This window comes from Coregonus clupeaformis, chromosome 9 (genome assembly GCF_020615455.1).
Source record: "Coregonus clupeaformis isolate EN_2021a chromosome 9, ASM2061545v1, whole genome shotgun sequence".
NCBI lineage: Eukaryota > Metazoa > Chordata > Actinopteri > Salmoniformes > Salmonidae > Coregonus > Coregonus clupeaformis.
The window spans coordinates 25,794,624-26,029,623 of NC_059200.1; the positions used below are offsets into that span (position 1 = coordinate 25,794,624).

At 43.5% G+C, this 235,000-nt stretch overlaps 12 protein-coding genes, 2 long non-coding RNA genes and 1 pseudogene across 33 annotated transcripts in view; 11 read left to right on the forward strand and 4 right to left on the reverse strand.

The window, feature by feature from the left end:
* Positions 1 to 6,947, reverse strand: part of LOC121574156 (A disintegrin and metalloproteinase with thrombospondin motifs 6-like) — a 144,628-nt gene extending 137,681 nt beyond the window's left edge. The window contains exons 1-4 of the mRNA XM_041886792.2: positions 6,502 to 6,947; positions 4,596 to 5,097; positions 3,399 to 3,799; positions 1 to 49 (exon numbers count right to left, since the gene is read on the reverse strand). The exon at positions 1 to 49 is cut by the window's left edge and continues 132 nt beyond it. Coding sequence (XP_041742726.2) covers positions 1 to 49; positions 3,399 to 3,799; positions 4,596 to 4,698 — 553 coding nt within the window. The 5' untranslated portion in view covers positions 4,699 to 5,097; positions 6,502 to 6,947. The remainder of the gene's footprint in view (positions 50 to 3,398; positions 3,800 to 4,595; positions 5,098 to 6,501) is intronic.
* Positions 6,948 to 10,361: 3,414 nt separating this feature from the next.
* LOC121574262 (placenta-specific gene 8 protein-like) lies at positions 10,362 to 15,741 on the forward strand. Its single transcript, XM_041886884.1, has 4 exons — positions 10,362 to 10,435; positions 11,853 to 11,866; positions 15,328 to 15,438; positions 15,623 to 15,741. The coding sequence occupies exons 1-4, from the start codon at positions 10,362 to 10,364 to the stop codon at positions 15,739 to 15,741; spliced, it is 318 nt and encodes a 105-aa protein (XP_041742818.1).
* A 6,665-nt stretch (positions 15,742 to 22,406) lies between these two features.
* On the reverse strand, positions 22,407 to 29,415 carry LOC121574155 (COP9 signalosome complex subunit 4-like). 3 transcript variants are annotated; one of them, XM_041886787.2, is made up of 10 exons: positions 29,071 to 29,415; positions 28,435 to 28,514; positions 28,130 to 28,281; positions 27,843 to 27,946; positions 27,411 to 27,715; positions 26,856 to 27,026; positions 26,637 to 26,752; positions 26,077 to 26,121; positions 22,941 to 23,025; positions 22,407 to 22,646 (listed from the first exon to the last, which is right to left on the reverse strand). In XM_041886787.2, the coding sequence occupies exons 1-10, from the start codon at positions 29,142 to 29,144 to the stop codon at positions 22,513 to 22,515; spliced, it is 1,266 nt and encodes a 421-aa protein (XP_041742721.1). In that variant the 5' UTR covers positions 29,145 to 29,415; the 3' UTR covers positions 22,407 to 22,512. The 3 variants fall into 3 exon arrangements, with proteins under 3 accessions (XP_041742721.1, XP_041742723.1, XP_041742724.1); XM_041886789.2 differs by lacking the exon at positions 26,077 to 26,121 and having other exon boundaries at positions 29,071 to 29,413; XM_041886790.2 differs by lacking the exon at positions 28,435 to 28,514 and having other exon boundaries at positions 29,071 to 29,150.
* Positions 29,416 to 35,266: 5,851 nt separating this feature from the next.
* Positions 35,267 to 52,951, forward strand: LOC121574153 (protein lin-54 homolog). Of its 4 annotated transcripts, none has more exons than XM_045222542.1 (14): positions 35,267 to 35,408; positions 37,937 to 38,761; positions 39,287 to 39,398; positions 39,596 to 39,714; positions 41,303 to 41,458; positions 41,653 to 41,854; positions 41,983 to 42,056; positions 42,181 to 42,375; positions 42,464 to 42,555; positions 42,753 to 42,824; positions 42,982 to 43,084; positions 43,636 to 43,773; positions 49,899 to 50,101; positions 51,775 to 52,951. In XM_045222542.1, exons 2-14 carry the CDS (start codon positions 37,973 to 37,975, stop codon positions 51,968 to 51,970), a joined length of 2,451 nt encoding a protein of 816 aa, XP_045078477.1. In that variant the 5' UTR covers positions 35,267 to 35,408; positions 37,937 to 37,972; the 3' UTR covers positions 51,971 to 52,951. The 4 variants fall into 4 exon arrangements, with proteins under 4 accessions (XP_045078477.1, XP_045078478.1, XP_045078479.1 ...); XM_045222543.1 differs by having other exon boundaries at positions 37,940 to 38,761; XM_045222544.1 differs by lacking the exon at positions 35,267 to 35,408 and adding an exon at positions 36,775 to 37,077.
* A 2,645-nt stretch (positions 52,952 to 55,596) lies between these two features.
* On the forward strand, positions 55,597 to 58,636 carry LOC121574480. Of its 4 annotated transcripts, none has more exons than XR_006002218.2 (4): positions 55,597 to 55,754; positions 56,084 to 56,134; positions 56,380 to 56,427; positions 58,546 to 58,636. It is a non-coding gene; the product is annotated as an uncharacterized LOC121574480 (long non-coding RNA). The 4 variants fall into 4 exon arrangements; XR_006002219.2 differs by having other exon boundaries at positions 56,380 to 56,423; XR_006002217.2 differs by lacking the exon at positions 58,546 to 58,636 and adding an exon at positions 57,031 to 58,308.
* Positions 58,637 to 63,767: 5,131 nt separating this feature from the next.
* On the forward strand, positions 63,768 to 100,867 carry LOC121574261 (protein transport protein Sec31A-like; the record flags this gene model as incomplete). The annotated part of the gene is given in 21 exon segments (XM_041886883.2): positions 63,768 to 63,822; positions 64,139 to 64,262; positions 64,589 to 64,658; positions 64,660 to 64,785; positions 65,022 to 65,117; positions 65,698 to 65,838; positions 66,353 to 66,495; positions 66,907 to 67,068; positions 67,254 to 67,400; positions 67,625 to 67,853; positions 67,979 to 68,053; positions 69,502 to 69,789; positions 70,240 to 70,336; positions 70,426 to 70,574; positions 76,575 to 76,644; positions 78,921 to 79,229; positions 81,842 to 81,897; positions 99,578 to 99,771; positions 99,941 to 100,088; positions 100,278 to 100,349; positions 100,515 to 100,867. Coding segments are annotated over 21 exon segments (2,928 nt in total), but the record flags the coding sequence as incomplete, so codon positions are not given.
* Positions 100,868 to 107,649: 6,782 nt separating this feature from the next.
* LOC121574152 (stearoyl-CoA desaturase 5-like) lies at positions 107,650 to 114,574 on the forward strand. The gene is made up of 5 exons (XM_041886784.2): positions 107,650 to 108,133; positions 110,628 to 110,758; positions 111,929 to 112,134; positions 112,845 to 113,077; positions 113,291 to 114,574. Exons 1-5 carry the CDS (start codon positions 107,887 to 107,889, stop codon positions 113,512 to 113,514), a joined length of 1,041 nt encoding a protein of 346 aa, XP_041742718.1. The 5' UTR covers positions 107,650 to 107,886; the 3' UTR covers positions 113,515 to 114,574.
* Positions 114,575 to 119,157: 4,583 nt separating this feature from the next.
* Positions 119,158 to 128,355, forward strand: LOC121574151 (transmembrane protein 150C). 2 transcript variants are annotated; one of them, XM_041886782.2, is made up of 9 exons: positions 119,158 to 119,538; positions 120,370 to 120,409; positions 123,957 to 124,038; positions 124,154 to 124,207; positions 124,301 to 124,333; positions 124,434 to 124,501; positions 126,366 to 126,493; positions 127,232 to 127,409; positions 127,636 to 128,355. In XM_041886782.2, the coding sequence occupies exons 3-9, from the start codon at positions 123,965 to 123,967 to the stop codon at positions 127,842 to 127,844; spliced, it is 744 nt and encodes a 247-aa protein (XP_041742716.1). In that variant the 5' UTR covers positions 119,158 to 119,538; positions 120,370 to 120,409; positions 123,957 to 123,964; the 3' UTR covers positions 127,845 to 128,355. The 2 variants fall into 2 exon arrangements, with proteins under 2 accessions (XP_041742716.1, XP_041742717.1); XM_041886783.1 differs by lacking the exons at positions 119,158 to 119,538; positions 120,370 to 120,409 and adding an exon at positions 123,736 to 123,779.
* Positions 128,356 to 129,308: 953 nt separating this feature from the next.
* On the reverse strand, positions 129,309 to 133,570 carry LOC121574150 (enolase-phosphatase E1-like). The gene is made up of 6 exons (XM_041886781.2): positions 133,477 to 133,570; positions 133,259 to 133,360; positions 131,932 to 132,134; positions 131,220 to 131,352; positions 130,998 to 131,121; positions 129,309 to 130,081 (listed from the first exon to the last, which is right to left on the reverse strand). The coding sequence occupies exons 1-6, from the start codon at positions 133,558 to 133,560 to the stop codon at positions 129,942 to 129,944; spliced, it is 786 nt and encodes a 261-aa protein (XP_041742715.1). The 5' UTR covers positions 133,561 to 133,570; the 3' UTR covers positions 129,309 to 129,941.
* Positions 133,571 to 133,734: 164 nt separating this feature from the next.
* Positions 133,735 to 140,184, forward strand: LOC121574149 (heterogeneous nuclear ribonucleoprotein D-like). Of its 5 annotated transcripts, none has more exons than XM_041886780.2 (8): positions 133,735 to 133,818; positions 134,884 to 134,996; positions 135,720 to 135,888; positions 136,532 to 136,693; positions 136,940 to 137,071; positions 137,295 to 137,415; positions 137,639 to 137,800; positions 138,482 to 140,184. In XM_041886780.2, exons 2-8 carry the CDS (start codon positions 134,908 to 134,910, stop codon positions 138,550 to 138,552), a joined length of 906 nt encoding a protein of 301 aa, XP_041742714.1. In that variant the 5' UTR covers positions 133,735 to 133,818; positions 134,884 to 134,907; the 3' UTR covers positions 138,553 to 140,184. The 5 variants fall into 5 exon arrangements, 4 of the variants coding, with proteins under 4 accessions (XP_041742714.1, XP_041742713.1, XP_041742712.1 ...); XM_041886779.2 differs by lacking the exon at positions 133,735 to 133,818 and adding an exon at positions 134,283 to 134,519; XR_006002151.2 differs by lacking the exon at positions 133,735 to 133,818 and having other exon boundaries at positions 134,728 to 134,996; positions 138,482 to 139,098; positions 139,842 to 140,184.
* A 632-nt stretch (positions 140,185 to 140,816) lies between these two features.
* On the forward strand, positions 140,817 to 146,714 carry hnrnpd (heterogeneous nuclear ribonucleoprotein D). Of its 5 annotated transcripts, XR_006002150.2 has the most exons (9): positions 140,819 to 141,109; positions 141,857 to 142,025; positions 142,376 to 142,537; positions 142,770 to 142,901; positions 143,128 to 143,227; positions 143,392 to 143,544; positions 144,987 to 145,080; positions 145,421 to 145,522; positions 146,342 to 146,714. XR_006002150.2 is itself a non-coding variant. In XM_041886774.2 (8 exons), exons 1-7 carry the CDS (start codon positions 140,946 to 140,948, stop codon positions 145,055 to 145,057), a joined length of 939 nt encoding a protein of 312 aa, XP_041742708.1. In that variant the 5' UTR covers positions 140,817 to 140,945; the 3' UTR covers positions 145,058 to 145,080; positions 146,342 to 146,714. The 5 variants fall into 5 exon arrangements, 4 of the variants coding, with proteins under 4 accessions (XP_041742708.1, XP_041742709.1, XP_041742707.1 ...); XM_041886774.2 differs by lacking the exon at positions 145,421 to 145,522 and having other exon boundaries at positions 140,817 to 141,109; positions 143,392 to 143,532; XM_041886775.2 differs by lacking the exon at positions 145,421 to 145,522 and having other exon boundaries at positions 140,817 to 141,109; positions 143,392 to 143,532; positions 144,990 to 145,080.
* A 2,498-nt stretch (positions 146,715 to 149,212) lies between these two features.
* LOC121574147 (vesicle-associated membrane protein 8) lies at positions 149,213 to 150,648 on the reverse strand. Its single transcript, XM_041886771.1, has 3 exons — positions 150,454 to 150,648; positions 149,738 to 149,899; positions 149,213 to 149,544 (listed from the first exon to the last, which is right to left on the reverse strand). Exons 1-3 carry the CDS (start codon positions 150,454 to 150,456, stop codon positions 149,401 to 149,403), a joined length of 309 nt encoding a protein of 102 aa, XP_041742705.1. The 5' UTR covers positions 150,457 to 150,648; the 3' UTR covers positions 149,213 to 149,400.
* A 3,220-nt stretch (positions 150,649 to 153,868) lies between these two features.
* On the forward strand, positions 153,869 to 184,358 carry mat2al (methionine adenosyltransferase II, alpha-like). 3 transcript variants are annotated; one of them, XM_041886769.1, is made up of 10 exons: positions 153,869 to 154,117; positions 158,597 to 158,674; positions 158,796 to 158,918; positions 175,758 to 175,826; positions 179,505 to 179,617; positions 180,883 to 181,026; positions 182,351 to 182,569; positions 182,874 to 183,056; positions 183,222 to 183,355; positions 183,605 to 184,358. In XM_041886769.1, the coding sequence occupies exons 1-10, from the start codon at positions 154,042 to 154,044 to the stop codon at positions 183,705 to 183,707; spliced, it is 1,242 nt and encodes a 413-aa protein (XP_041742703.1). In that variant the 5' UTR covers positions 153,869 to 154,041; the 3' UTR covers positions 183,708 to 184,358. The 3 variants fall into 3 exon arrangements, with proteins under 3 accessions (XP_041742703.1, XP_041742704.1, XP_045078481.1); XM_041886770.1 differs by lacking the exon at positions 175,758 to 175,826; XM_045222546.1 differs by lacking the exons at positions 175,758 to 175,826; positions 183,605 to 184,358 and having other exon boundaries at positions 183,222 to 183,359.
* A 1,539-nt stretch (positions 184,359 to 185,897) lies between these two features.
* On the forward strand, positions 185,898 to 209,327 carry LOC121574145. Its single transcript, XR_006002149.2, has 3 exons — positions 185,898 to 186,243; positions 188,730 to 188,894; positions 208,663 to 209,327. It is a non-coding gene; the product is annotated as an uncharacterized LOC121574145 (long non-coding RNA).
* A 5,486-nt stretch (positions 209,328 to 214,813) lies between these two features.
* LOC121574260 lies at positions 214,814 to 220,543 on the forward strand (annotated as a pseudogene).
* Positions 220,544 to 235,000: the final 14,457 nt, after the last annotated feature.

Consider the following 235,000-nt stretch of genomic DNA (forward strand, 5'->3'; position numbering starts at 1 on the left):
TGAATGGCTCTATTAAATACTGCTCTTCTTCTGTTGTAATAACACCGTGCTTGTTGAGAAACAAGAACATCGAGAGAGACAGGTTATAAGCAAAGGCAAACAATGTCACAACACACACACATAAACACAACATTTGAATTGATCTTATTGTAGTAATAATTACATAACGCTCTTAAAAAATTTTTAAACATTTTGCCAAAAGTAAGTCAGACCAGCCTAAATTGCCTTACAGTAAACAATTTTAAGCTGTTTATATGAAATTACTTTTGACAAATAACCATTTTCATTATAGTAATCAACATATTGTTTTACTAATGAGTATTATTAACCAGGTTGAACGCTTTGTTCAGCACAACCACAATCATCTGTGAAATGATTGGCACCCTGAGTCAGGGCTAGATGGCTAGCCATCTAGTAACATTGCAGGCTGCAGCACATAGAACAACTAACTCACAGCTCTGCTCTGCTCTGCTCTGTGTGTTGCACTGCAGTCAGATGTAAAAACACCCCACACTCCGAAGCAATTTGATAAATCATGTTATAACAACCAATTACACCTAGAACAACGCTGTAATTACTGGGACTGGAACCAAAATACACAGCTCTCTGCCCTTGAACACCCCCTTTGTAACATAAATTGAAAAGTACTTCAGAATGTGTTTATAAAAAACATTGGCACGCTGCTTCCCTCCGTAAAACACACAATGAAACCAATTAACCAAATATGACAACTTGGCACACGCCGGCAAGAAACCCATATTTGATAAATGCCTAGCAGAGTGTGATGTCAAGATATCAAATACGTCTGGCAATTTACGAGATTAAACTACAGATACATTTCATTTTGTCCTTTTTTGGTACTATTAAAATGGTCTGAGGCGAAACAGACATAATACTAATTAAATGTATGATACTGTATGTTTGGCCGCAACAACGGTAATACATGTTTTTCTCCACATAATTGCGATTGGCACAGAGGAACAGAGCTTTCTTCTTATTCTGAGACGTTTCAAAGTAAAAGAGGGGGGATAAGAGGGGGGATATGAGGAGGGATGGGGGATAAGAGGGGGGATAAGAGGGGAGATAAGAGGGGGGTTAGGGGGAATAAGAGGAGGAATAAGAGGAGGGATGGGGGGATAAGAGGTGGGATAAGAGGAGGGATGGGGGATAAGAGGTGGGATAAGAGGAGGGATGGGGTATAAGAGGAGGGATGGGGGATAAGAGGGGGGATAAGAGGAGGGATGGGGATAAGAGGGGGGATAAGAGGAGGGATGGGGGGATAAGAGGAGGGATGGAGGGATAAGAGGAGGGATGGGGGATAAGAGGGGGGATAAGAGGAGGGATGGGGGATAAGAGGAGGGATGGGGGATAAGAGGAGGGCTGGAGGGATAAGAGGAGGGATGGGGGATTAGAGGGGGGATAAGAGGGGAGATAAGAGGGGGGGATAAGAGGGGGGTTTAGAGGGGGGATAAGGGGGGGTTAAGAGGGGGGATAAGAGGGGGGTTAGAGGGAATAAGAGGGGGATAAGAGGGGGTTAAGAGGGGACGTAAGAGTTTTTTCCAAATGCTTCCACCCCTAATTGGAGTAAACTAATGGACAACAATATTTAGGCTTCAACTCAGTGGTGAGTTTTAATGAAAACAGTCTGGCCAGTCTGTCAGTGGTGAGTTTTAATGAAGACAGTCTGGCCAGTCTGTCAGTGGTGAGTTTTAATGAAAACAGTCTGGCCAGTCTGTCAGTGGTGAGTTTTAATGAAAACAGTCTGGCCAGTCTGTCAGTGGTGAGTTTTAATGAAAACAGTCTGGCCAGTCTGTCAGTGGTGAGTTTTAATGAAAACAGTCTGGCCAGTGTGTCAGTGGTGAGTTTTAATGAAAACAGTCTGGCCAGTCTGTCAGTGGTGAGTTTTAATGAAGACAGTCTGGCCAGTCTGTCAGTGGTGAGTTTTATTGAAAACAGTCTGGCCAGTCTGTCAGTGGTGAGTTTTAATTAAGACAGTCTGGCCAGTCTATCAGTGGTGAGTTTTAATGAAGACAGTCTGTCCAGTCCATCAGCGGTGAGTTTTAACAAAGCAGTCTGGCCAGTCTGTCAGTGTGAGTTTTAATGAAGACAGTCTGGCCAGTCTGTCAGTGGTGAGTTTTAATGAAAACAGTCTGGCCAGTCTGTCAGTGGTGAGTTTTAACAAAAACAGTCTGGCCAGTCTGTTAGTCTAAGATCAACACCTTTAGGAGGAACAATACTTAAGCTTTGATTAGCTGCCTCGTTAAGGCCCCCAGAAAGCAACACAATCCCTTTCTTTATTTTTTCACTGGAGAAAGTCAAGCCCAGTTCATAACCCCCTTGTCTAGTCCCTAACCTCCAAACAGACACGTCACATAGATCTGACACTATCATATAGTCCTGGCCTAGGGCTGTGTGGAGCTATTACCATATTGCCTGCACTCATCCATCCAACCTCTAGGGGTTGATTTGGGACTGGGCATTAGTTTATCTGGGGAAACTGAAACCTGAGGAGAAGTTTGATGCGTGCCCAAAACAAGAGAGTTGGTACTGACTGTTTAGTAAACAAACAGAAAAACAGCCCTGCATGCTTACTGTCACAGTCCATTGAGAAGGATAGGTGTGGGGTACCCTATGGTGGCTGACTGGCTGGTTGGCTGGTTGGCTGGCTGGCTGGCTGGCTGGCTGGCTGGTTGGCTGGCTGTTGGCTGGCTGGCTGGCTGGCTGGTTGCTGGTGTGCTGGCTGGCTGGCTGGCTGGCTGGCTGGTTGGCTGGCTGGTTGGCTGGCTGGTTGGCTGGCTGCTGTCTGGCTGCATGTTAGGTTCTTTATAGTGGGTGGACTGGCTGGCTGGTTGGCTGACTGCCTGGTTGACTGGCTTTCTGGCTGGCTGTGACTAAAGCTCTGATGATCCTGTAGAGAGCTTTCCCCATCCGCCTTCTCCTACTATGCCCTATCCTAACAGTGTCATTGTGCCAGGTGGAGGGAGGCCAACATGCTATTTAGCAAACTACACTCTGTCTAATTCCGTAGAGCTGTGGGTTTGTCTGAGGTAAGCAGAGCAGAGCAGAGCAGAGAGACGGCATAGTATTAACTCTCTGTGACTCAGACAGAGAGAAGACTGGTCAATGGGGGCCTCCCGGCCTCCTCACAAAACAGGTCCTTGAGTACTACTCAAACACACTCAAATATACACAAATACACTCAGACATACTCAAAACTAAAGTCACAGAAACCCATGAAGGGGAGTAGGGTGGTGGTGGTTGTTCTACTTGGAAACAGAAAGATCAAGTTGTCCTCTCTTCCATCCTTTCAGCACACATTCCAATACCCTGATTGGCTACTACATACAGTAGCTTCCTTCCAACACACACCCAAACCAAACACATCCCATGGTACTCACCAAACCCTTACAGTTACTGAGCGCTACTCTGGTGGAGCTGTACTGATCGTGCAGGTATCCTACATAGTGGCAGTTCTCCACCATGTCGTGTCTCCACTCCAGGCCCTCTCTCCCCCAGTACTCCACTGTGAAATGTTTGGACACCAGGTGGGGGTTGAGGGTCAGGTTTAAGTGAAAGTGCTTTCCGTAAGCCGACAGTCTGAAGAAGAGCCGGGACTGGGCCGGGTCCTGTTCGGCGTGGTCTGTTGGCTCTGGGCCGATGGTGGTGTTGATGGCGTCTGCGGTTCGTCTCTTGCGACCGGGCCTGTGGTGTTTCACAGTGTAGCTGAGGAAGTCCCCGTTCTCGTCCACTCGCACTGGCACAGTCAGCTGGTAGTGCCGCAGGTAGGACAGGTACTCATCTTTTACAGAAAATAATGAATGGGGGGATGGAGGGACGAGCCATCGGAGGAGGAGAGACGAAGGAAGAGACAAATGAGGGGGATCTAGCCATTGCAGAATACATACAGGATACACACTATAGATAGTAGGACTCATAGAAAGTAGAATGTCAGTGTATGTCTATGGTGGAACTCAGACAGTGACAGGACATATATGACCTCACAGTGTGCCAGAGCTAGCAGGTTGTGATCTACAGTGTAGTAGGTTCATCCCTCTAAAACAATAGTGAGGTCAGGACCACCAGACGTTACAGATGTCTCACTGACTGACTGACCACTGACCATGTGCAGCAACCATGCCTACACCTGCCTCACTGCTTAGAGAAATCACTTTCTCTTAAGGAGAGCATTTCTAGTACCTAGGGAGATGTGCACAAACTCCTTTCCTGCAGTCTATTACCAAAAGCGCCCTCTAGTGGCCTCATGGGTGGAATGTTATTAATATAATTAATAAAGATTGTGGGGGTTTTTTCAACAAAGAAAATCCGGTATTTCTATGTCAAACAGTTTTGATATATTGCAATCTTCTGGGATGTATATAAAGTGTAATATTGGGATGCAAACTCAAAATGGAATACATTTCAACTCTATGTCTGACATGGTACAGGTGTCTTATTTTTTTAAAGCCCATAACCATTTGTTTGAGGTGTATCCTTTTGTTTCAAAGTAGATCTATTTAAGACTACCATGAATCACTCTGTGTGACCCTGATTTAGCCCACTGCAGTAAAAGGTTATTAAGCAATGCGCAGTCCTACCTTGTGAGTTGTGCGAAAGTCTTTGAAATTCAGAGGAAGCCATGACCACCACCAGGCTCAATATCAATATCCAAGTCAGCGTCTTCCACAAAATTTCCATCATTTAGAGAAAGGTCTGACATGGGGTTGGGGGGAGGAGGGGTAAGGGGGGTGGTTGTGCTACTGACGGACTAGGAACACACGATCAGTCCGGCGTGCCTGGCACCATAACAAGTCCATGGTTTTAGGTCCTCTGTGTGGGACCTGTTCTCACTACTTCTCCTTCTCTTCCCGTCTCATCCAGGTCTCATCCAGAGAATGTCTCAGAGACACTCAGCTTCCTCCTGAGGGCAGTTGACACTTCCAGACCTCACTGGCGTTTCCCTCTGAGCTCATGTCAGCCACTCATCATGGGCGGTGATGATGCTAGAATCCAGCAGTAGATCAGTCAGTCTCTTCAAACACATCCACTATAGATCTAGATCTATATTGGAAGTTTATCTTGACCAATCCATCTGCATACCTGTGAATACATCATTTCATAGGTAAATAAGCATACCTGCTACAAAACAACTAGTCTACTGCTTGTTACATCCTACATAGGCTAAACGTTTAATCTATAAATTACAATTAGCCATAGAGAAAAAAGATGCCAAATGACCAACAGTACACTCCATGACAGAAATACCATCCTCCAGCTGCCTGCTAAACCCGGGGCCAGGGTGTGTGTTTAAGGGTGTTTATGACACCACACCATCTCCACAGCCTAAGGAGAAGACAGCCTCTCAGACATTCAACAGCAAGTCAACAACAACAACCCATTGATCAAGTACAAAAGCAGCATGTGCTGATGTCCGCCAGCCCACTCAGTCAACACAGCACCTGTCTCTATAACAGGTTGACATCGCTATCCCACTGATGCTCTCTGCAGCCAGGAGCAAATCAACAGATCAATGTTGGTCTCAGCAAGCCCTCTGAGTGTGTGTGTGTGTGTGTGTGTGTGTGTGTGTGTGTGTGTGTGTGTGTGTGTGTGTGTGTGTGTGTGTGTGTGTGTGTGTGTGTGTGTGTGTGTTTTTGTGTGTAAATAACGCAGAAGTAAAGGTGTAATTATCATGTCATAAACATGTAATAATGCACACATTTATCCATTAACCTATCAATCAATTAATCAATCAATAAATAAATAAAATTGTATTTCAAATCACTTACGGGATATTCTTCAAGAAAGAGAAGGTCAGTCACTCACACAGCCCATAAACTGCATGCCAAACTGTTAGAACCAAGTGCAGGCGAGGTTCTACGTTTAGGTCCTAGTGAAAATGATGCGTAAATTCCACCAATCACCTCTGATCTATCGGATGTGCGTAAAGACAGTATGGGTGGGTATCTGTCTGCGGACAGAATCCATAGTGTTGGAAGCGGCGTGTTGTACCTTCTCTAAAGGCTGTGTAACCAACATAGCTGCACATATCCAGACAGCAGCGCTAAATCTACTTGGCCACTCCGTCTGACCCAGACAGTTGGCACTCGGCCCGAATACATCAGACTACACCTACCGACCGACCAACCGATCGCTCAAATAAAAACAAGTGACTTTTCACTGCTTCAGCTAATCTAGGAAATAGTGGATGCAAGTTTGCAACTTTAACCATTTAGGCTACTCGCCAAACACTGTCAGTGTTAGGAATTGTAAGTGCCTATAAGCTTTAATTTATTAATTTTTATCTATTTCTCGTTTTGTTAAAATCACAAAAGAGTTTTTCCAAAATATGTAGTCTACAATGCGAAAGACAAGTCATTGCATTTTCTGTTATTTTCTAAAGATGGATAGCCTACAGGTTTTAAAGAAGAGGAATCTGCGGTGTCTCCGTTAAACGTGCATGAGTTGTGTCTATGGAGTGCTGATAGACTACGAGCAGATAGTTACCGTCTTGATTTTCATTGGCAGCGGCAAAACCCAACTGTGGAGAGTAGAGTACAGTGTGCAGACAATAGACTTCGTCTGCACTGAGTTCCGTGGTAGCCAGATCACTTCTCTCCTCTGTCCATCTCTTCTCGGTTTATGCCATTCTCTTCTCTTTTTCTTGGACTCTCATCCCGCTACTGCAGCGGCTCGCTCCCCTTAAGAAAACAGAGTGGAGCGCAGGCTAAAATACAACTATCTTTGCAGAAAATAGTCTATGCCCAAGAATAATGACACCTAATTTATAGATTTGGTGTGTTTGCTGAGTTGTTACTTTTGGATAACGCAGGTAGTATTCTGCATAATAATAGCAAATAGTCTAGGTCTAGGACAGTGCATGCAACACAGCTAAATTGAGTTGAAGTATACCCCCCTTTAATACAGTATACCCGGTCTGGAACCATAGCCAAGTTCTGAGCTGCTTCAAATTGGCAGCTTTTTCAGGCTGGGCGGTTCAGTTTACGTCATTGCAGATGTGCCCATTCTAACCATGTGTGCGCATGTTCCGATCTATTATCACGTGCAGGGGGAGGAGGACTGGGGGGATAGAAATAGGGTTCAAGAACTATCAGCGCAAAGTGTATTATAATTGACAGTATTTGCCAACAATCACAGTAAGAAAATGTGGCATACTTAAAAAAGTATTTATTGCAACAAAGATAAACACAGGTGTAAAACAAATATTTAAAAAAATGTGTGGAGACCTAGCTAACATATAAAGTCTAGTGAAATTGGTAAGCTTTAATAGCCTGCCCTAGACTGTATTTATTCTTACCTTGGATAAGATGAAATGCACATACTACACTGACACTCCAACACACACACACACACACACACACACACACACACACACACACACACACACACACACACACACACACACACACACACACACACACACACACACACACACACTACATACGCTCACAAACACATGCATATTGACGCCACGCACACACACACACACGAACTCACACATTGACACACTTTCACACTCTTTCACACGCTTCATCTGATTATTTAACACATAACTATTTCAAGGATTGTTGCGCCATCCAGTGTTCATAAACTATATAGCAACTTTCATCCATTATTAACTTTCATCGTTAGCTCTATTAATTAATCTCAGAAATGCATCTTGTCCTCTTTATTTCGCCTATACTTATTGCCTTATTAATTTGAGGCATTTTATGTGTTCTTAGTCTGAGGTTTCCTCATTGTAGATTTTATTGAATTCCTGCCTAAATTGCAAAACTTCAGAGTTTAAATGTAAATCAGGAGAATCTTTGATCAAAGGGAATCCTCCCCCCCCCTCTCCTCTCTCTCTCTCTCTCTCTATATATATATATACAGTGAGGGAAAAAATTATTTGATCCACTGTTGATTTTGTACGTTTGCCCACTGACAAAGAAATGATCAGTCTATAATTTTAATGGTAGGTTTATTTTAACAGTGAGAGACAGAATAACAACAAAATAATCCAGAAAAACGCATGTCAAAAATGTTATAAATTGATTTGCATTTTAATGAGGGAAATAAGTATTTGACCCCCTCTCAATCAGAAAGATTTCTGGCTCCCAGGTGTCTTTTATACAGGTAATGGGCTGAGATTAGGAGCACACTCTTAAAGGGAGTGCTCCTAATCTCAGTTTGTTACCTGTATAAAAGACACCTGTCCACAGAAGCAATCAATCAATCAGATTCCAAACTCTCCACCATGGCCAAGACCAAAGAGCTCTCCAAGGATGTCAGGGACAAGATTGTAGACCTACACAAGGCTGGAATGGGCTACAAGACCATCGCCAAGCAGCTTGGTGAGAAGGTGACAACAGTTGGTGCGATTATTCGCAAATGGAAGAAACAAACTGTCAATCTCCCTCGGCCTGGGGCTCCATGCAAGATCTCATCATGAGAACGGTGAGGAATCAGCCCAGAACTACACGGGAGGATCTTGTCAATGATCTCAAGGCAGCTGGGATCATAGTCACCAAGAAAACAATTGGTAACACTCTATGCCGTAAAGGACTAAAATCCTGCAGCGCCCGCAAGGTCCCCCTGCTCAAGAAAGCACATATACAGGGCCGTCTGAAGTTTTCCAATGAACATCTGAATGATTCAGAGGAGAACTGGGTGAAAGTGTTGTGGTCAGATGAGACCAAAATCGAGCTCTTTGGCATCAACTCAACTCGCCGTGTTTGGAGGAGGAGGACTGCTGCCTATGACCCCAAGAACACCATCCCCACCGTCAAACATGGAGGTGGAAACATTATGCTTTGTGGGTGTTTTTCTGCTAAGGGCACAGGACAACTTCACCGCATCAAAGGGACGATGGACGGGGCCATGTACCGTCAAATCTTGGGTGAGAACCTCCTTCCCTCAGCCAGGGCATTGAAAATTGGTCATGGATGGGTATTCCAGCATGACAATGACCCAAAACACACAGCCAAAGCAACAAAGGAGTGGCTCAAGAAGAAGCACATTCAGGTCCTGGAGTGGCCTAGCCAGTCTCCAGACCTTAATCCCATAGAAAATCTGTGGAGGAAGCTGAAGGTTCGAGTTGCCAAACGTCAGCCTCGAAACCTTAATGACTTGGAGAAGATCTGCAAAGAGGAGTGGAACAAAATCCCTCCTGAGATGTGTGCAAACCTGGTGGCCAACTACAAGAAACGTCTGACCTCTGTGATTGCCAACAAGGGTTTTGCCACCAAGTACTAAGTCATGTTTTGCAGAGGGGTCAAATACTTATTTCCCTCATTAAAATAAAAATCAATTTATAACATTTTTGACATGTGTTTTTCTGGATTTCTTTGTTGTTATTCTGTCTCTCACTGTTCAAATAAACCTACCATTAAAATTATAGACTGATCATGTCTTTGTCAGTGGGCAAACGTACACAATCAGCAGGGGATCAAATACTTTTTTCCCTCACAGTATCTAGATCCTCTATGAGGCTAATTGAAATGCATTCCATGTGACTACCTCATGAAGCTGGTTGAGAGAATGTCAAGAGTGTGAAAGCTGTCATCAAGGCAAAGGGTGGCTATTTGAAGAATCTTAAATATAAAATATATTTTGATTTGTTTAACACTTTTTGGGTTACTACCTGATTCCATATTTACATTTACATTTACATCATTTAGCAGACGCTCTTATCCAGAGCGACTTACAAATTGGTGCATTCAACTTATGATAGCCAGTGGGACAACCACCTTTTTTTATTTTTTATGGGGGGTGGGGGAAGAATGATTATTTTATACTATTCCAGGTATTCCTTAAAGAGGTAGTGTTATTTCATAGTTTTGATGTCTTCACTATTATTCTACAATGTAGAAAATAGTAAAAATAAAGAAAAACCCTGGATTGAGTAGGTGTGTCCAAACTTTTGACTGGTACTGTAAAAAGATGTCCCCAGACTCCTCACTCAGTTTTCCACCTGCTACCACTGAGGATTCATCCTTTGGCTGAACTACCTAATACCGGTGAGTTTTACTTCACAACAAGTTACCAAATGGCTAGAAATCCTGTTTGAAGGTAGAGTAATAACTATAGCAACTGTTTTGACAATGAAGGCATTTTTCAGGTTTTATCATGGTTTCATGACAAATATGCATTTGTCATTTGTCATTTTCCATGGGTTTGACATTTTGCTTGGGCTATTGGTAGCTTTTCTTGCATGGTTTGACGGTTAGGGAATTGAAAATATTGTAATAGTACCACAATTGTAGGAACCATTTAGGAACAATAATTTAACAGAACACCTAAGAGCCTTTGTTTAGGTTGTACTGAATGATGACCTGTGCCACATTGTCTTCCATAGAGAGAGCATGGCTGTTGTAATTAACCAACCAACTAGCTACGCTCCATCAGACTTCCAGACTGGCCTCTGTGGGACATGTAAGTGGACTGAAATTCTAACTCAACTAAGAGTGGCTGTATATCTTTTTGTACATCCAGTATTTTTCTTCATTTCATGCATAACAGTGAGGTAGCAAATAGTCAACTTTTCCTTTGTTTTCTCCCTCCTGAACTGACAGGTAGTTACAGTAAAATCAAATCAAATCCAATTTTGTTTGTCACATACACATATTTAGCAGATGTTATTGCGGGTGTAGCGAAATGCTTGTGTTCCTAGCTCCAACAGCGCAGTAGTATCTAACAATTCACAACAATACACAAATCTAAAAGTAAAAGAAAGGTATTAAGAAATATATAACTATTAGGACGAGCAATGTCGGCGTGGCATTGACTAAAATACAGTAGAATAGAATACAGTATATAAAAATTAGATGAGTAAAGCAGTATGTAAACATTATTAAAGTGACTAATGTTCCATTATTAAAGTGGCCTGTGATTCCATGTCTATGTATATAGGGCAGCAGTCTCTAAGGTGCAGGGTTGAGTAACCAGGTGGTGGCCGGCTAGTGATGGCTATTTAACAGTCTGATGGCCTTGAGATGGAAGCTGTTTTTCAGTCTCTCGGTCCCAGCTTTGATGCACCTGCACTGACCTCTCCTTCTGGTAACTATACACCTATGTTGTCAATATGCAACAAATATTTCTTTGTTAATCAGAAAATAACAGGGAATGGCTAGCAGGGATGTAGCTCAGTTGGTAGAGCATGGCGTTTGCAATGCCAGAGTTGTGGGTTCGATTCCCACGGGGGGCCAGTATGAAAAAAACAACAAATAAAATGTAAGTCGCTCTGGATAAGAGCGTCTGCTAAATGACTAAAAATGTTAATAGTGACAATAGTGGTAGGTGGATCGTTTGTCCAGATCTGCAATAGGCTAACTAGAAATTATATTACACATAAAAGTATTCAAAACTGCATCAATTTTCAATATGAATCCACAAGACAAAATAGGGATAGCTGATAGGAGAGCTATCTCTCTATCTGGAGAAGCCAGAACATCGAAGGCACAGTACCAGGCCAGTCTGGCTGCATTTTTACTTCTGATACTGAATGCGCTGTCTGTTGCAAATCATCATTCTCCCAAGTCCTCCTATAATAATGTGGCCACATAGATAAACAAATATAAATCATATGATATGATAAAGAAATGATAAAGAATGATATAAAGAATGATAGTAAAAAGCTCTGAACACCTTAAATGAAAATTTGGGCAAAAAGGCAAACTCAGCTCCATCATTCATTTAATCAAATGGCTCATTCATCACAAAACCCACTGATATTTTCATTGGCAAGATTAGCAAATTTAGGCATGACATGCCAGAAATAAATACTGACACTACACATCCAAGTATAACTGATGAAATTATGAAAGACAAGCATTGTAATTTTTAATTCCGTAAAGTGAGTGTGGAAGAGGTGAAAAAAATATTGTTGTCTATCAACAATGACAAGCCACCGGGGTCTGACAACTTGGATGAAAAATTACTGAGGATAATAGCGGACGATATTGCCACTCCTATTTGCCATATCTTCAATCTAAGCCTACTAGAAAGTGTGTGCCCTCAGGCCTGGAGGGAAGCAAAAGTAATTCCGCTACCCAAGAATAGTAAAGCCCCCTTTACTGGCTCAAATAACCGACCAATCAGCCTGTTACCAACCCTTAGTAAACTTTTGGAAAAAATGGTGTTTGACCAGATACAATGCTATTTTACTGTAAACAAATTGACAACAGACTTTCAGCACGCTTATAGGGAAGGACATTCAACAAGCATGGCACTTACACAAATTACTGATGATTGGCTCAGAGAAATGGATAATAATAGCTGTTTTCTTAGACTTCAGTGCGGCTTTTGACATTATCGATCATAGTCTGCTGATGGAAAAACGTATGTGTTATGGCTTTACACCTCCTGCTATATTGTGGATAAAGAGTTACCTGTCTAACAGAACACAGAGGGTGTTCTTTAATGGAAGCCTCTCCAACATAATCCAGGTAGAATCAGGAATTTCCCAGGGCAGCTGTCTAGGCCCCTTACTTTTTTCAATCTTTACTAATGACATGCCACTGGCCTTGAGAAAAGCCAGTGTGTCTATGTATGCAGATGACTCAACACTATAAAGTGAGTGAAATGACTGCAACACTTAACAAAGAGCTGCAGTCAGAATGGGTGTCAAGGAATAAGTTAGTCCTAAATATCTCAAAAACTAAAAGCATTGAATTTGGGACAAATCATTGACTAAACCCTAAACCTCAACTAAATCTTGTAATAAATAATGTGGAAATTGAGCAAGTTGAGGTGACTAAACTGCTTGGAGTAACACTGGATTGTAAACTGTCATGGTCAAAACATGTTGATACAACAGTAGCTAAGATGAGGAGAGGTTTGTCCATAATAATGCGCTGCTCTGCCTTTTTAACAACACTATCAACAAGGCAGGTCCTCTTTGTTGCACCTGGACTACTGTTCAGTCATGTGGTCAGGTGCCACAAACAGGGACCTCGGAAAATTACAATTGGCTCAGAACAGGGCAGCACGGCTGGCCCTTAAAAGTACACAGAGAGCTAATATTAATAACATGCATGTAAATCTCTCATGGCTCAAAGTGGAGGAGAGATTGACTTCATCACTACTTGTTTTTGTAAGAAGTGTTGACATGCTGAATGCACCGAGGTGTCTGTTTAAACTACTAGAACACAGCTCGGACACCCATGCACACCCCACAAGACATGCCAACAAAGGTCTCTTCAAAATCCCCAAGTCAAGAGAAGACTATGGGAGACGCACAGTACTACATAGAGCCATGGCTACATGGAACTCTATTCCACATCAGGTAACTGATGCAAGCAGTAGAATCAGATTTTTAAAACAGATAAAAATACACCTTATGGAACAGTGGGGACTGTGAAGAGACACACACACAGGTACAGACACACATACACATGATAAGACTCTACACACACGTACACATGAATGTTGCATTGTAAATATGTGATAGTAGGGTAGTGGCCTGAGGGAACACACTTAATGTGTTGTGAAAAGTGTAATGAAATGTAATGTCATGTAATATTTTAAATTGTATATAACTGCCTTAATGTTGCTGGACCCCAGGAAGAGTAGCTGCTGCCTTGGCAGGAACTAATGGGGATCCTTAATAAATACAAATACTCCCGGCAGGCCAAGTTATTCAGGAAATTCCGAGCGGCTATTCCTTGAGAACCTAACGCTTCAATATAGCACACATTCATCCAAAATATAAATCCAGCATCTTCAAAATGGTTTGATATTAAGAAGGTTTCCATCTAGCCTTTTTATGCAAGTAAAGTAGCCTACATGTCGGATAAAAAATGTCAAGACATCATGGGAAAGCATACAGTTTATTAGGCTACAGATGAAACAAGTTATGATGAACTTCACAGGGTGGTGAAAGTGCACAGTGATTAGGTTGACACTCCTTTCAATAAATATTGATGGTCATATTCTGGTGGCATGATGATCGATGCTTGGCTGCCATTTGACCAATAAAAACAATCTCGCACTTTTGTCTATAGTAATATCATCATGTAGTAGGCTATACCTAAGCTGTAGCTGTTGGCTAGAGTGCACGTGCCCATACCAGAGTGGGCACATTCACTATAGCTACACAATATCACAATAAGTGACAGTAGGCCTACAGTTGAAAATGCGATGGAAACCCATTGAACTTAAATGGGAATTGAACCTCAAAAGTTATTTTTAAGTGCACTATGTATTTATGCACAGACTATTATCTGCAACAAGTCAACTTGATGGAAACACAACTCTGATGGGAAAATGGAGTAGTGAATAGTAGTGAACCTCTTAACTATACTGAACAAAAATATCTACACAACATGTAAAGTGTTGGTGCCATGTTTCATGAGCTGAAATAAAAAATCCCAGAAATGTTCCATAAACACAACAAGCTTATTTCTCTCAAATGTTGTGCACAAATTTGTTTACATCCCTGTTAGTTTGCATTTCTCCTTTGCCAAGATAATCCATCCACCTGACAGGTGTGGAATTCAAGAAGTTGATTAAACAGCATGATCATTAATTACACAGGTGAATTGACTGATTTCCTTATGTGAACTGTAACTCAGTAAAATCTTTGAAATTGTTGCATGTTGTGTTTATATTTTTGTTCAGTATATTTGAACCCAGGGCTGACCACAACAGATAGAACCCAGACACTGAATGAGGTTACATAGCAGTACTAAAGTTTATAACATTATAAAGCCTAGAACCACATGTTGACCTATTGTATTGACTTATTTGTGAAGTACTATGTATACTACATATATATAAATTCTATATCTATGGTATATATCTACATTTCATTATCACAATCAGACAATTTTGGCACCAGTGGATTCATTACTTACACTGGCTGAAAGAAGGCTCCATTTGACTCTGCATTTCAATACAAACAAATGGAGTGCTTTGAATGTTCTACCGTAGTAGAAGGCCCAGGACACAGTCACTGTACTAGGGAGAGGTAACTTCTACTGATCACTATCACATGTACACAGTACACCCACAGTACCATATGCACGCAATACTGTCTATGCAAAGGTGTTCCTTATGTGAGCTGATGAGGACACTGTTGTGCAGTAAGTAACAAGGCAGTCTATGTAATTGTGTTGACACCAATGCTGTTAGTATCAGCCTCCTGTCCTTTCCAAATGCTGTGAGAACAAGTTTAATAAAGGTTAGATTCAGGTTTGATTGTGGCATTTGAGGTGGAAACACAGCACATTCTAGCAAACGACAAATTACCATATTCATTTGATGGTTCCTCGCTCTCATTGTCTCTCTATCTGTCCCCCCTCTCTCTCACCATCCCCCTCTCTCTCCTAGATTGTTATGGTTATTGGTGCTTCCCATGTCTGGGCTGCTCTATCGCCAGTGATATGAATGAGTGTTGTCTGTGTGGGCCTACCATGGCCATGCGCACCATGTACCGCACCATGTACCGCACCATGTACCTCACCAGATACAGTTCCTTTCCCTTAGCTTCTACTGTAACAGTCATACGCTGCTCTAGGTCTGTTATTCTGTCACATGAAACATTCTAACCAGATGGACAGGCTCTGATGTATGTATGATGAGGCACTCCCTGCCTCTCTCCTGTCCTGGACTAAGTGTCTTGTTTGGTTTGGTGTCCAGGGCTCCCTGTGTGGGGACTTCTGTGCCATCTTGTGGTGTAGGCTGTGCTCTACCTGTCAGCTGAAGAGAGACATAGATCTACGGAAGGAGCAGGGGATCTTCTGAGCTAAGGTACAACCACAAGTCTGATAATGTTTCACAGAGCAATACATTGAGTACCCGGTAGTTCTGTGGAAACTGTAGTGGCACCATACCTGATTACGTAGCCTTAGACCTACTGACACTTTAACCTTACTGTATAAAGTCATGTTTGACTACAAGTGTAAGACAGTGAGTAATTGTAGTACTTTGTGGTATGGTACATCCTCATACAGTAGAGTAGGTAAAGCGTTTTAAAGGCAAAAAAAATAAATAAGAAAGTGTGTCGTGGTATTCATGTCCTCTAGATGGCGTCAGAGACCTGAAGAAAAAGATCTGAGATCGAATTCCGGTATCCTAAATATGTTCTTACTTTTGAGTTATATTTTCTTGATGTAAGAAATACAAAGCAATAAGTGCTTTTTACTGACCGTAATTTGTTAATATGAACGCTATTGAAATGCTAAAATGTGACATACATTGTGGCTTGATTATTCAGTAATTCCTAGAAACTGTATATCATCAGTAAAATATATTCTGAGCAGTAATATAACTCCAACACACCTCAGGCCAGGGTGAAGCACTGTACACATGTTGGTTAACCTGGTAATGATTACTATAGGCCTACTAGCTACTCAGGGTTTGTCGAAGAGATAAAGTCAGTGATAAACTATGGAAACCACATGCTTGGACAGGATGAAGCTGTAGAGCCCATTAGAGATACATTTATCATTGACTTGTCAAACGGAGCCCTACCATGCAGGTCTGTTTGAAGTGTTCCCCTCTGTTATGTGTGATCTGTGTTCCACTGAAGTTATATACTCAATAAATACACAAGTAAACTGTTTGTCCTTCTCCTGAATATTGCCTTGAAGGGACACCATAACAGCTAGCTGAATGAATCACCAGGGAGTGTGCTTGTAACAATAGAGACAAAACCAACCTGACCCAGAGAAATATTCAACATTGGTCTTCATAAGAGCTTGGATATCTGTGGTGCTACTGTTTGAGATTTTGTTTACAGACTAGAGCCAAAACTGTGTGTCACTGTTAATAGAACAGAAGGGGGACCAGAAATGAGGTCATTGAAGTTTCCCAAAACACTAATAGAGTATAGAGACATTTATTACTAGGAGAAACACACCATAGCGGACTACTGTAGTCGTCAGTATGCCTGGAAAACCCACTTTTCTCCTTCTTCTCATCATACCTTGCCTCTCAAGTAAGCATACTTCTTCACCATTGAAATGTACTTTTAGTATGTATTGTTAATGTTGTGTCACTACATCAATGCCAATGTTTTGTCCATCAGATGTGCAGGGGGCGAACTTTAAGAAGTTAATGTTTCCAGTTATTCATATTTTGATACGAAGATTTGACTAAACTAGTTTTTCTTGTGTAACTAATCATAATGGTAGATTCAAATGAATTAAAACTGTGAGGAAAGACAAAGCTCACAACATCTTTCCTTTAGCCGGCGTGCTACAACTATCCATCTGCTAGCCCCGGCCCGCTAGCACACGCAAGCCGTGGCCTCTTGCTCGCCAGTGCTGTAGGAGCCCCCGAACTACTTCCGAACTCTCCTATTGCTGTTCACCGGACCTTATGATAACTCAGCTATACAGCTGATGCCTGCTGGACTGTTCCTTTATACAGTACCGCATCCTGTTTATGTTTAGCCTCAGCCCAAACTTTGTCGCCATTACCAGCTGTTGTCTTAGCTCTCTCGAATAACACCTGTGATTGCTTTATGCGTCTCTCCCATGTCAATATGCCTTGCTTATTTCTGTTTCGGTTATTTCTTATTGTACTATTTCACTGTAGATCCCCCAGCCCAGCTCAACCTGCCTTAGATAGCTCCTTTGTCCCACCCCCCATACACGCGGAGACCGACTCAATCGGTGCCTCCAGTGATGCTATCTCTTTCATCATTACCCAACGCTTAGGTTTACTCATATCCTTCCATATCCTTGTCTGTACATAATGCCCTGAATCTATTCTACAGCGCCCGGAAATCTGCCCCTTTTTTCTCTGTACCCAACGCACTAGAAGACCAGTACTTAAAGCCTTTAGCCGTATCCTTATTCTACTCCTCCTCTGTTCATCTGGTGATGTTAACCCAGGCCCTGTAGCCCCCAGTATCACTCCAACTTCCCAGGCATTATCATTTGCTGACTTCTGTAACCATAAAAGCCTTGGTTTCTTGCACGTTAACATCCGAAGCCTCCTCCCTAAGTTTGAGTTATTCACTGTGTTAGCACACTCCGCCAACCCTGATGTTCTAGCAGTGTTTGAATCCTGGCTTAGGAAGGCCACCAAAAATTCAGACATTTCCATCCCCAACTACAACATTTTCCGTCTCGATAGAACTGCCAAAGGGGGTGGGGTTGCAATCTACTGTAGAGATAGCCTGCAGAGCTCTATCCTACTATACAGGTCTGTGCCCAAACAGTTTGAGCTTCTACTTCTAAAAATCCACCTTTCCAGAAATAAGTCTCTCACTGTTGCCGCTTGCTACAGACCCCCCTCAGCCCCGAGCTGTGCCCTGGACACCATATGTGAACTGATTGCCCCCCATCTATCCTCAGAGTTCGTACTGCTTGGTGACCTAAACTGGGATATGCTTAACACCCCGGCCAACCTACAATCTAAACTAGATGCCCTCAATCTCACACAAATTATCAACGAACCTACCAGGTACAACCCTAAATCTGTAAACATGGGCACCCTCATAGATATCATCCTGACAAATTTACCCTCTAAATACACTTCCGCTGTCTTCAACCAGGATCTCAGCGATCACTGCCTTATTGCCTGCGTCAGTAAAGGGTCCGCGGTCAAATGACCACCCCTCATCACTGTCAAACGCTCCCTAAAACACTTAAGCAAGCAGGCCTTTCTAATTGACCTGGCCCGGGTATCCTGGATGGATATTGACCTCATTCTGTCAGTAGAGGATGTCTGGTTGTTCTTTAAAAGTGCTTTCCTCTCAATCTTAAATAAGCATGCCCCATTCAAAAAATTCAGAACTAAGAACAGATATAGCCCCTGGTTCTCCTCAGACTTGACTGCCCTTGATCAGCACAAAAACATCCTGTGGCGTACTGCATTAGTATCGAACAGCCCCCGCGATATGTAACTTTTCAGGGAAGTCAGGAACCAATATACACAATCAGTTAGGAAAGCAAAGGCTAGCTTTTTCAAACAGAAATTTGCATCCTGTAGCCCTAACTCCAATTTCAACAAGCATTTTGCTACGGCTGGCCATGCTTTCCACCTGGCTACCACTACCCCGGCCACCAGCTCTGCACCCTCCGCTGCAACTTACCCCCCCCACACACAAATTCAGACAGCTGATGTTCTGAAAGAGCTGAAAAATCTGGACCCCTACAAATCAGCTGGGCTAGACAATCTGGACCCTTTCTTTCTAAAATTAGCCACCGAAATTGTCGCAACCCCTATTACTAGCCTGTTCAACCTCTCTTTCGTAATGTCTGAGATCCCCAAAGATTGGAAAGCTGCCGCGGTCATCCCCCTCTTCAAAGGGGGTGACACTCTAGATCCAAACTGTTACAGACCTATATCCATCCTGACCTGCCTTTCGAAAGTATTTGAAAGCCAAGTTAACAAACAGATCACCGACCATTTCGAATCCCACTGTACCTTCTCCGCTATGCAATCCGGTTTCCGAGCTGGTCATGGGTGCACCTCAGCCACGCTCAAGGTCCTAAACGATATTATAACCACGATCGATAAAAGACAGTACTGCGCAGCCGTCTTCATCAACCTGGCCAAGGCTTTCGACTCTGTCAACCACCTCATTCTTATTGGCAGACTAAATAGCCTTGGTTTCTCTAATGACTGCCTCGCCTGGTTCACCAACTACTTCTCAGATAGAGTTCAATGTGTCAAATCGGAGGGCCTTTTGTCTGGACCTCTGGCTGTCTCTATGGGGGTGCCACAGGGTTCAATTCTCGGGCCGACCCTATTCTGTGTATATCAATGATGTCGCTCTTGCTGCTGGTGACGCTCGGATCCACCTCTATGTGGACGACACCATTTTGTATACATCTGGCCCGAGACACTGTGTTAACAAACCTCCAAACGAGCTTCAACGCCATACAACACTCCTTCCGTAGCCTCCAACTGCTCTTAAACACTAGTAAAACGAAATGCATGCTCTTCAACCGAACACTGCTGGCACCCGCCCACCCGACTAGAATCACTACTCTCGGCGGGTCTGACCTAGAGTATGTGGACAACTACAAATACCTAGGTGTCTGGTTAGACTGTAAACTCTCCTTCCAGACTCACATTAAGCATCTCCAATCAAAAGTTAGATCTAGAATCGGCTTCCTATTTCGCAACAAAGCCTCCTTCACACATTCTGCCAAACATGCACTCGAAAAACTGACTATCCTACCGATCCTTGACTTCGGCGATGTCATTTACAAAATAGCCTCCAACACTCTACTCAGCAAATTGGATGTAGTCTATCACAGTGCCATCCGTTTTGTCACCAAAGCCCCATATACTACCCACCATTGTGACCTGTACACTCTTGTTGGCTGGCCCTCACTACATATTCGTCGCCAAACCCACTGGCTCCAGGTCATCTATAAATCACTGCTAGGCAAATCCCCGTCTTATCTTAGCTCACTGGTCACCATAGCAACACCCACCCGTACTCTGCGCTCCAGCAGGTATATCTCACTGGTCATCCTCAAAGCCAACACCTCCTTTGGCCGCCATTCCTTCCAGTTCTCTGCTAAAATCTCTGAAGCTGGAGACTATCTCCCTCACTAACTTTAAGCATTAGTTGTCAGAGCAGCTTACCGATCACTGCACCTGTACGCAGCCATTCTGAAATTAGCCCACCCAACTACCTCATCCCCATATTGTTATTTATTTTGCACCCCAGTATCTCTATTTGCACATCATATTTTGCACATTTATCATTCCAGTGTTAATTACGAAATGGTAACTATTTTTGCACTATGGCCTATTTATTTATTGCCTTACCTCCATAACTTACTACATTCGCACACACTGTATATATATTTTCTGTTGTATTTTTGACTTTGTTTTGTTTACCCCATACGTAACCCTGTGTTGTTTTTATCGCACTGCTTTGCTTTATCTTGGCCAGGTTGCAGTTGTAAATGAGAACTTGTTCTCAACTGGCTTACCTGGTTAAATAAAGGTTAAATAAAATAAAAATTCAGCAGCCTGGCTGTCCCTTTCACTTTGAGCCGGTGTATGGATCCAACGGAGTGAGTCACCAACGAGTGTGTACAACAAAGAAACACTATCAGTCATTGTTGTTATAAAACAAGTTGTTTGGATCCTGGATGCTGATTATAAAGAGGGACTGTAGATGGAAAAATACATAGCTAAATCTAGTTGTAAAGCCTTATGTTTTACAACATGCAATTAATCACCCATAGGCTATGAGTATCTCTATCCTGCTGTATTCCAATCAAACTGGTGAGAGTACAATGTAATGTATACTGACAGGGTCGAAGTAAATTGCAATTCATATTTTCTCTTGCAGAGAAACCAGGAAGAAAATACTTATTGTCAAAGATGGACCTTGCTGAAGAAGTCGGACATGGCAAATTCAGCAGTATAAACCATGGCTGAAACACAAATTGTGATGAAAAAGAGCTGATTATTCAGAATAAATAAAAAATGTACGCTGACTTATTTTTAAAACTTTTATTCATCTCTTTGTTGAAGTTGCACTCCAGGTCTGACAAAATGTTTCCAAACAAAATGTAACAAAATCGTTGTACAAGAATACAGCAACAAATGAAGTGTCGGTAGGCATTGCCTGTGTGTCTTTCACATTTCAAATTGAATCACTAAGACCTTCGTCGTGGGACATCAGTGTTTGCATTCTCTGGTTTGTATTACATTAAATCAAAGTATATATGCAACCACTGGTAACTTGATGAGCCTATGGATTCAAGTATCCATTTATTAGTCCTATAAAGATTAATGGTAAACTCAAAATATAATCCACAGCAGTCTTCTTCTGAGTAACATGCTAGAGAACCAACAGATTGGAACTTGTCTCACACTTAAATGGGCGAGAGACAGTGAGAGAGAGGGAAATAGAATGTGGGAAGGAGTGGGCAGTGTTTCCCCTACCACTACTAAGGTGGGGCGCACGGCTAAGCTCTATTAACACCCTGCCAAAATACATCAGAATTTGGCTTCAGCTGGTTTCAACTGAACAATTTCGTGTGTGCAGTCTACAGTACAGTTCGATCTTGCAAACCTTCGCACTTAGCCCAGCCACCCAGCCAAAATCTCTAAGGTAAACACTTAGGGGCTTCGTCCAAAATGGTACCCTCCATAGTGAATAGGGAGTAGGGTGCCATGTGAGATGTGCCATGGTGTGTGGGGTATTCCAGGCCAGGTGTGCCCTGGTGTGGGGGGTCATGTGGGATGTTCCAGGCCAGGGGGTGTGCCCTGGTGTGGGGGGTCATGTGGGATGTTCCGGGCCAGGGGGTGTGCCCTGGTGTGGGGGGTCATGTGGGATGTTCCGGGCCAGGGGTGTGCCCTGGTGTGGGGGGTCATGTGGGATGTTCCGGCCAGGGGGTGTGCCCTGGTGTGGGGGGTCATGTGGGATGTTCCGGCCAGGGGTGTGCCCTGGTGTGGGGGGGTCATGGGATGTTCCGGCCAGGGGGTGTGCCCTGGTGTGGGGGGTCATGTGGGATGTTCCGGGCCAGGGGGTGTGCCCTGGTGTGGGGGGTCATGTGGGATGTTCCGGGCCAGGGGGTATCAGTCAGTCTACTGGGTCATCTGAGCTTCCATGGCCTGGGCTGTCCACTCAGGAGCAGCAGCAGTGATCTTCTCCAGCAGGTTGTTCACCTGAAAACATAGAGACTGGATCTGCTTGTCCCAGGTGGGCAGGGGCTCCCGTGCTGAGAGACGGTGAGCAATGGAGAAAGAGGGAGCAAGAGAGAGGGTTAGTATCTTATTGAAAAGGAATAACAACACAATAATGTTTTAATAATAAAAAATTTAAAAAAGAGCCTAGGATTACATTAGCTAGAAAAGCAGAAACTTAAAAAGGAACCATGGAATCTTGTGCTGACAGAAAGTAACCAGGCCCTAGCCTAGAGAGAGGCATTTCATCCTCCTAGAGCTAACTGGGCAGAGGGCATAGCCTTCTGTAAATAGAGGAGTCTGGGCACAGCTAACTCCTAACTACTCACTCTCAAAGTGGACGATTCCGTCTATCTGGTCGATAAAGCCGTTCATGCGTCCCTCTGTGATCATCTGGGAGGCGATCTTCTCAGCCTGGGAACAGACACACAGGGACAGTTCACTGGCATCGCCCTGGCACACTCACACTACCAACTACTGCATAGGAACATGTCTGCAACAAGTTAATAGAACAGCCCTGGCCAGAAACAACCCTAGCCCCTTGCCCCTTGCCCCATAGCCATATTGCTTAGCGCAGTGGTTCTCAACTGGTTTTGCTTCGGGCCCCGTGTAGCTCAGTTGGTAGAGCATGACGCTTGCAACACCAGGGGGGGCCAGTATGAAAAATGTATGCACTCACTAACTGTAAGTCGCTCTGGATAAGAGTGTCTGCTAAATTACTAAAATGTAAAATGAACCAGGTTGTCTCAGTCGTGACCCAATATTCAAATCCCAATTTTTTGGGGCCAAAATGCAATCTGAAAACAAAAATGTTATGCTATATTGGGGAACAACATTCCCACCTTTTTCGTTGTCAATAAAACAAATATATAATTGAATCTAAAAATTGAATTAATGTAGGTTCATGATCATTTCTACACAATTTCTACCTGGTTGTAGTTTTGTTTCTTTACTCAGACACCAGTGACCCATCGACCCAAATTTGGCTCGCAACCCACCAGTTGAGAATCGCTGGCTTATCATACAATCCTTTCAGATCCTCATGAAGTGGGTAGGGGTTACCGGTAGATGCTAGGGGTTGTTTCTGGATCAGGCCAGTGAAACATGGTCAGATTCATTTCAGGCCAATACGAGTATGAAGTGTTGTTAGGTGCTAGTTAGTCTGTGTACATAACTACTGTAAAACTTCACCACAATACAGCCAACATGTACAGGTAACTGCCAAAATAAAGGAAACATTTGAATAAATTAAGCATACTGAACAAAAATAAACATAACATGCAACAATTTCAACGATTTTACTGAGTTACAGTTCATATAAGGAAATCAGTCAATTAAAATAAATTCATTAGGCCCTAATCTATGGTTTTCACGACTGGGCAGGGGAGCAGCCATGGGTGGGTCTGGGAGGGCATAGGCCCACCCAATGGGGAGCCAGGCCCTGCCAATCAGAATGAGTTTTCCCCCACAAAACTGGCTTTATTACAGACAGAAATACTCCTCAGTTTCATCAGCTGTCCGGGTGGCTTGTCTCAGACGATCCCATAGGTGAAGAAGCCGAAAGTAGAGGTCCTGGTCTTGGGTGGTTACACGTGGTCTGCGGTTGTGAGGCCGGTCGGACATACTGCCAAATTCTCTAAAACGACGTTGGAGGCGGCTTATGTGGCCTTTTATTGTCCCCAGCACAAGGCACACCTGCGTAATGATCATGCTGTTTAATCAGCTTCTTGATATGCCACACCTGTCAGGTGGATGGATTATCTTGTTAAGGAGAAATGCTCACTAACAGGGATGTAAACAAATTTGTGCACAACATTTGAGAGAAATACGCTTTTTGTGCCTTTGGAAAATTTCTGGGATCTTTTATTTCAGCTCATGAAACATGGGACCAAAACTTTACATGTTGCGTTTATATTTTTGTTCAGTATACAGTACCAGTCAAATCCCTGGACACAACTACTCATTCCAGGGTTTTTCTTTATTTTTACTATTTACTACATTGTAGAATAATAGTGAAGACATCAAAACTATGAAATAACACATATGGAATCATGTAGTAACCAAAAAAGTGTTAAACAAATCAAAATGGCAAGAGTGTGCAAAGCTGTCATCAAGGCAAAGAGTGGCGACTTTGAAGAATCTCAAATATATTTTGATTTGTTTAACACTTTTTTGGTTACTACATGATTATTCTAATGTAGAAAATAGTAAAAATAAAGAAAAACCCTTGAATGAGTAGGTGTGTCCAAACTTTCGACTGGTACTGTATATTTAAAGCAGGTGTTTCCACACGTGTGTTTCCTGAGTTAATTAAGAAATGAACATCCCATCATGCTTAGGGTGTATAAAAATGCCCAGTTGCCCATTGTTTTACCATGGCTAGAAGAAGAGATCTCAGTGACTTTGAAAGATTGGTCTCAAAGGAGCATAGGGGGTTTAAAGGGTATGTGTCTCAATCACCAGATCTCAATCCAATAGAATAGTTATGGGAGATTCTGGAGCGGTGCCTGAGACAGTGTTTTCCACCACCATCAACAAAACACCAAATGATGGAATTTCTTGTGGAAGAAAGTTCTCGGATCCCTCCAATAGAGTTCCAGACACTTATAGAATCTATGCTAAGGTAAATTGAAGCTGTTCTGGCCCAACACCCTATTAAGACCCTTTATGTTGTTGTTTACTTTATTTTGGCAGTTACCTGTATGTGTCAGCAGTAAAGGTATGCATTACCTACAAATTCATGTATTTTGGTCTCACCCAGCCCAATGGAGAAATGTAGTATAGCGTCTCACTCCCGTTATAATTGACTAACTCCATCCCACTTTTCAATTCAATATGTACACCAAGTCCACTGTAACTAGACATGCCGTTCACATTCTTTCAACAACAAATATCTCATAGGTTTACTCCTTATATGGACGTTGTAGCCTAGTGCATTAACACATAAACCAATGAGTAGTTCACATAGCTAACTCTACAATATTTTCAATTCAGCACAGTTGAAAAAGTAATACTGGGGAGAATAGCGACAGAAACGTTCTGTACTAGAAACACATACTGTGGGATATAAGATAGGCATGCGATGAATGACTGGGTAATAAGAATAACCTAAATATTAAAATAGGGCTCTACATTTTCACATGGTTATGAGTACTGTATCCCCAATCCCATTATCTGAAGTAGCCTAGTTCCTTAAATATGACACAATATGAGTCTTTAGAATGACAAGGACACCCTTTACGTTAACAAAAACATCAGCTTTGAGCACTTGAGATGAACAATAGGAGACTACCGGTATTATAAGGGGAGTGCACATTCCGTTCCTGTTCCCTCTGTCTTCAACCGAGAAATTGAGAGAGAGAGAGAGCGACAGAGCCAAATAAGGCTTTTATTTCACTGTATTTTAGTTCTGCATTTTTGGTTTCACACCTCATTCATTAGTAAAGTAGTGATTTTGTACCCTACCAGACTGCATCTGTAACCAGGGACCTCACCATGGAGATAATCGTCCTGCACAACAACATATATATTCAAAATTCAAGCCTTCTATGTAATGTTGCTGCTTTTAAAACTCACACTTCAACTTTCATAATAACAGACCTCAAAATATTATTGCGTTTATATTTTGGGATAAATACTGTATGTCTGTGAAAATCCCATAAAATATAAATATATATATATTTTTTTTTTTTTACTTCAACCTCCCATACTAAAAGGTTTTGGTTACGCCCTCAAACACTACATTAATCATAAATTACATCCCTAACATCTTTCCCTGAAAAGTGATTTTCTCCATCAGATAGTTAATGTCTTGAGGAATAAGATGATATGCCTACAGGCAAACTGTCACTCTTGGTAACAAATGAAAGAATAGTTTAAAACGGGCCTGATTTTCACCATTTACAAATACAATAAGTCACGGAACGCATTACCAAAACCCTAGACCTACCTACCTACACCCCTCCGGAAAAAAACGTACGCCTGTGAAAGTACTGTTGGGTCTTGTACGTTGAAATCCATCTTACCTTAGCGGGAGGGATCTCCAGAAGCGCCCCCAGCTCTTCAAACGTGATGTTGTTGTAAAGTTTGCTAGCAGACAGTAGGTTGTGTTCAATAACGGCTCTGTCCAATATGCTGGAGCCTAGAAACAGAAGCCCACAGTAATGCAGCTGAGCATATTTTCTTATTACACAGTCAATTAAATAACTAAGGACTATGGAGAGAGGCTGAGGTGGGAGACTGACCATCCCCCGTGGTGGCTTTCTGGTGGGGCATGAGCATGGCAGCAAACTCCTGCAACTGGTTCCCCCTGATTATGCGGTCCAGGTACATCTTCTCTAGGATGCCGTAGGCCGCCAGCTGCTGACAGCGCTCGTCTTTAAACAGGGTAGCTAACATACGGGAGCGCTGCTGGCCTGGAGAAAGAGAGGAGAGAGGGAAAGAGAGAGGATAGAGAGAGGATAAAAGAGAGGATAGAGAGAGGATAAAAGAGAGGATAGAGAGAGGAGAGGGAGAGAGAGAGGAGAGAGAGGATAGAGAGAGGGAGGAGAGAGAGATGATAGAGAGAGGGAGGAGAGAGAGATGATAGAGAGAGGAGAGAGGGAGGAGAGAGAGAGGTCGAGAAGGGAAAAGGAAGAGGGAGATTGAACTTTACTGTTACTACCTTGCAGTCTAAATACAGTGCAACAAAAAACTGGAGCCAAAAAAGTAATGACACAGTTAGAGTGGCTTTGACTACACGCCTTTCACGATGTCGTGACAGACAATAGACAAACCAATGTAATAACAGTGTCAGGTACCTGCTGATGCCAGGATGGTGCAGTGGAGAGCGTGTTTCAGGGCCTCTAGACGCTCGGTCTCATGGACGATGGACTTGTAGGAGAGCTCGTTGTACCTCTGAGCCGCCTCAATAAACTTCCTCCTGTAGTCCAGCACTCTGGCGTAGCACACTTTGTAGTGTACCTGTAGCTGTTCGTTGGTGGACTCGTTCTGGAGCAGAGAGGCTCTGTTGATGTAGGCCTCGGCCTGAACAGGGTCATCATCCTCCAGGTACAGACGGGCAATCTTCAGGTACGTGTCCAACTTATAGTCTACATTGTACTGCCTGAACAAGAGGACAAGAGGGTTGATTAGTTGAATCAGACGTGTTAGTGCTCAGCTAGAACCAAATTGTACACTCCCGGCGGATCGCCCAGCAATAGATTGGGAAACACTGGACTAAATTGACTTACTTCTGTCCTGTCTCCAGAGGAATGCCCACTAGAACCTGAGCAGCGTTTCTCCAGTCCTCCTCCTTCTCATAGATGGTGGATAAGTGCTGTCTGATGGAGGCCACCTGGGGGTAGACATGGGATTTAGACATAGGGTAGACATTTGTATTATTTATTTCAAACCAGTGTCTAGGCTAGATCTGGGAAACCAGGTGTGTGCACTGTGCACTTGGTGAGCAATCAAGTGCCAGACAAAAGGTCAAACCAGCAGATACTCAGGCCCCCGAGGAAATGATTACAGTACTCACCTGTTCTTCAAATGAGATGACCCTGGGCTGTATCTTCTCTAGTGTGAAGTGGTAAACTGACTTGGCTGTGCTGTCAGGAAGACTGGGTATGTTTGTGCAGAAGTCTGTCAGCAGCTGTCTAGAGATCACTAAGCTGACGTTCTCATTGACCACTGCAGGACAGGAGAGTATTACAGTTAGAAAGGATTTACAGTAATGTGATTTATGAGTAATGATTGTACAAAGGAAAAGGGGGACTTTATGTAACAGGTTAGTAAATGGTAAGCAGGACTTATTCTATCCTTTACTTTATACAGGATACGTACTTGCTTCAACGAATGCTTTTAATGATTCCAATTGTTCTGCATCTGTGAATTGGATGGCCTTCTCAAGAATCTGTCGATATCTACAATTGATAAAACAAGGGGTGTATTAGCTAGCTAGCTATCTTAAATGAGAAATTATATTCATGACTTAAGAACTGACAATTATTTTCACTAAGGCACTTTCTGAAATGACAATGGAAATGGAATAGCAAGCCTGCAATACCAAATGCAAATCAATACACACATCAAATCAAAAGCCAACTACAGTTAGCTAGCTAAATGGGTTAGCTATCTTAAGCTAGCTAGCTACATTACTAAAAGCCATAGCTAGCTGACGTTAATAAAATTAACTGTAGCTAATCGACCAGTGCACACTGTTGACAACACAATACATTTGGCAATACTTTTATCCACAGACACTGTCTAGCTAGCTAGCTAACTAATATTAGCTAACATACCGGTAGTTAGCTACATACCGGTAAAACGTCTAACTACCTATGCTAGCCGCAGTAGCTAGCTAGCATCGGCGGGCTGCTCATTGACATATTTATAATTAACTGTAAACATGACACTCAGGTCTAAAGTAATGTATATCTCCATGCATATATATTTTCATCCATTTTGGCCAATACATACTTTCCAGCGAGATCTTTGTGAGATCCGCTTGAATTCATAAGCTGTGCAAGCTCCTGTCTCACTCCAGTCGCCATTTTCTCCGACGAAGTGTCAACAACGAGAATTCTCAGCCGACAAGAGGGTATGCTGCCCACCCTACACAGGGAACGCCTAGAAGGTCCTCCAAGACTAGTAACAGATCTGTACAGCTCTCATGTTGGTCTCTAAAACTGAGTTTAGTTTGCTCTTTAGACTTTTCTGATATTACTATGAGACATTTTAATATTTGACTGTAACAGTGCAACTTCTAACAAAGTTTTACTGAATAAAAAGTTATTTTTCACGTCTGTATTTTCCAAAGAATTAGACGCCTTTTCTTCTTCTTCGATTAAGTTTAACAGCGGTTGGCATCCAATAAATGTTGCATTACCGCCACCTACTAGACTGGAGTATAACTCCCTTATACTTCGCTTTAAAAAATTAAATAAAAATACCACAAATACCCTACCATCTAACACTACACTCAAAAAAAATAAAAAAAATAATAACTACCATACTCCACTATTTAAATATATTTATTCCTACTTCAGGCCAACAGCCTGAAGGGATGCGACACCACCACTTAACTTACGTTCCATCCCTGCAGTACAGTTCATAACCATTGTTATAAATGCCAAAAATCGAATCTTACTGAAACATATATCACTGGTTGGTTTATCCCTCTGTACTGGTACAGATCTACTACTCACACCATTCCTCTCAGGATCCCTCCCCCTTGACCCATCTTCCTCTACTTTCTTCACTGCCTCAGCATATGACAACTTCTGCACTACTCTAACCCTGGAAACCTCAACCTGCCTCTCTCGCACCGGACATTTCGGATCCCCAGCCCCATGGGCACCCCTACAATTAACACATATCACTACTTTCCCCAATGCTACACATTCCTTTGTCTCATGCCCTTCTGCACACTTCTCACACCTAGGAACCTCCCTCCTACATACTGCTGCCACATACCCATAATCTTGACACCTGTAACAACGTAACGTATTCGGCACAAAAGCTTGTACCGGATAACTTATATATCCTCACATCACTTTGTCGGGCAAAGTCTCAACATCAAAATTCAAAAGAACAGACAATGACTCTTCTGTTTCTCCACTCACGCCACCCTGTCTGCATCGCACCAAACGACGAGCATCACAAAAACGGGGAATCTTCCCCTTCAGTTGGTCAGCTTTCACATTTACCGCTACCGCAGTAATCACGCATTCCAATGGCGCCCTTTTCTTGAGAGCAAAACAATTCACATTTCTTGCCCCCATTTGTTTAACACGGAGCGCCTGCTCCCTCTGACCAGCAGAAACACAAACAATTATCACCAGACCACTTCTGGTTACCCTCACTGATTTCACAGCACCCAACTCTGTTTTCACCAACCCTGAAACCACAAATGGATCAGCCAAAAGGCAAGGGTCCACTTTTTCCAAAAACTTCACTCCTACTGTCACAGACTCATCTTTATCCTGACCCTCGGTGCAAACCTCGGGCTCCGAGAACTTCACCACAGCTACCACCTCCAATACTTTGCCCTCATTCACTTCCATTTCTCCCCCTGTCTTCAACTCACTCTGTTTACACTTTCTACCATTCTTCTTTAACAAACCATCTCCCTTTTCCCGCCATTTTTAACCGACTCAAGTTCACCCTCTTCCTCCCTCTCTCTCTTAGACCTCCTCTGCCTCTCTTTTTCCTTCCATTCCTCCTCCGTATTCCAAGTATAAGTCTCCTTATGATAGTACTGCACTTCTCCTGACATACATCAAGTTCTTGCCTTGTCTAGGGACGACATTTCTCCTCCGACTCCCCCTACTCTTCCGATTTCCCCCACGTCCAATATGATAAATTGTACTGATTTCTTTGTCATGTAGACCCTCAAACACTGAAGTCAGACATGTTTGTTTTCATGTGACGCGACTCAATCCCACTATGACCTACCTAATTGGACTCCTGTGCCTTGTCACATTTTTTATGCTTTGGCAGCTGTCATTATTTTCTCATGTTAACACAGGTGTGATTTAACACAACACACCTTAGATGTAGCCCATACAGTACCTGAACAACTAAATGGCAGACATGAGAAAAGAATGACTGCATGCCAAAACATAAACAATGTGACAAGGCACAACAAGAGTCTAATTGCCAGCTGAAAGGTAAAAGGTTAGCTCTTAGGTTATGTCCCAAATGGTACCCTATTCCCTATGTAGTACACTAATTTTGACCAGGTCAAAAGCAGTGCACTTTATAGAGAATAGAGTTCTATTTGGGACAGACCCTTAGATCAAATCAAATCAAATCTAATCAAAATGTATTTGTCACATGTGCTGAATACAACCGTGAAATGCTTACTTACAAGCCCTTAACCAACAATGCAGTTTTAAGTTAAGAAAATATTTACTAAATACATTTTAAAAAAGTAACACAATATAATAACAATACCGAGCCTATATACAGGGGGTACCGGTACCGAGTCAATGTGCGGGGCTACAGGTTGGTTGTGGTAATTGAGGTAATATGTACATGTAGGTAGGGGTAAAGTGACTATGCATAGATAATAAACAGCGTGTAGCAGCAGCGTAAAAAAAGGGGGGGGTCAATGCAAATAGTCTGGGTAGCCATTTGATTAACTGTTCAGCAGTCTTATGGCTTGGGGGTAGAAGCTGTTAAGGAGCCTTTTGGACCTAGACTTCGCACTCCGGTACCGCTTGCTGTGCGGTAGCAGAGAGAACAGTCTATGACTTGGGTAGTTGAAGTCCTTGAAAATTTTTAGGGCCTTCCTTAGATGAAGTAGAACAAATGAGGGGCATCTATGGACAATATCATCATCATCATCATCATCATCATCATCTATCATCATCATCATCATCATCATAATTCATAATGCCTCAGGAAGGGTCATATTTTTTAACAAGAACACATGTATTGCATTACAGTATACAGTGCACTTGACTAGCAACAACAATAGTTTGAATTTGACCAAAGCATCTTCCAGGTGTTCTTTCTGTGAAAATGTCTTGTTGCATTTCAGCAGAATACTGATTTTAAAAAAAATTCACATCTACATTTGAACACCCTCCTCATTCCCTGTATTGTCTGTGTTTTCTAAAGAAACGTTGCATACTAGTATGGACGGACAAAATACATGCCTATGTGAACCCTATGTGCCCTGGTCAAAGGTTTTTCACTATATAAAGGGAATAGGGTGCCTGCCTGTATATAGCCTCATTATGTTTATTTTATTGTGTTATGTTATTGTGTTACTGTTGTCTTTGTTCATTTTTATACTTTTTAACTGCATTTTGGGGAAAGGGCTCTTAAGTAAGCATTTCACTGTAAAGTCTACACTTGTGGTATTCGGCGCATGTGACAAATACAATTTGTTTTGATTTGAGACGCGGCCCATCTCTTTATCTCTGTCACAGTAGCAGTGTGGTACAGAGAGCCTGGAAGACCATGAGGACAGAGGCCCCAGGGCCCCAGCCTGGGAACGTTAAAGATGGTGTTTAGCCTATACCGAATTCAGTGTTTTGAGATTTAATCAATTACATTAAGACTACTGTATGTATGTACATGTTGTTACATCAGTGGTTAAATGTGACCAAATAAGTAATGATTGATTTATATTCAAAATCGTTGTTTTTGTGAACTGTACAGCCTTGCTGATCTACAGGTAACTGGCAAAGGGCCTTAATAGCGCGTTGGGCAACATGAGCCGCCAGAACAGCTTCAATGCTCCTTTGAGACCCCTCTTTCAAAGTCACTGAGATCTCTTCTTGTAGCCATGGTAGCCAAATTGAAAATAATGGGCAACTGTGCATTTTTATACATGAGCCTAAGCATGATGGGATGTTAATTACTTAATTAACTACGAAACCACACTTGTGCCGAAGCACCAGGTTACCCCGGTGGGAGGACTTTGCACAGGCTAAAAATGTTTATTTGTCACATGTGCCGTAAACAACAAGTGTAGACTAACAGTGAAATGCTTAATTACGGGCCCTTCCCAACAATGCACAAAGAACAATTGAGAAATAATAGAAAAATAATAACTCATGTAATAAATACACAACGAGTAATGATAACTTGGCTATATACACCGGGTACCAGTACCGAGTCAAAAATCAAATCAAATTGTATTCGTCACATGCTTCGTAAACAACAGGTGTAGACTAACAGTGAAATACTGTACTTTCTTACGGGCCCTTCGCAACAATGCAGATAGAAAGAAAATAGAGAAATAATAGAAAAGTAATAACACGTAATAATAAATTGTATAATAAATACACAATGAGTAACGATAACTTCGCTATATACACGGGGTAGCGGTACCAAGTCGATGTGCTGGGGTACGTGGTAATTGAGGTAGATATGTACATATAACTAGGAATAGGGTGACTATGCAACAGGATAGCTAATAAACAGTAGCAGCAGCGTATGTGATGAGTCAAAAAAGTTAGTGCAAAAAGGGTAAATGCAGATAGTCCGGGTAGCTATTTGGTTAACTATTTAACTAACTATTTAGCAGTAATATGACTTGGGGGTAGAAGCAATTTATAGTCCTGTTAGTTCCAGACATGGTGCATTGGTACTGCTTGCCGTGCGGTAGCAGAGAGAACAGTCTATGACTTGGGTGGCTGGAGTCTTTGATCATTTTTAGAGCCTTCCTCTGACACTGCCTGGTATAGAGGTCCTGGATGGCAGGGAGCTCGGCCCCAGTGATGTACAGGGCCGTAGGCACTACATTCTGTAACGCCTTGTAGTCGTATGCCAAGCAGTTGCCATACCAAGCGGTGATGCAGCTAGTCAAGATGCTCTCAATGGTGTAGCTGTATAACTTTTTGAGGATCTGAGAGCCCATGCCTAATCTTTTCAGCCTCCTGAAGGGGAAAGAGGCGTTGTTGTACCTTCTTCAAGATTGTGTGGGTGTGTGTGGACGATGATAATTCCTTAGTGATGTGGACACTGAGGAATTTGTTAATTATACGACCACCCTACCTTAAATTATTGGGCTGGAGTTACTGTAATTATGTATTCCGTACTGTCTAATTAGCATATTAACTCACAATTTGCATAATACGCATATTCATTTAATACATTTTACTTGTATATGAATCATCTCTATGTTGTACATCAGCCCTGAAGATGTCATAACAATATGACCACCCTATCTGGAAATATTGGACAAAAAGTGTTGAATTTAAGATTACAGACAGGTGATTAGGTGCCTTATTGATAACGGATTATCATTGACCTGTCTGCAACCTTTTTGACCTTTTCCGATCACTTCAAAAATAATCTCAGCAATGGTAAATCCTATCCACATGAAATAAAGTGTTCCGTGTTCCCGAGAAACTGCTCTATAACATGGAATACAAAGTATCCCACTGGGCCCACTGGGCACACACTGGTTGAATCAATGTTTTTTTCATGTCAGTTAAATGACGTTGAACCAACGTGGAATAGACCTTGTACTATTTTCTACATTGTAGAATAAGGGTGGCTATTTGAAGATTCTGAAATATAAAATATACTTTGATTTGTTTAACACTTTTTTGTTTACTACATGATTCCATATGTGTTATTTCATAGTTTTGATGTCTTCACTATTATTGTATAATGTAAAAAATAGTAAAAATAAAGAAAACACCTTGAATGAGTAGGTGTGTCCAAACTTTTGACTGGTAGTGTATATAAACCCTGAATTGCTGATGTTATGTTTTGGCTTTGGAGCCAACAGCACTCCCTAGTAAGAGCAGTTCATGTTTCAAGGACAAAAATTATACTTACATATTTTCTATTTTTTTTTTCATGTTTAGCTCACATAATATCATTTAAAAGTATGCATTAAGGTGTCTGTAGTATAATAATTGTGGCAAAAACGAATGTAGACATTAATAAATTATGGAGGCACGGTGGCTTCAACACAGCGCCCCCTAATAGTAATATAGTGTATATATAAATCATTAGGTGCACCGCGGCTCAGGTTAATACAATTTGCCTCGCTCTGTATCCCTGATTTACTCAAGTGTTTCCTTTATTTTGTCAGTTACCTGTAGCTCGTTGTGTAGATCTATCACACGCTGAGAGCGAGGCCGGAAGTAGTTCGTTCAATGACGCGCCATGTGGTTGTCAAGGAGTGCGTGACATTATTATGGGATGTTAGGGGTGAAATGGCGATCGGCGCGGTATTTTGAACAATCGTCTGCGTTTCTCCGTCTGTACGGAGCGGCGAAGGAGTATGTGCGTTAAGGCGTTTCGAGACACTAAAATCATTGCTTCAAGGGGAAAAAACAAACCACGTAAGAATCTGTTTGCTGTGTGAAAGGGGCAATACTTTTTGTTACTGCTGGCTATGCTTGCTAACTAGCTAGATAACGTTAACAGCTGATGATATCCATTTGGCCAGTTAGCAGACAGCTAGCTAGCAGCATAGGAAGATACAAAATATAGTAACGTTACAGTCAGTAGTTATGTACTCAGAAACTGTGGAAATACCTTATTCTAACTAGCTAACGTAGTTTAGTACTGTTATAGGATTCATGTTGTTGGAGCGATATGAAGACGTTGGAAAATATTCATTAACTTTATTCACCATTCATTCAGATAAAGTCCACTGTAGCTCTGTTGGTAGAGCATGGCGCTTGCAACGCCAGAGTTGTGGGTTCGTTTCCCACGGGGGGCCAGTATGAAAATGTATGCACTCACAAACTGTAAGTCGCTCTTGATAAGAGCGTCTGCTAAATGACTAAAATGTAAAAAATGTAAAATAAAGGAAACTATTATCAACGTTGCATAGATTTCATAGCTAATTATTATTTTGTTGATGTTTGAGAGATACATTGATTATTCAGCCTGTAACTTTGTGTGATTATAATGACATCAAATTAATTGCAAATTCAGCCCTCTAGTTTGTTTCCAGCACCCCGACAGATGGACAGCAATTTCTGATTTTGCTAGGCCAGTTTGCCATCAGGGCCTGTCATTGTTTAGCTTTCAGGGGTTAATGCTACTGTAGTAATCCTGTCTATTCAATGTTGGCTAGACGGGGGAAAAAATACCTTCATAGTCTAGTCTGTGTGTCTGCTTTGTGAAATGGCTTGAAAGCAGCTGGGGCTTTGATGGTCAAATAGTCAGATGATTACGTCGAGGGTTCCTCTCAAGGTTTCGTTCTTCCAAAGGGAAGTCATATCCCCATTTTATTTAGGTCTCTGGGTGTTTGTTCTGTGACAAACGACTGTATTAAGCGTTGTTCTAATGAATGTGCTTATTTTACATTTGAATAGGTTTACCAAAAACACAAAATATCAGTTCACCAGTTGTTTACAAATGTGGACATTTGAGAGAATTTAGATGTATTATTCGTGACGTTATTTACGTAAGTTGTATAGTTCTACACAGAGTATCATGCAAGTATTTGCAGGTTCATATGGCCTGTTACAGTAGGTGACAAAAGGCGGAGTACTCTTAATATTATTACTGTGTTGCACTACCAGGTAATCTATTGCAAACTGTGCCCCCATTACTTCATTGGTAAACAAGATTCCTGACATGGGCGTTCATATCTATTGCTCTTTCTTCCTCTCATCTCTTTAGTTGAACTCATGACGAGGTGAAAATGGCGGATATTTCGAAATCCAACCCGGCCTGAAAATATAGAAATGTAGCTAGCAAACTATAGCTGGTCGTTTTCACAGTGCTGTCCCTGTCACAAATTCATGATTTTGACAGGCTGCTTGATAGTTGAGAAAACAACAAGCAGGGCCGATCATATATCCTATCGAAAATGGAGGGGATTAACATCGACCCCCCCTCCCCCTCCCCATAGTTTTTCAACTTGTATAGTATCCTATCTGTCTTATTTTGCGTATGGCGGAGGTAGGACAAATATTTATTTTCTGGGATGTCCAAAGCGGCCTAGCAAGGCTAGCTAACCAGCTATCTACACCTCCGCTATGCAATCCATGACATGTTAGCTAAACTATTTAATTTGCACCGTTCGAGATTAGGCGGATTTTGTTGCAAAGTCATCTTTTTATCTAGTTGTGTTGCAATCAAAGTTAGGATCATAATGTCGTTGCATAAACAAATGTTGTTATTGTTCTTGGTGGCTAGCTAAACTAACGTTAGCGTATTCAACGTCGTGAGTTTAGCTAGCTAGTGTTCGCGACCATAGATAGCACTGTTAGTTACCGCTACAAATCCATTGCTAATGCTAGCTAGCTAAACAGGTTATTTATGAATTTAACCTGTAAGGTCAAGTACTTGGTGTTGCGTTGTCTGTGTATGTGTTCTGTAACACCTTTTTCATTGCTTATGAATTCATTGCCGTCTTTGAAACTATTTGGTGTATTTGCGCTTGTGTTTTTGATAGTAGATGTATAAATCTAATATATTCACTAATGTCACACACTGCATGTTTTGGCTGTATATTGTGACAATGACATCATTCAAATCCATGGTGATGGGTTTTGCGACTTTCATTGTCTTTGCAGTGGTGTGTGTGTGCAACATCATATCCAGGAATTGGTCATTCAGGTTTAGTCATCCCACTAGGCATCTCACTGTTTGTATTTTTTTACATAGAAAATACTTCTCTAATTGTTCTTGGTTGCCTAACAATTGTTTATGGGCACCAAGCAGGAAGCAAAAAACCTCTGGTTAGAAATGCATGTTTATATCCCAGAAGGAGCCGCTATATATATATGTATTGTTTGTGTACTGGTACTTTCCTGTCAGTCATTCTACTGAAAGAAAAGTTGTTTTACACATCTAATAGCTTGGTGGAGCTATTGGACTGACATTCTGATGCTTTGTGTTCTGTCTCCAGCAGTGACTGAGTTGAGCTGAGTGTAAACCTGCAGACATGGACGTGGTGTCGCCAGAGCTGAACAGCCTCCTCCCTGATGAGATCATGGACACAGAGGCCATCGTCATGGATGATGACCCCCCCTCCGAGTCCCCTGCAGCCTCTGGCCAATCACAGCCCAGTGACGACGCACCAGTCCCCATGGAAACGGATGTGCCCGCTGTCCCAGAGATCGTAAGCCTGTGTTCGGACGCCCCTCCGACCCAGCGGACCCAAGCCGGGACCACCTCCACCACCACAGGTTCCACCCTCTGTAGCACCACCTCTGCTACCCAGCTCCTCCTCACCCCCTCCACGGCTTCATCCTCCTCCCTCACCCTGCGACCCGCCACAGCCTCCACCCTCACCTCAACCACCCCCAAAACCACCAGCAGCCTGGCCCGGGTCAGTCTCACCTCGGGGGGCTTACAGAAGCTCTCAGCCCCCTTCACCCTCTCAGCCAACCACCAGATCATCCTAAACAAGGTGGCCTCATCCCCGGGCGCAGACACCACCAGGTCCCCAGGCACCACCACCCCCACTACCACCACCACTACTCCAGGGGGCCAGAAGTTCATGGTGACGGCCATAGGGAAGTCAGGCCAACCCATTGTGCTGCAGCTGCCCCACACAGGCTCCAAGCCTGGCTCAGTGCAGGGTCTGGGGGAGGCCAAAGCCAACCCGCAGCATTTCAAGGTGGTGACAAGAGGGGTGAGGACGGACCTGAAACCAATCATGGTGGGGCAGGCGGTCAGCTCGGCCAGTCAGGTGTCCACCCTGCAGGCCCAGCAGCTGAAGACTGTACAGGTGAGACCTGTTTGTTTACTTGTTTATTGACTTGTTTACCTTTTTGTCTCAAGGGTCTGAATTCTTCCCAATTCATCAGAAAGGCATTCAGTTCCTTTGCTCTGCTGTGCTCACATTTTGTAGTGTGGAGATTAATTTAGCTATGTGTTGTCATGAAGAGCCTTATAAGGTTGGAAATCAATGCCCAACTGTAACCCCCACCATCACCCCTCCACAAACACGATATGTGATCATCTTTATTTCAAGTACAGTCCCATGCATTTACTTGGTTGGTGAAAGGAGCTGGGCAATTCCACATCATTGCTATTTACAGAAACATTTTGAGTTTTGCAGATTTTTTTTTATTGGCAGTTGTCCAAACCTAAATGTTGAAATGATTAAATAAAACCTATTCAAAACTTTATTTAGAAGCAAATACTGTAAACAATTTTTATGGTGGATGATGTTGGCAGGCTTTATAGGTCTGGTCTTTATCTCTAAGCTGTAGTTTGTGCATGGAAGGTAAATTAACATATTTCTCAATAGATTGCTAAGAAAACCCAGGTGTCGTCGGCTGGACCAATCAAGTTCGTCTTCACTAAAGCTGTCAACAACAAAGGTCTGACTGCCCAGACATCAGTATCCAATGTCATTACAGGTAATCCCCCTGACATGCTCTTCATATTGACATCTTCATAGAAATAATGGTTGGTTTGCAATGTGCCACATTGAAAGTTCAGCCTGTGTTATAACTGCTTTGAGCCATAGAAATGTATATAGACTTTTATCCCTGCCCCAACTGGTTCTGACCTCATTATTGTGATTCTGTGCCCTCCCCTAACCCCACCCACCCAGGTCGAGTCCTGTCCACAAGCAGCCCAGTGACCCCCCCGCGGACCATCACCCTCTCTGAGACCCTCAGCTCCAGCTCTAGCAGCAAGATCGCCATCTCCCCCCTCAAGTCGCCCAGCAAGGTCGGACATGCTGCCATTCAATCCCTCTGACCCCACTTTGAGCGAGGGAGAGAGAACCAGTGCAGTTTCAGGGGCCGACATTAACGCCCGGGGCCAGTAAACGCATTTCCAGCCAGTGGATCTACTTTTTGATTTCCAGTTCAACATTTACCTGATCTGTCGCAGTCTACCATTGAAGACTACATACGTAAAAGTCATGTTATTTGTATTTGAGCAATATGATTGGCCGTTCATTAAAGCACCACCACGCTCCCGTGAGTCACAACTTCTTGAGCACTCGAGCAGTACATGAGTTGATGCCTTCACACGGCACACGCGAGATGTCCTGAGCAAAATGAAGCGCCCATCAATCTACTCGTTCAGTTTATTTATTTTAACTAAGGAAAGTGATTTACAAAAGTAAACCTACAATAGTGAACATACTAGCAAATATGCTGGCTGCTGTTGATAGTCTGCAAAAAGACACTTTAGCATTTATCTTGGCTAGCCTACTGTAGCCAGGTCCATATATTTTGAACCCAATTGTCTTAAAGGAGCAGCGTCCTATTTTGAGATGAAAACATTTTTTATTCTCAAAATGACATACTTTAGAAACAAAAATGAATGCAGTTAATACATTTCAATTCTAAAGAATAGAGTAATGACTTGCATTGCTAAATTGGTGGTAAAAAGTGGTCCTCTGTAGCTCAATTGGTAGAGCATGGCGCGTGTAACGCCAGGGTAGTGGGTTCGATCCCCGGGACCACCCATACGTAAAAATGTATGCACACATGACTAAGTCGCTTTGGATAAAAGCGTCTGCTAAATGGCGTATTATTATTATTATTATTATAATAAATTATACTGAGTGTACAAAACGTTAGGAACACCTTCCTAATATTGAGTTGCACCCCTTTTTGCCCTCAGAACAGCCTCAATACGTTGGGACATGGACTCTTCCACAGGGATGCTGGCCCATGTTGACTCCAATGCTTCCCACAGTTGTATCAAGTTGGCTGGATGTCCTTTGGGTGGTGTACCATTCTTGATACAGTGTGAAAAACACAGCAGCGTTGCGGTTCTTGACACACTCAAACCGGTGCGCCTGGCACCTACTACCATACCCAATTCAAAGGCACTTAAATCTTTTGTCTTGCCCATTCACCCTCTGAATGGCACACATACACAATCCATGTCTTAAGGCTTAAACATCCTTCTTTAACCTGTCTCCTCCCCTTCATCTACACTGATGGAAGTGGATTTAACAGGTGACATCAGTAAGGGATCATAGCTTTCACCTGGTCAGTCTGTCATGGAAAGAGCAGGTGTTCATAATGTTTTGTACACAGTGTATATTACACCGGTTTTTAATACATATCATAATAACCAAATGTAGCATATTTAATAGCTGCATATAGAGAGAAAGCATGCCAACCTATAGGCCCTGCATGACCCCAATCCATTTAAAAACTACACCATGTCCGGGCCAGTGAGAAAAAAAAGTTGCAGTTGGAACCTGAGTTTTCTTCCATTTTGTGTTTGGATGACAACATGGAGCTATTGACATGTATTAGTAAACATATCATTCTGTTTTCTCTTTGTGTGACAGTTGACGGTGGTGTCGGTGGCCTCCCAGGTCCCCAACTCCCCTCAGAAGTCAGTATCTCTGCCTCTCAACATGGCCCACCTTGGACATCAGATACTAGTACAACAGTCTACAGCCACCTCCCCAGCCAAGGTAGTCTCCAGCCATTCTACTGCGCAGGTACAACTAGCCTCTATAACAGTGTTTCTCAACTTAGGTCCTCTAGGACCCCCAGGACTGCACATTTTGTTTAATTCAAACACTGGAACACCTGATTCAACTAGCCAACTAATCACCAAGACCTTGATAATCAGGCATGCTACTGCTGATGCTCTTGGAAATGATCTTGACCATTTTCTCCCCTCTCCTCACAGACCATGAAGCCTGTGCAGACTGTGACGGTGGGAGGGGTGGGCGCCCCCCAGTTTAAGACCATCTTTCCCCTGTCCACTCCGTCCAACGTGCAGCAGATCCAGGTGCCAGGCAGCCGCTTCCACTACGTCAGGCTGGTCACTGCCACCACGGGCAGCAGCACGGGACAGGCCGGCAGCCCCATCACCAACTCATCCATGACAGGTAGGAGACAGACTCGCAACTCACCATCCATACAGAGTGGCAGGGGAAGGATTTTAGGTCCAAACAGTGCCATAAATATACAAGAGCATATGCAACAGTATTTAATATGACCTGTTTTCCTTCCACAGCCAAGCCCTTGGTGGTCAACACAACCCAAGTCAGGATGTCTGTCCCCATTGTCCCAGCACAGACAATGAAGCAGGTGAAACACACACAAACACACTACTTGCTTACATATTTAATTGCCCCCCTACTCAGTCATTCACTCAGCCACGACAACATGCAGTGTAATTGAACTAACCTTCAGTGTTCTCCCCCTCTCTCAGGTGGTGCCTAAGCCCTTGACATCGTCGGGCCAGGTGCTGACCACTCAGACCCAGCAGAGGTTGATCATGCCCGCCACATCGCTGCCCCAGATTCAGCCTAACCTCACCAACCTACCCCCGGGCACCGTGCTGGCGCCTGCCCCTGGCTCTGGAAACATGGGTTATGCCGTGCTGCCCGCACAATACGTCACACAGGTACAGGGCTGGGATGTGTGTTGAATGCATTTTAAACGTGTGTGTGTGTGTGTTGGTGCTCTAACACGTCTATCTCTCCCTTCTCCAGCTCCAGCAGTCGGCATATGTGACTCTGGCCAGCAGCTCTGGGTTCTCCACCCCTACAGACATTCAGACTCAGGCCAGACTGCCTCTCAATGGGTAAGCACAACACCACACAGGGGAAATCCCCAGCTGAAATATGATCTGTGGTTTGGTGGAAAATAAGTCCTTGTCAGTAAAAACACTGTTTGTGATAAAGCACCTTTGTTTTGATGGGTTTTAAATCCCTTTTGATATGAAATTTTATATAAACTCAATGCACTGACTAATTCTAAGCATATTCCCTCCTTCCACAGCTTATCAACATCAGGCACTGCCTTCAGGCCACGGAAGCCCTGTAACTGCACCAAGTCTCAGTGTCTCAAACTGTACGTACTATATTAACTTACAGGGAACTCAACCTACTCAACTGTTCATGTGTAACAGGATTCCAGCTTTAAAAAAGAAATCTCCTGTATGTAGACGTCATTTGAGATGGGCCTAACCTCTAGCTGTGTATGTTGTGTCTGAATGCTCTCTCTGCAGGTACTGTGACTGTTTTGCCAACGGGGAGTTCTGTCAGAGCTGTAACTGTACTAACTGCTTCAACAACCTGGAACACGAGACAGATCGAGCTAAAGCCATCAAGGTGAGGAACAAGACGCAGCCACAAGACATTTACATTACATTTTAGTCATTTAGCAGACGCTCTTATCCAGAGCGACTTACAGTTAGTGAGTGCATACATGATTATTTTGTTATTTTTTCATACTGGCCCCCCGTGGGAATCAAACCCACAACCCTGGCGTTGCAAACGCCATGCTCTACCAACTGAGCTACATCCCTGCCGGCCATTCCCTCCCATACCCTGGACGACGCTGGGCCAATTGTGCGCCGCCCCATGGGTCTCCCAGTCGCGGCCGGCTACGACAGAGCCTGGATTCGAACCAGGATCTCTAGTGGCACAGCCTTAGACCACTGCGCCACTCGGGAGACCATACAGTTGAGACAAATCAGATTTGACTCAACTGTATTTCTCTCACCTTATTTGCCTTGGCTTTTGTGTGAAAGAAAAGCTTGGTGTGATAAATGTACTCCTTGATTAGTGTTATGATTTGGCCTTGTGTAATAAGTAACTGGCAGTTGGATCTGACTCCTTGTGTAAAGAGTTGTTTTAAAAGGAGTGTATAATTTCCCCAGGCTTGTCTGGACCGTAACCCGGAGGCGTTCAAGCCGAAGATCGGGAAAGGTAAAGAGGGCGAGTCGGACCGCAGGCACAGCAAAGGCTGCAACTGTAAACGCTCAGGCTGCCTGAAGAACTACTGCGAGTGTTACGAGGTGGGTCCCCTCTCTCTCTCTCTCTCTCTCTCTCTCTCTCTCTCTCTCTCTCGCTCTCTCTCTCTCGCTCTCTCTCTCTCGCTCTCTCTCTCTCTCTCTCTCTCGCAAGCGAAATGAACAATAAAAAATGAGCAGTAAACATTACACTCACAAAAGTTTCAAAGGAATAGAGACGTCATATTATGGCTATATACAGTGTTATAACGATGTGCAAATAGTTAAAGTACTAAAGGGAAATTATATAAATATGGGTTGTACTTACAATGGTGTTTGTTAATCACTGGTTGCCCTTTTCTTGTGGCAACAGGTCACACATCTTGCTGCTGTGATGGCACACTGTGGTATTTCACCCAATAGATATGGGAGTTTATCTAAATTGGATTTGTTTTCGAATTCTTTGTGGGTCTGGGTAATCTGAGGGAAATATGTGTTCATACATTTGGCAGGCGTTTAGGATGTGCAGCTCAGTTTCCACCTCGTTTTGTGGGAAGTGTGCCCATAGCCTGTTTTCTCTTGAGAGCCAGGTCTGCCTACGGCGACCTCTCTCAATAGCAAGGCTATGCTCACTGAGTCTGTACATAGTCAAAGCTTTCCTTAATTTTGTGTCAGTCACGGTGGTCAGGTATTCTGCCACTGTGTACTCTCTGTTTAGGGCCAAATAGCATTCCAATTTTTTTGGGGGGTGGGGGTAAACTCTTTACAATGTGTCAAGTAATTCTCTTTTTGTTTTCTCATGATTTGGTTGGGTCTAATTCTGTTGCTGTCCTGGGGCTCTGTGGGGTCTGTTTGTGTTCGTGAACAGAGCCCCAGGCCCAGCTTGTTTAGGGGACTCTTCTCCAGGTTAATCTCTCTGTAGGTGATGGCTTTGTTATGGAAGGTTTGGGAATTGGTTCCTTTTTAGGTGGTTGTAGAATTTAACAGCTCTTTTCTGGATTTTGATAATTAGCGGGTATTGGCCTAATTCTGCTCTGCATGCATTATTTGGTGTTTTACGTTGTACACGGAGGATGTTTTTGCAGAATTCTGCATGCAGAGTCTAAATTTGGTGTTTGTCCCCTTTTGTGAATTCTTTGTTGGTGAGCTGACCCCAGACCGTGGAGAGCAATGGGTTCTAAAACTGATTCAAGTATTTTTAGCCAGATCCTAACTGGGATGTTGAATTTTATGTTCCTTTTGATGGCGTAGAAGGCCCTTCTTGCCTCTCAGATCGTTCACAGCTTTGTGGAAGTTACCTGTGGTGCTGATGTTTAGGCCGAGGTACGTATAGTTTGTATCAATTAGGGGGTGCAGGGTGAATACGTGGTCTGTTGTATGGTAATTTGGTAAAAAGCTAATTTGACATTTGCTCAGTACATTGTTTTCAATGAGTAAATGTATGAGTCTGCTGTTAATGACAATGCAGAGGATTTCCCCAAGGTTGCTGTTGACGCATTGGGGTCAAATTTTTCTCCACCTTTGTGGATTTGGGTGATCAGTCCTTGGTTCCAAATATTGGGGAAGATGCCAGAGCTGAGGATGATGTTAAAGAGTTTAAGTATAGCCAATTGGAATTTGTGGTCTGTATATTTTATCATTTAATTTCATGGTCTGAGAGTCCTTTAGGTGCCTTTTGGCAAACTCCAAGCGGGCTGTCGTGCCTTTTACTCAGGAGTGGCTTCCGTCTGGTCACTCTACCATAAAGGCCTGATTGGTGGAGTGCTGCACAGATGGTTGTCCTTCTGGAAGGTTCTCCCATCTCCACAGAGGAACTCTGGAGAGTGACCATTGAGTTCTTGGTCACCTCCCTGAACAAGGCCCTTCTCCCCCGATTGCTCAGTTTGGCCGGGGGGCCAGCTCTAGGAAGAGTCTTGGTGGTTCTAAACTTCTTAAATTTAAGAATGATTGAGGCCACTGTGTTCTTGGGGACCTTCAATGCTTCAGAAATGTTTTGGTACCCTTCCCCAGATCTGTGCCTCGACACAATCCTGTCTCGGAGCTCTATGGACAATTCCTTTGACCTCATGGCTTGGTATTTGCTCTTACATGCGCTGTCAACTGTGGGACCTTATATAGACAGGTGTGTGCCTTTCCAAATCATGTCCAATCAATTGAATTTACCACAGGTGGACTTCAATCGAGTTGTAGAAACATCTCAAGGTGGATCAATGGAAACAGGATGCACCTGAGCTCAATTTCGAGTCTGAAAGCAAAGGGTCTGAAAACTTATGTAAATAAGGTATTTCTGTTTTTTTATTTTTAATACATTTGCAAAAATGTCCATAAACCTGTTTTCGCTTTGTCATTATGGGGTATTGTGTGTAGATTGATGAAGATTTTTTATTTATTTAACCCATTTCAGAATAAGGCTGTAACGTAACAACATGTGGAAAAAGTGAAGGGGTCTGAATACTTTCCAAATTAACTGTAACTCTTCGTGGTGTTTTGTTTTTAGTGTGTTCCAATTTTCCCAGAAGTGGTTAGATTCTATGGATTCTTCAATTACATTGAGCTGATTTCTAACGTGCTGTTACTTACTTTGATAGGGAAGCTGAAATGTAAAATATACTGTTTAGGCTTTCTACTGCCAAGTTCACACCTTCAGTAATACAGTTAAATGTTTTGTCCAGGAAGTTATCTAAAAGGGATTGAATCTGTTGTTGCCTAATTGTTTTTTTTGGTAGGTTTCTACTCTACTTTCATTCCTTCTATAGCATTTTTTTTATATTGTGCATTTCCTTTGGCTTTGATGCCTCATGATTGAGTGTTGCTCTGTTCAAGTAGACTGTGATTTTGCTGTGATCTGATAGGGGTGTCAGTGGGCTGACTGTGAACACAGAGACTCTGGGTTGAGGTCAGTGATAAAGTAATCCACAGTACTACTGCCAAGGGATGAGCTGTAGATGTACCTACCATAGGAGTGTCCTCAAAGCCTACCATTGACTATGTACAGACCCAGCGTGCGACAGAGCTGCAGGAGTTGTGACCTGTTTTTGTTGGTTGTTTTGTCATAGTTGTGTCTAGGGGGGTATATTTGGGAGGGAATACTGTCACCTCCAGGTAGGTCTTTATCCCTGTGTGCTGGGTGTCAGGTTCTGGCATTTAGGTCCCCACAGACTAGTACATGTCCCTGGGCCTGGAAATGGTTGATCTCCCCATCTAGGATGGAGAAGCTGTCTTCATGAAAGTATGGAGATTCTATTGGGGGCATATACAGTTGAAGTCGGAAGTTTACATACACTTATGTTGGAATCATTAAAACTCGTTTTTCAACCACTCCACAAACTTCTTGTTAACAAACTATAGTTTTGTCAAGTCGGTTAGGACATATACTTTGCATGACACAAGTAATTTGTCCAACAATTGTTTACAGACAGATTATTTTACTTATAGATCACTGTATCACAATTCCAGTGGGTCAGAAGTTTATATACACTAAGTTGAGTGTGCCTTTAAACAGCTTGGAAAATTCCAGAAAATGATGTCCTGGCTATAGAAGCTTCTGATAGGCTAATTGACATCATTTGAGTCAATTGGAGGTGTACCTGTGGATGTATTTCAAGGCCTACCTTCAAACTCAGTGCCTCTTTGCTTGACATCATGGGAAAATCAAAAATAAATCAGCCAAGACTTCAGAAAAAAAATTGTAGACATCCACAAGTCTGGTTCATCCTTGGGAGCAATTTCTAAATGCCTGAAGGTACCACGTTCATCTGTACAAACAATAGTACGCAAGTATAAACACCATGGGACCACGCAGCCGTCATACTGCTCAGGAAGGAGACGCGTTCGGTCTCGTAGAGATGAACGTACTTTGGTGCGAAAAGTGCAAATCAATCCCAGTACAACAGCAAAGGACCTTGTGAAGATGCTGGAGGAAACAGGTACAAAAGTATCTATATCCACAGTAAAACGAGTCCTATATCGACATAACCTGAAAGGCCGCTCAGCAAGGAAGAAGCCACTGCTCCAAAACCGCCATAAAAAAGCCAGAGTAGTACGGTTTGCAACTGCACATGGGGACAAAGATCGTACTTTTTGGAGAAATGTCCTCTGGTCTGATTAATCAAAAACAGAACTGTTTGGCCATAATGACCATTGTTATGTTTGGAGGAAAAAGGGGGTACTTGCAAGGCGAAGAACACCATCCCAACCGTGAAGAACGGGGGTGGCAGCATCATGCTGTGGGGATGCTTTGCTACAGGAGGGACTGGTGCACTTCACAAAATCGATGGCATCATGAGGAAGGAAAATTATGTGAATATATTGAAGCAACATCTCAAGACATCAGTCAGGAAGTTAAAGCTTGGTCGCAAATGGGTCTTCCAAATGGAAAATGACCCCAAGCATACTTCCAAAGTTGTGCCAAAATGGCTTAAGGACAACAAAGTCAAGGTATTGGAGTGGCCATCACAAAGCCCTGACCTCAATCCTATAGAACATTTGTGGGCAGAACTGAAAAAGCGTGTGTGAGCAAGGATGTCTACAAACCTGACTCGGTTACATCAGCTCTGTCAGGAGGAATGGGCCAAAATTCACCCAAATTATTGTGGGAAGCGACATGTTTGACCCAAGTTAAACAATTTAAAGGCAATGCTACCAAATACGAATTGAGTGTATGTAAACTTCTGACCCACTGGGAATGTGATGAAAGAAGTAAATGCTGAAATAAATCATTCTCTCTACTATTATTCTGACATTTAACAATCTTAAAATAAAGTGGTGATCCTAACTGACCTAAGACAGGGAATTTTTACTAGGATTAAATGTCAGGAATTGTGAAAAACTGAGTTTAAATGTGTTTGGCTAAGGTGTATGTAAACCTCCGACTTCAACTGTAGGTAGCACACAGGAGGACATTTTTCTCTGCACCAGATGTAACATTTTCTTGTTTTAGACTAATTTAATAGTGGGTTAGGTCTGCTCTATACCAAATTAGCATACCCCCTAAGTCTCTTCCCTGTTTCACACCTGGTAGTTTGGTGGATGGGACTACCAGCTCTCTGTAATCTAGAGGGCAACCAGTGGGTCCGTCTTCTCTATACCATGTTTCTTGTAGGATGACAATGTCTGTATTTCCAATTTCTTTGATGAATTCTGGGTTCCTGCTCTTTAGGCCAAAGGCAGATGACCTCAGACCTTGTATATGCCAGGATGCGATAGGAAAAGCTTTGTGTTCCATAGTGTCTAGTGTTGTGTTTGTGTGGTTTAGGCTCGGACCATTAAAGTAGGTGTGAGCAGAGCATGTTGAGCATCTGATACATGCCTCTTAGGTGGCACTACGTAATGAATCATGTGGAAATTGAGCAAGTTGAGGAGACTAAACTGCTTGGAGTAACCCTGGATTGTAGACTGTCATGGTCAAAGCATATTGATACAACAGTAGCTAAGATTGGGAGAAGTATGTCCATAATTAAGCGCTGCTCTGCCTCCTTAACAACACTATCAACAAGGCAGGTCCTACAGGCCCTAGTTTTGTCGCACCTAGACTACTGTTCAGAAGTGTGGTCAGGTGACACAAAGAGGGACTTGGGAAAATTGCAGTTGGCTCAGAACAGGGCAGCACGGCTGGCCCTTAAATGTCCATGGAGAGCTAACATTAATGACATGCATGTCAGTCTCTCCTGGCTCAGAGTGGAAGAGTTATTGACTTCATCACTGCTTGTTTTTGTAAGAGGTGTTGAACTGCTGAATGTATCAGGTGGGGCCTATATAGGGTGTGGTCAGGGTTTGTTTGGGGCGGTCTCAGCTGGTGATTCTGTGGTCTGGGTGTCGGTCCTCTTGGCGTGGGTTCTCTCGGTGCAAGTCCTTCGGGAGGGGGTCTCGCAGGTCTGGGAGGGTGTCTCGCTGGTCTTGGCAGGGTATCCATTGCTCTGTTGCTCCTGTGTGCTGTGTGAGGTGCTGCGGTTGAGGGTGACGTCCTTCAGGGTCCTGGCAAAAGTTGTGATTACTGCCTTGTAGAGGTGGACCTGGTCGTAAAGGCTGGTCAAGTCCAGGGTGGTCCTTATACGGGTGACTATAACGTTGTACTCTGGGGGTGGCCAATCTTATCCCTGAAGGGGTGGGTGCAGGCCTTTGTTCCAACCAACTAGTAGCACACCCGATTCTTGGTCACACCTGCTTATTTGTTGAGACTCTCTCTCTGCCAGGCCAAGATCATGTGCTCGTCTACCTGTAAGTGTGTGGGCTGTAAGAACTTTGAGGAGAGCCCTGAGAGGAAGACTCTGATGCACCTGGCCGACGCAGCTGAGGTCAGAGTTCAACAACAGACAGCAGCCAAGACCAAGCTGTCATCACAGATCTCAGACCTGCTTACACGGACCACCCCCGCCATCACCAGCGGAGGAGGGAGGTAAGACTCCCTCCCTCTCTAGACTCACCCTCTCCGGCCTCACCCCCTTTCTAGATTCACCCCGTCTCTACTCACCCCCTCTCCTCCACGCATCTTCTGTAATGTATTTTCTCCACGCTCCCCGTCTCCAGCCTCCCTTCTCCAGTCTCACCCCCTCTCGCCTCCCCTTCTCCAGTCTCACCCCCTCTCGCCTCCCCTTCTCCAGTCTCACCCCCTCTCTCCTCCCCTTCTCCAGTCTCACCCCCTCTCTCCTCCCCTTTTCCAGCCTCATCCCCTCTCTCCTCCCCTTCTCCAGTCTCACCCCCTCTCTCCTCCCCTTCTCCAGTCTCACCCACTCTCTCCTCCCCTTTTCCAGTCTCACCCCCTCTCTCCTCCCCTTTTCCAGCCTCATCCCCTCTCTCCTCCCCTTCTCCAGTCTCACCCCCCTCTCTCCTCCCCTTCTCCAGTCTCACCCCCTCTCTCCTCCCCTTCTCCAGTCTCACCCCCTCTCTCCTCCCCTTCTCTAGTCTCACCCCCTCTCTCCTCCCCTTCTCCAGCCTCAACCCCTCTCTCCTCCCCTTCTCTAGTCTCACCCCCTCTCTCCTCCCCTTCTCTAGTCTCACCCCCTCTCTCCTCCCCTTCTCCAGTCTCACCCCCTCTCTCCTCCCCTTCTCCAGTCTCACCCCCTCTCTCCTCCCCTTCTCCAGTCTCACCCCCTCTCTCCTCCCCTTCTCCAGTCTCAACCCCTCTCTCCTCCCCTTCTCCAGTCTCACCCCCTCTCTCCTCCCCTTCTCTAGTCTCCCCCCTCTCTCCTCCCCTTCTCTAGTCTCACCCCCTCTCTCCTCCCCTTCTCCAGTCTCACCCCCTCTCTCCTCCCGTTCTCCAGCCTCAACACCTCTCTCCTCCCCTTCTCCAGTCTCACCCCCTCTCTCCTCCCGTTCTCCAGCCTCAACCCCTCTCTCTCCTCCCCTTCTCCAGTCTCACCCCCCTCTCCTCCCCTTCTCCAGTCTCACCCCCTCTCTCCTCTCCTTCTCCAGTCTCACCCCCTCTCTCCTCCCCTTCTCTAGTCTCACCCCCTCTCTCCTCCCCTTCTCTAGTCTCACCCCCTCTCTCCTCCCCTTCTAGTCTCACCCCCTCTCTCCTCCCCTTCTCCAGTCTCACCCCTCTCTCCTCCCGTTCTCCAGCCTCAACCCCTCTCTCCTCCCTTCTCCAGTCTCACCCCCTCTCTCCTCCCCTTCTCCAGCCTCACCCCCTCTCTCCTCCCCTTCTCCAGCCTCACCCCCTCTCTCCTCCCCTTCTCCAGTCTCACCCCCTCTCTCCTCCCCTTCTCCAGTCTCACCCCTCTCGCCTCCCGTTCTCCAGCCTCAACCCCTCTCTCCTCCCCTTCTCCAGTCTCACCCCCTCTCTCCTCCCCTTCTCCAGTCTCACCCCCCTCTCTCCTCCCCTTCTCCAGTCTCACCCCCCTCTCTCCTCCCTTTCTCCAGTCTCACCCCCTCTCTCCTCCCCTTCTCCAGTCTCACCCCTCTCGCCTCCCGTTCTCCAGCCTCAACCCCTCTCTCCTCCCCTTCTCCAGCCTCACCCCCTCTCTCCTCCCCTTCTCCAGTCTCACCCCCTCTCTCCTCCCCTTCTCCAGTCTCACCCCCTCTCGCCTTGTTGTAGAACAGTGGCTAATCTCCTCATCCTCTCTCCACCAGGATGCCCTATACGTTTGTGACGAAGGAGGTGGCGGAGGTGACGTGTGAGTGTCTGCTGGAGCAGGCTGAGCAGGCAGAGCTGAACCAGCAGCCCCAGGCCACCGCAGAGAGGATGATCCTGGAGGAGTTTGGACGCTGCCTCATGAGGATCATCAGCTCGGCGGGCAAGACAGACTGTCCCTCCATCAACTGCTAGGCTAGGTCCATGGGCTTACTCTATTTGCCTCTCACCCATCCCAGAGAGAACTAGTGCCCGGGAGACTGGAAGGGAAGGGTGGCCCCCTCTCTCCCCCAGCTTCAGAGCTAAACATTGGGACTGGCGAGTGGTGGTGGTCCCTGGGAGGTCCTTGGTTTCTCTATCTCCCGGGCTAGCTATCCCCATAGACATTGGATTGGGAGAATAGTAGACTGCCCCATCAACTATTATCTAGCTAGACCCAGCAGCCAGCACCAGGAGGCAAGGACAGCCCTGTGCACTGCTCACCGCTTACCCACCCTCAGAGCTCTAGCGTTGGGAGGACAAAGGGACATTCATTGCTATGGAGCTGGTGCTGCTCCTTCTTCAGTTAGTGGGAATAGCCTTGGCTGAAGGGAGGGGCTGTCCCCATGCCTGCCTGAAAAAACAAGGATTGTGGGAGAGACTCGGCAGAGAAAGAAGTGCATGTGGGAGCAAACAAAAAGAGGGACCAGGATTTGGGTTTTAACCAGTTCTTGGTTTTGGTGCACCCTCTGACTGATTGAGTGGGATAGCACAGAGTGTTTGTGTTTTGGGAAGGGGGGTTGTTTTAGGCTGACCATGCACACTTTTTGATAATAGGTATTTTTACAGTTTTTTTTTTTTTTTTTCTTATGTATTTTTCTTTCATCCTATCATGGCTCTGTTTGCATATGTCCCTCTCTTTCACCCTCTCCTTCTCTCTGGTGTGATATTAACATGTTTTATTCATTTCTGATGATTCTGGATGCAGAGGAGGAAAGAGCAGTCACATTCTGACTGTACATTCTTCAGGTAGTAACCCAGGTTCTAATCATGATGCCGATATCTCTACAGTAGCTAGATTTTACTGTAGCCCACAAGATACGGCCACTATTTATTTTCCTCAACCACCGTTTCAACTTGTGCTCAGAGCTTAGCAAAATGTCTAGGAACAAATTAAAAATTCCCACTTTGATTTTATCACGGATATCGATTCTATTTGCCATTTTAAATGACTATTCAGTATGTATTTGAATTTACTTTCACCAAACTGGGTTTTGGGGTAGCATACAGTCCTGTTTGACACGTTCAGGTAGGGTCAAGTTTCACAATATCAAATCCAAGTTATTCGCTCTACTAAAGTGCTTATGGTACTCTAAACTCATTGTCAAGGTATGAAAGTTGTCCACTTTTATTAGGTAAATATGAATATTGGAATCTAGGTGCCCCTATTTTAACTTTGTGAATAACAATTTGCTTGTATGTAGAATAGCGCACACACATGTATGTTGGATCACTGTCAAGAGCCAGGGGCAGATTGTTCGATTGGATAATGAATCTAGCCATAGTATCACTGTATGTCCGGAGCACTGCAACTATTTTAGCATAGCAGAGTGCCTTCAGTCTACAGTGAGTTGATGATTGGGCATGGTAACTTTGTGTTTTACAACGTCATCATGGATTAGGCTACCAGGTAACACAAGATTTGGCCTCTGTGTGTCACACTGTAACTCTGCCCATCAAGTGTGTGTTCAACAGCATCTGGGTAGTGTTTGAATAACAAAAGTGGTGTTTTTAAGACCCTTTTGTATAATTTCCACTATTCTGGCTAACACCTAACTCTCAAAGTTACTGACTTCAGAGTCTGGAATGGCTCTTCGATGTCGGCACAATGCGTCAATAATGAAGGGGGCTGTGCTTTTACTGGTTGGTTCTCCTCCGTGTCATTCTCACTAAAATACCCACATGCACGGCCCCGAGCGCCGCCACTTACATTACAACGGTTGGATTTTCAAAACAACGAGAGGTCTCAACCTCTGAGGGGAAAAAATAACATTTCATTGAACCAATCAAAGCCATCGCTCAATTTCTGAGTGAATTTTGCATTAATGGCCTTATTTCCAGACCAGTGTACAACAGCTCTCCCTGCGCTGTGAGTCATGTGGGTCACACCAGCCAGGCTACATTTCCCCCTCACAAAGCCAATCCCTTTCTATGTTTTTATATTGGGGTGGGTCTTGTGTGTTTGGGTGTTGTTTTTTTAAAATACTGTTATTAGTTGTAGCTTTATTTCCCCCAGGATACCTTCGCCTTACGTTCCCAAATCTGCTCAGGGCATTGAAGGACTTTTACTACGTTGTCGATTGTTTCCCCCAATGTTGTTGAAGACACACACATACTTATTAAAACACATTCAAGATGTATCAAAAAGCAGGCGTTTGTTGTTATAGATTGCCCTTATCCAAAAGAGTCGGAGAATGACCATGTTATACACATCACACATCCTTTTCAAAGTTGTAATCATCCCTATGCACTGAACTTTGTTTATTGTATGGATGATCTTGCTGGATGCTGAAGTATTAGAAAATGGCTGTACAGCATCAACAATTGGTCTGTGTGTTTGAACAGCATGATGCATCCCTAATAAAACACATTTCTCTTGGGCCTGTTCAGGAGTGTGCAATGTTACAGAACGTTCAGATAAAAATGTATTGTGTAGAACCAATACAGTGGTATTTCAGGTAGAGGATTGGAATTGTCTGCACTATATGTTACATTTCTATTTGCAACATTTGAGTCTCCCCTCATTGAATACAGCCCTAGTATCCATTGTCAACCCACAAAGTGGGACGTTTCAAAGGGCTTCCAATAGTTGAGCACAAACAGAACCCTGCTCTGAAAGTGCTCAGCTCACTCCCTCAATCTGATGTTGAAAGGTGGTGGGAAATTGTTTTTAGATTGTCTTCTAACAGTGAGAAATGTAACATAATAAAGCTATTGATATTATCAATAAAACTAAACAGCAAAGTTGTGCTCTGTCTGTGAACAGAAAAGTTTCTATCAAATCTACATATTTCAGGAGAAACCTAGCCTTCTATCAGGTAACCTAACCCATGACATCTTGTAATAATCTGTACACTAGACAAAACAAGAATGCTTCTTTGTACCTTCTCGATGTTTGCAATACCAGGCTTTTTTCACTGAGGGACTCTGTACTGAACTGATCTGTATAAATCTGTAATGTTACCTGCTGCCCCTGTGCAACGGCTCTGAAGTACTCCTGTAGTACTTGTATTTTGGTTGGTTGATTGTATACTGTATGTTATGTGACCATTGCCTGTATTACTTTTTAGGTGAAATCAAGTTTGTCTTTTTTCTTGTGTCATCATTCTTGTAAAGATCTCTTTCTGTCTGGAATTATTTATCTCATGTTATCCTGACTATAACACAGTATCACCAAAATTAAAGTACTTTTAATTATTTTCAGATTTATATTGAGTAAAGCCTATGTAAGATGTTGTGACTGTAATGTAAGCAAACTATGAAGCAAATTAAATTTATACAGTTCTATAAAAATGTATCAATCTTTGCACTAAATTGCATTCATATTTTACTAAATACATAGCACAGGCCTATCAGATATTGTCATATTTCTGATACCGATGATTGCTTTAGACAGTAACATGAAGTTGATTTGTAAGTGATTGAAGCTATGCTTTAACACTACTGTAATTGTAACACTTTTAAATGTGTTTATTAAGATATTTAGATATTTTAGAGAAATCCCGCCTTTCTCGTGTTTTTCCCCACATTGCTTTGCTGTGTATATAATGCGCATGCGCAAATTATGAGGAGTTTTTTTCGTTGCTTTTATCAGTAGAAGAGCGAGTATCTGGCAAGTCCGATGCAAATAATAACCTGAAGAATGTCTTGAAAAGGAAGGACCTCGCCCTTGTTGGCGAGATAACAGTGAATTTGAGGCATATCTCCGACTTATAGTTCAGTGAGTTGTCTTGTCTTGTAATATAGCAAGCTAGCTAGCTACTACAAGCTATGATATGTGTTAGCTATAGCTATGTATAGCCAGTCCTGACCAATTGGCTATCAATATCATAGATTTTCTTATCCATCGTCCAATGATTTTAAATCTTTGCTGTTCACATCATGAATCTCTGTGATTACTTTTTTTTTTTTTTTACAACTATAGTTATCTTAAAATTGTGCCAGGAGTCTAGTCTGTACTGCGCACGTGGTCGGTAACTTGGACTATACTTGACCCAAGATTGTTGCATGTTACATTATAATGCATCAACTTGTTTACCTTTTCTGCAGTGTCGTTCGATACACTGTCACAGGATGGATGACAATGATACAGGACACGTGGTAAGATGTCAAACTGGCTACACTGTCAGCTTGAACACTCATTTACAATGTATTGAAGAATGAATGAAGTCAACTGCAGCCATTTTCTTGTCCTATGATTAAAATCTGTATCTGCTGTTCACATCATGAACCACAGTGATTATTATAACATTATTATGAGGACATGTGCATTAGCCTATAATTTGACATATTTTGACTGGCTTTGATTATACTGTGTTTTAACCATCATTTCAATTTTGGCACAGATCCAACAGAATGGTCTCTTCAGTGCTGAGCAGCAATGCACTCTGTAGGTATGTGTATGTATATTCGTGTGTGTGATCCAATGGAGGCTGGTGATCAGTAGAGCTATAGGACTGGCTCATTGTGGCTGGAATGGAATAAATGTAAAGGAGTCAAACATGGTTTCCGTATGTTTGATACTGTTATTCCAGCCATTACAATGAGCCTGTCCTATAGCTCCTCCCACCAGCCTCCACTGATGTAATCCTATAGGGTTTATTTGATCTGGGTCAATGATTAGATATAATCATTACCCATCTGACCCAGTCCAAGTCTGGGAGGGAATATTATTCAACTTGAATGATGGTGCAGTCTCCAATGTTTTCAATTATTAGTGTTATTTGTTGCATATTGTGTATCTTTTTAACTGTAGTATGGTGGCATGTGGTCCTCTGTAGCTCAGCTGGTAGAGCACGGCGCTTGTAACGCCAAGGTAGTGGGTTCGATCCCCGGGACCACCCATACACAAAATATGTATGCACGCATGACTGTAAGTCGCGTTGGATAAAAGTGTCTGCTAAATGGCATATTATATATATTATTATGTTTTGTTTCAAACGGCTGTCAACTGACATCCCTCTTAACACTAACGATGAGATTGTGTTTTTCTCCAGGCTTCTGCAATAGGAGTGCCCTGGGTGGTCTCATGGTTTCCATAGTGAAAATGACTACAAAGATGGTGCTCGATTCCTTGTGAAACTACAGTACAAATTGATATAAGCATTTCCTATCCCTTTGTCCAACACTACAAAGTATGTTCATTTGAGTGACTGATCATTTCAGAAAGGTGTGAAGACTGTGTTGACTTGACAATAGAACATTATGAAATTGAATTTCTTGTGCCAGGGAAGGTTTCATGAAGTCAATTGAAATGCATGTAGGGAATTGTTGAAAACATGATTTACTAGCAAAGCAACTGAATAAAATAAAAAAAATGTCTTTAAAAAAGTGAACAATGGTTGTTTGAGTGGCCAGGACCAAAGCTTGCATACACACAATACTGTGTAAAGAGTGGAAATGCAAAATGCAGGTTTCCTTATGTTACTATGGAGGGATTCACTTTATTCAGATACTATTTTATGTTTTGTCTGATGCAACATGGTGAAATGTGTCAGAATAGAAATCATGTAGATTCCAGTAATGAGGTTGACCCCGATGGCAGGGGGTTCACTCTAATGTGAAGTATGCCACCAATTGTGTTTGCTACAGATAACGTTCAGTAGGCCTACAGTGAATGAGTACATGCATGTGATTGCACATATGGTATACATACAGTACAGAATGGTCAAGCCCTGTTTACCGGAAGTGCCTGAAGAAGGGGGAGATTATTGTGCCCGTTCTTATTATACCTCGGTGAGTGTGCCACGTTGATGGAGCCGAAGACCAATTAGTGTAACCGCAGCAGCATTTAGACTTCCGTTTTTTCCGAGTTTGCCTTCAAAATAAAAGTGGCAACGTGTATGATGCGAAATTAATACTTTTTTCAGCTTTGCATAATGTTAAATTATAACTATATCGGGGAAAAATCTAAACTAAAGAGAATTACTATATATAAGATAAATAGTATAAGGTATGAAAAAGGAATGCACTCTGGATAAGAGCGTCTGCTAAATGACTAAAATGTAAGGTGGAGCACAATGAGACATGGTTGGCGCTTAAGTAAATTAATCTAAAGAAAATATTATACAGACCCTACTGATCTAAAGCTAGTCGACTATACTAAACAAAAATATAAACATATGTAAAGTGTTGGTCCCATGTTTATTGAGTTAAAATAAAAGATACCAGAAATGTTCCATATTGCACAAAAAGCTTAATGTTTTTGCACGAATTTGCTTACATCCCTGTTAGTGAGCATTTCTCCTGTGCTAAAATAATCCATTCACCTGACAGGTGTGGCATATCAAGAAGCTGATTAAACAGCATGATCAATACGCAGGTGCACCTTGTGCTGGTGACAAAAGGCCACTAAAATGTTCAGTTTTGTCACACAACACAATGCCACAGATATCTCAAGTTTTGAGGGAACGTGCAATTGGTATGTTGACTGCAGGAATGTCCAGTAAAACTGTTGCCAAAGCATTGAATGTTACATTTTCTACCATTAGCTGCCTCCAACTTTGTTTCAGAGATTTTGCAGTACGTCCCACTGGCCTCACAACCGCAGAGCACGTGTAACCACGCCAGCCCAGCACCTCCACATCCGGCTTCTTCACCTGAGGGATCGTCTGAGATCAGCCACCCGGACAGCTGATGAAACTGAGGAGTATTTCTGTCTGCAATAAAGCCCTTTTGTGGGGAAAAACTGATTCTGATTGGCTGGGCCTGGCTCCCCTGCCCAGTCATGTGAAATCCATAGATTTGAGCCTAATGAATTTATTTCAATTGACTGATTTCCTTATATGAACTGTACAGTAGCATCGTTGAAATTGTTGCATGTTGCCTTCATATTCTTGTTAAGTATATATAGGCTATAATGAAATAACACCATATATAGATTCTACAGGCCCTAGTGAGTAATCCCTACCCCCCTTTTACTTCTGCACAAAAAATATTTTCCCCTGTATAAGCCAATATTTATTCCACAATACAGGGGGCATTGTGGCCAATGTAATAGGTGGAGTAAAAGGCCAGCAACACTCAGTATTATTCAGAGCCCCATGAAATGACACCATATAGATTCTACAGACCCTTCTGAGTACTCCCCGCCCCACTTTTACATCGACACAAATAATAGTTTATCCTGTACAGTGCTATCTATATTTGTACAATATACAGTGTCCTGGCACCCCAATTTAAGCTGTTTGACCACAGTAAAGGGGCAGCAACCCTCCATACTATTCAGAGCCCCATGAAATAACACAATACAATGCATTCGGAAAGTATTCAGACCCCTTTTTTCACATTTTGTAAAAAATAATGAAAAAAAAACAGAAATATTACATTTACATAAATATTCAGACCCTTTACTCAGTACTTTGTTGAAATGCCTTTGGCAGCGATTACAGCCTCTAGTCTTCTTGAGTATGACGCTACAAGCTTGGCACACCTGTATTTGGGGAGTTTCTCCCATTCTTCTCTGCAGATCCTCTCAAGCTCTGTCAGGTTGGATGGGGAGCATCACTGCACAGCTATTTTCAGGTCCCTCCAGAGATGTTCAAGTCCGGGCTCTGGCTGGGCCACTCAAGGACATTCAGAGATTTGTCCCGAAGCCACTCCAGCGTTGTCATGGCTGTGTGCGTAGGGTTGTTGTCCTGTTGGAAGGTGAACCTTCGCCCCAGTCTGAGGTCCTGAGCGCTCTGGAGCAGGTTGTCATCAAGGATCTCTCTGTACTTTGCTCCATTCATCTTTCCCTCAATCCTGACTAGTCTCCCAGTCCCTGCCGCTGAAAAACATCCCCACAGCATGATGCTGCCACCACCATGCTTCACCGTAGGAATGGTGCAAGGTTTCCTCCAGACATGACGCTTGCAGTCAATCTTGGTTTCATCAGACAAGAGAATCTTGTTTCTCATGGTCTGAGAGTCCTTTAGGTGCCTTTTGACAAACTCCAAGCGGGCTGTCATGTGCCTTATACTGAGGAGTGGCTTCCGTCTGGCCACTACCATAAAGGCCTGATTGGTGGAGTGCTGCAGAGATGGTTGTCCTTCTGGATGGTTCTCCCATCTCCACAGAGGAATTCTGGAGCTCTGAGTGACAATCGGGTTCTTGGTCACCTCCCTGACCAAAGTCCTTCTCCCCCGATTGCTCGGTTTGGCCGGGTGGCCAGTTCTAGGAAGAGTCTTGGTGGTTCCAAACGTCTTCCATTAAATAATGATGGAGGCCACTGTGTTCTTGGGGACCTTCAATGCTGCAAACATCCCCAGATCTGTGCCTCAACACAATCCTGTCTCAGCGCTCTACGGACAATTTGTTTGACCTCTTGGCTTGGTTTTTGCTCTGACATGCACTGTCATCTGTGGGACCTTATATAGACAGGTGTGTGCCTTGCCGAATCATGTCCAATCAATTGAATTGACCACAGGTGGACTCCAATCAAGTTGTAGAAACATTTCAAGGATGATCAATGGAAACAGGATGCACCTGAGCTCAATTTCGAGTCTCATAGCAAAGGGTCTGAATATTTATGTAAATAAGGTAACCCTGTTTTCGCTTTGTCACTATGGGGTATTGTGTGTAGATTGATGTGGGGAATAAAAAAAAAATCAATTTTAAAATAAGGCTGTAATGTAACAAAATGTAGAAAAGGTGAAGGGGTGTGAATACTTTCCGAATGCACTGTATATAGATTTTACAGACCCTACTGAGTACTCCCTTACCGCATTTTTACATCGTCACCTAGAATACTTTTTGCTCTATTAGTCAATATGTATTCCATTTACGGCGATTTGCATTGGTTACTTAAATATTAACAAATATTAATCATTGTTAATGTTTAGACAATAATTGTTCATATATCATGAATAAATACAGGCTATTGGCACTTTTCTACTGTTACGTGTGGGATTTTCTTTTGAAATGTTCTGAAATTCCGTGACCCGGAAGCACTTTCTCAGTGTTGCTGAAGAGGCAATGATTGGTGTTGGGACGTAGAATTTCAGTGAATCTGCTTTCTGCAGCGGAGAGTTGTTGACTTCTAGCTAATAATAATACACTAAGAAAAGGAAACAAACGAGTGATCACAGGGTTTGTCGCCTGTCTGTACTGTATATGTGTGCTTATGTTTTAAGCGCGAACAGAATTTAGAAGGTAAGCACTTTTTGCTTTAGCTAACGTTAGGTGTGTTTGTGTGTGAGAGTGACCCTCTTGTACAGTAGTTTGCTTAGCTCTTCTAGACATGTTGCTAGCTTGCAGCTTGCTCTTTTACTGTACTAGCTAGCTAGCTACTGAGTTAATTAATATGTTTGATCAGTTTTTCACAATTCCTGACATTTAATCCTAGTAAAAATTCCCTCTCTTAGGTCAGTTAGGATCACCACTTTATTTTAAGAATGTGAAATGTCATTATAATAGTAGAGTGATTTATTTCAGCTTTTATTTCTTTCATCACATTCCCAGTGGGTCAGAAGTTTACATACACTCAATTAGTATTTGGTAGCATTGCCTTTAAATTGTTTGAGGGAAGAGACTTAGGGGGTATGCTAATTTGGTATAGAGCAGACCTAACCCACTATTAAATTAGTCTAAAACAAGAAAATGTTACATCTGGTGCAGAGAAAATGTCCTCCTGTGTGCTACCTACAGTTGAAGTAGGAGGTTTACATACACCTTAGCCAAACACATTTAAACTCAGTTTTTCACAATTCCTGACATTTAATCCTAGTAAAAATTCCCTGTCTTAGGTCAGTTAGGATCACCACTTTATTTTAAGATTGTTAAATGTCAGAATAATAGTAGAGAGTGATTTATTTCAGCATTTACTTCTTTCATCACATTCCCAGTGGGTCAGAAGTTTACATACACTCAATTCGTATTTGGTGGCATTGCCTTTAAATTGTTTAACGTGGGTCAAACATTTCAGGTAGCCTTCCACAAGCTTCCCACAATAATTTGGGTGAATTTTGGCCCATTCCTCCTGACAGAGCTGATGTAACTGAGTCAGGTTTGTAGACCTCCTTGCTCACGCACGCTTTTTCAGTTCTGCCCACAAATGTTCTATAGGATTGAGGTCAGGGCTTTGTGATGGCCACTCCAATACCTTGACTTTGTTGTCCTTAAGCCATTTTGCCACAACTTTGGAAGTATGCTTGGGGTCATTTTCCATTTGGAAGACCCATTTGCGACCAAGCTTTAACTTCCTGACTGATGTCTTGAGATGTTGCTTCAATATATCCACATAATTTTCCTTCCTCATGATGCCATCGATTTTGTGAAGTGCACCAGTCCCTCCTGTAGCAAAGCTCCCCCACAGCATGATGCTGCCACCCCCGTGCTTCACGGTTGGGATGGTGTTCTTCGACTAGTAAGCCCCCCCTTTTTCCTCCAAACATAACGATGGTCATTATGGCCAAACAGTTCTATTTTTGTTTCATCAGACCAGAGGACATTTCTCCAAAAAGTACGATCTTTGTCCCCATGTGCAGTTGCAAACCGTAGTCTGGCTTTTTTATGGAGGTTTTGGAGCAGTGGCTTCTTCCTTGCTGAGCGGCCTTTCAGGTTATGTCAATATAGGACTCGTTTTACTGTGGATATAGATACTTTTGTACCTGTTTCCTCCAGCATCTTCACAAGGTCCTTTGCTGTTGTTCTGGGATTGATTTGCACTTCTCGCACCAAAGTACGTTCATATCTAGGAGACAGACCACGTCTCCTTCTTGAGCGGTATGACGGCTGCGTGGTCCCATGGTGTTTATACGTGCGTACTATTGTTTGTACAGATGAACGTGGTACCTTCAGGCGTTTGGAAATTGCTCCCAAGGATGAACCAGACTTGTGGAGGTCTACCATTTTTTATCTGAGGTCTTGGCTGATTTCTTTTGATTTTCCCATGATGTCAAGCAAAGAGGCACTGAGTTTGAAGGTAGGCCTTGAAATACATCCACAGGTACACCTCCAATTGACTCAAATGATGTCAATTAGCCTATCAGAAGCTTCTAAAGCCATGACATCATTTTCTGGAATTTTCCAAGCTGTTTAAAGGCACAGTCAACTTAGTGTAACTTCTGACCCACTGGAATTGTGATACAGTGAATTATAAGTGAAATAATGTGTCTGTAAACAATTGTTGGAAAAATTACTTGTGTCATGCACAAAGTAGATGTTCTAACCGACTTGCCAAAATTATAGTTTGTTAACGAGACATTTGTGGAGTGGTTGAAAAACTAGTTTTAATGACTCCAACCTAAGTGTACGTAAACTTCCGACTTCAACTGTACGCAATTATAGCATTAGCTGTGTGGCTTCTTATCATAACTAGCATAGTAACTAGCTAACAAGGAACTTTGCTGCACAAACAACCCCTTGTCTGTGAATTTCCATTGAATGGAAAGTTCCGGTTGTGTGACTTGGCTATCTAGCCAGTGATACTGTTAATGAAATAATCGAATGGTGACGACACGAAATCCATCACCTACCCTATTTACAGCCATATAAAACTATACCCAGTTCAGGAACACCATATCCAGAACCCTTATTCTGTATTTGTGCTCTTCATGAATTGTCATAGACATCAGCCAGATGTTAGCCTACACATCTGCCTCTGTATGAAGTAGGGGAGATGATGATCTTCAAGACACTGTCATTGTCTATTGTGATCCATTCTTTCTGTGTGCTAAAAGCTTTATCCATTATTTTTCTTTCTATGTGCTAAAAGCTTGTTTGAGTTGTTTTTGTTTTCTCCCCATCAGGATGAACGGCCATCCAGAGCTGGAGCCCAGCACAGCACCATCCTGTGTACCTGGCAGCAGGTGTGTGTGTTTTCTTGTCTTATACACTTCACTGTCCATCTCTGATAATGTACATGCTGTACTGACAGGGGGGATGCAAAGAAGAGGACCAAAGAAGAGACTTACTGTAATCAGCCAGCAGATTTTCTTGTGGTTTAAGCGTAGCCATGACATGAGCTACATAATGAAAAGTTGTTGAATATCCTTGAAATGTACAAAACTGACTGACATTCAACTGACATGTTGAATATTTGTTGTCTGAACAGCTTTCCAGTTAATGTGACTGTCTACCTGGTCAGGTATTGCTGACCCCTCACCTGTCTGTCTGTGTGTCCAGGTACGTCAGCCCAGCAGCTGGATGCCTCCTTCAGTACCACCGCCTCTCTGGAGATCTTTGAGCTGGACCTGGCCGAGCCTTCTCTGGACATGAAGCTCTGCGGCGCATACTCCTCCTCTCACAGGTAAGGAAACCCTAGCACTAGTCTTAATGCTAACCCCATCAGAGGAATGTTTCTTTCAACAGGATTCTTTGTAAATTATATTTCTTCAGAGAACTCCAGTAGTAGGTTAAACCCAGGTAGGGCATAGTAGTACAACTGTAATGGTTAAACTCAGGTCACTGGAATGAGCAACAGCAATCAACAAATATTAGTGCAATACAAGTTCCAATAATAAGCATCAGAGCAGGGAAGTCAGCTGTCATAAACAACTCCTGGCTAGGTTTTGAAAACATACGTCTTTGTAGCTCTTCGTCATAGCTAAGACTGCTCTCATCTCTCTTCACCAGATACCACACGCTGGCGTGGGGTCCCCACGGCATGGATGCGCAGGGTCTCCTGTCCGGAGTGCTCATTGCGGGGGGGCGAGAATGGTGATGTCATCTTGTACGACCCGGCCAAGATTATTGCTGAAGACAGTGACGTTGTCATCGCTCAGAGCGACAAACACAGCGGGGGGGTCAGAGTTGATGTCAACTCCTTCCAGGTATACCTAACTAACTGCTTTCACTAACCTGTGGAGTGAGCTTTGGCTTTATGCTGTGCATAGTACTCACATTTTGTTTCCAATATCTCTAAGAGAACTTCTCACTTTTGTTTTATTGGAATACTAATGTTTTGGTCTACAAACCTTGTCAAGTGTCTCTCATTGTGTTTGTTATTGTAGTTGCAGTGTCACCCCATGTTAGCTAGTGATAATAATGCATTACTTCCCTTACCCAGACCAACCTGGTGGCTTCAGGAGGTAACGAATCAGAGATCTACATCCGGGACCTGAACAACTTTGGCTCCCCAATGACACCAGGCCCTAAAACTCAGGTAAGACCCATGACATGGTTAAGAAATAAATACGTTTTGAAATTGAACCTTCAGAGTAGGGTTGTCACGATACCAGTATCGCGATACTCAGAGGTATCGTGGCAAGGAAACAAAACATGAAGCGGACTAAATTTCCTGAGGAAAACAGTCCTAATGTTGGAAACAAGCAGCCTGAGGTTGTCACCCATTACATTTACGTCATTTAGCAGACACTCTTATCCAGAGCGACTTACAGTAGTGAGTGCATACATCTTCATATTTGTTTGTACTTGTCCCCTGTGGGAATCAAATCGAACCCACAACCTTGGCGTTGCAAGTGCCATGCTCTACCAACTGAGCATGTTTCTTTTCCAAGCTACAGCACACAATATGTTACATACAGTAGGTTTTTTAACCAAAGGGTTTAGTCTGCTTTGTGTTTTCCTTTTTTCCATGGAAAATCAGGTATTGTAGTATTGCGATACTGGTATCGTGACAACCCTACTTCAGAGTGCTACCCAGTTCATTTTTTATGGATTATCAATGAGAATTTATGGAGTAGAGGAACGTTTGAGTGAGCAGGTTGTTTATGTTATTTCAGCCTCTGGAGGACGTCAGCTGTGTCGCGTGGAACAGACAGGTCAAACACATCCTGGCTTCAGCCAGGCCCAGCGGCCGCGCCTCCATCTGGAACCTCCGCAAGAACGACCTCATTATCAAAGTCGGCGACCACAGCAACATGGTAGGTAACGTACGTCTGCTGTTTACGGCTCAATTTGCCACTTATGAACCCAGCAACAGGGTACGCAGCAACACACGTTTGTCTGTGTCTGTCTGCTGTTAAAGCCTCAGTCTGTAATTTGTGACCACAGCAACATGGTACACTACGCATGTCTGTATCTTTCTGTCTGCTGTTAAAGGCTTAGTCTGTCACTTTCATCTCCAGTTTAAAAGTGTTGTCCCTGGCTTGCAGCGTTCTGTAAACCGTGGGGGTGGGGGTGAAGAATTCCCTGCTCCTTCAGTCAGAAGATTGGCAAATGTAACTGCCACTGAGTTGTTTTGAATTCTGTGGTAAACCTCCCCAAAACGAATAACAATGGAAGGTACAGGTTGCGCCTTCAGTTGTTTTGGGATGATAATTATTGTGTAATTTTCCTTTGACAGACAGATTTGGCAACCGTATAGGCCTGAGGCTTTTGACATAAAATGTTACTTAGTACAAACACGCCTGTGTGTGTGTGTGTGTGTGTGTTCAGATGCACTGTTCTGGGCTGGAGTGGAACCCAGAGGTAGCTACTCAGCTGGTGCTGGCCTCGGAGGATGACCGGATGCCAGTGATCCAGATCTGGGACCTGCGTTTCGCCACCTCCCCTCTCAAAGTCCTGGAGAACCACACACGGTAAACTATCACTTCAAATTAATCTGGTATCCAGTCTTGAAAAAGTAACATGTTAAAAGTTGAAACGCTGACTGACTGTACTTGGAATAATGGAGGCAAAAACAACCTGTTGGTAGTCAAACTTGTTGAGGCTAATCGCCTGGAGTCTGGCTGACCCTGAGCTGCTACTGAGCTGTGGGAAGGATAACAGAATCCTCTGCTGGAACCACAGAGGTCTCACACACCTGCATACACATGCATTGATCCAATGACTCTGTGCTATTCTTAGCATGGTCCCTATCTACAAAGTACAGTACACTGTTAATAAGTTTCATTACTGAGACATACACGTACACAGCTTTATTTAACCATAAATACATTCCTGTCCTATCTGTAGTTGCCTTCTGATGTGAATCTGTTGTTAATCTCCAGGTGCTGTATGAGTTGCCTACCAGTACCCAGTGGTGCTTTGACATCCAGTGGTGTCCCAGGAACCCAGCGGTGCTGTCGGCTGCAGCCTTTGACGGACACATCAGCATTTACTCCATCATGGGGGGCAGCAGCCAGGCTGTCAGCCAGACACAGGCAGACACAGTGGGTACCAGTTTCACACATTAACGCTGTTCAGGGTGGAAACTGGCCACCATGTTGGTTAGGGTTACAGACACGGTTAGCACCGACTCAGAGATGAACAGTGGTTTAGAGTGGAAACTCTCTTCCATTTTGGAGACACTTGATCATTGTTCATTTTGCTGCTCTTTGACCTGTCTCTGTTCCAGATCAGCACGTCATTTGGCAACATGGATCCGTTTGGAATGGGCCAGACCCTGCCCCCGCTGCAGCTTCCCCAGGCATCCCCCTACACAGCCACCCCCCTCAAAAAGCCCCCCAAGTGGATCCGCAGGCCCGTGGGGGCCTCCTTCGCTGTGAGTCACTATCTTCTCTGCCTTCATTACTTTGCTATGTTTGTCAAGTCGTATGCATGGATGTATGATGTACAGTTACTGAGCAGCACATTGCTTTCCTTTTGTGCTATTATCTGACCTCCTGGTGACCTTTACTGCATGTTCCTTTCTCTCACCTCTATAGAAATTGATAAGTTGAAATCGTACTAATAAGTTATTCTCTTCCTATTTCTCTCCCCCTCCAGTTTGGTGGTAAGCTGGTGTCGTTGGAGAACATTAAGCCCAGCCCCCAGCAGCCTCAGCAGCACGGCCCATGTGGTTCACGTGAGTCAGGTGATCACCGAGACGGCCTTCCTGGAGCGCTCGGCCCAGCTGCAGGCCATGCTGGCTGCAGGCAGCTTCACTGACTTCTGCCAGGAGAAGATAGATGCTGCCCAGAACGAGTTCGACAAGACCGTCTGGTCCTTCCTGAAGGTAGGGATGGGAACTCGGACTTCACTTTTCCTTTATTGTCTAGTGTTAAAACAGAAGTTTGTCTCTTGCTGTACTGCAAGGTATTGCTGTGCTTTTACTTTACCAATGTTCAATTGTGTTCTCAGGTGAACTTTGAGAATGACGCTCGTGGAAAATACCTGGAGCTTTTGGGATACAAGAAGGAGGAGCTAGCAGCAAAGGTGAGGTTGGAAATGAACCGTCACTGAATGTCCTCAGGCCTTGTCAGTCTGTCTGTCTGACCTGTCTGATCCTAATGCTGTTTGTCAGCCTGGTTTAACTCTGCTGTGGATGTTGGTTGTTTGTTTACAGATTGCAGCAGAATAAAATAAAAACCTATTCAGCCTGAGGAGGTACCGTCTTTCTTTCCCGTGTGTGTGTGTGTGCGCACGAAACCTATAATTCATTATTTGTGACAACACGGTAAGCAACATGGCATCGGAAGCAACAATTTGCTGAAATGTAGATAGTAATGCTAATGGTAATCAAATGCAAATGTATCTGCTCATTCACTCTCCATGTGTGTGAGTAGCTTTGGTGTCATTGCTCAAACAGGGAAGTGGTAGGGGCAGTCAGAAACTGTCCAAGATGACTCTCTCTAGGTTTCACACTACAGTTGTTTAGGTGACTAGGAAAAGGAAGTCTTTCTTTTTCACGTGCTTGGCAGTTCAAGTTAGGACAACTGAAAATTGTTGAATCGCTTCCCTGACTTTTGTCATAGATCATCATTTAATATGATTTGGTGAACTTCACATCACATATTTCCATTGTAACTTATATTTTTCATCTGCAAGACGATGCTATTTTCTCATCTGGTTCTTAAAGCTAAAGCATATTTTGTGATTCTGACATTGCTTAACCTGGGCTCAAAGATAACAGTACTAATATCTCAATGGACACAATCAATTAACTTTCATCATTTAACATGAATGAACATTGTTAGGTTTCTAACATTATTCTGATGATTATTTATCTACAACTCTCAATCTAATGGCTCTCTCTGCTGAACTCCAAATCTGGCTCTCCTCTCCTGCTGTATGAATGTGTGCAGCCTTCCCCTGCTCCTTCCCCTACCTCTGAACCTGAGCCTGATGTAGTGCCTGAACCCAGTGCCGCTCCCCAGCTCAGTGCTGAAACCCCGGCTGAGGTCCTTCCTCCTGTGCCTGAGCCTGCTGTTATCGAGCTCGCCCCCGAACCGCCGCTTGAACCTGCCCTCCAGCCTGAACCCCAACCTAAGCCAGAGCTTGCCCCCTCAATCTGTGGTGACCTTTCACCTCCTTCTGATCCTATGCCTGTCCTCCAATCTGAGCCTGTCCTTACTCTTGACCTCAGCGCTGAACCCCAGCTTCTCACTCCTGTTGCTCTCCTGCCAGAGTCTGACCCTACTTTGGCCCCCCCAGCTCTGGCTCCCACCACTGACCTGCAGCAAGTACCCGTGTTTGATCCCGCTGCCTCCTTCACCCTCCAGCCTCCAACAGGGTTCAACTAAGTAGACGTACATTGTGTGTCTGAGTTTGACCACTTTGGCCTAATGCCTCAGGTACAGTCCCCGCTACATCCTGTACCTGACCACACCAACCTGCTGCCAGTACCCGGCTTTGACCCAATGCCATCATTCCCCACCCTGCAGCCTCTAGCCGACCCTGGACGACTCCTCTCCGCCGACCTCCCACCTGAAGACGCATTTGACCTCATCGCTGCTACAAATCTCCAGCCAGCAGCGGAACTGGAACTCAAACCTGCTCCAGAACCGAAAGATCCGTTTGACCTCATCGCTGCTGCAAACCTCCAGCAAGCAGCGGAACTGGACGTGACGGAGTCTCTGGAACCAGTGGAAGCGGAAGTGGACCTGACGAGGGCTTTGGCCCTTGAGGCTGAAGCTGAGCCCATCGCCCAGGAAGAGATTCCTCTGGAGGAGGTACCCTCTCCTCTCATCCCCTCTTCTCGTCAGTCCATCCCAGAGAAAGAGAATGTCACATCGTACTGTTACAACGTTCATCGCTAAACTGTAAACCTATTACATTGGTACTGCTACGTCAGTATATTGCTACAGTTATGTCTCTCATCTAGAACTAGAATTGACTTACCAAATTATTATCCTCCTATTTTCCTTCAACTTCCCTTTCTCTCTGGGGTACTCACACCCATTTGTTTGGTTTTACTTTGCTGTCTAATGGTTATATGTAAAGCTCTCTGTGAGATTAGATGTATATAGTGGTATGGAATAACTGTTGTTTTTGAGTTGTTGCCCTGTAAATCTCCCATTGACATCATTTGCACAGCAGTTGGAATTGTACTCTTAGTTCCTCCAGTGAAGGTACTGCTCAAGGTAAAAAAACATGAATAAACTCCCTCTCTGGTCTGTCAGGAGGTGGCAGCACCAGTGGAAGCAGAGGCAGAGGCCAGCCTCCCTGAGGAGGCACCAGCTCCAGTCCAAGAGGGCATTAACCTCGGTCTCAGTCGAGGTAAAGATCCATCTGAATCTCTATTTTGATTGTTCTCAGTTTAAGTTGCCGATGTGCTTTTGTTGTGTGTTGTTGGTTTGTCCGGTCAGGTGTGGACTGCCTGATTACCCAGGCCCTGCTGACCGGGGACTTCGGGGGCGCCGTGGTACTCTGTCTCCATGACAACCGCATGGCCGACAGCATCATCTTGGCTATCGCCGGAGGGGCGGAGCTTCTGGAGAAAAGCAAGATCACCAAGGTAACTAACACAGTAACGTAACGTAACAAGCTGGTGTGAAGACCAAGGCAACGGTGTTCTATCGAGGTGCTTCCCACTGGGCAGCAGTTGCTTCACCGGGCAGCTGTATCCCATGTCGCTGGCGGTAGCTAATGTGGCCAATTTGTTCCATACTCAATTATATTTGGAGTAGGATAGCAGCCTACAGGAGAAATAACTTGTAATATTGGGAGTAACCATTTGGATGTCACCGTGATACAGTCTACTGCTCAATGGAGAGCGTTTGTGCTGCAAGCCGTCAACACAACACCACCTTGCACAGTGTGTCCTTCGCTCCCGGGTTCCGCAGGCCGAGCACTGCTGTCTTGCAGTAACTTAGAGTGAAGTAGCTAGATAGTGTAGCTAATATCAGGCAGGGTGACAGACAGCTAAAGCACATTTATTGCTTTTGTAGTTCGATATAAACGGAATGATTCTGAACACTCGGAAGTCCCAACTTCGGCAGACAAGTTTTAAATTCTCGATGAAGTTTATAGCCACAAACATAAACTATCTAGCTGGGGAGGGCTCATCAGGACGACTGACTGAACCGAATCCGTTCGTCTCCACTCAACTCGCAACATACGTCATACATTTTGGGCGTGTCTGTATAGCCTCCCCCATCACGAAAGTACCTCTATCATGATGAGGTCAGTCAGTGCCATGATCAGGTAGTTGTTGATCCATGGTATTGGCTACCAGTATTCCAGTATTGGCTACTGTTCTACTCATATTGTTTATTGATAACGTATCCTTCTGCAGATGATCAGTGGTGGTGTTGAGGAACTGGCAGAGGGAGGTACAGTGGGGGGAAAAAATGGTGTTTATGGGCTGTGGTTTCTGTTGTGGCTCCTCTATTGTTTAGTCATCATTTGTGTTTGTGTGTTCTCCAGGTGAGGTCTGCCTCCCCAGTGACCTCCTGGAGTAACCAAACTCCCCCAGCTCTCCCCAGTGACCTCCTGGAGTAACCAAACTCCCCCAGCTCTCCCCAGTGACCTCCTGGAGTAACCAAACTCCCCCAGCTCTCCCCAGTGACCTCCTGGAGTAACCAAACTCCCCCAGCTCTCCCCAGTGTCCCTCCTCCTCTAGGCCCTACCACCACAGACCCCCAGGGACATACACACTAGCCCTCAGTATGGCTGGGACCACACACACATCTGGACCACACTAGCAACTTTGCTTCAGCTTTTTTGGCATGTGTTGAGTGTGCCACAATCTTGACCAACTCTAAAATCTAACTCTACTTCTAGCAGCGAACTAAACACACAAATGTTTTGCAGTTTTTTTTGAAGGTATCTAGCTAGCTGCCATAGTTATTAGTGCCAGTAGCTTTCCTCCCTAACACTTTTCCCTGGATGTTAATGTCTTTGATGGCTTTGATGTTTCCTCTGGTTGACTGTAGTCCCATATTGTTTGCCTGGATGAAAATGAATTCATTGATTACATTGATTCAACTGGGATTAATACTTTTATATTAAACCAATGAATTGATTTCCAATGTTATCATTACCAAGGGGCTTTTCCTACACTGTTGTTCTAGTATGGAATCAATACGTTACTACTCTCTTCTGTTGCAAGCACTCCTCTTGCTATTGTGGTACAATTAGACTTAGCACAAATACCAAGCACAGGGTCACAGCCATGTACCCCTGACCCCCTACCCTCACCATGGACCTGCCAGCTAATGCCCACTGAGCTCCACTCCCTTAGGTGCTGTATTAGTCTGCATGTCCCCTGCTCTGTTTCCTACTCTACAACCCAACCTTAAGGTCACTGATTGACCCCAACACCACCACTACTTCCACATGCCCCCCTAGTCTCTCTCGCTACCTGACCCCTTACCTCCACAGTCACAGCTCCGCCCCCCTGTTCCCATGGTCCCCATACCGGCTGGTCACTTACTGTAGCTGCAGTAGTATGCATGTCACCCTGTTGATACCCCAACCCACCCTGGATGCATGTCACCCTGTTGATACCCCAACCCACCCTGGATGCATGTCACCCTGTTGATACCCCAACCCACCCTGGATGCATGTCACCCTGTTGATACCCCAACCCACCCTGGATGCATGTCACCCTGTTGATACCCCAACCCACCCTGGATGCATGTCACCCTGTTGATACCCCAACCCACCCTGGATGCATGTATGGTTTGTCATGCATGTCTGTGTGGAGCACCTGATACAACCTCTAACCCTCTCCATGTCTGTCTGTTTCTTCAGTCCAGATCCTGTTTCTCTTTTCGTAGATTCACTCACAGCTCTCTTGTATGTCAGTATTTTGTATGTCTATCTAGTTGTCTTGAAGGGATACTTGGGGATTTTGGCAGTGAGGCCCTTTATCTTCTTCACTATAGTCATATGTTAGAGGTTGTTTCGCGAGCCAATGCTAACTAGCGTTAGCGCAATGACAAAGTCTATGGTATCTTCTAGCTAGCAGATACCATAGACTTCCAGTCATTGCACTAACGCTAGTTAGCAACTTCCTTCAAACTGCACGCAGAGACATACAAATGGTTTCCATGAGTTCATCTGACTCTGGGAAAGTAGATTAAGGGACTCATTGCCAATATCCCTTTAATTCCACCACTTTTCAACCTCATATTCATTATCTCCAGCACCATACCAGTGTCTACATATGTGAAAACGGCATGTTTCTATGATCTGTAGTTGAAAAAAAATGTAAAGTAAAAAACGGTATTGTCTTGCTTGCCATGTCACCGCCAATCTCAAAAAGCAAACATCCCCCCCCACCCCCCAGTTTCCCATATGGCTCAGCTCAGGTGCCTACAGTACATAAACCATAGACATACACTACATGACCAATAGTATGTGGACACCTGCTTGTCGAACATCTCATTCCAAAATCGTGGGCATTAATATGGAGTTGGTCCCCCCTTTGCTGCTATAACAGCCTCCACTCTTCTGGGAAGGCTTTCAACTAGATGTTGGAACATTGATGCGGGGACTTGCTTCCATTCAGCCACAAGCATTTTTGAGGTCGGGCACTGATGTTGGGCGATTAGGCCTGGCTCGTAGTCGGCCGTCCAATTCATCCCAAAGGTGTTCGATGGGGTTGAGGTCAGGGCTCTGTGCAGGCCAGTCAAGTTCTTCCACACTGATCTCGACAAACCATTTCTGTATGGACCTCGCTTTGTGCACGGGGGCATTTTCATGCTGAAACAGGAAAGGGCTTTCCCCAAACTGTTGCCACAAAGTTGGAAGCACAGAATCGTCTAGAATATCGTTGTATGCTGTAGCGTTAAGATTTCCCTTCACTGGCGCTAAGGGGCCTAGCCCGAACTATGAAAAACAGCCCCAGACCATAATTCCTCTACCAAACTTTACAGTTGGCACTATGCATTGGGGCAGGTAGCGTTCTCCTGGCATCCACCAAACCCAGATTTGTCCGTCGGACTGCCAGATGGTGAATTGAGATTCATCACTCCAGAGAACGCGTTTCCACTGCTCCAGAGTCCAAACCACTCCAGCCGACGCTTGTCATTGCGCATGGTGAACTTAGGCTTGTGTGCGGCTACTCGGCCGTGGAAACCCATTTCATGAAGCTCCCGACAAACAGTTATTGTGCTGACGTTGCTTCCAGAGGCAGTTTGTAATTCTGTAGTGAGTGTTGCACTCGGCTGTCTCGTTCTGTGAGCTTGTGTGGCCTACCACTTCGCGGCTGAGCCGTTGTTGCTCCTAGACGTTTCCACTTCACAATAACAATACTTACAGTTGACTGGGGCAGCTCTAGCAGGGCAGAAAGTTGACGAACTGACTTGTTGGAAAGGTGGCATCCTATGACGGTGCCACGTTGGATGTCAATGAGCTCTTCAGTAAGGCCATTCTACTGCCATTGTTTGTCTATGGAGATTGCATTGCGGTCTGCTCGATTTTATACACCTGTCAGCAACGGATGTGGCTGAATCCACTAATTTGAAGGGGTGTCCACATACTTTTGTGTATATATACAGTGAGGGAAAAAAGTATTTGATCCCCTGCTGATTTTGTACGTTTGCCCACTGACAAAGACATGATCAGTCTATCATTTTATGGTAGGTTTATTTGAACAGTGAGAGACAGAATAACAACAAAAAAATCCAGAAAAACGCATCTCAAAAATTTTATAAATTTATTTGCATTTTAATGAGGGAAATAAGTATTTGACCCCTCTGCAAAACATGACTTAGTACTTGGTGGCAAAACCCTTGTTGGCAATCACAGAGGTCAGACGTTTCTTGTAGTTGGCCACCAGGTTTGCACACATCTCAGGAGGGATTTTGTTCCACTCCTCTTTGCAGATCTTCTCCAAGTCATTAAGGTTTCGAGGCTGACGTTTGGCAACTCGAACCTTCAGCTCCCTCCACTTATTTTCTATAGGATTAAGGTCTGGAGACTGGCTAGGCCACTCCAGGACCTTAATGTGCTTCTTCTTGAGCCACTCCTTTGTTGCCTTGGCCGTGTGTTTTGGGTCATTGTCATGCTGGAATACCCATCCACGACCCATTTTCAATGCCCTGGCTGAGGGAAGGAGGTTCTCACCCAAGATTTGACGGTACATGGCATCGTCCCTTTGATGCGGTGAAGTTGTCCTGTCCCCTTAGCAGAAAAACACCCCCAAAGCATAATGTTTCCACCTCCATGTTTGACGGTGGGGATGGTGTTCTTGGGGTCATAGGCAGCATTCCTCCTCCTCCAAACACGGCGAGTTGAGTTGATGCCAAAGAGCTTGATTTTGGTCTCATCTGACCACAACACTTTCACCCAGTTCTCCTCTGAATCATTCAGATGTTCATTGGCAAACTTCAGACGGGCCTGTATATGTGCTTTCTTGAGCAGGGGGACATTGCGGGCGCTGCAGGATTTCAGTCCTTCACGGCGTAGTGTGTTACCAATTGTTTTCTTGGTAACTATGGTCCCACCTGCCTTGAGATCATTGACAAGATCCTCCCGTGTAGTTCTGGGCTGATTCCTCACCGTTCTCATGATCATTGCAACTCCACGAGGTGAGATCTTGCATGGAGCCCCAGGCCGAGGGAGATTGACAGGTCTTTTGTGTTACTTCCATTTGCGAATAATCGCACCAACTGTTGTCACCTTCTCACCAAGCTGCTTGGCGATGGTCTTGTAGCCCATTCCAGCCTTGTGTAGGTCTACAATCTTGTCCCTGACATCCTTGGAGAGCTCTTTGGTCTTGGCCATGGTGGAGAGTTTGGAATCTGATTGATTAATTGCTTCTGTGGACAGGTGTCTTTTTATACAGGTAACAAGCTGAGATTAGGAGCACTCCCTTTAAGAGTGTGCTCCTAATCTCAGCTCGTTACCTGTATAAAAGACACCTGGGAGCAGAAATCTTTCTGATTGAGAGGGGGTCAAATACTTATTTCCCTCATTAAAATGCAAATCAATTTATAACATTTTTGACGTGCGTTTTACTGGATTTTTTTGTTGTTATTCTGTCTCTCACTGTTCAAATAAACCTACCATTAAAATTATAGACTGATAATTTTTTTGTCAGTGGGCAAACATACAAAATCAGCAGGGGATCAAATACTTTTTTCCCTCACTGTAGTGTATACACACACACCATAGACATACATAATTCACACACACAGAAGTCAGCTCAGACAGATCGAGCTCAGAGAGGTCCAGCTCAGGAGCTCCATCAGCAGCAGATTTTCATTCAGAATGGAAAATGGATGTGTTAACGCAACATGTTAGTACATTGAACCAAATGTTATCGATTAGTTCCTCTAATCAAATCGCACCGAATTGTTTCAAACTAAAACATATCGTTCCTTTATCTTTGTCTTGAAAGGGAAAGATGCACATCCCCACTATTCCCTTTATAATGCACTTTATAGGCCAGGGTATAAGGTTCTTGTCAAAAATAGTGCACTTTATAGGAAATAGGCTGCCATTCGGAATGCAGCCCCTGAGTCTGTGATGTCATCTTCTGTGTCTGTCCTGTCTATCGTTGCAGACTGAGCCGACACCCCCCATTTATGGGATGCCTCCCCCTGGGTCAGATGTGTACTCACATCAGTACCAGCGTAAGTGTCTCAAACATCCCTACCACTTCCAGGTGATGGTTGCTCTCTTCTTCGTGTAGAAGGTAAGTGGCACACTGAACCACCTATAAGTGTGTCTGCTGCCACCAACAGGTTTGGAGTATACACTGAGTAGCCTCGAGGAAATCGTGGCCTCGCACATACAGGCGCTAGCCTTGGGTATTCTAAATACAGTTAGTGTCTCCAACTGTATTTCAAGTCAGACTATCTTCGATGCCCCGTTTTCTAAATTTAAACCATCAAACATTTTCTGTTGAATGTTTGCTTTCATAGTGTTTTCTCTTTGGAATGTTCTTTGCTAATCAGCCTTGAATCTTTCTTTGGCGATTTATCTAAACCTGAAATATCACCCTAAATTGATAATGAGAATGTTTGGCTGTTAACTATCTCACTGCATGATGTCCCATTCTGAATGACAAATCTTTCATGCCTGATAGTCTCTCTATAAAAAAATCTGGCCAGAAATATTGGCACACTTGCAATTTTTTCTAATAATTCAAAATTTCTTCCAGAAAACTATTGAAATTAAAACATTGGTATCCACATATGTATGTCTTTGTTTTGCAGTTGAACAAAACGAAAAAATCTGAATAATTTACTAAATCTTAGCTTATTCCACAAAGAAATCCTAAAATGGCCCGGACAGTATTATTGGCACCTTCTAGAAGTAGTTAGAAATAATTAGATTTCAAGCAGGTGATTCTCTTTTACTTTGGAATTGAACTCACCTGTGGTATGTTGCATGTGCCTGCAATATAAAAATCACTCATTCAGCCAGTTTGAATAGAGAAAAGGACTAATTCTCCTGTTTTGTGTCATTGTGTGTACCGCAATGTGCATGGAGAAAATAAAGAAAACCAGAGAATTATCTGAGGAGGTCAGACACAAATTGTAGCCAAACATGGACAATCTCAAGGCTACAAGTCCATGTCCAGAGACCTTGATGTTCCTGTTTCCACCATACGTAATGTTATCAAGAAGTGTAAGGCCCATGCCACTGTAGCAACCTCTCTGGACGTGGCCGCAAGAGAGAACTTGATGGAAGATTGCAGCGAAGGATTGTTCTAATGGTGGAGAAAGCACCTCTATCAACTGCCACACAGATTCAAGCTGACCTTCAGACACAAGGTATGACAGTTCAATTCGCACCATCTGTTGCCAACTCAATGAAAGGGGGTTGTATGGTAGGAGACCCAGGAGGACCCCACTGCTGAGAGAGAGAGATATAAGAAAGCCGACTGCAATTTGCCAAAACACACCTGAACATGCCAACATCCTTCTGGGAGAATGTCCTGTGGACAGATGAGACCAAATTAGAGCCTTCAAAGAAAATAACACCTTCCCTACAGGCAAACATGGAGAAGGTTCAGTGATGTTTTGGGGTTGCTTTGCTGCTTCTGGCACTGGGTGCCTTGAACGTGTGCATGGCATCGTGAAATCAGGAGAATACCAAGGCATTGGAGCGCAATGTCGGACCCAGTGTCAGAAATCTGTGTCTCCGTCGAAGGTCATGGGTCTTCCCAGCAGGAGAATGACCCCAAACACACTTAAAAAAGCACCCAGGAATGGTTCAAGATCAAACGCTGGACTGTTCTGAAGTGGCCAGCAATGAGTCCAGATCTAAATCCCATTGAAAACTTGTGGAGAGATATGAAAACAGCTGTTGGGAGAAGGCATCCTTCAAATCTGGGTAAACTGGCGCTGTTTGCACAAGAGGAGTGGACCAACCTGCCAGTACAGAGGTGCAGGAAGCTCATTGATGGCTATAGGAAGCGCTTGATTGCAGTTATTTTGAACAAAGGCTGTCCTACCAAATATTAAGTCTAGGGTGTCAATAATTTTGTAATGCCATTTCTGTTTATTTTCTGATTTAAATGGATATATTAAGTTCTGAATCAAAAGCAAAGGTTCTGTAATATTGACAGTGAAATAAAGAATTGTGGAGACTAAATACTTAGGTAAATTTCAACTTATTTTGGGGGGAAATTGTGAGTTACTTGAAAAACGTGCAAGGGTGCCAATATCTTTGGCAACGACTGTACTTTTGAATGAAGTTCTAACTAAGTTGAAGCATTTTTATGTAATGTTACCATATATTGTAATTATTAACAGAGAAACATGCTTCCATTTCACATTTCCTGAACTGCTAGAAAGTTGAATGCATGTTGCTATTGTTAAAGACCCACAGTAAGCACTGTTAAAGTATTTAACGTAACTCTGTGACTAATGCATGCTGTTCTCTCTTCTGTGAACCCCAGCCTACCCTCCGGCCAGCCAGTACAACCCTGGCACTGGTGGCCCAGCTATCTATTCACCTCTTCAGTACTCTGCTCCTCCCTCCTTCTCTTCCTCCTCTCCTCAAGCCCCAGCTCCAGGCTTCATGCCCCAGTACACTCAACAACCCCTCTACCAACCTCCTGCCATGGGACAGCCTCTGTCTTCTCATCCTCCTTTCTCTCCTACTTCCTCCTTCTCTCCTCCTCTGTCCTCTGGAGCGTCTTTCCAACATGGCGGACCAGGGTCGCCTGCCTCGTACATGCTTCCTCCTCCACCAACCGGATCCTCAGGTACACAGCCTGATCCTGGCTCTGCCCCTCTCTCCACCCGCCAGTCATCTACAACATGACAGTACTCAGTACTGGCTTTGGTCCAACATCTACACTACAATACCCCTTAGAAAGAAGCAATGTATTGAACCTGTATTCTAAAGTGGTACGCTAGTGTGGATATTGGAACAAAGCCATAGTTCAGTTTGATTGGCCAACCAAATGTCAAGTGTAGGGTTAGATACCAGCATAGGAAGCTAGTGGTCCATATGGAACTGGTCTTTAAAATTGAGTAAGTGATAGGCAGCTGTGTAGACAGTGTCCAAATATAAGGCCATAGGAACCAGGACTCAGTGTGTGCTATCTATTTGCTTAGTGAGCACAGTGCAGCCAAGCAGACAGGCTTCAGACTGTAATGTCATTATTTTGCACTATAGCCTATTTATTGCCTTACCTCCATAACTTGCTACATTTGCACACACTGTATATATATTTTCTGTTGTATTTTTTGACTTTGTTTTTTTTACCCCATATGTAACTCTGTTGTTTTTATCGCACTGCTTTGCTTTATCTTGGCCAGGTCGCAGTTGTAAATGAGAACTTGTTCTCAACTGGCTTACCTGGTTAAATAAAGGTGAAGTAAATAAAATAAAAAAAGACTGTCAACAGCTGCTGTTGTTCCATGCCTCTCTCACACCTCTAACCCTGGGTGGGGAAAGCTGAGGAAACGTTTTTCAACTGACATACTGTTACTCATTTGAAAAATGGCGGATACTTATTAACAGGGCCCTGTCTGGCCTTTTGGGGTAACCGAAGTGTTAGAGGGGTGTTAGACATTATTAGCATTACCGTATTGTTAAATTAAATGGGACATTATTAGTTAGGTGTAAACATTTACAGGTACAGTAACACTAACAACAACACATTTTTTGGAGGAGGGCAGGTAGCCTAGCGGTTAAGAGCGTTGGTCCAGTAACCGAAAGGTCGCTGATTGGAATCCCTGAGCTGACTAGGTGAAAAATCTGTCGATGTGCCCTTGAGCAAGGCACTTAACCCTAATTGCTCCTGTAAGTCACTCTGGATAAGAGTGTCTGCTAAATTACAAAAATGTTAATTTTGAGTGTCATGAGTGTACTATTAGTAGTTCCCTAGCTATCATTGTCATTATCATATTACTGTTCTCTCACATGTGCCCTGTTGGTTCTGGGAAGTGTTGTAGAGTGTATTTGTTTCATTCACAAAGGGATATAATCCAGACAGTACCTGTTTCATGAAAGGTGAATTTAAATAGACAGCTCTGCTCTGCTACCTTATATAATTACTGTCTGGAAATGTCTGCCACCGGGCCTGACCAGATCATACTATTCAATTTAATCAAAACCATCAAGCGCTCGCCAATATTCCTGACGATCAACAGCATTTCCGCTTCTGTTTTATAGATTAATATTTAATCAAAGAACCAGCTTCTATTTATTTTTTTAAACCAGCTGATTTTAACGGGAGCTATCTATCACATAATCAGCTCTGTCACAGACCGGAAGTACCCAGGACAATAATCATAACTGCCATGATGCTGTTGTTGATCAAGAGGTTAACATGGGTATGAGTGTCAGTTGGTGGACCCCGATGTGTGGTGGTCTGGGCAGGAGCGTAAGCAGCAATGATTGGGTTGGTGGTAAATTAAGAGTCCAATTGGGATGGCTCAGAGCTTTACTTGGCTATCTAGGGCAGGCAATATCCTGATGAAAATGACAGGCAGGAGGATCATGATGATTATATTTAGGGGTCAGCCCAGGCTACACTGTGCTCAAATACCAATGCATTTAGCCTAAACAAAACTGTTTTGGTCATTTACTGAAATGTTAATAAAATGAGCCATACAGCCTACGCCGTTGCTCGTTGTCTTGCTGATGCACTATGAGATGTATAGCTTGCTTCAACTTTGGCGACTAGTAAGTATTTTTTAAACCTCCCGCTTTGGGCTGAATGTGTCAATGTGTATTTCATATATGCATAATCTATGAGCAGAATTACTGTTTTACCTCGGTTAGCCACGAAATCCCTAGTTTGAAAGTGACTGTTCTCTGGAAACTGCGGTACCATTTTCGCTACATTTAGCCCCACTTGGGCCAGCCCTCTAGCAATTCGAGTTTAAGCCAATGAGCTTCAGCCCCTCGCCATTTGCGTGACAGCTAGCAAGACGCACACACAGTAGAGAGAGAGCAATGACGTGGTGCACATATCTGCACATTTGTGATGTACGCAATTTTCTGCAACCACTTTTGGCTCGTGGGCGCTACATTCAGAACAACTGGCAAAGTTTTCAAAATTACCGGAGAATCTATTTAAGTAATTTTAAAATAAGCGCAATCAAAGCAATAATTATATTTTTGCCTATCCATGCTACCCAGAAATCGGCATACAAAATATTCAAAATCCCTCTCCCCATACCCGCTTATGAAAAACAACTCTTACAAGTCCCGTTCTCTGTGGCCGAATCATTCCAGTGTTGTGCTGTGAGTAGTCTGGGTGCCAGTCTAACTGTAGTTGTCTCTTGCCAAGCTAGAGACAGTGGCACCGAGGCTGTAGTGAGGAGACGGGTGAGTGATGGGTTTCTATCTGCTTCTCCACAGGCCCTCAGAACGGCTGGAACGACCCTCCTACTCTGAGCAGAGTGCCAAAGAAGAAGGTGAGACCTATCACACAACCACTAGCACATACATTATCATGCTGTGGTCACTGACCCTGGGTCTATAGCTCTCCAGGACACAGGAGCAGTGGATTAACCACACACACTGAGTATATAAAACTATTTCGATGATATAGACTGACCAGGTGAATCCAGGTGAAAGCTATGATCCCCTATTGAAGTCAATTGTTAAATCAGTGTAGATGAATGGGAGGAGACTGGTTAAAGAAGGATGATTATTATTATTTATTTTTTTACCCCCTTTTTCTCCCCAATTTCGTGATAGCCAATTGGTAGTTAGTCTTGTTTCATAGTATAGTTTCTTCTTCTTTTTATTCAGTTTAGTCACATGATTTCTCAATTTACAGTACGTTTGCCAATCGGTTGTGCAGCCAGACTTATTTGCCATTCCTTTTGCCTCATCCCTCTCAACCATACCATTTTTCAATTCATCATCAAGCCACAGGGATTTAACAGTTTTTACAGTCATTTCCTTAATGGGTGCATGCTTATTAGTAACTGTAATATTCAATTTCATAAATGTGTCAAGTGCAGCATCTGGTTGCTCCTCATTACACACCACAGACCAACAAATATTCTTTACATCAATAACATAGGAATCACTACAAAACGTATTGTATAATCTCTTATACACTATATTAGGCCCAGCCTTTGGAACTTTGGTTTTCCTAGATATGGCTACTATATTGTGATCACTACATCCAATGGATTTGCATACTGCTTTAAAGCAAATTTCTGCAGCATTAGGAAAGATGTGATCAATATATGTGGATGATTTCATTCCTGTGCTGTTTGTAACGACCCTGGTAAGTTGACTGATAACCTGAACCAGGTTGCAGGTACTGGTTACAGTTTGAAGCTTTTTCTTGAGTGGGCAGCTTGATGAAAGCCACTCAATATTTAATTCACCCAGAAAATATACCTCTCTGTTGATATCACATACATTATAATAAAATAAAATATAAAATGCCATTTAGAAGACGCTTTTATCCAAAGCGACTTACAGTCATGCTTGCATACATTTTTATGTATGGGTGGTCCCGGGGATCGAACCCACTACCTTGGTGTTACAAGTGCCGTGCTCTACCAGCTGAGCTACAGAGGACCATTATCAAGCATTTCACACGTTATCCAGATACTGACTGTTAGCACTTGGTGGTCTATAGCAGCTCCCCACAATAATGGGCTTTAGGTGAGGCAGATGAACCTGTAGCCGTATTACTTCAACAGTATTTAACATGTGAACCTCTCTAAGCTTTACAGGAATGTGGTTCTGAATATAACACCTCCACCATTGGCATTTCTGTATTTTTTGTAGATGTTATAACCATGTATTGCTACCACTGTATCATCAAAGGTATTATCTAAGTGAGTTTCAGAGTTGTCAGAATATGAATGTCATCTGTTACTAGCAAATTATTGATTTCATGAACCTTGTTTCTTAAGCTACATATGTTAACGTGGGATATTTTTAGCACTTTTTTGGGATGCTTGATTGTTTTCATTGATTGACTGGGAAGCTTAGCAGAAGTAGACATGCTCATGTTTTTTATGTTAGTGCAGGGTGAGCTGCACACAGTGGACTTCCTACTAGGGCACACCGCCTCAGTGCTAACAGTATAACTCTGGTTCATAGGCACATGATTACTGCATACAATAGCTGTAGGATCAGCAGAGGCATTCAGGGCAGTTAGAGGAACATAAATTAGGTTATTTACATTGTGTTTACCAACGCCCCTGGGATAATGAAAATTTGCTGAAGCATTATGACAACTCAGCGACATAATGGTAGGGATGAACTGAGCTGGGCTTGGGTCATTGATAAGTCATTGTCTCAACTAAGCATTGGAGTCAACATGGGCCAGCACCCCTGTGGAATGCTTTCGACACCTTGTAGAGTCCATGCCCCGACAAATTGAGGCTGTTCTGAGGTGGGGGTGCAAAACAATATTAGGAAGGTGTTCATAATGTTTTGTACACTCAGTATGTGTGTATATATATATATATATATATATATATATATATATATATATATATTGTGATGTCACGAGAGGCTGTGTCCTGGAGGGACGTTACATCCCCCTGAGGTGGCTGCAAACCCAGACAGCTATGGCTCCATCTGCTGGTAGGGTCGGGAACTCCACCCCTCTATGGCCAATCTTCCCACGCAGCTGAAACAAATGAGGAGCTGATGAGCTGAAGGTTTGGGAAGGGAAGAGACACACTGAGGGAGTGTGTGGGGGGTGAAGAGACACGGTCTCCAAGCTGGGCTCTCTGGAGGACAAGAGTGCTGCACGTCCACTTCCATGAGGAATATAAGGATTTGGAGATACTTACCTTTGGGAAATACTCACCTTTGGATATATGCACCTGTGGAAATACGTGAGAGACATTTGGAAGGACTTTTTGCTGGGTTGGCCACTAGCTGCAACGTGGACTACAGTAAGGCTGGGGAAAAGTTATCTGAGCGAGTGAGAATTATGACTTTGGATGTGGAAGAGACATCCCTGAACTGTTAACCCTTAAAGAGCCACAAGAGAACAGAATTTTGTTATATTTTCGTTAATTTCCCAAGACCTATAATAAAATCCTTGTTTTGTTTGAACCTTGTCTCCTTGCACTACTTGAGCAATCCCGCTGAAAGCTGTGTAGCCTCTCGTGACGTCACAGATGGTGGAGAATACGGGCACGCTCAAGCGTTAATAGTGCATGTCAGAGGAGGATACCGAAGGTTTGATCACCCAGTTTTCCAAGTTGGCCGTAGGCTCCCCGCCGACTGAAATGGAGGACATATTGAAAGCCCTTGTTGCTGGCCAGCAAGCCCAGATGCAAGCAAACGTGGCTCTCTTGGAGGAGCAAAAGAAAGCCAACCTTCTGAAGGCAGAGGAATTGCAGTTGCAGAGACAGAGGGTGGTCCAAAATACCCGCCCAATAAAGGCAAGTGACTTTATATCTAAGATGGGAGCTACCGATGACATTGAGGCATACCTGCATGCATTTGAGGCCACGGCCACTAGGGAAGCCTGGCCCAAGCAACAGTGGGTTGGTCTGTTAGCCCCCTTTCTAACCGGGGAAGCGCTGAATGCTGTCCGGGACCTGGGCCCTGACCAGGTTACTGACTATGATGCCCTGAAGTCTGAGATCCTCAGCAGATATGGACTCACAAAGTTTGGTATGGCCCAGCGCTTTCACAGCTGGACCTTCCAACCAGACCAACCTCCTCGGGCGCAGATGCATGAACTTGTCCGAATCGCAAGGAAATGGCTGGATCCGCAGAGGAATACAGCAGCGGCGGTGGTGGAGGCCGTTGTGGTGGATCGTTACCTCACGCGCCCTGCCTTATGAGGCAAAACGGTTCATCAGTCAACAGGCCTTGACCACGGCTGATCTGACCGTGGAAGCTGTGGAAAAGTACCAGGCCACAGCGGAGATGCTGAATGCTTCCCGAAAAGACCCCAGGAGTGCGGCCCCACCACAAATGGGAAGAACCCGTCCAAAGGACCCCAAGGTCTCGAACCCAGCCACGTCAGGACTTATCCCGGCTCCAGGGGGAGCCAGAAACCAGGCGGGTCCAAGAAGAGTACACCAGGAGGGGGAAACTCGACAGTGTTACCGGTGTGGGGAGATGGGACATATCTCCTGGCAGTGTGGGAAACCAGCCGATGAACCTATGCCCACTGCGGAGTCCTCCAGCTCAGCACCCACACACCGTGTTGCCTCGCTCTTGGGAGTCGTAGATGGCGGCCCAGATCGACCCCCCACCTGCCCGGTAACTGTGAATCACCATGATGTGGAGGCCTTACTGGATTCTGGTAGCCGGGCCACCCTGGTGCGTAAGGATTTGGTGGGCCCAACGTGTCTGACCCCCGGGGAAAGTCCTCCCAGTTTCCTGTGTCCATGGGGACACCAGAGAATACCCCATTACTGAACTTACAATGACCAGCACACGGGGAACCATACACACGACGGCGGGGGTGGTTGATTCCCTCCCCGTCCCTGTCCTAATTGGGACGAGACTGCCCAGCCTTTTACCCACTCTGGAGAGAGTCTAGGGAGAGGATAACCCCGAGTACCTCGGAAACGGAGAGGCAAGACTCATCCTGGGAAGGCTCCGGTGCAATCCTCCGAGTTACTCACTCCCGCCCGGGCTCTGATAGGGATGGCAGGTGCCCAGACCGACACAGAGACGGAGCTACAGAATCTGGACAAAGAACTGTCTGGTCTGAAGGGGACCGCTGAGAGGTATCGTTTGTTAAAGCAACAGTTAGACATGAAGACAGAAGAGTTAGATATCCTCCAGGCTAAACTCCAACAGAGCTCCTTCCATAAGCAACAAGAGGAGCTGGAGAGGATGCGCAGGACCATCGAGGAGTGTGAGGAGACCCTGCGCAGTAGTAAGGAGGTCCAGAAGAAGGCAGAGGAGAAGTACAAGGTGTTGGAGAACAAGATGAAGAATGCGGAGGCAGAGAGAGAGAAGGAACTGAAAGCTGCTCAACAGAAGCTAAACTCTGCTAAAACCAAGGCTGATGCGTTCAGTAAGAAACTCAAGGAGAGACAACAGGAGGCTGAGTCCCTGGTCCTAGAGGTGGAGGAGTTGAAGAGAGAGCAGGCTGGCAAGCACCACGGCAATGCGGACGCCCTCTCCCGGCGTGATGCCTTCTTCGCTGCCTTTACCCCGACGAGGACGTCGGTCCCGAGGAGGGGGATGTGTGATGTCACGAGAGGCTGTGTCCTGGAGGGACGTTACATCCCCCTGAGGTGGCTGCAAACCCAGACAGCTATGGCTCCATCTGCTGGTAGGGTCGGGAACTCCACCCCTCTATGGCCAATCTTCCCACGCAGCTGAAACAAATGAGGAGCTGATGAGCTGAAGGTTTGGGAAGGGAAGAGACACACTGAGGGAGTGTGTGGGGGGTGAAGAGACACGGTCTCCAAGCTGGGCTCTCTGGAGGACAAGAGTGCTGCACGTCCACTTCCATGAGGAATATAAGGATTTGGAGATACTTACCTTTGGGAAATACTCACCTTTGGATATATGCACCTGTGGAAATACGTGAGAGACATTTGGAAGGACTTTTTGCTGGGTTGGCCACTAGCTGCAACGTGGACTACAGTAAGGCTGGGGAAAAGTTATCTGAGCGAGTGAGAATTATGACTTTGGATGTGGAAGAGACATCCCTGAACTGTTAACCCTTAAAGAGCCACAAGAGAACAGAATTTTGTTATATTTTCGTTAATTTCCCAAGACCTATAATAAAATCCTTGTTTTGTTTGAACCTTGTCTCCTTGCACTACTTGAGCAATCCCGCTGAAAGCTGTGTAGCCTCTCGTGACGTCACAGATGGTGGAGAATACGGGCACGCTCAAGCGTTAATAGTGCATGTCAGAGGAGGATACCGAAGGTTTGATCACCCAGTTTTCCAAGTTGGCCGTAGGCTCCCCGCCGACTGAAATGGAGGACATATTGAAAGCCCTTGTTGCTGGCCAGCAAGCCCAGATGCAAGCAAACGTGGCTCTCTTGGAGGAGCAAAAGAAAGCCAACCTTCTGAAGGCAGAGGAATTGCAGTTGCAGAGACAGAGGGTGGTCCAAAATACCCGCCCAATAAAGGCAAGTGACTTTATATCTAAGATGGGAGCTACCGATGACATTGAGGCATACCTGCATGCATTTGAGGCCACGGCCACTAGGGAAGCCTGGCCCAAGCAACAGTGGGTTGGTCTGTTAGCCCCCTTTCTAACCGGGGAAGCGCTGAATGCTGTCCGGGACCTGGGCCCTGACCAGGTTACTGACTATGATGCCCTGAAGTCTGAGATCCTCAGCAGATATGGACTCACAAAGTTTGGTATGGCCCAGCGCTTTCACAGCTGGACCTTCCAACCAGACCAACCTCCTCGGGCGCAGATGCATGAACTTGTCCGAATCGCAAGGAAATGGCTGGATCCGCAGAGGAATACAGCAGCGGCGGTGGTGGAGGCCGTTGTGGTGGATCGTTACCTACGCGCCCTGCCTTATGAGGCAAAAACGGTTCATCAGTCAACAGGCCTTGACCACGGCTGATCTGACCGTGGAAGCTGTGGAAAAGTACCAGGCCACAGCGGAGATGCTGAATGCTTCCCGAAAAGACCCCAGGAGTGCGGCCCCACCACAAATGGGAAGAACCCGTCCAAAGGACCCCAAGGTCTCGAACCCAGCCACGTCAGGACTTATCCCGGCTCCAGGGGGAGCCAGAAACCAGGCGGGTCCAAGAAGAGTACACCAGGAGGGGGAAACTTCGACAGTGTTACCGGTGTGGGGAGATGGGACATATCTCCTGGCAGTGTGGGAAACCAGCCGATGAACCTATGCCCACTGCGGAGTCCTCCAGCTCAGCACCCACACACCGTGTTGCCTCGCTCTTGGGAGTCGTAGATGGCGGCCCAGATCGACCCCCACCTGCCCGGTAACTGTGAATCACCATGATGTGGAGGCCTTACTGGATTCTGGTAGCCGGGCCACCCTGGTGCGTAAGGATTTGGTGGGCCCAACGTGTCTGACCCCCGGGGAAAGTCCTCCCAGTTTCCTGTGTCCATGGGGACACCAGAGAATACCCCATTACTGAACTTACAATGACCAGCACACGGGGAACCATACACACGACGGCGGGGGTGGTTGATTCCCTCCCCGTCCCTGTCCTAATTGGACGAGACTGCCCAGCCTTTTACCCACTCTGGAGAGAGTCTAGGAGAGGATAACCCGAGTACCTCGGAAACGGAGAGGCAAGACTCATCCTGGGAAGGCTCCGGTGCAATCCTCCGAGTTACTCACTCCCGCCCGGGCTCTGATAGGGATGGCAGGTGCCCAGACCGACACAGAGACGGAGCTACAGAATCTGGACAAAGAACTGTCTGGTCTGAAGGGGACCGCTGAGAGGTATCGTTTGTTAAAGCAACAGTTAGACATGAAGACAGAAGAGTTAGATATCCTCCAGGCTAAACTCCAACAGAGCTCCTTCCATAAGCAACAAGAGGAGCTGGAGAGGATGCGCAGGACCATCGAGGAGTGTGAGGAGACCCTGCGCAGTAGTAAGGAGGTCCAGAAGAAGGCAGAGGAGAAGTACAAGGTGTTGGAGAACAAGATGAAGAATGCGGAGGCAGAGAGAGAGAAGGAACTGAAAGCTGCTCAACAGAAGCTAAACTCTGCTAAAACCAAGGCTGATGCGTTCAGTAAGAAACTCAAGGAGAGACAACAGGAGGCTGAGTCCCTGGTCCTAGAGGTGGAGGAGTTGAAGAGAGAGCAGGCTGGCAAGCACCACGGCAATGCGGACGCCCTCTCCCGGCGTGATGCCTTCTTCGCTGCCTTTACCCCGACGAGGACGTCGGTCCCGAGGAGGGGGATGTGTGATGTCACGAGAGGCTGTGTCCTGGAGGGACGTTACATCCCCCTGAGGTGGCTGCAAACCCAGACAGCTATGGCTCCATCTGCTGGTAGGGTCGGGAACTCCACCCCTCTATGGCCAATCTTCCCACGCAGCTGAAACAAATGAGGAGCTGATGAGCTGAAGGTTTGGGAAGGGAAGAGACACACTGAGGGAGTGTGTGGGGGGTGAAGAGACACGGTCTCCAAGCTGGGCTCTCTGGAGGACAAGAGTGCTGCACGTCCACTTCCATGAGGAATATAAGGATTTGGAGATACTTACCTTTGGGAAATACTCACCTTTGGATATATGCACCTGTGGAAATACGTGAGAGACATTTGGAAGGACTTTTTGCTGGGTTGGCCACTAGCTGCAACGTGGACTACAGTAAGGCTGGGGAAAAGTTATCTGAGCGAGTGAGAATTATGACTTTGGATGTGGAAGAGACATCCCTGAACTGTTAACCCTTAAAGAGCCACAAGAGAACAGAATTTTGTTATATTTTCGTTAATTTCCCAAGACCTATAATAAAATCCTTGTTTTGTTTGAACCTTGTCTCCTTGCACTACTTGAGCAATCCCGCTGAAAGCTGTGTAGCCTCTCGTGACGTCACAATATATATGCACATACACACACACAGTGCATTCGGAAAGTATTCATGTTACAGCCTTATTCTAAAATTGATTAAATATGATTTGTTATCAATTTACACACGATACCCCATAATCACAAAGCGAAAACAGGTTTTTAAAAATGTTTGCAAATGTCTTAAAAATTAAAAACAGAAATACCTTATTTGGTCAGGGAGGTGACCAAGAACCTGATGGTCACTCTGACAGAGCTCCAGAGTTCCTCTGTGGAGATGGGAGAACCTTCCAGACGGACAACCATCTCTGCAGCACTCCACCAATCAGGCCTTTATGGTAGAGTGGCAAGACTGAAGCCACTCCTCAGTAAAAAGCACATGACAGCCCTCTTGAAGTTTGCCGAAAGGCACCTAAAGACTCAGACCATGAGAAACAAGATTCTCTGGTCTGATGAAACCAAGATTGAACTCTTTGGCCTGAATGCCAAGTGTCACGTCTGGAGGAAACCTGGCACCATCCCTACGGTGAAGCATGGTGGTGGCAGCATCATACTGTGGGGATGTTTGTCAGCGCCAGGGACTGGGAGACTAGTCAGGATTGAGGGAAAGATTAATGGAGCAAAGTACAGAGAGATCCTTGATGAAAACCTGCTCCAGAGCGCTCAGACTGGGGCGAAGGACAATGACCCTAAGCACACAGCCAAGACAACGCAGGAGTGGCTTCGGGACAAGTCTCTGAATGTCCTTGAGTGGCCCAGCCAGAGCCCGGACTTGAACCCAATCTAACATCTCTGGAGAGACCTGAAAATAGCTGTGCAGCGACGCTCCCCATCCAACCGGACAGAGCTTGAGAGGATCTGCAGAGAAGAATGGGAGAAACTCCCCAAATACAGGTGTGCCGAGCTTGTAGCGTAATACCCAAGAAGACTCGAGGCTGTAATCGCTGCCAAAGGTGCTTCAACAAAGTACTGAGTAAAGGGTCTGAATACTTCTGTAAATGTGATACATTTGCAAACAATTCTAAAAACCTGTTTTTGCTTTGTCATTATGGGGTATTGTGTGTAGATTGATGGGGGGGCATAAAAAAAATATATCAATTTTAGAATAAGGCTATAATGTGGAAAAAGTGAAGGGATCTTAATATTTTCCGAATGCACTGTACATACATACTGAATATATATATATATATATATATATATATATATATATATATATATATATATATATATATATATATATATATGTGTGTGTGTATGTGTGTGTGTGTATATGTATGTGTGTGTGTGTGTGTATATATAATCTCAGTTGAAGTCGGAAGTTTACATACACTTAGAGTCATTAAAACTTGTTTTTCAACCACTCCACACATTTCTTGGTAACAAACTATAGTTTTGGCAAGTCGGTTAGGACATCTACTTTGTGCATGACACAAGTAATTTTTCCAACAATTGTTTACAGACAGATTATTTCACTTCTAATTCACTGTATCACAATTCCAGTGGGTCAGAAGTTTACATACACTACGTTAACTGTGCCTTTAAACAGCTTGGAAAATTCCAGAAAATGATGTCCTGGCTTTAGAAGCTTCTGGTAGGCTAATTGACATCATTTGAGTCAATTGGAGGTGTACCTGTGGATGTATTTCAATGCCTACCTTCAAACTCAGTGCCTCTTTGCTTGACATCATGGGAAAATCAAAAGAAATCAGCCAAGACCTCAGAAAAAAATGGTAGACCTCCACAAGTCTGGTTCATCCTTGGGAGCAATTTCCAAATGCCTGAAGGTACCATGTTCATCTGTACAAACAATAGTACGCAAGTATAAACACCATGGGACCACGCAGCCGCCATACCGCTCAGGAAGGAGACGCGTTCTGTCTCCTAGATATGAACGTACTTTGGTGCGAAAAGTGCAAATCAATCCCAGAACAACAGCAAAGGACCTTGTGAAGATGCTGGAGGAAACAGGTACAAAAGTATCTATATCCACAGTAAAACGAGTCCTATATCAACATAACCTGAAAGGCCGCTCAGCAAGGAAGAAGCCACTGCTCCAAAACCGCCATAAAAAAGCCAGACTACGGTTTGCAACTGCACATGGGGACAAAGATCGTACTTTTTGGAGAAATGTCCTCTGGTCTGATTAATCAAAAACAGAACTGTTTGGCCATAATGACCATCGTTATGTTTGGAGGAAAAAGGGGGTGCCTTGCAAGCCGAAGAACACCATCCCAACCGTGAAGCACGGGGTGGCAGCATCATGCTGTGGGGGTGCTTTGTTGTAGGAGGGATGGTGCACTTCACAAAATAGATGGCATCATGAGGATGGAAAATTATGTGGATATATTGAAGCAACATCTCAAGACATCAGTCAGGAAGTTAAAGCTTGGTCACAAATGGGTTTTCCAAATGGACAATGACCCCAAGCATACTTCCAAAGTTGTGGCAAAATGGCTTAAGGACAACAAAGTCAAGGTATTGGAGTGGCCATCACAAAGCCCTGACCTCAATCCTGTAGAAAATGTGTGGGCAGAACTGAAAAGGCGTGTGCGAGCAAGGAGGTCTACAAACCTGACTCAGTTACTCCAGCTCTGTCAGGAGGAATGGGCCAAATTTCACCCAACTTATTGTGGGAAGCTTGTGGAAGGCTACCAGAAACGTTTGACCCAAGTTAAACAGTTTATAGGCAATGCTACCAAATTCTAATTGAGTGTATGTAAACTACTGACCCACTGGGAATGTGCTGAAATAAATCATTTTCTCTGCTATTATTCTGACATTTCACATTCTTACAATAAAGTGGGGATCCTAACTGACCTAAGACAGGGAATTATTACTAGGATTAAATGTCAGGAATTGTGAAAAACTGAGTTTAAATGTATTTGGCTAAGGTGTATGTAAACTTCCGACTTCAACTGTATATATATATATTGTGATGTCACGAGAGGCTACACAGCTTTCAGCGGGATTGCTCAAGTAGTGCAAGGAGACCAGGTTCAACCAAAACAAGGATTTTATTAACGGTCTTGGGAAACTAACGAAAGTATAACACAATACTGTTCTCTGGTGGCTCTTAAGGGTTAACAGTTCAGGGATGTCTCTTCCACATCCAAAATCATAACTCTCCCTCGCTCAAATAACTTTTCCCCAGTCTTACTGTCTTCCACGTTGCAGCGAGTGGCCAACCCAGCAAAACGTCCTTCCAAATGTCCCACACGTATTTCCACAGGTGCATATATCCAAAGGTGAGTATTTCCCAAAGGTAAGTATCTCCAAATCCTTAGATTCCTCATGGAAGTGGACGTGCAGCACTCTTGTCCTCCAGAGAGCCCAGCTTGGAGACTGTGTCTCTTCCCTTCCCAAACCTTCAGCTCATCAGCTCCTCATTTGTTTCAGCTGCGTGGGAAGATTGGCCATAGAGGGGTGGAGTTCCCGACCATACCAGCAGATGGAGCCATAGCTGTCTGGGTTTGCAGCCACCTCAGGGGGATGTAACGTCCCTCCAGGACACAGCCTCTCGTGACATCACACATCCCCCTCCTCGGGACCGACGTCCTCGTCGGGGTAAAGGCAGCGAAGAAGGCATCACGCCGGGAGAGGGCGTCCGCATTGCCGTGGTGCTTGCCAGCCTGCTCTCTCTTCAACTCCTCCACCTCTAGGACCAGGGACTCAGCCTCCTGTTGTCTCTCCTTGAGTTTCTTACTGAACGCATCAGCCTTGGTTTTAGCAGAGTTTAGCTTCTGTTGAGCAGCTTTCAGTTCCTTCTCTCTCTCTGCCTCCGCATTCTTCATCTTGTTCTCCAACACCTTGTACTTCTCCTCTGCCTTCTTCTGGACCTCCTTACTACTGCGCAGGGTCTCCTCACACTCCTCGATGGTCCTGCGCAGCCTCTCCAGCTCCTCCTGTTGCTTATGGAAGGAGCTCTGTTGGAGTTTAGCCTGGAGGATATCTAACTCTTCTGTCTTCATGTCTAACTGTTGCTTTAACAAACGATACCTCTCAGCGGTCCCCTTCAGACCAGACAGTTCTTTGTCCAGATTCTGTAGCTCCGTCTCTGTGTCGGTCTGGGCACCTGCCATCCCTATCAGAGCCCGGGCGGGAGTGAGTAATTCGGAGGATTGCACCGGAGCCTTCCCAGGATGAGTCTTGCCTCTCCGTTTCCGAGGTACTCGGGTTATCCTCTCCTGAGACTCTCTCCAGAGTGGGTAAAAGGCTGGGCAGTCTCGTCCAATTAGGACAGGGACGGGGAGGGAATCAACCACCCCCGCCGTCGTGTGTATGGTTCCCCGTGTGCTGGTCATTGTAAGTTCAGTAATGGGGTATTCTCTGGTGTCCCCATGGACACAGGAAACTGGGAGGACTTTCCCCGGGGGTCAGACACGTTGGGCCCACCAAATCCTTACGCACCAGGGTGGCCCGGCTACCAGAATCCAGTAAGGCCTCCACATCATGGTGATTCACAGTTACCGGGCAGGTGGGGGGTCGATCTGGGCCGCCATCTACGACTCCCAAGAGCGAGGCAAAACGGTGTGTGGGTGCTGAGCTGGAGGACTCCGCAGTGGGCATAGGTTCATCGGCTGGTTTCCCACACTGCCAGGAGATATGTCCCATCTCCCCACACCGGTAACACTGTCGAAGTTTCCCCCTCCTGGTGTACTCTTCTTGGACCCGCCTGGTTTCTGGCTCCCCCTGGAGCCGGGATAAGTCCTGACGTGGCTGGGTTCGAGACCTTGGGGTCCTTTGGACGGGTTCTTCCCATTTGTGGTGGGGCCGCACTCCTGGGGTCTTTTCGGGAAGCATTCAGCATCTCCGCTGTGGCCTGGTACTTTTCCACAGCTTCCACGGTCAGATCAGCCGTGGTCAAGGCCTGTTGACTGATGAACCGTTTTGCCTCATAAGGCAGGGGCGCGTGAGGTAACGATCCACCACAACGGCCTCCACCACCGCCGCTGCTGTATTCCTCTGCGGATCCAGCCATTTCCTTGCGATTCGGACAAGTTCATGCATCTGCGCCCGAGGAGGTTGGTCTGGTTGGAAGGTCCAGCTGTGAAAGCGCTGGGCCATACCAAACTTTGTGAGTCCATATCTGCTGAGGATCTCAGACTTCAGGGCATCATAGTCAGTAACCTGGTCAGGGCCCAGGTCCCGGACAGCATTCAGCGATTCCCCGGTTAGAAAGGGGGCTAACAGACCAACCCACTGTTGCTTGGGCCAGGCTTCCCTAGTGGCCGTGGCCTCAAATGCATGCAGGTATGCCTCAATGTCATCGGTAGCTCCCATCTTAGATATAAAGTCACTTGCCTTTATTGGGCGGGTATTTTGGACCACCCTCTGTCTCTGCAACTGCAACTCCTCTGCCTTCAGAAGGTTGGCTTTCTTTTGCTCCTCCAAGAGAGCCACGTTTGCTTGCATCTGGGCTTGCTGGCCAGCAACAAGGGCTTTCAATATGTCCTCCATTTCAGTCGGGCGGGGAGCCTACGGCCAACTTGGAAAACTGGGTGATCAAACCTTCGGTATCCTCCTCTGACATGCACTATTAACGCTTGAGCGTGCCTGTATTCTCCACCATCTGTGATGTCACGAGAGGCTACACAGCTTTCAGCGGGATTGCTCAAGTAGTGCAAGGAGACCAGGTTCAACCAAAACAAGGATTTTATTAACGGTCTTGGGAAACTAACGAAAGTATAACACAATACTGTTCTCTGGTGGCTCTTAAGGGTTAACAGTTCAGGGATGTCTCTTCCACATCCAAAATCATAACTCTCCCTCGCTCAAATAACTTTTCCCCAGTCTTACTGTCTTCCACGTTGCAGCGAGTGGCCAACCCAGCAAAACGTCCTTCCAAATGTCCCACACGTATTTCCACAGGTGCATATATCCAAAGGTGAGTATTTCCCAAAGGTAAGTATCTCCAAATCCTTAGATTCCTCATGGAAGTGGACGTGCAGCACTCTTGTCCTCCAGAGAGCCCAGCTTGGAGACTGTGTCTCTTCCCTTCCCAAACCTTCAGCTCATCAGCTCCTCATTTGTTTCAGCTGCGTGGGAAGATTGGCCATAGAGGGGTGGAGTTCCCGACCATACCAGCAGATGGAGCCATAGCTGTCTGGGTTTGCAGCCACCTCAGGGGGATGTAACGTCCCTCCAGGACACAGCCTCTCGTGACATCACAATATATATATATATATATATATGTGTGTGTATGTATGTATGTATGTATGTGTATGTATATATATATATATATACATATGTGTATTTAAATTTTAGTCATTTAGCAGACGCTCTTATCCAGAGCGACTTAGTTAGTGAATGCATACATTTTTTAAATAAAAAATTCATACTGGCCCCCCCGTGAGGCCGTGTGTGTATACAGTGAGGGGAAAAAGTATTTGATCCCCTGCTGATTTTGTAGGTTTGCCCACTGACAAAGAAATGATCAGTCTATAATTTTAATGGTAGGTTTATTTGAACAGTGAGAGACAGAATAACAACAACAAAATCCAAAAAAACGCATGTCAAAAATGTTATAAATTGATTTGCATTATAATGAGGGAAATAAGTATTTGACCCCTCTGCAAAACATGACTTAGTACTTGGTGGCAAAACCCTTGTTGGCAGTCACAGAGGTCAGACGTTTCTTGTAGTTGGCCACCAGGTTTGCACACATCTCAGGAGGGATTTTGTCCCACTCCTCTTTGCAGATCTTCTCCAAGTCATTAAGGTTTCGAGGCTGACGTTTGGCAACTCGAACCTTCAGTTCTCTCCACAGATTTTCTATGGGATTAAGGTCTGGAGACTGGCTAGGCCACTCCAGGACCTTAATGTGCTTCTTCTTGAGCCACTCCTTTGTTGCCTTGGCCGTGTGTTTTGGGTCATTGTCATGCTGGAATACCCATCCACGACCCATTTTCAATGCCCTGGCTGAGGGAAGGAGGTTCTCACCCAAGATTTGATGGTACATGGCCCCCTGTTCATCGTCGCTTTGATGCGGTGAAGTTGTCCTGTCCCCTTAGCAGAAAAACACCCCCAAAGCATAATGTTTCCACCTCCATGTTTGACGGTGGGGATGGTGTTCTTTGGGTCATAGGCAGCATTCCTCCTCCTCCCAACACGGCGAATTGAGTTGATGCCAAAGAGCTCGATTTTGGTCTCATCTGACCACAACACTTTCACCCAGTTCTCCTCTGAATCATTCAGATGTTCATTGGCAAACTTCAGACAGGCCTGTATATGTGCTTTCTTGAGCAGGGGGACCTTGCGGGCGCTGCAGGATTTCAGTCCTTCACGGCGTAGTGTGTTACCAATTGTTTTCTTGGTGACTATGGTCCCAGCTGCTTTGAGATCATTGACAAGATCCTCCCGTGTAGTTCTGGGCTGATTCTTCACCGTTCTCATGATCATTGCAACTCCACAAGGTGAGATCTTGCATGGAGCCCCAGGCCGAGGGAGATTGACAGTTCTTTTGTGTTTCTTCCATTTGCGAATAATCACACCAACTGTTGTCACCTTCTCACCAAGCTGCTTGGCGATGGTCTTGTAGCCCATTCCAGCCTTGTGTAGGTCTACAATCTTGTCCCTGACATCCTTGGAGAGCTCTTTGTTCTTGGCCATGGTGGAGAGTTTGGAATGTGATTGATTGATTGCTTCTGTGGACAGGTGTCTTTTATACAGGTAACAAGCTGAGATTAGGAGCACTCCCTTTAAGAGTGTGCTCCTAATCTCAGCTCGTTACCTGTATAAAAGACACCTGGGAGCCAGAAATCTTTCTGATTGAGAGGGGGTCAAATACTTATTTCCCTCATTAAAATACAAATCAATTTATAACATTTTTGACATGCGTTTTTCTGGATTTTTTTGTTGTTATTCTGTCTCTCACTGTTCAAATAAACCTACCATTTAAAATTATAGACTGATAATTTCTTTGTCAGTGGGCAAATGTACAAAATCAGCAGGGGATCAAATACTTTTTTCCCCTCACTGTATGTGTGTATATATATATATATATATATATATATCATACATGCATACATACATACATACAGTGGGGGAAAAAAGTATTTAATCAGCCACCAATTGTGCAAGTTCTCCCACTTAAAAAGATGAGAGAGGCCTGTAATTTTCATCATAGGTACACGTCAACTATGACAGACAAATTGAGAAAAACAATTCCAGAAAATCACATTGTAGGATTTTTAATGAATTTGCAAATTATGGTGGAAAATAAGTATTTGGTCACCTACAAACAAGCAAGATTTCTGGCTCTCACAGACCTGTAACTTCTTCTTTAAGAGGCTCCTCTGTCCTCCACTCGTTACCTGTATTAATGGCACCTGTTTGAACTTGTTATCAGTATAAAAGACACCTGTCCACAACCTCAAACAGTCACACTCCAAACTCCACTATGGCCAAGACCAAAGAGCTGTCAAAGGACACCAGAAACACAATTGTAGACCTGCACCAGGCTGGGAAGACTGAATCTGCAACAGGTAAGCAGTTTGGTTTTAAGAAATCAACTGTGGGAGCAATTATTAGGAAATGGAAGACATACAAGACCACTGATAATCTCCCTCGATCTGGGGCTCCACGCAAGATCTCACCCCGTGGGGTCAAAATGATCACAAGAACAGTGAGCAAAAATCCCAGAACCACACGGGGGGACCTAGTGAATGACCTGCAGAGAGCTGGGACCAAAGTAACAAAGCCTACCATCAGTAACACACTACGCCGCCAGGGACTCAAATCCTGCAGTGCCAGACGTGTCCCCCTGCTTAAGCCAGTACATGTCCAGGCCCGTCTGAAGTTCGCTAGAGTGCATTTGGATGATCCAGAAGACGATTGGGAGAATGTCATATGGTCAGATGAAACCAAAATAGAACTTTTTGGTAAAAACTCAACTCGTCGTGTTTGGAGGACAAAGAATGCTGAGTTGCATCCAAAGAACACCATACCTACTGTGAAGCATGGGGGGTGGAAACATCATGCTTTGGGGCTGTTTTTCTGCAAAGGGACCAGGACGACTGATCCGTGTAAAGGAAAGAATGAATGGGGCCATGTATCGTGAGATTTTGAGTGAAAACCTCCTTCCATCAGCAAGGGCATTGAAGATGAAACGTGGCTGGGTCTTTCAGCATGACAATGATCCCAAACACACCGCCCGGGCAACGAAGGAGTGGCTTCGTAAGAAGCATTTCAAGGTCCTGGAGTGGCCTAGCCAGTCTCCAGATCTCAACCCCATAGAAAATCTTTGGAGGGAGTTGAAAGTCCGTGTTGCCCAGCGACAGCCCCAAAACATCACTGCTCTAGAGGAGATCTGCATGGAGGAATGGGCCAAAATACCAGCAACAGTGTGTGAAAACCTTGTGAAGACTTACAGAAAACGTTTGACCTGTGTCATTGCCAACAAAGGGTATATAACAAAGTATTGAGAAACTTTTGTTATTGACCAAATACTTATTTTCCACCATAATTTGCAAAAGAATTCATAACAAATCCTACAATGTGATTTTCTGGATTTGTTTTTCTCATTTTGTCTGTCATAGTTGACGTGTACCTATGATGAAAATTACAGGCCTCTCATCTTTTTAAGTGGGAGAACTTGCACAATTGGTGGCTGACTAAATACTTTTTTCCCCCACTATATATATATATATATATATATATATATATATATTTCCCCCTTTCAGGTTCCAGAGAACTACACTCCTCCTGCCTCCATCTTTTCTCCCCTGGGTGCCGGGGACCCCCAGGCCCAGCAGTCCCCCTCCATGCCCCCCCATCCCATGGCCCCAGGCCAGGCCCAGAACCAGGGCATGCAGCAGCAGCAGATGGAGGGAATGTGGAGGGAGCGCCCGGAGCCCCTACTGGAGATGTCATACAGGTATTGGTCTGTTGCTTTTATAAATTGGCCTATTCCTGATTTAAGATTATGAGAAACATTGATAGTGGATTACATTACTAGTAGTGTTATATGGCCTCAAAGCTCTTAACATTTTAAGGTGGTAAAATTGCAATTTAGAAAACTCTGCAATAATTCACAATAATTCCAGTCTAAACCCATGGACTGTGATTACCGTCCAGCCGCTGCAGTCCATCCCTGCTGAGAAGATCACTAAGAAACCCATCCCTGAGGAGCACCAGGTCCTGAAGAACACCTTAGAGGGCCTCATCCAGTGCTTGGCTGCTGCCACAGACCCTGTGAGTACAGCACTCCAAAAAATAAATCCCCTTCAGTTACAGTTCATATACAATACTGTGTAGTACATAGACGTTTAGATGCCTCTTCAAATAAAACTCCTTTCCTATATAATTAATTTGTCTACAAAGTGATTTTAAAAAAGTGATTGTGTAAAACATTTTTCAATGTACTTGTCTCATCCCCCACAGCAAACCAAGAGGAAGCTGGATGACGCCAACAAGCGCCTTGAGGCCCTCTATGACAAGCTACGAGAGCAGACAGTGAGTTGAATAATTCTACATTCTTACACTTCTAAATTCCATGTTAGAATGTTGCATATCATTTTGAAACGTACACTCACACCATGAATCTCTCTCTGTCAATCTCTGTCTATCTCTCTCAATTTCTCCCTCTTTCGTCTCTCTCGGTCTCTTTGTTGTGTCTAGTTCTCCCTGGCCATCGTAGGAGGCCTGCACAACATGGTGCAGTGCATCGAGTCTCGTTCCTACATGGAGAGCCTCAACATCCACACGCACATAGTGAGTAGCAGCAACTTCAGCGAGACGTCTGCCTTCATGCCTGTGCTTAAGGTGGTGCTGCAAGCCAACAAACTGGGGGTCTGAGCAGGATGAGAAACCCTCCCCCACTCCTCTGAGTCTGGGGTGAGATGGAGAAGGATTGCTCAGGAATGGATGATGTCAGAAAAAAAAGACCAGAAAGTAAATGTGTGTACTTTTTACCCCTTTTTTCTCCCCAATTTCATCATATCCAATTGGTAGTTAGTCTTGTCCTATCGCTGCAACTCCCGTACGGACTCGGGAGAGGTGAAGGTCGAGAGCCATGCGACTCCGAAACACGACCCTGCCAAGCCGCACTGCTTCTTGACACACTGCTCGCTTAACCCGGAAGCCAGCCGCACCAATGTGTCGGAGGAAACACCGTACACCTGGTGACAGTCAGCTTGCAGGCGCCCGGCCTACCACAAGAAGTCGCTAGAGCGCAATGGGACAAGGACATCCCGGCCGGCCAAACCCTCCCATAACCCGGACAACGCTGGGCTAATTGTGCGCCGCCTCATGGGTCTCCCGGTCACGGCCGGCTGTGACACAGCCTGGGATCAAACCCAGGTCTGTAGTGACGCCTCAAGTACTGCGATGCAGTGCCTTAGACCGCTGCACCACTCGGGAGGCGCGAGCCAGGTGTTTTAATCAGCTCATTTTAGTGGAAGTTCTATTTGGCTCCCAGTGCAGATATTATACTCCCTGAAGAATCATGATATATATGACATCACTGTCGGATTCTTCATCCCCTCCCCGCCTCCCCTTTTACAACTCAAACACAAGCCATGCCACCAGTATCACAACAGTACAGTAGACACATGGGATAGTATGTTAAAAAGAAAAACAACTCATTCCAGTTTTTAGGATCATGTCTTTTATGTTGTTTTTAGATCATTATTTGTCATTCTGTTTTATTTTCTTGTTGTTTATTTTCAGTGTAATCATAGTTTTCAGACAGAGCAGAGTGCAATGGGGGTTCCTCCCCTTTTAACCAGAGACTATACTTTTTAAAACACAGAAATCAGAGACTGTACTTTCAAACAAACAAACAAGAGACTGTACTTTAAAACACAGGAGGAATGTATGCTGAGACATTATGCCTGGAATCATTGTCAGACTGTTTTAATTGGGTATTATTAATGTCAGGTTTAATAATGAGGGAACTGGCTTTCTAATGGTGGTCATGCCATCGTGAGCTTAACGCGATAGTTTTAATTAGTTTCTTCTCAGTTCTTGTCTTCAGTATGATTAAGGCTGTAGATTTAATGTTGAGAGGAGGAAATTTTTTAAAATCGACAACATGCAATATTTTCAATAAATAGTATTTATTTAAAACATGCTGCTCCGTTGTTTTAATATCAGTTGCTTTGAGATGTTGCTAAATGTAAACCGCTTGGATGTCATGCTTTAATAGACTAAATGCCTTTCCGTTTACAAATACTGACCAATTAAAAAATATCTAATTCATCAACTGGACAGTTAACTTATCTCATGTTCTCCTTGTGCTCTATGGAGCTGTTAGTCTTATGAGCATCTGAATGCAATGCCATTGTGTTGGAACGGAGAATGACGTATGTGTCTTGACTGTATGGATCCATCTTCAGCCTTGACCTGATGGCTGAAGACATAAAGGGAGTTTTTAGTGTCTTGAATTTGTAATTTCTTATGAATTTACTAAATAAAGATGGTCACTATTAGCTTTTATATCAATCTCTGCCTGCCCTCATATCTACTAAGCCTAATATCTACCGTGCCTTCAGAAAGTATTCAAACCCTTTGACTTTTTCCACATTTTGCATTTAAAATTGATTAAATTGAGAGTTTGTGTCACTGGCCTACACACAATACCCCTTAATGTCAGTGGAATTTTTGGGGGGAATTTTTTATCAAATTAATTATAAATGAAAAGTTGAAATGTCTTCAGTCAAAGTATTCCACCCCTTTGTTATGTCAAGCCTAAATAAGTTCAGAAATAAAAATGTCCTTATCAAGTCACATAATAAGTTGCATGGACTCACTCACTGTGTGCAATAATAGTGTTTAACATGATTTTTGAATGACTCCACTCTGTACCCCACACACACAATTATCTGTAAGGTCCCTCAGTCTGCCTTGCACACTCTTGCCTGCATCTAGCTGATATAGGGTGTAATCATTAGTCCAACAGTTGCAAACGAGAGTTTCTATTGGACAAATTCAGGTATGTTTTTCCCCATTTTGTTACGTTTCTTCCGTTTTAAGAAAAGTTTTTCAACAGAATCAGAATGAATACACCCTTGATCACTCGCAAACACAGTTCACTTTCATAGCAGCCAAGTTGTATTCCTTCTCGCATCTCTCCTCCTCTCACCTCTTCTCTTCGCTTGTGGACTTCACAACACATCAGCTGTATGTGACCAGGCAAAAAAAAAATTCCAAGCCAAACCGCTACACACAGCCTACATCATTGTCACCATATTAGCTAAAGTAATGTCATAGCATAGCTAATAGAACTAACGCATTAGTAAACCCGCTACAATCATGCAGTAATGTTAGCGTACAGTCAGTAAGCAGTTACTCCGGCGGGCCCCGTGGCAATAAATTAGTAATACTAAAAGCTTACCTTGACTTGGAAGAGTTGCAGTGTTCTGTTGGAAAGTCATAGCCAGCTAGCTAACATGTTTGTTTGCTAGCTAAGTAAGTGAAACTGAAAGTGGGAAAAAAATGACTCGCTCTCTCGCTCTATTTCTCTCTTGCTTCTCCTTCATTTTGGAAGAAATTAATTTGTTCAAAACTGTTCTCTTTGAGTCAACTACTCACCACATTTTATACACTGCAGTGCTAGCTAGCTGTAGCTTATGCTTTCAGTACTAGATTAATTATCTGATCCTTTGATTGGGTGGACAACATGTCAGTTCATGTTGTCCACCCAAGAGCTCTGATAGGCTTGAGGACATCCTCCGGAAGTTGTCATGATTACTGTGTAAGTCTATGGAAGGGGATGAGAACCATGAGCCTCCTAGGTTTTGTATTGAAGTCAATGTACCCAGAGGAGGACGGAAGCTAGCTGTACTCTGGCTACACCATGGTGCTACCCTACAGAGTGCTGTTGAGGCTACTGTAGACCTTTGCAAAATGGTGTGTATTAATCAATTATTTGGTGAAGTGATTTAGTATAGTTTTATCTAAAAAGGATAACTTTTAAAATGTTTTACAATTGTAATTTTTATGAAATTCACTGAGGAGGATGGTCCTCCCCTTCCTCCTCTGAGGATCCTCCACTGGTGAATACTTATGTAAATGAGATATTTCTGTATTTCATTTTAAATGAAAAAAATGTTTTCACTTTGTCATTATGGAGTATTGTGTGTAGATGGGTGAGAGAAAAAAAATATTGAATTCAGGTTGTAACAGCCTGGTCTCATAGACTAGACGTAACATAGTAAAAGTGAATCCGGGACACTCAAATTAGAACGATATGTTATGTTTACTCCTGAGTGGCGCAGTGGTCTAAGGCACTGCATCGCAGTGCTAACTGTGCCACTAGAGATCCTGGTTCAAATCCAGGCTCTGTCGCAGCCGGCCGCGACCGGGAGACTCATGGGGCGGCGCACAATTGGCCCAGCGTCGTCCAGGGTAGGGGAGGGAATGGCCGGCAGGGATGTAGCTCAGTTAATAGAGCATGGCGTTTGCAACGCCAGGGTTGTGGGTTCGATTCCCACGGGGGGCCAGTATTTAAAAAAATATGTATTCACTAACTGTAAGTCGCTCTGGATAAGAGCGTCTGATAAATGACTAAAATGTAAATGTAATGTTTGGTATGGTTACATAAGACAGATGGTTACTTAAGGCAAAACGAAAGTAGGGTGGTTGTTTGGGTGTATAACGCGAACGTCTAGCAACCCAAAGGTTGCGAGTTCAAATCTCATCACGGACAACTTTAGCAACTTTTCAATTACTTACTACTTTGCAGCTACTTAGCATGTTAGCAAACCCTTACCTTAACCCTTTTAGCTAACTCCTAAACTTAACCCTAACCTTAACCTTAACCCTAACCCCTAGCCTAGCTAATGTTAGCCAGCTAGGCACCTAGCTAGAATTCATAATATATAACATGTTTTGCAAATTCGTAAACATATTGTACGTTTTGCAAATTCATAACATATAATATGAGTTGTAATTCGTAACATATCATACGAAATGGGATGATGAACATCCACAAATTAATACATAAGCTACCATACGAAACGTAACATGGCATACTAAACAGAACGTACAGAATAGTATGAAATGCCCTGAGACCAGGTTGCGTAAAACAAAATGTGGAATAAGTCAAGGGGTAGGAATAATTTCTGAAAGCACTCTATGTTCAAATCAAATCAATTTTTATTTGCCACATGTGCCGAATACAACAGGTGAAATGCTTACTTACAAGCCCTTAACCAACAATGCAGTTTTTAAGAAAGAAAAAAAGTGTTAAGTAAAAAATAGGTAAGTAAAAAAATAGCAAATAATTAAAGAGCAGCAGTAAAATATAATAACAGTAGGGAGGCTATATACAGCGGGTACCGGTACAGAGTCAATGTGCGGGAGCACCAGCTAGTCAAGGTAATTGAGGTAATATGTACAGTGAGGGAAAAAGGTATTTGCTCCCCTGCTGATTTTGTACGTTTGCCCACTGACAAAGACATGATCGGTCTATAATTTTAATGGTAGGTTTATTTGAACAGTGAGAGACAGAATAACAACAACAAAATTCAGAAAAATGCATGTCAAAAATGTTATAAATTGATTTGCATTTTAATGAGGGACATAAGTATTTGACCCCCCTCTCAATCAGAAAGATTTCTGGCTCCCAGGTGTCTTTTATACAGATAAAGAGCTGAGATTAGGAGCACACTCTTTAAGGGAGTGCTCCTAATCTCAGTTTGTTACCTGTATAAAAGACACCTGTCCACAGAAGCAATCAATCAATCAGATTCCAAACTCTCCACCATGGCCAAGACCAAAGAGCTCTCCGAGGATGTCAGGGACAAGACTGTAGACTTACACAAGGCTGGAATGGGCTACAAGACCATCGCCAAGCAGCTTGGTGAGAATGTGACAACAGTTGGTGCGATTATTCGCAAATGGAAGAAACACAAAAGACCTGTCAATCTCCCTCGGCCTGGGGCTCCATGCAAGATCTCACCTCGTGGAGTTGCAATGATCATGAGAACGGTGAGGAATCAGCCCAGAACTACACGGGAGGATTTTGTCAATGATCTCAAGGCAGCTGGGACCATAGTCACCAAGAAAACAATTGGTAACATACTACGCCGTGAAGGACTGAAATCCTGCAGCGCCCGCAAGGTCCCCCTGCTCAAGAAAGCACATATACAGGCCCGTCTGAAGTTTGCAAATGAACATCTGAATGATTCAGAGGAGAACTGGGTGAAAGTGTTGTGGTCAGATGAGACCAAAATCGAGCTCTTTGGCATCAACTCAATTCGCCGTGTTGGGAGGAGGAGGAATGCTGCCTATGACCCAAAGAACACCATCCCCACCGTCAAACATGGAGGTGGAAACATTATGCTTTGGGGGTGTTTTTCTGCATCTTCACCGCATCAAGGGGACGATGGATGGGGCCATGTAGCGTCAAATCTTGGGTGAGAACCTCCTTCCCTCAGCCAGGGCATTGAAAATGGGTCATGGATGGGTATTCCAGCATGACAATGACCCAAAACACACGGCCAAGGCAACAAAGGAGTGGCTCAAGAAGAAGCACATTAAGGTCCTGGAGTGGCCTAGCCAGTCTCCAGACCTTAATCCCATAGAAAATCTGTGGAGGGATCTGATGGTTCGAGTTGCCAAACGTCAGCCTTGAAACCTTAATGACTTGGAGAAGATCTGCAAAAAGGAGTGGAACAAAATCCCTCCTGAAATGTGTGCAAACCTGGTGGCCAACTACAAGAAACGTCTAACCTCTGTGATTGCCAACAAGGGTTTTGCCACCAAGTACTAAGTAATGTTTTGCAGAGGGGTCAAATACTTATTTCCCTCATTAAAATGCAAATCAATTGATAAAAAATTTTACATCCGTTTTTCTTGATTTATTTTTTGTTATTCTGTGTCTCACTGTTCAAATAAACCTACCATTAAAATTATAGACTGATCATTTCTTTCAGTGGGCAAACGTACAAAATCAGCAGGGGATCAAATACTTTTTTCCCTCACTGTAGATGTGGGTAGAGTTAAAGTGACTATGCATAAATAATTAACAGAGTAGCAGCAGCGTAAAAGAGGGGGTTGGGGTGGGGGGGGGCAATGCAAATAGTCCGGGTAGCCATCATTAGCTGTTCAGGAGTCTTATGGCTTGGAGGTAGAAGCTGTTAAGAAGCCTTTTGGACCTAGACTTGGCGCTCCGGTACCGCTTGCCGTGCGGTAGCAGAGAGAACAGTCTATGACTAGGGTGGCTGGAGTCTTTGACAATTTTTAGGGCCTTCATCTAACACCGCCTGGTATAGAGGTCCTGGATGGCAGGAAGCTTGGCCCAAATGATGTACTGGACCGTACGCACTACCCTCTGTAGTGCCTTGCAGTCAGAGGCCGAGCAGTTGCCATACCAGGCGGTGATGCAGTAGGTATAACTATTTATCTTGTAAAGTAAGACAACAGTATGCAACAAATATGCTTTCACAAATGTCCAGTCTGATCTTTTCCCTCAAATGTCCAATGTTTTATAATGATACATTACTGTAAAATTTCAAGCCTGTGCAGGTGGGCTCCTCATTTCACCCACAGAATATTTTTTTCACAGAACACCTACTTTAATCATTTTATGTCAAACATGCAACATCGTCTACAAACATTCCTATTGCGTCAAAACCTGTGGCTATAAAGCAGAATAGTAAAATATATTATTTTAGAAGTTATTTTCTTAGATCATCATCCTCGCCGGCTCGCACACCAGCTGGTTCTGACTCCACAGTGTTCTTACATCAGGACCACAGCTGCGGCACGCTATTGGCTGCGCCACTGCAGCTCCCGTGCGCGCAACGGTGGGAGCTTCAATGCTCTCACCCATCCAGCACTTCTTCTCATACTCACTGGCACAGAGTCAGAGCAAAAGAAGGCGAAAGATACGCTGTGTGCGAGCTGTTTGCTGGAAAAGTGGAAATTGATAGATTTTTCGCTACATCGTTTATGTAACTTCATCTTTTCCACTGAGGTAACTTCGTTGTAGCCTAGTTGGACTGATCATAGACTATATGCCCACATTGCGCTTTGCTCTGTGAAGATGGTGAGTGTTCCGGGCGCAAATGTTCATCAGGACGGGGAGACTGTAGCCTGGGAACCGAGGGGACATGAGGAGGAGAGCAATGCGGCGATGGAAGCTCGGTGTAGGGCTAGTGATGAGAAAGCTGACGGGTGGAGGTCTCAGGGAATCGTCTGGAGAAACGTTATCCTCATGGCCCTTCTGCACATCGGGGCGGTATATTCCCTCCTTGTTATCCCCAGAGCAAAGCCCCTTACCTGGGTCTGGTGTAAGTTTTATCTGCCGGAGACAAAGAACTTGACTTGTGTATCATAGCGTGCTTGTGTAACTTCTGGAAATTACCATTGCAGACGCAGTCACTCGGTGCAAGCAGGTGCCGTGCCACTGCATAGGTGATGAGATAGATGCATGTATAGCCTATTGAATGTCGTTTACGCATCCTACTCCCAAAGTTAGCTATTTATGTTGTTTTTTAACATTTATGAGTAGGCTTAACAAAGGAGATGCCATAACTATAAATAGTGATTAGTATTGTGCATGTGAATTTAATTTGCCTTAACAGAAAGGCATATTGTGTTTTTTCAATGTTATAGAGCAGAGTTACCTGTTTTGTTACACTGTAACTATCAGCTTTTTTAGAGACAGTAATTCCTCTGATTTCATAACTAAAAGGTATTCTCATGTAAGAGATGTTTCATCCAAGTCAACTAATATGTGCATTTATTGGTGTATATATGTTTTTGCTGTGAGAGCTTTTGAGATGACAATTGAACAGCTTGAACAGATTGTGCCTTTAAAATGTAATGGCATCAAGTACTCTCCATGTCAGAAACAGCAGGCATCTGAATTGGGGGACTCACTATACAACCAGGGTCTTGTTTTATAAGCATTTCTAAATTAAACCTGTTTCATATAAAGTGAGGAAGTGTATTGATTACCTAAAATATGAATATATGGTAGGCAATATCCAGAACTAATTAAAAATAATAATTTAAAATCAAGTTGTGTTATCCTCTGCCAAATGACCATGTTATTATTATTGGCTACATCCTCATGTTTAACTATTAAGATATTAATTGAGGGATTACCATCTGTCATTTGTTTCTTTTCTTGGAAAGCTTTGAAGCTGGACCAGTCACAGTGTGAAGCTGGACCAGTCACAGTGTGAAACTGGACCAGTCACAGTGTGAAGCTGGACCAGTCACAGTGTGAAGCTGGACCAGTCACAGTGTGAAGCTGGACCAGTCACAGTGTGAAGATGGACCAGTCACAGTGTGAAGCTGGACCAGTCACAGTGTGAAGCTGGACCAGTCACAGTGTGAAGCTGGACCAGTCACAGTGTGAAGCTGGACCATTCACAGTGTGAAGCTGGACCAGTCACAGTGTGTCTGGCCCTCTATGGACAGTGTGTGTCCCTCTCTGGATGACCCAGACAGACACATAGTGATGCTCAGTTCCTAGAATCAATTCCATGAGACACCAGACAGCACAGTTTTCCAAGTGGAACCCTTTTCATTAGTCTAGTCATTAATCGTTTGAACAGAGGGGACACTATTTTTAGCTGCATAGCCTCCAGTATATGAGGCCACATCAGAGACGGAAGAGGAAGCGAGACACCCCACTCGCTGTATTTTTTTCCCCCCAGTTTTTTTTCTTCTGGTTCAATGAATGTCAATTAACTAAGTAGACCAGACCCAGCTGCTATAAACACACACCCATTTAAGTAGACCGGAACTGACACATTTCTTTCAATGACAAACTGCCTGAGTGAACTCTTCATTTATCGACCATGTATGGCCACATTATTCAAAAGCACCTATTTTTGTGACCTGGGTGCCAGACAGAGAGATTTGGTTGAGCCTAAACTCTCAGCCTGGTATCCCCCTGTAACATGTATTACACTGCTGACCCTGCCTCTCTTGCAAAACAGATTTCATCTCATTGAGACTAATCTACACTGAGCAAAAATATAAACGCAACATGTAAAGTGTTGGTCCCATTTTTCATGAGCTGAAATAAAATAAGTGAACAGAGTGCCCCATGGTGGCGGTGGGGTTATGGTATGGGCAGGCATAAACTACGGACAACGAACACAATTGCATTTTATTGATGGCAATTTGAATGCACAGAAAAACCGTGAAGAGATCCTGAGGCCCATTTTTTAAAAGGTATCTGTGACTGACAGATGTGCATATCTGTATTCCCAGTCATGTGAAATCCATAGATTAGGTCCTAATTTATTTATTTTAATTGACTGATTTCCTCATATGAACTGTAACTCTGTAAAATCTTTGAAATTGTTGCATGTTGCATTTATATTTTTGTCCAATATAGATAGATACAGTGACTATATAGAAAGTCTACCCCCCCCCCATTTTGTCAACGATCTACACAAAATACTTTGGAATGTCAAAGTGGATGAAAATACCTTGATTAGATAAGTATTCACCATTTCGCCTGTGCTTAGCTCCAACCAGTTTCTTTTCATCCTGAAAATCTCCCGTCTTTGCCGATGTAAATCATACCCATACCATGATGATGTGTTGTGTTCGATTTGCCCCAAACATAAGGCTTTGCATTTAGGCCATAAAGTGTATTCCTTTGCAGTGTTTTTTTTGTTGCAGTATTACTTTAGTGCCTTGTTGCATACATATGCATGTTTTGGAATATTTATATATTTTTGCTCTGGTGTGTAACAGGCTGGCATTCACCCTTTCGGTTTTTAAATGACCCTGTTGTGTTTTCTGGTATGTGTGTTGCAGCCTATGTGTGTTTCATTGTGACAGCCCTGGGGGTGACAGCAGGGGTCCATCGGCTGTGGAGCCACCGCTCCTACAGGGCCAAGCTCCCTCTCAGAGTCTTCCTCGCAGCAGCCAACTCCATGGCCTTCCAGGTTAGTTCAAGTTCATTTTATTATTATTTTTTATTCACATTAAGTGATGAATGCATACAATAATAAAACTAGAACAGCAACCTAGCAACCCCTCAGCATCCAACCATATCAACAGGATGTAACAACAGGGTTTACCAATTTTCCAAATCAAATACAGTAGAAGTACCTCTCCTCCTGTATTCTACTCTTCCTCATTTCTCAAGTGTCCTCCATCCCTCTCTCCCTAAGCTGTTGACATCCCCTGAAGATATTAGTGGGAATCACTCTAGAGAACCTTCATAAACCATAAAGCACAGGAATGAAGATAACCTCAATGTAGTATTGCTGGTCTTTCTGCCCTTTTAGACACATAAAAGACATCACAATTTGTTTATTACATTTCAAAACAGATGGATATTAATTATTTACTTGTACTTCTACAAATCAAAAGCTATTTTTTCTTTCAGAGGCGGCAGGTAGCCTAGCGGTTAGAGCATTGGGCCAGTAACCGAAAGGTTGCTGGTTCGAATACCCGAGCCGACAATGTGAAAAACTGCCGATGTGCCCTTGAGCAAGGTACTTAACTCTCATTTGCTCCAGGGTTGCCATACTATAATAATAATATGCCATTTAGCAGACGCTTTTATCCAAAGCGTGCATAATTTTTTTTTTTGTGTATGGGTGGTCCCGGGGATCGAACCCACTACCTTAGCGTTACAAGCGCCGTGCTCTACCAGCTGAGCTACAGAGGACCACACTACTATGGTTAACACTGTGAAACAACAACTATAGACAAACTGACAGCTATAAACCTCCCCTCTGGAACCCATGACTGCATTTGATCTGAGTTTCAGGTTAATGAATCTAATTAAGTGCCTGTGCTCTCAGTCTCCTCCCAGGACCTGAAATATATTACACCACTGGTTTCTAATTATGACAGAGCAATAGGGCCATCTAAAGCAGGGAGACTATGGCTGATGTGGGCAGTCTCCTGGACAGAAAAGATAGTGGTGTTGTCATGACTACCCAGGTGCACTGTGAGAGACTTCACAATACTTCTCTTCACAAATAAATCATGAATGTCCTCCAGAAACTGAATGTCCTCTTTATGGAAAATTTGCCTGAATGCAGGATTTAAAAAGTTCATTTCACACATTTCCACACATCTTTTTCCTCCTCTCTCCTCCCCAGAATGACATCTATGAGTGGGCGAGAGACCACCGTGTGCACCACAAGTTCTCAGAGACAGATGCAGACCCCCACAATGCAACACGAGGCTTCTTCTTTGCTCACATTGGCTGGCTGTTTGTGCGTAAACACCATGCTGTCATCGAGAAGGGAAAAAAGCTGGACGTCACTGACCTCTTGGCTGATCCCGTCGTCCAGTTTCAGAGAAGGTGGGTCCACTGCCCCATTTCACATTGACCTCTAGCTCTAGCCCTGTTTGATTGATCAGAACACAACACCACCCTAGCTTTGCACTTGTCTTCCTGTGAGTCAGGGTTCCCCAACTGGCGGCCCGTGGGTGGTTTTATTTGGCCCCCCAAGTTTTCTGAACAAAACAATTTTAATTGTTGGACATAAAAGACTGTAAAAAAACACCAGTAAATCAGCTCCAAGTGATTTTAATTTAAGAAATCTGTTCCCAAGTATTCCCACGCATAATAGAGAGATTATGTAGAGACAAATGTAAGCAAGGTTTGAAATTAATACGTTTTAGTCAAACATTAAATTTGTTTGGGCTTCTTGCGGTCAATTTGCAGTCTACAAATTGTTTGTAATTATGTTCCGGCCCCCTGACCATCCGCTCAAGGAAAAATCGTCCCGCGGCTGAATCTAGTTGATAATCCCTTCTGTAAGTCATAAATTACTCTGAATAAGCCCTATGAGATATTCTCCTCCTCTCCTCTCTGCTCCTCTCATCTCATCTCCTCTCCTCTCATTTCCTCTCCTCTCCTCTCTGCTCCTCTCATCTCATCTCCTCTCCTCTCATTTCCTTTCCTCTCCTCTCCTCTCTGCTCCTCTCATCTCCATTCCTGTTATCCATCACCTCTCCTTTTTCTCTTCTTCTCTCCTCGCCCTTCCTTTTGACTCTATTATTTCCCAGGTACTATAAGACCTCTGTCCTGATAATGTGCTTCCTGGTTCCCACCGTGGTTCCCTGGTACTTCTGGGGCGAGACGCTGTGGAACTCCTACTTCCTGGCGTCCATCTTGCGTTACACCGTCTCGCTCAACGTCACCTGGCTGGTGAACAGCGCCGCCCACATGTACGGGAACCGACCGTACGACCAGAACATCAGCCCCCGCGAGAACCGCTGGGTCACCTTCGGAGCCATCGGTGAGTCTGGCTATGACCTGTAATAACATGTTATTAACTCATAAACAACTTATTCTACTGTAGTGTGTCATAATGTTGTTATATCTATGGTCACTCATTTACTGCTTTTACTTTGTAAGATTCAAATGAATGGATTGAAATGACTGGAATTGTATGCAAAAGAATACATATAACATTTGTACTTCCACCTGTCCCCCATCCTCATCCCCCTAGGTGAAGGTTTCCATAACTTTCACCACACGTTCCCCTTTGACTACTCTACCAGTGAGTTCGGCCTGCGTTTCAACCCCACCACATGCTTCATCGATCTCATGTGCTGGATGGGCCTGGCCAGCAACCGCAAGAAGGCCTCCGTGAAAATAATACAGGCCAGGAAACTACGGACAGGGGATGGGAGCTACGGGGCAGTCTACACTACACAAGAGAAAGAAGCATGAGTGGTGGTTCTCACTGAACCAAGTTGTCCATGATGAAGATGTCAATATATTCTTATACCGCCATGCATTATGATTTGCCTGCTATATTTTCTACTTTGTTATTTTTGGTCCCCAAAATTACATATTATGTTCTGACACAAAGGTGTAGTTTTTGACTCACTGGTTAGTTAATCCAAGGTTTGATGTGGAAATCAAGACAACCAGACACCTTTTTTTGAAATCAGAAAATCTAATCCTACCATTGATACTTAACTGTTGCATGAGCTTCCACAAGCCAGGTTCTGCAGTACAATACCCTGTGGAGAAGGGTTTCTACTGCAGTGTGACTGGTAGTGAGACATGAAAGATCACTCCTGCATTCAGGATACACGTGCTGTTTATTGTCAATATTTCGGTTGTCGTGTCTTGAAAAAGGTCACAGAACGAAACGTGGACAGTAAATGTCACATGCAGAGGTAATGGTGTGTGGGAGTTAACTCCTGTCACCTGTACCAAGTCAACCCACCCCCTCCAATCCTTCATCACATCTACAGATAAACTTAGGTGGTGTGAAAAATGGGTTCTGGGTACAGAATGTTATTTTATTCCCTTACCATCAATCAGAATGTATCGCCTTTGATGTATAACTTTTTTTAATCCAAGTTCAGCCTGTCTGAGACCCAGACATACAGAATACATGAAAGTCTAAATAAGTTTATTGCTAGTGTCAGCACTCTGACTGAGTGACTGGCACACTGACTGAAGAAGGACTGACTGACTGACTGACTGAGGACTGACTGACTGATTGACTGAGTGGATGAGTAATACTGGTCTTTAACTGATTTAGTCTTGAATGATAAGAGGAGTTGAACTCTATGCTTTCAGAGAATCTAACAGACTGTGGAAGAAGTGGTAGCAAGGACCTACTGTAGTTTTAAGTTTTGCAGGTTAGCGTTTTTCGTCACTAGCTGGCACAGCCACAAAGTAATCAAATCTGATTTAAAACCCTCAACTTAACCACACTGCTAACCGTAATGCCTAACCCTACCCTAACGTTAAATTAATGTTTCATGAATTTTTACAATATAGACAATTTTGACTTTGCAGTTAGCCCATCTAGTGGAAATTGCTCAGTTCTGCCTCAAGGACAAGACTCGTCCCAATAAACGTCAACCTGCTCAAGTTTCAAAGTTTATTTGTCACGTGCACAGGATACAACAGGTGTAAACAGTACAGTGAAATGCTTACTTGCAAGCTTTTCCCAACAATGAATGCAGTACTCAATTCCAATGTGAGAGGAAATAATATAAAGTAATAGTATAAAGTAATAGTATAAAGTAATAGTATAAACTAATAATATAAAGTAATAGTATAAAGTAATAAGATAAAGTAATAGTATAAAGTAATAGTATAAAGTAATAATATAAAGTAATAGTATAAAGTAATAAGATAAAGTAATAGTATAAAGTAATAGTATAAAGTAATAGTATAAACTAATAATATAAAGTAATAGTATAAAGTAGTAATATAAAGTAATAGTATAAAGTAATAAGATAAAGTAGTAGTATAAAGTAATAGTATAAAGTAATAAGATAAACTAATAATATAAAGTAATAGTATAAAGTAATAAGATCAAGTAATAGTATAAAGTAATAGTATAAACGAATAATATAAAGTAATAGTATAAAGTAATAAGATAAAGTAATAGTATAAAGTAATAGTATAAACTAATAGTATAAACTAATAATATAAAGTAATAGTATAAAGTAGTAATATAAAGTAATAGTATAAAGTAATAAGATAAAGTAATAGTATAAAGTAGTAGTATAAAGTAATAGTATAAAGTAATAAGATAAAGTAATAGTATAAAGTAATAGTATAAACTAATAGTATAAACTAATAATATAAAGTAATAGTATAAAGTAATAATATAAAGTAGTAGTATAAAGTAACAATATAAAGGAATAATATAAAGGAATAATATAAAGTAATAATATAAAGTAATATTATAAAGTAATAATATAAAGTAGTAGTATAAAGTAATAGTATAAAGTAATAATATAAAGGAGGAAAACACATGAGAAATACGAGAAGAAGAAAAACATGAGAATGCAAGCTATATACAGGCTCAGTGTCAGTACCAAAATTACAATGTGCAGGGGTACTTGAGTAACTGTTGCTTCCATGGTGACTAATTAATCTCCTACAATAATTTTAAAAACGTATATTTCTAACAGGTGCCCTTGTACTTATGGATGTTGTACTTTCACTCCTCATTATGGAAAATATGTTAGCTTCTATACTCAGTATGCTGAAAGTTCATTCTCCATATTTACTTCAGCTTGGAACAGGTTGACAACTTCACATTCTTATATATTTTTTCACTAATTGGTATTTTTTCCAATCAGATCAGCTCTGAAATAGATCTGATGTGAAAAGATCTGATGTGATTGGTCAAAAAACCAATTAGTGGAAGAAATATCAGAATTTGTCTGCCTGTGTAAACGCAGCCATAATGGGGCTAGATTGAGAAGCTACATGTGTGCTTGGAGTATTCTCAGTAACTATTCGCTTTTATCCAACTCTTTATGATGTAAATTGATATAATTATATAATTATTACATGTTAATACGGTTTCCCTATTTGAATCAGTTTGGTTCCCCCTGTTTGAATAACACAAAACCGCACCACTACTCTCAGGAAGATGTTTCTGTCAGTCTGTCTCTCTGTCATGATGTACTTTATAGTGGGACTAATTCAGATTTAATTCAATGCAAGATAGAACGTGACAAAAAGCTATATGAGATATGAGAGCATCTACCAAATGTTTAATCTATCTATTTGATTCATTGGAAAGATTAATTTCCCTCTACTGTTATGTATAATGAGAGTTAGCGTTGCCATAGTGCTTCTACCTATTACTACGGTACTGTGTTCATATCAGAGTATCATTGACAGTTGAGCTTGTGTGTTATATGCTTGTGTTTTCCTCTCCCAGTTGTGAAGGACTGTATTTGTTTTGGTTGTATTCTGTACCTGTCTTGTGTGGGTTTTATACAGTATCTATATCAATAGCCTAAACTGTATATTTCTGGTTTAGTTGTTTATACACTGTCTTATAGGGGACACACACATCCACACACACGCACGCACACACACACAGAGGATGGTGGAGATGATGCATATGATTAAACTGATGTGTAGGTAACTGAATGTACATATGTGTATCATCATGCCATTATTATAGCTAAGATAAATGATTTAATACAGATGCTTTATGTGTGTGTTAGTTGACTTTGTGCCATGCATTAGAGAGGGCTTTTTCAATAATAAACTGTTGGATATGAAAGTTCTGTGTTTCTGTTTATTGTCTGGAGAATAAGCTGATTTTCCTACCAAGTCCTCTAAGGTGGAGGTACATTTCTGCATTTTCTTTTTCAGTTCAATCCCAAAATATCCATTATGCTTTTATTCTATTAACATTGCCAACATGCCAACATAACATGATGCCATTATAGTAGCATTATATACATTAGCAGAATTGAATAAAGCATAATTGAAAAGCAAACCTTTTTTTAAATATAATAATAATAATAATAATGAATAGCAAATAAAATTAATAAACCAGAAATCCACATACAGTGCATTCTGAAAGTATTCAGACCCCTCATTTTTCCACATTTTGTTACTTTACAGCCTTATTCTAAAATTGATTAAATAATTTCCCCCCTCATCAATCTACACACAATACCCCATAATGACAAAGCGAAAACAGGTTTTTAGAATTGTTTGCAAATGTATTAAAAATAAAAAGCAGAAATACCTTATTTATCTAGCAAGTCATATCTAACAGTTCCACAACAAAAACCTGATACACACAAAATCTAAGTAAAGGAATGGAATAAGAATATACAGTATAAATATATGGATGAGCAATGTCATTATCAGAGTGGCATAGGCTAAGATAAAATAGATAGTATAGACCCAGGGCCTCAAGCTTAATGATGAGCTTGGAGGATACTATGGTGTTGAATGCTGAGCTATAGTCAATGAACAGCATTCTTACATAGGTATTCCTCTTGCCCAGATGGGATAGGGCAGTGTGCAGTGTGATGGTGATTGCATCGTCTGTGGACCTATTGGGGCGGTAAGCAAATTGAAGTGGATCTAGGGTGACAGGTAAGGTGGAGGTGATATGATCCTTGACTAGTCTCTCAAAGCACTTCATGATGACAGAGGTGAGTGCTACGGGGCGATAGTTACCTTTGCTTTCTTGGGTACAGGAACAATGGCGGCCATCTTGAAGCATGTGGGGACAGCAGACTGGGATAGGGAGAGATTGAATATGTCCGTAAACACACCAGCCAGCTGGTCTGCGCATGCTCTGAGGACGTGGCTAGGAATGCCATCTGGGGCGGCAGCCTTGCAAGGGTTAACACATTCAAATGTCTTACTCACATCGGCCTGATTGGTCGAGGCACAGATCTGGGGAAGGGTACCAAAAAATGTCTGAAGCATTGAAGGTCCCCAAGAACACAGTGGCCTCCATCATTCTTAAATGGAAGAGGTTTGGAACCACCAAGACCCTTCCTAGAGCTGGCCGCCCGGCCAAACTGAGCAACCTGGAGAGAAGGGCCTTGGTCAGGGAGGTGACCAAGAACCCGATGGTCACTCTGACAGAGCTCCAGAGTTCCTCTGTGGAGATGGGAGAACCTTCCAGAAGGACAACCATCTCTGCAGCACTCCACCAATCAGGACTTTATGGTAGAGTGGCCAGACGGAAGCCACTCCTCAGTAAAAGGCACATGACAGCCCGCTTGGTGTTTGCCAAAAGGCACCTAATGGACTCTCAGACCATGTGAAACAAGATTCTCTGGTCTGATGAAACCAAGATTGACCTCTTTGGCCTGAATGCCAAGTGTCACGTCTGGAGGAATCCAGGCACCACTCATCACCTGGCCAATAGTATCCCTACGATGAAGCATCATGCTGTGGGGATGTTTTTCAGTGGCAGGGACTGGGAGACTAGTCAGGATCGAGGGAAAGATGAATGGAGCAAAGTACAGAGAGATCCTTGATGAAAACCTGCTCCAGAGCGCTCAGGACCTCAGACTGGGGCGAAGGTTCACCTTCCAACAGGACAACGACCCTAAGCACACAGCCAAGACAAAGCATGATTGGCTTCGGACAAGTCTCTGAATATCCTTGAGTGGCCCAGCCAGAGCCCGGACTTGAACCCGATCGAACATCTCTGGAGAGACTTGAAAATAGCTGTGGAGCGACGCTCCCCATCCAACCTGACAGAGCTTGAGAGGATCTGCAGAGAAGAATGGGAGAAACTCCCCAAATACAGGTGTGCCAAGCTTGTAGCATACCCAAGAAGACTCAAAGATGCTTCAACAAAGTACTGAGTAAAGGGTCTGAATACTTATGTAAATGTAATATTTCCGTTTTTATTTGTAATACATTTGCGAAAATGTCTAAAAAACTGTTTTTGCTTTGTCATTATGGGGTATCCTGGGTAGATTGATGAGGGGAAAAAAACTATTTAATCCATTTTTGAATAAGGCTGTAACGAAACAAAATTTGGAAAAAGTGAAGGGATCTGAACACTTTCCGAATGCACTGTACCTCTGAGACAACTGTGAAGTTTCCACAGCAGAGCATCTACAGATGGCCTACTATCATGTCACATAGGTTATAGTGTAGGATAGGACAGCTTACATGCTGGAAACGTACATGCTGGAAACGAGGCTTACTGCTATTGCTCTTTCCTACGGGAGAAGGCTCTTTCCTACCGGAGAAGACTTGCCATATGAGCTTGCCGCTCGCTCGCCTAAATCTTCAATGAGAGGTTCGCCCATGGCCACAGTGAATGTTCGCGACTGCATACTCCATTTCACTATCTCCGGATTCAGTGCTCTCAGGCACATGTTTATATGACCATTTGTGACTTCGACTAATAACAAAAACGGCGTGTTTCAGTCAATTATGAAATGAGAAGAATACGGAATCTAAATCCAACAGGCGCTGGCTGGCAACGAGGTATTTCATTTTTGTGTCTGACGATTGAACAGAGACGGAGATAGGGGTAAATTGGGATTGGGGAAGCCAGTTAGGGAAGGGAAGGTATCCTCCATTTTATAGGTTGTGGGGAACAATAAAAGAAAACACTGTTTGGGAAATCGAGCTGTTATCAGTGACCTACATGTCAAGCTGTCGCTGTTGTGAAAGTATCAAGGCAGAAATTACATAACAACATATTGACAGGGTAGGTGTTAAATACCCAACCTGCCCGTGATATAATGTAAAATGTAGGCCTACATGTTAGCTACATCGTTTTTATTCAAGGCTATGCACGAGGCAAAAACATTCACCATCTATCTCTGCAGTCATCACACAATTATACATTTTCTTGGCACAATCTGATGCACGTGCAAATTGACTGAGTCATTGAGTGATTGTTGTTGTTGTTGTTGTTGTTGTACTGAGTGGCTGTAATAAATAGTGTTTTATTTGTCATCCTTGGCAATTTCCATTCCCCAGTTTAGTAGACACGGGAGCTGTCCAGTAGCAGTGGTGCTGAAATCAACCGCTGTGCAACGACATTGGCCCGATGGGCTTTTCAGAGCAATCCAGTGCTGAAATTATTCTGCCTCTAGATACATGCACCTGTCTGTTTACATGTCAGTTAATTCAAGGCTATTATAAGTGCAATTATTTACTACAGCCTTATGTGAACTAATGGTTGTAGCAGCTAGCAGGCTACTAGCCCTAGCCGTACAGTCCTCTTCAATGGAAGCTTAATCCGGAAGAGGTGACTGCAGTCTCAAATTGTAAAAACAGGTAACATAATATTGTGTTTTTCTTTTGTAGATTAACCCGCGGATCTGACTTTGGCTTGGTCTTATCATTCGTAAGTGTGGCACCTGAACAGAACAGCATCCCTGTACTTCTATTTTGAGTTAGCTAATTTTCCCCCTAACTTCGGACATTCTCTAGCAGTTGGACTAAATCACCTCGAGCTCAACATTGAAATGGACTGGAAAATAACGGTATGTTTTGCGACTAATGACACCCTTCTAGCTAGCTGACCACCGATTTTCAGTGCAATTTATGTAAGTTAAGTTAGGCTTTGAGAGTTTTCAAAAAATGTATATATGTACACATGTTGTGGAACACGCTGCATATTGTAAAATTCGACTGCCTGACCTTTTACCTCTGAAATATAGCTAACGGATTTTCTAATGTTGCTAGCTTAGTTGCTAAATGTTGATAGAACTGCTAAGTAAGCAAAACGGAAAGAAATTGTAAGCATTAGATAATACATATCATGAAAACAGCGGAATGTTGTCAAGCTTTACCGTATCAAAATTGGAGTCCTCTAACTGAGGCGTTTTACACAATCTGCAAAAATGTATTTGGAACTTTGAACCATGAACTTTTTTTCACCTATCACGGTTGGCTATGTTTCATCTTACAACAGCTACATAGAGGCAGTATTTAGTCAAATGTTACAATGTATGCATCAATATTAAACTAATTGGGACACTAATTTTCATTACAGATAACATCAAACAAAAAACGTGGGTACACTTTCAGTTATTGTGAAAACTTTCATCACCTTTCAATGCCTTAGCTTTGAAATGTAAATGTTTATACATATTCAGATTGAGTTATCTTTCTAAAATGTGTATAGTATGCAAAGTTATTTAGCTACATGTATTAACACCACAGCATGGAGAAAGTCAAGAGGAAGCAGTGGAGTGAGGTGGACATGTTCCATGCCATGGAGGACTGCGGGGCAGGGAAGGCTATCTGCCAGGCTGCCAAGGTTAGGCATCTTTTGTTTTTAGGAGATTACCATGTGTATGTGAATTTTATCTGTTAGTAACAGTTTTGTTTTCTTATCTACCAAGGTGCATGGTGTACCTCGGCAGACCCTGGTGGACAGGCTGAGCGGCCGGGTGACCCATGGTTGTTGCAGTGGACCACCCACATTGCTTGCACCAGAGGATGAAAATTCTCTGGTGCAGTACTGTATCTACTGCGCCAGCCATGGGTTCCCCTTCACCAGACAGAGGCTGATGAAATACGCCGACAAAATACGCAGGTATTTGGTGTTTTATGTGTTTATGTATGTAGATTGGTGGACTGACTGTTCACAATGTGTGTGATGTAAATGTGGATGTGTAAGGTGATGCCAAAACAAACATTTTCATCCTGGATGGACAATTATATATTCTATTTTATTGTAGGTTTCGGCACCCAGGGGAAACAAGCCCCTGTTCCAGTCCCAGCCCTAGCTCTAGAAGAGAACCCCCTAATAGATGGGGGGCTGATAGCGAAGGACCTGGGGCACATCCTTACTGTCCTGAAGTATCGTCTGGACCGATACAGAAGACTCCCTGTAGTCGCCACATGCCTCACCGGTGAGGAATACACGCACCAGTGGCAGGAGAGGGGTGAGAAGGAGAGGGCCGAGGCAGAGGAGAAAGAGCGTTGGGCAGCCCTCAGAACACAGAGGGCACAGGAGAGGGCTGCCATGGATGAGACCATTGACGCCATCGCCTCTGCTGGACCACCTGCTGGAACCACTCCTGACAGCTGCATCACCAATACCAGTGCCTCCCAGTGTGCAACACCTGTAGGAGCCGCCGGAGTCCCCAGCTGCAGAAGAAGGCCACGTGCCTACACTCCTGGCCACACCGTCGTCGGCCCCTCAACCCCACCATTACAAACACCAGCTCCTCCAAGCCATCGTCGGTGGTTTTGTCCACCACCACCACGATGCACACCACCCACCCTGTTTGTCACCACCAACACGGCCTCCTCTGGACCAACTGCCTCCTCCGTCTCCCCTGGTCACACCACCATAGCAGCCTCGTCTGGTGTCCCTGCCCCCTGCAATTTGAATACCGCCACCTCCACAGGTAAACACATGTTAAATTACGAAAAAATTACTGTTATCTGTTTTATAAAACAGCAATGTTTTATAAAACAGCAATAAAAAAAAATCTCTCTTTACATTTCTACAGTCCATAGCACCAGCCCTCAAGTCATCTCCACCTCCTCCAAAACTTCTGCAGCTTCCTCCAGAGGTATTGATGTAAAAAAGTTGAAAAGGGTTTTCATGCAACATGCTCTGTCTAACACTACTTTTTCTCAAACTGCAGCACAGAAAAGGAAGAGAAAAGCTCCACCAGTCACGCCACCCATGGCACCACTCTCAGGTACTTCATAATCTGTTTTTCTCTCTCTCTCAGTTGTATCAATTACTATTGTTGTTGAAGAACTTCTACATTTTGCAAAACCATATTAATAATTTTTTTAACAATTTTTTTAAATAATAGAAGACACCACCTGTTGTGCTCGCTGCGGGGAGCATGATCCGCCTGCAAGCTCCCCTCAGGAGTGTAGATCCGAGGTGCCATGGGTGTGCTGTGACTTCTGCCAGCACTGGTTCCACTGCAGGTGTGTGCAGTGGGATCCAGAGGTAGCAGTGGAGCTGGATTTTTATTGTGATTTTTGTGACAATATAGGGATGGAGGTCGAGATGTAATTGTTTGTTTTGTTTGTGTTCATATGAAATTATTTATTTGTACAAAAAAATAAATGTCTAAAATATAATATATTTATTCAACCCATCTTGTGTATTTCTTCCTTTACTTTCCAAGTGAATCTCTGCAACACAAACTCCAACAGTGTTTTCATTGTTTATGTCAATACACATAACTGAAATTAAAGTTTTATTTGATGTAAATTATTAATACTCATATTTGAGTATTCAACTGTTATCTACTTTCTCAAAACATAAGATTAATCTGTAAAACAAACGATGAGACATTATTTGGTTACAACACTGAATATGTTGGTGAAGAACCATTTCTTAAGAGTCCACAGGAGGGCACACCGGGCTACGCAATGAAAAGTTGACAGGCAAGTCATAATTTTTTACCGGAAGGCTAACCAACTAGTCAACTATCTAGTAAACATTTCGGATACGAGGTTGTCTCTTTTTTTTTTTTCTCTCTCTCTTTTTTCAACAAAATTAAATGGATATATCTTGTAATTGAACAAAATAGTAAGGTGGCCGATAACTGGGGACCGTATGCCGATAATACGGACTTATTTTTTTTTTTTAAACCGCTTATCAAAAAGCTGATAATAGTAGTATTTCCACTGAAATGTCAAACATGCTAATTGATAACCCGTTAGCTAACATTTTTACGACACCAATAATCACAAAACTTTGATGGCTTGATCACAAGATAACACTGTTGAAGGTAATATATTTCTTAAACACTGTTGAATATGCCGATAATACAGTAATTACCTCAAACATCTCAGGACAGGTTCTACATGTTCTGCCTCAGTTGTTTCTAAAACAGTTCTACCTCTTTCCATTTCCTGTCTCACCATTGCCAGACAGTGGAGATGTTTGAAATGGTCTTTGTTTACAGGAGACACCATGAGGAAGTGCAGTCCCTGGACGTTTCTCCCTATCATGTACTCTCTCTTCACAGCCGCTGGACTCTGGGTTGTGTAAGTTTCTTATTTTGTCAGATTTTTTCCAGATACTTTTAGCTATCTCACACACCATTTGGCTTTACAGCTGTGTGTGTGTGTGTGACTTTAACTTAAATGACTTTGGTTATAGGTATTTTATAGCTGTTGAAGATGAGAAGATAACACCCCTGAGTTCAGAATACAAGTAAGGTGGATTATAACTGAAAAAGTAGAAATATGTTATTCCAGTTATTATGACCATGCACCATTTCTAAATATTACATGTAATTTTTCACAGGCGATCTGGAACTAAATCCCCTCCATATATAAGGTACACAGCCTATGAGTACCAACCTAATTGGTTACTGATCTTTACCTAGGATTTGTGCTTCCTGTCAATACAATTGTCTCTCTCTCTCTCTCTCTTTCAGCATTGCAGGCAATGCTCCCCCAGCCAGCTGTGTATTTAGCCAGGTCATGAACCTGGCTGCCTTCGTAGGTAAGCCTGATGCATGTTCTCCTATCATTTGTTATACAAAGTTTACATGTACATGAAAACATGGTCAACATTGGACATTGTACCATAATAATGGCAGGATATGAGATGCAGGATAGAGACAAGAATAGAAACAACAGGAGCATATTATAAAATGGGGAAGTACTGTCTATTGATTTGGATGGATTTACAGTCAGCAGTTCCAGTGGCAGAACATGTAGTGCTCATTACAAACAGTTATTGATGGTGTTAGTATTGAGCTGAAACAAAGGCCTGCACACCCTGTGGGTCCCCAGGACCAGGAATGACATGTGGTCCTCTGTAGCTCAGCTGATAAAGCACGGCGCTTGTAACGCCAAGGTAGTGGGTTCGATCCCCGGGACCACCCATACACAAAAATGTATGCATGCATGACTGTAAGTCGCTTTGGATAAAAGCGTCTGCTAAATGGCATATTATTTATTATTACACTGCTCCAAAAAATAAAGGGAACACTTAAACAACCCAATGTAACTCCAAGTCAATCACACTTCTGTGAAATCAAACTGTCCACTTAGGAAGCAACACTGATTGACAATACATTTCACATGCTGTTGCGCAAATGGAATAGACAACAGGTGGAAATTATAGGCAATTAGCAAGACACCCCCAATAAAGGAGTGGTTCTGCAGGTGGTGACCACAGACCACTTCTCAGTTCCTATGCTTCCTGGCTGATGTTTTGGTCACTTTTGAATGCTGGCGGTGCTTTCACTCTAGTGGTAGCATGAGACGGAGTCTACAACCCACACAAGTGGCTCAGGTAGTGCAGCTCATCCAGGATGGCACATCAATGCGAGCTGTGGCAAGAAGGTTTGCTGTGTCTGTCAGCGTAGTGTCCAGAGCATGGAGGCGCTACCAGGAGACAGGCCAGTACATCAGGAGACGTGGAGGAGGCCGTAGGAGGGCAACAACTTCGCCACTGGCGCCCTGTGCTCTTCACAGATGAAAGCAGGTTCACACTGAGCATGTGACAGACGTGACAGAGTCTGGAGACGCCGTGGAGAACGTTCTGCTGCCTGCAACATCCTCCAGCATGACCGGTTTGGCGGTGGGTCAGTCATGGTGTGGGGTGGCATTTTTTGGGGGGCCGCACAGCCCTCCATGTGCTCGCCAGAGGTAGCCTGACTGCCATTAGGTACCGAGATGAGATCCTCAGACCCCTTGTGAGACCATATGCTGGTGCGGTTGGCCCTGGGTTCCTCCTAATGCAAGACAATGCTAGACCTCATGTGGCTGGAGTGTGTCAGCAGTTCCTGCAAGAGGAAGGCATTGATGCTATGGACTAGCCCGCCCGTTCCCCAGACCTGAATCCAATTGAGCACATCTGGGACATCATGTCTCGCTCCATCCACCAACGCCATGTTGCACCACAGACTGTCCAGGAGTTGGCGGATGCTTTAGTCCAGGTCTGGGAGGAGATCCCTCAGGAGACCATCCGCCACCTCATCAGGAGCATGCCCAGGCGTCGTAGGGAGGTCATACAGGCACGTGGAGGCCACACACACTACTGAGCCTCATTTTGACTTGTTTTAAGGACATTACATCAAAGTTGGATCAGCCTGTAGTGTGGTTTTCCACTTTAATTTTGAGGGTGACTCCAAATCCAGACCTCCATGGGTTGATAAATTTGATTTCCATTGATAATTTTTGTGTGATTTTGTTGTCAGCACATTCAACTATGTAAAGAAAAAAGTATTTAATAAGATTATTTCATTCATTCAGATCTAGGATGTGTTATTTTAGTGTTCCCTTTATTTTTTTGAGCAGTGTATTATAAAGAGACTACCAGACCAGAGAGAGATCCCTTATGGGTCTTCTCCTTTCAGGTTTCATCATTGGTGTCCTCAGATACCTGCAGCTGAAGCCCCGGGTCCACAAACCCTGGCTCAATATTGGCAGTCTGGTGGCCCTGTCCCTGGCCTGCTTCGGCATGACCTTGGTGGGAAACTTCCAGGTAGGAGTCACTGGCTCCGTCCAGGAAAAAAAACCTTCAGCCCCTAGACACTTCCCCTAGTCCCTAACCCAGCGTTTCTCAAACTCGGTCCTCGGGACCCCAAGGGGTACACGTTTAGTTTTTTGCCCTAGCACTACACAGCTGATTCAAATAATCAACTAATCATCAAGCTTTGACTATTTGAATCAGCTGTGTAGTACTAGGGCAAAAACCTAAATGTGCACCCCTTGGGGTCCCCAGGACTGAGTTTGGGAAACGCTGCCCTAACCCCTAGACCAGGGCTCTCCAACCCTGTTCCTGGAGAGCTACCCTCCTGTATGTTTTCACTCCAACCCTGTTCCTGGAGAGCTACCCTCCTGTATGTTTTCACTCCAACCCTGTTCCTGGAGAGCTACCCTCCTGTATGTTTTCACTCCAACCCTGTTCCTGGAGAGCTACCCTCCTGTATGTTTTCACTCCAACCCCAGTTGTAACTAACCTGATTCAGTTTATCAGGTGCGCTAAATTAGGGTTGGCGCACCTGCCCTAGACTGTCCCTGGCCTACTTCGTAGGAGTCACTAGTCTGACACAATCCCTAGCCCCAAAATGTTTGGGAACCCCTGATAAAATCTACAAAAACCTCAACTTGGTTTGCAGCGATAATCAGATGTTTGTCAGAGGGTGTAGCTGGGTCACAGTAATGAAATGAAACAGATAAGAGCAATGTCTGTTGTCTGTCTGTAATGTGTCTGGTCCAGCTGTCAAATGACGAGGAGCTCCACAACATTGGGACGTCCATGACGTTTGGCCTGGGGACGTTGTTCTGCTGGGTGCAATCTGTCATCACCCTGAAGGTCAACCTGAGGAACGAGGGCCGGAGGGCAGGCATCCCTCGCTTCCTGCTGTCAGGGGCCGTCACCGCCTGCATGCTGCTCTGTATCCTTCCTCTGTCTTGCACCAGGGACTCACTCATGTCACTTTACAGACGCTCTTAAACAAAGCGACTTACGGTATGTGGGCTGGATACAGCTGTAGTGGTGGAAACCTTTGTCACTTATTCAGTCATCGTAGATCAGTGTTTACCACGAAGAAGGAAGCTAGGAATTACGCATTTTGAAAGTACGTTTTGTAAAGTGTTTGACCCTTAACCCCCCCGGTTCAGACTTTGCCCTGATGGCGCAACGTCTTCACATGCATGCGGCGCGGGCGCAGTGGGCGCTGGTCATGTTCTTCCTGGGCTTCCTCGCCACCTTTGCCATTGAGTTCAGACACTACCACTTCGAGATCGTCTGCACCGATGACCGCGACCCGCCTCTCAGCCTGTCAGAAACCTTCTCCGAGGTGTCAGAGTACCAGTCTGACCAGCTATAGCTTGGCTCTGGAGTACTACAAAACAGTTAGGTTAGGTTGCCTGTGGTTGTCAGTTGGGGGAAATGTACAAATGAACATGATATTTGTAAGGGTCAAGGAATCCAGTGGGTCTGTTAGTTACTGAAGAAGAGTTAGTCAACCACTACTGCATGTCTGCCTGTTTAAACGCAATAACCTGTGAACGACTGCGTCTTTCTACTACTATTGTACGTTGAGGTGATCTTTCAAAAGCAACAAACTTTCCATAAGCACAAAGAAATCATTACCTTTGTCATCTCATAAACAGTAACAGGGGTGTTTGCTAAAAGTTGCTAAACGGTTTCATTGAAGATGGATGTGCATGACTGTTTATCATGTAGCGGTGAGTTGTAGAAGGATAGATAACTCATATCTCAGATTGATAGTGACACTATGTCACGAGAATTTCTATCTCAATGTTTCAAACTGAACTCTTATATTACTCAATCTGTATCCCAGAGGTTGTAAATCTCTAATAAACAGTCTCCCAGTTTACAATTATCAGGTCTTTATTCAGAGAGCGCTCTGCCCCAATCGTGCAAAGCCATTCTATATATACTCACACACACATACACACACATACATGGTTATTCCGTTTTACAATATGTTGTAAGCCTCGCTCTTCCCCTCCCTGGGTGGAAACCTCTGGTTTCAAAACCTATTTCCTGTTCATTGGTTCCATGTCGCACCCTGCTGGCATAACTGCACAATAACACATTTCACACAGTGCATACTTATGATTCTAATACATTCCACACAATCCTACAGTTTTAAGGGTGGAATCATTTAGTCATAATCTTTAAACATTCAAATTCTTCTATCACACTACCCCACTGATCTTCCTTTCAGATGAATACAGCCAAATCCTCAATTGATTGTGTGATGGGAGTCATCACCTCTCCTATTTGGAGTCTTCTCATTCTACCCAACTTCATCTACTGACAGAGGTATTTTGCTGCGTTCTATTTCCTGTCCGTCTGTCTACCTCCCTCTATTTTCAACCTGAATTAAGAAAGACAACAGTTTGTGATGAAGACGATATCAGCCTCTCTGTGAAAATGAGTAGTACAGTAGTATTATCATCCAGGTACAATGATGCCATTTTGAACCATATCACTTGCTCCCATTAAACACAAGTCATGGGGATCTTTTTCAGTGTTCTCTCCATTTCACATAACTTAGTACAACACTAGGCTTTATCATTACCATTCGAGCATAACTGACAAATGCATCTGTGTTGTACTGCTGTTTGTTAGAACATTAAATGATATTTTACAATAAAACCTGCCTTTGCATTCTGATTAATGCACTTGTACAGGATTGGGCTATACTCAACATGTTTCAATATGTGACTCACAATACAAACAAAAACACAGTACAGAAATGTAGCACTCAAAACTTCCAAGAGCATTTTAACCATATTACAGTTAAAGAAATACAAAGTGATCAACTTAAATAGTTTTTATTTAAAATGCTTTAAAAAAGGTGAAAGAAACCCTGTCATGTCCCTTAAATGTGCAGTCTGCAGACTGGTACGACTTGGTGCTTGTTGCCCGTTACCCACCCTGTGCATAGCCTGGATATCCGACTGTTCCTGTGTTCAACAACGCTACACTGGCTAGAGCAGTAACAGACTGGCACCCAGGCTCCCCTCTTAGTGCACTCCCAAAGTCCTTTGATCAATGGCCCGAACCTCCCATTACCCTCCCACAAACAGTTCTCGTGAGTGGCCCGGTTCCATTTCGGTTCCACCTGGCTCTCCCAATAGGTCTAGAGGAGCGTCCATCACGTTGCTTTTACCATTCCAGTCCTTTTAACAGGGCCAGTGAGTGAGTGTGTTCTCCCACTCTCTGGTTGTGTTCCGATTCTCTACCCTTCTCCCTGAAGTGTGCAATCATTACTCCCCCTCATGGATTTAAAAACAATGCAAAGGTGTAAAATATATGGTGAAAACTCCCATGTGTAGACCAATCAATGTTTTTTTATATCCACAAGGGGGAGTCAATGATTATACACTTTGGGGAGGAGAAGGGAAAAATCGGAAGGCAGCATCTGTACCCGCTCCCCTCTCCTCCAGTGTTAAGCGCTGCCCGTCACTTCCAGTTGGCTGAAGGTTGTAATGAGGTTATAGTGAGACCTTTCCTCCTCTGTCAACTCCATGTTCCCTGGCCGCACCACCACAGCCACGTTCACACCAGCATCCTCCGCTGCCTTGGCCTCTGCAGGGAGGAACAAAACACACTACTGTAATAGCCTCCTCTCAGTCACCCATGTTCCCTGAGCTACACTAGGATCCCACTATAGCAGGCTCACTCGAGTCCCAGTCCCGGTGTAACAGAGGCCCTAACCCTTGGTTGTAAGTTAACATTCTACACAACAAAGGAAGGTAGACCATGTGACATGGAAGCCTCATGGTGCTTGTGGTCCCAGCCCCTGATGCAACTGTGTGGCTCTCTATGCGTTAGCGCACCGCTACACTAACATGATGGCATCTGCATTCCCTGGAGGAGGGCCTTGCTGTAGTGCAGTGCAGCACAGGGCATTAATACAGTACTAATTTAACTGCGATACAACAGCCTTTCCAAATGCTATTCTGGATTAGTGCAGGGCTAGCTAGCTACATGACTTTGGATATCAAAATCTGGTCAATGTATTATTTATCTTCCTTCATGTTAACCAGTTGGTTATTGAGAACATGTGTGTACATAAAACAGTCCATAATATAGTCAAATAAATAAAAGTTCAAATATGCCTATTTGATATTCTAAAGCAGCAGCTGTACTGGCCTAACGCAGGCTGGGTTGTTGTAGTTCAGGACAAGCCCTTTGACTAGCTAGTGGAATTCAGAGTCATAGCTAAGGTTGGTAAGGCTTCTGAGGGTGATCCTGCTAGGTAGAAAGGCTCTGGCTCACTCTGATTTATGTAAATGACATTCAGTGTTAAACTAATCCGCCTGCTACAACACCTACATTTTAGTCATTTAGCAGACGCTCTTATCCAGAGCGACTTTACAGTTAGTGAGTGCATACATTTTCATACTGGCCCCCCGTGGGAAACGAACCCACAACCCTGGCGTTGCAAGCGCCATGCTCTACCAACTGAGCTACAGGGGACTTACCTCTACAGGGGACTTACCTCGTGTGACATCTGTCAGGAACATGATCTCTTCAGGCGGGCAGCCCATTCTCTCTGCAATCCTCTCATAGCTTTTACTTTCTACTTTAGTGCCTATGTTGGTGTCGAAGTGGCCATTAAATAGCTGAAAGGATAGAGAAAATCTGAATTTAGCTGGGAGTGTATTACAATGTAGATTAGTGTGTGTGTTCTAAACAGTTTATAAAGAGAAGACTTCCTTACATCTAGTACGTCTCCCTCTACAGAGTATCCAAACAGTAGTTTCTGAGCCTCCACACTGCCAGAGGAGTAGATATAAACCTTCAGGCCCTGCCGTCTCCACCTCCTAATGGACGGTACCACGTCCTGGTACACCCTGGTTCACACACACACACACACACACACACACACACACACACACACCTTAGTAATCCTGTATTTTCATCGGGATGAGTCATCGGGTTTGAAGGTGACATTTGGAAGAAATGCAACAGTACAATAGGACTTGATCCTCCCACAGCCGGTTTAGAAGCCACCACCTTGAGCACAATTGCATAGGGCTCCACATCCTGTAGGCCTACATTCATGCAGGGAAGAATATCATCTTGCAATCTGTACACACATTTCTCTGATTTATGTTAACCATGAAGTGATGTCTATGGGAGATTTGCACTAAGATCGAGTAAGGATTCATCCCTCCTACAGTAGTACCCTCAAACAGTAGTACCCTCAGACAGTACACTTTAGTCATTTTTAGCAGATGCTCTTAGGTTAAGTGCCTTTCTCAAGGGCACATCGACAGATTTTTCACCTAGTTGGCTCTGGGCTTTGAACCAGCGACCTTTCGGTTACTGGCCCAACACTCTTAACCGCTAGGCTACCTGCCGCCAGTAACCTCATACATCCATCATACAGTCCCATCCGTCCAACAGAAGGAACACTCTCAGCTACTTACTCGCCTTTGATTCTCCCGGCAGCGTAGGCCACCCTCCACATGTGTCCCTGCAGCTGTTTCAGAGCTGTGGTCTTCCTGTCCGAAGCCATCTGCCACAGCACGTTGTCCACCACCTCCCGGATGGCTTTCTCCTCGTCCGTGTGCCCAGACTGGTCCAGGGAGTGCTGCGCACATGCTCGGTGCAGACGCAGGTCCTCCTCAACCTAACATGATGACCGGGTCAATCAGGGTCATGTTCATTAGGAAGCAGGGTTCGAATTACACATTGACAACTCTTGGGGTTGTCCAACGTATATATATTGACTAACATTTATGGGGCTTGTTTGGTGCATTGATATTTCAAGGCTGGCCTCTGCACTCCTCTCCATCAACCACCCCATCAAGGATGGAGACAGACAGCTCCTGGCAGACAGGAAACTGTTCATTACAGTCAATTAGATATTATGGAAATCACCATGCTATAATGAGAACTGATCACTGTTCTGCCTTCTCCAATTCAGTAAGCTCATTGGAGGAGGAGAGATCTCATAGCTCCATTCACAGACCTCCTGGCTGCATCTCTTATTGAGGAACCTAATAATGTTACATCATTTCCTGTAATCGGTGTGTCATTGATAGCATGCCATGAACTATGTCAGTGTCCCTCAACCCCCTGGTTCTGGTCCCTCAGATGACCGATCTCTTCAGATTTCAAGTGCTAGTTTTGATTTAAGGCAAGATGTCCTCAAAAGGAGTTAAAGCACCTTAGCTTGCCAGTCCCTGGTGCAAAAAAGATGCGTCCTGTAGTAGCCAGTTAATATGAGTGCAGCTCTGAAAGCTCTCATCTCCTGCACTCACATCATCCCATATGACAGCCTGCAGGCTTCCAGGATGCAGGGCACTTCTATGGCTGGTAGCTAATCAAATACACCCATTATCTGTGACCTACATAGCTATAAATTTGGGCTAAACCCAAACCCACTGGATTACAGGAAACGATGAAAACACAGGAAATCTAAAATCCATGTAGGCCTAGCTCTTTAGAAGAAAATAAAAACATAGTTTATATATTTACCACAGTAAATCACTGTAGTTAGAACAGACGACAATAATAGTTAGCTACACGAGATGAGGTTGCTATGGCTGTTGACACCCAACTCTGAACAGCAGTCGTTTAATGTATTAATGTGGGGCATACCACACAAGCAATCATTAACTGGTTCAACAAATCAAAACTTGCATGTTATCAACCAAAATTAATGCATGGGTGTTGCATATTCTGTCTGAAATTGTGTGCAGTCACTGCTAACTGGTCATCATTGTCCACAGTTTGCAGCAAACCAGTTACCTGTTTCTTAAGGAGATGCACGTCTTGTTTGCATTCATCTTCTTCCCAGTGCGCCGACAGATACTCCTCGAGATTATCTTTGATGTATGGGAATAAAATGTCCTACAGTAGAGAAACAGCACCGTTAGCATGTAGCTAGCTAGCAGTCAAACCATCAGTCTACAAAAAAAAACACACCACAAAAGCCATGCACTGTCTTGGTTTGTTGTCCTGGCTACCTTTACAAACGTTATTGGTGTCGTGGTTCCTTCAATATCCAGCAAAAGTGCGGTAGTGTTTTCAGGGATTGAAACAGTGGCCATTTTCCTGTCTGAAGCCGTCTAGTTAGTAGCCAACTGTTAGTTTAGCTAGCTAACGTTACCCGGCTACCCAGGCTGAAGAAAAGCTATCAACCCCAAGAGAGGACTACCAATTCCTTTCCAAATCTTTTTTTAGGTTAATTTTCAATTAGCTATTGTTGTGTAGAGCAGACTCGTCAGCACACATAAAGCAGCCAGACCTATCGAACGTGCTCAACAAGAGCGTGCAGTTTCCAGGAAGGCGTGATGACGACTACGAGGGTAACGCACCATGGAATGCTACACATAAAATATTAAACGACAAAAGCAAAAATTCAGCTAGGTTAAGAAAGTAAAAAAGGACACGGTGTGCTGCAGTATCATAACATTGCTCATCTCGCTACAGTAGTTTGATTTACTGGTGGGTGGGGCACAGGCATGGTCCATGCGCATTCGAATGTCCTATTCCACATATTCTAGAATGTGTGAAGCGTTGTATAACCATATCAAAAGATTCTCTGCTCTGGCGTAGCTAATTACAAGGCCAGTGTTTGGGCACAACATGTGTACAGTGCTTTCAATATCTTTGGCTGGCACTGTATACGTGTGACCGGTTTGAAATGGCTAACTAGTTAGCGGTGTGCGCTAGTAACGCGTAAAAAAAAAAAATATCTAGTAGCGGTTCAATCGGTGACGTCACTCACGCTGAGCTGTTGAAGTAGTTTCCCTTGCTCAGCAAGGGCCGCGGCTTTTGTGGAGCGATAGGCAACGATGCTTCGAGGGTGACTGTCTGAAAAATAAACCTAAATGGCGACAGAGCCACATGCTTTTGCACAGATATCATACTGCTCCTGGATAAATATTACAGTATCTGACTGAAGTGTTTGCAGAGATGTTTGAAACCTCTGTTCAGTCTCTTTTGGTGTTTGTTGATAATAACAATGGAAATAATATGCAGCATTTCGTTTTGATGCAACAAAAAGGTAATTTACTGTGTTGCTTTTAATTTTCACACTGTTTTTAATTTTCAAACAACATCTTAGAATGAGGAAATAGTAAAATCAGGAATTTTAGAATAAATTGCCTTTGGTAAAATAAATCAATATTAAACTCAGGAAGTTGTTTGTAATGATGATGATCTAGGATCAGCTTTAACATTCCCAGTCAGTCATTTTACGTAAAAAGTGTTTGTAGGAAAGACCACAGCGCCTCCCCCCACCTCAAACAAACCACATCAGCTGCGTCACTCCGCGCCCTTGATGTCAGCCATTTTACATAGCAATCGCGACTGAATTCGTCCCAAAAAGTATCTCGCAATCAGGCCTAAATATACATTTATATTCATAGTTAACAACAGGGTGACGTTCGAAAATGGAGACCGAAGGCCAAGTTGACTTCAGCACAGACGAGTTTCCAGAGGGCTCCAAGATAAATGCAAGCAAAAACCAGCAGGATGACGGGTAAGCGGCTTGACGTTAGCCTAGCTAGCTATGTTCAGCAAACTAGCTAGTGTTCTTTTTTTCTAGCTGGAGACAAGTTACGTTATATTTTATTCAAACGTAGTGAGTTATTGGAGTGGTAACACGCCAACGTTTATTAGGTTACTAGCTAACGTTAGCCATTCCCTGTTGTGATCATGCATGCATAGCTAACTAGCTAACGTTAGCAAACTAACCGGCGTCATGTCAGTCAGGCCAAGTTCCCTACGTGGGCGAACAGGGTTGGCTATGTGCTGTGAAACATGTTATCAAGTTGTCACCCCGTTATTTGTAGCTAGGTAGTTTATCATCAGATTGGTGTAGTGTTGATGGTCGTGTTGGTTATAGTCGCTCTTTTTTTCTCATGCACTACGTTAACGTAACTACTGGTTTTTCGAATCCTGACAGATAGAACAACAATAACTACACCTGTCCTGTACATACACTCAGTTGCCACCCAGGCTAGAATCAGAAGTGTGTTGTAGCTACTTAGATAAAGTTCACTGATCTAGCTGTTGCCTTTATAGCCAACCGTTCTAGACAGTTTGAATCATTTAGGCCTAATCAGCTTGCAGGTGACAACAGCTTGACCTAAAGTAAATTAGTCTTAGCTAGTGACTCAGGTTGTTAGGGATGTAACAATAAGGACATAGTTATGACTGTTTGATATCGACTGCATTTGTCTCCTTGATTCTCCATTCACAGCAAGATGTTCATTGGAGGGCTCAGTTGGGACACCAGCAAAACAGACCTCACGGATTACCTGTCAAAGTTTGGAGAGGTTCTGGACTGCACCATCAAAACAGACCTGATGACGGGCCGGTCCCGGGGCTTCGGCTTTGTTCTCTTCAGAGACTCAGAGAGCGTAGACCGGGTAAGCACTAGAACAGACTCACTGAGCAGAGAGCGTAGACGTGGTAAACACTAGAACAGACTCACTGAGCAGAGAGCGTAGACGTGGTAAACACTAGAACAGACTCACTGAGCAGAGAGTAGATGGTGTAAACACTAGAACAGACTCACTGAGCACAGAGCGTAAACAGGGTAAGCATTAGATCGGAGTCACTGAGCAGAGAGTGTAGATGGGGTAAACACTAGAACAGACTCGCAGAGTGTGTAGACGGGGTAAACACTAGAACAGTGTGTAGACGGGGTAAACACGAGAACAGAGCAGTGTGTATAGACGGGGTAAACACTAGAACAGACTCGCAGTGTGTAGACGGGGTAAACACTAGAACAGACTCGCAGAGTGTGTAGACGGGGTAAACACTAGAACAGACTCGCAGAGTGTGTAGACGGGGTAAACACTAGAACAGTGTGTAGACGGGGTAAACACGAGAGCAGTGTGTGTAGACGGGGTAAACACTAGAACAGACTCACAGAGGACAGGGCAGGCTGCCTCTTGTCTTGCTCTCTTAATTCTGAACTAAATAGTTTCAAGACATATGTAGTTGGCATCCACTCACATCACTTGATCACACACACCCTGTTTCACTGACACATTGTCCTGTGTGCAGGTGTTGGAGCTGAAGGAGCACAAGCTGGACGGGAAGCTGATCGATCCAAAGAGGGCCAAAGCCATGAAGGGGAAGGAACCGCCCAAGAAGGTTTTCGTCGGAGGCCTCAGCCCAGACACCCCAGAGGAGGAGATCAGGGAATACTTTGGCGCTTTTGGAGATGTAAGAGTGAGAGAATGCTTGCACTGTCAACGTATTCATGTTTTATTCTACGTTTTTAGATATGGTAGACGCACACTTTTAGAAAGCTGTATGTCCACTGAGCGAGTGTTGGGGCAATGGAGCTAGAGCTGATGCTATTGTATGATAATCTATCCTCTTCACATGGTACAAAGACTGGGAGATTTGCAGAATGTTATGATTACTGTCTTCATAGCCTCTAACTGAGAGAAACTTTGTTGTTTGCAGATTGACAGCATCGAGCTTCCCATGGACACCAAAACCAACGAGCGACGTGGGTTCTGCTTCGTGACCTACTGTGAGGAGACTCCTGTCCAGAAGCTGTTAGAGTGCAGATACCACCAAGTTGGGAGTGGAAAGGTAGCTGAAATCCACTTATTCAGAATGACCATTTGAACGCTGTTACACATCTTGCGCTGATAGGCAAAGCTATTCTTTCTATGCTATTTAACCAACTTAGTTTAGACAGCCATTTTGAAGAAGAATTTTGGCAGTCATATAACATGTGACTGTAGGTACTTGAAGAAAGTGTCATCACTGTTTTCCACAAGTTTCTTGGTTAATGGGCTGATTTTCTCTGCAGTGTGAAATCAAAGTGGCCCAGCCCAAAGAAGTGTACAGACAGCAGCAGCAACACAGAGGAGAGAGGGGAGGCTACGAAGGAGGGAGAGGAAGCGGAGGATACAGGGGCCGGGGACGAGGAGGTACAGCTAGCCTATGACACTGAAGAATGCACATCAGATTTTTTAAAATTTTTATTCTTCCAACAAGGGGATTTCTTGTGTGGCATTTGACACATGCAACAATGACAGTACTGACACCTGAAAAGGGCATGCATTACAGTACATTGAAAAGAAAATCAAGACATACATGTCTTTAAAACTACAATATAGACTTGTCACACTGAACCTCTTTGTCTCTGTGCAGGTCAGAGTAACTACAACCAAGGTTACAACGGCTACTACGGCCAGAACTATGGTAGCTACGGCAATGGATACAACCAGGGCTACAATGGCTACGCAGGCTATGACTACTCTGGCTACAACTATAATAGTTATGGTTATGGACAGGGATACGACGACTACAATGGTAAGCTACACTATTGATGCCAACTATCGAAACAAGCAGTGCCTTTCAGCCCCCAACAACTCCTCATGTACTTCTAGCTAAGACAACAACAGGTGGAAAAAAGTCTCCTTGTATGTACTCAATAGCTCTGGAAAAAAATAAAACAGATGTCTGTAATGCTGCCTGCCTTGGGTCTCTTTGCTCTGGTGCATGTTTGTGAGGGGTCTCCATATCCAGGCAATGCACTTTGTTATTTTACAAGTAACACTTGCAACATTAATGATCATTCAGCCCATTACATTTGTATTGCACACACTTCTGAGAGTACTTGTAGTTAAATTCCTGGGTATGTAAAGTAAAACACAGCTAAGCTGTATAGAGTTTTTGGTACATATGTCTTGACACATGATTGTGCATCTCAATACTGATACAAAAACATTCAATTTGAAAGTCCAAGCAAAAATAACACAACTAGGTACACAAACACTGCAGACTACATCCTACAGATTATTTGTGATTACTGATGCCATTTACCCCAAAAAAGGAACGTGAACTTTAAAAAACTCCCATGCACCTTGACTCCCATGTCAACTAAAAACTCCATCGATAAAACCTTGATAGGAATTCCTTCTGCTACGTTTTTGTGAAGTTATCCTGTGACACTCAAATCTTCCTGACCTCTAACCCTTGACCTTCCCATAGGCCAGCAGAGCAGCTATGGGAAGGCCTCTCGAGAGGTCACAACCCACCAGAACAACTACCAGCCTTACTGAGCTGATCTGATCCAACAAGACCTGCTTAGACTTCTGGTAAGACCACACTCCCACCTTAGGCCTGACTTTAAAAACTTAAACTTAAAGATCAATAGACAAAACAATTACTCTAAAATCTATCATGAGAGAAAGCAAGTGGTTACTATTACGATGCACACCCCATTTTGACATAAATCTAAAACGTAATGTCTATAGATCTTTAATTGCAAAAATGCTTGTGTAGCGGTTTGACTTTTTATTAAGCTCTCCAGAAAAAACGTAAGCGTTTTTCTGTAGATTCTCCTTTTTTCCCTTGCTTTTTAACAGGTGTTCATAAGGAAATAACATAAGAGACTTGATAGCATTGTTAACAGGTAAAGTACTGCTAAGGGTACAGAGTAAGGACCCATCCTTAGTTTTCCTTTTCCTAACTCTGATGTTGTACCTTGTTTGTACCTGCCAGCGGGGACTTCATTGCAGGCCGTGTGTCGCCTGATCACGACAATCTCTGGGCGACGCACATAGCGGGCAGAGAGCACGGCATGCACAAGAAAACGCTGTCCTGTGGTATGGTCTCTTCACACTTCCTGTAACCAGCGATAAACAAAAAGAAACATAAGAGAGAAAAAGGAAAAATTATGCTTTAACGATTTGTCTGAAATTGATTTTTTTACAGGATATTAATATGAAAGTGTAAAAATGTACTTTGACTTGTATTTGTGTATTCTCTTAATTTTAGTGGTCTTGTTTCAGTTCTGGACCTTCAGTGTTTTTGTTTTTTCTATAATGAAACCCTTTCTTAAATTGCTAAAACTCATAATGATTGCTTTTTCTTTATAGCCCTTAGAGAACTTCACTTGATAAACACCAAAACCCTTTTTTTTTTTTTTTTTTTTACTTAGGTGTTAAAGATCATATGTAAACCAGCTTTATGATGCCATAAAAAGCTGACAACTCAAAATATTTTATGAGCTATGTGTGTATCTGGCTTGAAATTTCCACCAAATTTGTTACCTTATAGTTTAGATATGGTCACATTTGGGCTTGCTCCTTAATGGTGAAATTTACCCACCAATTCATTGGAGCTGAAGCTTTTGCTGGCCAGTGAGCTGTTACAGAACCTTGGTGAAGCTGTGAGTTCTACATATGATCTTTAAAACGGAATGGAGAAAAATAAACTATTAATAGTTTAAAGTTGACGACACAAGCAGAAGTTAAACAGTGAAACATGGACGTGCAAGGTTCACTGTGCCCTGCAGAGCTCCAGAGTTGGTAACATCTACAGTGTTGTGTTGTGTCCTTGTTTGCAGGCAGGGCTGGCTGGAGAATGACCCTGTACCCAGGTGGAAGCTTTGGGGGCTGAATCCTATCCTGTCCTCAGATCATGTTTTAAACACCAGACCATCATTTCGTTGTCCTCCTCTTCCTGAGTTGAAGCTGACATGCAGTGTGTCTGACTTTGTAAATAGCGAGGTTGCTGCTTTTTGGTTCCAGTCCCCCCTTCCCTTCATCGTGTAGGTCTAGGTTTCATTTCATCGTGATTGAATGTGTTCTTATTACCTTGATTTTCAACATGTCCTGCTTTTGTTTTAAGCTTGGATTTTTCTGCAGTTTTTTTGGATAAAGGGATTATTAAAGAGGGTACAAAACTGACATGAACTTGACTTTGTAGTACTTGATATTCTATTTTGCATTTTCATAACACCAAACTGTGGCTGCCGCGTCAATCTTTGACTTTAACATTTAGGCCTGTAGGTACAACTTCAGCCTAGGTGCAGTAATCCTTACACAAATAACTTGATTCATACAACAATGTACTAAGAGTTTGTTTATCGTGACATGAGAATAAACCCTGCCTTATTTTTCTAGATCAGTTTAGAGATATGTCTGCGTATGGAACCTGTCAAATTCAGTCAGTGCGAGAAAGATCACACCCTGTTGTCATACAAACCTGACGGTTATATAATACTGCAGTGCAATACGTTTCAAAGCATAGCAAAAGTTTGTTCTATTTGAGAATTGCTTTTAATAATCTAGAAATACACCTCCCTGAAGCTAGTCCCACCATTTTATACATGACGCCATTATGTTTACGTAGCTGGCTAGCAAAATAGCAAGCTGCCAACAGCCGGTATCTTGCAAACATATACTAGATAAAGTAGTAGAGCTGGTAATTGTCAGCGAAACCAGAGTGATTGGTCATCTGTTGTGACTATTTGTTTTATGACTAGTGTCTGGTCTTTAGCAACCTACTAACCTGGGGCAAAATAGAACGAGTCCCATTTCGAACGCAAACAAGACAGACGAGAGACAGTCAGCAGTTGCAGTACGCTCGCACTAGCACGCAACATCGACAGCAGCCAGCTGATTAGCTAGCTACCGTTAGCTAGTTAGCAATTTGTGCAACATCAAAAATGTCGGAGGACCTTGAAACCGGCGAAGATCCAACTGTGGTGAAAATGGAGGAGGACGGAGAGGCTAGCACCGAAGAACAGACGCCGACGGTTACAGAGGGAGGCCAGGCAGGAGAATCCGAGGGATCAAAGATTGATGCCAGCAAAAACGAAGAGGATGAGGGGTGAGTGAGACCGCTAACTAGCTAGCCTAACGTTAGATAACTGTCGTTCCCTATATGGCTAGCTAGTTAGCTCTGCTTTGAAGAAGGGACAAGTAGCTAATTGTTATAATTTGGACATTTCCTAGCGTCGTTGGCAAAGTTAAATGAGGAATAACTTGAGTTGAATGCCAGTACCTAAATGTTAGACAGGGTGCTGATGATGGAGGGATGGATGATCCCTTCGGCAGGTCAGTCAGGTCAGCAGCATCACTGTCTCTCCCTGTTGTTGTGGATGTCATCCTTCAGCTCTCAGGCGACCAGAACCTTCCATTTAGCTTCCATAGGCAGATGGTGCTTGCTGGATTTAGAGTTGTGAATGTGAGAAATGGATGTAGAAATATGATACTGCTAGGCAAATGCTGAGGTGCCCTAGGGATGCTGTCTCTGGGTAAGTTTTAGTGACGACCTGGGAGATTGCTGTTAGTTAAATCATCCACCACAAACATACAGCTTGTAAAAGCTACAGCATTATCAAATGATGATTTGCTAATTGTCATAATCATAGCTATAATGATAACATTGACCCTAAACCAGGACTTTGCTATGTTCCCTCTCTAAAGGCTTTGACTCCTTCTTGCCTACTGATGGGTGAAAGGAAAGCAGATGAGAAAAGGAAAATATTAGAGAGAATTGGAACACAGTCGCAGTCCTTGTGTTGCGAATTTGTATGCAGAATTTAAATGTCTGTGTATCTGTCTCTAAATGCAGGAAAATGTTTGTTGGTGGTCTGAGCTGGGACACAACAAAGAAGGATTTGAAGGATTACTTCTCCAAGTTTGGGGAGGTGGTAGACTGCACCCTGAAGCTTGACCCCATGACAGGCCGATCCCGGGGGTTCGGCTTTGTCCTGTTTAAAGCAGCTAACAGCGTTGATAAGGTATTCCTGATTGTGTTCAATGGTATTGATAATGCTGGATGATTGTGATATATTATCTCTATCTCTTATATAGTGTGAATATGGCATTACATTTACATTTGAGTCATTTAGCAGACACTGTTATCCAGAGTGACTTACAGGAGCAATTAGGGTTAAGTGCCTTGCTCAAGGGCACATCAACAGATTTTTCACCTAGTCGGCTCGGGGATTCGGATTCGAACCAGCAATGTTTTGGTTACTGTCCCAACACTCTTAACCACTATGGCATGGCAGCAATGGGATGGAAATCTTTTCTGCTCTATCAGTTTCTTTATTATAATTATGTTTTGTCTGTGGCTTGCCTCTGGTAGGTGGTCTTACAGAAGGACCACAAGCTGAATGGGAAGGTGATCGACCCTAAGAAGGCCAAGGCCATGAAGAACAAGGAGCCCATCAGAAAGGTCTTTGTAGGAGGTCTTTCTCCAGACACTCCAGAGGAGAAGATCAGAGAATACTTTGGTGCCTTTGGAGAGGTAGGCTACTACAGTATATATTTTTAAATGTTACGTTCTCAGATGTTCTGTAGAGTTTGCTAATCTGGGTGCCATTCTGAATGATCGGATCAGACCAAACTAGTTATCGGAACGAGCTGATATTGAGCGTTCATTTCCTCACAGTCTATGTGTGCAAGTCGACAAGCCTTCTAAACATTGAAACCTTGCTGAATAAGAGGTTATTCTATTCCTGTGTTGTCTGTGTTAACAGGTGGAGTCCATTGAGCTCCCCATGGAAACAAAAACCAACAAGAGACGAGGCTTCTGCTTCATCACCTTCAAAGAGGAGGAGAGAGTGAAGAAGATCATGGAGAAAAAGTACCATAATATAGGATTAAGCAAGGTACAGTACATGTCTTACCCTGCTAATACTTCCCACAGAATGTTTGGTAGTTCAAAACAAGTTTTACTTTGCCTTCAATGCATGTTTTTCAGATGGCATTTCCTTACCAGGTCCAGTTGGTGATCTATTAGTATTATTATTAGTATTATTAATGAGAATGCACTGCAGTGTAATGTCAGTCAGAGTTTAAAGCATGAATATGGAAATGTTTTATTCCTGTCTTCAGTGTGAGATTAAGGTAGCCATGTCCAAGGAGCAGTACCAGCAGCAGCACTGGGGGGGAGGAGGCAGAGGGGGATACCCCTCCAGGCCTCCAGGCAGACAGGGTAAGTTGGCTGGATAGAATTGGTAGTTTCCTGCACCAATATTTTGCATATAGCGAGTAATACTGTATTACATTTGAGTAATGATATGTATGATGTTGTTTGTTAAATCATATGTTTTTGTGGTCAATTCAATAATACCAAATGGCCAATCTGTTGTATTTCAGGACCCAATCAGAATTGGAACCAGGGATATGGCAACTACTGGAACCAAGGTTACGGCAACAACTACGGCAATTATGGCTACAACAACCAAGGCTACGGTGGCTATGATTACTCTGGTTACAACAACTATTACGGCGGATATGGTGACTACAGCAGTATGTAATATTTTTGGTGAAAGCACACCTTTAAGAGAATGATGTACTTATTAAGTATGTAAATAACATGTATGTATGGATAATTTGACAATAATGCACTTTTTTTATCTTTAATCTTCAACTTCTTGCTTTGTATTGATTAATTATATGGTTTATGTTTTAGTATTTGAGTGAAATTCCATCATGCTGTACATGCTGTAAATAAATAAATAAAAAATGACATTAACCTCTACGGGATCGGTGTCCCGTATACGGACGGTTGAGCTAACGTGCGCTAATGTGATTAGCATGACTGTTGTAAGTAACAGCACACTTTCCAGGACATAGACATGTCTTATATGGGCAGAAAGCTTAAATTCTTGTTAATCTAACTGCACTGTCCAATTTACAGTAGCTATTACAGTGAAAAAATGCCATGCTATTGTTTGAGGAGAGTGCACAACAACAAAAAACGTATCACGGCAACTGGTTTGATACATTCACCTCTGAAGGTAAATAATGTACTTACATCCCCGGGACCACCCATACGTAAAAATTTATGCGCACATGACTGTAAGTTGCTTTGGATAAAAGCGTCTGCTAAATGGCTTATTATTATTCAGTAATCTTGCTCTGATTTGTCATCCTAAGGGTCCCAGAGATAAAATGTAGCATAGTTTAGTTTGATGAAATCCATTTTTATATTCAAATGTAGGAACTGGGTTCTACAGTTTGAACCCCTGCTGTCTCTGGCTCCACACCCACCCCGCCCGGCCATCTAGATGTGTGAAAGTTAGTGTATAAGCAAATGATCCATCATGCATATCATTTTTGTATGCTCTCTATAGTTATGTACTTAAATGTATCAATTGACCAACTCGGCACATTTGGGCAGGCTTGATACAAAATAGTCCAGTATTGCAATGCTTCACTGGATCAATCTGATACTTTGCACACACTGCTGTCATCTAGTGGCCAAAATCTAAATTGCGCCTAAACTGCAATATTATATTGTGGTCTTTCTCTTGCATTTCAAAGATGATGGAACAACAACAAAATTAGAAAACGCATGTTTTTTTTGTTTATATTATGTTTTACCAGATCTAATGTGTTATATTCTCCTACATTAATTTCACACTTCCACAAACTTCAAAGTGTTTCCTTTCAAATGGTATGAAGAATATGCATATCCTTGCTTCAGGTCCTGAGCTGCAGGCAGTTAGATTTGAAAATTGAAAAAAGGGTCCGATCCTTAAGAGGTTAAAGCCAACAATATTGTTAAAAATGCATTAACTTTATTCATTGTTTTCCGTTTCCTAAATTACTAAATATTCAACACAACAAATGAAATATGTAATGAAAATCACAGATTTTGAATATGTACTATCTTATCTAAGAGTTAGAACTATCATATACTCATATAATGATGTTTTCTCTCTGTGTGTGTGTTTGTGTCCAATCAGCAGACCAGCAGGGTGGTTACGGGAAGTCCCCCAGGCGAGGTGGTCACCAAAACAATTACAAGCCGTATTGATGTAACAGAAGTTCCACACACAGGTATGTTTTATAAGTCACCTACAACAAACCTAGATAAAGTGCAATGTATCTACCTCTGTATAATAATAATAAACCCTCATAATGTTTTTCTCTTTATAGTTTTTCACAGCACCTGAAAAGTGCTTTACAGTAGTCTTAACATAGAGGCTACAGTCTTTTTGTGGTGAATTATTTCTGCTGCCTCTTATGAGCCATTTTGTAACTGTAAAGTTAACAGGTATAGTACTACTATTACCACAGTAAAATGGATACCAAGAGTTAAGGATTTACAAGGGAAAAGAGAGAGAAAATAATAATGTTGTCTCCTAACTCTGACATATACCTTGTTTGTACCTGCCAGCGGAGCTTCCTTGCAGGCCATGAGCTGACCTCCCCGGTACTCTCTGGCCCGCTCAATGCGGACCGGGTACGAGAGGCGTACGCTCTCGAATGCTGCCATTTGGTATGGTCTTCCAACATCCTGTCTCAGCATTGTAAATAGAAACTAAGTGGGACATGTCCGGCTTTGTTCACTTCTTTATTTTCATTTGTTTGATATCTGTAATGTGCTTTTTTGTAATGTAAAAATTAAATACAACTTATGTAATTTTAATGCAATTTTTTACAGGCCCTTACTCCCCTGCCAAGTAATGGTAAATTACAACATGATACTGAGAAAATAACTATTTACTTTTCAAAGGACACGGCTTTCTCTGGACTTTCCAGTATCTTTTTCATTCCTAATCATACCTGTAATTCTTGCTTTTCTTTATTTAGCGCTTGTAGCAGTAATAGCCAGTAGTCCATGAGCTAAAACCTGGTTTGTACTTGGATGCTACTGTGTTGGAGAAGTGCGATATTTTTGTACTTGTATTGTTTGCTTGTGTTACTGACAGCGGTGGGAAAGCTTCTCCTTTAAACGTTAATTTTCCTCTAACAAAATTCTCTTTTTAACCTTTTGAGAAAGTATCAAAGTATCTCTACGTTTCCTGGAAATTTGCATGTAATGCTTTCTTTAATGTGTGTCTTTTTGACCAATTGAAGGCTTTACTTATTGGTTTTGTATTTGGGCTTTGAACTCTTTAATTTGTCACACTTCAGGATTTCTAGCTTATGGACTAACTTCTTTTTAATTCTTAATTGTAAAACATATTTTTATCTATTGCATTATGTTTTCTTAATGGAAATCGTAAAGACGGGATTCCTTTGACATTTAGTTATAGCCCTACTAGTGTGCAGTAACCTTCATCATTAACAGTTTGACTTGTTTTGTCTTTTTCAGGATGGAAGATTGAAGGATATCTTCTGAAGGAGCGTTGGCAGACGAAGTGACAGGTTTCAGTCAAGAGTTTCCTTTATTATGGACGGTTTGAGACAGGACAAAGTCAGAGTATTCAGTTGATCTACGTACATTGAATTTATGTTCAGTGTTGTATTTTGTTGTTTCTTGCAAAGCTTTTAAAAGTTTCCTATTCGTCTTGTATTGAGTTGTACTGTATGAAAGGAATATATGCAGAATTATATTTAAGAGTTGATTAGTCACTTACGCTCAGTGTTATCCCTTTTGTTAAATGTGTGTTATATTCTACAGTGAGGGAAAAAAGTATTTGATCCCCTGCTGATTTTGTACGTTTGCCCACTGACAAAGAAATGATCAGTCTATAATTTTAATGATAGGTTTATTTGAACAGTAAGCGACAGAATAACAATAAAATAATCCCGAAAAACGCATGTCAAAAATGTTATAAATTGATTTGCATTTTAATGAGGGAAATAAGTATTTGACCCCCTCTCAATCAGAAAGATTTCTGTCTCCCAGGTGTCTTTTATACAGGTAACAAGCTGAGATTAGGAGCACACTCTTAAAGGGAGTGCTCCTAATCTCAGTTTGTTACCTGTATAAAAGACACCTGTCCACAGAATCAATCAATCAGATTCCAAACTCTCCGCCAAGACCAAAGAGCTCTCCAAGGATGTCAGGGACAAGATTGTAGACCTACACAAGGCTGGAATGGGCTACAAGGCCATCGCCAAGCAGCTTGGTGAGCAGGTGACAACAGTTGGTGCGATTATTCGCAAATGGAAGTAACACAAAAGAACTGTCAATCTCCCTCGGCCTGGGGCTCCATCCAATTTCTCACCTCGTGGAGTTGCAATGATCATGAGAACTGTGAGGAATCAGCCCAGAACTACACGGGAGGATCTTGTCAATGATCTCAAGGCAGCTGGGACCATAGTCACCAAGAAAACAATTGGTAACACACTACGCCGTGAAGGATTGAAATCCTGCAGCGCCCGCAAGGTCCCCCTGCTCAAGAAAGCACATATACAGGGCCGTCTGAAGTTTGCCAATGAACATCTGAATGATTCAGAGGAGAACTGGGTGAAAGTGTTGTGGTCAGATGAGACCAAAATCTAGCTTTTTGGCATCAACTCAACTCGCTGTGTTTGGAGGAGGAGGAATGCTGCCTATGACCCCAAGAACACCATCCCCACCTTCAAACATGGAGGTGGAAACATTATGCTTTGGGGGTGTTTTTCTGCTAAGGGGACAGGACAACTTCACCGCATCAAAGGGACGATGGACGGGGCCATGTACCGTCAAATCTTGGGTGAGAACCTCCTTCCCTCAGCCAGGGCATTGAAAATGGGTTGTGGATGGGTATTCCAGCATGACAATGACCCAAAACACAAGGCCAAGGCAACAAAGGAGTGGCTCAAGAAGAAGCACATTAAGGTCCTGGAGTGGCCTAGCCAGTCTCCAGTCCTTAATCCCATAGAAAATCTGTGGAGGGAGCTGAAGGTTCGAGTTGCCAAACGTCAGCCTCGAAACCTTAATGACTTGGAGAAGATCTGCAAAGAGGAGTGGAACAAAATCCCTCCTGAGATGTGTGCAAACCCGGTGGCCAACTACAAGAAATGTCTGACCTCTGTGATTGCCAACAAGGGTTTTGCCACCAAGTACTAAGTTATGTTTTGCAGAGGGGTCAAATACTTATTTCCCTCATTAAAATGCAAATCAATTTATAACATTTTTGACATGCGTTTTTCTAGATTTTTTTGTTGTTATTCTGTCTCTCACTGTTCAAATAAACCTACCATTAAAATTATAGACTAATCATGTCTTTGTCAGTGGGCAAATGTACAAAATCAGCAGGGGATCAAATACTTTTTTCCCTCACTGTATGTTCTATGTAAATTGCTTTTTGTTAAGGCATTAATTACCATTATTGAAACCCGATTAGGATATACTTTATTGTCCTGAGGTGGAAATTTGTCTTCGATAAATCAAATTGGATTGGTTAGGGCTAGATTTAGATAGAGCAAATACAAAGAGGCCCTTAAATAAATCTATATCCTTTATCGTAGTTATCACAAGTAAACATTTTGTTAATATATATTTGACATGGTACACAGGAATATAGAACATTCAGAAATCATCAAAACATTTAAATAAAAAACGTATCTGAAATTGAAATGGATTGTTTTTTTTGTTTTTTTACAGTGTGAACTGTTTGTTACATTAAGCTTTACCCTTGGACAGTATTATATTGCTAGTGGAGTGTAACTATACTGTAATGAAGTGAACTATTATGGATGCCAGAGGTGGCCACCATTTTTAAATCAGCAATCAGCAGTTGAAACAATAACAAAGCATTCTCCCTGTGTCGTTAAAGGTTGAGGGATGGGGTTGGAGAAATGTAACTACTCAAATTCATAGACTGAGCGATGGATGAAAGGACTGACCATCCATGATAGAACATTTGTAGTTTAAACCATGTTTTGAGGCTATATAGTGTTTGTTTACAAACATTGGAGTAAAACAAGCTTATATTTTGGGTTCTGATGGGGTACCACAGTGGAACTAAGATCATGAGGCATTTATACGTTATATTTCTTCAAGAATCAATGGGTACATATCATTAATTTATAAATCTGAAAATTGATGTAGCAACTGCAGATTGCCTCTTTAAGCACAAATGTAAGGAATTCAATTTAAGGAATTAAATGCACCCTAATGCTGTGGGAAGAGGCCCCTTACCTGTAATGTTAGTGGTGAAACATTTACAAAAATTATGAAATGTGTGTTATTAAACATCAAATTAACAGATTGATATAATCTAAAAACAATCATAAACAAATTCCAGGATGCTTATTTACAGAAGTCAATGTGAAATGTTATATTTCGTCACGTTACTATACACAATCCACCTTGAGCCTTGGGGAGAAGACCAAAATGAAACCTCAGTTTCATCAAATTCAAAACATGACTGTTGGTGATCGTGGTTCATCCTATTACTTTTAGCGATAATGTAGTACTGTAAGAGTCTGTGAGGCGATTTAACTGGGGATGACACCTGTAGCAAACAGGATGATGAGGATGAGGATGATCAGAACTATCACTCCAATGATGATCATCATCTTGGCGTTCTTCCACCAGTACTTCCGGGCTACCCGCGTGGACGTCCTCTGAAAGGAGTCTGCCTGAAAATTTGAGGATTTATGGAAGGTTAAGTTAAATATAATTGGGTTTCAAGCAAGTTTAAGCAGAAACAGACAGGCAAACCAGAAGCATATTGGCTGTTCAATGCCTTTCTCTAGACTAGAGGAACCACCACTTATCACAACACCAGGATAAAGGATAAAAAAACACTTGTCTTTCTCTTATAATACTTACGGTTGCTTGTAGGTCATGTGTCTTGTCAACCAAGTCATCTAACCTCTCTCCCCTCTCCAGTACTTTGTTGATGTTGTCTTTGAGTATAACTTTAACTTCATTGACTTGGCCCTGCACTGAGTCCATCTTAGAGGAGGCTGGCTGTTGAGAGCTGTAGTCAGCCTACAGAGAGGAAGAGGAGAGAATCGGCTCTGAATATGATCATACTGTAACCATAGTTTTCAGAATAACATGACACTTTACTACTGTATGATAGATATTTTTATGATCCATTTCACCACAGATCATCACACAGACAGAAGAGAATGGAAAACCTGTGTTTGTCCAGTGTGGAAATGTTTATCTGTCTTCACAAAAAAAAACAGGAGGACTCATCAATATCAATTCACATAAATATAGAAGCCAATATACAGGGCAGAATGCAATTCAATAACACCAGGATATACAGTATAATTTGAACATTTCTGAAAGCAGGCCAAGCAAATATTGCTTTATCGCTCAGCCTCAGCCATTCCTTTAGTGACACACTTCACTTCCTACAAAACAGCTAGTCACATGTAAATAACTATTCACAGTCTATCCTCCCTGACCCTGTTCCTTTAACTACCACTGCTCTACTCACCATAGTGCTTATAGTTCAGATCATTAGTGTGCCCTCAAGGCATATGACTGCCTCACATTCACAGCTTCCACTGAACAAAAGTAAATACACTTACCATGTCAGAACAGTATAACAAAATGAATATATCCACAAAACACAGAATTACTCCACTTCAGAGGGTAAATGTTTCACAGAGATGTGTTATCCAGACGGACTACTAGCATAGTAAATAAAGTAGAACAAGTAAAGTGTGCTTCATACAGCTGTAGGTTGAGACACGGAGGCGAACAGGCAGGTACAGACGGGTTCCACACAGTGCTGCCCCTCCCTGTAGTTACATATTAACTACTGCTGCTGCACTGGAGCTCTACCATTGGCCCGACGTTAGTCACTCATCTCTTTACATAGAACTAGGATTAGTAGAATTGAGATTGCCCCCCGGATGTTCATGGTCCACCCAAAATTGCACATAAAGGACTTGAGATAGAAACAAGATTCTGAGAAATGACATGACAAGCTGATCTTCTGAATTTCAATGCCCATTCTACCTATTCTGATTCTATGTGTCTTTAGGACATACCATCAGCTGTCCTAGCACCTGATGCAGGTCAGCGCTGGGCGAAGGTCACTTTCTTTATCAGGGGGCTGCGGATCTGGAAGGCAATTAAAAGTGAAGCAGTTTGCTACATAAGCTACATCTAATTTCCTAAGACTATTACATAGTTTACCAATAGCTACCCAGACTATCTGCATTGACCCTTTATGCTCTGACTCTTTTGATTCATCAAATGAAATGTTATTTGTCACATGCGCTGAATACAACAGGTGTAGACTTTATCGTGAAATGCCTACTTACAAGCCCTTAACCAACAATGCAGTTCAAGAAATCATACTCTGCTGCTACTGTTTACTATCTGTCACTTTATTCATAGTTATATGCACATCGACTCGGCACTGGTACTTCCTGTACTGTATAGCCAAGTTATCGTTCCTCATTGTGTATCTATTATTACTTTTATTATTAAGCGTTTTACGTTAATATTATTTCTCTATTTTCTTTCTCTCTGCATTGTTGGGAAGCATTTCACTGTTAGTCCACACCTGTTGTTTACGAAGTATGTGACGAATTACATTTGATTTTATTTCCATGGCTGGCCATGTTGTTCAAACCTCCAAACATGAGGTTAGTACCAGGAAGAGGAGGGCATACACTTTTTTTATGGAAATAACTCCACTATTGTTATTTTAAAGAGACAGATCTTTCCTCCCTCAAAGCAGAGTCTAAATGTTTTGACATGTTTGAGTGTTATTGTATTTCATAGTATAATTTAGTAACTTTTCTTCTGTAAATAGAGTATAACTTGAAGAAAATAATAAACAATTTCACATGAAATGTTCCCCTTTCTTTGGCCATCAAACAGTACGAAAAGACTACTGTAGGTATGTGTAGCCCATATGATATCCCCTTGTTTTGTGGTGAAATCTTTCCTTGTAACTCTATCTAATCCAGTACAGTATAAGGTTGTAAATGGACCTCGTGAAGGAATTGATGGGCCCTCCTGGACTCATACTGTAGCTGAGCTCTGTGAGGCAGATGTTGGCCACTCCATCCTCTTGACAGGATGTGGTATCTGAACCTGATTGCCAGCACATGAAATTACATTTGTAATACTGTAGTGTAGTAAAAGTTCTCTCACCCATCCAATGGAATGGTTATTCGATACAGAGCTCCAAACGGCAGTTGTGTTAGGATAAATTCACCAAAAGTATATTAAAGTATATATTTGGCTATCAATGAGTATGGCTAAGCTATTATCCATAGTGCCAGTGAATTGAAGTTGAACATCGACAAATGCATCAGTTTAATTAGGCCTAAATGTGCAATAAAAAGTATTGTGCCTATCTATAGTTTATTTAATGAAACCCTGGCTGGCTGTTGATGTCCTAGGTCAGGGCTCTCCAATCCTGTTCCTGGAGAACTACCTTACTGTAGGTTTTTGGTCCAACCCTAGTTGTAACTAACCTGATTCAGTTTATCAACCAGCTAATTATCTAATCAGATGCGCTAGATTAGGTTGGAGTGAAAACCTACAGGATGGTAGCTCCCCACGAACAGGGTTGATCGCAAAGTAGGGCATCGCTAAACTTTTTGGAAATGGCTAGTTCACTTTCTCATCCATAAATGCATCTCAAGTGCAAATACGGTTCAGCAGCTCAAATCAGCAGGATGGGGGGCATTGTTATTAAGAAGGACGTCTACCACTTCATCAATTTAAATAATATGAGGACACCTATACATTTGGCAGTCAAGCACGAGTTATCAGTGTAGACTATTATCGTCTAAACGTTGAAATATCTTCACGCCTAGAATAAAACCTCCAGGCTTCCACCATAAGAGTCAATTACATTTGAAAAAATAAAGAATTACAGGGGACAGTTTGGAAAACTATTCCTGTGTGAATCGTCCTCTGGACGTAACCAACGTCTCTAGTAATACCCGTCCAAATAGGGCTATAACATGGCAACGAATAATGTTTTCAGTGTAGAGTGCGCCGCATCATCCATGGGATCCGCCAAGGCTGCACAGCAGGAATATCACTGAAATATTCTAGTTCCTACACATCACCTTCTATATTCAAACAGGATAGACCTTGTATAGACTAAGTTGATGAGCAAATGGGCAGCATCATGCACATGGCAGTCCTCTAGAACGCAAACGTACTCTTCCTCCTTCTTCGTCTTCTTCTTCAGTGGGGTTTATCGGCGGTTGGCATCCAACGTTATGGTGCATTACCGCCACCTACTCTACTGGAGTGTGGGCCAGAGACGGATAAACTAAATCCTACCTGCCAGCCCCGTTGCTCTTAAAAAAGATAACAAAATATTTGAGACTATATCTAATGACGTTCTACTCAATATACTCTTGAAACTAATTTCCTGTATCCCCTTCTCCCTCATACTAGATCTCATCCTCTCTCTTTCCCTCTGATACTGCCCACACTCTAGCAATACATGTTCCACAGTCTCTGTTTCCTGACAATAATCACACTTTCCTGTTGGATGCATTCCTATCACATTTAATGTCTTATTCAACTGGCTGTGTCCCACCCTTAATCTTGTAAAAATAGCCTCCTCTCTTCTGTCCCTTCCTGCCGTCCTCCCCTCCCCGACTTTCCTCTGTACTTGAAATAAATGCCTTCCCTTATTATCTCTATTCCACTGCTCCTGCCATCTCTGCACCATCACTGTATATATCAATATTTTTGCCTCTGCCTTGCTCATTGAAACTTCAACATCAACATCCCCACTACTAAGTGCTTGTTTAGCCAGTTCATCTACTGCCTCGTTCCCATGTGGTCTTCCTAGTAGGACTCTGCAATAATGAAGTGGTGTGTACATGTGCGCGCATCCGTTTCAGCGTGTTTTGGGAGTCGAGCAAGAGTCGACTCCTTCAACTCCAACCACAAGAGTCGGAGTCGACTCCAAAAATCCTGGAGTCGTGCACCACTATACATTTCCAGTGGGCGGCGCTAGATCAGAAGCAAATCTTTCGCCATACAGCGAATTTAAAACATTGTCGCCTACTGTAGATTAATCATTAATCGATACGATAGTAAGTAGCCTATATATAGCGACTGTTTCAGTTTAAACTCAAATTCAACACGCTTTTGATTGTAGCACTTGTTCAACCGACCAACAGAAGATGAATCCCAGCGGCAACAGGTCCAGTGGGAAAACATTCCTTTTTACATCGGAGTCAGTTGGAGAGGGACATTCTGGTTGGTGGTTACTTTTCATGCGCATGTAGGCTACATTTTATGTAATGTTGTAGTATGAGTGTAGCACCTTTAGCCTACTGAACAGTCACACGTAGTTTTACTCGTGCATGACGTGCTCTTTCTCTGTTATGGATGTCAGTTTGAGGGCTAATAACAGCATTGCATACTGCTAAGCATGGATAGTAGTGTCTGTTTTCATTTGTATTATCGGATCGTGCTTACTGTTTAAACTTGGACACTCTTTTCACGCCACTTCGATATAGTTACGACCGGAAGTGATTTTCGTAGGAGGTTATCGAGCATTATTGCTAACCTTTTTCCTAACCTTAATCTAATTCTCCTAACCTGCAACGAAAAAGTCACTTCCGGTCGTAGCTGTATCCAAGTGGCTTGAAACGAGTGTTTCTCGTGTAAACTTTCACTTATACATGCGCATCTGCAGTAGTAAGCTCGCGAGACTTCCGGATGGTTGTACGAGGTTACATAAACTGCAGAGTTTTGGAAAATGTCTGTCCACCCACTTTAGTCTGGGTCCATGCTATCCGGGAACCTTGGGACGTCCCTACCCTAAATCCTAACCTTAACCCTACACTTACCCATACCCAGCCTTAACCATTTTAAATTTCAACTTCAATGGGCTAGGGATGTCCCAAGGATCCCGGATAGCACGGACCATTCAGTCTGGGGCAGATTCTCGCCAGCTTGTAGTCCTAAAAACCACGAGTTAGGCATGGCTCGTTGGTCAAAACCTATGGGGAAACGAATGAGGTTTTTGTATAAATGCGGAAAATAAGGTCTGAGGTGAATACATGCTTAAGAGATCTTATACTTTTTGTTCTATGAGATATCATTCAGTTAACATGACCTTTATGAATTATGAAGCCTTTATGTGCTTGTTTTGAAATTCCCCAAAACTGACGTTAGCTGATTTTTTATTTTATTTTTTTATTTCACCTTTATTTAACCAGGTAAGCCAGTTGAGAACAGGTTCTAATTTACAACTGCGACCTGGCCAAGATAAAGCAAAGCAGTGCAATAAAAACAACACAGAGTTACATATGGGGTAAAAAACATAAAGTCAAAAATACAACAGAAAATATATATACAGTGTGTGCAAATGTAGCAAGTTATGGAGGTAAGGCAATAAATAGGCTATAGTGCAAAATAATTACAATAGTACTAACACTGGAATGCTAGATGTGCAAGAGATTATGTGCAAATAGAGATACTGGGGTGCAAAAGAGCAAAATAAATAACAATATAGGGATGAGGTAGTTGGGTGGGCTAATTTCAGATGGGCTGTGTACAGGTGCAGTGATCGGTAAGGTGCTCTGACAACTGATGCTTAAAGTTATTGAGGGAGATAAGAGTCTCCAGCTTCCAGAGATTTTTGCAATTCGTTCCAGTCATTGGCAGCAGAGAACTGGAAGGAATGGCGGCCAAAGGAGGTGTTGGCTTTGGGAATGACCAGTGAGATATACCTGCTGGAGCGCAGACTACGGGTGGGTGCTGCTATGGTGACCAATGAGCTAAGATAAGGCGGGGATTTGCCTAGCAGTGATTTATAGATGGCCTGGAGCCAGTGGGTTTGACGACCGAACATGTAGTGAGGACCAGCCAACAAGAGCGTACAGGTCACAGTGGTGGGTAGTGTATGGGGCTTTGGAGACAAAACGGATGGCACTGTGATAGACTACATCCAATTTGCTGAGTAGAGTGTTGGAGGCTATTTTGTAAATGACATCGCCGAAGTCAAGGATCGGTAGGATAGTCAGTTTTACGAGGCATGTTTGTCAGCATGAGTGAAGGAGGCTTTGTTGCGAAATAGGAAGCCGATTCTAGATTTAACTTTGGATTGGAGATTCTTTATGTGAGTCTGGAAGTTGAGTTTACAGTCTAACCAGACACCTAGGTATTTGTAGTTGTCCACATACTCTAGGTCAGACCCGTCGAGAGTGGTGATTCTAGTCGGGTGGGCGGGTGCCAGCAGCGTTCGATTGAAAAGCATGCATTTAGTTTTACTAGTGTTTAAGAGCAGTTGGAGGCTACTGAAGGATTGTTGTATGGCATTGAAGCTCGTTTGGAGGTTTGTTAACACAGTGTCCAATGAAGGGCCAGATGTATACAAAATGGTGTCGTCTGCGTAGAGGTGGATCTGAGAGTCACCAGCAGCAAGAGCGACATCATTGATATACACGGAGAAAAGTGTCGGCCCAAGAATTGAACCCTGTGGCACCCCCATAGAGACTGCCATAGGTCCAGACAACAGGCCCTCCGATTTGACACACTGAACTCTATCTGAGAAGTAGTTGGTGAACCAGGCGAGGCAGTCATTTGAGAAACCAAGGCTATTTAGTCTGCCAATAAGAATGCGGTGGTTGACAGAGTCGAAAGCCTTGGCCAGGTCGATGAAGACGGCTGCACAGTACTGTCTATTATCAATCGCGGTTATAATATCGTTTAGGACCTTCAGCGTGGCTGAAGTGCACCCATGACCAGCTCGGAAACCGGATTGCATAGCGGAGAAGGTACGGTGGTATTCGAAATGGTCGGTGATCTGTTTGTTAACTTGGCTTTCAAATACTTTCGAAAGGCAGGGCAGGATGGATATAGGTCTGTAGCAGTTTGGATCTAGAGTGTCACCCCCTTTGAAGAGGGGGGATGACCGCGGCAGCTTTCCAATCTCTGGGGGATCTCAGACGTTATGAAAGAGAGGTTGAACAGACTAGTAATAGGGGTTGCGACAATTTCGGCGGCTAGTTTTAGAAAGAAAGGGTCCAGATTGTCTAGCCCAGCTGATTTGTAGGGGTCCAGATTTTGCAGCACTTTCAAAACATCAGCTGTCTGAATTTGTGTGAAGGAGAAGCGGGGGGGCATGGGCAAGTTGCAGCAGAGGGTGCAGAGTTGGTGGCCGGGGTAGTGGTAGCCAGATGGAAAGCATGGCCAGCTGTAGCAAAATGCTTGTTGAAATTCTCGATTATTGTAGATTTATCGGTGGTGATAGTGTTTCCTAGCCTCAGTGCAGTGGGCAGCTGGGATGAAGTGCTCTTATTCTCCATGGACTTTACAGTGTCCCAAAACTTTTTGGAGTTAGTGCTACAGGATGCAAATTTCTGTTTGAAAAAGTTAGCCTTTGCTTTCCTGACTGCTTGTGTATATTGGTTCCTAACTTCCCTGAAAAGTTGCATATCACGGGGGCTATTTGATGCTAATGCTGTACGCCACAGGATGTTTTGTGCTGGTCAAGGGCAGTCAAGTCTGAGGAGAACCAGGGGCTATATCGGTTCTTAGTTCTGTATTTTTGAATGGGGCATGTTTATTTAAGATTGAGAGGAAATTACTTTTAAGGAACAACCAGGCATCCTCTACTGACGGAATGAGATCTATATCCATCCAGGATACCTGGGCCAGGTCAATTAGGAAGGCCTGCTCGCTAAAGTGTTTTAGGGAGCGTTTGACAGTGATGAGGGGTGGTCGTTTACTGTAAACAAACACCTGCTATGCGCTGTGAATATTCTATTAGGGGGCGTTTACTTCCAGGTATGAAGAAAATGAAAAATGGGATAAATGTTGTTGTTGTTTGTTTTCTGTTAGTCAATGCCCAATTTGGACACCATAAACGAGAAAACAAGTTGATATCCAATTTTAACTAGAAAAATGATAAAACTATTAATTTCCTCTTGTTTGGCCTTGACAAGATAAAAGGAAATAGGAATGATCCATTAGCACACTGACCTTACAGATGTAGTATCTTAATTTGATCACACTTTTTGTTGCTGAGAATTTGCAAACTTGTAGTGTATTTGAATTTTGATTTGCCCTAATGAAAAATGTATGCAAACCAAATCTCGCTTAGGGCCCCCCAAAAGGCTAGAGTCGGCCCTGCTCTATAGAAAGCAATACTAATAGAGAGCAACAGTAATGGTGTCTTTTTGTAGGCATTAGCTGAGGCTCCGCCATGGCTCGTTGGTCAAAGCCTATGGGGAAATTAATGGATTTTTTTGGAGGGGTTTTGGATTAATGTTGAAAATAAGGTCTGTGGTAAGCACAGGCTTAGGAGATCTTATACGTTTTGATGAGCTAATCTTCATCAGCTATTGTCCCTTTTTTGTGCATTTTGAAGCATTTATTCAATCAGAACAAGCACATAAAGGCTTCATAATTCATAAAGGTCATGTTAACTGACTGATATGATCTCATAGAACAAAACATATAAGATCTCCTAAGCCTGTGTTAACCTCAGACCTTATTTTTGGTGTTTATCCCAAAACCCCATTCTTTCCCAATTAATTTCCACCATAAGAATGGTTGAACGAACCAGAGGTAACTCATTTCTGGTTTTTAGGACTACAAACTGGCGAGCTCTCAAGTAGCTTTGTATGAATGCAAATTACTTTACATTGATTACTGTCACACGGAATATATATTTTTTTAGCACTTATGGTTGATAAATATTGATATCCTATCATTTTTCCCCAGACAAAATGTGTGACCAAATAAGTGATGCTGTCCTTGATGCATACCTAACTCTGGACCCTGACTCCAAAGTGGCCTGTGGTAAGTTTGTCCAGTTTTACATTCTCTAAAGCTCTTATATGTTAATAGACAAACAAGACTTTAACAATAGTTATTTTTCATTACCTTTCACCTCAACATTACTGAACTATTTGTGCACTAGAAACTGTTACGAAGACGGGTATGATCATGCTGTGTGGAGAGGTCACCTCCAAGGCTGTAGTGGACCTCGTGGATGTGGTCAGGAAAACCGTTAAGAAGATTGGTTATGATCACTCCTCCAAAGGTACAGTCACTCACAGAGCAGATTTAGCCTCAGCCAGGGTTACCCACCAGTTCATGCATTTAGCAGTGGTACATCTTTGCAAATACAGTAAATTGATTTTGAGTGATAAGTGAAAGCGATTTAGATGCAGAGCCGCTGTGTCTTCCAGGGTTTGACAATAAGACGCAACTGTGTAACTTTCTGCCTCTATTTGACTACTGTCTCCTACACTACATGGTTTGACTTACAATGTAGGATCTTAATTTGAGCCAAGTTGCTACAGCAAGAAAATAGTCCTGCAGCAACAAGAAATTTGAATTATTATGTGGATTATAATTAATGGACATTTTTGTAGGTGTTGATACATTTTTCATTAGGGCAAATCAAAATTCAAATACACTACAAGTTTACAAATTCTCAGCAACAAAAAGTGTGATCAAATTAAGATACTACATCTGTAAGGTCAGTGTGCTAATGGATAATTCCTATTTCCTTTTATCTTGTCAAGGCCAAACAAGAGGAAATTAATAGTTTTATAATTTTTCTAGTTAAAATTGGATATCAACTTGTTTTCTCGTTTATGGTGTCCAAATTGGGCATTGAGTAACAGAAAACAAATAACAACAACATTTATCCCATTTTTCATTTTCTTCATACCTGGAAGTAAACGCCCCCTAATAGAATATTCACAGCGCATAGCAGGTGTTTGTTTACAGTCTGGGTTGAGCTGCAGTGTCGGCAGCAGAGTGCTGGGAACGAACAAAATCTGAATACAAGCTTTGGGTGGATAGGCAATGGCATGGCGAGAGAGATGGGGTTGTTTGGGAGGGAGTTGAGTCCCTCTGTGGTTCTTTCTGCTATCCCACCTTGGTTTCTCCCTCAACCAGTGATAGATCTAGGGTTGCTTGAGAGGGTAAGAGATGTTGAGGAAGGAGTAGATTCAGTTGTAAGTTAACATTTTAAGAACACAATACTATGCTTTCTTGAATATATTCACAGATGGATCTAAGGACCCTAAAACAGGCAGGACAGGTGCAGCTTTTAGTGTTCCTGAGTTTAAGGTGGCAGTGACAAAAAGAGCAACGGATCATTTATCTGTTTACACAATGGAGATGCTGGCCATACTATTGGCTGCAGAGTGAGTGGAGGAGGTGAGGCCAGACAGGGTAGACATCTGCTCTGACTCCATTGCAGCACTGATGAGCTTAAATTAATTTGTGTCTCAGAGCAGACAAGATGTATTGTATGAGGTTTTGCAGTGCTTGTATAGGGTGAGACAGATGGGGGTATTTGTGATGTTCCTCTGGGTACCAGCTTATGTGGGATTAGAGGGGAATGAGGAGGTGGATGTTATTGCCAAGCAGGCTCTTAAACATCCTAATGTTGAGATGGAATTGTCAATCAGTAAAGCAGAAGCCAAGGGGTTAATAAGAACAGTGGTTAACAACAAATGGCAAGAGTTGTGGAACAGGGAGAGTAAGGGAAGACACCTGTATAAGATCCAGGAAAAGGTGGAGGCAGAGAGGTCCTCAGGCCGAGAGAGAAGGGAGGAAAGTGTAATCACAAGGCTGAGACTGGAACACACAAGGCTAAATAGTACATTGAAATTGGTGGGGAAACATCCGACTGGGAGGTGTGATCATAGTCAGGAGGAGATGGAGACCGTGGAACATGTTCTATTTCAGTGACAGAAATATGTGAAGGAAAGGGCGTGATTGTTATTAGATTTGAGGAGTAATGGGGTTAAGTGGACTCCTAGGGAAATCTTCAGGGGATGTAGTATTTAATTATGTATTTCGTTTCCTTAGGGAGACGAGATTATTGGGTAGGATTTAGACCTTCACTGTCTCTGGTCCACACTCCAGTCCAGTTGGTGGCGGTAATGCACCTTAAAGTTGGTTGCCAACCACCATATAAAATCCACAGGAGAAGGAGTAGAGCACAGCACAGCACCCGTCAAAGGAGTCATCTCAGGGGTGACGACGGATGTTCAGGTTGAATACCTGGAGATAATTCCTGGTGTGGTTGGTGCCCGGCGACTGACCCGCTGGGTGAATGGGGAAAACTAAGAAAGTCTGTTGGTCCTGTTATTTTTTGATAAAGAGCAAATACCTACCCATGTGAAGCTTGGTTATGTAAGATACGCCGTAAGAGCTTTCGACCACAAACCACTCCAGTGTAAGAATTGTAAAGGATTTGGCCATGTTTTAAGTGTGTGCAGACGAACAGAGTATACTGAAGAACGGTGTGTAGAAGGACGACAGTGTTGCAATTGTGGTGGGGATCATGATCCTGAGTTCCTGGAGTGTCCTGTAAGGGTGAAGGAAATTGAGGTGGCAAAAGTTAGAGCGGTCAATCGAATCGCCTATGCGGAGGCGATCAAAATAATTGAGAAAACAAGTGATGCTAGTGAAGATATGGTAGTGGATACACCACAGCCTGTAGTAAATGTTTGCTGCCAGACAAAAGATACCCAGTGTGTTAAAAAGGTGGATTTTGTGGTGTTCATGCCACAGCTATAAACTGTACAGCAGAAGTCTCAAAGAAGTCAAAGAAACTGGACATTATTGTGGCTGTGGCAGAAACGTTTTTGGGACTCAAGGATTTTACATCTGAAGACATGCAAGGGGTACCGGAAGACCCGCTCTCCCAGGTTCCCCTTGAGCCTGTGAAGGGATCAGATCTGTTTTATTTATTTTTAACAGAAAATATGTTTGGTTTATTTTATTTTTGGTAGTTCCGTTTTTGGGGGGAATCCTGTTTCCATCCCGTATAGTAGGTGGCGGGATGCACATTAAAATGTGTGATCGCCAAGATACCATAGAAGGACTTTCAGCAGCACAGAGAAAGCATTATACAATTTAGTGACAGCCAGGAAGATAAAAATTGTAATGTTAGCTAAGATGCTTAACTTATCATGAAGTTAGCATGCCAATAGAACGAACTCTGAAAAAGGTTTACTTGCACCACCTGGCTAGCTAGCATTAGCCGGCTAACGTTACTGCTGGCTAACTGACTAGCTAGCAGGCTGGCTAGCTAGCCCTACCTGGCTACTGGCTATAGTCATGCTAGCTAGTAGTAGCTAGTGGAAGTAAGTTAGTCCCTCGACCAGCAACAAGATGAAGCTGCCCGGCCAGAGGTACCTGCTGCAGAAAGGTGAGATTTCTACATTACTTTCTGTAGCTAATTTAGCTAGATAGTCTGTCTGACTGGTGCTTATTGACTGAGTAGGCTAATAATGAACTGCAGTTACTGTAAATGGTTACCTATCTGTCCCTTTGCATAGCTATTTCTTACACATTCAATACAACAATATCTAGTTAAGCTACAGTCAATGCTGATATTGTGTGTGTGTGTGTGTGGGATCAGAATGTGCCGCAAAAGAAGGGCACAGTATGGCATCTGTCCTGAATTTGTAGAATGCAGGACAGCCTTGTGTTATGATGATTATGATCATTCCCTTTTGTATCGTGGTAAGTGTTACAGTATTAGTAGTGAACCGGTGTAGGAAGTTGTGGACACATCGTTGTGCTACTTTTACCTTTTGCACAGAGTGTTCAGGCAGGAGTATGGGGAACATAATGGGCCTGAGATGCTCAGTCCTAGAGAGGCAGGTTGAGGAGTATAATCTTAGGTGCGGCGAGATCTGCACCAAGATTGAGAAATCCTCTGGAGGAACCCCTCTCGTGGCTATCTGCTCCCCACTGATGAAGCGTGTCCATCAGACCAGACACAGTGGGGAGGTCTGCTTCATTGATTCCTCTGCGAACATGGACAGAGAGAACTGAAGAGATTTTTTTTCTCCCTACCCACACCTGTGCTGGCGGTCTCCCCCTTGGGGTTATCCTGACTCAGTCTGAGGATGAGGCCACAATCCTCCTTGAGGGCCTTCAACTGTTGAAGGACATCCTAAGGGAGGATGCCTTTGCAGCGAGAGGTCAGGCTGATCCTCGCCTCATCATTACAGACGACTGCAAGGCAGAGAGGGGAGCATTAGGGAGGCCATTTCAAGGGGCCAAACTATAGCAGTATAATGAGGTGCAGTCTATTAATTTATGCTTTATTCTCATTAACTTTTGGATGATAAAACCAGGACTTGCTGATTAGTTTTAGTATTTTCTAATTAAAATTTGCCCAGTCCTTGTTTGGGATACATTTTTCCTTATATTTTGAAACCAATATGTGATAGTGCAAGACATTGTTCAAGTACATATTTTACCCTAATTACAGGTACAAGAAATCCACGGCCTACTTCGATCGACTGTTCAGTCGTTGAGAGTGTTGGGCACTCAGCTATCGGGAGGAGCTGCCAACCTGAGGGAACAACACAAATAACTTTGTGGAGAAGGCAATGCGGGTCCTTAAGGATAAAATCCTCCAGAGGACGAAAGTGTTCAATCTCCCTGCCTTATTTGACCTGCTGACATTGCGCCTGGAGGCTTACTATGAGGCACGGGTGACTGACGTTGCCCTTGGCCGCTGGGAAATGTTCCAGCACTCACGTTTTCTGGCCCAGGAGAATATCGTCAACCCATCTGACATCGAGCAGGTAAAATAGTGATGAATATAGGTTTGTAATATTTAAAGAATCCATCATGTGGTCTTTTATTATTTGTTGTATCTTCTATTATAAGTTGTCTATCCTCTCTCTCCTCCAAATGTCTGTCAGGTGGGGGAGAAGCAGTACAGGGTGAAGGGCACCACACCAGGCCAGACCTATACTGTGGACATGCATTTGTCCAGTAGGGCATACAGGAGCTCCATGCAAGCACCAGGCTGCTGTAGTCCAGATATACAAATGCCTTTCCAGCAACTTCCTCCTGACAACACCAGAGATGAGGGCTGAGTTGCTGAAGACAACAGGAGGTAAAATAGTGGCTATTTTATTATTGTTTATGGTTAGACAATCATTTTCATGTGAATATTTTATGTACCAAAGCTGAGTGCTGAAGTTGATTAAATATCTCTTACAGCAGCAATACCTCTGGATTTTCTGCAGTCACTGAGACAGCCCAGTCAGTCACTAGATGGTGAGGACAGCCCAGTCAGTCACTAGATGGTGAAGGAGAACAGCCACTGAGACAGCCCAGTCAGTCACTAGATGGTGAGGGAGAACAGCCACTGAGACAGCCCAGTCAGTCACTAGATGGTGAGAACAGCCACTGAGACAGCCCAGTCAGTCATTAGATGGTGAGTGAGAACACAAAACAGACACATGATGAGTATGAGGCGACAATGCAGAATGTAATCTTATTTTATTATTTATTTATTTATTTATCTATTTAAGCATTTCACAATGAAAACATGCAACTGGTTTGAAGAGTTTCATATCTCCATTTGAGGAATTCATAAGCATCTGGACAATTTGGTGATGTCACACCCCAGCTGGTGACTGAAGGAGTAACAAGTTTGATGTAGTCCTTTTTTACTTTAGCATTACCACAGCTATGTTACTTATTTGCTTTATGAAACAGTATTATAAAGTATAAAATGTGTGTTATTAATTATTGAATATATACAGCTACAGTTCAGGCAACGCAACGACTTCAACAAGAGGACCTTGCAAACGGTTAGTTAACAGATTAATCATCTAATCATCTCTACATATCTAGATTCTAGACCAGGGTTCCCCAACTAGCGGCATCCGGCCAGCAGGTGATTTCATTTGCCCCCCAAGTTTTCTGAGAAAAAAAAAAATACTATTATTGTTGAACATAAAATACTGTAAAAACACCAGCAAATCAGCTCCAAGTGATTTTAATTGAGGAAATCTGTTCCAAAGTATTCCCACGCATAATAGAGAGATACAGTTGCTTTAGAAAGTATTCACACCCCTTGACTTTTTCCACATTTTGTTGTTACAGCCTGATTTTAAAATGGATTAAATTGAGATTTTTTTTGTCACTGGCCTACACACAATACCCCATAATGTCAAAGTGTAAATATGTTTTTCGAAAAAAAGAAGACATTGAATATGCCTTTGGTGAAGTTATTAATTACACTTTGGATGGTGTATCAATTCACCCAGTCACTACAAAGATACAGGCGTCCTTCCTAACTCAGTTGCCGGAGAGGAAGGAAACCGCTCAGGGATTTCACCATGAACAGAGTTTAATGTCTGTGATAGGAGAAAACTGAGGATGGATCAACATTGTAGTTACTCCACAATACTAACCTAAATGACAGAGTGAAAAGAAGGAAGCCTGTACATAATAAAAATATTCCAAAACATGCATCCTAATTGCAACAAGGCACTAAAGTAATACTGTAAAAAATGTGGCAAAGCAATTCACTTTTTGTCCTGAATACAAAGTGTTATGTTTGGGGCAAATCCAATCCAATACATTATTGAGTACCACTCTCCATATTTTCAATCATAGTGGTGGCTGAATCATGTTATGGGTATGCGTGTAATCGTTAAGGACTGGGGAGTTTTTCAGGATAAAAAATAAACGGAATGGAGCTAAGCACAGGCAAAATCCTAGAGAAAAACCTGGTTCAGTCTGCTTTCCAGCAGACACTGAGAGATTAATTGACCTTTCAGCAGGACAATAACCTGAAACACAAGCCCAAATCTACACTGGAGTTGCTGTCATGAGAATTTCTATCTCTAATTCAACCTAAGCTTGAATCATTACCAGAGGTTGTAAGGCTCTGGTTTTAATCATAAATGATTCAAGGTCCACAACCAGCAAGAATGATCTGTATTTTTATTCATGGAGAGCTCTGGCGCCAAAACCCATACACTCCTGTTTTATACCCCTTGACACACAAAGGCACTTTGCTCCGCCCACCTTTAGGAGGATTTTTAAAACCCGTTTTCTCTGTCCCCTTCACCCTGGAATGTTTAGTCCCGCCCCCCTCTGTTAGTGGGTTGCCACTACATTATAACTCTAACACCGTTCACACATTTATACTGTATTTGGGGTGAAATCCTTTAGTCATTATTCTTAAAATACAAATTAATCTAACAATTGCTTACCAAGAAGACAGTGAATGTTCCTGAGTGGCTGGTTTACAGTTTTGACTTAAATCTCCTTGAAAATCTATGGCAAGACCTGCAAATAGTTGTCTAGCAATGATCAACAACCAGTTTTACAGAGCTTGAAGAATTTTGAAAATAATAAGGGGCGAATGTTGCACAATCCAGGTGTGGAAAGATCTTAGAAATTTACCCAGAAAGACTCAGCTGTAATCGCTGCCAAAGGTGCTTCTACAAAGTATTGACTCAGTGGTGTGAATTATTGTCCTTATGGGGTATTGTGTGTAGATTTCGAATTCAGGCTGTAACAACAAAATGTGGAATAAGTCTAGGGGCATGAATACTTTCTGAAGGCACTGTATGTGTGATCATGAACAAATATAAGCAAGGTTTGAAACTATTATTTAGTCAAACATTACATTTGTTTGGGCTTCTTGCAGTCAATTTGCGGTCTACAAATTATTTGTATTATTATGTTCCGGCCCCCTGACTATCCTCTGAAGAAAAAAATCGGCTTGCGGCTAAATCTAGTTGATGATCCCTGCCCTATTTTGTTAGTTTGTCACACTCACCGTTTACGAACTGACTCGGTTGGAGTTGCACAAGTGCAGCAAAGTGCCGCATGTCTGTCATGACATGTGGCACTTTGGGTTGGACCCACCTGATCAATCAATGAAAGAAGACTTGAAATAGACATAAGGCTTCTCTGCCTTACTGTGCTCTGTGCTTGCCAGACTTCTTACAGATCAATTATTTAAGTGTGATGTGGGTGTGGGACCACAAAGGGAGTGTCACTGACTAGACTACATGATGTTTCCGCCTTTGCAGACTTTTTGCCATTCTAGGCCCAATCTCAAATGAACACCTAGAACCTACACCCTATGCACTTGTGGAGATCTGTGAGGATTTGATTGGTATAAGCAATATGGTGAAGCTTCAACCTAGCCTATCAGAGGACAATAAGGTGGAGACATTACCATATTGATTGCACCTGTCAAACCTGTCAAGTGCATATGGTCTGGGGGTCCATTTGGGATTGTGCCTTAGTCTGAAACCAGTCTCTCCAATTGTGGACCAAGCTTCTCTCTATACTCCTACCGGAAAAACGTTGTGGTGGGTTTGATCACACACAACTACAAGTTTGGTAAACCTTTCTACATAATATTACAATTACATTTGTCATGTTCGGGGGTGGAATGTAGCCTAGTGGTTAGAGCGTTGGGCCAGTAACCAAAAAGTTGCTAGTTCTAATCCCAGAGTCGGCAAAGTGAAAGTCTGTCTGTGCCGTTAAGCAAGGCACTTAACCCTAATTGGGTCGTTCTATAAATAAAGGGGCCAATGTGTGACATCAGGGTCAACATTTCAAAATGGCTTGATGTACATTTTAAATATGATTTTCTTGCAGCTTCATATGTGTAGTTACGGGAATGAAAGTCTAGATAGGCACAATGAGACCATAACCTAGCAACAACAAAACATCTACATGTCATTCAAAATGGCACATGAAACATGGACACTGCATGTTTACTTGTCATGCATAGAAGCCAAATCTATTTATGCTTTAGTCAATTTCCCTATCATTTAAAGCCATGTTAAACATTCCTGAAGAGTGAAAAAGATAAACAAACAGCATTTCAATATTTGTAATACTTGATATAATAGTACAATGGGTTCTGTCAAGAAAATCATTGACAATAATAATCAATAATGAAATTCATATAATCAGTAAACTCTTCAAGCATTATGTGTGTGTGTGTGTGTTACACTGTATACCCTATTGTCACTTACAGCACGTTCTCTGGCTTTATGTCATCATTAGATCTCTTTATCACCACCACCATCAATACTCCTCCAGCACCCTGTGTGTGTGTGTGTGTGTGTGTGTGTGTGTGTGTGTGTGTGTGATGCTGTCATCCATCTGGTCTCTGGTACATCTCGTCTCTGGCATCTCTTTCAATGTTCTGGTAAGGGAACAAAGAATCACATGAGGTTATTGAAATAAGTCATTTAATATCAAACATGATTTACGTAATGTAAGCAATGTGTTACCACGCAGACTATGACGTTTCACCTCTCCATTGCTCAACACATCATCCATTCTCACAGACTCCAATCCCATGGAGATAAGAATCCCAGAAGCAGCTGAGGTTTCTGATTGCCACGACCCCGTCCTTGACTGTTTTTGATGCAATGCAACTTCATGGTGCCAGGCACTTGCTTCAGAATACGGAAACTTCTGTTTCTTTCAATGACCTCACTGTGTGCAGTGTAGCACTCTCTTGGGTCCAGTAAGCCCCCTGGGCCTCTTGCGGGTACCAGCAAGTGTAGTTCTTGGCAAAGTCCAGGATTCCCAATGCTGTGTGTTCTGGGAGGTTGGCTTTCACTTTTGCAAATAGGTTGTTCTGCCTGTCCTTGATAAACAAGTGTCCTGAAAAAGCTTGAGCCTCTTGTTTCAGTTAATCAATAAGCATCTTCGTAGAGCCACACTTACAGACTAATGATTGCTTTTTTATGGTGTACTCGTTTCCCATTTCTTACTTTTTGTCTGACAATCTCCCATCTTTTCCACTCTACATCAGTGTCCTTCTTTTTGAGTAGGGGGGCAAAAAATGGATCCAGTCTATGGACATCACAATCCTTGCACTGATACACTTAGGATGGTGGAAATCATTCCCTGTAGTTCTCTGTGGCTTAATGGTTCTTGGTCTTAATCTGTAAAACATAGCAGCTTGTATTGAGATACCGGGGTTGGTTTTGAGGAAGTCTTGGTGCAGCTGAGCAATGGAGCAGTCAAGAAAGCTGGCTGCCTTCCAAGTCTTCTTGCTCACCTTTGTCTTATCTGGCACTTTATGAGAGACTGCTTCATATAATCTTTCCACTGCTGTCGATCTCCTGGGCATTTTTTTTAAAGCTTATTTTAAGAGTTTTCTACTGACCCCAAATCATCAAAACTGTCTCTGTAGTTTGTATTTCTTAATCATATTCAGTGAACAACCCGAAGCCTTTCTAGTTGGAGATTGTCTGGACTTTGATAGGCCTTTGGCTACTGCTTCAACAACTGCCACTTCCAACTTCCCCTCTGTGGTTCCGATGTTCTTCTGATGGAAAATGGCTGCCTTCCTCGGTGAGGCCTTGTCAATGAGGTCCATGGTAGTAGTGACATACTGTGCTGCCTGTTTTGGCATACAGGCTTTAGCCATTTTGAAGGCTCTTCCTTCTGGCAGACGGACCCCGTACATCTTGCCCTGCTGTCTTTTTAAGGCTCTTTTAGAATGTTCAAGTTGCTTTCTCTGTTTTTCTAATTTATCCTCTAGTTCCTTGAGACGAATTCTCTCTGCCTCCAATTTCTCTTGTTCTGCTTTGCCTGTTCATTCTGCTTAGCCTTTTCTTTGTTCTGACCATATTTTTCCTGTCTTTTTGCTTTGTCTTTCATGCTCCTCTTTTGACCTAGCTGCTCTCTGTTCAAAAAATGTTTTATGCCAGCTTTGCGTTCTTCTTTTTCTGCAATTCTGTGGGTGTCCTCTCTTCGCTTTGCTCTCATCTTACGCGTTCTCTGGGAAGCACTGGCATTATATATATAAAAAAATTCTTGCTGCTGCAGCTTTTCTGCATTCTCCCTCTCTTTGCTTGAAATGTTCCTATTTTTTTGGATACTGTCAGCAAGAGACATCTCATGTCTGTTTTTGTTGTAGTTTTGTCCTTTTTGTTTATTTCCTCATTTTTTTAGGGTCTTTATTCTTCATGCTGGTTCTCCAACTTGGCTTTGAAGTTCCACTATTTATTTTCGGAGAGGATGGGACTCGTTCATCTACCTTATTGCATTTAATGTGTAGCATGTATGATAATTTTTTTGGGGGCCATTATGCAAACTTTTTGAACTTTTGAACCTGTAAAATTCCAAATAAAATGTGATTGTAAATACGACACACAAAATTCCATCAAATGCATTAAAGAGTGTATTTGAAAACGAACAGTGTATTCTGGCATGTTCTCTGTTAAGTAGGCTACTGGAGTTTTTTAAAAACTTTTTCCACCTTGGCTTAGTGCTAGCGCGCTAGACGTCTGACATCTGGAATCTATCTATTTTCGATTTTTCTCGCTATAGCTATTGGATTTTCCTCACTCTCCCTCGGCCCCGTGAAGCGCCCACCTCCCCCTTGCTTTGGTAGCTAACTCAGCCTGCACTCTTTAAAAAAAAGTTTACCCATCGGATGGGCCCCAGCCATCAATCTGTAAGTCTCTGATCTCTCTTTGCTTTTGATCTGCGGTCATGTTTTAGTTGTGTTAGTTGTGTTCTAGCTGGTCTCCAGTTGTTGGGGTCTGGCTTGCCGACCATAACTGTGGTGGTTGGCTAGGCTAATAGCTAGTTGTTTAAATGGCTAACGTTAGCTGGCTGGATAGCTTGCTGGGATAAGATAACTGCATATAGTTAACATTCTTTGATAACTGGTTAGATGGTGTTATGTATTTCCAAAACTTTGGTTTACTTTAATGTAGCTTTAAGCTAGCCGTTGATAGCAACTGGCTGACTCATGCAGTGGTAACGTAACATTAGCAGGCTGGTAGGGCTAATGTTAGGCTTGCAACCTTGCAAGTCTTTGCTTGTAAGTTGGCTGAAAATGTAATTGAAACCAGTAGTCATGAGTGCAGACGATTTGGTTTAATTTGAAGTTATATATTTTGAAGTAATTTTTGTTGGCGTTTACATTGTAGGGAATAGGCTGGCTTGCCGGGTCCTCCATATTACATCACACCCCGGGAAAACATTTTCCGACATGACTTCTCATCTGTTTTATGTAGCTAATAACTTGAAAATAGAAAAGTGAGGTGTAACTCTGCATTAAGACTTTTTTTATGCCTATACTAATGCATATGTTACATGTGGTTACGTTTATTCTACCTACCCTTTAAAAGTGTGTTAGCTAATTGATGCCTGGTTAGCAATGTCATGTTTTATGTGAAACACATTTTGTTGCTATATCAGTTTGTCTGTCAGCACCACTGGCTGTCTAGCTAGTGGCTAGCGCTTAGCTGGCTCGCGTTTAGTTAGCTAGCTAACGTTAGCTATCATATTTTGCACAATTGATGTGATAGCTAGCTAGCTAACTAATGATTTGCCTAAACACTATATGTCATTTAGCTAATAACAATAACATGCTGTCAATATGCTAGTGTCACTGTTCAGAAGCATGTTAGCTAGCACAACAGCTAAGGTAGCAACAATATGAGCTGACTTGACATCAAAGCAAAACGTCACTTTTGCAGATGGATACCCTTCCCTTACCCCATGGTGTGGGAAGAGGATGCATCAACACACTGGAAAGATGTTTGTGGTGCACTTACTCATAACACGCTTTTGAGTGATTCATGAGTATCGTCTTCAAGCTTGATAAGGTAAGCAAATGCATGTATTATTCTCATAAATGTAGTGTATACATGTATTTGTGTAACAATTAGATCTAGCACTACAAGGTGATCTGAAAAGTCATAGTCAATCGATCAATAATATCATAATACTTTTAGCAAAACAAATTATTTTCAATGTACAATCTGTATAAACAATGAGAATAGAAAGGTTCAGAACTTTTGTGAAACATCACAGTACAGTTGAGAAATATGGCTTTTCATTGTTCTTCTTTGTGATCTGAACACCTCAAACTTCGATTAATCTGTCCATAACACTTTTTTCCAATCTTCCTCTGTCCAGTGTCTGTTTTCTTTTGCCCATCTTAATCTTTTATTTTTATTGGCCAGTCTGAGATATGGCTTTTTCTTTGCAACTCTGCCTAGAAGGTCAGCATCCCGGAGTCGCCTCTTCACTGTTGACGTTGAGACTGGTGTTTTGCGGGTACTATTTAATGAAGCTGCCAGTTGAGGACCTGTGAGGCGCCTGTTTCTCAGACTACACACCAATGTATTCGTCCTCTTGCTCAGTTGTGCACCAGGGCCTCCCACTCCTCTTTCTATTCGGGTTAAAGCCAGTTTGCGCTGTTCTGTGAAGGGAGTAGTACACAGCGTTGTACGAGATCTTCAGTTTCTTGGCAATTTCTCGCATGTAATATCCTTCATTTTTCAGAACAATAATAGACTGACGAGTTTCAGAAGAAAGTTATTTGTTTCTGGCCATTTTGAGCCTGTAATCGAACCCACAATTGCTGATGCTCCAGATACTCAACTAGTCTCAAGAAGGCCATTTTTATTGCTAATTTAATCAGCACAACAGTTTTCAGCTGTGCTAACATAATTGCAAAAGGGTTTTCTAATGATCAATTAGCCTTTTTAAAATGATAAACTTGGATTAGCAAACACAACGTGCCATTGGAACACAGGACTGATGGTTGCTGATAATGGGCCTCTGTACGCCTATGTAGATATTCCATAAAAAATCAGCTACAATAGCCATTTACAACATTAACAATGTCTACACTGTATTTCTGATCAATTTGATGTTATTTTAATGGGCAAAAAAATTGCTTTTCTTTCAAAAATAAGGACATTTCTAAGTGACCCCCAACCTTTTGAACGGTAGTGTGTGTGTATGTGTGTGTATATATATATGTATATATATATATATATATATATATATATATATATATATATATATATACAGTGGGGAAAAAAAGTATTTAGTCAGCCACCAATTGTGCAAGTTCTCCCACTTAAAAAAGATGAGAGAGGCCTGTAATTTTCATCATAGGTACACGTCAACTATGACAGACAAAATGAGAAAAGAAATTCCAGAAAATCACATTGTAGGATTTTTAATGAATTTATTTGCAAATTATGGTGGAAAATAAATATTTGGTCAATAACAAAAAAGTTTCTCAATACTTTGTTATATACCCTTTGTTGGCAATGACACAGGTCAAACGTTTTCTGTAAGTCTTCACAAGGTTTTCACACACTGTTGCTGGTATTTTGGCCCATTCCTCCATGCAGATCTCCTCTAGAGCAGTGATGTTTTGGGGCTGTCGCTGGGCAACACGGATTTTCAACTCCCTCCAAAGATTTTCTATGGGGTTGAGATCTGGAGACTGGCTAGGCCACTCCAGGACCTTGAAATGCTTCTTACGAAGCCACTCCTTCGTTGCCCGGGCGGTGTGTTTGGGATCATTGTCATGCTGAAAGACCCAGCCACGTTTCATCTTCAATGCCCTTGCTGATGGAAGGAGGTTTTCACTCAAAATCTCACGATACATGGCCCCATTCATTCTTTCCTTTACACGGATCAGTCGTCCTGGTCCCTTTGCAGAAAAACAGCCCCAAAGCATGATGTTTCCACCCCCATGCTTCACAGTAGGTATGGTGTTCTTTGGATGCAACTCAGCATTCTTTGTACTCCAAACACGACGAGTTGAGTTTTTACCAAAAAGTTATATTTTGGTTTCATCTGACCATATGACATTCTCCCAATCCTCTTCTGGATCATCCAAATGCACTCTAGCAAACTTCAGACGGGCCTGGACATGTACTGGCTTAAGCAGGGGGGACACAGCAGGATTTGAGTCCCTGGCGGCGTAGTGTGTTACTGATGGTAGGCTTTGTTACTTTGGTCCCAGCTCTCTGCAGGTCATTCACTAGGTCCCCCCCGTGTGGTTCTGGGATTTTTGCTCACCGTTCTTGTGATCATTTTGACCCCACGGGGTGAGATCTTGCGTGGAGCCCCAGATCGAGGGAGATTATCAGTGGTGTTGTATGTCTTCCATTTCCTAATAATTGCTCCCACAGTTGATTTCTTCAAACCAAGCTGCTTACCTATTGCAGATTCAGTCTTCCCAGCCTGGTGCAGGTCTACAATTTTGTTTCTGGTGTCCTTTGACAGCTCTTTGGTCTTGGCCATAGTGGAGTTTGGAGTGTGACTGTTTGAGGTTGTGGACAGGTGTATTTTATACTGATAACAAGTTCAAACAGGTGCCATTAATACAGGAAACGAGGGGAGGACAGAGGAGCCTCTTAAAGAAGAAGTTACAGGTCTGTGAGAGCCAGAAATCTTGCTTGTTTGTAGGTGACCAAATACTTATTTTCCACCATAATTTGCAAATAAATTCATTAAAAATCCTGCAATGTGATTTTCTGGATTTTTTTTCCTCAATTTGTCTGTCATAGTTGACGTGTACCTATGATGATAATTACAGGCATCTCTCATCTTTTTAAGTGGGAGAACTTGCACAATTGGTGGCTGACTAAATACTTTTTTTCCCCACTGTATATACACACACACACACACACACACACACACACACACACACACAGTGAGGGGGAAAAAAGTATTTGATCCCCTGCTGAGTTTGTACGTTTGCCCACTGACAAAGACATGATCAGTCTATAATTTTTATGATAGGTTTATTTGAACAGTGGGAGACAGAATAACAACAAAAAAATCCAGAAAGTTTGGAATCTGATTGATTGCTTCTGTGGGCAGGTGTCTTTTATACAGGTAACAAGCTGAGATTAGGAGCACTCCCTTTAAGAGTGTGCTCCTAATCTCAGCTCGTTACCTGTATAAAAGACACCTGGGAGCCAGAAATCTTTCTGATTGAGAGGGGGTCAAATACTTATTTCCCTCATTAAAATGCAAATCAATTTATGACATGTGTTTTTCTGGATTTTTTTTGTTATTCTGTCTCACTGTTCAAATAAACCTACCATTACAATTATAGACTGATAATTTCTTTGTCAGTGGGCAAACGTACAAAATCAGCAGGGGATCAAATACTTTTTTCCCTCACTGTATGTGTTATTTATTAGTTTTGATGTCTTCTCTATTATTCTGCAATATAGTAAAAATAAAGAAAAACCCTTGAATGAGTAGGTGTGTCCAAACTTTTGATTAGTACTGTAAGTTAACTTTAATTCATTTTGGAAAAATAATATGAATTGCCATATTATTTATTCTACCCAAGCCTCATACATATTAGTCAGGAAGAAGAGAATACTAGTAGACAACTGGCTCTTAATGAGGAAGTCCCAAGTCTAGATTGAAGATCATAATTTGTTGATTAGTTTGAATTAATTGTGTTGAGGCTTGGCTGTAGAAAAATATTGTATGTGGCTCTCTAAGACAGGAGGCACCAACGTTTCGTGGGGGGGTGCGGGACCTTCCCTGATTTGAGGGAACAATCACATTTTGTAAAATCATTTGCGTTTTATTTATACCGATTTTTAAAATGACGCATAAATCCACTATGCTTTAGGCTAAATGGGAATATCTTTGTTTTTCTCTATGACATTCAGAAGCTGAGGTAAGACCTTCTGAAGTCGGAGTCAAAAGAAATTGGACTTATACAATGTGTGACTGTCGCTATCAATTGATCCATTTACTTCATGTAAAAGATAATATGTATAATTAAATTGAGGGTTCATATAAATAATCATAATAAAATATATTTGGTAGCGGAATATCATTTGGGGAAATCGGGACTAAGACTTTATTTTCCCTATTTATTATTATTATCATTAAATAGATGTCATGAGTCTTGTTAAACTACATATAATTGCAGGAAATGGGCTTCAAAACGTGACATTTTTCAAATGTAGAAAGGGGGGCCCTGGAGAAAAAGGTTGGGAACCCCTGCTCTAGGAACAGTTTGCCACACATTTGAAGGTAGATTTAGTAGGCCTGTGTCCCAGTTTATGCTAGCTACATCGTTTGTTTATATAGCATTTATAACTGGCAGAAACATTGTTTCCTTGCTGAAAAATATATAGAATGCCAGTTTCAGTGAGAAGCATAGCAACATCAAGGCAACTTTGTAACAGCTCACCCCGTTTTTCCAAAGCCAAACCCGCCCATTAGCCGCTGAGTCTACCTTTTTAAAATGCCAAAGTTTTCAGTAACCGTAATGTTGTTTTTGTTTTGTGTTTTCTGATTGTTTCAGTGCATGCATTCAAAAATCTTTGGACAACGGACTTCCACAGGGCCGCCATCTACAAAGTTCACTCAAAAAGTTTGATTTTTAATTCAATTTTCTTCATCTTTTAAACTTCAATTGGTTAATAGCTAATTTCTCAGTTATCACTTGGCTCATGTAAATTCTGTAGTTGCCCCTCTAAACATCCTAAGGTCAACATCCCCATAGTGTTCACATTTTTCTCATGTAAATGTTGTTGCTACAAAGATTAAATAAACAATTTATTTGGGAAATATTCAGTCATTGCTCTTTTCTTCATTAGCATGCTGATTTTAAGTTGCATTGGATTTATTTTGATCTGTTAAGACATTGAATATATGTTGTTTAGTACATTTTGTATTTTTCGTTTTCCGTATGAAGCAAGATAATTTCAAGTTATATGTGATTTGGTTTATGTAGATACGGCATTTCAATGTTGTTAATACGCAAAGTAGTCATTTTTGTGTACATTTGCATATTAATAATGAGTTTTCAGCAATTTCCCAGAATTGTTTGCCAGAACTTCACAAGTCGCCGCAAGTTTGCCACAAAACTCCTTTGCATGTGAAAATATGAGCTTGCCACAAATTTGCCACAACTGTCTGTTTCTACAGGTTTTTACTATGACGTGCAACTGTATACAGTGCCTTCAGAAAGTACTCACATCCCTTGACTTTTTCCACATTTTGTTGTTACAACCTGAATTTAAAATGGATTAAATTGAAAAACAAGTCACTGGCCTACACACAATACCCCATAACGACAAAGTGGAATTATGTTTTAATAATTTAACAAATTAATTAAAAATGAAAAGCTGAAATGTCTTGAGTCAATAAGTATTCAACCCCTTTGTTATGGCAAGCCTAAATAAAATAAAATAAAATGTTTTTGTCACATGCGCCGAATACAACGGGTGTAGACCTTAGATTGAAATGCTTACTTACAAGCCCTTAACCAACAATGCAGTTTTAAGAAAGAATACCCAAAAAAATCACAAAAAAATACAATATAAAATAATACGAAATAAAAGTAACATAATTAAACCTGGGGGCGGCCTGTCAGGAAGTCCAGGATCCAGTTGCAGAGGGAGGTGTTTAGTCCCAGGGTCCTTAGCTTAGTGATGAGCTTTGAGGGCACTATGGTGTTGAACGCTGAGCTGTAGTCAATGAATAGCATTCTCACCTATGTTCCTTTTTTCCAGGTGTGAAAGGGAAGTTTGGAGCGCAATAGAGATTGCATCATCTGTGGATCTGTTGGGGCGGTATGCAAATTGAGTGGGTCTAGGGTTTCTGGGATAATGGTGTTGATGTGAGCCATGACCAGCCTTTCAAAGCACTTCATGGCTACAAATAAGTTCAGGAGTAAACATTTGCTTAACAAGTCACATAATAAGTTGCATGTACTCACCGTGTGTGCAATAATAGTGTTTAATAGGATTTTTCAGTGACTACCTCATCTCTGTACCCCACACATACAATTATCTGTAAGGTCCCTCAGTCGAGCAGTGAATTTCAAACACAGATTCAACCACAGAGACTAGAGAGGTTTTTCAATGCCTTGCAAAGAAGGGCACCTATTGCTAGATGGGTGACAATACAAAAAGCAGACATTGAATATCCCTTTGAGCATGGTGAAGTTATTAATTACACTTTGAATGGTGTATCAATACACCTACTTACTACAAAGATACAGGCTTCCTTCCTAACTCAGTTGCTTTAGTGCCTGTTTGCAAATTAACTTTTTACTTAACTCTCCTTGAAAATCTATGGCGAGATCTGAAAACAGTTGTCTAGCAATGATCAACAACCAATTTTACAGAGCTTTAAGGATTTTGAAAAGAATAATGGGCAAATGTTGCACAATCCAGGTGTGCAAAGCTCTTAGACTTACCCAGAAGGATTCACAGCTGTAATCACTGCCAATTGTGATTCTATCATGTATTGCCTTCGGAAAGTATTCAGACCCCTTGATCTTTTCCACATTTTGTTTCGTTACAGCCTTATTCTAAAATTGATTACATTTTAATTAAATTTTTTATCAATCTACACACGATACCCCATAAAGACAAAGCAAAAACAGGTTTTTAGAAATGTTTGCTAATTTATTAAAAATAAGAAACGTAAATATCACATTTACATAAGTATTCAGACCCTTTACTCAGTACTTTGTTGAGGCACCTTTGGCAGCGATTACTGCCTCGAGTCTTCTTGGGTATGACACTACAAGCTTGGCACACCTGTATTTGGGGAGTTTCTCCCATTATTCTCTGCAGATCCTCTCAAGCTCTGTCAGGTTGGATGGGGAGCGTTGCTGCACAGCTATTTTCAGGTCTCTCCAGAGATGTTCGATCGGGTTCAAGTCCGGGCTCTGGCTGGGCCACTCAAGGACATTCAGAGACTTGTCCCGAAACCACTCTTGCGTTCTCTTGGCTGTGTGCTTAGGGTCGTTGTCCTGTTGGAAGGTGAACCTTCGCCCCAGTCTGAGGTTCTGAGCGCTCTGGAGCAGGTTTTCATCAAGGACCTCTCTGTACTTTGCTCCGTTCATCTTTGCCTCGAACCTGACTAGTCTCCCAGTCCCTGCCGCTGAAAAACATCCCCACAGCATGATGCTGCCACCACCATGCTTCACCGTAGGGATGGTGCCAGGTTTCCTCCGGACGTGACGCTTGGCATTCAGGCCAAAGAGTTGAATCTTGGTTTCATCAGACCAGAGAATCTTGTGTCTCATGTTCTGAGAGTCCTTTAGGTACCTTTTGGCAAACTCCAAGCGGGCTGTCATGTGCCTTTTACTGAGGAGTGGCTTCCGTCTGGCCACTCTGCCATAAAGGCCTGATTAGTGGAGTGCTGCAGAGATGGTTGTCCTTTTGGAATGTTCTCCCATCTCCACAGAGGAATTCTAGAGCTCTGTCAGAGTGACCATCAGGTTTTTGGTCACCTCCCTGACTAAGGCCCTTCTCCCCCGATTGCTCAGTTTGGCCAGTGGCCAGCTCTAGGAAGAGTCTTGGTGGTTCCAAACTTCTTCCATTTAAGAATGATGGAGGCCACTGTGTTCTTGGGGACCTTCAATGCTGCAGACATGTTTTGGTACCCTTCCCAAGATCTGTGCCACAACACAATCCTGTGTCGGAGCTCTATGGACAATTCCTTCGACCTCATGGCTTGGTTTTTGCTCTGACATCCACTGTCAACTGTGGGACTTTATATAGACAGGTGTGTGCCTTTCCAAATCATGTCCAAGCAATTGAATTGACCACATGTGGACTGCATTCAAGTTGTAGAAACATCTCAAGGATGATCAATGGAAACAATTTTGAGTCTCATAGCAAAGGGTCTGAATACTTATGTAAATAAGGTATTTTTATTTTTTATAAATTAGCAAAAATTTCTATAAACCTGTTTTCGCTTCGTCATTATGGGGTATTGTGTGTAGATTGCTGAGGATTTTTATTTATTTAATCCATTTTAGAAAAAGGCTGTAACGTAACAAAGTGTGGAAAAAGTCAAGGGGTCTGAATACTTTCCGAAGGCACTGTAAATGAGATTTCTGTATTTAATTTTCAATACATTTGCTAAAATGCCTAAAAACATGTTATCACTTTGTATTGTGTGTAGCTGCGTGAGAGGTAGGATAAAAACAATTTAATCAATTTTGAATTCAGGCTGTAACACAACAATGTGGAATAAGTCAAGGGGTATGAATACTTTCTGAAGGCACTGTAATTGTCTGTTTCTACAGGGTTTGACTATAAGACGTGTAATGTGCTGGTGGCCCTGGAGCCCCAGGCAGAGGAGATATCAGTATGTGTGTTTGAAGGCAAGGATCAGGATGACATCGGAGCCGGAGATCAGGTACAGTTCAATTACAGTTCCACCAATTCAGCGCCTTTTGAGAAATGTAACTTGGTAAAATAAAATGTTTGATTTCAACAAATTTAACATTCTGTCATAAAGAGACACATTTTCAACTTCATAAAAAACAAATTTTCCCATCTCCAAGAGGTTAAATAAAAAAAATACTATAGTAAGTACCTGTTGAGTGCCAAAAAAAGTAACACGGTTGACCGTAAGAGTGTTGACGATTTCATCTTAAATCCGACAGAAATCCCCTTGTGACGGAGAATGGAAGGCAGGTTAGCGTTTTTCCTCATGAATCTGGCAACTCTGCAGAGTGGTCACTAGCTTGGCACCCTGACATTAACCACACTGCTCACCCTAATGCCTAACCTTAAATTAAGACCAAAAAGGTAATTTTTGTTTTTGTGAATTTTTACAATATAGCCAATTCTGACTTTGCAGCTGGCCTATCTAATTTAGCTCAGTTCTGCCTCCAGGACAAGACTAATGACAATAAACATCAAACTCCGAATGGAAGCTTTATGTGTGCAACAGGGTGTGGCAGTTGAATGCAAGCTTCACAAAACATTTAAATTGTTAAAAACATTCTAGCCAGTCTATCTATGGGTAACAGGGTTGACATGTTATTCTTTACCGACCCACTCAGCTTTCTACCACAAAACTCCAGAAAATGGCCTAAAAGAGTGGAACCAGCTCTGCTTTTACTCTATGATTTGACTATTAAATGTTCAATGTTTCTTTTGAAAAAAGGAATGGTTTCACCATATTAAAATGAGAGTTCAGTTCAAGTAACAGGGTTGACCTTAAAATGAGGGACAAATGTATGTGAATTACTAATCACATAAAGTAAATAATAATATTCAGAAACGACTTTCTCAAAGCACCAAGATAACTAGGGCTTTACGATGATGGTGAAAACCCAGCAAAATCTTGGTTATGTGGGTTAAAATCTTCCTAGAAGTCAGAGGGTCCACGAAGGGTTATGTCAAAATGCTGAATTTTGGCAATTTAGCAAGTCTTTAGTCCCATTACAAATAAGATTGATTGATTTAATTATCCATGTGGTATTAAAGGTTAGTTACTTCATTTAAAATAACCGGCTTAAAATTCTATATTGGTGCACAAATCCTACTTAAAATATCAAAGGGATGCAAAAGGCAGTCATTTCGTGGAATTACCCATCTACACACACGCACGCACACACATGCACTGCCGTGGCTTAAGTGAATGTCTAATGCTCTAGTCTGTTGTCCTGCCAGGGCCTGATGTTTGGCTACGCTACAGATGAGACAGAGGAGTGTATGCCTCTCACCATCCTACTGGCTCACAAACTCAACCACAAGATGAAGGAGCTGTCTACCAACGGGGAGTGTCCCTGGATCAGACCGGACTCTAAAACTCAGGTGAGCCCTGTAGTGATGAGGCCAACCTATCAGTATGAGTGACGTAGAACCTAGTTAGTGAATGTCCCCAATTCTGCACAAACCATGTAATGACAGAAATACAAGTGGATTGGAGACAGATGGAGGTGATACATATTTATCCCCAAGATTAAATTGGTTTGAAATTAGTTTCAGATCAGATGAAATACAGGGGTTCCCAAACTTTTTTGGCCAACGACCCCATTTTGATATCTGAAAATTCTCGCGACCCCAACCATGTGAAATAGAATTATGTAGTTAACAGCCAATACTTTTAATGTGGGGCTATGACAGTCAATTGCAAATTAGTCTGACATAATGTATCTTATCTCACTACCACTAGTGAGATGGGTGTGCTTGATGCATGTTGCGTCGGAGCTTCTCAAAGTCAAGGGGGGTGGTCGACAGTGCGCACCTCATCTCTCCTATCACATACAACGTGGATCGATATTTGTTTTTATTGCAGAGGAGAGCACTGAATCAGCGTACCATGAGTTGTAATGCTCGGAGGGAGACGGCACAGGATTCCCTTTGAGTCAGGAACCAAACTTCTCCAAAGTGACCCGTGAATGTGTTGTTTGCAGCATTTGGTCACGACAGCTCGATCAGCTGTTTGATTTTACTTACCAGCATGTCAACTGAGCCAGGATCACAGTCAAATGGATTTTACATGCTTGCATTCAGTTCATTCAGTTTCTCAGATAGGCTAGGTTCAGTCATTTTCCTCTTGATTGCCAGCTATAGCATCAATTCTTAGTTTCACAGTGTTATCTGACAAAGGTATTGATGTTCGGTGCCTCTGCCTCCCCACACATTGTTTTCACCATATCAACTGCAGCTGGTAATATCAAAGTCTCTGCAATAGTGTGTGGTTTCATAGCGTAGTGGGCCTAGCCATTCACCGTGGGAATTATTCAAGTGTAACGGTCAAGTGCTGCCCTTTCCCATGATCTAAGGGCACTCTCTGGTTGAATTTTTACTTCTAGATTAGAATAATTTTCATTTCGATTTTTAAGGTTAACCACATTACAATGATTTTGAGAGACAGACAATATTAGAATATATATTAATTTTTTACCAGGATTTTGGAAATTCTCCCACGACCCGATTTTCATATCAGTTGCAACCCCTAGTTTGGGAACCGCTGTACTAATACAATTAAACATGAATCAATAAAAAAAATTGAATATGTTTTGCATAATATTTTTGCATACAACTTCAAACATATTTATAAGAGTAGGTCTCTCTTGTCCTCTTGTCAGTGATGACCAAACGCTGACCTTTAACCTGTCCCTCTGTCTCCAAGGTGACAGTGGAGTACCGTGATAACAGTGGGGCCATGGAGCCGGTACGTGTCCATACAGTGGTCATCTCTGTGCAGCACAGCCCTGATGTCAGTCTGGAGGAGATACGCTGTAGCCTGATGGACAGCGTGGTCCGGAAGGTCATTCCTGCCCGTTACCTAGACGACAAGACCATCTACCACCTGCTGCCCAGTGGGAAGTTCCTCCTGGGTGGACCTCAGGTAAGAATGGGGCAGAGTCACACTTTCTAGCACCTTTCAATTAATACACCATTATTCCCTTACCAAATCAAATGCCTTATACATGGTTTGAATGCTTGTAAATGTTTATACATGTGGAGATGCTAATTTGTCGAACAATATGTACACATACTGTAACTTATTTTGTTTATAGATTCTTATAAATGTAAGGTTATAATGGTAAAAGGTGTTTCCTTGCAGTAGTGCCGGTTTTACAATGTCTGAATCAAAACTCCCAGGGAATTAGATGCGTGTGTATTTTGTGTTTTTGTACTCTTCTGAACAGAGTGATGCGGGACTGACAGGCCGTAAGATCATAGTGGACACCTATGGAGGGTGGGGAGGGCATGGTGGAGGGGCCTTCTCTGGAAAGGACTACTCTAAAGTGGACCGCTCTGGGGCCTACGCAGCCCGCTGGGTGGCCAAGTCTCTGGTGAAAGCCAAGCTCTGCCGGAGAGCCCTTGTTCAGGTCAGTCAAAAGCCTTAAAAGTGTGTACCCAAAATTATGCATTAATTATCTGGGAGTATAATAATAATAATAATAATAATAAAAATAGTGTGATTTTTTTATTATATATTTTTTACCTTGTTAATCTTTTTTGGGTGTGTGAATCTTCTGTTGCTGCTCTCCCAGGTTTCGTATGCCATCGGTGTGGCTCACCCTCTGTCCATCTCTGTGTTCCACTATGGAACGTCCACCAGGGAGGAGGATGAACTGCTGCAGATCGTCAACAACAACTTTGACCTCAGGCCTGGGGTCATTGTCAAGTAAGTACAATATCACTGTCTTGTAATCTAGAGGTCTAACAATACTGTGTTGTGGCTCCAACACGTTTTTATCAAATTGAGATACTAGGCTATTTGACACATTGATCTTGCTGATGAGCTGCTTCTCGTTTGGGTCAAGTTGGGGCATTTGGGAATCACAACGATTATGCTAAAGAGAGGTGGAGAATCTTATGCAGCAGGCTACATTATGGCACATTCTGATGTGTGAACATGTTCCCTCTTCTCCAGAGAGCTGGGTCTGAAGCAGCCTATCTACCAGTCCACTGCCTGCTATGGACACTTCGGCCGGGACGAGTTCCCCTGGGAGAAGCCCAAGACACTGCAGTTCTGATTGAAACACCCTCTCCTCTTATCAGCTGGCTTATTTTTGTAAATCTGACTGAAAAATAATACTATCAGACAGAAAGTGTAAATCCTTTCTCAAACATTTTATAATCATAATTGAAAATGTAATTGTCAACTGTGAATCATGGGCCAAATTCTCCAACTGTCTTAATCTTTTATCCTACTGAAAATATATATTGACGTTTCAGCTACACTGTGTGACACTTGGTTGTGTAATATATGTTCGGTTTGTGATGGCCTCCAGAAAAGTGAAAGGCGCAATATTCACCATTACCGCTAGTGGGAAGTAGTAACCTGTTGATTATGCAACAGCATCAGGGGGGGAGAGAAAAAAGTATCAAATCAAAGTTTATTGGTCGCGTCACAGATTTCCATTATATTGACCAGATACTCAAGTGGCCGCTCTTACAATGAAAATAAATGTCTTAAAAAATGGAAGGCAGTCGAGTCGGGAGCAGGCAAGATCAGATGTGACCATTCTAGCCAATGAGATGGGAGATATGTATGTGAAGAACAGGCACAACTCAGATATAAAGTGTTTTTTCTCAAAGTTGTTGGGATGTCACGTGTCCTACACTTGTAACAACCTTAGTATTATGAAACTTCTATTTGATCAAATAAACCCAATATATCAATGGCCCTGTGTAGCTCAGTTGGTAGAGCATGGCGTTTGCGACGCCAGGGTAGTGGGTTCGATCCCCGGGACCACCCATACGTAAAAATGTGTGCACACATGACTGTAAGTCGCTTTGGATAAAAGCGTCTGCTAAATGGCATATTATTATATTTATTTTTTTGTTTACCAAATTCGACACTCATTGACCTCCTTACAAAAACGTCTTGCTTGGTGAGCGATAAAAAAACGGACAAAACACCACCTGCTGCAGAAGACAGATTTTGGCCACAGTTATCCCTCTGCTTCGCCGCTTACGCCTCGATCACACCGATAGTGTCTGCATTTTGGTACACCAGAAGAACATTCATTTCCAATGGAACGCTACGTCAGCATTGCGTTGCAGAGGCAGTGCGTTCTGTGTGGGCATACGTTGTATTTATCTATCGAACATATGCGTCAAACTGTATGCATAGACGGCTTGACAGAAATGGTAGCAGAAGGTAAATGTTGAACTTTTGTTGCACACACATTCAGATGATGCTGCTTACCATTTTGCACAATTGTGCAAAGTTCAACATTCACCTTCTGCTACCACTTCTGTCAAGTCATTTACACATAGTTTTTTGTTCGATAAATCCAAGGTATGCACCACAGGAGGTTGGTGGCACCTTAATTGGGGAGGACGGGCTCGTGGTAATGGCTGGAGCTGAAACAGTGGAATGGTATCAAATACAAACACATGGTTTCCATGTGTTTGATGCCATTACATTTGCTCTGTTCCAGCCATTATTATGAGCGGTCCTCCCCTCAGCAGCCTCCACTGGTATGCACCACACAGAACGCACTGCAACTGCTTCTGCCTCTGCAATGCTGCAAGGCAAACGCAGCGTTCCATTGGAAATGAGTGTATGGAAATGAATGTACTTCTGGTGTACCAAAACGTAATGGCTCAGTCAGTGTGATAGAGGCATAAGAGGCAAAGCCAGAGTGATAACTGCGCCCAAAATCTGTCTGTCTTCTCCAGCAGGTGGTGTTTTTTCATGACACTGTCGGTGTGATCGAGGCCTTACTATGGTCGCGTACGGTTTAGCAGGTGTTATAGCAGGTGTTATAGCGGGTGCAGCGAAATGCTTGTTACTAGCTCATAACAATGCAGTAGAAATGTCAAACAAGTATACAAATAAAATAAAAAAATAAACAAGACGCAGAACTGTTAGGTAAAAGTTCACTGTTTGATGAGATAATGCAGTTTGAGGTGAGGTAGGCGCGCCCTGATCAAATTGAACGGTAATCTGCATGGTGCATCATTCAGAAAAAAATACATATTTCTTCCATAAAATATATTTTCGAATTTTAAAACTTTTCATTGGATGTAATCAACACTAACCCGGTTCACCCGGGGCATGAATAGAATCCCCCCAATGTTAGTGAATGTACACCAATAATATTCGGTGTGACACCGAGGGCTCTGTTACAGTGATTACGATTGGTTTAAACCTATTGCAAGAAAGAAGGCACTTCTTACGTATCAGGTCGAGTTTACTTTGAGGAACAGGAGGGAGAACTTTCACATAACATTTTGATGGACGAGGGTAGTGATAAACGTGGTTTGGGACTGGACTCAAGTGGAGTTTTCGCCCCGACCAACATTTTATCGACCTCAGAATAGCAGAGCAGATAGCAAGGGTATCTTATGACCAGCAGAAAGCATGCTAACTTCTCTGTTCGCATTTGGAACTGTACTTCATGCTTGTTTTGGGTAGGATTTTTTTCAAGTTCGCGGATAATCAGTGGAGGAAAACTTAAGCTAGATTTATTTGTATTTATTTTGAAAAGTCAAAGTCACTATGTTGGGGAATGAGGGGATCTATGCAGCGAAGAAGAGGAAGAAACCCGTCCAGAAAAGGTAATAATATGCGTATAAATGTAGGCTAAGATAAATTCACTGCTTTCTGCATCATAATCACCCCTCGACAACAACCACTATCCCAATTGCCGTCTCGTATATTTGGTCCTAAGTCAATAGTCTCCTTAGTTGAGGAAGCTCAACTCTGTTCTCTTATATCGAGGCGGGGTTGATTTTGAATAACTGTTTGCGTGATTTGCTAGCAACAACATTGAGTCAGCTGGGCCAAAGTGTAGTTTACTACAGCAGAGCAGAGCAGGCACATGGTTTTCCTCCCAGAGTACAGGCTGCTGACTGGGGGTACATGGACATGATTGTTTTTACAGTAATAACACAGTAAAGTAGACTATTATAAAGTCACTCTAGCGTGTTAAAATAACTTTCCTCCGATGAAAATGAGAGGTTTGAGTTGACATTCTAGAACACAGCCTCTGCTGTTCCCCCCAAAACAAACAGTTGAAGTGACTCCAAGGAGAGATTTTAACATCTGTATGAGTGTGATGATGTTTACCTGGCTGGCTTCCTCACACACAGACTGGCAGACAGACAGACAGGCAAGAAAGCAGACAGTCATGACAGATATGCAGGCAAAAAGACAGACCAGCAAGAGGGCAGACAGACAGGCGGAAACTTTATTCTGAATAGCTCAGGGGGCGGGGGTTAACTTACAGTAAGCCACAATTTACAGTAAGACTCAACTGTTATGGGAAACATTGTTTTGTTTGGTTATTGTGCACTAATGTGGTATAGTGATGGCAGACTGGACTGTAGTTGTTTGAAGGACAGTGTAGTTTACTCAAGTCTACTATAGTTTACTCTCTAGGGTAGTGTAGTTTGCTCTCTCCTCTTTCTTCCAAAGGAATGCAATGTGGCCCGATTGCCTAGCTTTACTAAAGACATTAACCACTGAGAGAGAATGGAGGCTCCAGAAAATGATCCAACCAGTGTCTATCTATCTGGTATAATTCACAATGCACACACAGGCTATCCTCATGATTGTATTCCAAGTTATCCAGGTCCTGCTTTCTCTCTCCTCTGTATTTCTTTATTCCCCTATCTTCTCTTTCCTATATCTCTCTCTTCTCCCGCCATCCCCTCTCCGTCTCCATCCCTCCCTCCCTCCCTCCCTCCCTCTCTGTGTGTTATGTGAGGGAGTGTTGGCAGACTGTGTGTTGTGTCCAGGCCTGTTCTAGCAGAGTAATTCTGCTGTAATGTGTTGTAGTTTCACTGGCACAGCCCAGATAGACCACATGATGCTGCAGGCTCGCAATGACGACATCACTCCTTTTTAGGATGTTTTTCATAGTTTCTTTAGTGCACAATCAATGCTTCGAAAGAAAAGCCCTTGTTGCAAAATCCAGTAAAAAAAAAAACACCTCCTTGAAAGGCTTCAGGCCAAATAATTGGGTTCTACTGGATACTGAGGTTTGAATTAGTTTGTGTACTTTCCCCCTCTTGAAATTGTACTGGCCCTGTCAGATGTCTTTGAAATTTACCTTAATTGGGACCCTAGAAGGCATCACTGGTTAACGATAGTGAAATGATATGCTGAAATATATCACCCTGTAATGCAGAACCAACCAGAGTGTGAGTTCCATGTGTTTCCCAAAGGACAGACCATGGGTTCAGTAACCATGCCTCCTCCCCTCCTCCCCAAGGTATAGAGGAGCCAGCCAGTCACTCTGTCCTCTGGGGCAGCAGCAGTGCTTAGCTATGCTGCCTGGGGCTGCAGACTGCAGGATGGCCACTGGAATAGACATCACACAGGCTGCATCTCTATAATAGAAAGTCATTTTCTTTCCTCTCCATCATCTTTATAGTCTGAAGGGGCTTGTCTCTTTCAAGCCCCTGAAAACACATTGTAGGTGACAGCAATACCAATATGATTACCATACCTGTCATGGAGAATGGACTCTGTTTCCCAAACATCTGTTACTGTGTTCATTTTGCATGTCCTGATATGCTTATAGAAGTGAGTCTTTGTGGTCTATTCAAGGAACTGGTGTAGAGAAATTGACCTGAAACAGCCTCTTATTCTCATCCATCTGTTGACTACAGGGGCAGGGCATTTCAGGACAGATTACATATACATAAGTGTGACTGACCAGGTATCCAATCTATTACACTACACCTCCTTTGACCACCTCCTCTCCGGAACGACCCCAGCAGCTGATAGGCATCACCTGACAGAAGTCGTGTCACGGCACCAATGTGACCGACTGGTGACTGACCAGCGACTGACTGGTTTTGAACCTGGGTTGTCTGTTCACCACAAGACTGTGTTAGCTTGCCGAGCTAAAGCTCCTGACAATCATATGCTCTAGTCCAAAGTCTGTGTTAAGTAGATTCCTAACCTTCCCTTGTCCTCTCGTCTGTACTCAGTCTGTTAGCCCTCTGTGCTAAAGCGTCTGACAATCAGCTGCATTAGTTCAGCTCTGTTCAGTAGATGACTAATTCCCCCCTCTCCCCTCCTCTCCTGTCCCCAGTCTGAAGCCTGCTCCAGGTGACGGTGTGAGAAAGACCGTCTGAATGGGGAGCTGGACCGGCTGACCGGCCTGCTGCCCTTCTCCCCAGAGGTCAGGGGTCGGCTGGATAAATTGTTCGTCCTGCGGCTCAGTGTGGGATACGTCAAGGTCAAGAGCTTCTTCATGGTGAGTGGAATATGGAGGTGCACACATACAGACGCATGCACGCACCATACATACAGGCACGCACGCACACACACACACTACCTTTATCGTTAAACTCACTGTTGGAAAGTAATGCACAGGCTATTAACATGCTCTACAGCAGGGATCATCAACTAGATTCAGCCGCGGGCCGATTTTTTTCTCCAGCGGATGGTCAGGGGGCCGGAACATAACTACAAATAATTTGTAGACTGCAAATTGACAGCAAGAAGCCCAACCAGAAATAATATTAGACTAAAACATAATTTCAAACCTTGCTTACATTTATATACAGTAACTGCCTTAATGTTGCTGGACCCCAGGAAGAGTAGCTGCTGCCAAGGCAGTGGCTAATGGGGATCCTTAATAAATACAAATAAGACATTAACAAAAGGCATCAGTGATACGTATTTTCCTGCAACTTTCTGAAACGGCACAGGAATGCCCGTCTGTGTGTGTTGTGTGGCGCATGCATGTCTAGTCTACACTTTGTGTAGCCGTTAGCGATAATGCTAATGCTAATTAAATATTAACTACAACATAGTCTATGCCTACCTGGCATAATTATATCATGATTATTTGCATCAATCCAGTGGCCATTTGTTTAGCAAACTCTGCAATCACTTGAGTGCTACAGAAACACAGTTAACCAAACAACAGTCTCTGGTGGCACTTGCATTAAAGGGTCATTTCAAAATTTCTTAGATTTTTAACAGACTTCAAAAGTGGTCTCCTGATGTGGTTTAAGCGTTGTTGTGGACTTACATTTTCCAATTTTGTTGTTTTTCTATTAGAAAATTTGGAAAACTGAAACCTGGAAAAACAAAACGGAGAAAATGGGAAAAAACTAAAGGGAATCACAGATTTTATAGGGCCCTACTCCAGTCTACAGTTGGTGGAGACTAGGGAAACTGAGGTAGTGTAGCAGACTCCAGTCTACAGGTGGTGGAGACCAGGGAAACTGAGGTAGTGTAGCAGACTCCAGTCTACAGGTGGTGGAGACAAGGGAAACTGAAGTAGTGTAGCAGACTCCAGTCTACAGGTGGTGGAGACCAGGGAAACTGAGGTAGTGTAGCAGACTCCAGTCTACAGGTGGTGGAGACCAGGGAAACTGAGGTAGTGTAGCAGACTCCAGTCTACAGGTGGTGGAGACCAGGGAAACTGAGGTAGTGTAGCAGACTCCAGTCTACAGGTGGTGGAGACCAGGGAAACTGAGGTAGTGTAGCAGACTCCAGTCTACAGGTGGTGGAGACCAGGGGAAACTGAAGTAGTGTAGCAGACTCCAGTCTACAGGTGGTGGAGACCAGGGAAACTGAGGTAGTGTAGCAGACTCCAGTCTACAGGTGGTGGAGACCAGGGAAACTGAGGTAGTGTAGCAGACTCCAGTCTACAGGTGGTGGAGACCAGGGAAACTGAGGTAGTGTAGCAGACTCCAGTCTACAGGTGGTGGAGACCAGGGAAACTGGGGTAGAATGTAAAGCTGTGGGCTTGATCTGAGGAATTGATGTCCATTCTATGAGTTGTATTTCTATGCTGCGGGATGTGGGCCTGTTGCGTGCGTGCAATAGTGATATCTGGGCCAGTCTATAGTTAGTTAGGTGATCAAAGCTATTAGTTATCAGAATGGCTTGAGGGACTCTGGAACACGCACACTGTGACATGCTGTTGGGATGTCTGACAGGACAAGCTATTGTCTATCGCCTCATTCTGTTATTGTCTTATGACTGAATCCTGTCTCTGTATCTCAAACCTTTTTCACACAAATCTCTCTTGACATCAATGCATGGTTTGTCCATAAGTCTGAGTTACAGTACATACAGTCAGGTCCATAATTATTGGCACCCTTGATAAAATGAGCAAAATAATACAAATACTGAGCTATATTGTATGGTCAGAAAGAAATGGGGAAATTTATATAATTTTATACTAATTAGTGTTGAGCGATTAGTGCTTTTTGAGGTCAGTTCGGTTTCGGTTCGATTCTGAATAAATAATCATGGTTTTCTATTACGGTTTTGATTATTTGGGTTGAATGCTGTAGCAACACAGAATAAAACAATTAATAAAAGTCCCATGATGGTAGTGACTACCTATTACTGCTTATTACTTAACCATAATTTATTCACATTACTTTACTTTTATAAAATATATTAGTTTTTGTGTATATTACATTTGCTTTATTTGATTACTTTATTATTTCATTCCAAGTCATCATCTCATCTCTATAGAGCTGCTGCCTATGCTGTCTGACTAAATCACTATTTTGTAGTTCTTCAAAGTAAATAAGGCATACTTTTCTGACTGCTGAATACCAACTATCAATCACTTAGATCCACCCTTGTACTTGATTGATGAATTAAGGTCACTAATTAGTAACGAACTCCCCTCACCTGGTTGTCTAGATTTTAATTGAAAGGAACAGTGTATAGCCGGTGCTAAAAACAAAGCAGATCTCATGCTTTTCATGCAATTCTTTTCAAATCATCATTAGTCGCATCATGCAGGCTTAGAATGTATAAAAATCAAAACATATAGCCCAACATTTGTATCACAACTAAAGTTACATAAATAACTCTAAATTAAGCATATAGGACTACCTGTTTCTTTGTTAACCGCTCAACACAGAATAGCCACGTGCGCACTCCCTCTGAAATCGTTTGGAGAAAATATCCTTTCTATTTTATTCAGTTATGTTCAATTGTATTCTTCATACTATAAAAGGATATAAAATAATGCCACGGAATTCTAAGTAAATCCTATCTGCTAAATGAGCTAGTGTAGCCCACAGCCATATGGCATAGCCAGATCAGGGCCTAACATAAGGACAACTCAGAGTATGCTATTCTGTTCTTCTGAAATAGACTACATTTTCTTAATGTTTCTTTAGACCTGTCTAAAATAAATAATGGATTTATTGTGATCCTGTAGGCTATATTACATAGATTTATTAGACTTTTTAAAATGTAGGTGTTCCAAAGGTCTGCATCAGTGGCTTATAGGCTATGTATGGAAGCCAGGAGATGCTAAATGTGTTTATGTTAATTAACGGTCAATTACTGTCAGACCGGCAGTTATTTGCTTGACAATCACCGGCTGACAAAATTTCATGACCACCACAGCCCTAATCACGTGTCAAACTCATTCCACGGAGGGCCGAGCGTCTGCATGTTTTCGCTCTTGACTTGAACTTGATTGATGAATTAAGGTCACTGATTAGTAAGGAACTCCCCTCACCTGGTTGTCTAAGTCTTAATTGAAAGGAAAAACCAAAAACCAGCAGACACTAGGCCCTCCATGGAATGAGTTTGACACCCCTGACATAGATCATGTATTTTTTTAGGTAGAGATATGGCGTGAAGCAACATCTGCTGTCTATATCCCCTCACAATCGCTCATTCTTCTGTCTCTTTGGTAGCAGGCGTAAAAGAAACACAGACCGGACAAGTAGATGTGCAATGGATTATGGTCATTGTAGTTAATTACCACGTTTTATACACTATGTAGAATATTGGCCTGTTGGAAACTACAACTCCCTACTATATCGCACAGTTCAGGCTGGATCTGATTTATCTATAGAGAAACTGTGCATCGAGCTCACAGAAAGAAAAGGTACTAAATTAATTAAAATAATTGAACCGACATCGGTCAATTAGTTGATTCAAAAAAAGAAAAATAACAGAAATGTTGGTTAATCGCTCAGCACTAATACAGTTGCTCAGAGAAAGAGATTTTGTTTAAGAAGTAATATAATTTTTATATCTGAAGTTAGGATTCAGTCCTTCATGTTGAGTGTTTTTTCCTCTGAGTTTAGGTGCAGCTCTTAAGGATCTGTATGGTGAATGGTTGTGTAGTTTCCATGTCTTTGTCCTGTTGTCTGTCTGAGGTGGCTGAAGCCTGGCTGTTTATTGTCTGTTTGACTCAAAGGAGAACAGAGAGATTGAAAAGAGAGTTGACACTGAATCCCTCTGACCCAGATCTGTTCCAGCGTGTCGGTTGATGTCTGTGTGTGTGTGTGTGTCTGGGCCTCTTTATCGGCCCCATGTGTGTGTGTGTGTCTGGGCCTCTTTATCGGCCCCGTGTGTGTGTGTGTCTGGGCCTCTTTATCGGCCCCATGTGTGTGTGTGTCTGGGCCTCTTTATCGGCCCCATGTGTGTGTGTGTCTGGGCCTCTTTATCGGCCCCGTGTGTGTGTGTGTCTGGGCCTCTTTATCGGCCCCATGTGTGTGTGTGTCTGGGCCTCTTTATCGGCCCCATGTGTGTGTGTGTCTGGGCCTCTTTATCGGCCCCATGTGTGTGTGTGTCTGGGCCTCTTTATCGGCCCCATGTGTGTGTGTGTCTGGGCCTCTTTATCGGCCCCATGTGTGTGTGTGTCTGGGCCTCTTTATCGGCCCCATGTGTGTGTGTCTGGGCCTCTTTATCGGCCCCATGTGTGTGTGTGTCTGGGCCTCTTTATCGGCCCCATGTGTGTGTGTGTCTGGGCCTCTTTATCGGCCCCATGTGTGTGTGTGTGTCTGGGCCTCTTTATCGGCCCCGTGTGTGTGTGTGTCTGGGCCTCTTTATCGGCCCCGTGTGTGTGTGTGTCTGGGCCTCTTTATCGGCCCCGTGTGTGTGTGTGTCTGGGCCTCTTTATCGGCCCGTGTGTGTGTGTGTCTGGGCCTCTTTATCGGCCCCGTGTGTGTGTGTGTCTGGGCCTCTTTATCGGCCCCATGTGTGTGTGTGTCTGGGCCTCTTTATCGGCCCCATGTGTGTGTGTGTCTGGGCCTCTTTATCGGCCCCATGTGTGTGTGTGTCTGGGCCTCTTTATCGGCCCCATGTGTGTGTGTGTCTGGGCCTCTTTATCGGCCCCATGTGTGTGTGTGTGTCTGGGCCTCTTTATCGGCCCCATGTGTGTGTGTGTCTGGGCCTCTTTATCGGCCCCATGTGTGTGTGTGTCTGGGCCTCTTTATCGGCCCCATGTGTGTGTGTGTCTGGGCCTCTTTATCGGCCCCCATGTGTGTGTGTGTCTGGGCCTCTTTATCGGCCCCATGTGTGTGTGTGTCTGGGCCTCTTTATCGGCCCCATGTGTGTGTGTGTCTGGGCCTCTTTATCGGCCCCATGTGTGTGTGTGTGTCTGGGCCTCTTTATCGGCCCCGTGTGTGTGTGTGTCTGGGCCTCTTTATCGGCCCCGTGTGTGTGTGTGTCTGGGCCTCTTTATCGGCCCCGGTGTGTGTGTGTCTGGGCCTCTTTATCGGCCCCCGTGTGTGTGTGTCTGGGCCTCTTTATCGGCCCCGTGTGTGTGTGTGTCTGGGCCTCTTTATCGGCCCCGTGTGTGTGTGTGTCTGGGCCTCTTTATCGGCCCCGTGTGTGTGTGTGTGTCTGGGCCTCTTTATCGGCCCCATGTGTGTGTGTGTCTGGGCCTCTTTATCGGCCCCATGTGTGTGTGTGTCTGGGCCTCTTTATCGGCCCCATGTGTGTGTGTGTCTTGGCCTCTTTATCGGCCCCATGTGTGTGTGTGTCTGGGCCTCTTTATCGGCCCCATGTGTGTGTGTGTCTGGGCCTCTTTATCGGCCCCATGTGTGTGTGTGTCTGGGCCTCTTTATCGGCCCCATGTGTGTGTGTGTCTGGGCCTCTTTATCGGCCCCATGTGTGTGTGTGTCTGGGCCTCTTTATCGGCCCCATGTGTGTGTGTGTCTGGGCCTCTTTATCGGCCCCAGTGTGTGTGTGTCTGGGCCTCTTTATCGGCCCCATGTGTGTGTGTGTCTGGGCCTCTTTATCGGCCCCATGTGTGTGTGTGTCTGGGCCTCTTTATCGGCCCCATGTGTGTGTGTGTCTGGGCCTCTTTATCGGCCCCATGTGTGTGTGTGTCTGGGCCTCTTTATCGGCCCCATGTGTGTGTGTGTCTGGGCCTCTTTATCGGCCCCATGTGTGTGTGTGTCTGGGCCTCTTTATCGGCCCCATGTGTGTGTGTGTCTGGGCCTCTTTATCGGCCCCGTGTGTGTGTGTGTGTCTGGGCCTCTTTATCGGCCCTGTGTGTGTGTGTGTCTGGGCCTCTTTATCGGCCCCGTGTGTGTGTGTCTGGGCCTCTTTATCGGCCCCGTGTGTGTGTGTCTGGGCCTCTTTATCGGCCCCGTGTGTGTGTGTGTCTGGGCCTCTTTATCGGCCCGTGTGTGTGTGTGTCTGGGCCTCTTTATCGGCCCCGTGTGTGTGTGTGTCTGGGCCTCTTTATCGGCCCCGTGTGTGTGTGTGTGTCTGGGCCTCTTTATCGGCCCCGTGTGTGTGTGTGTGTCTGGGCCTCTTTATCGGCCCCGTGTGTGTGTGTGTCTGGGCCTCTTTATCGGCCCCGTGTGTGTGTGTGTCTGGGCCTCTTTATCGGCCCCGTGTGTGTGTGTGTCTGGGCCTCTTTATCGGCCCCGTGTGTGTGTGTGTCTGGGCCTCTTTATCGGCCCCATGTGTGTGTGTGTCTGGGCCTCTTTATCGGCCCCGTGTGTGTGTGTGTCTGGGCCTCTTTATCGGCCCCGTGTGTGTGTGTGTCTGGGCCTCTTTATCGGCCCCGTGTGTGTGTGTGTCTGGGCCTCTTTATCGGCCCCATGTGTGTGTTGTTCTGTAGTAATTGTCCGTGAGGAGCATGTCTACAGTGCCATCCCAGTCTGTGGTTTCAAGTTTTATTAGTCGTATGTACAGGATACACATGGTATACACCGTCCAACTAAATGCTTACTTGCAGGTTCCTTCTTGACAATGCAACAACAATAAGAAAAAATAAGAATACGAACATATATGTTTTTAACAATACAAAACATACACATATAAAGACAACATACATGCACACAAACATCCACAACATCACCCCTGCCCAGACCCACCTGCTCACACCCCCATCTCCAGCGCCCGCATCACTCTCATCCACATGGCCTCAAACTGCACCATTTTGTTTCTCTACGTCGCCCTGCACTTAACATTTAGGTAATAAAGCATTTGACCTTTCCATTGTGTTAACGATGGAGGATTGGTTGATTATACGTTCTTTCAAGATGATTGACGAGAAAAGTATCGTCCAACCCATTGGGTATCTCACTGCACCCTCATATGCCATGTCTTGAAATATGCAGACAGACAGATTAAAAGTAAATTTGCATTGTAATACTTCTGACAGACAACTTTCTAACTCCGCCCGTAACTTTAGGACTTTACAGCATTCCCAGAAGGCATGGATTATTGAGTCATTGTTAGTTTTACACTTAAGACATGACTCTGCCGTTGTGCTGTAGAATTTGTGAATTTTGTCTCTTGTGTACTAAATTCTATACATTAGTTTATACTAGATTAAGCGTAAATTTTCATTAACTGTATTTCGTTGTGCCAATATCAGTTATTTTTAAGTCTTGGTTCCAATAGCTTATATTTTTTTCTAAGAGATTGTCAGTTGGATAGGCTCTCTGCAAGGTTTTGTATATCTCACCTATCATATGAATATCATTTTCTGACTCAAATAGGATTCCCTCAAGATTGCTCTGATGTCCAAAAGGTTTCAAATTGACATTTCTTGATATGAAACTTTGAAAACATCTACATTGGTCAGTCCAAAATTGCTTTTGAATTCTGTCATGGAAATACATTTATTTCCTATTACCAAGTCATTCACGGTTTCTATGCCTTTAGTTTCCCATGTGGACCAATTTATCGGTGAATTCTGAAAAGCAGCATACCACCTGCATCCCACTGCTGGCTTGTCCCTGAAGCTAAGCAGGATTGGTCCTGGTCGGTCCCTGGATGGGAGACCAGATGCTGCTGGAAGTGGTGTTGGAGAGCCAGTAGGAGGAACTCTTTCCTCTGGTCAAAAAATAATAATATCCCAGGTCAGTGATTGGGGACATTGCCCTGTGTAGGGTGCCGTCTTTCGTATGGGATGCTAAAAGGGTGTCCTGACTCTGTGGCCACTGAAGATCCCATGGCACTTATTGTAAGAGTAGGGGTGTTAACCCCGGTGTCCTGGCTAAATTCCCAATCTGTCCCTCAACCATCATGGCCACCTAATCATCCCCAGCTTCCAATTGGCTCATTCATCCCCTCTCCTCTCCTCTCTAACTATTCCCCAGGTCGTTGCTGTAAATGAGAATGTGTTCTCAGTCAACTTATCTGGTAAAACAAAAAGGAAGGCACATTTTATAGACCAATATTTACATGTCTATTAGGGAAGGGGGGATTGGGGGACAAGTGTTTAAATTGTGCAGTATTTAGCAATAATAATAAGAGTCTGGTAGCAGCAGTTGTGGTGTGTGTGTGGATGAGTGTGTGGATAAGTGTATACTATATCTGTGTGGGTGTGTTCGTAAGTGCATGTGTGCTAAGTTGCGGAGAGTCAGAGTTGGTGGTCAGTCCGGTTCAAGTGTTCAGCAGTCCGATGGCTTGTAGATAGAAACTGTCTCTGAGCCTGTTGGTATCAGACCTCATGCTCCGATACCATCTGCCCGACGGTAAGGGAGTGAACAGCTCGTGGATGGGGTGTGTGGGGTCCTTGATGATGCTTCAGGCTTTCCTCGGGCAACGTTTCAAGTAGATGTCCTGGATGGGTGGGAGTATGGTCCCAGTGATGTACTGGGCCATCTTCACCACCCGCTGGAGGGCCTTGTTGTCGTGGACGGAGCAATTCCCATACCAGGCCGTGATGGAACCGGTCAGGACGCACTCGATGGTGCAGCGTTAGTATTTGGAGAGGACCCGGGTTGGCATGCTGAATTACTTCAGCCGCCTTAGGAAGTAGAGACGCTGTTGCGCCCTCTTACCAAGAGTGGTGGTGTTGTTGGCCCATGTCGTCCTCGGTGATGTGGACGTCGAGGAACTTCAAAGTGCTGACTCTTTCTACTACAGTCCCGTTGATGTGGATCTGGGCATGTTCCCTCCTCTGCTCCCTGAAGTCAATAATCAACTCCTTTGTTTTGCTGATGTTGAGGGAGAGATTGTTGTCCTGGCACCACAATGCCAGTTCACTTATCTCCTCCCTATAGGCTGACTCGTCGTTGTTGGTTATCAGGCCTACAACCGTGTTGTCGTCAGCAAACTTGATGATGGGGAGTCTGTGTCGAGAACTCCACCTACCTACAACTACCCATAGATATAGAACTGTTCTATTATCTCTGTCAGTACCCACCTCTCTGAACTACTGACTTCAGATCTGCTCTCCCTAAAGGTCCAATATGTCAGTTCAACAGCCTGACCTTGGCACATTTTATGTGGTAAGCTGAAGGATGAGGCTCTCTCTCTTTCTCTCTCTCTTTTATAGGGGTCTTTTCAGCTCTTTAAAGACTCTTGTTTACAGGCAGGTTGTCTGTGTGTGTATGATGTCACCCCCTCAGCAGACGTCCCTGTGGAGAGAGTGTTGAGAGCTGAATACGGCCCAGACACACACATTTATTTGATAAGGCCGGGTAACAAACAGACAGGCCTTCATGTATACTTAGTGGACTCAAGTGGTGTAAAGTACTTAAGTAAATTTACTTTAAAGTACTACTTAAGTAGTTTTTTGGGGTATCTGTACTTTAGTTTACCATTTATATTTTTGCCAACTTTTACTTCACTACATTCCTAAAGAAAATATTGTACTTTTTACTCCATACATTTTCCCTGACACCCAAAAGTACTCGTTACATTTTGACCGGAAAATGGTCCAATTCACACACTTATCAAGAGAACATCCCTGGTCATCCCTACAGCCTCTGATCTGGCGGACTCATTAAACACAAATGCTTAGTTTGTAAATTGCCCCTGGCTATCCGTCAATAACAAAACATGCTTAATATAAGGAATTTGAAATGGTTTATACTTGTACTTTTGATACTTAAGTACATTTTAGCAATTCCATTGACTTTTGATACTTAAGTATATTTAAAACCAAATACTTTTAGACGTTTACTCAAGTAGTATTTTACTGGGTGACTTTTACTTTTACTTGAGTCATTTTCTATTAAGGTATCTTTACTTTTACTGAAGTATGACAATTTAGTACTTTTTCCACCACTGGTGGACTCAAGGTTTGTTATTAAAGGCATGGTCTTAGTCAGTGAGTTGTAACCAATGTTTAGATCAGAAAAACTGCAGATATAAATATACAGTATAGAGCTGATAGTATTTGTTATGCTGAGTACCATGTATGTTCTAGATAACACATTTCTATCTGACTGCTCTATAAACATGGCACCCTTGTGAATAAGCCCCAGGTGAGGCTGTCCACATTGCCTAGTGTTGGTTAGTGTGGTTACTCTCTCTCCCCATAACAACAGGGAGCCTTAGCTTATACATATCCAGTTCCTCAGATCTGCAGTTGTTTTGGGACTGAAACATCATTATGATGTTGTTGTTGTTGTTGTAGCAGCCCACTGGTTACAGTCACTTCCTGCTTGTTTTAGGGGTTACAACCTCCAGGGCCAATCAGATGTGTTTATCAAGCTTTTGGTGCTGCTGTTTGTGAAATGGCCTGGCTGGCTGGCTGATCATCAGGCCTGTTTCCTGTGTTTGTTGATTTATTTATTTCACCTTTATTTAACCAGGTAAGCCAGTTGAGAACAAGTTCTCATTTACAACTGCGACCTGGCCAAGATAAAGCAAAGCAGTGCGATAAAAAACAACAACACAGAGTTACACATGGGATAAACAAAACGTACAGTCAATAACACAATAGAAAATCTATATACAGTGTGTGCAAATGTAGTAAGTTATGGAGGTAAGGCAATAAATAGGCCATAGTGCAAAATAATTACAATTTAGTATTAACACTGGAGTGATAGATGTGCAAAAGATGATGTGCAAATAGAGATACTGGGGTGCAAATGAGCAAAAATAAATAACAATATGGGGATAGTTGGGTGGGCTAATTACAGATGGGCTGTGTACAGGTGCAGTGATCGGTAAGCTGCTCTGACAGCTGATGCTTAAAGTTAGTGAGGGAGATAAGAGTCTCCAGCTTCAGAGATTTTTGCAGTTCGTTCCAGTCATTGGCAGCAGAGAACTGGAAGGAATGGCGGCCAAAGGAGGTGTTGGCTTTGTGGATGACCAGTGAGATATACCTGCTGGAGCGCATACTACGGGTGGGTGTTGCTATGGTGACCAATAAGGCGGGGATTTGCCTAGCAGTGATTTATAGATGGCCTGGAGCCAGTGGGTTTGGCGACGAATATGTAGTGAGGGCCAGCCAACGAGAGCGTACAGGTCACAATGTTGGGTAGTATATGGGGCTTTGGTGACAAAACGGATGGCACTGTGATAGACTACATCCAATTTGCTGAGTAGAGTGTTGGAGGCTATTTCTTTAAATGACATCGCCGAAGTCAAGGATCGGTAGGATAGTCAGTTTTACGAGGGCATGTTTGGTAGCATGAGTGAAGGAGGCTTTGTTGCGAAATAGGAAGCCGATTCTAGATTTAACTTTGGATTGGAGATGCTTAATGTGAGTCTGGAAGGAGAGTTTACAGTCTAACCAGACACCTAGGTATTTGTAGTTGTCCACATATTCTAAGTCAGATCCGCCGAGAGTAGTGATTCTAGTCGGGCGGTCGGGTGCAAGCAGCGTTTGATTGAAGAGCATGCATTTAGTTTTACTAGCGTTTAAGAGCAGTTGGAGGCTACGGAAGGAGTGTTGTATGGCATTGAAGCTCGTTTGGAGGTTTGTTAACACAGTGTCCAATGAAGGGCCAGATGTATACAAAATGGTGTCGTCTGCGTAGAGGTGGATCTGAGAGTCACCAGCAGCAGGAGCGACATCATTGATTGAGAATAGAGTTGGACCGAGGATTGAACCATGTGGCACCCCCATAGAGACTGCCAGAGGTCCAGACAACAGGCCCTCCGATTTGACACATTGAACTCTATCTGAGAAGTAGTTGGTGAACCAGGCGAGGCAGTCATTTGAGAAACCAAGGCTATTTAGTCTGCCAATAAGAATGCGGTGATTGACAGAGTCGAAAGCCTTGGCCAGGTCGATGAAGACGGCTGCACAGTACTGTCTTTTATCGATCACGGTTATAATATCGTTTAGGACCTTGAGCGTGGCTGAGGTGCACCCATGACCAGCTCGGAAACCAGATTGCATAGCGGAGAAGGTACGGTGTGTGTGTCTTTAATGGAGTCAGAAGTCAAATTCTGTTTCTCACACAAATAGACATACTATTCTATTCACGAAGTACCTCCCTTTCTGAACGCTAATAATGTTTCAGACCAAAATCTAACCTTGACCCTAGAACCAAAATGGTGGCTGATATCAGTCCCTAGCAGCCACAGTGGTCAGGAAAGAGAAGCAGGATGTGTGAAACTGGCCTGTTTGGGAGATAAGCAGAAACCACACTCAGAGACACACACAGGCTACAGCTAAAATGTTTTTGTAAAATCATCTTATTTAATTATTTCATATAATTGACATGTGATAATGCCACACAGAGAGCTAGAGATAATTACAGACACCTGTGATAATCTGAAGTAGCCCAAAGGGCCACTAGATGTCTTGTGATATATTAAATAAAATCCTTGAAAGATAACAAAATTCTGGTAGTTTACTTTACAGTAATATACCCTCCCTTTGCGACCCTAGACAGAGCAGAACAGGACAGGATGGACCAGGACAGAGCAGAACAGGACAGGATGGACCAGGACAGAGCAGAACAGGACAGAGCAGGGCAGGACAGGACAGGACAGAGCAGGGCAGGACAGGGGAGGACAGAACAGGACAGGACAGGGGATTGTGATGTGTTTGTGTTGTTTTGCATAATGCGGCTTTCATAGTAATGCTCTGCTAATGTTTATTCTGATACACACACAGTTACACACACACAAATACACACACACACACACCTATACACACACACACGTATACACACACAAACACACATATATACACACACACATACAGTGGGGAGAACAAGTATTTGATACACTGCCGATTTTGCAGGTTTTCCTACTTACAAAGCATGTAGAGGAAAAAAAATCCAGAAAAACACATTGTATGATTTTTAAGTAATTAATTTGCATTTTATTGCATGACATAAGTATTTGATACATCAGAAAAGCAGAACTTAATATTTGGTACAGAAACCTTTGTTTGCAATTACAGAGATCATACGTTTCCTGTAGGTCTTGACCAGGTTCGCACATACTGCAGCAGGGATTTTGGCCCACTCCTCCATACAGACCTTCTCCAGATCCTTCAGGTTTCGGGGCTGTTGCTGGGCATTACGGACTATCAGCTCCCTCCAAAGATTTTCTATTGGGTTCAGGTCTGGAGACTGGCTAGGCCACTCCAGGACCTTGAGATGCTTCTTACGGAGCCACTCCTTAGTTGCCCTTGCTGTGTGTTTCGGGTCGTTGTCATGCTGGAAGACCCAGCCACGACCCATCTTCAATGCTCTTACTGAGGGAAGGAGGTTATTGGCCAAGATCTCGCCATACATGGCCCCATCCATCCTCCCCTCAATACGGTGCAGTCGTCCTGTCCCCTTTGCAGAAAAGCATCCCCAAAGAATGATGTTTCCACCTCCATGCTTCACGGTTGGAATGGTGTTCTTGGGGTTGTGAGGTCTGTGAGAGCTGGAATTCTTACTGGTTGGTAGGTGATCAAATACTTATGTCATGCAATAAAATGCAAATTAATTACTTAAATATCATACAATGTGATTTTCTGGATTTTTGTTTTAGATTCCGTCTCTCACAGTTGAAGTGTACCTATGATATGCTTTGTAAGTAGGAAAACCTGCAAAATCGGCAGTGTATCAAATACTTGTTCTCCCCACTGTATATATACACACACACACATATATACACACACACAGACACACACACACCTGCCATCGAAATGCTGGTGAGTGACCGCAGATCGACTATCCAAAAGTTATTTTCGTCTGTAGGTAATAATGCAAAAAGCGTTCTGAGCAAATAATGTAAGGAAAAACACACAAAAAAACGAAATACTGCAAAGTTGGCTAGGAGCCAGGAACAGGGCGACCATGTCTGTCGGCACCATCTTACTTTTACAAAAAGCTGGAAGCTACCGGTATCTTCTTCCATTGTAAAGTGTTCTAGCCTGTATGGACATTGTTTTGCGAACAGTAATTACCTGTTTTTCTTTTGTTGTTGTTTTTTTTAGTCATTTGGCAGACGCTCTTATCCAGAGCGACTTACAGTTAGTGAGTGCATACATTATTTATTTATTTTTCATACTGGCCCCCCGTGGGAATCGAACCCACAACCCTGGCGTTGCAAACGTCATGCTCTACCAACTGAGCTACATTTACATTTACGTCATTTAGCAGACGCTCTTATCCAGAGCGACTTACAAATTGGGCCATTCACCTTATAGCCAGTGGGATAACCACTTTACAATATTATTTATTTTTTTTTTTTTTTTTGGGGGTGGGGTAAGTGGGGGTAGAAGGATTACTTTATCCTATCCCAGGTATTCCTTAAAGAGGTGGGGTTTCAAGTGTCTCCGGAAGGTGGTGAGTGACTCCGCTGTCCTGGCGTCGTGGGGGAGCTTGTTCCACCATTGGGGTGCCAGAGCAGCGAACAGTTTTGACTGGGCTGAGCGGGAACTGTGCTTCCGCAGAGGTAGGGGGACCAGCAGGCCAGAGGTGGATGAACGCAATGCCCTCGTTTGGGTGTAGGGACTGATCAGAGCCTGAAGGTACGGAGGTGCCGTTCCCCTTACAGCTCCGTAGGCAAGCACCATGGTCTTGTAGCAGATGCGAGCTTCAACTGGAAGCCAGTGTAGTGTGCGGAGGAGCGGGGTGACGTAAGAGAACATGGGAAGGTTGAACACCAGACGGGCTGTGGCATTCTGGATGAGTTGTAGGGGATTAATGGCACAGGCAGAGAGCCCAGCCAACAGCGAGTTGCAGTAATCCAGACGGGAGATGACAAGTGCCTGGATTAGGACCTGTGCCGCTTCCTGGGTAAGGCAGGGTCGTACTCTCCGAAAGTTGTAGAGCATGAACCTACAGGATCGGGTCACCACCTTGATGTTAGCGGAGAACGACAGGGTGTTGTCCAGGGTCACGCCAAGGCTCTTCGCACTCTGGGAGGAGGACACAACGGAGTTGTCAACCGTGATGGCGAGATCATGGAACGGGCAGTCCTTCCCCGGGAGGAAGAGCAGCTCCGTTTTGCCGAGGTTCAGCTTGAGGTGGTGATCCGTCATCCACACTGATATGTCTGCCAGACATGCAGAGATGCGATTCGCCACCTGGTTATCAGAAGGGGGAAAGGAGAAGATTAGTTGTGTGTCGTCTGCGTAGCAATGATAGGAGAGGCCATGTGAGGATATGACAGAGCCAAGTGACTTGGTGTATAGCGAGAATAGGAGAGGGCCTAGAACTGAGCCCTGGGGGACACCAGTGGTGAGGAGACAGATTCTCGCCACGCCACTTGGTAGGAGCGACCGGTCAGGTAGGACGCAATCCAAGAGTGAGCCGCGCCGGAGATGCCCAACTCGGACGACGCTGGGCCAATTGTGTGCCGCCCCATGGGTCTCCCGGTCGCGGCCGGCTACGACAGAGCCTGGATTCGAACCAGGATCTCTAGTGGCACAGCTAGCACTGCGATGCAGTGCCTTAGACCACTGCGCCACTCTACATGCCATGTTGCATTATTCAAGTGTGTTAACTTCTGTGCATCATGAGTGGAGAGCTAACATGTTGCAGCGAAGACTCCCAGTGCAGGCTAGCAATGAGTAAGTTGAGAAGGTACGGTGCACGCTATAATAAGGGGTCGGCTGTGCTGATAGACAGACCTGATCTGTGAGACACATTTGACAGAAGTACCGAAAGTAACACAAATTCTAGTATCGAAAAAGTACTGAAGTTTCGGTATACCGTGCAACTAATGTGTTAGTGAATATCAACAGGGGTTCCCAACCTTTTTTCCCCAGGGCCTCCTTTTTCACATTTGACCACACACCAGCTTGATTTTGTTTCATTTGAGGGACCTAGGAAAATGTTTTGAAGCTCATTACCTGCAATTCCACGTAGTTTTAACAATACTCATGACATCTTTTAGGTTGGCTATTTAATGATAATAATAATAAATAAGGAAAATAAAGTCTAGACCCGATTTCCCCAAATATTATTCCGCTATCAAATATGTTTTATTATTATAATTTATATTAACCCTCAATTTAATTATACATATTATCTTTTACAGAAAGTGATTTTATCAATTGATAGTGGCAGAGTCACTCATTGTATAAGATTATTTCCAAAAAATTCCAATTTCTTTGACTCCTCGACTTTAGAATGTCTTAGCTCAGCTTCTGAATGTCAGAGAGACAAGACAAAGATATTCCCATGTGTGCGTCTTCTTCTGGGATTATACCGCTTGTGTCTAGCCTAAAGCATTGCGCATTTATGCGTTGTTTTAGACCTGTATAAACAATCGTGAATTGTATAAAAAAATTATATATAAAAAAACATTGGTCCCGTATGGAGGGGGGGACATTGGGAACCCCTACTGTAGACTATATAGAGCCAGGCTAGCCCCTCTGTCTCCTGGCCCCCCGTCTCTCTGGCGTGGTGTGTACTCTCCATCCCGCCAGCCCACAGAGACCAGTGGAGAAGGGAGAGAGGAGAGGAAAAGGAAGGGATGCAGGAAGGGAGACGGGAAGGGAGGCGGGAAGAGGGGCGGGAAGAGAGGCGGGAAGAGGGGCGGGAAGAGGGAAGGGATGCGGGAAGGGAGGCGGGAAGGGTGGCGGGAAGGGAGGCGGGAAGGGTGGCGGGAAGGGAGGCGGGAAGAGGGGCGGGAAGAGGGGCGTGAAGAGGGGCGGGAAGAGGGGGCGGGAAGGGAGGCGGGAAGAGGGGCGGGAAGGGTGGAGAGGGGCGGGAAGGGTGGCGGGAAGAGGGGGCGGGATGCGGGAAGGGAGGCGGGAAGGGAGGCGGGAAGGGATGCGGAAAAGGAGGCAGGAAGGGATGCTAGTGATGGGGGGACGAGGGAGGTTAGACAGAGGGTATAGGGTTACGTAGACAGAGGGTATAGGGTTACTGTAGATCAACAAATTATGAAAGTGGAAAGTTAATCCCTTTTACAAAATGTGTTACGTTTTGTTGAATTTATTTAAATATTTCATACATCTTGTTCAAGTCTGTGCTCACTGCTCTTGCAATGCTGGACGTAATCAGTGTCAATACCATTCATTTTCTTTGGGCTTTGTCTGCAGAAAAGGACATGTGTACTTAGTCCAGATTCTTTTAGCTTTTAGATTGTGGGAGATGCTAGTTTGTCAAAGACGTCTGGGGCAGGCTTCCCGAGTGGCGCGAACGGGAGACCCATGGGGCGGCGTACAATTGGCCCAGCATCGTCCAGGGTAGGGGAGGGTTTGGCCGGCAGGGATGTTCTTGTCCCATCGCGCACTAGCGACTCCTGTGGCGGGCCGGGCGCAGTGCACGCTGACTCGGTCGCCAGGTGTACGGTGTTTCCTCCGGCACATTGGCTGTGTCAAGAAGCAGTGCGGCCTTCGCCTCTCCCGTGTCCGTACGGGAGTTGCAGCGATGGGACAAGACTGTAACTACCAATTGGATACCACGAAATTGGGGAGAAAAAGGGGGTAAAATACTCATACAAAAACAAAAAAGGTGTCAGGGGCAGATTGTTTAGGTTTGGAAGCAGTGAGGGTTGATAAAGAGTAAAGAGAGGAGGGGGAGGAGTTTGTTGGCGTGCCATTGAGTCATTAGGAGAAGGAAAGGAGGCATTGCCTAGCTGAATGAACGGCAGGCAGACAGAGAACATAGATTAGATTACAACTGGCCTTAAACTAAGAACTACAGCCATAAAACAGCTGCCTCTGACAACCCTAACAACCGCCTAGGTTATCTGGTGACCCACCACCCACACACACACACACGGCTGATATGAAGCATTGGCCATTTTCTCTGCTTTCTTTTGTGTCCTGTTGTCCTACTTACAGATGGAATGGCTGCAAGTGTGTGTATGTGTGTGTACATGCACACACGTTTGTGTTAGCCCTGTTGGAAGTCACTGATACTCTTTTGTTTGTTCCAGAAATAGCCCAGTGAACCATGATCAGGGATGCAATGATAATGATTATCAGTGTACTGTATGTAGTCTATAGTTAGCGACCATCCTAAGAATAGCAGAAACATGTGGCTGTGGAGACATCTAACACATATTCGCTCTCATTGGGACGCCTGACGTCAACCAGCTCATGTAGAGTCTGTCTGTCTGTTTGTCTGTCTGCCTGTGGCTCTTGAGGGTTTTTTCAGTCAGTGGAGATTAGTTGAGTTAATGTAATGATGTACTGACTGTGTGTGGATCTATCCCACTGTCTGTGTAGAGTAGACCTTGTGATGAGGAGGAGATGTGTGGGTGGTTTGTTGATGAGAACCATAAAGTCTGTGTCTCTCAGGACTTGGCAGAATGTAATGTAGGCTAATTGATGATGATTGACTTGTCACTTTGATGTGAAATGTATGTACAGTATAGAGCTTCTTATGCCAAGCTGTACATCACAGTAGCTCTCAGTTGTAGTACATATATAAAAGACTGTGGACATCATCATCCCAGTCTTTGGCAGGCCTTGGTGTTGCTCTGGGTAACCGTATGTTTTGCTCTCATGAGTTGGGTCTTGGTCTGACTCGCAAAGGCTCCAGACATCTAAGAACTAAATCTAAGGACTAAGAGCTAAGAACTAAATCTAAGGACTAAGAGCTAAGAACTAAATCTAAGGACTAAGAGCTAAGAACTAAATATAAGGACTAAGAACTAAATCTAAGGACTAAGAGCTAAGAACTAAATCTAAGGACTAAGAACTAAATCTAAGGAATAAGAACTAAATCTAAGGACTAAGAGCTAAGAACTAAATCTAAGGACTAAGAACTAAATCTGAGGAGCAGTGTTTCCTCAGGGGAAAATAATTGGCATTGTGGGGAAAAGCTTGCGGATGGGGGGTCCTGCCCCCTCCCCCCCAGATAATTTTTATGGATTGAAAAATAAAATTATGCTGACATCATCTAAAATATAATATCCACCTCCAGAAACTAGCAAAATAACATATTGGTAAAATTATTAAATCAAGATAATACACTTTTTAAAAACCAGGAGCATGTTGTGTTGCCAATTCCATTATGTGAGCGGTGAGGCAGACATAAGGCTACCAGTCACGCACGCATTGAGAGTGTGTGGAGCCGTGAACTGTCCCTTATTTGTGTGGTGCAAAAACATTATAATTTGTCCACCCGCAATACTTTATATTCCCTCTCTCCACTTGAGAGCCAAGTTTACTTTCATTGGATAGCCTAGCTCACGCTAAAATGGCTAACGTAGGCTAACTGGAGAAATAAAAAGAAAGGTAATGATCAGGGAACAGGCTACAACACCATCGTGGAAACAGGTGCTGCGCGAGTGAAATCCCCAGTTTGGAAGGACAAAAACGCGGTAGATGGTTACACAGCCTGCACAAAGTGCAAGCAGGTAGGCCTATTTGTTTTCGATAATTCAGTTAATTATTTCAGGCTTTCTTTCATTAGACCATACGCAGGCCATATAAAGTGTAAACCGATGCAGCTGGTAAAAATTTGAGTAGCCTACTAAATAAATGTAGCCTATTTTTGCAGCCTATATTCGATTCTGGGAATTCCTTCCCTATGGCACTCATAATTTAAATGCGCCATCGAGAGGAATATTTGTCTCTCATAGAACACACAACAACAAGCCGATTAGGTAAATAGATCAACTATTCTACTATGGGGTTGTCTGATTTTAATATTCATTACTTGTTTTGTTTGCAGGGGGAAAGTAAATGTGGACTGTTCCAGCATCTTCAAAAAAACACAATCCTTTTTTCAGTTACATTTTCATTGACATTAGATTAGTCCAGTTACAATCGCCATCGCCACGGCATTGTCCATTAGCTGTTATAAAGAGGTACTATTTTTTCATGTTCCATATTTTTGGGCCGTGGCTGCATTGATTTTGCCTTGGCGCAGCGCCCCCCTCAGTGGGAACTGGAGGAACGGACGGACAGCCACTTCTATAGACGGAGTCAGCCTCTCCGAGGGAAACCTACTGCTGCAGGTATACAGGGTATAGTGTGTGTGTGTGTAGGGTGTTTCTGGATCAAAAAGGGGTTTAGGTGGTGGGTGTGACAGGGGGCGTGGCAATGAGCGCAGTTGGCCAGTCTGCACAGCTAAATTGTAGAGAATTGTAGAGGCGCCCATCTTGGCTGCGTAGAGAAATCTTTGCATTTTAAAGCACATTTCCTACAATTCTACACATTTGCCATGCAGCTGAGAGAAAATGTCCCAGTTTTAAAGCAAATTTCCTGTAATTCTACATATTCTGCCATGGAGCTGAGAGAGGATTTTGCAGTTTTTAAAGGTAGTTTCCTGCAATTCTATGCATTTTGTCATGGCTAATGCTGTGTTCTTTTGCTCAAACATTATAACAAAATTAATACTGCTAAATTAATTGTTTTTGGAATTTTCAATTCTCCCTGACTGTCTAGCTTTTATTTTGGTGATTGTTTGTTCTCAAAGATGATATTATAAAAAAAAGATAGGTCCATGATCTTTTCTACTTACTTTATATCTGGTTTTAGTCGTGTAAGTTTACACTGAAAGCTTTTTACCAAACGTTTTACACTGTTTGGATTTAGGCGACCCGAAAAAATGCTTTGGCGGCCCGCCCAAGGATTACAATGGTCGTGTGTGTGCATGCTTGTGTGTGTGTGTGTGTGTGGTGTGTGTACGTGCGTAAGTGTGCATGAATGTGTGTGTGTGTGTGTGTGTGTGTGTGTGTGTGTGTGTGTGTGTGTGTTTCTCATACAGTGAGGGAAAAAAGTATTTGATCCCCTGCTGATTGTATACGTTTGCCCACTGACAAAGAAATGATCAGTCTATAATTTTAATGGTAGGTTTATTTGAACAGTGAGAGACAGAATAACAACAAAATAATCCAGGAAAACGCATGTCAAAAATGTTATAAATTGATTTGCATTTTAATGAGGGAAATAAGTATTTGACCCCCTCTCAATCAGAAAGATTTCTGGCTCCCAGGTGTCTTTTATACAGGTAACGAGCTGAGATTAGGAGTGGTGGCCAACAACAAGAAACGTCTGACCTCTGTGATTGCCAACAAGGGTTTTGCCACCAAGTACTAAGTCATGTTTTGCAGAGGGGTCAAATACTTATTTCCCTCATTAAAATGCAAATAAATTTATAACATTTTCATGATGTCCATCTGGTATGCTTCTATATGCCATATCTTTCTAACTGTGCTCTTTCACAAAAGCTCACACTATATAACCTATTTACGTATTATGGACACAGCATGTCCTACACTAGTTATCTTGTTGTTATTAGTTGTTGTTATTAGTCCCATCCTTCAGCTCCATTCAACACCTCCCATCTATCTCCTAACACCATCCATATTGTATTTCTATTTGCCATATATTTTTCAACTGTACTGTGATGTTTTACAAAAGTTCTGAACCTTTCTATTCTCATTGTTTCTACAGTTTGTGAATTGAAAATAAACATTTTTGCTAAAAGTATTATTATATTATTGATCGATTGACTATGACTTTTCAGATCACCCAGTAGTGCTATCTGCAGGGTCAGCTCCATGCAAATATTGCAATCCTTCAGCCATTCCTGGACCTGTGTCCAGAAACAAGCTACAAATGGACAGTACCAAAACAAATGATCTAATGATTCTGTCTCTTCACAGCCAAATCTGCAGAGCTGGGAAGATTGTATCCCCCATACAAATAACATTCTATTGGTAGCAAGAATTTTATATAATAATTTAAATTGAAAAATTCTAAGTTTTGAATCCGGCGTCGTTTTGCGTATCAGTTCATAAACACTATGCCATGGAATCGGTACGTCAAAAATCTCTTCCCAACTACTTTGCAATCTATATGGGACGGCTGTCAATCTTTTGGTCCTTAAATTTAACTGGTAAACTTTTTTATTTATCACAATTTTCTTTAACCAATTATGTTCTTTAATGCAAGGCCGACAGACAAGTTCCTTACTTTTCCTCCTTCCACTTTCCTCTTCCATTTTTGTGGTAAGGCTGCAATTATCTGGTTGTAATTTTAGAGCAGACAGTTCCATATGTTTTTGTTAGCTGCATGTGCGACATAACTCCACCATTCCTACCGATAATATAATTTACGAAGATTATACCTTTTTTAAACATTTTCTCAAAAAATAACGTTTTTTTTAATCAATTAGTATATTTGAGTTTAACCACTATTTGTTGCATTATTTGTTCTGTCATTTCTGGAGGATTAAATTGAAATTGCATCCAACTTTCTATGGCTTGTTTTAGAAATAGTGATATTTGGGAGATTATTTCCTTTTGAAATACCTGAAAGTGAGGGGTTTTAATCTGAATAAAGGGAAAAAGTTCCTTTGGGTGAGACAATCTTACTAGTTTGCTAGAGAACCAGTTCGGATTTAAGTATAATTTTTGTATTTAGTTCTGTAAAAAGTTCTATTTTGGTTTCATCTGACCATATGACATTCTCCCAATCCTCTTCTGGATCATCCAAATGCACTCTAGCAAACTTCAGACGGGCCTGGACATGTACTGGCTTAAGCAGGGGGACACGTCTGGCACTGCAGCATTTGAGTCCCTGGCGGCGTAGTGTGTTACTGATGGTAGGCTTTGTTACTTTGGTCCCAGCTCTCTGCAGGTCATTCACTAGGTCCCCCCGTGTGGTTCTGGGATTTTTGCTCACCGTTCTTGTGATCATTTTGACCCCACGGGGTGAGAGCTTGCGTGGAGCCCCAGATCGAGGGAGATTATCAGTGGTCTTGTATGTCTTCCATTTCCTAATAATTGCTCCCACAGTTGATTTCTTCAAACCAAGCTGCTTACCTATTGCAGATTCAGTCTTCCCAGCCTGGTGCAGGTCTACAATTTTGTTTCTGGTGTCCTTTGACAGCTCTTTGGTCTTGGCCATAGTGGAGTTTGGAGTGTGACTGTTTGAGGTTGTGGACAGGTGTCTTTTATACTGATAACATGTTCAAACAGGTGCCATTAATACAGGTAACAAGTGGAGGACAGAGGAGCCTCTTAAAGAAGAAGTTACAGGTCTGTGAGAGCCAGAAATCTTGCTTGTTTGTAGGTGACCAAATACTTATTTTCCACCATAATTTGCAAATAAATTCATAAAAATCCTACAATGTGATTTTCTGGATTTTTTTCCTCATTTTGTCTGTCATAGTTGACGTGTACCTATGATGAAAATTACAGGCCTCTCTCATCTTTTTAAGTGGGAGAACTTGCACAATTGGTGGCTGACTAAATACTTTTTTCCCCCACTGTATGTTATGTCGGAAAAAATCAGCTATAAATTCCTCTGTCCTAGTTAAAAACAAGTTGTCATCCAATAGGCTTTGATTACATTTCCAATATCCTCGCCCACGTGGAAATTCAGTAAGAGTAATGTATATGCCAATTATATGATGGTCCGACCGCATTCTGTCCCCTATCAACACTTTTTAAACTTTTGGTGCCAACGAGAATGACATAAGAAAGAAGTCAAGACGACTAGCTTAATTGGGTCTCCGCTATGTATATCTCACTAGATTTAAGCCTCCATATATCTACTAGTTCTAATGTATCCATGACATTCACGATTTCCTTAAGAGCATGAGGGTGATTGTTTGTAGTGTGATTTCCTTTACGGTCCATTGAGCTATTTAAAATGGTATTATAATCTCCCACCATAATAATAGAGTCTTGAATTGCTTGCAAGGTCGATAATTTATTATATATACAGTGAGGGAAAAAAGTATTAGATCCCCTGCTGATTTTGTACGTTTGCCCACTGACAAAGAAATTATCAGTCTATAATTTTAATGGTAGGTTTATTTGAACAGTGAGAGACAGAATAACAACAAAAAAATCCAGAAAAACGCATGTTAACATTTTTATAAATTGATTTGCATTTTAATTAGGGAAATAAGTATTTGACCCCTCTGCAAAATATGACTTAGTACTTGGTGGTAAAACCCTTGTTGGCAATCACAGAGGTCAGACGTTTCTTGTAGTTGGCCACCAGGTTTAAACACATCACAGGAGGGATTTTGTCCCACTCCTCTTTGCAGATCTTCTCCAAGTCATTAAGGTTTCGAGGCTGACGTTTGGCAACTCGAACCTTCAGCTCCCTCCACAGATTTTCTATGGGATTAAGGTCTGGAGACTGGCTAGGCCACTCCAGGACCTTAATGTGCTTCTTCTTGAGCCACTCCTTTATTGCCTTGGCCGTGTGTTTTGGGTCATTGTCATGCTGGAATACCCATCCACGACCCATTTTCAATGCCCTGGCTGAGGGAAGGAGGTTCTCACCCAAGATTTGACGGTACGTGGCCCCGTCCATCGTCCCTTTGATGAGGTGAAGTTGTCCTGTCCCCTTAGCAGAAAAACACCCCCAAAGCATAATGTTTCCACCTCCATGTTTGATGGTGGGGATGGTGTTCTTGGGGTCATAGGCAGCATTCCTCCTCCTCCAAACACGGCGAGTTGAGTTGATGCCAAATCCCTCGATTTTGGTCTCATCTGACCACAACACTTTCACCCAGTTCTCCTCTGAATCATTCAGATGTTCATTGGCAAACTTCAGACGGCCCTGTATATGTGCTTTCTTGAGAAGGGGGACCTTGCGGGCGCTGCAGGATTTCAGTCCTTCACGGCGTAGTGTGTTACCAATTGTTTTATTGGTGACTATGGTCACAGCTGCCTTGAGATCATTGACAAGATCCTCCCGTGTAGTTCTGGGCTGATTCTTCACCGTTCTCATGATCATTGCAACTCCACGAGGTGAGATCTTGCATGGAGCCCCAGGCCGAGGGAGATTGACAGGTCTTTTGTGTTTCTTCCATTTGCGAATAATCGCACCAACTGTTGTCACCTTCTCACCAAGCTGCTTGGCGATGGTCTTGTAGCCCATTCCAGCCTTGTGTAGGTCTACAATCTTGTCCCTGACATCCTTGGAGAGCTCTTTGGTCTTGGCCATGGTGGAGAGTTTGGAATCTGATTGATTGATTGTTTCTGTGGACAGGTGTCTTTTATACAGGTAACAAGCTGAGAATAGGAGCACTCCCTTTAAGAGTGTGCTCCTAATCTCAGCTCGTTGCCTGTATAAAAAGACACCTGGGAGCCAGAAATCTTTCTGATTGAGAGGAGGTCAAATACTTATTTCCCTCATTAAAATGCAAATCAATTTATAACATTTTTGACATGCGTTTTTCTGGATTTTTTTGTTGTTATTCTGTCTCTCACTGTTCAAATAAACCTACCATTAAAATTATAGACTGATAATTTCTTTGTCAGTGGCCAAACGTACAAAGTCAGCAGGGGATCAAATACTTTTTTCCCTCACTGTATTGTGTGGATCATCATTATTTGGTCCGTAAAGGTTAATGTGCCATATTTGTTTATGGTCCAATAACATATTTTAAATAATCCATCTACCTTGCGTATCTGTTTGGACAATTTGCACATTCGGATCGAAATTACTGTTAATTAATATCATCACCACTTTTGAGTATCTTAGCCCATTGGAGAAGTATATTTCGCCTCCCCATTCCTTTTTCCACGCAACTTCATCTAGAATTGTTGAATGGGTTTCCTGTAAACAATAGATATTATATTCCTTCTCTTTGAGCCATGTAAATATTGTTCTTATTTTGTTATTATCTGCTATGCCATTACAATTATAACTGGCTATACTTATTTCACCACATACCATAATGAGATACAAGTTTCAAATCTATTTGTCATTATATATGTTTGTAAATTTACCAATAGAAAATACTATAGTGATTGAGTGTCCATATAGCTATACCATGATATTTGCAATGTTACTAAATAACCCTCCAATTGTTTTCCACTAATTTCCCCGCTAAAACCCCTCCCCATCCCATGTTGGGCCGTCAGTGATCAGCATACCACGCTGTCCCCCCGGATCCCTATGCCCCCGAGGGGCCAGGACCCATCCATCGAAAACATCACATAGTGCCACCCACAAAACAGAAGCAGGTCAACCGCCAAAAGCATTTCCAATGCTCTCACCTCAATATATTTATATAGCTATTTAAAAAATATCTATTCAAATATCTTGCATATCTTATTTTCCATCATTATCAATTAATGTGCGTAAAAATGTTGGCAGTTCATGCGTAGGATTTTAACCTATAACCCGAATTGCCATTGTATTACATTACATTTTTAACAAGCAACTACCACTTCAGCAAACAACCACTGCGATTCAACCCACCCATAAAACAGATGGGAACTTCTCTTTGGTGTATGGGTCGCTCAGGTGGATCATGTCTTTGTCAGTGGGCAAACGTACAAAACGTACAGACCACTTCGGTTCCTATGCTTCCTGGCTGATGTTTTGGTCACTTTTGAATGCTGACGGTGCTTTCACTCTAGTGGTAGCATGAGACGGAGTCTACAACCCACACAAGTGGCTCAGGTAGTGCAGCTCATCCAGGATGGCACATCAATGCGAGCTGTGGCAAGAAGGTTTGCTGTGTCTGTCAGCGTAGTGTCCAGAGCATGGAGGCGCTACCAGGAGACAGGCCAGTACATCAGGAGACGTGGAGGAGGCCGTAGGAGGGCAACAACCCAGCAGCAAGACTGCTACCTCCACCTTTGTGCAAGGAGGAGCAGGAGGAGCACTGCCAGAGCCCTGCAAAATGACCTCCAGCAGGCCACAAATGTGCATGTGTCTGCTCAAACGGTCAGAAACAGACTCCATGAGGGTGGTATGAGGGCCCGACGTCCACAGGTGGGGGTTGTGCTTACAGCCCAACACCGTGCAGGACGTTTGGCATTTGCCAGAGAACACCAAGATTGGCAAATTCGCCACTGGCGCCCTGTGCTCTTCATAGATGAAAGCAGGTTCACACTGAGCACATGTGACAGAGTCTGGAGACGCCGTGGAGAACGTTCTGCTGCCTGCAACATCCTCCAGCATGACCGGTTTGGCGGTGGGTCAGTCATGGTGTGGGTTGGCATTTCTTTGGGGGGCCGCACAGCCCTCCATGTGCTCGCCAGAGGTAGCCTGACTGCCATTAGGTACCGAGATGAGATCCTCAGACCCCTTGTGAGACCGTATGCTGGTGCGGTTGGCCCTGGGTTCCTCCTAATGCAAGACAATGCTAGACCTCATGTGGCTGGAGTGTGTCAGCAGTTCCTGCAAGAGGAAGGCATTGATGCTATGGACTGGCCCGCCCGTTCCCCAGACCTGAATCCAATTGAGCACATCTGGGACATCATGTCTCGCTCCATCCACCAACGCCACGTTGCACCACAGACTGTCCAGGAGTTGGCGGATGCTTTAGTCCAGGTCTGGGAGGAGATCCCTCAGGAGACCATCCGCCACCTCATCAGGAGCATGCCCAGGCGTTGTAGGGAGGTTATACAGGCACGTGGAGGCCACACACACTACTGAGCCTCATTTTGACTTGTTTTAAGGACATTACATCAAAGTTGGATCAGCCTGTAGTGTGGTTTTCCACTTTAATTTTGAGGGTGACTCCAAATCCAGACCTCCATGGGTTGATAAATTTGATTTCCATTGATAATTTTTGTGTGATTTTGTTGTCAGCACATTCAACTATGTAAAGAAAAAAGTATTTAATAAGATTATTTCATTCATTCAGATCTAGGATGTGTTATTTTAGTGTTCCCTTTATTTTTTTGAGCAGTGTAATATACAGTTGAAGTCGGAAGTTTACATACACCTTAGCCAAATACATTTAAACTCAGGTTTTCACAATTCCTGACATTTAATCCTAGTAAAAATTCCCTGTCTTAGGTCAGTTAGGATCACCACTTTATTTTAAGAATGTGAAATGTCAGAATAATAGTAGAGAGAATTATTTATTTCAGCTTTTATTTATTTCATCACATTCCCAGTGGGTCAGAAGTTTACATACACTCAATTAGTATTTGGTAGCATTGCCTTTAAATTCTTTAACTTGGGTCAAACGTTTCGGGTAGCCTTCCACAAGCTTCCCACAATAAGTTGGGTGAATTTTGGCCCATTCCTCCTGACAGAGCTAGTGTAACTGAGTCAGGGTTGTAGGCCTCATTGCTCGCACACGCCTTTTCAGTTCTGCCCACAAATGTTCTATAGGATTGAGGTCAGGGCTTTGTGATGGCCACTCCAATACCTTGACTTTGTTGTCCTTAAGCCATTTTGCCACAACTTTTGAAGTATGCTTGGGGTCATTGTCCATTTGGAAGACCCATTTGCGACCAAGCTTTAACTTCCTGACTGATGTCTTGAGATGGTGCTTCAATATATACACATAATTTTCCTTCCTCATGATGCCATCTATTTTGTGAAGTGCACCAGCCCCTCCTGCAGCAAAGCACCCCCACAGCATGATGCTGCCACCCCGTGCTTCACGGTTGGGATGGTGTTCTTCGGCTTGCAAGCGTCCCCCTTTTTCCTCCAAACATAACGATGGTCATTATGGCCAAACAGTTCTATTTTTGTTTCATCAGACCAGAGGACATTTCTCCAAAAAGTATGATCTTTGTCCCCATGTGCAGTTGCACACCGTAGTCTGGCTTTTTAATGGCGGTTTTGGAGCAGTGGCTTCTTCCTTGCTGAGCAGCCTTTCAGGTTATGTCGATATAGGACTCGTTTTACTGTGGATATAGATACTTTTGAACCTGTTTCCTCCAGCATCTTCACAAGGTCATTTGCTGTTGTTCTGGGATTGATTTGCACTTTTCGCACCAAAGTACGTTAATCTCTAGGAGACAGAACGCGTCTCCTTCCTGAGCGGTATGACGGCTGCGTGGTCCCATGGTGTTTATACTTGCGTACTATTGTTTGTACAGATGAACGTGGTACCTTCAGGCGTTTGGAAATTGCTCCCAAGGATGAACCAGACTTGTGGAGGTCTTTTCTGAGGTCTTGGCTGATTTCTTTTGATTTTCCCATGATGTCAAGCAAAGAGGCACTGAGTTTGAAGGTAGGCCTTGAAATACATCCACAGGTACACCTCCAATTGACTCAAATGATGTCAATTAGCCTATCAGAAGCTTCTAAAGCCATGACATCATTTTCTGGAATTTTCCAAGCTGTTTAAAGGCACAGTCAACTTAGTGTATGTAAACTTCTGACCCACTGGAATTGTGATAGTGAATTAGAAGTGAAATAATCTGTCTGTAAACAATTGTTGGAAAAATTACTTGTGTCGTGCACAAAGTAGATGTCCTAACCGACTTGCCAAAACTATAGTTTGTTAACAAGAAATGCGTGGTGTGGTTGAAAAACAAGTTTTAATGACTCCAACCTAAGTGTATGTAAACTTCCGACTTCAACTGTATCAAATATAATCCATAGGTCCATATATTACATAAATACATTATCCATTTAATCCATAAATGACATGGACATTATCCATAATCCATTCTCCCAAAATCTATTCCAATTATTCATTGTATACAACACTCTCTCCCTCCTATAGGCGTTGAACTTCCAGGGACGTCCTCCTGAGTGGCACAGTGGTCTAAGGCACTGCATCGCAGTGCTAGCTGTGCCACTAGAGATCCTGGTTCGAATCCAGGCTCTGTCATAGCCGGCCGCGACCGGGAGACCCATGGGGCGGCGCACAATTGGCCCAGCGTCGTCCAGGGTATGGGAGGGAATGGCCGGCAGGGATGTAGCTCAGTTGGTAGAGCATGGCATTTGCAACGCTAGGGTTGTGGGTTCGATTCCAGTATAAAAAATAAAAATGTATGCACTCACTAACTGTAAGTCGCTCTGGATAAGAGCGTCTGCTAAATGACTAAAATGTAAATGTAAATGTAAGTATATTTGAGGTCAGGGAAGGCTGGGGGACGACGGGGCCACGGCCCCTGCTCAGCTGGCCCTGTTTGCCATCGCTACGCCCATGCAGACCCCAGCTGTCATGGAGCTCAGGACCAAGACACTCATCTTCCAGACCAAACACAGACTCGACTTCGCCCCCATGGGCATAGAAACTAGGTACCATTACGACAGGAATCACATCTCATAGCACCACTGGGAACACTGTACCCTCCCAGGGACTTATAAAGAGGGAACTTGAGAGGACAATGTTTGTTCCCTGAGATATATTTTTGCTATGTCAGTGTGTGTGTGTGTGCATTTCTGTCTGCCTAATGTGTGTCTGTCCACTCCCCTCCAGAGGTAAGGTGGTGCTGGGTTACTCTGAGACAGAGTTGGTCACTCCAGGCTCAGGTTACCAGTTCATCCATGCTGCTGACATGATGTACTGTGCAGACAACCACCTCAAAAGTGAGTTACACTATAGTTACTCATTACACATACACATACACACACACCTGAGTCTTATCTTATTAAAGCTTAAATCTGGTATTTCGCAAGCGAACGTTCACTATGATGCAGACTCTGACTCCCTTTTCCCTCTCTCTCTCTCTCTCCTCTCTCTCCTCCCTCTCTCTCTCCTCTCTCTCCTCCTCCCTCTCTCTCTCTCCTCTCTCTCCTCCTCCCTCTCTCTCTCTCTCTATCTCTCTCTCTCTCTCTCTCCCTCTCTCCTCCTCTCTATATCTCTGTAGTGATAAAGACAGGAGAGACTGGATTCACCATCTTCAGGCTGCTGACAAAGGCAGGTGTGTGGGTGTGGGTTCAAGCCAACGCCAGGGTCGTCTTCAAGGCAGGGAGACCCGACTTCATCATCGCTCGACAGAAAGCCCTAACGTGAGTCCACTGTTGATATTCATCTTTACTCTCCCCAAACAGTTATAGTTGTATCATTCCATGGTATTTATATACGCTTACATACAGTATGACCTTTGACCTTTGTCACCCATCTACAGAAACAAGGAGGGCGAGGAGCACCTGCGTCAGCGGAGAATGAAGCTTCCCTTCAGCTTTGCCACTGGGGAGGCTCTGCTGTTTGAGTCCTGTCCCTCTCTGGATACTGCCATTATACCTCCAGGACCACCCATCCCCCCAGGCCTCACTCCCCCAGGCTCCAGCCCTGAGGACAAGCCCCTGGACCCTGCCTCTCTCCTGGGGTCCCTACTCAGTCAGGACCGCTCTGTTTGTAATCAGCCCCAGGACGCTAACCCTAACCTGGACCTACAGGTCTTTTCCCCAGACCTAGACATAGCATTCCCCCAGGACCAGCACCCAGGTCTGGAGAGAGCCTTCCTGGACAGCCACGCTCTGCTGAGTGTCCCTGGGGAGCTCCAGAGGCCCAGCAAGGGAGACCCCACAGCCCAGGCCATGATGGACTCTCTGGGGGAGATCCTGGGGGAGATGGGGGCGGGGGGCTTGGAGGGGCTGGAGGTGGAGGAGACAGAGCTGAGGGAGTGGGAGAGCGCCGTCCTCAGGATCAACATGGAACAGCAGGATGTGACGGGAAGCTGGATGAAATCTTAGCCAATGATGTGTTCTCCTATGTGGAGGAGGCTCTGATGAGAGAGAGTGATGGTGGACGTGTGATGGGCAGCTTGGGACAGGCCACTGAGACAATCAACAGGCTTTCTGCTCACATCACTATCAATCAAAACACACTAGGCGATCACTCCCAGAGTTCCATATTGCCAGGCAACCAGGGGTTCAAACACTCACACACACACACCCTCAGGCAGCTGTATGTTTGACAAGAGGGCTCCAAATGTCTCCCATCCCTCCAGCCCCCTTACACCTGCCCCAAACGGATCACACGGCCCATACCTGCCCCCACTCACTCCAATGTACCCCAGACCCTCTCCCACTCTTTCCAATGACTGTAGGACCAGCTCCTCAACCCAGGCCCCCAAAGCCTTTATGACTTACCCTCAAGCATCCATAATCCCAATATCTACCAACTCTTACCCCCAAGTCTCCATTCTTAACCCAACCTACCCCCCAGCCTCCATCCCCACCCGCATCCCCGCCCTATCCAGAGGGGCTCAGACGGAGAAGGACTCGGCAGCTCTCCCTGCCTGGTCTGGGGCTCCGTACCTGGGCATGAAGCAGCTCCCAGGCCCCTTTCCCGGCCCCCAGCAGGTTCTGCAAAGCTCCAGGGGGAATGGCAGCTGTAGTAATCCCAGTGAAGGAAGCTTGATGCTGTGTCAGAGGGTGTTGGAAGAAAGCCTCCTTCTTGGATCTGTACAGTCATCTTTATTCTACTGGAATGGACAAACACAGGTGAGACAGTGCTGAAATTCATCTCACTACTGTTTTAGCAAGGTTCTGGGGGCCTCACATCCTCACAAGTTTAGATACTGGAATGTGACCTAAAATGACCCTCCAATGTGATGTGTCTTTAACTCATCTGTCCCTACCGGTCCTAATGGTGATGCAGATCCTTTTCTCTTCACTGGCAACATCTCCTAGATTCTCTAGGACTAAGAGGAACCTACAAGTAACCATCTCCACAATGGAACCACCAACAACTTCTGGCTGACGAAAAGTAAATGTGGACAGTTCTAACATCTTCAATATGTGCCTCTGTATTTGATAAGAAGGAAGCACTCAGTTGCGTCCCCAATGTGTCCGTCTTCACTTGTAGCCTACTTCGGAGCTGAGATGCCTGTGAGAAGGACCCGATCACTGTGACAGCATTGGCTACTAAGAATTGAGATATCTGAGAGAGCCATGTGAGTGAGAGGTGCTCTGGAGCACGGCGATTGGCAATTATAATTATTATATTCAGCCCAAGGGCAAAAGGCATGGATGTTTTTAGCGGGCATTACAGCCACATAAAAGGGGGTGCCACCGGGAAATTTGAGGCCTGGTGAGAATATTATCAAGTGCTTGTCAAATTGTGAATGAGAGACTGATAAAGTGTGTGCAGCCTGCGCAAGAAACAAAGCAGAGCTCATGCCGTTCATATGACTTTTTTCAAATCATCATTAGAGTCGCATCATGCAGCCTTAGAATGTATAAAAATCTAAACATATAGCCCAACATTTGTATCACAACTAAAGTTACATAAATAACTCTAAATTAAGCATATAGGACTACCTGTTTCTTTGTTAACCGCTCAACACAGAATAGCCACGTGCGCACTCCCTCTGAAATCGTTTGGAGAAAATATCCTTTCTATTTTATTCAGTTATGTTCAATTGTATTCTTCATACTTTAAAAGGATATAAAATAATGCCACGGAATTCTAAGCAAATCCTATCTGCTAAATGAGCTAGTGTAGCCCACAGCCATATGGCATAGCCAGATCAGGGCCTAACATAAGGACAACTCAGAGTATGCTATTCTGTTCTTCTGAAATAGACTACATTTTCTTAATGTTTCTTTAGACCTGTCTAAAATAAATAATGGATTTATTGTGAAAGTGTAAGCTATATTAAATGGATTTATTAGACTTTTTAAATTGTAGATGTTTCCAAAGGTCTGCATAAGTGGCTTGTAGGCTATGCGTGGAAGCCATGAGATGCCAGGGTTGTGGGTTCGATTCCAGTATAAAAATAAAAATGTATGCACTCACTAACTGTAAGTCGCTCTGGATAAGAGCGTCTGCTAAATGACTAAAATGTAAATGTAATGAGATGCTAAACATGTTTATGTTAATTAACGGTCAATTACAGTGAGACCGACAGTTATTTGCTTGATAATCACTGGCTGACAAAATGTCATGACCACCACAGCCCTAGTTCAGACTGTGTGTTAGTGGTACAGTGACTGCAGCTGAGGGACCATTCAGATGGACAGAAGATGTATCTACATACACAACATTTCAAAATCGATACAAAGGACTCCACTCTGCCCACCACATCACAATTTGAATTTATCAACACAACATCTGTTTGAACAGGATCTGTTTTTGTTTTCAAAGTAATTTTCTCTCCCACCCTAGCCTGGCCATTCTGTCAGCTCAACTTGGGTTTCTAGTGCACTTCTCATCATGTTTTCTTTTTGTCTGTTTCCATTCCAAGAAACAAGATGGCTGACAGACAGGAGGCAGGAGGTAATGTTTTTTGGAAGTTGCAAAGGCTTTAAAAAAAATTTCAACCCAAATGCAGATTTCTGAGTATGAGTGAGTGTCCATGTTGATACGATAAGCATCAAAAGAAGTGCATTGTGTTTATACTTCATCATGTTTGTTTTTAACTTGTTTGGTTTCATATTGTGTTGGTCTTCAATGACATCCTCTTGTGTTGATACTATTGTTTCTGCTCAGGCTTTAGCTGCCTAGCCTGTAGCCATAAGGAACACCAGCACTACCAGGAAACAGCCTGCCTGCTGCTTGTGTCTTAGCCATAGCTACTGTTTGTCCCAATATGTTAGAGATCACATATAGCACTTAATTTGTCAGCCGTTGACTTAATTACATGTGTAACCATTTAAAATGACCCATGCTTAACATATACATTGACTTATATGAAAAGTATGTATAACATTAAATGTATAACATACTGTATATGAATACCGTAGGTTATGAATGGTTGGACAGGTTTATAGCTATTCGCTAAGTAAACAATTTGTACATTTGGTGCTAGTTTTGAGGTTTTTATAAAAGTAGCGCTAAGCTGTTTTGAAGACACCAGCCCAGATCCACACTCTGTATGTTGATATAAACACTAATAATATCCAGTGGTCCTAAGAGTTAGAGGACTTTCTGCTGTGTCTGACACATCAACTATCTATCCCTTCCATCCCTGGATACTGGTATATCACAGTATCCTGCATTATTGTAAAAATAAAAACATATTTAATGACTCAAACGCACTAATTGATATGACATTTTTGATATATGTTTGATATGTTATATTGAAGCCCTGGTGAGCAGAGGAGGGGTGGAAAAGAACCTTGTAGCTCTTTTTGTCACATATTGTTTGTATTTTATTGTCCGTTTTGACAAACTAGTGACTAAATACTTTTAAATAATATCTGAAAAACGTTAGAATATGTGGCTTTGTGTGTCTCACTTATCCAGCCCTTATAAGAGGCTAATAGGATACTACAGTAACGACGTGTCAATATGACTGAGCTGTAATTTAGCACTGGCTTTGTGCATTGAAAAGATAGACTAGAAAGTGTTCCACGTTGATATCATTTCGCCCTCTGTCCTAGTGTTACCAAACAAATGGGAAATGCAGTAACCATTGTCTTCAGTGCTGAGAATGAGATTGAATCATGTCATGAATCATTTAGCTTGGATGTGATTAATTTAAATTATAGACTAGAAAGTGTTCCACGGTGCATCAAAGCTGGGACCGAGAGAATGAAAAACAGCTTCTATCTCAAGGTCATCAGACTGTTAAATAGCCATCACTAGCACATTAGAGGCTGCTGCTGCCTATTGAAATCACTGGAACACTAGTCACTTTAATAATGTTTACATATCTTGCACTACTCATCTCATACAATGAGGGAAAAAAGTATTTGATCCCCTGCTGATTTTGTACGTTTGCCCACTGACAAAGACATGATCAGTCTATAATTTTAATGGTAGGTTTATTTGAACAGTGAGAGACAGAATAACAACAACAAAATCCAGAAAAACGCATGTTAAAAATGTTATAAATTGATTTGCGTTTTAATTAGGGAAATAAGTATTTGACCCCTCTGCAAAACATGACTTAGTACTTGGTGGCAAAACCCTTGTTGGCAATCACAGAGGTCAGACATTTCTTGTAGTTGGCCACCAGGTTTGCACACATCTCAGGAAGGATTTTGTTCCACTCCTCTTTGCAGATCTTCTCCAAGTCATTAAGGTTTCGAGGCTGACGTTTGGCAACTCGAACCTTCAGCTCCCTCCACAGATTTTCTATGAGATTAAGGTCTGGAGACTGGCTAGGCCACTCCAGGACTTTAATGTGCTTCCTCTTGAGCCACTCCTTTGTTGCCTTGGCCGTGTGTTTTGGGTCATTGTCATGCTGGAATACCCATCCACGACCCATTTTCAATGCCCTGGCTGAGGGAAGGAGGTTCTCACCCAAGATTTGACGGTACATGGCCCTGTCCATCGTCCCTTTGATGCGGTGAAGTTGTCCTGTCCCCTTAGCAGAAAAACACCCCCAAAGCATAATGTTTCCACCTCCATGTTTGACGGTGAGGATGGTGTTCATGGGGTCATAGGCAGCATTCCTCCTCCTCCAAACACGGCGAGTTGAGCTGATGCCAAAGAGCTCGATTTTGGTCTCATCTGACCACAACACTTTCACCCAGTTCTCCTCTGAATCATTCAGATGTTCATTGGAAAACTTCAGATGGCCCTGTATATGTGCTTTCTTGAGCAGGGGGACCTTGCGGGCGCTGCAGGATTTTAGTCCTTCACGGCATAGTGTGTTACCAATTGTTTTCTTGGTGACTATAGTCCCAGCTGCCTTGAGATCATTGACAAGATCCTCACGTGTAGTTCTGGGCTGATTCCTCACCGTTCTCATGATCATTGCAACTCCACGAGGTGAGATCTTGCATGGAGCCCCATGCCGAGGGAGATTGACAGTTATTTTGTGTTTCTTCCATTTGTGAATAATCGAACCAACTGCTGTCACCTTCTCACCAAGCTGCTTGGCGATGGTCTTGTAGCCCATTCCAGCCTTGTGTAGGTCTACAATCTTGTCCCTGACATCCTTGGAGAGCTCTTTGGTCTTGGCCATGGTGGAGAGTTTGGAATCTGATTGATTGATTGCTTCTGTGGACAGGTGTCTTTTATACAGGTAACAAGCTGAGATTAGGAGCACTCCCTTTAAGAGTGTGCTCCTAATCTCAGCTTGTTACCTGTATAAAAGACACCTGGGAGCCAGAAATCTTTCTGATTGAGAGGGGGTCAAATACTTATTTCCCTCATTAAAATGCAAATCAATTTATAACATTTTTTACATGCGTTTTTCTGGATTTTGTTGTTGTTATTCTGTCACTCACTGTTCAAATAAACCTACCAATAAAATTATAGACTGATCATTTCTTTGTCAGTGGGCAAACGTACAAAATCAGCAGGGGATCAAATACTTTTTTCCCTCACTGTATGTATATACTGTATTCTATTCTATAATATTCTACTGTGTCTTAGTCCATGCCGCTCTCTCTTTGCTTGTCCATATACAGTGGGGAGAACAAGTATTTCATACACTGTCGATTTTGCAGGTTTTCCTACTTACAAAGCATGTAGAGGTCTGTAATGTTTTATCATAGGTACACTTCAACTGTGAGAGACGGAATCTAAAACAAAAATCCAGAAAATCACATTGTATGATTTTTAAGTAATTAATTTGCCTTTTAATGCATGACATAAGTATTTGATACATCAGAAAAGCAGAACTTAATATTTGGTACAGAAACCTTTGTTTGCAATTACAGAGATCATACAGTGGGGAAAAAAAGTATTTAGTCAGCCACCAATTGTGCAAGTTCTCCCACTTAAGAAGATGAGAGAGGCCTGTAATTTTCATCATAGGTACACGTCAACTATGACAGACAAATGAGAAAAAGAAATCCAGAAAATCACATTGTAGGATTTTTTATGAATTTATTTGCAAATGATGGTGGAAAATAAGTATTTGGTCAATAACAAAAGTTTCTCAATACTTTGTTATATACCCTTTGTTGGCAATGACACAGGTCAAACGTTTTCTGTAAGTCTTCACAAGGTTTTCACACACTGTTGCTGGTATTTTGGCCCATTCCTCCATGCAGATCTCCTCTAGAGCAGTGATGTTTTGGGGCTGTCGCTGAGCAACACAGACTTTCAACTCCCTCCAAAGATTTTCTATGGGGTTGAGATCTGGAGACTGGCTAGGCCACTCCAGGACCTTGAATTGCTTCTTACGAAGCCACTCCTTCGTTGCCCGGGCGGTGTGTTTGGGATCATTGTCATGCTGAAAGACCCAGCCACGTTTCATCTTCAATGCCCTTGCTGATGGAAGGAGGTTTTCACTCAAAATCTCACGATACATGGCCCCATTCATTCTTTCCTTTACACGGATCAGTCGTCCTGGTCCCTTTGCAGAAAAACAGCCCCAAAGCATGATGTTTCCACCCCATGCTTCACAGTAGGTATGGTGTTCTTTGGATGCAACTCAGCATTCTTTGTCCTCCAAACACGACGAGTTGAGTTTTTACCAAAAAAGTTCTATTTTGGTTTCATCTGACCATATGACATTCTCCCAATCCTCTTCTGGATCATCCAAATGCACTCTAGCAAACTTCAGACGGGCCTGGACATGTACTGGCTTAAGCAGGGGGACACGTCTGGCACTGCAGGATTTGAGTCCCTGGCGGCGTAGTGTGTTACTGATGGTAGGCTTTGTTACTTTGGTCCAGCTCTCTGCAGGTCATTCACTAGGTCCCCCCGTGTGGTTCTGGGATTTTTGCTCACCGTTCTTGTGATCATTTTGACCCCACGGGGTGAGATCTTGCGTGGAGCCCCAGATCGAGGGAGATTATCAGTGGTCTTGTATGTCTTCCATTTCCTAATAATTGCTCCCACAGTTGATTTCTTCAAACCAAGCTGCTTACCTATTGCAGATTCAGTCTTCCCCAGCCTGGTGCAGGTCTACAATTTTGTTTCTGGTGTCCTTTGACAGCTCTTTGGTCTTGGCCATAGTGGAGTTTGGAGTGTGACTGTTTGAGGTTGTGGACAGGTGTCTTTTATACTGATAACATGTTCAAACAGGTGCCATTAATACAGGTAACAAGTGGAGGACAGAGGAGCCTCTTAAAGAAGAAGTTACAGGTCTGTGAGAGCCAGAAATCTTGCTTGTTTGTAGGTGACCAAATACTTATTTTCCACCATAATTTGCAAATAAATTCATAAAAAATCCTACAATGTGATTTTCTGGATTTTTTTTCCTCATTTTGTCTGTCATAGTTGACGTGTACCTATGATGAAAATTACAGGCCTCTCTCATCTTTTTAAGTGGGAGAACTTGCACAATTGGTGGCTGACTAAATACTTTTTTCCCCCACTGTACGTTTCCTGTAGGTCTTGAGCAGGTTTGCACACACTGCAGCAGGGATTTTGGCCCACTCCTCCATACAGACCTTCTCCAGATCCTTCAGGTTATCGGGATGTCGCTGGGCAATACGGACTTTCAGCTCCCTCCAAAGATTTTCTATTGGGTTCAGGTCTGGAGACTGGCTAGGCCACTCCAGGACCTTGAGATGCTTCTTACGGAGCCACTCCTTAGTTGCCCTGGCTGTGTGTTTCGGGTCGTTGTCATGCTGGAAGACCCAGCCACGACCCATCTTCAATGATCTTACTGAGGGAAGGAGGTTGTTGGCCAAGATCTCGCGATACATGGCCCCATCCATCCTCCCCTCAATACGGTGCAGTCGTCCTGTCCCCTTTGCAGAAAAGCATCCCCAAAGAATGATGTTTCCACTTCCATGCTACACGGTTGGGATGGTGTTCTTGGGGTTGTACTCATCCTTCTTCTTCCTCCAAACACGGCGAGTGGAGTTTAGAAAAAAAAGCTATATTTTTGTCTCATCAGACCACATGACCTTCTCCCATTCCTCATCTGGATCATCCAGATGGTCATTAGCAAACTTCAGACGGGCCTGGACATGCGCTGGCTTGAGCAGGGGGACCTTGCGTGCGCTGCAGGATTTTAATCCATGACGGCGTAGTGTGTTACTAATGGTTTTCTTTGAGACTGTGGTCCCAGCTCTCTTCAGGTCATTGACCAGGTCCTGCTGTTTAGTTCTGGGCTGATCCCTCACCTTCCTCATGATCATTGATGCCCCACGAGGTGAGATCTTGCATGGAGCCCCAGACCGAGGGTGATTGACCGTCATCTTGAACTTTTTCCATTTTCTAATAATTGCGCCAACAGTTGTTGCCTTCTCACCAAGCAGCTTGCCTATTGTCCTGTAGCCCGTCCCAGCCTTGTGCAGGTCTACAATTTTTTCCCTGATGTCCTTACACAGCTCTCTGGTCTTGGCCATTGTGGAGAGGTTGGAGTCTGTTTGATTGAGTGTGTGGACAGGTGTCTTTTATACAGGTAACGAGTTCAAACAGGTGCAGTTAATACAGGTAATGAGTGGAGAACAGGAGGGCTTCTTAAAGAAAAACTAACAGGTCTGTGAGAGCCGGAATTCTTGCTGGTTGGTAGGTGATCAAATACTTATGTCATGCAATAAAATGCAAATTAATTACTTAAAAATCAAATCAAGTCTCTCACAGTTGAAGTGTACCTATGATAAAAATTACAGACGTCTACATGCTTTGTAAGTAGGAAACCTGCAAAATCGGCAGTGTATCAAATACTTGTTCTCCCCACTGTATGTATATATTCTTAAATTCCATTCCTTACTAGATTTTTGTGTATTGGGTATATGTTGTGAAATTGTTAGATATTACTTGTTGGATATTAATGCACTGTCGGAGCTAGAAGCACAAGCATTTTGCTACACCCACAATAACATCTGCTAAAGGCGTGTATGTGACAAATAAAATGTGATTTGATTTCATTTCGCCCTCTGTCCTAGTGTTACTAAACAAATGGGAAATGCAGTAACCGTTGTCTTCAGTGCTGAGAATGAGATTGAATCATGTCATGAATCATTTAGCTCGGATGTGATTAATTTAAATTATTTGTCATTAATTTTCATTTATTCACTGTTGTTGTTTTTGTTTGTTATGGTAAAACGGGGTATATACCAAATGCTTAAAGATAGTAGTGATCACCATTGCCATATTATTATTATTATTATTATTATTATTTTTATTATTATTATACTTTAAAACTGACCAACTTTAACACTGATCAACTTTCAGTGACTTTAACACTGACCAACTTTAACATTGACTAACTTTCAACTACTTTAACACTGATCAACTTTAACACTGACCAACTTTCAATTAACACTGACCAACTTTCAGCGACTTTAACACTGACCAACTTTAACACTGACTAACTTTAACACTGACCAACTTTCAGCGACTTTAACACTGACCATATACCAAATGCTTAAAGATAGTAGCGATCACCATTGCCATATTATTATTCTGCCACTTGATGATTATCCAAGCTTCTGTGTTAAACAATAAAACTTTATTGTCTGCCTTATGTACCAAATGTTACCTTTGATGACAAGTATAATTAATTTGGAGATAAAATATATATACTCTACTATTTTGGCTTTTGACTTAAGTATTTTATCTACAACAGACAGGTAACATTGAACAACACTGACCAACTTTCAACTACTTTAGCACTGACCACTTTAACACTGACCAGCTTTCAACTTCTTTAATGCTGACCAACTTTCAGCGACTTTAACACCCAGCGACCTTAACACTGACCACTTTAACACTGAACAACTTTCAGCGACCTTAACACTGACCAACTTTCAGTGACTTTAAAACCCACCAACTTTAACACTGACCAACTTTAACACTGACCAACTTTCAAAGACTTTAACACTGACCAACTTTCAGCCACTTTAACACTGACCAACTTTCAGCGACTTTAAAACCCACCAACTTTAACACTGACCAACTTTCAACGACTTTAACACTGACCAATTTTAACACTGATTTTTCACATGGTTGGTGTCGCGAGAATTTTCAGTGGGTCAAAAAAGTTTGGGAACCCCTGCCCTAACCCTTTTAACCTAACTCCTAACCCAAACCTTAACCCCTGACCCCTAGCTAACGTTAGCCACCTAGCTAATGTTAGTGTTGGCCACCTAGCTAACGATAGCCACAACAAGTTGTAATTCGTAACATATCACACGTTTATCAAATTCGTAACATATCGTACGAATTGCAATTCGTAACATTATGTAACGACCCAGTATTGTGTTCTGTGTTCGTGGGTGTGTTATTGTTCTCATGGGTGCTAGCAGGGGTTAAATATGCCAGGACAGACGCAAAGGTTGGGGGGGTATGATGGGTAATCCCGCAGGGTTTTGAAATGCATAAATAGGGGTTACTGTCTCATCTCTCTCTCTTCTGTTCGGAACCCTTAACTTGACATGTTATATTTGTGTACGTTCGGAATTTAGCGGCGTGGGCTGTGGCCTGAACAATAGCCTAATTTAGGAATAAACCTGTGTTCTGCCCTGTACACCTGGTGCCCGTCTTTTCTTTCCTTTATGACCCAGCTGGGTCATTACATTGGTGTCAGAAGTGCTTTCGAACTACGGGATAGATCGAGATTAGGCGAGTTAGCTGTTTCAGTATAGGCCGTGGTTGGCTTTAGCGTGACTCGCATCTACGGTCATGATGCTCGGGGCGAGGCGGAAAATTAAGGAAGAGTCGGACAAAGTGTCCGTTGTGGGCTCGGGGGTACCCGGTCAGGAGGGTCAGGCGGCGACTGCTGTAGAAGAGCTGGAGAGCCACATGGCGGAAGTTAAATTGTCAGTCAGCAAGATGGCAGAACTAGCGGGTTTTCCTTCACACCGCTCGACCAGAACAGACGTCACGGCGACGGGGATGTCGACGTCACCGGGTGCGGAAATGGCTGGGCCTGCTTATGTAAACAGAGATGGCAGCGCCCTATTGCCATTAGCCACGGTAGCGGCTAAACGTCCTAAGTTCAATGGACAAGGTAAATGGGATGTTTTTTTCACTCAATTCGAGTTGTTGGCTACAGCCGGGAGGTGGTCTGACGAGACGAAAGCGTTACAGCTTGCCCTGAGCCTGGCAGAGGAGGCGTCGGAATGCCTGCTAACGCTAGCCCCGGACGAGAGGGGCGACTACGGTGCGCTAGTGGTGGCATTGGGGGGCCGTTTCGGCAGCGACGCGCAGCCCAACATGCTGCGGATTGAACTGAGTAACAAAAAGAGACTTCAGGGGGAATCATTAAAGGCGTTGGCAAGTGGTATTCTGAGCCTGACCAGGCGGGCTTATGCAACTATGCCATTTGGGGTGCAAGACGAGCTGGCACGGGACAGTTTTATTAGAGCGCTCTCTTCCACCGAACTGGGTAAGCATGTTCAGATGGCGGACCCACCATCTCTGCGGGCTGCAGTGGAGATAGCCAGGAAGAGGGAGCTGATCTGGGGTGAGGGAGTGAGAGTGGAGGTTGCCAGACAACCAGAGGTGAGAGCAGCGGCGGCCGGGGTGCCGGGGGTCACCAAACCAAAGTGGGTCGACGAGTTGGGCGGGTTAGTCAAGACCGCTTGTCATTAAGAGGGGCTCCAGGCAACATCGCAGTGTCAGCTCAACTCCCATTGTCTGCTGGGGTTGTGGCCAGCCTGGCCACATTCAGCGGGAGTGTGGCAGATTCTCCCGTCACCAGGGAAACGACAGCGGGTTCTCACGCAGGGGGCAGAGCGGGCCCACCCCCTGCCCCCGAACCCACAGTAAGCAGAAGAGGTACCCAGCAGCGCAGGCAAGAGGGTGGGGACCTGCTCCCCCAGGGTGTAGCTGCCGCCGTGTTTCCTAGTCCGGTAGTTGTGGTGGGACGTACCACCGTTGGGGACTTCTGCAATGTCATCGTCAAGGTAGAGGGGGTGGAATGTTTGACCCTGGTCGACACGGGCTCTACAGTAACCCTGGTGAGACCAGACATACTACCTGTTGGGGTGCGGGTGGAGCCGACCCTTGTCCAGCTGCGGACTGTCACGGGGGAGCTAGCCCCCATGTTAGGGAAGTGTCAGCTGTCTGTGACTGTGGGGGGGAGAACTGTGGGGTGTCCGGTGTGGGTAGCAGCGGTGCAGGACCCCTGTATACTGGGAATGGACTTTTTGAAAAACTGTGGGGCTCAGTTGGACTTAGCTTCGGGCACTTTGAGGCTGTCGGGGGGGCCCACAGTGGGAATGTCGCCTTCGGGAGGGCCAGCAGGGGGCAGGGCTGTCCCTCCGTCTTCCTCCAAGCTTGCCAAAACTCCACTGGTCGTCCCGGCTGCTCCCTTGGTCGTTGTGCCATCCCAGCAGCTGTCTCCGGTGGCGACGACCTTCACTCCCCATAATGGTGCAAGCACAGGCAGCCCAGTAGCCCAAAACACACTGGCTCCTTCACCCCATCTGCCCGACGGGGGGAAGGAGGAAGCTATCGACGCCGTTGAGGCTGTGTGGCTGAAAAACTGTCAAGGTCTGGATGAGAGACAACAGAGACAGTTAAAGCAGCTGCTGTTGGACTTTAAAGATAGCTTCGCTTGGGGGGAAGATGAGGTAGGGCAAACGCACCTAGTTCAGCACGACATCGACACTGGGGACGCCCGACCCATTCAAATTTGGCCCCGTCGTATTCCCCTTGCCAAGAGGGAAGCAGCAGACACAGCTATTGTTGACATGTTGCGGGCTGATTTCATTGAGCCATCAGATAGCCCATGGTCTGCGCCGGTCGTCATGGTGTCTAAGAAAGGAGGTAAACTTAGGTTTTGTGTTGACTACAGGGGCCTAAATTCTGTCACCACTAAAGACTCTTACCCCCTACCGAGGATCGATGAGTCGCTAGACCACGTGAGAGGGTCCTCGTGGTTCTCCTCCCTTGATCTGCGCAGTGGCTACTGGCAGGTGCCCCTCTCGCCTGGGGCACGTGAAAAAACTGCTTTCTCCACGGATAGGGGCCATTGGCAGTTCAAGGTGCTGTGCTTCAGGCTCTGTAATGCTCCTGCCACCTTTGAGAGGCTCATGGATAGAGTGCTGGCGGGGGTTCCGAGAGACAAGTGTGTTGTGTACCTAGATGACATATTGGTGCACGGCACATCGTTTGAGGGGGCACTGGGGGCACTTAGGCGAGTGTTGGAGAGGATCTCGGGGGCAGGGCTAAAATTACATCCGGAAAAGTGCCATTTCATGCAAAGGGAGGTGGCGTTCCTGGGGGAAAAAAAGAGGTTAAGAGCTTCCTGGGGCTGGCATCCTACTATCGTAGGTTTGTGAAGGGGTTTGCAGGGGTAGCGGCTCCATTGAACCACCTTCTCAAGGAGGACACTGTTTTTCAGTGGACCGAAGAGCAGCAGCGGGCGTTTGAGGCCCTCAAACGTGCCCTGGTGGAGGCCCCTGTCCTGGCCTCACCAGACCGAACCGTCCGTTCATACTGGACACCGACGCAAGCAATGAGGGCTTGGGGGCTGTGCTGGCTCAGCGTGGTCCTGACGGGGAGCACGTAGTAGCTTATTACAGCCGAACTTTTGATAAGGCTGAAAAACGTTACTGCGTGACAAGGAGAGAGCTTTTGGCTGTCGTGGCAGCAGTACGCCATTTCAAGTACTACCTGGGGGGTCTGCCGTTTGTGGTCCGGACGGATCACTCCGCCCTGCAGTGGCTTCTCTCCTTCAAGGAGCCAGAGGGTCAGATCACCCGCTGGCTGGAGGAGCTGCAACCCTACGACTTCCAGGTGGAGCACAGGGCCGGCCTTCGCCACAGCAATGCAGACGCCTTGTCCCGCCGCCCGTGTGCTGAGGACGGCTGTGGGTACTGCGCCAAACGGATGGAGCGAGAGAGAGAACTGTGCATGGAGGAGGGAGTCACCGCCACGGTGAGTCAGCTGAGTGTGACAGAGTGCCGGGAGCTTGAGGCTGTGGACGTCGGGGAGTGGAGGCGTCGCCAGGAGGAGGACGCAGAGCTGTGTCCTGTGCTGCGGTGGGTGGAAGAGAGAAGACGACCGCCGTGGGGGGAAGTAACCCCTCTATCACCAGTCACCAAAGGACTGTGGGCTAAATTCACAGTCCTTAGAGTGGCTGAGGGAGTGCTCCAGAGGGGGTGGAAAAAGCCAGCTACTGGAGAAATTACGTGGCAGGTAGTGGTGCCCAAAAGGCTGCAAGGGAGCGTGTTACAGCAGCTTCACGGGGGAGTAGGCGCAGGGCATTTTGGGGTCTCCAAAACGTTAAAGCGCGTGCGTAAAGGCTTCTATTGGGCCAGGCACAGGAGGGATGTGGAGGACTTTTGTAGGCAGTGCGACGAGTGTGCTGCTAAAAAAGGACCTCTAGGTCAGTCACACGCCCTGCTACAACAATTCCCAGTAGGGGAGCCCATGGAGAGACTGGGGGTTGACATAGTGGGGCCGTTTCCAACCACAGACAGCGGTAACAGGATTCTAACTGCTATGGACTACTTCACCAAGTGGCCAGAGGCTTATGCTCTCCCAGACCAGGAGGCAGAGACAGTAGCTGATGCGTTGGTAGGGGGAATAATCAGTCGGTTTGGGGTGCCACAGTCTATACACAGCGACCAGGGGAGAACCTTTGAGTCACGGGTGTTCTCAGAGTTGTGTAGACGGTTAGGCG

What these genes read in the sequence shown, in the direction of transcription:
- LOC121574262 (XM_041886884.1), top strand. Translation starts at nt 10,362, where the DNA reads ATGGCTGTTGTAATTAACCAACCAACTAGCTACGCTCCATCAGACTTC. An exon ending in GCGCACCATGTACCGCACCA is followed by an intron (nt 15,439 to 15,622) that starts TGTACCGCACCA and finishes AGTGTCTTGTTT; the next exon opens with GGTTTGGTGTCCAGGGCTCC.
- LOC121574155 (XM_041886787.2), bottom strand. Translation starts at nt 29,144, where the DNA reads ATGGCGACTGGAGTGAGACAGGAGCTTGCACAGCTTATGAATTCAAGC. An exon ending in CACAAAGATCTCGCTGGAAA is followed by an intron (nt 28,515 to 29,070) that starts GTATGTATTGGC and finishes TATCAATTGTAG; the next exon opens with ATATCGACAGATTCTTGAGA. An exon ending in CACCATCCTGGCATCAGCAG is followed by an intron (nt 27,027 to 27,410) that starts GTACCTGACACT and finishes CTCTTTCTCCAG; the next exon opens with GCCAGCAGCGCTCCCGTATG.
- LOC121574153 (XM_045222542.1), top strand. Translation starts at nt 37,973, where the DNA reads ATGGACGTGGTGTCGCCAGAGCTGAACAGCCTCCTCCCTGATGAGATC. An exon ending in CCGCACAATACGTCACACAG is followed by an intron (nt 42,376 to 42,463) that starts GTACAGGGCTGG and finishes TCCCTTCTCCAG; the next exon opens with CTCCAGCAGTCGGCATATGT. An exon ending in ACTACTGCGAGTGTTACGAG is followed by an intron (nt 43,774 to 49,898) that starts GTGGGTCCCCTC and finishes TCTCTCTGCCAG; the next exon opens with GCCAAGATCATGTGCTCGTC.
- LOC121574152 (XM_041886784.2), top strand. Translation starts at nt 107,887, where the DNA reads ATGGTGAGTGTTCCGGGCGCAAATGTTCATCAGGACGGGGAGACTGTA. An exon ending in GCCCCTTACCTGGGTCTGGT is followed by an intron (nt 108,134 to 110,627) that starts GTAAGTTTTATC and finishes TGTGTGTTGCAG; the next exon opens with CCTATGTGTGTTTCATTGTG. An exon ending in GTCGTCCAGTTTCAGAGAAG is followed by an intron (nt 112,135 to 112,844) that starts GTGGGTCCACTG and finishes ATTATTTCCCAG; the next exon opens with GTACTATAAGACCTCTGTCC.
- LOC121574151 (XM_041886782.2), top strand. Translation starts at nt 123,965, where the DNA reads ATGAGGAAGTGCAGTCCCTGGACGTTTCTCCCTATCATGTACTCTCTC. An exon ending in GAACCTGGCTGCCTTCGTAG is followed by an intron (nt 124,502 to 126,365) that starts GTAAGCCTGATG and finishes TTCTCCTTTCAG; the next exon opens with GTTTCATCATTGGTGTCCTC. An exon ending in CCTTGGTGGGAAACTTCCAG is followed by an intron (nt 126,494 to 127,231) that starts GTAGGAGTCACT and finishes TGTCTGGTCCAG; the next exon opens with CTGTCAAATGACGAGGAGCT.
- LOC121574150 (XM_041886781.2), bottom strand. Translation starts at nt 133,560, where the DNA reads ATGGCCACTGTTTCAATCCCTGAAAACACTACCGCACTTTTGCTGGAT. An exon ending in GCCGGGAGAATCAAAGGCGA is followed by an intron (nt 131,353 to 131,931) that starts GTAAGTAGCTGA and finishes TGTGTGAACCAG; the next exon opens with GGTGTACCAGGACGTGGTAC. An exon ending in CCTGACAGATGTCACACGAG is followed by an intron (nt 130,082 to 130,997) that starts GTAAGTCCCCTG and finishes TCCTCCCTGCAG; the next exon opens with AGGCCAAGGCAGCGGAGGAT.
- LOC121574149 (XM_041886780.2), top strand. Translation starts at nt 134,908, where the DNA reads ATGGAGACCGAAGGCCAAGTTGACTTCAGCACAGACGAGTTTCCAGAG. An exon ending in ACTTTGGCGCTTTTGGAGAT is followed by an intron (nt 136,694 to 136,939) that starts GTAAGAGTGAGA and finishes TGTTGTTTGCAG; the next exon opens with ATTGACAGCATCGAGCTTCC. An exon ending in ACCAAGTTGGGAGTGGAAAG is followed by an intron (nt 137,072 to 137,294) that starts GTAGCTGAAATC and finishes TTTTCTCTGCAG; the next exon opens with TGTGAAATCAAAGTGGCCCA.
- hnrnpd (XM_041886772.2), top strand. Translation starts at nt 140,946, where the DNA reads ATGTCGGAGGACCTTGAAACCGGCGAAGATCCAACTGTGGTGAAAATG. An exon ending in AAAAACGAAGAGGATGAGGG is followed by an intron (nt 141,110 to 141,856) that starts GTGAGTGAGACC and finishes CTCTAAATGCAG; the next exon opens with GAAAATGTTTGTTGGTGGTC. An exon ending in ATAATATAGGATTAAGCAAG is followed by an intron (nt 142,902 to 143,127) that starts GTACAGTACATG and finishes TCCTGTCTTCAG; the next exon opens with TGTGAGATTAAGGTAGCCAT.
- LOC121574147 (XM_041886771.1), bottom strand. An exon ending in CACATGACCTACAAGCAACC is followed by an intron (nt 149,545 to 149,737) that starts GTAAGTATTATA and finishes TCAAATTTTCAG; the next exon opens with GCAGACTCCTTTCAGAGGAC.
- mat2al (XM_041886769.1), top strand. Translation starts at nt 154,042, where the DNA reads ATGAATCCCAGCGGCAACAGGTCCAGTGGGAAAACATTCCTTTTTACA. An exon ending in TGACTCCAAAGTGGCCTGTG is followed by an intron (nt 158,675 to 158,795) that starts GTAAGTTTGTCC and finishes TTTGTGCACTAG; the next exon opens with AAACTGTTACGAAGACGGGT. An exon ending in TTATGATCACTCCTCCAAAG is followed by an intron (nt 158,919 to 175,757) that starts GTACAGTCACTC and finishes TGATTGTTTCAG; the next exon opens with TGCATGCATTCAAAAATCTT.